General features: G+C 52.2%; 12 protein-coding genes and 1 non-coding gene across 18 annotated transcripts in view; 7 read left to right on the top strand and 6 right to left on the bottom strand.

Moving 5' to 3' along the window:
- Positions 1-2,771: 2,771 nt before the first annotated feature.
- Positions 2,772-160,819, bottom strand: ANKRD11 (ankyrin repeat domain containing 11). Of its 3 annotated transcripts, none has more exons than XM_063334856.1 (13): positions 160,521-160,819; positions 133,368-133,447; positions 43,317-43,461; positions 34,600-34,738; positions 19,255-19,425; positions 17,858-18,061; positions 15,801-15,943; positions 15,197-15,344; positions 7,625-14,358; positions 6,403-6,501; positions 6,153-6,296; positions 4,926-5,018; positions 2,772-4,043 (listed from the first exon to the last, which is right to left on the bottom strand). In XM_063334856.1, exons 3-13 carry the CDS (start codon positions 43,401-43,403, stop codon positions 3,858-3,860), a joined length of 8,148 nt encoding a protein of 2,715 aa, XP_063190926.1. In that variant the 5' UTR covers positions 43,404-43,461; positions 133,368-133,447; positions 160,521-160,819; the 3' UTR covers positions 2,772-3,857. The 3 variants fall into 3 exon arrangements, with proteins under 3 accessions (XP_063190926.1, XP_063190928.1, XP_063190927.1); XM_063334858.1 differs by lacking the exon at positions 160,521-160,819 and adding an exon at positions 153,120-153,227; XM_063334857.1 differs by lacking the exons at positions 133,368-133,447; positions 160,521-160,819 and adding an exon at positions 87,592-87,608.
- An 8,586-nt stretch (positions 160,820-169,405) lies between these two features.
- SPG7 (SPG7 matrix AAA peptidase subunit, paraplegin) lies at positions 169,406-202,422 on the top strand. Of its 2 annotated transcripts, none has more exons than XM_063334859.1 (17): positions 169,406-170,084; positions 171,613-171,715; positions 173,057-173,146; positions 177,896-178,146; positions 179,153-179,292; positions 181,966-182,068; positions 183,598-183,723; positions 184,044-184,206; positions 184,979-185,152; positions 191,038-191,162; positions 192,367-192,469; positions 193,489-193,599; positions 196,950-197,065; positions 198,264-198,420; positions 198,978-199,141; positions 199,833-199,910; positions 201,624-202,422. In XM_063334859.1, the coding sequence occupies exons 1-17, from the start codon at positions 169,557-169,559 to the stop codon at positions 201,831-201,833; spliced, it is 2,742 nt and encodes a 913-aa protein (XP_063190929.1). In that variant the 5' UTR covers positions 169,406-169,556; the 3' UTR covers positions 201,834-202,422. The 2 variants fall into 2 exon arrangements, with proteins under 2 accessions (XP_063190929.1, XP_063190930.1); XM_063334860.1 differs by lacking the exon at positions 169,406-170,084 and adding an exon at positions 170,095-170,459.
- Positions 202,423-203,152: 730 nt separating this feature from the next.
- On the top strand, positions 203,153-208,426 carry RPL13 (ribosomal protein L13). Its single transcript, XM_063334861.1, has 6 exons — positions 203,153-203,290; positions 203,593-203,708; positions 204,187-204,328; positions 205,734-205,907; positions 207,178-207,234; positions 208,227-208,426. The coding sequence occupies exons 2-6, from the start codon at positions 203,605-203,607 to the stop codon at positions 208,383-208,385; spliced, it is 636 nt and encodes a 211-aa protein (XP_063190931.1). The 5' UTR covers positions 203,153-203,290; positions 203,593-203,604; the 3' UTR covers positions 208,386-208,426.
- Positions 203,934-204,015, top strand: LOC134515738 (small nucleolar RNA MBII-202). The gene has a single exon (XR_010071104.1). It is a non-coding gene; the product is annotated as a small nucleolar RNA MBII-202 (small nucleolar RNA).
- Positions 208,427-210,065: 1,639 nt separating the features above from the next.
- Positions 210,066-217,876, top strand: CPNE7 (copine 7). Its single transcript, XM_063334862.1, has 16 exons — positions 210,066-210,219; positions 211,054-211,514; positions 213,527-213,709; positions 213,783-213,857; positions 214,342-214,416; positions 214,520-214,603; positions 214,690-214,779; positions 214,986-215,084; positions 215,521-215,607; positions 215,715-215,774; positions 216,008-216,141; positions 216,282-216,336; positions 216,494-216,545; positions 216,645-216,778; positions 216,940-217,176; positions 217,374-217,876. Exons 2-16 carry the CDS (start codon positions 211,290-211,292, stop codon positions 217,509-217,511), a joined length of 1,728 nt encoding a protein of 575 aa, XP_063190932.1. The 5' UTR covers positions 210,066-210,219; positions 211,054-211,289; the 3' UTR covers positions 217,512-217,876.
- Positions 217,877-220,574: 2,698 nt separating this feature from the next.
- LOC134514662 (sulfotransferase 2B1-like) lies at positions 220,575-223,496 on the bottom strand. Its single transcript, XM_063332753.1, has 6 exons — positions 223,079-223,496; positions 221,857-222,065; positions 221,569-221,695; positions 221,401-221,495; positions 221,145-221,325; positions 220,575-221,052 (listed from the first exon to the last, which is right to left on the bottom strand). Exons 1-6 carry the CDS (start codon positions 223,215-223,217, stop codon positions 220,937-220,939), a joined length of 867 nt encoding a protein of 288 aa, XP_063188823.1. The 5' UTR covers positions 223,218-223,496; the 3' UTR covers positions 220,575-220,936.
- Positions 223,497-224,293: 797 nt separating this feature from the next.
- DPEP1 (dipeptidase 1) lies at positions 224,294-227,903 on the top strand. The gene is made up of 10 exons (XM_063334863.1): positions 224,294-224,540; positions 225,468-225,600; positions 225,766-225,898; positions 225,989-226,139; positions 226,269-226,338; positions 226,542-226,718; positions 226,798-226,882; positions 226,964-227,039; positions 227,161-227,296; positions 227,586-227,903. The coding sequence occupies exons 1-10, from the start codon at positions 224,422-224,424 to the stop codon at positions 227,754-227,756; spliced, it is 1,251 nt and encodes a 416-aa protein (XP_063190933.1). The 5' UTR covers positions 224,294-224,421; the 3' UTR covers positions 227,757-227,903.
- Positions 227,904-228,967: 1,064 nt separating this feature from the next.
- CHMP1A (charged multivesicular body protein 1A) lies at positions 228,968-234,686 on the bottom strand. The gene is made up of 7 exons (XM_063334864.1): positions 234,620-234,686; positions 234,380-234,399; positions 233,766-233,843; positions 233,272-233,418; positions 232,587-232,715; positions 231,899-232,086; positions 228,968-231,129 (listed from the first exon to the last, which is right to left on the bottom strand). Exons 1-7 carry the CDS (start codon positions 234,624-234,626, stop codon positions 231,108-231,110), a joined length of 591 nt encoding a protein of 196 aa, XP_063190934.1. The 5' UTR covers positions 234,627-234,686; the 3' UTR covers positions 228,968-231,107.
- Positions 234,687-234,934: 248 nt separating this feature from the next.
- Positions 234,935-238,944, top strand: CDK10 (cyclin dependent kinase 10). 2 transcript variants are annotated; one of them, XM_063334865.1, is made up of 13 exons: positions 234,935-235,072; positions 235,634-235,706; positions 235,943-236,014; positions 236,109-236,211; positions 236,363-236,444; positions 236,890-236,957; positions 237,284-237,336; positions 237,445-237,514; positions 237,642-237,701; positions 237,829-237,952; positions 238,032-238,171; positions 238,348-238,400; positions 238,472-238,944. In XM_063334865.1, the coding sequence occupies exons 1-13, from the start codon at positions 234,935-234,937 to the stop codon at positions 238,573-238,575; spliced, it is 1,140 nt and encodes a 379-aa protein (XP_063190935.1). In that variant the 3' UTR covers positions 238,576-238,944. The 2 variants fall into 2 exon arrangements, with proteins under 2 accessions (XP_063190935.1, XP_063190936.1); XM_063334866.1 differs by lacking the exon at positions 235,634-235,706 and having other exon boundaries at positions 235,007-235,072.
- A 278-nt stretch (positions 238,945-239,222) lies between these two features.
- Positions 239,223-241,144, bottom strand: SPATA2L (spermatogenesis associated 2 like). Its single transcript, XM_063334872.1, has 3 exons — positions 241,031-241,144; positions 240,439-240,769; positions 239,223-240,343 (listed from the first exon to the last, which is right to left on the bottom strand). The coding sequence occupies exons 2-3, from the start codon at positions 240,766-240,768 to the stop codon at positions 239,453-239,455; spliced, it is 1,221 nt and encodes a 406-aa protein (XP_063190942.1). The 5' UTR covers position 240,769; positions 241,031-241,144; the 3' UTR covers positions 239,223-239,452.
- On the bottom strand, positions 241,034-245,940 carry VPS9D1 (VPS9 domain containing 1). The gene is made up of 15 exons (XM_063334871.1): positions 245,780-245,940; positions 245,377-245,449; positions 245,179-245,271; positions 244,913-245,075; positions 244,660-244,771; positions 244,441-244,503; positions 244,076-244,128; positions 243,911-243,998; positions 243,605-243,690; positions 243,059-243,513; positions 242,750-242,879; positions 242,478-242,671; positions 242,311-242,392; positions 242,040-242,144; positions 241,034-241,156 (listed from the first exon to the last, which is right to left on the bottom strand). The coding sequence occupies exons 1-15, from the start codon at positions 245,891-245,893 to the stop codon at positions 241,081-241,083; spliced, it is 1,887 nt and encodes a 628-aa protein (XP_063190941.1). The 5' UTR covers positions 245,894-245,940; the 3' UTR covers positions 241,034-241,080.
- Positions 245,941-246,042: 102 nt separating this feature from the next.
- On the top strand, positions 246,043-254,197 carry ZNF276 (zinc finger protein 276). The gene is made up of 11 exons (XM_063334870.1): positions 246,043-246,250; positions 247,565-247,874; positions 247,989-248,041; positions 248,582-249,079; positions 250,087-250,165; positions 251,357-251,437; positions 251,835-251,945; positions 252,023-252,098; positions 252,546-252,663; positions 252,935-253,034; positions 253,465-254,197. Exons 1-11 carry the CDS (start codon positions 246,043-246,045, stop codon positions 253,748-253,750), a joined length of 1,920 nt encoding a protein of 639 aa, XP_063190940.1. The 3' UTR covers positions 253,751-254,197.
- A 3-nt stretch (positions 254,198-254,200) lies between these two features.
- Positions 254,201-277,826, bottom strand: part of FANCA (FA complementation group A) — a 37,825-nt gene continuing 14,199 nt past the window's right edge. For both annotated transcript variants that reach the window (XM_063334868.1, XM_063334869.1), the window contains 29 exons: positions 277,511-277,621; positions 276,940-277,035; positions 276,785-276,844; positions 275,235-275,323; positions 274,770-274,830; positions 274,618-274,667; positions 273,375-273,451; positions 271,443-271,547; positions 270,567-270,709; positions 270,022-270,092; positions 268,501-268,600; positions 267,503-267,702; positions 266,943-267,039; positions 266,523-266,699; positions 265,386-265,459; positions 264,793-264,921; positions 264,255-264,321; positions 263,337-263,503; positions 262,637-262,742; positions 261,424-261,483; positions 260,945-261,049; positions 260,121-260,233; positions 259,177-259,318; positions 257,719-257,781; positions 256,516-256,621; positions 256,038-256,113; positions 255,496-255,652; positions 254,956-255,048; positions 254,201-254,459 (listed from right to left, as the gene is read on the bottom strand). In XM_063334868.1, coding sequence (XP_063190938.1) covers positions 254,352-254,459; positions 254,956-255,048; positions 255,496-255,652; positions 256,038-256,113; positions 256,516-256,621; positions 257,719-257,781; positions 259,177-259,318; positions 260,121-260,233; positions 260,945-261,049; positions 261,424-261,483; positions 262,637-262,742; positions 263,337-263,503; positions 264,255-264,321; positions 264,793-264,921; positions 265,386-265,459; positions 266,523-266,699; positions 266,943-267,039; positions 267,503-267,702; positions 268,501-268,600; positions 270,022-270,092; positions 270,567-270,709; positions 271,443-271,547; positions 273,375-273,451; positions 274,618-274,667; positions 274,770-274,830; positions 275,235-275,323; positions 276,785-276,844; positions 276,940-277,035; positions 277,511-277,621 — 3,003 coding nt within the window. In that variant the 3' untranslated portion in view covers positions 254,201-254,351. The remainder of the gene's footprint in view (positions 254,460-254,955; positions 255,049-255,495; positions 255,653-256,037; positions 256,114-256,515; positions 256,622-257,718; positions 257,782-259,176; positions 259,319-260,120; positions 260,234-260,944; positions 261,050-261,423; positions 261,484-262,636; positions 262,743-263,336; positions 263,504-264,254; positions 264,322-264,792; positions 264,922-265,385; positions 265,460-266,522; positions 266,700-266,942; positions 267,040-267,502; positions 267,703-268,500; positions 268,601-270,021; positions 270,093-270,566; positions 270,710-271,442; positions 271,548-273,374; positions 273,452-274,617; positions 274,668-274,769; positions 274,831-275,234; positions 275,324-276,784; positions 276,845-276,939; positions 277,036-277,510; positions 277,622-277,826) is intronic.

Below are 277,826 nucleotides of genomic sequence, written 5' to 3' on the forward strand. Positions count from 1 at the left end.
TGTCTGTGTCCCCCCCACCCCGGGAAGGGAACCGGTTCAGAGCCCGGCTGGCACCCAGCGCCCTGGTGAGCCCGTGGGAAGAGCCAACAAAGCAGCCAAGTTGCAAACAAGTTTTTTGTGTTTATTTAAAAAAAAAAAAAATATTTATGAACACGATCCCTGCGGGACAACAGCGTCGCTCCGGCGCTCGGCTCTCTACGGGCAACGGCAGAAAAATCACCTCTGCGTTCGCTTTTTGCCACCCTCCGGGAAGCCGTACCCTGAAAGGACGGGGGTGCCGGGGGAGGCTGGGGGGGGCTCAGGGCACTGGGCGCACCCTTGTACGCAAAGGACGATGTATGAAGTGAGCGCGGGGTGTCGCAGACCGGGCAGCCTCGGCCCACGCGCCGCCACGCCAGTCCCACCAGCGCCAAGAGAAGGTGGGACCTGGCCCGGGAGGTACCTGCTCCGACCTACGTGGCCGGGAGGAGCGTCACGGGGAGGAAAACTTACCCCCGGAGACTCCCGAGCTTCCCAGCACCAGGGTGAGAAGAGAGTACGGGACTTTCCTGGCTTTACACGGCTGATTGAAGGTCTCTCCGTGCTTACAGAGATTAATCTACGGTTATTTAACAAAAGAAAGAGCAGGGCTGGAAATGAGTTAAAAAATAAGTGTTACTTGTGGGCTCTTTCTTGTGTTCTGTCAGAAGAAACGCCCGGAGCAGAAGCACCCACCTGGTCCCAGGGGTCGCACCGGTTGCCCACCCCGACCTGGCAGCCCTGGGCAAGGACGGGGGGAGAAACCACCCTGGCTCTGGTTAGAAACTGGAGAAACTGGCGAGAAACAGCCCTGCTCTGCCTGCGGTGAGCCCCGTCCCCGCTGGTGCTGCTGGTCCGGCAACAGGCCGCGGTGCCAAGGCAGGAGCTGGGGGTCTGGCGGGGGAGGGCAGGACCCCCCCGGCTCTTACGAAGCCGCTGTGACGCGGTGGAGAGAAACTCCAGGTCCCCGGTGCAGGGACGGCAGAAAATTCCTCCACCGGCTGCAAAGCTGGCAGCAGAGCGGGGGGAACCGAGTTGTCCCGGCACGGCGGGTGCTCCACATGGGAACCCTCGTGGCTGCCACGAGCCCGGACCCCGGCGAGGGTTTGGTGCTCCACAGGCTCCCAGACCTCCTCGGCTGCCTGGGCTGAGCGAGAGCCTGCGCTGCAGAGAGAGGCGGATGGGGCTGGAAAGCGGTTTTGTGAATTCATGGGGTCCCCTCCAGTCCCCCCCCAGCCCCAAGCTGTGCCAGCAGGGGAAGAGGAGCCAAATCGATTTTATAACCTCCGCTTCCAGAAGCAGCGGCCGAGACATTCCCCCGGCCGGGTACCGGCAGGACTGAGGAGAAGAGGCAGGAGAAGCAGGCGCCGACAGCGGGCATCCATGGGGGCAGTCCCCGGGGGGCAGCCAGGACTCCTGCCCGCTGGGAAAGGTTGGGCAGCAGGAGCACGCAAGGCACAGAGGTCTTGGAAGAGGCAGGCGAACCCACCTCCAGCTGCATCCCTGCGAGTTTGTGCTCGAGGACCAACTCTGCCCACTGCACTGAGCCTGGGCTGGGCTCCGGCTCCGGTGAGAGCCGCGTGTCCAGGGCAGCCCCCGGGGAAGGGGCCGTGGTGCGTTGCCTAGCCGGTGGCCCCTTCCCACCACCGGGCAGCCCCAGCGGAGGCCCGTGAGCCCACGTCCCCAGCCCTGAAGCCACGCAGCGTGAGCGCCCAGCCGGGAGGTGAGGCCTCCCCCCGTTTTCTCCAGGCTGCGGAGGAGAGCGGCACGCCGGGGGCTGAGCCCAGCACGGGGCAACTCCTCCTGCCAGACCCAGGCACCATCTTTCCGTGGGATTACAGATTCCTCTGGTCTCCGCATGGGTGGGAACGCCACCCTCAGTCCCAGCGGGGCCAAGCCAAGCTCTCGCCAGATGCTGCCTCGATCCTCTGGGAGGAGCAGCCTCTGCTGAGCCGGCCGGGCTGGCGGCAGCGCCCCGACAGCTCCAGCTGGGCTTTACAGCTCCGAAAAGCAATTTAAGCCAGGCTGGGGCTCGCAAACGCGGTGGCACACACGCAGCGCACGGGAGCGCCCTGGCAGCCCAGCAGCCGGCTGTCCCCAGGCACACGGGGTGGCAGCCCCCCAGCACGGAGCACCGCTGGCTGCAAGCCCCGCCACGGGCTCCCGGGCTCCAGCTCACCCCGGCAGCGCCAGAAGCCGTCTCCCTCCCTGCCCGACCTACCAGCAACCGGCCTCTTGATCCAGAAAGCAGCGAGCAGATGCCCCAGCACAACCTGCGTCCGCAGCGCTGGGCTCCACCCGTCCTTCTCCGAGCTTTGCAGCCCCAAAATCCCAGCTCCTTGATCTGCAGCTGCCACGGCTACATGGGGTGTGTAAAATTCACCAGCCCGGGCCCAAACCTCAGTCTTCACATGGCTCTGTGCCCCGGCCTGGCAAGTGGCACAGGGAGCTCCTCTCCCTCCACGGCCAACCCTGCCACATCCACAGGGTCGGCACAGCCGCAGGGTCGGCACCGTCACCGCCGGCGTTCCAATCCCACCGAACGCAAAGGGGCAGGGGAAGGAGGAGAGAAACGACGCGGTGGTGTAAAAATCAGGTCAGCATTCGGAGAACCCTGCAGAACCCCGGCTCAGACTGCCTGCGCGTACCTGAGCGCGTCAGACGGGCTTCCGAGGAACACGGCACAACGCCCTGGCCCTTATTTTTTCCTCGCCAGGGAAAGTGCCGCCTAGGGTGAACTATACATACAAAGATAATTTTAATTAATTTATTTATTTCTTTACACATAACTGAAAGTGATGTTACAGTACATAAGTTATTTACAACTGTGCAGTAATGTGTTGCAAAATAAATTATCTAGAAGGCAGCAAAAGTACATTGTTAATGTATATAAAAACTGTACAGCATTTATGGGATACAATTTTTCTTTATATGAGTATTGGCTCTGTAGTGTTTTCAAGTTATGTTCTCAGAAAGAGAAACGAAATGCCCAAGATTAAAGGAAAAAAATATATAAACCACATGGATTTTACTCCATTAAAAACACAGTTGGCAAAGTCCTTTCTCTGCGTCGCCGTCTCCCCGCCCGCCGCTGGCCGTGCCGCCCCGGCGCACGGTGCGCAGGCGGCTCCTCTGCTCTTCCAAAACGGTGGCGAGCGGCTGCTGCGGGGCACCGCGGGCGCACCCCGGAGCCGTCCACACCTTCAGAGCCGCGTCTGCCCAACTTGGGACGCTGTCTTTTTTGTTTCTAATTGTTTTTGTTTTTTCTTTTCTTTTTTTTTTCTTTTTTTTTCTTTTTTTTTTTTTTTTTAGACATACCCAGGATGGAACGAGAAACTCAAACAATCCCCCCCCTCCCCCCATGGTTTCCTACTGCAGCTTCTCCGCGAGGAGATCCGCGACCGGTGGAAAACAAGAGCTGGAAATCACGGTGTTCACAAGTACATGAATCACGTGGTTGCTGGCCCCGCTCAGCAGCTTCTGCAACACGCAAATGGTGTCCTTGGCCTCCTCCCTCCACGCCTCTGCCAGTCTCTTGGCCGGTGAGTGCTCGCTGCCCGCGCAGACCGGCTGCCTCCCTGCCGCGGCAGCCGGTTGGAAAGGAGATGCGCCCCGGCCCGCTGCCCGGCGGAGCTGCCGTCAGTCCGGAAGCGAGGGACGCGTTGTGAAGAAAGTGCAATTATTTTTCTTATTGTTTTGTTTTCTGCCGATAGCTGCTTCCTCCTCCTCTGACCAGGGATTCATCAGCAAGCGGTAAGGGTGAATGTGAGCTCGACCGCCTGACCTCGGAGGGCTCCCGTCCTTGCCAGTTTTCAGTGATGTCTCCTGGTTTTGCACTGTCATGCCGGCAAGAGCACAAAGTCATCGTTCACGTCGACCATTGGCACATAGAACGAGGGCACCTCGTTCACGCAGAGGGATTTGTGCCCCGCGGGGTCCAGCTCCTGCACCTTCAGCTGCCACTCCATCCTTTGCACTGCGTTCAAGGCAGCAGCTTCGTGTTGCTGTCGCATGAGCAGGCACGTCTGGATCGGGGACGAAAAAAACCAAGCAGAGATGAGCGGTGGGCAGGAGAGGGCAGGAGAGGACCTGCTGCCCATCCCACCTGGCAAAGGCAGGGGACCTGCAGCCATCGCGGTGGGCAGAGCAGCAAATGGAGCAAGGGATGCCACACGCGTCCTTGCGCGAAGGAAACCTGGACTTGGGACGCCTGCCGAGCCCAGTTCCAGCAGGAGCAGAAGCGGCAAACCCAAAAGGGCCTTGTGGGGTGGCTTCTAAAGGCTCCTAAGCGCACGAGAGCAGTGACCCCGCTGGTGACAGCCTCGGCAGACAGTCCCCATTGGCCCTAAGGGTGGCCCTCGGCTGCCTGAGAGCAGGGTCCTGCTCCCTTCGTGGGGGCTGCCAAGTCCCTCTGTGTCACCGGCTGAAAGCACAGTCATCTCCGCTCCCTCCCAGGCCAGAGTTTGCTGCCTGGAGCTCTGCAGAGCACTCTGCAAGTCACTGCACGGGCTCCTGCCACCTTGAAGGTTGCCACAGGTTTTGAGCTCACTGCAGCAAGTGCTGCTGGCAAAGAGCAGGCCCCGGGGGTTTAACTGAGCGAGAGAGCTCCAGCACAGATGGCACGAAGCAGAGGAAGAGTCAGACAGGCAACTCGAAGCAGAACGTTGTCTCCCTTCTCCCTTTTTGGAACCAGAAAAGGCAACCGCGCTCCCGTAGTCCCCGCAGAGGCTCCCACCTCTCTGCCATGCCATGCACAGAAGCGTCCCCCACCGCCTAACGCCGCCCAGACCACCTCGGGACACCAGCTCCCGGCAGATTTTTGGAAGCCACAAAGGCAGCTTCCAGGCTCCGGCAGCAGCCGGGCCCCCTCTCGGGACCCGCAGCACCGGGGCTCCCGCGCCTCTCACCTTCATCCGGTCGTACTTGTCATCCACGTCTTGCAACCAGGAAATGAACTGTCGCGCGTTGAAACGGTCTCTGACCGATTTGTTTTCGTCTCCCTAAGCAAAAGACAGCAAAAGGGAATTTCACAATAGATTTTTTTTTTTTTTTTTTTACAGTCTCAAGTCTGACAGGCCACATTCAAACCCCTCTACGGGCACACACTCATCAGAAACACGAAAGGTGCCCGCAGGGAGGGACAACAGAGGATGCTGCTCCCAGCTGCTCTTGCAGCCCTTTGCCAGGGGCTTCAGCCTCAGGGACGCAGACGCAGGCGTGCACGCACTCCCCATTTTTGCATTCTTTGCAGAGAATCCGTCCGTGCCAGCCCGTCACAGCCCCCGCACCTCTCTGTCTCCTTCAACTCATGCCCAAGATCAAAACGCCTTCGCTACGGAAGCACGGACACTTGGCTGGGAAATGCCGAGGCATAAATCAAGGCTCCTGGATCGATACGCCCGGTCACTAATAAATTCCAGGATCCCATCCCTGCACAGGATCCCTCCTGCAATGCAGTAGCGTGCTTCCCCGAGCAGCCAGGCTGGTGGCAGCGGCGGGACGCAGGCTGCAGAGGGTGCTGGTGGCATGGCTCGGGACCACCGCAGACACACAGCCACCGGACATGATTCCCCCTTCTCCGGCACAGAAGGATGTGAAATGGAAGGAAGAAATAACCATTTTTTTGTGGGCCGTGCGACAGAGTCTGGCTCTTTCAAAGCCACTATTCAGACACCAATCAATTTAATGGCTCTCTCCCCTTCCTTCAACAGGAAAAGACATCCCAGAGTGTAGTAAAATAAACCTTTCAAGTGTGCAGATGATCCTGATCAAGAAGAAAGGCAGAGGGTCCTGACTCACTGATAAATGTGAGTCATCTCTGCTCCTAATGAGACACGGTGCTCCCTGTATCCCCACGTTCCCGGATGCATTTCCTTCCCCTGCACACATGTGGGGTATCCAACAACAGGCGACTCCAGAAACTGAGTCGGGTTAGGCAATTTGGGCACGTGCCGGGGAGAGCTCTTGCAGGATGTCCTGCATCTGTGTGCCACGGTGGGCGACAGGCACCTGAGCAGGGAGAGCATTAGTAGCTCCTGCCTACATCCCTCCCTCCGTCCAGAAAAGCACCGTCTCCCTCGGGGTCTTGCACAGCACCTCTGAGACACTTCTTCGCCACCAAGACAGGCACTGACCTGATTTTCTAGAGGCATGTTATAGACCTCGGAGTCCAGCAGCATGGTGCAGGCACTGAAGGGCACAGCCTGGTTGGCAATAGTCCTTGCTGCCCGACAATGAACTCTCAAGATCTCCTGCTCGCAGGAGACGATGAGCTTCTCCTGAGGAAGAGCAAACGAAGCAGTGAGCGTGCCAGCCTCAGTTTCCCCAGCAGAGGAAGTTCGGGGCCTCTTCCCCAGCAGGAGTTTCCCCGGAGCGCTCCCTTACCCGCTCTATGCTGTGCTGGAGCCGCAGCTTCCCCCGGACGGCTTCCTGCTGCTTGAAGAGCTCCTTCAGAGGCTCCGCGAGCGACGGCGGCGGGGCGATCTGCGGGCACACGACAGCAGAGGGTTAGAGCCAGCAACGCCGCCGGGCGCGCAGCCCGCGGGGGTGCCTGCTCCCCCAGCCACGCAGACGAAACGCACGTCGGCCAAGGGCTCGGCGAGGGAGCCGGTGCCACCCCAGCGGGCAGGCGGCAAAGGGGATGAGCTCCGGCTGCAGAGCCAGAGCCTCAACCACCCCACGTGCTGCAAGGGCAGTGTGTAAAGAGGCTCGACGCCTCTTCGACGACTCAGGGGATGATACTGTTGGAGAAATACTGCTGGGAGCAGCCCAGCCTGCGCACCGGGAAGGGTGCCTGTGCTCTGATCTGCCCTGATCTGGTCTGCAAGGCGCTGCTCCAGCACAGCCCCAGCTGCGGAACAGAGGAGCAGGTGGCTCTGGGTTAGTCCAGGAAGGAACAAGCCGATGGGAACACGGGCTACAAGCACCGCGGTGCTGGGGCAGACTGAGCCCGTGCTAACTTGTGCAGAGTAACTCATGCGTGGACTACGGCGCAACAGAAAGACCCGCAGACCGGGGTATTTCACCCTGCCCGCAGCAGGGAACGAAGCCCGATGTGGCTGGTCATATCGACCCTCCTGGATGGATCCCGGATTTACTGCCTGCAGCATTAATTTTATTGATGCATTCGCATTAGCAAGTCCGTTCATGCAGCACAGCAGTGAAATGCAGATCCCACTGCCGAGGAGCGTGTGGTACCTGCAAGTCAAATATTGGTGCTTGGGAAAACGAAAGCGGGAGTTAAGAGCCACCTTTTTCCTCACAGCCTTTTAGGTTCATTATCCAAGTACTATTACTGCTTTTAAAAGCAGTTTTGCCTTCCGGCCTCAAATCCAGTGGATTCATATAAACTTGCTCTAAAGCCTGAACAAACCTCAGGTTCCCAAGCACAGCCTAAGGTCTTCTCTGCAAAAATACAGCATCTCAGAGGACGCATTTATCACGCAGCCATCCACTTACCGAGGCTTAGATTTGTCACAGAATCATAGAATTGCACGTTCTGGAAGTAGGCTAAAGCCACAGCCGGGGGTGCCATCAGCACGGCAAAGGGCACTCGTGATGCCCGGGGGACAATCTGGCTGCGGTTTAAAGAGAGAAGGTGACTCACCACTGGAATATGGAGCTTGCTTAGAGGCTTGCCATCCAACAGGTAGGAGCCCGTATAGGTGACGTATTCAGCGTAGCACTGCGGAGCTTGGGGAGTAATATAGCAGAGGATTTTCCGCTTCTCTTCGATCTTTTTCCTGATCTGGAGGTACTCAAAGTAGGGGTTGGACCTGTCACTGTGATAAGGTTCAATGTCGTCCAGTTTTATAGCATCTACGATAGCTGCCAGTGTTTGCTGTATCATCTCCCTCGTCTGCTGGGTGGACGTGTTGATCTGCTGCTGCAGCTGCTGGTTGGAGCGCTGGAACCGGCGCTTGCGAGGGTGCTGAGCCTGGGAATCGTCCTCCTCCGTAATGCGGCCTTTGGCACGCGTGGCGGGCGCAGACACAGGAGGAAATTCCTTCTCAGAAGCGGCGGCATTCTGCTTGTTTTGGTTGGCGAGCATCTGAGCCCGGTTCCTGGTAATCCGCTGAGGAATCTCTTCTATTTTGGGCGGTTTGGGAGCTTCTGCTACTGGTTTTTGTACTGGTTCAACGATTTCTGCTTGAGTGTTGCCCGGAGGTGCATCCGCCTGGGAGGAAGGGACTTGGCTCCCACCACGTGCCGCAGCACCCTCCTGTGAAACGCCGCCCTCGGCGGGGGCCACGGGTGGGGGACAGGTCTGGGAGCTGCTCTCTGCCACCCCACCAGAAGAGGACAGGTCTTCGTGCACAGCCTCCACCTCTTTGCTCTCCGCCTGAGCGGACTCGGACGGGGTCTGTTGGAAAATCTGTGCTTCCGAGTCCTCCGCTCCTTTTTCCTCAGCTACGTTCAGCGCTTCTGAGGTGGCTTCTTGCGCAGCCACTTCTGGTTTCTGCTCTTCTGCTTGTGGCTCCGTGTCCACGGGCAGGACAGCAGCTGCCTGGCTGGCTGGGGGCTCCTCCGGCTCAGCAGACGCTATTACGGATGCATTTGCTTTAATGATCCCAGCGCTTGTTTCCGAAGCTGCTGCTGGGCTTTCTTCTACCGCTTCTGCCTCCGCCATCTCTGTCTCTGCAACATCCTTAGGTTGGAGCGGCAGCTCTGGTAGCGAGAAGGGCCCGAGGTCCAAGTCATCTTCTGTATTGGTGAAGGGATCAGGCCACGTTACCGCCTCCTCTGTATTTGCAGGCGCAGCGTTATTGTTTTCTAAATAGTTGTTTTCTGGCGCGCTAACAGCTTCTGCCTGAGGTTCTGCTGGCATACAAGGGGGCTCTGGAGGTATCTCAGGTGCTTCTTCTGGAAGAGGCTTGCAGTTATTGAAGAACGTGTCTAACCTAGTAGGGGACATGTACGGCGCCTGCTCTTCGGCATTCGCTATTTCTCCTGGAACTGCTTCCTCAGCATCCTCCTTGACTTCATCGAGCCCCGGTTCAGACACTGACAGAGGGTAAGAGATGGGAGAAACGGGGTAGGAAGTATCTGGGGGAATGAAGGCTACCGGTGTAGGATGAATCGGCTCTAGGGAACAGAGCGGAGGTTTAGGGGACTCGGAAAACCTCTGGGGAGATTTCATCAAAAGCTCTGAGCCCATGGACCAGCTGACAGAGTGCTCTGCCGGGTTACCCATCAGGCTGGGAGGTATGGCCGTGTCAGGGTTTCTGGGAGGAGGGTTATCCCAGTCTATATTGTTTTGTTCTGGCACACCCGAACTGAAATGGTTTTCCTCAATTGGTGGCAAGTAGGTAGATTCTGGTGGCATAATGGAGGCAGTAGCTTGCTGCTCTTCCGTGGTATCCAAGGGCATGCCGAGGTCGGGGGGAAGAGCGCTTTCTACCGAGGGAGCCAGCAATTCATCTCTGTGCGAAGGGGAGGATTTTGCTTGTAAACCAGAAAAGACACTTTCAGGCGACTGGGCGACTCCGCTGACAGGTCCTGGCGCACAATGCAAAGCTTCCACTTTCGGCGATGAAACCCCATAATCTGGTGAGTAATACCCAGGAGATAAACACTGGAACTTCTCAGTAGGAACAGAAGGAAGGGGAACTTTCTCCTCCATTAAATGCTGCACTGGAGAGTCATAATTTGATGCTGCTGGGACACTTTGCTGTCTGAAAAATTTATCTCCGACGTTGAATTCTTCTTCGGGTGCCCTTCTGATGTCAACCGAGATGGAACGATAAAGGTTCGTGGAGGGTATGGTACGAGTCGGGGTCTGACTGGGATTCTCGGGGAGCCCACTGGAAACATTCGCGTATCTGTCGAAGAAGGATGGGGAACAGGCGTTCATGGACATCGTGGATATGGGCAGCGAGTGCTGCGAGTCCGCGCATTCAAACATCAGGTCCGTGTAGTCTTCGTTGCTGCACGAAGGAGTCCTGGGCGTCTGCATCACCTCCTCGTAGCTTGGACAAGAGACGACGGATGCCGGGGTCGGGACTCCTGTCGGCCGGTTCTGATCCGGCCTGGGAGACGCCGGGAGGATCTCCTTCAGCTGAGGACCCGTAATCCAGTCCTTAGAGTCTGTGCCGACAGCAGGCTGTGCCTTGTTTTCCGGTGACAGTATAGGAGTCAGTGGACCCAACTCTTTAAGCTTCTTGTCCTTGAGCTGAGTATCCAGCGTTAACGGCTTCTTTGTTGCCAGATCCAGACTCCTCTTGCGCACATCTTCCGAGCTTTTGAGTTTGTCCTTCAATTTGGGGTCTCCGGACCTGTGCCTCATTTTCTCCATTTGCTTCATTCTCTCTTTGTGCCTTTTGTGGCGCTCCTCGATTTCCAGATCTTTCTGGCTCAGCATCCTCTCAAAGCTGGTCATCATCAAATCCCCGTCTCCCAGAAGTTTCTCCCTTGGCCTGGCATCTTTCTTGCCGCTGTCTTTGGATAGGGTTATCTTTTCATTCCCATTGCTTATTTTTATTGACTCCGATTTGTCTTTCTCTTGGTTCTCCTTGAGCTTCTCCTTCAGTTTGGTTTCACCGAATTTGAGGTTGTCCTCCTTTGATTTATCTTTGAAGGTGGTAACTTGAGGACTGTCCTTGTCTTTAAGCGTTGACTTTGGCTCGTCTTTGTGATGTTTAAAGAAACCATCTGCGTGTTTGTCTCTATGCTTTTCCTTTTCCTCCTTCCATTTTTCCTTGTGTTTATCTCGCTTCTTTTTCTCTTTAACTGTGCTGATGGCGCTGGAACCATAAGTCTTTTCTTTTTCCGCCTTCTTTGACAGCTCTCTTTCAGAATCATTTTTATCTTTCTTTTCAGAAAATAAGTAATCAATGCTTTTCTCTGGTTCCTCATCAGGCTCTGCCTTCATGTTGTAGGAAGTGCCAAAAGCCTCCCCATCCACAGAGAAATCTTTTTCATAATGAGTGGAATCCTTCCTGCTGCTGGAGTCTTTGAATTCTTCTGCTTTTTCCTTTTTCTCCGTTTTCTCCTTCTTTGCTTTTTCTTTCTCGTGACTTTTCTTTGACGAAGACGAGGAATGTCTGTGTCTCTCCTTCTCCTTGAGTTTGTCCTGCAAGCAGGGCAAAGGGAGAGAGTCCTTAAACTTTTCTTCAGCGGCGTCGGTAAGAGAGAGGTTAGAAGACTCAAAGAGGCTGGTCAGTCCCGGCTCTTGTCCTCTATCTGTGAAGCTGTCAGAAGAGATCTCGCTGATTTTGTCATTGGAGTCATCTCTATAGTCATTCAGAGCCTCCTCCTCCAGTTTCTCCAGCAGGCTCTTCTCCGACTCCCCTCCTTTCGAAGACTTTTTCTCTTTGGAATGCTCTTTATCCGGCTTCTCCTTATGCTTGCTTTTCACCTTGTCTTCACTGGCATGTTTCTTTTCCACCTTTTCTGGGAGCTTTTGCTTGTTTTTCTTCTCTTGAGTGGAATCTATGGATGTTCTGTCTTTCCTGTCCTTGTACTTCTCGGTAGACTCCTTATCTTTCTTCTCTTTGTGTTTTTCAAAGGAACTCTTCTCCTTCTTCTCTTTTCCCCCTTCCGATGTTCCTTTGTCCTTCTTCTTCTCCTTGGAGTCCTTATCTTTCTGCTTCTCTCCTGAATGTTGCCGGTCGGAGGAGTACTTGCGGTGCTTGTCAGGGTACAGCTCCTTCTCGGTAGCTGCGCCGTCGTCCTTCTCCTGCAGACTGTCCAGACGATGCATTTCGCTCCCGGCGGAGTCGCTGACTTTGAACCCAGTCAAGCTGTAATCATCCCTCTCGTCTTCGCTTTCATCTGTGAAGATGTCTGCGATGCTGTACCAGCTTTTCTCCTTGCCTTTCTTCTCATCCTTTTTCTCGGAGAAGTCCTCTCGATCCGTGGAGAAGCTTTTCTCTTTCTTCTCTTTAACCTGGTCGAAAGAACTCTTCCTCTCTTTGTCTTTGCTGTGCAGGTCTTTGTATTTCTCCTTAGTTTCTTTTTTCTCTTTGAAACTCTTCTCTAGTTCTTTGTCTTTCAGGATTTTCTCAGGAGCAACTTTTTCATTTTTCTCCTTGTCGCCTTCTTTGGATTTTTCCTTGTATTTTTCTGGCTTCACCTTTTCTTTTTTTTCTTTATCGGGAGCATCTTTCTTCTCCTTCTCCTTCCCAGAATGGTGCCTCTCCCAACTCTCCAGAGTTTTCCCGCTGAATTCAGGGTCAGACTTATCCTTGAAGAACGTTTCGCAGCCATATTCTTTAAAGTCATCTCGATAGGGCTCCTCCTGCTTCGCTTTGCTATCTTTTCGCTCTTTAGAGCCATCAGAGGAATCTTTTCTGTCTTTGGTGGTTTCACTCGTATCTTTTTCTTTCCTCTCCTTGACACTCTCTGCAGAATCCTTCCTTTTCTTATCCTTTTCGGGTAAATAACTAGGAGTAACTTTGTGTCTGTCCGTTTGGTCCTTTTTCTTCTCGGAGCTTTTGTCCACATAGTCCCTCTCCTTCTTCTTTAAGTAAGTGTCCTTTTCATTACGTTTCTCGTTGTATTCCTTCTTCTCTTTCGTTTTATTTTCCTTTTTCTTGTCTTTAATTTCCTCTTTCACGGGTTCTATGATTAGTTTTGCCACGGTGTCATTTTTAATCTCCCTGAAATCTGTCACTGGAGAATCCCAGCTATCTTCACCTTTGAAATCGAAGGATGAATCAGAAGACAAGTCTGAAAACCACCTCTCTTGCTGATCATCCGAAAGGCTGAACTTCGTGTCCTCGCTTTCGGGAAATTGGTTTTTGTTATTAAACTCATCAAAGCCAGACTCATCCCTGTAAAGTTTTTCTTTTTTGCATTTTTCTTTCTCTTCCTTGAAGGATTTTTCTTTCTCTAGTTTAGAAACCTTCTCCTCCTTCAGCTCATTCTTCTTTTCAGATTTTGACTGCTTGTCCTTTGACTTCTTCTTTCGCTCCTCCTTGTGTATTCTCGGCTTCTCCTCTTTGGGAGACTTCTCCTTTACAGGTTTCTCTTTTTCCGATTTACTTAATCCTTCTCTGAAGGATTTGCTCATGTCTTTACTACCATCTTTGACTTTTCTTAATGATTTCTCCTCTTTCGAGGATTTTCCAGTCTCATCTTTAAACAACCATTCCTTCTCCTCCGCTTTACCTTTGGGGAGCTTTTCCTCCTTCTTACTGTGTTCTCGCTCGTGCTTTAACACTTTCAATTTGTTTTCGACTGGATTTTCTGTCTCTACTATCAAGCCTTTCTCAGGCTTTTGTTTAGAGTCCTCAAACTCAAAAGAAAACGTTTTGATTATTTTAATGTCTTGGCTGATGGGGCACTGCCCCTTCTCCTTGTTTTTATGTTTGTGTTTTGTTTTATGCTTTTTAACAACCTTCCCCTCCTTGTCCAGCTTTGGAATCGCTCCATCCACATTGCTATGGAATGAATTCTTTTTCTCGGAAACGGTATTGTGTGGGGTGTTTTTCTTTTTGTGCTCTGGTTTCTTCCTGACTGGCTTTAGTGACTCTAAGCTCGAGTCCTCGGACGAGTAGTCTGACTCGCTCGTCAGTCTCGTCCTGGTGGAGTCCGATAAGGAACTGACATCTGACCAAGCTGGAGAAGATATGGTTTTCCAATTGTCCGTCCTCCAGTGCTTGGAGTGCTGTTCTGTAAGATTGGGATTATGTTTCTGGGATGCTAAACTCCCATGAGAAGAGGTCGATGAGGCAGAGAGAGAGTTAAACAAGGAGGATTCCTTTAGCACTAGCCTTGAGTCCTTTACACAGCTAGAGCTCTGAAGAGAGTCTCTGTCATCCTCCTCACTCTCCACGTTTTCGCTCTCTGATTCAGAGGAACAAAATTTGTCATTTTTTTTGCCAAACCGAACCTCTTTGCTTTTCGTCTCCTTCTTCCGCTTCTTTTTTACTTTGCTTTTCTCCTTCTGCGCCTTTGTGCTGGCGGGCTCCCGAATCTTGCTGCTGGGCAATATCGAGTGGGTCGAAAGTCGCAGCTTCTCCCCCGTCCCCACAGCAACGCTGGTCTCCTCCTCATCCGAGCTGTCCGACAGGATGCGGTGGGCAGCTTTCTTTGGTGTAATTGTGTTATTTTTAGTATAAGTTTTCACTTCCATTTTGGGTATGGAAATGAAACTGTTTGCTTTAGTCTCTTTTCTGTAATCCTTTTTCAGCAAATGTTTGTCATCGACTGGCGGGACCCGGTCCTGCTCATCGTCCTCATCAAATTCATACTCATCCTTCACCGGCGTGATGGTTTTGGGGGGCTCCTGGGCCTTGGGCTTGTGCTTCAAACCCTTCTCAAACTCTGAGTCTGTGTTATTGCCATCAACAGAGCTGGAGGGAGCGAAGGAAGGGGCATCCTCCTCTTCCGAGGTCTCTGCAGAGAGAGAAGAACAATGCGTTAAGGGCTGCAGGGGGCTTCGGGGAGGGTACATCATCAGTCTGCTGCAGTTGTGAACCCCTGCGGACGGCCCTGCCGCCCTTTTGCCTCACCCAGCCTTTGCTAAGTCTGCAGCTGAAAGCTCGAAATGCCAGACTGGGAGATCTTTTAGAAAGGAACAGCTATCCAGTCTCAAACCTGCACGGGGCGTTCCTCAAAGCACCTACCTAAAAAGAAGAACTTTTTAACAGCATTATGATGGCACACAGCGTAGGCGAAGACTCCCCATAAGACCAGAACTCTAATTAGCACTAATTAAAACCTGCAGTGTTTCCCACCTGGCACAGCCACAATGGCAGCACTCACGGGACAGGCTCTAGCAGGGCGCTCTGCTGAGGGACAGCCCGGGAGCGCAACCTGAAACGTCAGCACCGGTGCAGCCGAGCGCCGTGCCCTGCGACCGGGGAGGGACGGGAACACACGACGTGCACGCAAACCTCCTCCTCTCTAGGCACGAGCTGGGATATTTACCCGTATTTCAAAGGTAAGACATCCATTTACCTGCAATTGGCTTCCAATCCTACATCTGGATTGCACCAGGCAAGTGATCTCAACGTAGGGTTCCAGGGCAAACAGCTAGAGCTCCCGGAGCTAAAGGCTGGTAGTTATGTTGTCTGAATTTGGGTTACAGCTACAGACGGACTCCTGACCGTGGCAGCAGCGTGTAGACATTCTGACAAGAGTCTAACTTCACTGTCCTCTTTACGTCTCTGCATTAACAGACAGCTGCAGGCCACAAACATCACTCCCACGGTCACAGAAAGGCCAGTCTCACCTGTTGAGCTCTCTTCGCTAGAGGGGTACGTGGTCTTTCCCAGGAGCAGATTCACCATGGTGGGAGAATTAGCTACTTTTAAAGGTGTCTCGCCCTTCCTGTTGCTTTGATGAGGATTCCCTCCGTAATGTAACAACAATTTCACCACCTGAAAACAGAAATTGAGACTTGAAGGCGCTCACCGTGTTTCGATTCCAGGCTTTTTGTGCAACTTTCGTATATAACTAAAAGGGGGACGTCCTCCAGCTAGAAAGCAGTCTGTCCTTGGGACGTGCCTTACCGTACTAACAGTCACTGCTAAGAAAGGAGTCAAAAAACAGCAACACAAACCAACTTGGGCAGGAAAGAAGGGAGAAGAACAAGACACAAATCCATGCTCCCTCCCTCTGACGCCAGAAGAAGAATGAACTCTCCCTCTGCACAGAAGAACACCGAGTAAAACACTCAGCAGCACTGGGGCAGGGAAATTCTTGCCCGCTACGTGGCTGATCAGCAGCAAACGATAATAAAATAACAACCTCTTTATTTGCGCAGTTCGGTGCTTGAAGCACAAGGGGAAAAAAAGTCATTAAAAACACAGCTATGAAATCCAGCAAAAACCAACCTTGAAGTGCCCGTTATTCGCTGCGTCGTGCAGCGGGGTGTCGTCATCCAACCCCTTTGTGTTGACTTCGGCGCCCGCAGCAAGCAGCTGCTTTGCAACATCGTAGTAACCCCGGTTGCACGCCTCGTGCAACGCCGTCCAGCCTGCAAGGAAAGGGACACTCAGAACACGGTCATCGCCTTCACGGAGGAGTTGGGAGACAGTGAAAATTAACCTCCACCCACAGACGCCAGCGTGTCAAGGGCTCTGTGGCTCTGATGGCCAAGAAGACGGTCTCGTTCGCCCAGCTGCCCACGGCACAGCGGGCAGAAACCTGCAGCTCTGCCTTGCTACGCCAACCAGGCGGTAGTTAAATCAATCCCGCTTTTCCCTCTGGTCAGGCAATGTGCTGCAGACAGATCATCTGCCAGAACGGACACAGCCCCGGGAAACGGAAAGGCACAATTTTATGTAGGAAATTAAGAGAAATGCTGATGCCACTTGGAAGTCAGGTCTCAAATCTTTTCCTCTTCCCGCTCCTCCACAAGGGAAACACGGCCGCCCAGATCAGGACTGAGCCCTGAACTGCAGACGTCGCCCTGAAACATCCCCCACACAGACCTCACAAACGTTTTCTGTGTGTTCTCCAAAGCAAGCGGCCATGCCGCCGCATAACAGGCCCCCGGCTCGAGGAGAAACCAAACAGCAGGTCTCCACAGTAACTGTGGCTCTCGTTCTCAAACAAACCTCCAAAGAACACAGAATGAAATATTTTATCATGTTCAAACAGACTATTTTTAAGCAGAAACTGTTTTGAAGTTTCCCAGCAATCGTGCGTGGCTCCTTCGGTATTTTGCTGATAGCGTCGTGGGAGCTCATTCCGTTACCTTCACTTGGAGCATTAAAAAGGGGCACCTGTGACCAGAATTAATCACAACCGATAGTTCAGTCTAGCGCTGATATTAATCATACAGGCGGAGGAACATGCGTATCTATTTATAGCCCCGAAATCGTGTGAAGAGAACAGCAGAGAGCAAAGTCAAGCTCTGGGACGTGCTGGGAGAAAGGCTGCCTCACGCTAATTCAGCCCCATCGTCGGCCGGGCGTGCACGAACGGCACCGCTCATCATCTCACGGCCGCCCTCTCATCGCAGGACTGGGGGCCGTTCCCAGCCCAGGCTCCGCTGCGGCCGCAGCCCCACATCCAGGCTCATTCCCACCACCAGAAGCAGGAGCTCAGCAGCACTGCTGAGGAGGAGGAGGAGGAGGAGGAGGAGGTGCTACTCCTCAGCTGCGGCTCAGGACAATCAGTGTTTCCTCTCAGTCGGGAGCCTGACCTTGCCCTTCACATTCGCACTGCTCCCATCAGTGCCACCCCCACGTTCGGTACTTAAAAACAAATCCCGGAATGCTGCAGGCATCAGCCATTCAACTCTGCGGCAACGATTTTACAAACCCACTCTTTCCAATACTTTTGTGCAAACGATTTCTTGTATTTCAAGTAAAAAACGAGCTAAAACAGCCCGACCTCCCTTTGCAAATTCCCCTCCAGAGTTCCAAGACAGCTCCCATGTGGAAGGGGACAAGAAAAGGTGCCCCTGCCCACGGCAGGGGGTTGGAACAAGATGATCTTTAAGGTCCCCTCCAACCTGAACCATCCCGTGATTCTATGAAAACGGACCAGAGGGTCCCGGTCACCGTTTCGGAGCATGGAGCCACGGCAGCCCCGGGGATCGCTATGGATCAAGCCCAGCCCAGCACCACAGCCCCAGGCGGGAGCATGTTCAGCGCAGACAGGACAGCCTGGGAATTAGCTGCTTTTCAGGGTTTTATTATTTTGACAAATCTGTAGTAGTTTGTTTGGGTTTTTTTTTTTAAAAAGGACAGCAAGGCTTTTTCCTCCCCAAAGGGCAAAATCATTAATTTTGGTTAATCCCCTCTTTCCAAGTAGCGAACCCGTGTTATAAAGAAACTATTTTCTCTGGTAGGAGCCATTCTCGGAGGTGGAATGCGCAACCAGGTGGGAAAAGGTTCGGATGCGTGGGCTGCCGTGCCAGGACTGCCAGCGGGCTGGTTACCTGCAAAGTCTTTCACATTGACATCTGCACCCTCGATAATGAGCTCCTTGATGCGCCGGGCATCTCCTCGGATGGCAGCTCGATGCAGCCGAGTCTCTCCTCGCTCGTTTCTCTTATTTACTTTATCTTTGGTTTTGGAGGCAGAGTTAGGAGTTCCCTTCTGACAAACTGTAGACTGAGAGGGATGCTTTGGTGTTGTGTCAACTGCACGGAGAAGAGAAACAAGAGTCAAGAACCGCAATTCAAAGGAAGCCCTAAAACCCTTAGAGGGAGCTCTTGCAACGCGTTTCATCTCGCCTCTCCCCAAACCGCTCACCACAAGGCACCGAGAGGCAACAGAGCCTCTGAAGTCGATGCGAAGACAGAGGAAAGCCTGCGCCTCTAATGCAGACAGTAATTGCAGGCTGCCAAAGCCCACTGGAGAGAACTGCAGTCCTTGCAAAGACTGTAGGCAATCCCATGATTTAGGAGCAGACAATGAAGCTCCTCACCCTAAAAGCTCATTTCCCAGGGGAAGTGGCCTTTTACCAAGTACATGTGAGGTCTGACAGCCTCGGGAGGAGACTGCACATTTCCTGGGAGAACGTCTGAATGCTCTGAAGACAACACAGCTTTTTGCCTTTTTTTTCCCCGCCCAAGTAACAGCACCATAAGCAGCTAGACTGGTGTTAAGAACAACAAAACACGTGGCTAAAAGCTGCGATGTTTGTGTGTAGGATGCAGATGTGCGCATACAGATAGCACAGTGCCTCTAAAAACCCCGGGGGGGTCATGTATGCAACAGATAAAAACTATTAAAATACAAAATCCGTGGTAAACACATTCCAGCTGCTCTGCAGCTCAAGTTACAGTTGCACTGGTTACACGTCTCATCCCTCTCTACAAGGAGAAACATTAAAAAACCCACAGAGGATGGCATTTTAACTTTATTCACAATGCTCCTTCCCTGAGGTAGCCTGAGATGCCAGTGGAAAACGCGAAGCTCTGACGTGGAGGAGGCTCCCATGGAACCGAAGCTCTGCTTAAGCAGCCAGGGCAGCCTCGGCGGCAGCCTGGATTCGGCCCGTGGGACACCTCCTGCTACTGCCTTATTCTGGAAGAAGGAAGGGCAGCCACAGCCCGTGAATCCCGGCAGCAGCCCGTGCCTGGAGTCACTGCAGGAGCGGGTGTCCCGCTGCCCGGCTCTGAGAGCAGGGAGACCCCATGGAGCAGCGTATCACCCCCCCTGTGCCACGGCGGGGGTGGCAGCTCATCTCTGCGGCCAGCGAGGAGCTACCTGAACTCCCTGGTGACCCCGTGGCCAGGCACCGAGGAGCCCAGGTATTCGCGAGCCTCTCGCCGCAAGCTCACTCGCGTTTGCCCACACCACTGAACAAAAACCACCCTCTGGACCTCACCTGGGCTGTTTGCAGACTCTTCCGCTGTCATCTGCATAAGGAGAGCGACTTGCTGGCGCTCGGAGAGCGGGTAGCCTGCCCGGATCCCCGAAAGGCCCATTCCGAAGAGCAAGCCAGGCTTTCTGGTGGCGGGCTCCTTTTTAATCCTCTTCCGCTCTGGACCCTGCTTTTCTGTGGCGCAAGGAGACACAAAAACACAAGCCGTCAATGTCGCCGTAAATGAAAACCGCGTTCGTTTCTGAGCAAAGTGCTAACATCTCTCCAATTCTGTTTCCATATCTCATAAAAAAGCCTGCGGTGAGGGACGCATCCCTGAGGTGGGAACGCTGGTACCTGGGGCAGCCGCCCGGGCTCATGCCACTGTGCGTTGCAGCGGGGACGCGCACCGTTCCTGCTGCCCACCGGCTCCTCCGGCAGCCTCTCCTGGCTCCTTCCACCCGTTCTGCCCCCACCAACAAACAGCAGGGCAAGAGGGAGGGAAGAGGTCGTTGGAGGGGCCGCTGCCGGTACTGTACCTTCCATCTTGCTTCCAGGAGCCTCCATTTCATGCCATGGTGCTTCGAGGAGCGTACGCAGCCTTACACCACCACGGCATGGACTGAACTGGAGGCATCTAAAAGCATCCGCAAAGAGCGCTAACAAGATAGAGGCTGACAGCTCGGAAACGTTGCCATCGCACCCCCTCATCATCATCAAACCGAGCACTCTGCGGTCAGACCATCAGCGCCGACCGAGGCGGGACGGTGCTCGGGGGGAGCACGGGGCTGGCCCTCTGCTCCCAAAGAGGCTGCTCCCAGCCTAGCGCAGAGCACCCACCTGCGGTCAGGCCAACGCCTGCTTAGCCACATCCGTTCCTGCATCCCTCTAAACCCCTCCACAAACAAATGGGAGGGGAGGAAAAAAAAACCAAACCTTGTGCCCGGCTTGTCATCCCCCGAATCCCAGCCTGAGACTCGGTCTCCTAAATCCTCCGGCTACAACGGCAGGTCCTGCTGAGGGACTGAGCACGACCGCCTCTGAAGCCGGTATTGCTGCTGGCACGCCAGTGCGCAGGGATGAGACAGAACCCCAGCCTCTCCCTGCACCTCCAGCCTTGCTCCCAGTGACCCACGCAGCAGCCCCACTGCGAGCTGGTGAGAACTGGACGCCGCTGAGCACCCTGCGACTGGCTGCCTCCCTCCCCGCTGCCCGGCTCAGCCCAGCTCGCACACCTAACCTCTGCGAGAAGTCTCATTCTACAGCTTCCCTCGAGCATTTTTTCCGCTTTCCTTTATGCCAGCATTGACCCTTTTCCCGTCCAAGGAGAGTCAGCAGCCTGGTTTGCTTCCTGGTTGACGCTGCCCGGTGGAAGCACAAATCCTGCTGCACGCTCCGCAGAGCCGCAGCCACGCCGGAGCCCCACTGCGGGCATGCGTTGGGCGAATAAAGTTGCAAGGTGCCAGTTCAGGAAACAAAAAATTAAGTTTCCCTTTCATGGAGCCAGCCAAGCAAGAGCGACACAATATGTATCTGCAGAGCAGCACGGCAGCTCCTTGCCAGCAGCCAAGCTGCATCCCTCCTCCCCAGCAACTGTCCTAAACCCACAAAGGAGCGTAAGGAAGATACGGTGCATGCGAGTGGAAAATCCAGCTTTGCTCACATCTCTTTCTAAGCACCGATACAGTTTGTTTATAACCGGGCTGACCGCGGGGCTCTTCCAGCGTGCAGAGGGCTGGTAACGACACTCTTAGCAGCCACACCTACCAAAGTTATAAACGCAGGCGAGTGGCTCCTGCCCTCCCATCGTGCGCTCCAGCGCCAGCTCAAATCACAGCTGGTTCAACGCTGCCCAAGAAACCCGAGCAGCACAACGCCTCGCTGCATCCCCGACATAACGACAACACCACGTTCGGTCGAGCTGTTCAAAACCTCCCGCATACACAGAGGCTCCGTTCTCGACCCGACGGCACTTGCTTTTCAAGGGAGCAAATCCCGCCTGTGGCTTCGAAGCACAAAGTAAAAACCTTATGAACGAAAAGGAGTTTTGACTCGCGCAGCCCCCAGCCCCCAGGTCCTGCCGGGCTCAGCCCCAGCAGGGACCGGTACTCGCCAGGATGCTGCCAGGAGACAGGGAGGAATCGAGGGGGTTATTTATCAGAGCAAGGCTGCGAGTATCTGCTCCCTCCGAAGAGGAACGCTGCGACCTTGAGTACTTTCACGTGAGCTGGCTACGCCGATACGGCACGCCAAGTCTTCCAGCGAGATAGCACAGGCAAGGACTACTCAAGCGCTTGACTCTAGACACGCTTATTATTTAGCTGAAGTTATTTTGAGAATCACAGAAAGCGTTAGAGGAGGTTTGCAAACAAGTAGATGTCTGATAACACTCTCCAAGAAACAAGGTTTAATTCCCAGCAGCCAGGGAGGGGAAAATAACCACTGAGTCTCTGCGCCCAGACCCCAGCACCCTGAAACTGGGAGTCACAAGTGTGTGGGGAGCTGTAGAGGTCCAAGAGGATTTGCAACGGATCACGTAGATACCGGCTTAATACGAGGACGAAGGGACTAGCTGCATCCAGGCTCTGCCCTACCAGCACCCTCTGCCAGGGCAGGGCCCGGCAGCCCCGCGAAAAGGCAAATCCTGTGACCTGCCAGCTCTAACCCAGCCCTGCTCATCCAGTCGCAGTTGTCATTTTGTCAAATTCAATGTGAGTCACTGGCACGCGGCCACCAGCAGGACAGAGCCCGCTCTGCCCCTGCACAAAGTCCAGCAGGTCAGGCGAAACCGCCAACGGAGGGGTTTAAACTCAGTCACCGGACTTTGCGCCGAAGCACAGGTTTCCTCGTTCATTCACCAAAATGCCAGCAGAGTAAAAGTCTCCGGCAGACGAGGGCAGCAGCGTGTGGGGACGTCTCCACTGCTCCAGCTCGAGTCATGCCGCTTGCGTCTCCCGCGCTCCCTCGGCTGACGAGCACGCGGCTCCAAAAACCTTTTCCTTGACCACGCACAAAGGTGCCATCCTCCGCTGGCCTCCCGCTGCAAAGGTCTCATCCAGAGCAGATGATTTCCATCGGCCCCCTGCACCTGGGATCCTGTACATCTGAGAAATAACAACTCCGTCCCAGGGAACCTCCCCAGCCAGACGGCACAGGCCGCCCCTCTTCAAACACAAGCCCTAGAAACACATCTGTGCATTGATGGAGAATCACAGTCTAATTCTCCAAAGCCCCATTTCAGTCATCCTGGCAGCCGTAACAGAGCTAGGAGATGAAATCAGATCACAGGAAAGTGGATAGTTTTTTAATGGCTTAAAATAAAATTAAACTCAATGTGCTTACGGTAAGAAAACAACTTAGCCCGGGCAGTTCCAGGAGCCACAGCGCTGAGCAGCGCATCCCACCAGGCACGCTCGCCCCGAGCACAGGGACACCTCATCCGCAAACACGGAGGTTCCCTGCTCCTCCTGGGGCTCCGGAGATGTGGTTAAATCCCATTTGGCCAGACGGTGGGTAAAGGCCTGGCTTCTCCGCACGCCTCGGCTCAGCAGGCAGCTCCTGGCCACATCCAGCCGTGCCACTTAGAGGAGGTCACGCTGGCTAACACCCCCGCCGGCACCACCGGGCAGCGTCCCTGAAGCACGAGCGGTGTACATGGTAGAGGGGGCTGCACCACCCGTATGTGCGGAGCCACAATTAGAATGGGAACATTTTCATTAATATTACTCGGCTGCTGCAGGTTGTCAGCATGAGCCCGTGATTTGCAAAAATTGATTACCAAGTTCAACCGAAACCCCCTAAACTCCTATTAATTCTGCAGTTGCAGAAGTTTCCTCCTCCACAGAACATTTAACATTAAAAAGCATGTGATCAACAAGATAAAAATAAATTGGAAAGCGACTGCCGCGTTCTTGCTCGTTGTGGTGAGGCGGCGAGGGCTGGAGGAGGCAGCCGAGGACTCGGGCTCGCGTGTGCTTCCCGGTGGGAAGGCAGCATCGCCCGGCGCTGCACAGGCTCCTGGCGATGGAGGATCTCATCCAGTCCTGCACTCCTCCGTGCCTCCTTCTGCCCAGCAGTAAAGGGATTTCCCCCTCCGGTGCCGGGGCCTCGCTCACCCGTTCCCCCGCGGCCTCCCCGTGGGAAGGCAGCAGAGAAAAACAGCACTATCCCCTTTGCGATTAGATGCTCGTCTGCCGGCTGCCGCAGCGCAGAGGTTAATCTGACTTCTTTAAGCGTTCGGGGGGAAGTAGGTCGCTGGCTGCGTTTCCTGCGCCGGTTGCATAAGGAGCGAGGCAGGGCCGGGCTCTGCCCGGCATCCGACGGCTCCCAGCACCGGCACATGGGCGCAGGCAGCGCGGCAGCCCCACGCTCCCTGCGCGGCACCACAGCCGGGCAGAAGGGAAGCCTGCAAGAGGGTCTGAAACGTGAGCGGGAAGCATGGAGAAGGAGCTGCTCCCAGCGGACGCGTGCCGTGCCGCCGGCAGCTCCGCTTCCCATCCTCAGCCTCAGCAAAGCTCCCGGCAGGATCCCGCTTGGCCTCGCGTGAGCGAAGCGACCGAAGGCTCAGGGCTGGCTTCCCTGGCCAGAGCTGCAAACGCGTTTCGTTTCATTCTGCAAGACTTTACCCAGAATCCCGATTTAAAAGGGGCATCTGCACAAACATCTCCGCTCCACGGCTTCAAGTGCCGCTGGCTCCTGCAGGCTGCTCCTTCTCCTCTAATTAAACGCTTTTCTGTAACACCTTGCAGCAACGTGGAGCAAATTAAGAGAAACGCTCACAGTGGGTAAATACCTCAGCAAACAGGAACAAAGGTTATTTTCCACTAAAACTCCTTTAGCGAGGCTGTACGCACGCCAGTCCCTCCACGGAAGCACAAAACCCAGAGGTACAAGGGGGTGTGCGGGCAAGGAGCCCCCCTGCGGCGGTTATCTCACTGCCCACCGTCACCAGAGACGGTGGCTGGACCGCGCGCACCGATCCCGGTGGGAAGGACGACCACAGCCACCCAGCGACGCGCTGCGCGCCCGCCCGGGGATGAGCCACACCTCCGTTTAGCTATTTTTAAAGCAGCTCGTTTGCTGCTTTTGCTTCACCCTTCTGCAAACCTACAGAGCAAAGCTTCCGCCTGGCGCTGCCGTGGTTTAATTTGGGGATCCTGCTCGGCTCTCCCCTCGCGCTGACACCAGCAGGAACCGCGTGCACAAGCTTAAAGGGGAATAGCGGGATGTGAGCAGAGCTGCGGCTGCCGAACGCAGCCGGGGAACCGCTTCTCCTTCCTTTCATCACACTAAACCCCAAGAGGCTCGCGCAAGGCAGGAGAGGAGCAGGTTCCCAGGACAAAGGGGTCCGAGCATTAGCCCGCAGGTGGTTCTCGTGCCCAAACTAGACTCCAGGTGATGCGATGCTCGTGCTGCTGCAACAGGGAGCACAAATCTGAGGCTGCTGGAAGCCCGTCTGCAGCTCCACGGAGGTCCCAGGGCAGGTCCTGCTTCTCATGGAGGCGTTCGGTACCAGCTTGTAGGGCTGCAGGGCAGCACCATGCAGGCTGAACCCCTGGCCCCAGCCGGAACGGGAGAGAGGAGAGAGGCCGGGAAGGAAAGGGAAAAGGGCTGTGATGGAAAATCTTTCAGAGATTTCTCGAACGCGCGCTGTGAGATGCTGGCAGGTTGTGGGGATGGGAGCTCCAACCCGGAGCTGCGGCTGAGCAGCACAGCTCCTCGCTCCCCACGAACGCGTCGTACCCTGTAATGCAAAAAGCATCTGTTTAAACTGCTCCGACATGACAACACACGCATATAAGGTGGTACCCTGAGGAAAAATACCATTTCCAAATAAGCAGCTCACGCTGAACATCTCAGCACTGCACGGAGAGACTGACTGTTGGCTCGCCGATGAGTCGGGATTTTCAACAGTTTATTTGCCAAGCAAGCACACAAACAAAAGATCAATAAGAATAAATTAGAACGGTACAGACAGCAATAGAGACTGCATTGCACCCCCAAGAGACCGCACAAGCCTCTGCTTTCCCCATCCACATGCGTAAGAGTGACTCATTTTTACTGCAGGAGTTGTAGGGCATAAAACGTTTTGGAGCGTGTCAGCTCAAACCGGGGGAAAAGCAGGTTTAACCTGAGCGCGGGCAGCCCGGAGCCCCGGCGTGCGGATGCTTACACACGCTCGCAGGGCGTCTGCAGACACGGACCAACATGCGCTGAAGAAGACCGATCACGAGTCGAAAGGTTTACAGCAGCACGATACAAGCACGCCCCAAGGCTCCGCGGGCACCCCAGAACTTAAGGACCAGCACACAGGGCGGTGCCGAGGGGAAGGATTCGAGGCGGCGTCGCTGCCGGGGCACGGGGAGGACACCAGCAGCAGGTTAAGCGCAGCAGCGGCGTGAAATGGGAAGCGGCACAACGGCATGGGCAGATAAACAAGAGAGGGCAGCAGGGGAGCAGGACAGAAGCCAGGCGAGCGCGAGGCTGCGGAGAGCACGGCGAGAAGGGCAAACGGGGCTGGCACGACTGCACGGGGACCACCATAAAGCAGAGGAACACGGCGCTCGGGCTGGAGAGCTGCACCTGAAGGCCAAGGCAGGGAGGAGGCACGCTTTGCACCACGAGTCCATGGATGCGCCGCGGAGCCTGCAGCACAAACAGACTGTGGGGCAGAGTTGGGAGATGGATGTCTGGTTAATCAGCCAAACGAAAGCAGATGCCAAAAAGGAAACTGAGGAAAAGCTGTCGCAGGGTCTGCTTCGGCAGAACGGCACGGAAGGCGCCCTGAGCCGCTCCCGTACGGCGGCGTGCTGTTTCCTAATGCGAAGGATGGAGCGGGTCCAGAGCCAGAGACTCACCCTGCACAGCTACACTGAAAGGATGGCAGAGCCGTCGGCTTCGACAGGAGCAGAGAAGAGGTGCCGGCGGGAGGGAACAAGCCCATTTATAACCACATCAGGTCACTGCGCGTGGAACTGAGCCCACGCTCCTCACCGCTCATCCCAGCTCCCCGGGGACGAGGGATCCGCAGGCCCTGACCCAGTGGTTGCAGTATTTTTAAAAGCATAATTTGGCTAGAAAGGTTTAAGGCTGCGCGATAGGCTGCGATCCAAATACTGGCGTTTTCCCTAGACTTACAGGACAGGCAACACAGTTGTGCAGAAACGTGTAAATGCATCTTCTCACCAGAGTGGCCACTGGCTAACAAAGTGCTGCCAAGGAACCGAGAGGTTTCTATCAGAAACAACAATCTCCACGTTAGAACGCAAATAATTCCAAGAGAGATCGATTTTCAGGTCCAAACCTTTCATTTCCCGGGAAACAGAAAGAGCCGGAGGAGGGGGGACGGGGGAGGAAGGCTCTGCACAGCCGCCCGGCCAGCTCTCCCCTCCCGGGAGCTGGGGGCAGGACGCTCTGCAGACAGCACTGATAAAAGCTCTTGTATTAAGGAAAAAGCCATCATTGATAGATTTTTGGTTCACAGAGACACAGCACACTGCAACCTCTCTCCCTGCATGTTAAGGAGGTGATGCGGGGGGGAGGAGGGAGATTTATGGCAGCTCCTGTCATAAAACGACCTGCTTTTCCGCACAGCACTTCCCAGATGGCTGATGCACACGGGGAGTTTCTAAGGGTGATCTGAAGGCTGGTGTTTGCCAGTTTATCCACACTGTACCGGCATTATGGAGCCCAGCTAGAAACGGAGAAGCTCTGACATTCTCTCTCTGCCTGGTTGCTAGGTGAGAACAGTTTCTTGACTATTTTGGTAAAAGGACTGAAATTATACAACCAAAGAAAGACCCAATGCAGCACAGAGTCCCCCAGCTGCACACATCAGACCGAAGCCAGCGACAGAAAACGCGCACAAATAACAGTTTCGTACGCAGATGCATTTTTTAATAAGCCAGCAATTTGCTTCTCACGGATTCCCTCGCCAGCCTCGCAACTTGTGACTAACGAGCCCGTTCCCATGCAATGTCGCTCAAAACACTCGCAGGCATTAGGCAATCCGAGAGCCGGCTCCAGGAGAGGACGATGGCTTAGGTCATCTGATTCATCAAGCGTTTTCTAACCTAGTAATTAGCGTCACATAACATACTCGGGGGATTAGCATGAAGGAGGCTGAAAAGCAGGAGGGGTTTCAAGCTCCGAGGCCAGGTCCTGCTGACCGTACTCACGCTAACCCCGGTCTACCAGCAGCACCTCCCCGGCCGGCTACGAGCCCCTGGGCTCGGCCTGGGGAACCCGCCAGCCCTTCCGAAGCCAGGGAAAGGTCGGTGTGCGCGGATGAGCTCGGAGGACTCGGCTGGGGTTTTCTCTCTCCCCTCTTCCCCAGAAAGCAAAACCCTCCTGTGCCAAGGCGGATCCTCAGGGCGAGCGCTCAGGCGCTCTGCAGGGGGGCAGGGGCAGCCACGGCACCTTCAGCGGTAGCTGCTCTGGGGGTACGGCCGCTTGCTAAATAAATATATCATGGGGTGTAAATAAGTTGTGGGGACTGCAACCTCAGAAACCTGTGGCCGGGTCGGGAAGGGACCTCAGACTCGGGGCAAGGAAGCTGCCAGACACGCCAAGTCAGAGCGCAGCTGGATGGACGGACATTGCCCCAGCCCTGTGGCAGCACCAGCCCGTGGCTGGGGGTCACCAGCACCCCCCCCAAACGCCAGCAGAGTGTGACGGGCAGCCAGGAGGGGTGGCAAGAGCGGGCAAAGGGCTGGGGACGCAGGAGGGCTGGGGACACGGAGTAGTTCCACCACCTTCTCCTTCCCAGCTTACACCCACTTTGTTATTCAAGAACTTAAAAGCATGGCACTGCTTTTGTTTCTTTTTTCAAAGCGAGAGACAGAAATAGCTTAAGAACTTTCACATTTCAGATGCGGGGCATGCCGGGCTCTCAGGCCATGTTTTCTAGTTTTCTTCCCCATCCAGAGTCTAGCAACATCTCCCGCCCCCGAGCTGAGATGACCATCAAATGCCACAAGGCCACAACAGATGCAGATGCTGCTGCTGTTATTTCTGTCGGCACGGGAAGCTGCTGTTCTCCATCTCCAGAACAGGACCCTCCTCCTGCTCTGTGCCTTGTACCGCGGTGGGTCCCGCACCTCCGCCATCCCTGGCGCGCACGGCATCGTCACCGCTGCCCGCCGTGACATTCGGTTCAACTCAAATAACTGTAGCAACAACAACAACAACAAAAATATCAAGCGATGCTGAGAAATCCCATGACCCGAAGCCACAAAGCTGCTAAACCACACTCCGATCCGCCCTCCCACCCCGGCCGGGGACTGAAGCGGCAACGCTGGGGTCGGAGGCAGTGCCGCCGGGGGACAACCGGGCTTCTGCTCAGCCGGGAGCCACTGCCGGGCTGATGGCGGAGGAAGGAGGCAGCTCGACACCACTCCCGGACCCGAGGGCTCCAGCTTTCAGGTTACCACCCGCCGGGTTTAAATGGCATCCAACCCACCAAAGACCCCCTTCGGCAGCACTTCCAGCTGCAGGCAAAGCCCTCCTGCCTCCCCCTGCTCCCCTCCTCGGGGAGGCTGTCGGGAGAGCTCAGGTTTGCAAAGCACTCGGCTCCAAGAGCTGCCAGAGACATGGACGTCTCGTGGCAGAACACTGCAAAATTAGGATTTCTCTGGTGTTTTGGGGAACTTCCCAGCAGCGAGGCGTTTGGCTGCGGACTAAAGCTGCCGAGGTGAGGGGTGGGCACCCCAGTTGCAGCTTTTGTCGATCAAGAGCAGCAGATGCTGCGCCAGCTCTACACGGCCACGGCAGCGAGCAGGAGCACAGGATGGCTCCAGGGCCCCTGCTTTTAAGAATACATTTATTTTAAGCCTGGGTATTTTTTAGCAATGGCAGGGTTTGGACATGATCTGGACAAAACTGAGCTGCTCTCTTACATGCACTGGCTTTATCACCAAACGCATACAACCAGGCCTCGAGATTCTGCACAAGGAGGAGCAGCGGCGCAAGTCATGGGGCTGGAGGCACGAAAAACCAGCAGCAACCCTGCAAAGGCAAAGTAACTCCAGCATATTCCTCACTTCTCCCAAGCGAATCCTCAGAGGATTCTGCACCCAGGGAGGTAAGGGGGCACCCAGCACTGCTGCGGACCCGCAGGTTTCACCCAGCCTTGCTCAGGTTTTTCCAGCTCGCAGGGAGAGCTCTCGGAGGCCAGAATCAACTCACAGGGCTCGGAGATCTGTATTAAGTCCTAACTCTCCCCGATGATGACTAAAGGCCTGGAAACCAGCGCTCCACCTGGAGCCAAGGGACTCGAGTGACAGCCTGACATCCAGCTAAAGAAACTGCCCGCAGTTATCAGTGGATATATTGAATTTGGCGCTCCGGACCGTGCATTTCAGGGCTGACCTTCGAGCAGCATTACCCGACGGGGTCCGCACGACGCAGAGCGGTAAGAAACCGTCCCGTGCGCAGCGTCGGCGCCGCAGGCTGGGCGGGAGGCGGGGAGCGCCCAGCCCCGTGCCGGAGCCCGGTGCCGTTGAGTCAGCCATGACTCAGCCGCTGCGCCCCGCGCCAGCCGCCCCTGCCCTCCTCTGCCGACACATCCCCGCAGGTGGCTTCCCAGCAGGACCGTCCCCTTCCCCCTGCCATCTCCGCAGGATGCTCCCTGGCGTGCTTCTTAATATTACAATTTTCTAATTTTTTTTTTTTTTTTAAAAAAACGCCTAACCTCCTTTCAGCGCAGCACACAGACGACGAGCTGCATGAAGCCTCAACAAGCTGCTGAAATTGCTGGGAGAAAAAGCTGGCTTTACTCGTTCGGCGGCTGCCAGGCAGCACGTAGGCTCTCGGCAACGTCTGTGGATGTGGGGAGATGCCGCACGAGCGAAAGGAGAGGGAAGGAGAAATCTCAGGCAGAGAGCTGCTGCTCCCACGGTGCTGGATCCTGTAACATGCAAAGTCTGGAGGCTCACAGCTTTATGCAATTTTTTTTTTTTTTTTTTTTTTTTACTAAAGATAGTTTATTTAGTTAACTCTGAGGAACCTGAGAGCCAGAATTGTTGCTCTAGAAACCATTTTGAAGGAGATAATTTTAAAAGATGTAGCACTGAACCCACTGTGCCCAAACCATACACTTCAAGCAGTGCCGGCCAGCAGCACCTCCCGCAGCCCACGCCGAGCCCGTCTCCGCACGGGAACAAACTGGGAGCGCTGGCTCGGGATCAGGGCGCAGCAAAGGCACGCTGTGCTGGAGGCAGGCTGCTGCAAATAAAAACAGATCAAGACCGAAATCGCTTACTCGCTCGCTTTGTGAAGACATCAGCACTCCGCCAGCAGCGCGCGCCCCTAAGCCAAGGCAAGGAGCGGGCTGCAGCGGCGGCCTCAGGGGAAGGCAGGTGAGATGCCCCACTCCAGCATGAGCGAGGGACCGGGGCAGACCTCTGTCCCCAAACACACACCTCCCCCAGGAACACCTGGGTGCAAATGGTAGCTTAGGGCTACCAAGGTGATGAGGGGACTGGAACACCTCTCCGATGAGGAGAGGCTGAGGGATTTGGGTCTCTTCAGGCTGGAAAAAAAGACGGCTGAGGGGGGACCTTATCAACGCTTATAAATACTGACGGGGGGGTGTCAGGAGGATGGGGCCAGGCTCTTCCCAGTGGTGCCCGGGGACAGGACAAGGGGTAATGGGCACAACCTTGAGCATAAGAAGTTCCATCTCAACACAAGGAGGAACTTCTTTGCTGTGAGGGTGGCAGAGCCCTGGCACAGGCTGCCCAGAGAGGTGGGGGAGTCTCCATCTCTGGAGACATCCCAACCCCGCCTGGACGTGTTCCTGTGCCGCCTGCTCTGGGTGACCCTGCTCTGGCAGGGGGTTGGACGGGGTGATCTCCAGAGGACCCTTCCAGCCCCACCATTCTGTGATTCCATGAAAAGCCACGCCGGTGAGGGGAGGTACGGGTGACATGAGCACGCGAGAGACGTAGGTTAACACTCGCAACCTGCCAGCGAGGGGATGTGCCACTGCAACAAATCAGGATGAGGATTCACGTTACTGTTTGAACGCTTAAAGAGGGGACAAAATACCCCAGTACAGGCAAAAAGACAGCTCTCCCAGCTCCCACATCCTTACAGCCAAATTCCACGCGGCTGTGGAACGCCCTAGCAAAATTACCCTCAAACAAACACGACGGCCTGTGCGCAGCAGCCCGGGAAGCACGACCGCGTTACAGGAAGGTCAACTCCGCAACTGGCACGGCGAACGACGATGTTGCAATCCCACTTCTCACAAGAGCTGAAACCAAAGTTTAGGAACAGAACAAGAAAAAGCAGCCTCCCCCCTCCACCGGGGACGCAGGAAAGTGGCATTTCTGCCCAGGGAGCGGGGAGGTGTCGGGGGCTGTGGGGTGGGTGCTCCGCAGCCCCTCTGCTGGTGACAAAAGCCCGTCCTGCCAGCCATGCACTGCCAGAGGTGTGTCGTTAGACGAGTGCCGCGCTGATTACACGTGCACGGGCTCGGGGACATCCCTCCATCCCCGTATGACAGGGGCAACTTCTGTGCACCTACAAACATGCCTCCACCTGCTAAAGGAAAGCCAGGCCAAGGAACAGAAGGGCCTGAAACGCCCCGAGGTTGCAACGGGGTGGTGCAAGAGGGGAGCAAGGTGCCAGTAAGCCTTTTCCCATCTCAAGCATCTGATTCCTGGAGTAAAAGATCTCAGAGAAGGGAAACCGGCTGCTGCTAAGTCTGAGTCTGCCTCTGCGCGTTTATCTGCAGCTCCCTGCTGCTATCTCCTCCCCAGCGGCTGAGTCACTTCCTCTCTTCTGTCTCCACCAAATAGGTTTTAGAAACTCGCCTACACCTTCCCAGCGTTTCTCGAGCCCAGTTTGTTTTTAAATGCATCTTTGAGCCCACTGACCACCTCCGGGCCCCCGGCTGTCCTGCGTGCAGGCAGGGAGCTGGGCCGCTGCCGCCCCTCGGCTCAGCCCCACCGCTTGCACACCCGCTTGCCCAGGAAGGACGAGCTCTGAAGAGGAAGGGGAAGACGTCTCCGAAGATGGAAAGCAGAGGGCAAGGCAGGAGCCCATGGGCAGGGGTGTCTCACGGCCGCGCTGCTGCTCCGCTGCACCCCGCAGCAGCCACCGCCTCTCCCCAGCAGCACTCCGCTCTCCAAACCCCGCTGCTCTCTTTTTAATTTAAGTTTCCTCCTCGATGCCGCCAGCAGGAACATTTCTAACATCTCTACAGCCAGGGAGAGACCAGAGCCCTGTGAGAGGCAGCTAACTGCTGCTGGGGGGCAGGGAAAGCGAGCTGGTGGAGCCCTACCATGACATTTTAGCTGTCACGAGGGTCAGACAGCCCTGAAGCAAGTTCGGGTTTGAATTCTCAACCAAGTATTGAACGTGGCAGGAACATCCTCGACAGAAAGCTGCAGCCATGGTTGTGGCTTATCAGCCTTGCCTTGCCCTGGCCACTCTCCCTCCAAAGGGGACGCCTCTGAATTGATTCAAGGGGGACACTACAGCACCAGGAACCGCGCCAAGCGCTCCCCACCCCGTCTGCTGGAGAGCGAGGGAGGATCTCCCGTGTCCGGCTGCCACCCCATCTGCTCCCCGACGGCCGGGGGCCGCCCCTTCTCCCACAGCCGCAAACCCCCATTTATTCATTTGGCGATGCCCGGGGCAGCGGTGGAATCGCCACCCCTGGAGGTATTTAAAAGACGGGCAGACGTGGTGCTGAGGGACGTGGGTTAGTGGTGGTTTTGTCAGAGTTGGGCTGATGGTTGGGCTCGATCTTAAAGGTCCCTTCCAACCTGGGCGACTCTGTGATTCTATGAGGCACTCGCCCATCTGCATGCCACCAACGCAAACCTGACACTTCATCCCTGCACACAGCCATCAGTACGAGCTGTCACTTAGTGAAATGAATTAATGTTTTGAAACCTTCTCTCAGGGCAGGGAGTTCAGCAACTGAATTACCACTTGGCACACAGAAATCCGCAGAAATGCCGGGCCAGCCCCAGGACATGACACCATGTGTCCTCACCGTGGTGGCTGCATGACCCAGGCGGCACTCGTGGCCTTTTAAAATCTGCCCTCCCGACTTCTGAACCAGGGGAGACCGGCCGACAGCTCACAGAAGCTGACGCACCGCGTCCCACGTCAGACCGCCTCGCACGCTCACCGGAGAGTAACAGCAAATACATCTCCCTCACCATTTCTAAGCACATCCACAACTTTTAGTCCATTTTGTCTCTTGGCACAATTTCTGATCCTTACCCGACCGAACTATTTCCAAATGCGGATTTCCTAGAAATGTACAGAAAGGACCTACGCAAACCTCTGCCCATAAAGCCGCAGCTAAGCCCCTTGCAAACAAATAGCATTATTTTCTCCACGTCAAAGTTCTGCAGCAGCACTTCCCAACTGCTTACAAATCAAACAGCCCGTTCGACGTCTCAGTAGCTACGTGGGGCCACGGTGGCCAAAAGCCGTGTGTGTCAGGCTCTCTTCTGCCACGAGATGCGACCTGCCTGACCGTGACACAGCCAGACTGAAACACCCACTGCAGCACCAACGCTTCCCTGAGACCAGGCGCGTATTGAGGACGCGCTGCTCAGCCACGCGGCAACCACCGAAGCCACCCTGGCAATCCCAAGACCAGGGGCCAACAGGTCACCTTAATGTCCTTATTGTCCTGAGAACCACCTGCACCAGCCCCAAGGAGCCGACCTAAGCGTTCAAACAGGCCCAGAGGGCCACATCACCGAAGCCGCACCTCCAGCCCATCAGTGCGGCCTCCAGGCGGTTTTACATGTTTTTGACAGGACCTGTGTGCACACCAATTGGAAATAATCGTTCAGTTTTAAGACAGCGAAGTACTAAGAATTTAAAGCCCCAAAACAACAAAACGTGGCTAGAGGCGTACGCAGAGGTATTTACACAGACATACACGTATATCTCAGGTTTACTTTATGCAGATGCACGCAAGCACATTTTTTTTACTGCTTATAGTTTTTCTTTGAAAGAGCTTTATTCTCTTTTTTTCCAAGTTCTTACTAGCAGGCCCAGCACTGCTTCTCGGCTTGTCTGAGCTGCAGTTCATGAACTGGACTAGTTCGCAACAGAGGAGAACGGACCAGCAGCCGAAGGAAGGGGCGTCTCCTCACAAAGCCACCTCTCGGTCCAGGTAAATACAGGACATAAAGGTCTCAATCCACTCGGCTCCGGATGTGTACGCGCATACCACAGTAGTCGCCCTCTTGCCCACGCGCCTCTTCCTTCAATTAAAGTACGCAGGAAATGTGATACAGGGCTTCAATACGGATTGCCCTTCTACTGGATACTGTGTGCTCCCCACCAGCCCCAACACTCACGTTTTGAGGGTGGAACATGTCATTTCTGTACCTGTATCCGAGTCCTTTTGATCTCCATTTGTTCCAACAGTGAAAGGCAACTTCCGTTTGGTCGCTCGCTCTTTCACCTCTTTGCCGCCATCGCTCCGGTCCAACTTTGGAGTCTTGGTTAGAGAAACTTTATCTTTATCCTAGAAAGAGAAGAGACCAGATTAACAAGAGTCTTCCCCAGAGTGTGGCCACCTAACCCCCCAACGTCCTGCACCAGCCTCACGCAGCGCTTGTCCTCCCCTTTCTACTGTGGGTTTCCGGCATTAGGGTTTAGCGTCTTGCCTCCACGAAGCTAAACCACCACCAGAGAAGAGCACGGCCAACCAAGGCTGCTGCGTGGTGCCAAACCCGCAACCAATTCACGTGAAAACCAGGGCCACCGAATACCTCGTGTGCGGCTGGGGATGCGCCCGGCTGCGAGGGCAGGGGAAAGGCAGGCTGGGGTGGGGGAAGCCAAGGATTTGGGAAGGGTTTCCCGATCCTAGGCAGAAGTGGGATGCAGGGGGAGTGCGCGCAGCGTGTCCAGGGGACACACAAAAAATGGTGTTAAAGCCCTTTGTTCAATATGGAGAGCCGAGGGCTTCTCCTTGGGGCCTGCGGTATTTCTAGCACCAGCACAGGGCATTACTATTTGAGCTTACGTGATAACATGTTATTCTGGAGAATATTCTGGCAGCCGAAAGCCTGAGAACGTTACTGACCGTTCACAGGATCAGCACGGCAGCCAAATGCACTTAGAAGGTTTGCGTTGGACAGTCAGCGTAACGATTTCTACCAGAAAGGCCAGTACGGCTCTGCCTGTATTCCGTAGGCAGGACTCTCCCTCCCAGAGCAGGCAGGCCCTGCCTGCGCTCCCGCCATCGCCTCCATCACCCCGTCCCTCTGCCACGCAGGTCTCTGCTGGGGTTTTGAGAGGAGGAGCTACCTTAAAACAAACCTACCTTAAAACAAACCTACCAATATTGCATAAAAGCATGGTCGCGGCGCAGACGCCGGCTGAGCGCTCACTGACCTATGTCTGCTTTGCACCGGTCTCATTAATTCGGGCTGGTTTGGATTTTAACGTGCAGCGAGGTGAAGCAGGCGATGCCGGGGGCTGCTCGCTACGAGCAGCAGGAAGAAATTTTGAAGAAACATCCCGGCAAGACGAAGTTACCAAGTATTGAGACTTGGGCAAGATTTTTCACACGAACAGTGAGAACTGGTCCGTAACTCAAACTTCAGGAGTCTGCTGAGGATACACGCAGGCTGGAGTCACGCACTTGTGTGTTTTTCGCATGAGAAACAGCATTATTTTAAGCAAGCACTTCTGGATTGAACACTGCGCCACTGCTCTGAAAACACGGCCAGAACGAGCAGCTTTGTGACAGATCCGATTGCAATAACCTCGGCAAAACCTAGACCCTAAGCTTTAGGTATAAAGTTAGATTAAATAAAAGCATCTCAGTACACTAAATCATGCAGGACCACCGCTGGGAACTCAGACGAGCCGATCTAACAGAAATTCCCTTGTTTAGAGAAGCCCAGTCATGCCGTCTGCATCAGACTCAGCGCCCTGGCAGGTGGCTCCCATGCCAGCAGTCACAAGACCGCGGCGTCACTGTGTACACTGCTCCTTCCTCTTCCCGAGTTTCTGTCCGGCCACCAGAACTTCACCCGCAGATTGAAGAGAAACCGTTTCCTCGGACCAACGGGTTCTGCTCGCGCGTCCCCTTCGCGACGGGCAGCGTGACAGCCCTGCGGCCACACGACCAAGATTCGGCCCCTGTCGCCCGCGCTCCAGCGGGGACTAAAAAAAAAAAAAAATGGGTCGGGGAATCCCTTTTTTGGTAAAGCAAGCTAAACAAACCTATCTGACGGTGGCCGTTGTGGTTGGAGGGAGCCAAGGCACGTTCAGCCGTGGGCGCGTAGGGTCTCACGCTGGGAGCCCAAGGAAGGACAGCCCTGCTCCAGAGCCCTCCTCGGCACAGGAGCCAGCCGAGCGACGGCACAAAGCCCCAAGAGCCAAAACAAACACTCCAGCATTTCGTTTAAACTCTGCGGACTTAAATGCGTTTGTCTCATTGTTTCTGACGTGAACAAAAACAGTTTGCAATAACAAATGACGGCACTTCTATTGCCAGCGGCTGATGTGACCAGCTCAGAGGTGTAAGTCGCGCCAGGGACCACCGATCGTCCCCCAGGAGTGGCCTGTTCCAAGCAGGTAAGTTGGTCCATCCTTTCCCTCCCCGGTTTAACGCAGGCTCGAACAGCAACGCTACACTCACACCCCGCTAACCCCGCGTCAGTGTTGAGTATCCGAGAGCCTGCGTAAAAGCACCATCTTCCCCGGGTGTAGCGACTGCAGAGATGCGGCCCCAACGTTCCCCTCAAAAACTTCAGCTGCACTTCAAGACAACCACCAGCCCACCAATTTTTACCCTTAAAAGTCAGAGCCCGGGATAAGAGCATAAAACCAGAGAAGACCGTGGGCATGTCTCCTCCTCACACCTGCACACATCGCATCCCAGCTGCTCCGCCACCGGGGAGCCACGGGATCGGGCACAAAGTGTGGGTGAAACCCAGCACCTTTTCCTGCTCTGAAAGCGCGTTTGCGCCTCTCACGCCCAGCACCTGGGGCGCAGGTTTGCCAGCACCGAGTGCTGGCAGTCCTCGGTAAGAGAGGTACTTCTAGAAGATTCTGAGGTGGATCAGTCATAGCTGAGGCTTCGAAAATGATGCCTCCCTGCATCGGCCTTCACGCTCGGTGTCTGTACTGCAATCTCCACACCCAGGCCCTTTGAGCAGCCTCTTCCACCTGCTGTTGCAGCGCTAACGTACTCTTCGCCTGCTCTCGCAGCAGGAGGTCAGGATGCGGCTGAGACCCCGGCCCCCCGCGGTGGGATTTCCTCCACTCCCAGCATTTCTTCCAGACACCAGTTTCACGTCGGGAGCTCCAACAAGAGGTCAATTGTGCTCAACACAAAAAATACGAATCCTTTCCTTGTTTGTCACCTTAAAATAGATTTCAGCTGGAGCAAACCCCGACAAGTCCTCTGCTGCCTGAAAAGCACTCTGCCTCGCAGGCAACCCGGCTCTGGGCAGCGCCGCTGCTCTCGCACCCCACTTCACAGCAAAGGACGATTGGTGACAGCTTTTTTTAAAACATACCTTCTCTAAAACTCCCTTAATCTTTGGACTTTGCCGCTGTGGTGCAGAAGCCCAAACCTGCAGGCGCAGGGGACGTGCGGTGCCCACAAGCCAGGTCAGCCGCCTGCTGGATTAACGCTGTTCGGGATCTCTGCGCGCTCAGGAATAAGAAAAAGCGCAGGACAGGTGAAAACGCAACTTATTCTAGAAAGTTACTGCGATGTTGTTAAAAGCTCCGTGTTGGAGGAAAGACAAAGAAGAGAGGAATTAGGCAAAAACCCTTCCCAGACAAGACGGTGAGCCCGGCATGGAAATGGCACCGGCTGTGCGAATCCCAGCGTCGGGCACGCTCAGGCAACGCTTCGTTTGCATTCGCCCTAACGCTCGGAGCTGCTAATCCAGTAAATTCAGCAAAACTAAATACCAAGGAACCAAGGAAGTGGCGGCAGTCCCAGCACTGCTTTGAAGATTAATTTGTACAGTAGCACAACGATAACCTTTTATACTAATTGGAGCAAAGAAGATCCAAACTTCGCTCCCCCCTGGAAAGCAGCGACCTGCTGAGGACGCCTGCAGCAGTTGGCGTCGAAACCACCGCAGAGAAATTAAGGCATCTTGGAGAATCATATTCCTGAAAGTGACGCGCGTTTTCATTTTCTTATTTTAAGCTTTACTTCCCTCATTATTTCCAATTTTGTAACGAAGAACGTCGTCCTTTTCTCGAGTAGAAGCTGTTTTTGTTTTTAGGTCTCCTCCTGTTTGAAGTAAGCTCAGGCTCCTCTGAATCAGGTTTCACAAAAGGAACAAATCCAAATTAATCGACCTTGCAGAGAAACTCGTATGAACATCTGTGTGTAAGACAGGCTGGGGGCTCTCCAAGGCCGGGCAGCTCTTGCTGAGGGTAACAGACAAGCCTGGGGACGGGGGCACTGTCGAGAGCTCAGCAACAGAGACAAGTTCCCCTTCCGTAGGTGTTAACAAAAGCTGCTCTGGCGAAGGGCAGATGGCAGACCACGACTTCAGGAAAAATCCCCTACCCTCGCGTTACGTTATTAGTAAGATTTACTATATGAATAACCGAACCCAGCACGATTTACACTTGCTACAGTTAAAAGACGCATCACAAGTTGCTATCAGCCGCCAGGGCTTGGAGCACAGACCGACCAGGAACCGGCCCCCAGAAGCTGCCTGCCGTGAGATGCTACGTCGCTGTAAGCCACGCGTGCAGCGGATGGACTGGAAGCGCTTCACCGCCTCTGTGCTGACTTCTCTTTACGAGAAAGATCTAATCAGCACGAGACCCTGATAGCAATCTGCTGAGGCCATTAATGACATACTCAAATAAAAGCCACTTTTCACCCTCACGCAGAACTCCAGCCAGGCCAGCTTAACGTAGCGTCTCAAGAGCAAACCCAAACACATGGTTCTTTTAGATGCAAAATTCTGCATCCACATACAAACCCATGCAAAGGCATTTCTATTTCCAGCAGAGAAGCTGATCTTGCTTTACAGGACGGGCCGTGCATCCGCAGCCCGCTCCTCCCCTCCGTCCCGGCGCTGGGCGCAGCGGGGCTGTGCCGTCGGTGCTCGCACACGGACGCTGAGCCATCGCCTCTGCCCGCCCGGAGCCGCGCCGGAGCCCTGCCCGCGCTTCAGCGCCGACAAAACCTGACTCACATCCCAGCCGCTTATGCAAAGACTCGCATTGCCAGCGATGGAAATCCCCCAAAGCCCTTTGTTCTCCCAAAATGAGTTGAATGCATTTCAGGTTCCGATGCCAGTAAAAAATAAGCAGCGATGAACAGAACCAGCCTGGGAGGAGAGAAGCCCGGGAGGACCAAGGGCTCCAACACTCGTGGCCCCTGGGCGATGCCCCTCATCAAACTCCTGCCGTCGGCAAAACGCTGCGAGAGCGGGAGTTTCCCTCGACAGTTTGCCGTTTCCTGACCAGGTCTCTGCTGCGGGGGAGAGAAGGGGCAGGACAAGGGTTCACACCCTGCGCTACAGAAAGGGACGGATTTTACCCAGAGAGCACACTGGACGTGGTGGAAACCAAGTGCCGGTATCCCCGAACCCTGGGTCCCCTCGTGTCCTTTCCAAAACCAGAGCACAACACATACACACACGCACACACCAAGTTTCAGAAAGTCTGAATTCGGGTCACGATCAACGTTGCAACAAAACATTACGGAGACAACTGGAACTGAAGCCCCTTTCCCGCGTGCCTCGGGCCTTCACGGAGGTTTGTAGGAAACACTGCCCTGCAGCGACTACGGGCTGCTTATCCTCACTGGAGCCTCGGCTCTTCGGTATCTAAGTCTGCACGTTTCAGGCCCCGGCGGGGGGCTCTGTGCTGGATGCACAGCCCGGCGCAGGTTCGTACGGCGCGGCACAGCCCTAACAGTCCAACAGGTTTCAAGAAGAATCGAGAAATAAGGACTACACTCTCTTTTCTGGAACTGGGAGAATAGCAAGGAGAAAAAGCAAAAAACTTTTTTGAAGGGCAAGAAAAATAATGAAATAGGAGCAAAACGTATCCATGCTACTGAAATTATTATGGATGAAAAGTGTAGTAGTTTTCCCCCTTCTCTCCTGTGGAAGCCAACTGAGTTTGATCCGCCTGTATCGGCTCCCCCAGCAAGGCTCCCTCCCTGAGGAACCACCACCCCTGTCACCTGGGAAAGGGTGGGGGCGAGAAGGCAGCACCTTCAGCAGTTTTCTTAATGTCTTCTCTGCCCAGTTTGCTCGGCTAACCTCTGCTAGCTCCTACCGGCAAAAACCAGGGGTCAAGTGCTGCCCTGCTCCGTGTTCAACCGCCGTTCCCGCTATGCAAGCGGGAGCATTTGCCCATAAAGAGACAAATCCTCTGCAGCCGCAGCCTCTGAGCACACGGTGTAACCACGCAGCGAGCGGTCCCAGGCACATCAGGAAATGGTTTCGACAACCAATATAATTCTTGCTGCGGCGTTCTGCTCAGCCTAAGTCATGAGTAATCTGCTTCTGGGTACGGGGATCTGCGGATCTACACCAGAAAGGAGAATTATTCATATATGGTGTGCATATTTTTACAAAACCCTTCAGACGGAACTCGAGCAGGAGGAGGCTGCGGGCAGCCCGCCCCGGGCAGGCTGTGCGCAGCCATATAAGGCTGGCAAGGGCCCGACCGGCCGCCTGGCTGCCTCCGCTAACCCCGGGAGAAACGGCTCCTCGCTCAACGGCAGCAAAGCAGACGAAGCATCTCATGCTGTCGGCCACGGAGGGCAACAGAGACACGGCCTGTAAACTGCTTCTCGTGGCTGCGCCAGCACAAGCGACGTCGCACGAGTTAATAGGTCCCTCCCCTGGAAGGGCACGGAGCGGAGAGCAAGGAGGAGTTCCCTCTTATAATTAGCTCTGCAACCGAAAGGCAGCAGCTCGCACCCTCTTCCACAAAGCGCGAGCCCTCTGCAGACAGGGCAGCCTCCCGGAGAGCCCGGCTGTCGCGTCTTTTCAAGCGCAGAACTCACACGTTTCCTGCGGCGCTCAGCCCACCGCAACCCCAGGACCGCCGAGCATCCTGCGCCGTCACTCGCCTTCAGTGCTGGAGCTTCACAGCCCCAACACATGAAGCTGATGTTAAAACGACGGTCGATACTAAGGCCACATGGAGAGAAAAACTAAGTGGCAACGCAGCTATTGCTTCACCACGCTCGCCCTGTGCCCCGTCGCGGGCAGCCCCGGTGGGTGCGGGTCCCTCCGTGCGGCTCGGTGCCGGCTCTGCCGCAGCCGCTCTCTGCCTTCCCCAGCGAGCCTCTGCCAGCCGGCGTCTGCCAAGCCGCGGGCTCGGGCCTTTGAAAGTGTTGACAAAGGCAAGATAAATTAAAAGCAGCCGCTTGCTTGACAGGCAGGTACAACAGCGTCTGGAAGGAGGAGGTCTAACGACCGAGTGCTTTTACCCTGAGTCACTGCTCCAGCTCACACTCCAGAGTTAACTAGAAACGGGGCGATTTGCTGCACCATGTCCTTCGGCCGCTTAGGCTGGATCTCAGCTCAGCCCCCGGAGGACTGCAAGTTTTTTTCTCCATTGAGAAGAGCAGAATGAAGTGAGCAGAAAGGCGCGTCCCCGTCCTTACTCAATACCACTCTCCGCAGGTCTGCGCTGACGCCTCTGAATGGGAAGCATAAAATTATTTGTGTCCTAGTTATTTAGCCAGCGGGAGATAACTCCAGTTCCCGGCATCCCTAGCGCCGCTCAACAAACCTGCTCTGTAAATAACATGCAGCCTTTAAGCTGGCGCGAGTGGATGAAATAAAATGGGAGCTGATTCATATTATAACTGATCCTCTCCCTCCCGAAGCACCTGCGCCAACATTAAGCTTCTTACACAGCGCAGACAAAACCCTGTATTTACATATCCTGCGCTGCCGGGCTCAGCCTCATTTCCCAGGGTAAATGCTGGTATCTTCCCGACGCAACAGGGCAGCTGTTTCACCTCCAACACCCCTGCTCCTAGTTTTTGTCCCCCCTCCTAGAAGCTCCGGCTCTCGGCACGGCTCCTGGACCGGACCCATGCACGCCCGGTGACACGGAAAGGGGAACCAGCACCCTCGATAACCAAACTTCTGCCTGGGATTTTCCCACCGGTTATTTGTCATTTTGTCAATAATAGGACCTCAATCATAAGGGGAGTCACCATCATCAACACGGGCGGGGTGGCCGGGGAAGCGACAGAGCAAGAGGCAGAGCATCGCCGGGGCTCGCAAAGCTCAGCTTCAGCTCCCGGCGCCTGGCAGAAACTCCTGGGGGAGCACTGAGAAACTGGAGCAAGGAGGTGGGAGGAAAGCGGATGATATCTGTTTCCATAGCGGAATACAGCAGACGTAGCTTTTAATTTTTATTTAAAGGTAACGCTTGTACACAGCTTTCTGCACAACTATTCACTGGAAACTACCAACACTGAGAAGGATGAAAAAAAGCTGAATGAGAGGAGGCAAAGCTTAAGTCCGGAGCAAACCAAGAAATCTGGGAATGAAGGAGAGAAGCGTGAACTTACTTATCTTTAAACTCAGATTTCATCTCAGTAACCTCACCTCAAGCCCGGTCAAAACCTAAACACTTCCCATAAAACCCCAGAAGCGGTAATTTCAGCAGAGCAGCTCACGCGCTGAGTCCTGGTCGGGCCACACTCAGAGCCCAGACTTCTGGGTGAAGCAAGACCAGCCGAGCCTGACACAGACGCAGCATTTACAGCCAGAGGAGGAGGAGAAACTCCTCCCTCGCACAGCACGCACTTGCCAGATCACTGCATTACTTGCTCCTTCCACAGCTTACTGCAGAAAGCCTTAAAAACGCACAGAGGATCTTCCAAAGCATCCCCCCGTTGCTTGGCCGAGTCGGGCCTACGTGGCCGCAGCACCTCCCGGGAAGTATTGCAGCCACCGAGAAATAAAGCGGACCCCATCAGCTGGCAGCACACCAATACACGGATTTGATTCCATTGATAACAGCCCACGGCAACCTCCTGCCACATGCAATACTGCCGCGGCTTGAAAACGTCAGGCACAAGGGGCAGCATCTCTAAAGGAAGGCAAGCGAACCAAACACGTTACCTTTTTCCCCGTTTGTTTCTCCACCATGTCGTTGCTGAGAGAGAAATCTTCTGGCTGTGGTGTTTTAGAACACCCACCCTTGGGCATCGTTCTGCCTTCCTTACTTGATCTTCATTTATGCTGCCATCGCTTCATCATCAACCGTCTGTTTAGAGAGAGGAAAAGAGAAGTTAGACACCTCCAAAGGATCTTCCACCGGGGGGAAAAAGTTAAGACACTTCCCATGGGGATAAACCCCCACCAAACTCTTCAACGGCAACACCGGGATGGCAGAGCACCTCCAAGCGCTGGGCAAAACCGCTGCTGGCTTCTGCCACCTTCCGCATGGGGAGCGAGCTGGGACCTGCAGCTGCAAACATGACTTGTTTCATGTCCAAGGGATAGCTTAAAACGGATCATGCCCAAACAAAGAACAATATCCCTCCCGTTCTTCACCTACAGCATCCTGGCAAGCCTACGTAAAGCTTCTTGCAGCTCCAGCTCTGTCTAGAGTGCGGGGACCCGGGGATGGACCCCTGGGTACGCGTCCGGGGCAGGGACAGCCCTGCTCCCCTGGTTTGTCAGGCTGAATTCCCAGACACCCACAGGACCAACACGCACATCACGAAATCACAAAACCTACTTATAAAACACACTTTTTGAACGTGACGCCATGATGAGACAAGACCAGAAAACGCCGAGGGGGCACAGCGTTCCCAGAGCGGCTCGCCACGGGCTCCTCACCCCGGCACCGCCGCTGCCGCCGCGCCTTGGCCTAGGTAAGACAATTTGGAGAATAACAAAGCGCTCCCTGCTCCTGCCATGTGTTGCCTGGTTACAGGGCTGAAAAGACAACTGACATCTGAAATACAGCAAAGCACGAGCTGCAACAGGGATCAGAAATACCAGCTGAAGCCAAGGCAGGCAAGGCCTTTTTAGGTGAACAAAAATATCTCCTCTCCTGAGACCAGAGGCTAAAAAGCATCCGTGCAACAGTATATCTCCGAGAAGTGACCCGCATCAATCCCTACAGCAAAGGTCTCGTTGTACTTACGCTGAAACGGCATAAACAGGCACCATTTGAAAACTCTTTCCCCAGCTAATTGCCACCTGACAACACTCCACATTGCACCCATTAACTTCTTATAATAGCGGCTGGGTTTCTGCAGAGCTACAATTGCAGGAAATTGTCCAGGAACAAAGTCACGCAGCGCTCCATCACAAGATGGGAATTCTGTGGGCGGGGAGAGAGAAAGAAAACAGAGGAGAGGAATGGAGCCAAACCCTCCCGCGGGCTCGGGGACAGGGGACGAAGCAGCGCGGACCTTGAACCCGGTCCCGGGCAGCATCAGGAGATCCCAGCACCTTCCCACCGGGGGCTGAGTCCCCTGCGGTGGCTGGGGCAGGACAGGGGGTTAAAGGCTAGAGGAAGACTAGCGCGGTGCTTTCATCAGCCTTCTCTTTTAGAAGTTCCCTGGAAATCCCTTCGTAATTTAAATGTTTCATTTACGCTTCAGAGGCTTTAGGGCCCTTTGGGTTGGTTTGTGGGTGTGTTTTGGTTTTGGGTTTTTTTTTTTTGGTAAAAAAGTGATTTTTGAGGCCCCGTCCCAGCCCTGCAGCAGCACAGATTCCCAGACCAAAGCACCGCACACAGTGCTAAGACATCCCGGCGCTGGCATTTTCAGCAGGAGACTGTGCTTTCCAAGGGGCTAATCCTCTGCCCTGGCTCCTCCGCCTGGGCTGCGGGAGGACAGTTACCCATGATTAGGAAGGGAGGCTTTGGGGACTGAGGCCACTTTGTGTCCCCCTTGTGTCTGCTTGGGGACTGAGGCCACTTTGTGTCTGCTTGATGCAGAGACAAGCTGCCGTGCTGACTTTCGGGACCCCCAGTCAGGAGCCCCCAGCCCTTTCCTTTTGGATGCGAAAGCAGGAAAGGACGCAAACTGGCAAAGACACGAGCACAGGCTGATCAGCCTCCCTCATCGCTGCAGATGGGAAGCAAAAACAAGGGGGGAAAGTGAAGCAAATTCAGCATTCCCACCCAGCATGTCCATAAAGAGAAAATACACAATTTTCTGTCAGAGCCTCCAAATTTCTGCTCTTCATCACTTGAAGGGCCTGCAGCCCAGCACAAGCGCCAGAGTTCAGGCACCGCAAGGGCTGACTGAAAACAGCACCTTAAAAAGGCAGCTCAGCCGTCCCCGGGCAGGCTCGGCGCCGGCAGGGAGAGCCTGGAGCTCGCAAAACCTGAAGCCAAGAGCGAGCCTCCCTGGTCTCAGCGCTCCCACACACCCAGCCAGGGCTTCACCAGCCAGCAAGACGTCACGTTTCACAGCAGCGTGGCTCTCCTGGCACTGGTGATGCTCCACCGAAGGCACTGCCCCAGTGCCCAAGGTGTCCCCTCGATGCTGCACGTCGCTGGGGTCCCAGGTGCTGCGATTCCTTCCTCTAGAAGCGGCTTCAGCCATTTACAGCCTCAGGAACCTCACTCTGCCAGCCCATCATTAACGAATTTGCACAGTTTAAGAATTTTTTCCCGTCAGTTTCACCTACTGGTGCTTTTTAGGGTACAGATAAAGGAGAAACGAGCACGTTTCTCCTGGGAGGAGGCGGGAGCCGGCAGGAGCACTGGGTCAGTGCGGAGGACGTGGAGCCGGCCACCTGAACAGATTTACTTCAATATTCACTGCAAATCTAAGAAGTGAAAATTCAGATGACGTGTCAGGCAACGGAAATTTATTTGCACTTTGCAAAGGATATTAAAAACCAGCAGCTTCGCGTATGCCGGTCATGAGCGCAGGGAACAGCACGGCTGGGACCAGGGCACGCTCCGCTCCCGGCCACCAACGGCCAAGAATTCAAACCACATCGTTTCCAGTGGCTGGCTAAAACCGTTTCACGGCCTGCAGGCTGTCAATTTAATTCCCCCCAAAATTCTGCCCACTCCCGACGTCTTTGGGGCTGTTTGTAACCGGGGCAGGTACCTATTCACGTGGAGCTTCGAAAACCTGTTTAACCGAGAAAAGGCCAGACGGATGCCAGATTAATTCTGCACCCCTTCTGTTCATCTAGCTGACTCATTACACTTGGAAAGCTGGCTGCCTCTCCATGTAAACAGAGCACTGGCCTGTTTAACAGCTTGGAGGGAGTATTACATTTGCACAACAATTACCAACAACGCTCGCAGTCTTCGTTTCATTTTTAAGCACGTTTAATAAGAGTCAGAGGGGAGGTAACGAATTCCCGGTTTGGAAGAGTTATCCCCGGCTCGTCGCGGCGACGGCGGAGCATTTCAAAGTCGCAAATCTCGGGTTGCAGAACTGCAATTTGGCTTCAATCCCTCCTAATCTGGGCGCTGGACAAGCCACCCCCTTTTCCACGACACCCCCTCTCAACCTCACCTCCCTACCAGCAGACAATCATCACCCTTCCTATTTTGTAAACAATTAACTAAGCTCCTTGAACTAGATGATTACACGTCTGCCGCACAATAAGAAGCGGGAGACCGAGTGAGCTCAACGGAATATAATCCCTCGCACTTCTCCGGGAAAACAAAAGGAGCTGTTTACCTCTGGCCGGCCGCCAGCCCCGGCTGCGCGCGCCGCCGTCCCCACGCACGCCAGCCCTTGGCCTGGCCAGCAGCAGCCCCCCGGCTTTCTCCGGGGAAAGAGGTACGGAGAGGGAGAGTCTGCCCCGGGACCTGGCCAGACTGGACACGGCAGCTCCCACCGGTTCGGGATGGCCGGTTCCAGCCAGCGGCACCGGGTGCAGGCAGGGAAGGCCGTGGTGGTCCCAAGCTCCCGGAGTATCACACACCGGAGATATTGCCTGCAGGGAGAAAGCTGGCAAAGCGGACACCACGGCCAGCCCGGTCACCCTGCGTGGTGGGGAGAGGGATGAGGTCCTCCCAGCCACTGCCTCCCCCCATGGCAGGGGCTGGCAGACAGGGGGGTCAGGGCCCCCGCGGCACCCCGAGCGCCTTCCCGGAGGGTGGAGAAACAGGACTGTCAGGAGCACGCCCAGGAGCGGGGCTGGAGCTGTGCCGAGCGAGACCGGCCGGGAACGGGAGGGCTCCGCAGAGCCAGCTCCAGCCATGCACACACACACGCACCATCCTCTCCTCTCCTCTCCTCTCGCTGGGGCGAGGAACCAGTCGAAAATGGTTTTTATTTCGCCCAGGGCGTGCCAAGGCAAAGCCACACACCGAGAGCAAACATTTCTGTGGAGGACCTCAAAAGGCAATGGTCCCAAAAGGGATGGGAAGGGAAGGGGGGGTGGGGGGTGTCATCTGTCCCTTGGAGCCGCAGGAAGAGGAGGAGGAGAGCGCTGCCAGCTCCATGCTCCGTCCCACTGGGTTGACTGGGAGGCAGCGCAGGACCAGTCGCACCCATTAGCCAGGACTGGGCTCCCAGTGAAGGCGATGGGCAAGTCGTGATGGGCACAGACGTACACAGCCAACACCGTGCCCGACAGGAGAGGAGATTCCTCCTTCACAAACCCAACAGGCCCTATCCCAACCCAACCCTCTATCCCTATGCCTCCTGCCTTCACGGGCACAGCGAGCGACATCCGTATTGTGACAAGAGAAAATGCAAACAGCGCTGAAGTCCTCAAACGCTTTCAGATGTATGTCCAAGGCGGAGGGAGAGCTCTGCCTGGGCTGTCCATCCATCCCGTCCCATCCCTCCAACCCTGTCCTCCTGCAGGGCCCGGCTCTCACCCTGCTGCGTGGAGACCAGCCGGGCTCCTGCCATCTCTTATCTGAAGCCACAACAAATGAGCTCATGCCCAAGATCTGTGCATTGGAGCCTGCCCGTCCCCTGCCAGCTTGGAGTAAAAAAAGATTGTGCAGACGTCTTTAAATGCCAGACAATAAGAAGAAAGCTGGCTGGAGGCTCTTACCCGTTACAAAAAACTCTGGTGCAAGGACGGTAATTAGAGGCGCAGACGTTATTTGCACAAATCCAACACATTTGTTTCGTCTGAAAAAGTTGGAATATGGACAAGTCCCATCGAAACATGAAAATTTTCAAACCTCAGGCTCCTTTTGAGGGTCCTGTCCCAGAAAAGCAGGTGTCCTCGAATCTTACGAAAATTGCCTTAAAATAACAACTCACACAGACCACATCCAAAATTTGATCCCTTACCCCTCGCACTGGAAAGCGTGGGGACAAAAACAGCAGCTGAGGTCTTTCAACGTGCTGAACTCTGCCCTTCTCCATCACCCTGCTGATACCTCTACTGAGATGTTTGCCACCCCAGCAAAGACCATCTCCGAGCTCTGCAGTACAGTGGGACCTGCTGAGTCGGCACTAAAACCACGGCGTTCATCACTACCAGGTTCGCATGTTCAAAAAAGCCACCGTCACTCCAACCCAGCACTGCCCATGTGCATCTTGTTTAGTGCCCTATTACCGACACAGCGCCCAGCTGCTCTTCACCAGCTTTTCCTTTACCTGTTACGCCAATATAACTCATGATTAGTACCTAAAATTGCCTGCGAGCACCAGCGGGACCCGCGCTTTGAGGAACAAGGAACAATTGTTCTTTGTGCTCCGGCTCGGCTCCGGAAGAGTAAAGTCCATCTTTTTCCACCATCGGTACATAAGCCCAAGAGCAGGAGGCGGCCTGCGAGCCAGCAGGGCAAACACAGGTGTGTTTCATTCAGCAGCCTTACAACAGGCAGTCACAAAGACTAGCTATTCGCAGCAGGAGGTGCTAATTCTTACAGCCATTACCAAAACAAGGGAACCGGAGGGATCTCTGCATCTCTCTGCTCTGACGGCAGCCGGTGGGAAAGCTGGCCTGCGGTCACATCTGGGGTCGCCCCAGTTTCACAGCTCCGTCATGCCCTCACCTTCAACTCAACATCGTCGTTCTTTCCCCTGGGGAAGTCGCTATCTTTTTGCTCTTGACTTTTGAAGGCGGATGTCACTCCTTATCAGTTCTCAGAGATGAAACAGCTTTCTTCACCAATTTGCATGGCTACTCCCCTCCTGTTCTCAAAATTATTACCTGGTCCCCACAACAACGGTCCTTTCTTCCGCCTTTCTCAAATATTTATTTCGCCTTAACCCACGGTGCTTCCTGACCTCCTGATACGCCTGTAACTACTCCCATCTGGATGGATTTGCGTGGGGCTCAGGCAAGGCTTGGTTGCTTTCTCAAGTATGCGGCAGCCAAGTAGAATTAGTAAAATGAATTAAAGCAGCTATTAGTATTTCAATCATTTGCGAAACAGATGCCCCTTCGCGGTGTTTGGTAGGACCTGCAGAAAATAACGCAAGGGAGAAGCTCAGTGGTTTGTGCACGCGGACACGCACCCACGTCTTCAAGGACCACTGTCAAGACGATGCTCAAGACCTCGCCGGGCACCGTGAAAATCCAACTCCTCAACGGTTCTCCGGCGATGACTCGCTACGTGAAACCATCCCTGCTAACGGGTCACATTTAAACCACAACCCCCAGGCACGTAACCTGCCAGTGCCACTTCCCGCCCCAGCATCTGAAGACCGGTCTCAAATTATGACGACAACTCTAAGTTTTTCTACTACACCAAGTGTCACTATTCAACAAGATTATATCTGGCAATTTCTGCCCAACTACCCTGTGATTCAGAATACTCCAGCTGGGACCGTTCTTGGGATACAGGAAGGCCAAAATAAAAGCGAGCCCTGACAGTACCCTGAAACCACGAACAACCACTCCGCCTGTGTGGTTTCTCCGGGAGCAGTTTTTCCCACAAACCCTTCCCTCAATTATCTATATGCAGCTGCCTCTTGATATTGCTACATTTCTGGATGCCGCTGATTATCTGGTTTCTGGCCAAGGTTACAAAACTGTTGTTTCAGTCGGTTCTCCGAGCTGCGGTCTGGGAGCGGGATCAGCTGCGATGAGGAAAGCTTTGGAGCAGGCGGCTGGAGCAGCGCACGGCCCTGCCGCACCGCTGTTAGTCAGAGTGGGAGAGCCGCTTACGACACTATTGCCCTCTTGGTATGGAATTGCAGGATGGCTCCAGATCGCCGGCTCAGACCAAAACCTGCCAGAGAGGGAAGACTCCGCACTTCGTCCATCTCCTCTCTGCTTCGCACAGAAACCCATCAGGCTTCAACCGGGGACGCACTGTAACCACGTCTGCCAACACAACCATCTACGGGACTTCTTGCACATCAGCCTGCTTAAAACAGTGACGAACTCCACGCGGATTTCCCCACTGCTGCTGCGTATGGGAGGAAAAATATTTCCCTAATTAAGTACATCCCAAGGACTTACACAAAGCCATACCATGCAACTCCAGAGCGACGGGCAACGCTAACTCTAAGCAGACTGCACAGCGCATTGCACGTCACATGCATTTAAGAGGAAAAAGTGCAGCCCAAACTACCCTGCACACAGAAAGCGGGACAGAAATGCATGTGCTGAGAGGTATGAGGAGTGCAAAGCCCTTACCCGTGGCTCACCACGACCCAAGGGGCAGACTCAGTTCACCCGCTGTGCTCAGAGCCTGTCCCCCGGAGGTCCCACCAGCAGGGAAAGATGGGGATTCACCAGGGCTGCCTTATTCTGGCAAAATTTGAACACAAATCTGTGCAATCTGCTCCATTCCCAGGACGGTTTGGGGACAGTTTGCTCCCGCCCCGTGCCCAGCAGGGAGCTACGGCTGTGGCCTGCTGCGGTTTGCTCTGCTGAAGCGCAGCTCAAGGGCTTCATGAACATCAGCCAAGCCCCAAAAACGAGCTGGGCCCGATTTTCAGGACGGAGAAACACGTTAGCACAGACAATTCCTGACCGCTGCTGTCCTTGATTTGATGCCGACCACATCTCAGTGAACGAAAGGGCAACAGATGAAGCGGCAGCGAGCTGCGTCACCTACCCCACCGTCCCGGCGGCAGCCCGGGGACCCCGGCGCGAGAGGCTGGCAGGGTCTGCTGGCACGCTCCGCTCCGTCCTCGGCCGGGCTGAGGCTCCTCCGCGCTCCCCACCTGCGGACTTTCCATCTTCCCGTTCCTGGCACTAGTGACTTGTCCCAAGGGGAGGCTGCGGGGCGAACACCATTCCTACAGAAAGCTCGCGCCGGCTCCTGCAAGCCCCATCTGCTGCCTAGCTGCACAGAGGGACGGCTCAGGAAGGCAACAGAAAGCAGAACGCATTTGTGCTTATTCTTGGCTGTCTAAATTAGCGCAGGCATCTCCGTTACGTGGCTAAATCACCAATAACTTTGTGCCTTTTTCGCCTCCGGGAGCTGGGTACCCGCACTGACGTAACGCAGCTGGGCCGGGGCGCAGCAGGCAGGTTCTGCCAGCGAACTCAGACCCGGCCCTGTGAGTTTGGGCTGCTTTAATTAAATAAATACTACATATTCCTAGTGTATATTTCTGTATATACTTGCATACGTGCACACACACGCACAGACAAGCACACACACATATCTAATGTACAAACACACTGCAGTAAAACCCCAAATGAGACTTTTGCTCCAGTCCTGTCCAATTTTCTGCGTTACATGCTCCAGACAAAAAACAGCTTTTACTACAAAAAACCCTACATTACTTAAGCCCTTAAGCCCGAGAGGAGACGATGACCAAGCACGTTAATTACATGAGAAATAAAGAAACCAAAAGTATTTTGCAAAAGGTGCCACAGCCATTGTAACAGGATCCTTCAAGCCGAGGGGACCTCCAGCTCGGGGTCTGCTACGACCAGCTCAGGCAGCGTGGGCTGCGCGGACGCCAGCTACACCCTCATGAAAAGCCTCCTTGAGCCTTGGTGGATTTGAGCAAATGCTTCGGGATGTCCACGTTTAAACTCGTGTTCAGTCCGCGATGTCGCAACAGCCAAGTAACATCTTCTCCCAGCTGTGAGCCTGAAAGCCCGTGGTAACCTCAGCAAAACATTTCTCTTCCTCCCTGTTCTTGCACAATTCTTCCCGGTTTCCCCCTCCCCGTCTCAGCATCCTCGTGCCCACTGCAAACACGCAAAGCTTCCCCCAAGCGTGGGAACCTCAGGAATATTTTGGTGAATTTAGGAGCAAGTACCAGGCGACGGAACAAGTCTCACACATCACCACTTCCCAGGCAGAGGCCCTGAAGGCATCAGGCTTTGGGGAAGACGCAAACACAGAGCTTCACAGATTTACTCTTATTTGGGGTCTGCAAATCTGGGAGTTTCATTTTGGCCATCTTTCTCCTTTTCAACTGAGGCGAGTGGGTTAGAGTTTATGTTCTACCTATATACACACCACTTTGCAGCAAAACTGGTATTTGTTTGCCATACTACTGGCAGCTTTTAAATGACAGGGCAAGAAGCAAACAGGGGCAGACGTTAAAAAATATCCAGAAAAGCAGAGAAACCCAGAACCACTAAGTTATCACTCCAGCAGAGAAGGGAAGACAGCGAAAACTTGGATGCTCTGATTTTCCAAACTAACCAGAAGACCCCAGTTATACGGGGCTCACATTAGAAGTGCCACATCAGCCTTCCAAACCTTCTATTAATACATCGCTCAAGGTTTTATTCCCCCCCCCAATACTGAAAACACACAGGAAGGGTAATACCCCCTGGCCTAGCGTTGGTAAGAACCCGCCTTCGAGCGGAGAGGTGGAGGTGACCTGGAGGCCCTCTCCCACGGGCAGTGCCAGAACACCGCACAGGCCTCACGCTTCTGACACCGGGCTTTGGAAAACTGACCTCCTGAACCCCAGACACCACGGCAGGAGATCCGCGTCCTGAGAATACCCAAGGCACCTAAGCTAGCTTCTGCTCTGAAGGAGTTTCCTTCTCCAGCGAGGAACCCAGGGCTGTAAGCAGACAGACCTCCCACCCTCAGCCCTTGCAGGCACCACTGTCCACCACGAGGTGCGGCAGCCAAATCCACCGCCGCCACCAAAACCCAGTGAGGGACAAAGCGTCAAAGCTGCAAACCCGTTGTACTCCCAGCAAAACACCAAACTCACGTGACATTCTCCCTCAAGACATGGAAAAGACTGATTCATGGCTCACGCTGAACTGGGAAGTCTGTAAGCATGAAAGGAACTTGGGGTGGAGAGGGGGAAGTCAAGGCCGCGTAAAGTTTCGGTTTTCTGCCAGGGCAGAACTCAGGAAAGCCCTGCTCACAAACACACCATGCACCATGGTGCACGCACGGCACAAAGCCAACGCCGGGAAACAACCAGGCTACGGAGGGGGAAAGGCTTCCGCGGGGTTCTTCTTCTGCAGGCAGGGAGGGGAGGGAGCGGAAGGTCTGCTGCGCAGATTTCTGGGCTGCAGGGCAGCCACACACGGGGAGCTGCTCTCCCAGCTGGCTCCACGCGCAGTTTTGAACTGCGAATGCTTCCTCCCCGCCACTGCCGCTTCCCCCTCCCAGCAGAACTGTCACCACACTTTTCGTACTACTTAAAAAGCCGCCGTGGCTCCCTGAGCCCCGACACGCTGATAAGAACAGTGGATTTCCCAGATTATTTCAGCCCAAGCTGGAAGCAGAGCTCCGTCTGTAGCTGCGCGTCTGCTGACGACAGACCACCGCCACGCTGCTATTTAACAAGCTGTACGACAGGAAAAAAGCTTGCTGTGGCTTCTGTGGGGCTCTGCGTGCTGCAGCCAGCGCCGAAAAAAACCCGAAGCGTGAGTTTCTCCAAGCAAACCACATGCCCTCTGCCGCCGGCTGCCAGGCGTACGGGGAGAAGCACCTTGCCCGTTACCTTCGTCATTTCTGCTCGTCTTGTTTCAGAAGCCAAATTCCCCGTCTGGTTTTCCCGATCCTGGTCCAGCAAGCGGTGCCTCTGCTGCCGCGGGTGCCGGCAGGGTCCCTGCCCACGGCCGTGCCGATGCCAGGAGGCTCACGCCTGGCTCAGCACACTGCCAAGGACCCCGGCCGTAAACACGTAGGGATAAAGCGGCCATCCTCTTCCAGGGGACGGCAGGAAAGGTTTGGGCACAACACGACCCCGTGGCTGGTTTGCCAAGAACCAAATCAAGGTTAATTCTCCACGAATCTGCAACCCTCCTCTCTTCTTCCTCCATCTCCATCTCTCAAATTACAGTGCTTTTGAAGGTGATCTATTGTATATAAAGACATAGGAATGCATTTACCAAACTGAGTATATTCTTGGATAGGGGAAACTCAATTTTTTCTACAAAGCTATTGTCGAACGTGTCATCAGAGCGGGAGTGATGGAAAGCTGTAAAAACGGGCCTGCTTTAACAGATCGTTTCCTTAAGGACATGGGCCCCTACCCTTCAGAAAAGAACTGAGAGCCCCTCCTGACTTCGGGCCTAATTAAGTAACACGTACACGAGGCCTCTTGTAAGACAACTTGTTATAAAGCTATTGCTTAAACACTCGCCGAAAAACGATCCCAGTTAAGAGTACCTGGGGCTGGGTGTCGGCAGCTGACCAGACACGTGCCGCCCTGGGAAGCGTGAGGCTCTGCAGATGTCCCCGTCACCGACGGCACGTCCCCACCACGGCTCGCCCAGGAGCCCGAGCATCTTCGAAAAGGCAACGTTCAGACAAAACATATGTGTGGCAAGTTGGGGGAAGAAAACCAGATTTCTCTGCCGCCTCCTTGTCTTCCTTAAAAAAGAAAGGTCTGTCTCCCAGCTGCGTGCTGGATTTGCCTGCCTCCCCCAGGCTGAGCAGCCCAACGTGACAACACAGTGCTTGGTAGAAAATTTGGAGAAGGGAGGGATCAAAGTCAGGCTTATTGACCCCGGGGGAGAAAAAGAAAAGCCACGAGCGAAAGGTAGCCTCTTCCCCAAGAGCAGCCCAAAGCCAGTCTGCAAATAGATCAAAATGACACATTAAGGGACCCGCGGAGCCGAGCCTTGGAGCATAAATCATCAGGATACAGGTAGGAATGGTACAACCGGAGCGGTACTATTTATACCTGGTCCCTCAGGTCTGCGCCAGCCTGACGTGGCTGGCACCTGGCAGACAGCACACGTGCTCCCAGCAGGATCACAGCAGGCAAAGGAGATGTTTTAGGTCCTGCCGGTAACACCGCACCGAGCACCACACCACCTGCGATCCGCAGCCTCGAGAGGCGAGCACGACCAGCTCCTGTCTCCGTGATCCAAGGAATAAAACCATCTCACAAGCCCCAGGCTGTGCGGCGGTAGCCAGCTCGGCATGCAGCCAGGCCAAGCCTGTGCCCCCCGCCCCGGCACCGGGAGGCAGATGCCCGACAGGGTGCCAGCGGAGGGCTGCGCCCCGGGGGGGCCCCGAGAGCAGGACAGGAGTGTCGGGCTTTGTCAGTCTTGGTGCTTCGTGCTCTTGGCTCGGTCCTTTACTGCACGTACCTGTGCAGTGAATTAGGGCGCGGGCTCAACCAGGTCTACACCGAACGGCTTTTACCCCCCCAGCCAAGCACCATGGCAAGGGAGATGGAAAACACCAAGAGCTGCGGTTCCCACCCTCCGCGCGGGGAAGCCCTGCCACCTCCCCAGCGCTTCCTGCAGACCATGCAGCCTTCCCAGCAAGCTCCTCACCGAAAACAGCCCAGCTCCGAGGGCCACTGCCCAGCACCCCCATGAAACACCGTGGCCTGCGTACCACAAACCTCCAGCTGGAGGATACGGGACTCATTACTTAAAGACGAGGGTACAACGTGACACCTGAATTCACCAGCGGGCTCCTCGGCCGCCCGAGTGGTGTTAACTGTGAGCTCCACAATCTGCAGGAGCGACGCCGGAATTTCAGGGCTTCGTTTGGCTGTTTATCGGCTTTTAACTGATTGGCATCAGCACAGTTAAACGCTCTGCATCGGAAAGGGGTTTTACAGCCCGCACGCTCCGTGCTGGCTTCGGAGAGAGCATTTCTCATGGCTGGGTACGTCCCATCTCCCCTCCGAGCTCTGTTTACCCACGATAGCAGCCCGCTGCCCCGGCTGTGCAAACACCGGCCCGGGGACCCGCCGGCACCCGCACGGTATCGTGGCAACGTGGCTGAAGCCAGCTTTGCAAACTCACAAAGTGTGCAAATTAATTTCATTATCCGCTCTTGCACATCGTGAGGAGGGAAAACAAATAACCTGCCTGAAAGTACATTCTAGTAATTATTAACAGGGCATAAGTTAACCCCAGGGGAGTGGGAGGAAAGACTGGCCAGAGAGGAGAGCCTGGCACTCGCCTGTTTGCTAGAGCATAAAGCACGTCAGTACTTTTTAAATATAAAACCCAGCCTTATGCTGCATTTTGTTCCCTGTTTAGCCCAAGGATTCTTCATTTGCTTGGCTGAACCTACACAGTCTCCCAAATGTTTACCAAGTTAAAACTGACCATTCAAACACTTCACCAGCAAAGCTCTTCGCTTCCATTCGCTTTTGCTTTGACGTCTCTCTTGCGCCCGCAAACGCTCTGGAGGCACCCACCCCTTCGGCAGAGCTGTCAGGATCGTACGCGAAACCTTCTTTGGCGATGACTAAGGCCCAGGTATGCACCGAGCGTTCTGGCTGCTATTTTACTTTAGATTAAAAACATCCTTCAGCTTAGCAGCGATGCTGGTCCGCACCAGTAATCCCCCTCCCACCCACACGCAGGAGAGCAAAAGCTGAGATTTAATACCCCGCAGCACACAATAATTTAACCCAGCGCTCTATGGCTGGATTACGTGACCCCTTCCCCATACTGACGGGCACAAAGCCCACGCCGTAGCAAAACACATGTTTCTGGAGCTGGAATTTTGGCTTGTGGAATTTGTGCAATTCCCTTAATTTTTAGAAATCCTAGTAGCTCCTACGTCACCCATGACAAAATGGCTATAGATGATAACGAACCCATGGCTCTGCGACAACAGAAGGTCCTCCTGTACACTGCACCACGCACAGCTCCTCTGCCAGGAGCCTGCTCCGGCTGCCTCCCCGCAACAGGGCACTTGGAAAACACCTTCCGAGGTGCCTGGTTTGGGAGAATTTGGCTTCATCATGGAAAACTGAGAGGATCTCAGCTTGGAGGAGAGCGTGGCAGACCACTAGAAACCTACAGCAGGGCTGTGGCGGAGCTCCAGCAAATCTTAAAGCATTATTAGTAAGCCATTAAGAGGCACTGTCAAGACAGATAGGCTTTAAGATTACTTTACAAGGCAGTTGTCAGGGATTTCAGGATGCACCGGTTGCTGCGGCAGCTCAATTTTCACTTTAAAGAGACTGTTGTGTGAGCACTGTTTTATAAGGGACCTCACAGCAATAAGCCGAGATGTTTTGCACGGTAGCTAACGTAGCCGCGTTTTAAAGCCCTGCCTGGCATCAGCACGAAGCGCCTGCACGCACGCAGCGGGGTTCAAAACGACTTATTCGGAGCCCGGTTTGGATGCAGCTCCTGTACAAACCTGCTGCTGGGGAGCGCTCAGCTCCCCGCAGACGCAGCCTGGGGACGGAGCAGCCCGACCCAGCAGCGCAGATCCACGCCGCAGCCGTAAGCCCAAAAACGGGCTCTTCTGCCCCGTTCCCCGGCGCAGCCGCCCTCCCTGCCGGGCTGCTCCGTGCTGCCCGAGAGACAGGTCACCAAAGCACCTCAGTCCGTACGCCCCAGTCGTCTCTTCCTTCGTGTTGTTTTTTGCAAGGAAAGTGCGGGCTCCGTATCTACCAAACTTGAAATGAATTCCCCAGTGGTTCCGAAAGCTCTTTACTTGCCGTGTTTTTAAGAATATCAATATCAATAGATCCACACAGAAACTCTTTCATGGTCTTCTAACGGCTAACTGGCTCCGTGTGCTGCTCTGCAAGTCAGATTACCCTCAACAGCCCAGGAGCGCAGTGACCTTCAAGGGCTTCCCCAGCCTTCCTTCTCCTCCCGTCCCACCAGAGACCACCGACAGCAAGGAGCAGCTGCAGCTCAACATGGGACCTACACGCTCCATTCGCACCACATCACTGCATCTCACTGCCCATCTATATACGTGGAGGTCTCCACTGACCAAACCCAAAGGTATTTTCACATTTTCACATCCCCTCTCTAGTTCCAAGCTGTTTCTGCACGACCCGTACACTGTCGCAACCTATTTTCACTAAGTGAAGTACTAGTGGAAGGGCTTGAAGTCACCCATTCCTTTGGCACTAGTTCTCTGGGTTTGTGTTTCAGTTTCTCCTTTCTCTCTCCCCCTCAGAACTCCCAGAGCAGGGTTCCCATTTCTGCTCTGCACGTCCCATCCCACTGGACACATAAGAGGCCACATGATTTTACAAGAACAGCTTTAACCAGCACGTTTAACCCAGATTGCTGCTTTTTTTTTTTTTTGTTTAAATATCATCAGTATAGTTTTCCATAGTGTAAGTCAATGTGGAACTAAAGACCATCCATAAGAGCATTTCCACCCTCTCCCATTTCAAAGGCGCACTAAACATTGCACAGAGCATGGAGGCAAGACCCTTATGCCATGAAGAGGGCAATTTTCTGAATTTCTAATGCGAGAAAGTACCTGTTTCTAGTTCTGATGGGCCATAATATATTGTCCATAGGCATGTGTGGGTGTGCAGGGAACACGGCAGGCCCGGAGCTGGAAGCAGGCTCTCCGACCTCCCAGCCGGCTGTTGCCACAGCCACGCTGGACGGACAGGAGTCGCGGGGTCTGGGCACCTCACCTGGCTGGTTTCTCTCCCATCCTTATTCTTTTGCATCTTCAGCACGTGACTCAAGTCTTAAACCGAGTTCTGTCCTCATTTTAGCGCAAGTTAAACACGTTGCTGCCATCAGCCTAAGGATGCGAGTCACAACCAAGCCTGAATACGAAGCAATTTGTTTAAAATTCAAGGGAAAACGTTAACACCTCAGTACAGCACGGGTAAAGTCTATCCCTGCCCCATCCCACCGAACTGCCGTGCTGCAGCAGCAGCTGATCAGCTGGGCAGGTGTGCTCCCAGCCAACGGAGACCAACTGCCGGAGCTGGGAAACATCTCAGCCCTGCCCATTCCCAGCAGCTCCCACACTGACTGGTGTTCCCCACCAAACCCACCTTCTACGCAACGACAGCAAGGGGAACACTTCCATGAAGTCCAAAAGACAAATGGCAAGGAAACCTCTAAGGGCAGCTACCGCACAACACGCTCTGAAACGCCGCTCCTTCCCAAGCGGTCAGGGCAGGCTCAGGTTCGGAAGGACAGCTGAAGGCAGAAATTATACCTGGCAGTGTTTTCTAAAAAGTGGCATTATTTATTCACTTTAGCAACCCCTAAAAGTCTTCGCTGCTCTGAAATTTTCTGGCTCTGAGTTCCATCGGCTTTACCTTTTTTTCAGGGCTAAACTCTCCCATACAATAAAAGGCAAAAATAGAAATGCTGTCATGCTTTCTCTACCGCTCACCTCTGATGGCTACCCTGTAAACCTATGATCGCTAAGAAGTCTTAAAAACTTAAAAAAAAAAAGAATAAAATAATCTTACTGCAGAGTTAAGTTTGCTGATCACGGTGAGCGGGGCCATTGCACAGGAGCACAGGCTGCAAACAGTATCACGACACCCAGTGAAGGTCAGACCCACGTTATTTACTTCTGCATTTGAGGTGAGGACGCGACCCAAGCCGTCTCGCGTCCATCTCCTTTGAACTGCCCTCCAGCCTCATGCCCCCTGCTCCGCGCTTCCCCCGCAGTCCCTGCCCGGGGACCTCACCGTGATACTCAACTCCTACAGCAACGCTGTGAGTCTTCAATGTGCTTTCCAGCCTTTCTAACGACTTCCTATCCTACTTTCTTAACAATTATCTGCTTTTCAGTGAAACGGTGGCTTACGACGTTCTTTGTGAAACAGCGCCATGGCATCTTCCCGCTTTCTGTCAGGCACTCCAATGTAACCGCTCACTACCAAGTACATCAAGGAATTTATCTGGCTTTAAAACATTTTTGCCATTTTCTACACCCAGTTCTGCAGCCAGCCCGGTTTCCCTCTGACGTGCCTGCGCAGCAGGCGGCAGCGAGGGGCAGCCGCAGCCAGAACAGAAAGCCACTGCTAACGTCCGGCAGCAGTTCCCTAAACCGTGTCCTGAATTAACACCGGATCGATGGGCGTTTGGGTGACCGACATCACCGTTACCACTGCCTGCCTCCGATCGACACAGCCCCGTGCCTCCATCCACCACAGCTCCGCTTGCCGAGCGTTGCTTTTGTCAAACCACTGGCCACAGACACCCTATCACTTGCCATCTCATTCCATCAAGTGCAATCATTTTTGGGGCCAATCGCAGAGCTGCAGTGGAGCTCCTCTGAACTGTGTCAGCTCCTGGACTTGTTTTTTCGGTGGCTGGAGAGGCAGGATGGAGACGGCACGCGCCAGCACCACCTCGACAGAGCTCCGAAACCCTCTCGTACTCCCAGGCTTAGCACACGGGCACCACCAAGGTACTGATGGTCACAAGAGCCGTGGCTCAGAAAGGCAGCTCAGTGTGGTGGGACTCGAGGGCCAGGCCCCCAGCCCACACCGCCCGGCTACTGTGTCACTTGCCAGAGGTCAAATAAGCCTTCACAGAAGATAGCACGAGTGACGAGACTCCTTGAGGCCAGACATCAGCTACAACTGGCTTAAATGCCACTCGCTAACAAACCCGTCCAGTGGTACTCCACCGCTGGCTGCTGCAGGGGCTACCAGGGGCCACCAGAGATGGACTTCTGGAGCCTCCTGTCCCAGCCATGGGGCCTGTTGCGTTTCAGACCTTTTCTGAGGCCATCCTGGGCAGCGGAGCAGCCTCCTGCGCCTCCCAGCATGTTGGATCACACGGTCCAGCTATTCCGGGATTGCATCGCTCGGTGGCCGCCTCCCCGTGCCCAAGGGGACAGGCCCGATTCATTTCGGTCTCTATAAACCCTTTCACCTTAGAGCCTCGTGACTGAGATTGAGAGAGATTAAAAACGGCTTTTACAACACAAGGCATAATTGTTTACGTTAGGTACCAAGCAGCGGGTGTAAGGACAAAATGCGCATTTCCTGATCTCGGTACTTTTTTGCAAGCAATGGTACGTCTCAGCCGCCTCCGGCGCCCCTCGCTTCGGCCCCCAGCCCCCGCCAGCAGATGCTCTGGGGACCACTGGGTCATTCCTGCAATCTCCATGCTTTTCTGGGCCCAGATATTCCCTAATGCCACCGGCTCCCATCTCTCCACAGCCAGATTATCCAGGCTGGGATAATCCGCGGTGCCGAGGCCGGCCAGCTCAGGGCTGTTTGCCGGGCACGGCGCCGCACCGCAGCCGGTTCTGACACAGGAGAGCTGTTTCCACGTAGCGCCCGGCTTCGACTAATCCATCCCGCAGGACCGGAGCTGCCGCACGTGGCACACACGTGCCTGCCCGGCACTGCTGGAGCCAGCAGCTCCCCCGGCACAGGGACACAGCGTGGGATACCCACGCCAGCGCCGGGTGCCAGGTTGTGCCAGGGCTGTGCAGGAACCGGCGCCGGTAAGAGGGGCAGCGCTTCACCATCGCTCCGAGCCCCTGCAGGACTCCTACGCCATGCACCCGGCACATCCCATGATACTGGGATATACGGGATCATAGAATGGTTCGGGTTGGAAGGCACCTTAAAGATCATCTTGTTCCAGGGACACCTCCCACTGGACCAGGGATATTTTGGTATTGGAGTTACAGCAAAACGTGGCTAGGATGGAACGACAGTGAATAAAATGAATCCGGTATCCTCCTCCGGATCACTTTGGACAAACAAACCGATTCTGCCTGGCTAGAGCCACGCAGGAGGCGCCCCCCCATTAGCCATTTTTCCCTATTTCTGCAAGGATTTATCTGAGTCTCTGTTCCCCACTTTGTGATGGATTAATTTACTCTGGCACTAGATCAAAAGGTGTTATCAAAGGAACAAATGGGGAACCATACACCGCTTTCATAAAAGATACAGATAGTTCCCAGCGCATCAGAGCTTTGTTCGAGGCTCTTGATGATGACACTTTGCAAAGGTTGCTATAAATTCTGGGATTTTATGCTTACTTCATGCACAGCCTTGACTTACAGCTCCTCTGATACAAGCTTCTGCAAATTCCTCTAACGTGCAATGTCGTCCTGCTACAGCAATGCAGAAACACCAGCCAAAACCACTCTCTCAAGGCCTGGCTATCGTTGAACAGCAAGGAGCTGTTACACGGGCAGGTTCGTGAGCTGGCGTCGGGCGATGAGAGCACCAGGACACGCAGAAAACGACAGGGAGCGCACACGTGGATGCGGACGCTGCAGGATCCTGACCTTTCTGTTTTCTCTGAGCTGCCTCAGTCGGGGCCTTGGGATGATTCCCCCTCCTCATCCATTGCCACCGAACAGCCACAGACGCTCTGCCAGGCCATCCCCTGCTCGGGCTCAACTCCTTTGCTGGTTACGGACTAGGAAAGTTAGAGTTAACGTTTCTGGATTTGTGCAGGTCAGTCCAAAGAACTGCCTATTTTCTCCCATTTTAGACTGCACAGCTATATTGCCAGAAGCGCATTTGAAAGCCATTCTTAACTTCAGGCAAGGACAGAACAGCACCGTTATTACGCCATCAACCCAAAACATCTGTCGTGTAGTTGCTAAGGTGTTTGTGACGGTCAGTAATAGGGGACAACACGCACAGACTAAAAGAATACCTGAACGGCTGCAAAACTAATCTGCTGCAGGTTAATGCTTACCTGCAGCTCTCAGCAAGATGAGCAATATGGCACACACAGACGCGGTGCCCGGGTGGTGAGCTGGGCTTGTCTCAGGGGAGCCCCTTGTGCTCCCCCCATCAGCCGGCACCGCGCGGTCCCCCCGCTCCAGCAGTCCACCCAGACGGAGGGGGCAAGGACCAACCGTTGTTTGGAGTGGGTTTTACTTCAAAGACGACAGGCAAAAATAGCTGTGGACGTCACACAGAGCTGCTCTCCATCCACCACGGTTTCTGCAGATGCTCCACTCTTGGCTAAGATGTGAACCGGGAGGTTTTTTTTCTTGCTTTCTAAAAACCGAGTGGGGAACGCGTTTATGTTAGCAGTGAAATGGGCCGGACGGCCTGGCTGTGCAGAAGGAACAACTCAGCACTTTGCAGGAGCGGTACACGCAGCGCACAGACACCCAGCAAAAGGCACTGATTAGGATGGGGCTTTGCATACTAATTTCCATTATAACCGTTCCACCCCCATTGTATCAGGGCCGGTGAATGGCGGCATTGTCTCAGGGCAGGGCATTCTTCATACCAAGCCCCTGCAAACGGGAGCCCTGGTGCTACGTAATAACAAAAACAAAATCCCAGCAGAAGTCCATTAGCATGCAAAGGGCAGGAGCCTGAATGCATCAGAAGAATTCTTTGAAAAGTAAGAGTGAAACGAATGTAATAAAATGCTACTATTAAGTGATACTCATTGTCCAAATTAAACCATCAGAAGCAAAGACCTTGACTCCCAGAACGTATTCGGCGCAGCACAAGCTGCAGAGCTCGGGAGCAAGGCTATTAAGAATTTTAAGCCCTGGACTCGTCCCAAGTATGGATTACTTGATTTCTTCGTGAGCACTTGATCACACGGAACTATATTTAGATTCCCAGAATAAAAGCTCGAATCTTCAGGAGGTTGTCCATGGCTGCGCACCCCACGCACGTGCAGATCCCCGCTGGCACCCACACCACAGCGGGCCAGGAACGGCAGGAATTATTACATGCCCCACCACGGGAGCAGGTTTAAGACGACAGAAGAGAGCCCAGCACTCTTCAAAAAAGCCGGGCTGAAAGTAAGACAGAAGACTTTTCTCCAAATGGCAAACCAAGTGCAACTCTTCCCTCTTTCTGCAGACGTTGGGAATGTGATGGGCACAGCAGCACCGATAAACGCAGACCTCTCCGTTCAAGGAATGCCTGTGCTCCTCCAACGCAGAGGAGAAATCACAGATTTCTCCACTACAGCAGAACGCACAATGCCATTTTGGAGTTACGAGTTGGTTTGCTGGTTCGTTTATTTAAGGTACAATTCCTAAAACTCCTATAAACTGAGATAAAACCTCAGCTATTTGTTGCTGCTTTAGTTTTTCTACGGCCGCAGCGGATCAGCAGCCTCCCGGAGTGTCCACGCAGTGGCCCTGAGCTCTGCCAGCCAGAGGAGCGAGGAGCCGACCCTGGAAGCGTCTCTCTCGGCCGCTCTCACCGGGGTCCAGCGCTCTGAAGCAGCTGAACCAAACCAACGGGACAGGACGGTGCTTCCCCTGCCCAGGCCCCTCGCTCCCAAAGCCAGCCCGCAAAACTCACCTCCTGGGTTTCAAAACCTACTTGGTTCCATGTCTTCAACCCACCGCCCAGCTGCCATCCCCTCTTCCCAGAGGAGCTGGCGGTTAATTCACATGCCACATGTACCTGGGGCTCTTCCCCACCTGCCTCCCGAACTCTCGCTGCTTCAATCCTCTTCTTTACCCCTCCGCTCATCCCTGTGCCCAGGACGGCTGCGGGGACGACGTACAACGTGCTCCCACGCACCTGCACAGGCAGCACTAAGAGCAGCAGCAGGCAGGTCAGCTACTCGCACTACAGTAACACGTCTCAATGCACCATTTATTTTTTTTTTTTTTAAATAAAAAAAAAAAAAGCTCTTTTCTAATTCTACTCAGCCTTCAAGCTCTCGCCTTCGGTGACAGCCCGCGGCTGGCAGGCGGCCCCGGCCGCAGGCACACAGCTGAAAGAGCAGCTTAGGTAGAGGATGCTCTGCCCGTCCTCCCAGCACGCCGGCTGCCGCCTCGGTGCAAGGTTCTCAAGCACTTTGTTAGCAGGGGCTCAGTGTGCAAGGAAACACAAACATCAAAGCAGCAAACTCCAAGCAAGTAATTTGCCGAGGGCAGACGAGGCGGCCCGACCAAACCTGCCAACTTTCCTTCTGGTTTACAGCATTTTATTTTTTTTTTTTTTTCCTCTGGAGAGTTATGAGATGGGCTCCAGCTCCTGCAGCTCACACCAAGTTTGGGTGTAGAAAGTGTTTTCCTGTTATATCCTACGTCACAACAAAGTAAAGGGCTCACCCCTACGTTTTACAGCGTGGTGGGACCGGTGGGTCACAAACAGATACTCATCCGAGCTGCTCAACAGCGGCAGCCCTTTGGGAAGCCACCTGCTGTGCCAGAAGCCAAAAGGTGTGCAGAAGGAGCCCGGCGTGCTCGAACGGTGCTGGGCTGCTCTCGAGAGAGGGCAGAGCACAAGCATCTTGTTGAAAAGGCAATAATAGATACGACCAATCCTCCCGCTGCTTTTCTGTGCGTTAGCCTGGCCCCAGGACAGCACAACGAAGTCACCCCAAACATCACTGTCAAATTTTTAATGTCGCTCTTGCAAAAGGAGAGGCTAGCAAATAAAAAAAATCCACTTGAAATGAACCCTAGAAAATTAGAAGGTTGGGAAAGCGTGAAAATTTTATATAAGCAGTGCAATTTAGTAGTCAAGGCCTCCTGGAAACACAGTTGTATTAGAAAATTGCTACCTCACCGCAGCGTTTCCCGTACCACGCTCCAGCACAGAATATTTCACTTAGTTTCTTTTCTATATCGCTTCACGAACCCTACATGTGGACATTTCAAGACAATGCCGCTGCGGTGCCCCGACACACAGGATCTGCATATCAATGTCCCCCCGGCCCCTTCAACTCCGCAGAGAAAGGCCGTAATCTGGGTTTTGTTCCCGGCCTCTCAGCCCCATGGAGCAGGAGCCGGGTTATGCCACCTCTATTCACCCTCCCCAAGCCCTGGGAACATCTTTGTAGCCCAGGCCAGGAAAGCCAGGGGAGGAGGAGGAGCAGGGAAGGGGCCCGAAGACAATTCAGGGGACAGGCTTGGTGGAAGGACGACGTGCTCCATCCACCTATTTGCTCTTCTTCTTCATGGAAAACCTCTGAGGGGATCGGTACGGACCCTGCACGTGGAAATGCACGCAAGACCGCAACCAACCCCAGCCGACTCGCCCAAAACAAGCCACTGCTTGAAAGAAACGGCCCCACCAGAAATCACAGGAGCCGGTGCATTTAAGCAGGAGGGGGACGTTCAGCAATGCTGGGCTGTGCACGGACCAGCTCGGGCAGGCAATGGGGGACACCTTGCAGGGAAGGTCCCCACGCTGCCCCAGGCACACACACGCTCCAGCCCCACGCAGGGGAGTGTTTCATAGAGTCGTTTAGGTTGGAAAAGACCTTTAAGATCATTAAGTCCTTGCCGTTCTGGGCAGCAGTAAGGGGGTGCCGGCATGCTGCCGCACGGCGAAGGCAACAGAGGCCCGTTCACCCTGCGAACGGACAAACGCGTTTCCGATGAGGCAAGTGCCTTTGCACACCCCTGACCCAAGCGCTTCTCCCACGGTCAGCCATTAACGTGATTTATATTTTAGGCTAAAATTAGCTACCCAGGGATGTGCTTCCCACACCCGCTCCATGAGCCAAACCTCCTCGTTCCAGCGGGGGACAGGGGCTGTAAACGAGGTTTTACTTCTGTAGACGAACATCTCCCTTCCCACTGACCGAGTCCAACCTCCGCCTGCGCCTGGAGAGAGCCCCCGACGCAGAGACCAGGGAAGGGAATGAGCAAAACCATCTTTTCGGCCCTGGTCCTTGCAAAACCACACGCTGCGCCGCTACTCGCACACAGCTGTTTGCCGCGCGCAGCTATTTTTGCACAGCTTATAGAACAAAAATATAGGTAGCTATGTTAGGTGAAGGCTTGCGCTGTTTCACGGCGCGATGACAGCCAAACTAGGTCAAGCCTGAGCCAGTATCCTTTTAAAAAAGGGAAAGAAAAAAATATAATCAGTGGGAGAACAGTGAGCTCCCAGGGAAGAAAATGTTTGCTATCATCTAAGATACTTACTGAGCGCTAGATGACAGGGGAAGAAATACATATACATATCCACATCTTTTTATAGTTTAAATGGTAGATTATTTTTTTTAATTTTTTTTTTTAAAGGACACTGAAGTACCTTGGACTGGAAAGATTATTTCATACACATTTTATGCACCGACTTAAGCCAAAAAGGTGTTTTCACCTATAACGCTCTTAAAATGTAACCTGGTAGCCCGTTCTTGGTGCAGGCTGTGGGCAACTTTATTGTATTTCATGGCTTCTCCGCCATGAATAAAGACTATTCTTCTGCTGCGCTGAAAGCAGGAGCCTGGCAGGTAACAGGATCCCAGTCCTGCTGGTAAAGGCAACTCGATACCGTTCCCTAAAAGCAGAGAGGGAGGTAAATGACTTTAGTTTCTATTAGAGAGGACAGACTCCCACTAGAGGGTCTTTCTGTTGGAGCACATCGTCATCTCGGAAGCTGGACACCTGAAACGGAAAATGTGGAAATTGAGGTGGCGGGTGGCCGTCTCCTCTCGGGAGGGATTTCTGTTCATCCGAGAAGCAGGCGGCGCCGGAAAGCGGCAAGACGTACGGTCTGGTGCATCCCAGTCACTGTGATGGCCTCGGGACAGGTCCCAGTTTAACGTGACCACTGAATGGGAGACCGGGCAACCCTCTGGCTGCAAAGCAACCGCGCCGGGGCTGCCATCCGAGGTTCTGCTCTGTGCGATCTGCAAGTTTTACCGAGCCACGGGGCAGGCGTTAGGCACCTACGAGACAGCAGTCCTGCCCCCGGATTGCCGCCTTCTGCCTCCCAGGCCGGCAGCAGAGGAAACCCCAAACGCACTAACACCGCACAGGCTCACGGAAATTAAGAACTGGGTAATTTGAAATGCTTTCTCAGTGAGACATGTTCTCAGACTTAGTTAAACGTGCCAGATAAAGCCTCTGTTCCTGTAAAACCTGATGCACGATTACCAGTTAAGGCCAACGTGTTTACCCTAAAATTGGGTAATATTGTTTTATGGTTCTTAATAGTTCAAACCGACAATGCACCGCTCTGAACAGACGCTGCCGAGCAGTTTCTCAGCCTTTCATCAGGACTGCGTAGGCGTTGAATTCTGGAGCTAATCACCTTAGCAACGGCTCTAAACATATGTGCAGTGACATCAGCTGATTTCTGAAAGCTGTAAATAGAGGATAATAGCACGAAAAAATTCTGGATTGAAGCCAAGACCTAAAAAACATACTATTAAAACACCGCCTGTAATTCAATGTATGCAAACTTGTTTGCATCCCTGCTCCCCAAAACCTGTGTAATCACACACCTACCAGCACAACTGGTGATTGTCCCACTGCAGGCTACTCTCAGCTTCAGAAATTTCCCAGAAACAAGAATTTAATAGAAACCCTCTTCAAACTTAATTTTAAAAAGCCCGGAGAAGAATCTGCAGATAACCCCGCACAGCACGAAGTCAGGCTAAAGGAGACCTGCTCCAACCTACAGCCCTGTGTTTGAAGCCAGTGAGTAACAACCTCAACTTCGGGGAATTATTTGTAAATAAGAAAATAACCAATGTGCTCGCGGGCTGTATCACTGACTCACGCAGGAACTACGAGCAGGAACCGTGGCAAACTCTGCTTCGAGGACGTGCTGCCGAGCCCGTGCCCCTGGTAAAGAAGAGTTAAAGCAGCATCAGGCACGAAGAGGCAGGAGGGACCCACTTCTGGAAGGCCGTGCTGGCGAGCAGGCAGCGTGAAAGGGGCATACTCTGAATTACCTCATGTTTGGTACCTCATTAAGATCTTAAACTGTCCGTTTAGGGAGTCCCTCAATCAGCCGTCAGCGTAAGACGCGAGGACAATATACTTTTTGTTTTCCTTGTTTCGTGGTGACCCATATTTCTGAGGTCTGTTGTGCAGGATGTGACCCGGCCGCCTAAAGAAACCTTTGCGGTGCCTCCATGTTAAGCTGGCACGCTGGGCGGGAGAGAGAGGAGAGGGGAGAAATGGGCTTAATAGGATTTTCAAATGTCAAAAAAATATCTTTAGCAGGCCCATTTACGCAGAGTCTTAGCACTCGCTGAACTTGAAAGCAAAATTTGCTGTGCACAGAACACAGCTTGCATGCTAAGCGGACCCGAGGAACGCTGCTCCGGCAGCACAAAGCCACCCGGCTCCTTCGCCCTCGCCTCCGGACGACTGAGAGAAGGGAAGGCAGAGTGCCTTCTACATGAGGGAGAGGAAGGTGCTGGGGGATTTGGGGTGCTGGGGGAGGACTCGGCGTCGGCACCCACCATGTGCCGCCCCTGCCTACCGAGGTCCCTCGGGTGCAGCACGGGGAGCGTTTCAGGCCACCTCCCCCGAGACCGGCGCATCAAGCTCGTCTCATTTGTGAAGCGCCCTGAATTAAAAATAAAAAATAATAAGGCTAGGGAAACGGAAAATGCAAACTTGACAGCTGCATCAGAAGAAGGATGCAGCACGGAGCCAGAAGCAAGAAATTCCCCCTCCTTTCTTCTGTGCAGGGTTGGGGTTTTTTTCTCTGTCAATTAGAGTTGCAAGGAAATTCAGTGAATTGAGATCAGCAGTGTTAATCGTTATTGCGTTTGAATTTAATTAGCATTATTTTTTAACTACAGGTAATTTGCAGCGCCTCACCTAAACGTGGAAGTCGGGCAGAGTGCCTTCTGTTCACTAGAAAACCACCACACCAAAGATAATCCTGCTATTTGCTCGATGCCTTTAATTTCTGTAATCCATGGTTACCCGTTTCGGCGAGACTGCCATGGTTACTCCCCTGCTCCTTTTATCAAAGGCTCCCGTGTGCGTCTCGCTGGAGATGCTAAGAATAGCAAAGCCCCTTTCCCGAGCGCTCGGTAAGGTGAGATGCCGGGGAAGGATGAAGTTTCTGAGAGCGGCGGGGGGAGAAGGGGACGGCGCAGGCAGGGGTCGGCCAGCGCGGGACCCGGCCGAGGGACGTAGCATGCGATGGGGGCAACAGCATCTCTTGCTTTCTGCCCTTCTGCTGCTTGCAGGAGCAGAGGAGTAGGCTAGCCGTCTGCCCTCAGCAGATCTCTACGATGGCTGTTTGGCACCTTTATAATCGATTTTTTTTCTTTCTTTCTTTTTTTTTGGAAGTTCCTCTCCACAGCTTGTATACCTCAGAGCTTTCAGAGAGACCCTAAAATTCTGGCTCGGCATGAGAACCGCCGTCCCCCAGGTCCAGCCAGCACATCTGTGGGGCCAGGCTCCTGTCTGGCAATGAAGCGACCTGTCACCATCACCCAAGAAAACGACCGATTCAGTCACGTTGTTACGAAAGAGACACGCTGAACAGTATCTTGCACAGGCTGAGCTGGTTTCCCAGACAAGCATCCCCCGTTCGGCCAGCTCTCCAGTCTGGGGCTGGCCAAAATTAAAGCACTTTGAATGCTTTTGCCAGCCCCACATCCGCGAGAGGTAACGCTCACTGAGACACTGAGACGCTGCTGAGCTGGGGAAGGCAAGGCAGAGTTCTCGGGATGGGAAGAAGGAAACCTGGCACTGCTGAATCACCGGTCCTGGACCGTCTGGCAGGACCAACAGACAGTTTAAAATATTTCACATGTTACTGCCCTATAAAAGCCTTCTTATGTCCAGAGCATTTACCAGTCTAAGCTGATAACACCTCAAACTTTTGCAAGGATAAACATGCTCAGCAGCTGAAGGCAACAGCCATCACCTCATCATCTGAAGACTTTTGCCCGATAACTACAAGGTCCCATCAGAAGCACGTGCAACGCTGAGATGCTGATACAGCTCAGCACCCCGGCGAACACCTTCCGTGACTACAGCCGGTCCTGCCTCCTGCTGGGTCCCGCTGCAGGGCGGCTTGCGGGTGCTGTGCTCGCTCTTACGGTATCGGTGGGAGGTGGACAAGAGCCCGCCTGTCTCTGAGAAGGGCACAAAAAGGCTGATGCCAGCATCCTCACGGGCCTTGCAGCCCTTGGCCTCGCCATGGGGGAGCCCAGGACCCCCCTGGGACACGTGAGCCACCTCGCATCCAAGCAGGAGCCTGCCCCCGGCAGCCCCACTCCCCAGCAGCGGTGACCCACGCCTGGACTCGTCTGGAAAGAGCCACGGCTTAACTATAGGGAAAACTTGATGTTCAAGGATAGCTAAGAAACCTCAGAAAACTGTACGAGAAGCACACACATTCCGCCTCTTTTCAGGGACCTACGTCTTTAACAGCAAGTGCTCAAACACCTCACGGAAACTGGCGCACGCGTGCCTGGGGATAAACAACATCATGGGACAGGTAAGCTAGTTACTCATGATTTATCACACCATCTCCCCATCTAATTGCATAGCTAAATGGGCAGTCATTTTAATCCACCGTAAGCAGCTTATGCTTTCTTATGTAGCTCTGCGACATTGCTCACTTCCTGATTTGGAAATAATAATTCTTTAAGTCTCGCTCTAGAAGGTGTGAAAACCACCATTTTCACAGTAACCTTGCACAGATTTTGAGACTTGCAAGATGCACGCAGGGGACAGATGTCTCCTGGAAGAGGGTCCTGAACCCCTACTTCATACTCAGTGTTGAGCAAAGCAGAGGTGGTTTTTTTTGTTTTTTTTTTTGAGGCATCACAGAAGAAGTTTTCCACTCAGATGCAAGCCCTTGGTGCCAGTGTCTGTAACGTCAAAATGCGTTCCTAATCGTACCTTGAATCAGACCCTTAGCTAAAATCTGTTCCTTATCTTCTTTCAACAAATTAAGCCATCTCCTGCCATACCATTCTGGCGTTTTATTTCTCCTATACACAAGGCTGCCTGTACTTACATTGCCACGTCCGAGAGCTCTCCTGCCAGCACAGCTCCCGGGAGCAGTGCCGGGCTGGTGGCTCTCCTCCCTGCCCAGCTACTGCCTCACCGCACGACACGGAACACCCCTGTACGCTGAATTTCACTGTACCAGCTCCTGCAACCGGATCAGCACCCACCTGGGCAACGCTGGACGTCAACGCGACCCAGCCGGGCACAGCCTCCCACCGCACACGGCGCCTTCGGCCATGCACCGGGTGAAGTCGCATCACCCTCAGCATCCTTCACCTTTGTGTCCGGCCTGCTGCTGCCAGCCCCCTCCGCTCACCCACCACAGGTCCTTGCTCCACGTTTTCCCATAATCTCACTCGTTTCTTCCCTCCCAACAGCTCTCCGGTTGGATTTCTCCATTTACTCGCCACTAACTCAACAGGAACGGGGCATCACAATCTGCCCAATTTCTGGCCAGCTTTTGATGGTCGCAGATTTTAGTGTAGCAGTTACATGAATTTTTAAAAAAATTGTACTTCCAAAATCTTTGGAGACCCACACAAGTCGGGGTAAAAAGCTGCAAGGGTCCATCAGAAAAGCGTTCCCACATGCACAGAGACATCCCCTGTCCCTACAGCCTGGAATAGTCAAAGCGCGTTTTAGCTTTTCCACACAAATATGTGGATAAGCAGAAGTTACAGAACTTATCTAAAGACTTAGGGGAAAGAAGTCAGGTTTGGGGTTACATCAAGGTTTTTTGACCGCTCGAAAGCTACAGCCATTGAAAGCGAAAGCTCCGTCCCTGCGGGGCCGAAGAGCCCCTGCGCGGTGTCACACGCTGCCGCTCACCAAAACCCCCGCGGCCAAGGGGATTTTTCTGACTTGCAACACCGGAGAACCTTACCCCCACAAACCACCCGTGCCCTTCGGCCAGTGACCCCAAGTCCAGCTTCAAAACCATTCCAAATGCCGAGCCAGATCAAAAGTCACTAGCTGGAACCCTTTGATACCCTACACCCCTGTCACCGATATTGGGCGAGACCGCGGGGCTAAACTCCTCCCGCAAGGAATTTTCTTTAGCTTGATACAAAATTTATTTTACCGTATGTAAAATTCATTTGTGTAGTTGCACACCCTGGCAGGCTTGAATGGGGCGAAGGAGTATTTCAACTCCCGGTGCGATTTATTATTTAAAAGCAGTAAAATTACATTGCTGATAGGAGAGCCCAGGCTGAGAGCGGGGGTGATGTAATGGGTAACGCAGCCCCGCTCGCTGTATGAACCGCGCTGTACATTAACGTGCTGGTGAGGGTGGTTGCTCCTATCAATTATTTATAGTCTTCTGGCGCACAGCCTGGAGAGGGTCACATCGCTGAAAGCTAACTTTATCTTCATTGTTCCCAGCCTCCTGCCCAGCTGTCACTCTGCTCGCTAATTTAATACACCCAGAGCAGCGCAAAAGGATGCGGGGACGCTGGTGGGGTTTGTCCCTCCCCAGGCTGGGAAGGGGAAGGTGGGCTCTCACCGCGAGCTGGTGGGGTCTCCATAATCTTCATTAAGGTGCTGACTTGGCTGTTTAAAATCTGCGTTTGAGACTCCCCCGGTCGCCAGAATGACTGAAACATGGAGCATTTCGGGGGATGAAAGGTGGGACATCAGCGATGCGATGGGGTTCTCCATGTTTTCCTACGTATCACGGCAAGAGCTATTCAATAGTGTATGCAAATATGAGGGGGAAAGAGAAAGCTCACTTAAGCTCTCCAGAAAGAAAATAAAATTAAAAAAAAATAATAATTTTAAAAGAAACAATAATAAAAAAAAAAAGGAAAAATCTGTCATAGGCTTTTGTTTCAGCCACAAAATTCACAATTTGTGAATCAGAAACAGGGTCTGATTCACCCGTATTTCACCCCCACAGCAAGGATGGGACACCGTCCCGTTGTCCTGCCCCACACCGCTCTCAAGGCTTTGTCCCCACGCCTCCCCAGCACACCTCTCCCACTATTCGCCCACAAAATCTACCATCGCCACTTTTCAGACCTTTGAAACATGCTCTTAAACACGCTATTCATTTGGCACGGTACCGACGTTAAAGCAACTCAGTTTTAACACCAGCTGCTTCAGGGTCTCCGCCACTGCAAGAGACGTTTCCTTAGAAACTCTCCAGCGAAGATCAGGTACGGGAAGGTGAGCTGCTGCTTTTGCAGCTCCTGCGCTCGGTCCCATCCCCCCGACCAAGGAGATTCCCACGTCCCAGACGCTGCATCAAATACCTGCCCCAGGTCTCCACCTAAAGTCAATTCCAGCTTAAATAATAAGGCATCTTTCAGCTCTTGCGAAGCCAGGAAAAAAACTTGAATTTTCCTGCAAGTAGGACCAGCTGTCTTATTTCAAGCAACGAGAAGCACCCAGGTTTGGTTCAGACATACAAAACAATTCCAATGATCGTGTCTGAAAACAACGCACGGCAATTTCGTGAAAAACACAACATTTGCACCAAAAGGAAGTTGTTGAAGAGGAAAACACAGCCCCAGAGGAAGCAGGTTCCTTCTTCTGCAGCACAAACATGGGCCCGGGAGAGGCTCCTGCTGCGGCACCGCCGGGGCCGGCACCGTCCGGCAGCACCCAGCGCTGCGGGAGCTGAGCGGGGGAAATCTCCTCGAATTCGGCACAGACCCCCAAGGCCAGCCACGGGCAAGGCAAAGGCAACAACCAAACCCTTTCGCATCAGCGCGGTTCAAGCAAACACAAGATAGAAAACCGTAATTAACCTTCAATCAGCGAAAACCAGCAGTGAGCACTTTCTGCAACTTTATTGCACTACGCGAACTGGGAGAATTCTGCCCAAAACTCCAACAGGGGGGAATCGGGACAGGCGCGGGAGGAACAAGCTGGCTCCTGTCCTAGAGCCGGCATCACTGTAGGGAACTGGGTTGTGACCAGCAGCCGAGCCTGGAGCGTGCAGACCACGCGCTGCCTCCACCGCACAGGCATCTTCAGGGCCTTTAGATCCTCTCCGAATCCAGGATTATTTCCATGGCAACTATCTGGAGAACTTATTAAGTAAAAGAAAAAAAAAAAAAAACAACCGAGAACAGTTTGAACACACAGAGCCTACGTTTGTAACGTACTAGCTGACTAAATTAGCAGCGCTAAGATTTTTAGTAATCAAAATAGATCATGTTCTAGCAACTCAATCTTCTCTTTGCCACAGCTAAAAAGAAAAATCTGATAGTAATACCAATGCGGGGGGGAGGAGGGGGAATTACAGGTTTTCTAAGACCACAGCCCTATATCAAGACAAGTCTTATCCCATTCAGGTGGTTCAAGAGACATTATTTTAATATCTGACGGTTCAAGTACTGTTAAATAAGGCTGAGTTTCCAAGAGATGATGAACTTTGTCGCAACGTACCTACTACAGGATCAAAAAGATGAGTCTCACATGACACAAAGCCGTTTTCTAGTACAAAAATTCACTGAATCACCTCAAATTTGAACAAAAACCCTCGCACGGGTTGTGACGCTGCCCTTCCAAGCTTTGCGTAGGACCGGGTACCGCTCGCCTGCCCACTGCCAGCCCAAAGCAGGGCTCGCCCCGGCACGGTCCCACGCGCGCTGGCGAATTCGACAGACACCCAATACCCCGCCTGATCCCGACCAGACCCGCCGTGCCGAGCGACCCCGCAGTGCCAGCGTGGAAACCCACCGGAGCTGGCTGCATTCTCGCACTCATCTTCCTCACTTCAACTCAAGCATTATGTTAAACAGAAGAGGAAAAAATCAGTGGTCCTTCATCCTATTTAGCTTGAAAGATGCGCGAGTTTGGAATCTTTGCTCTGAGAAAGGGCAATTCGCTTATTAAAGCTAATTCCAAATAAATTAAAAATTAGCAGAAACCTGTTATTGCAACACTGAAAAGGATTCATCTGTCTCGAATTGATTATTCTGTAACCGAATTCCTGTTTCCTTCCAGGACGGGTCTGCGAAACAAGAGAGGGGGCACGACAGAGCGCTCGGCAACATTCCTAAACGAAGGAATATGTTTCTGCCTCCAGCAGGGAGCATGATCCCAGCTACACACATGGACTGGGAGATGGGAAGGAGGGATGGGGACACGCCAAGCATCGGGCTCCCACAGCCCCCCGTGAGGACGCAGGACCTGGCGGCGGGGTTTGAGCAGCCCGTCGAGGACCAGAGGCACGTGCAAGCCGCGCAGCATCCTCCGCCCCCGAACTCGCAGGAATTTAATGGCTACCTCGGTGCTGACGCGAGGCTCGGCATTGCAGCAGTGACTACGGCTCCTCCTAAGCTCAGGGATGAGTAAATTACCAAAGTTTTGCCAGCACTTGTAAACAAATGCTGCCCTAGAATTTCGTAATAGCAATTCAGAGTGAGAAGTAAGTCTCAACAGGAATGATTTTGAAAGTGCTTTAAAAAAAAAAGAAGTGGTTAAATGAACTGTTGGCTCGGTCACTAAGTCCAGCCAGGGAGATTATATGCATTATTGATTTACCTTAGAACAACTTGGGAACTCATTCCCAATGGTTTCTAATGGAACCTGGATTTTCTCAGTCCTAATCTGCCTCGTGAGGTTGAGCCTCCTGCGAGGAAATACAATACCACGGCATTAAAATGGCAGCTGTCAGATGTACCACAGCCCCATTCATTTAATGAAGACAGTGCAACGGCGATAGGGATTTTTAAAGGCTACTCCAAAAGGCTCCTTTGCAATTAAACAGAGCAGCGAGACCACGGTGGCGAGGATGGCCTTGCGAGTGCCTAGAGATAACGGTGCCGACCTGCGAGTCTGGGGATTCACAGAAAACAAAGGGAGGTTATGAAAAGTTTATTTTCGTAATATCAGCTTGCACGCACTATCTATAGCCCTTTCAAGAAGCAATGCTGATTAGTGGTTTGAGCGGAGAAGTGGCAGTTTTGAACCTCAGCTCCATTGCCTACTCAGCCACAAACGTACAAAACATTTGGGCAAGTCAGTGTTTCAACAGCCGCAGCTGTAAGAGGCGCAGAGTAATGCTTTGCTTTCTATTCTTAGCAAAGCACGGGATGGAGACAGCAAAGCATATGTACAGCCAGTAAACAATTCTTCCGTATGATAATCAAAGCCATTTTAAAATAGTAAATTCCCATCTGAACCAATTAAGATCTTTATGAGGGTGCGTGAGCATCAGCCCCCATTTGCAGAGAAAAGGACGCTGGTTTGTGGCAATTTCGGCACAGGAACAGGCCGTCTCGCGAGGAACGAGCCACCGTAGCCTTCCTCCCCGTCTCACACCGCACAGCGGGACTCGAAGGATCAGGCCGTGTCCCGAGGACCAAGCCCACCCGGCTCCGGAGCAGGACAGCCCCCATCTCTGCGGTGCCAGGCCAGGAACGCACCCCGCTCCCCAAAACCCCGCGCTGGGTGTGCGGGATGGAAGTGGGGAGCGCGGAGTCCTCACCCCCCGAGAGCGGGGGAACGGGATTTTGAGCAGGACAACACACCGCCAACCCTCCACCTCTGCTTCGGCAGCAAAGGCTCCCCCACTTCAGGAAATGTTTTTTCCTCAACAAAACGCACTGTAGCAGGCTCAGCCTCCTGAAATGTTCGTCTGGTTTTTTTTAACAGGTGAAAAGAGTATTATTCCTTTATGTACCTAAAGGTAAAAGGAAAGGGATTTTTCTCAACCCTTGCAGAAAAGGATTCCTTTAATACAAAACCAAGTAGGGAATATCATAGCCCCAGAGGAGGCTTCCAGAAAGGTGTGAGCACAGAGAACAGAAACTCGTAGCAGGAAGGAAATTGTAACGTTAGCTACAGACTTTGAATGCACACGCGGATCTGCATCACCGAACACGAACAGTGAGCAAAATACTCAGCGCCAAAGAACAAATAACAACATTTGATCCTCAGCTATTTTCAAAATTCATCTGCAAACGCATCCTGCCTTAAGACAAACGAAAACCAAGGCGTGATGGATACATGGCAATTAACTGCAACCGTTGTTTTTATTATTTGTAGCGTCTTGCTAGAAAACAAGCGCTGCCCTTAGCCCCGAGACATCCTGTGGAAGCAGCCGGCCACTTGCGAAAAATCACTGAGCATTATATTCTGCCCCTTCTCCAGCTTCAATGTCTTACCCCGCAGCTTCAGAAGCTCCTGTCTCTGTCCTTCCCCCTCCCTTCCCGTCCTCCTCCAGCTCCTTCCCCTCCAGCCAGCGTTTCCAACCTCCCTCCCCTCCTGGCAGCGGTGCTGGGAGCGTGCCAGATGTCAGCCTGACCCCGCAGCCGCCGTTTCGGGTCAGTTATCGGGGTTACGGTGCAAGGGGAGCGGGGATCTCCGGCAGTGGTTCCCACCTCGCCAGGCAGAGACGGGACGGCTCCGCCGCGCTAGCGATGGGGTCTGGGCACAGCTGGCAAATGTAGTTTCAGGCTTTCCCCCCCCCGCTAATGAACTGCCGGCAGCAGAGCCAGCAGGAAGTTTGAAAGACCATTCCCGCACGCCGCAACGAAAGCCTTAGGCACCGAGAGCTGGGTAAGGTGACCCTTGACTACATTAAGCATCAGTCATTCGTAGAAGTGTCACTTACTGCACGAGGGGAACGGATGACCTGAATGTCTCCTGCAAGAATAATTGCACATCGAAGGCAAGGGCTAAAGTTTCTGGCGAAGGGATGCTGCTGTTTGCCGGGAGGGCAATGCTGCGGCACTCCAAGGAGGACCATTCGAAAGACATGGGGCTGCTGCGAGGAGGTGGCAGAGACGGCCATTGGGGAACGTGATATTATATTTAAAATGAAACCAGACCCGTATTCTTGACCAAACTATGCTCCTTGAAGGATGTGCCCCCGATGAAGGGCCGGCTCCAAGGCAACGGTATGCAGTTTGCTGGAAGGAAAGGGGAAAGCTTCAAGCCTGACATAAGCCAGGGCTCGGATTCCTCTATCGTACCAAGGCTGCACCGCAGATAAGGCTGCGTCAACTTTTCCATTTGAGCACTCTCCCCTCTAAGGTTCACAGTCAGAGCGAAAATGTTTTGGCCAGGTGGAAACTTAACATACAGGCTCCCAAAGCGGGGAGCTGCCCGCGTATATAAAACATTACAACGCCATCTGCCAAGATTTGGTTTCCCTCCACTGGGAAAGGGGAAAATCTCATCTTCCTCCCCATGAAATGTTTCACATTCCTGCGCAGCAGATAAGCTGTACCCCTCCATCGAGCTGCTCATCTAGACAAGAGCCACACAAAGTGCCCCGTAACATCAAATAACCTGAGCTACCGAAACACAAACAGGTTAAATGTTAACCCAGGAACTAAGAGGAAGGAGGGCATGCGACCGCAGCGCTGCCATTCTGCCCTGGCGCCAACAGCCGGGCTCCGGCACGCTGCCTCCGGCACAGCTCCTTCCCAACGCCACCAGGGAGGAGCCTCTGGCACCCGCCACGCCACGTTTTTGGAGAGGAAGGGAGTTTTCGGAAAATAAGAGTGTTTCTCACCTATAGAGCCCACCTGCCTATGGGAAAGGGGGCAAGGAAGGCGAGGTGAACACCGGCACCGGGGTCCCACAGCTCCCAGGCTCCTCCAGACACATTTTCACGGTTTTGAGCTATGCCAGAGTGAGAGGAGCCGGCTGCCAGCTCGCACCCCTTTGGCGTCTTGGTTTTGTGTGTGTCGAACTATGAAGATGCTCCATTTCCAAGGAAAGCGCCGGAGGAGCCCGGCTCCCCCGCGGCGCCCCCGGGCACCGGTCCCTGCTCCTGCTCCACGGGCGGGTGCAGAACCCGGCACCCAACGCCCTGTGCCGGGGAAGTTTCGGGGCCTGTTGACGTGCGTGGGGGATGGGGAGGTATTTTGGTAGCAGCGAGCGGCACAGCCCTCCCCCCCGCATGCTTCACTGCAGTTATCCCTCAAGACAGAAAAATTCGTGCTTGTTTTTCTGCTGCTGCTGAGCAGCTACGAAATGTCTCCCACCACGGAGAGCCTGAATAAATCCCGGCTCCTGAATCAGCATCTGAAATCAGCTTCTCGCCGTTCTCCATCACAATTTCAAACCTTTAATTTACTAAGGCTCAAGTGAAAGCAATGTTTGTGTTTGTTTACCGGCCACAGAGGAGCTCTGAGCACTCGCGGTTTATCACATTTACCCAACAGATATATTCTGGGGAGCTTCTTGGACCAGCCGTGACTTATCACAAATTACCGGTCACAGACTTTTCCTCCCCGTCCCCAGGAGAGCCCAGGGACCCATCCCTGACAGCAGCTTTCCAGGAGCACCTGAAACAAACCGGGGTTTGTCTATTTCCAACTTGAAACCAAGCAAAAAAAATCAGAAAGGAGGAAAACAGCCAGATTTTCTTCTTCTTCCTCTGTTAAATCTTGGGGAGCTGGACCAAGACGTGGCAGTTCTTGCCTGGGGAAGCACCCTCGCAGGCTCTTTCGAGGGCTGGAGGCCATGCGGGACCAGGAAAACTTTCCCCCGTTACCTTTGGTGAATTTAAGATGCGCTGCTGTGTGTCAGTGAAGCAACTTTGTTCTTTCTGGAGGGAACGGACAGATTGCAGGAGAAAACTATATCCCAACTGCTGCCAAATTCCACAGATTTAGTTATTAGTAGGCAATTAGGAATCATTATTAACACTTCCTACTACGTTAAGCTCCGTTTGCACCGCATCCCCGCACCAGCCTGGACGTTTCCGACAGAGCGTCACCCCGGCTCCAACACGCACGTGGCATCACGTACCCAAAACTGTGTCTTACTGCTCGCTGCCTCCTGGGCCCCTTCTCCGCAGATGTATTTAATGCAGTTGTCTCACAAAATAAAATCGCAAGTAAAAATACAGAGATTAAAAATTGGGAGGGGGGGGGGAGGTAAATAAAAGCGCGTCCGCACAAAGGAAAAACAATTTTGCTCTTGTTTTTTAACTCACAATCAACATCTGAGCTATTCAGGAAACTGGTGCACTGCCCTCCAACCAACTTCAATTAGGGAATTCAAAAGCAGTCAGACAAAAGAATGCCTGGGAGTTACTGCACCGCACAGAGATATTTTTAGCAAGAGCTGGGAGGCTGTTTGTGGGACACTGCTTTGCTTCCATTGCATTTCAGCTTTTGTATTTACATTTGCAGGGCAGTAAGATTTACTAGGTCAGAGGAAAAAAAAAAAAAAGAAAAAAAAAAAAACAAAACAAAAAGAGAGAGGGGAGAAGCAACGTAAATGATGCAAATCCTTTTGTTTTCTGACACTCTTGGAAGGTATTTCAGCAAAAGCTGATGGAGACCGGAGTGAAACGGAACAAGATTTGCCTCCATCTGCTTCGAAAAAATCGTCTTTCAGCAGAAATCTCGAGTCACTCCTTTTAAAAAAGGGTGATGTAAACTAGCGAACACAGCCCCTGGGAAGGTCCGTATGCCTCGCGCGCCCCGGCAGAGAGCAAGGCTGCCTTCGCCCACAGCAGCGCTGCAGCCGAATCCGTCCGGTGACCTCTCCCCACCCCCCGGCCACCAGATGGATTCACAAACAGCACGGCGGCGGCGACGCCAACGCCAGGGTGGGCTATCGGCGCTGTCGCACCAAGACACCCATCCCAAACCCACAGCCATGAAAACGCTGCTCAGATCCTCAGTCCGGAGAGCGCGGGAGCGGACGACGACCGAGCCTCAAAAACGAGCCGCTTCGGTTTTTCAGAAGCCATTTCCTAAAAACGCCGAGGTGCAGCCGGCCTCCCCTCCGCCGCCGGGAGGTGAAGCCTGAAGCCCTGACCCCGTTGGCGGCGCGGGGCCGGTGCTGGGGAGGCGGCGGGCGCCCCACCGCCCGCGCTATCGGCATCGCTCCTCCAGCGCAGCCCCCTCTTCCGCTCCCTCCCACCACTGCGGCAGCGCAGATGGCAGCAGTGTGACCTCGCTGTTCCTGCCTCCTTGTTTTGATCCTGCAGTCTTGATTGTTCAGGCTAATCCCACACTCCCAGCCTTGGCTGCCAGCCAGGACTGTTATTAATGGCACAAAAGCTTCTCATTCCAGCTACTTCTACATCCGCTAATGCTGTTGTTCCCTTCTCTCGCTCCCTCTCTCGCCACATTACAAACTGGAGCTGGAATATATTTTACAAGGAGGGGGGGAAAAAAAAAAAAAACCAAACCCTCTCTGATCATCCTTTGCACGCCGAAGGCTTCACCAGAACCATACAGGAAAGGCTCATCAGCTCCAGCTATAATTACTGATGCCGAAGCAGTAAGACCACCCTGCTCATCCAGCAACCGACACCAAAGCGATAAACAGCACACGGATGTGGGGAGTTTCCAGCAATCCCTCAAGAAAAGCCAGGATCCCAGGCAGAAGTATGCACAGCCGCCCACAGGGCCCGAGGGAAGGGCTCTGCTGCCCAGGGCAGGAGAGATACCGATGCTGACCGGAGCGCCGGGGACGCGAGGCCGGGCAGCGCCACGGCCACAGGGGCACGGCACCCCCGGCACGGCACCCATCTGCTCTTCAGGTGGCAGCGGGGCTGCCTGGCCTGGGAAACCGCCTGCTTTCCTGCCCCTGCTCTACGCAACAAACGCCACATTCAAGTAACTGTAAAGCTGCCACTAAAAGCACACACTGAAAGAAGGCTTCAAACTCTGTGCCATTTAGCCCCCCACGTGCCAGTCTTCTCTCCCTCTGCAGGGAACACAGAGTCCCCCCTTGCGGGACCTAAGGGCCGTATTCAGGTACGTCCCCTCCGCCTGGTGAAGGCTTTGCACCGACAGCCCACCGTGCCGACTGCTGACCACCTCACCCCCCTCTGCTTTACAACACCCTCCCGAGCGAGGGGCGCGCAGGGCTGAAGCCCTGTGGCAGGGACAGTTGGGTGGCCTCATCGACCGCGGGGCTGCCGGCACGATAGTGGGGTGCAGGTCCCGTGTCAGCTCAGCCTGCTGCGACCTAGGGCCGGTTTGGGAGGGGAAGGGATGAGGATATCCATCAGGGCCTTCTCATCTACCAAAAACCAGCCAGCCATGCCCACCATGCCCAAACCCCTCAATGGCTGCTGGGACACAGCTCGCAGTGACCGTAGCTGCAACTGCTCACCCAAAAAGTCTGGTCCTGAGCCAGCCAAGCAGAGCAGGTCCTCAGCACCGCACTTGCCACACCGAGCTGAACATTAATGAGGTTTAGACTGCTTTAAAGTGCAAACCTAGCAAGAGGTATGTGTCCCTGGGACCCTCCCATGGGAACAACCCCACCTTGCCATGCTGCAGAGCGGCCAGCGTCGCAGGGGCTGGGAACGTGCTGCGTGGGGAGCATCAGGCTGGTGCGGGGTCTGAAGAAACCTGCCCGGTTTTCAGCCCAAGCTGTCGTCCTGGTGAGATGATTCACCATTCTGCCCTCGCTACTTGTCGAAATGCAGGAAAGGAGAAAAGCATCCACGGGAACATTTCTTCTGATTAGGAAGGTCGGTACATTTTTAATAAAGGGCTCTTTAAAGATAATCTCATTTCAGTATTTACACATGTTAAAGAGGTTACAGAGATCAAGGCGTAATGAAGTCAAGAAGGAGAGGACAATAACAGCGTGGCTGGGATATTACAGTGAGGGGTATCTCCAGCCTGTTGGTTTGGGCTGCAGCAGCAGGGCACAGACCCCGCGGACCCCAGCACAGGAGGAGGTTCAGGCACCGCGAACAACTTGGCTGCTGCTCACTCGCGGAAAATCAGCAAGCAGAATCCTTACGCGACCAGAATCTTCTCTGTTTCCTTAAATAGAGCACATCACCCCAGCCCGGCGGCGAGCCCCTGGCCCCTGCCCGCTCCTCCCCAGGCACGGGGCTGGCACGCTCGGTCTGACAGGCTCCTGCAAGTGCCCGCAGCCTCCTCCCGCCCCATCCACACAAACATCTTCAAACGCCGCAGCAGCAGCTTGTACTATAGGCAGAGCCCTTGTTTACCCAGCGCGCAGGCCTAATTTAAACTCCTGAAGTCATCTCCAGCCTTTCGCTATAGCAACCCCAGCGAATCTTCCCACTGTAATATGCGCAGAGCAGCTTTGCATCGGCTGAGGTTAAATCTGACAGAAGTGGGAAAAAAAAAAAAAAAAACAAAACTTCGATATCTGCCGGCAGCTGCCGGTGTCAGCAGTGGAGTTTCAGCAAAACTCCGCTGGGAAGGCAGAGCTCAGGCGTGGCTCTTCACGTGCCACGCATTAACCCCGAGGAATTAAAAATTCTCCTGAAATGCTCAGCTCCCACTCCTGCGGGGATGGGAGGAAACCTGCTCTCGTTCCCCTCTGCCCTACGCGCGCTGGGTCTCTGTAACGTGCACAATATGCCGTTTGCTTTACGACGCATCAGTGCGACGGTTTGGGGCCGGGGGGATGCACATCGGCTCTGCGTACAGCGAACGAGGTCACCGGGAAGAGAAAGTTTATGTCAAGTTTGGAGTTATTTCTCAACCGTGCTAGAGAAAATTTCAGTGCCTGTTCAAAATTATCGTGCTCCGTTCCAGAGGGTGCAAGAGCCTAAAACCAATCTTTATTTAAAACTACTTAATAGTCGCAAGATCAAGCGGAACAAAGGGAAAAATATATTCCGAGGGAAATGTTCCTTCTAGAGCTCAAACGGCACTTGAGGTCCCCATCAAATAACTTTCAACTGAGGTTGCACAGAACCAGGAGGAAGCAGGGAAACCAGCCCGGATTACCAGATCACCGGGGAGCAAAGCAAAGATACCCGGAATTGTAGGTATTTAGCACAGCCCCAACAGCAGCAGGTAAATTGGAATGCCCTCGAGAAGCAACTGGTTTTTAAGAAATAATTCGTGGAGCAGGCAAGAGAGTCACAGACATAAGGGAGACGAAAGTCAAGAACGAAGAGTAAAAATAGGGAAATAGTTGCAATTAATAAAATTAATTGTTTTCAGAGCCAAAAGGACTTGCTGCAGTCATCTCAGCCAACAGCCCAACAGGTGAAGGAACCTGAATTAGTTCTCCTTGCATTTTCTACAGATAGGGACCAACTACAGCAGATATGTTAAACCAAAGACAGTATCTAAAGGACAGCCTAATACCCTAATATTTAAGTGATGCAAGCTCTGCTACAGCCACAGACTGACCTATTCTCATACTAGCAACCTGCCTAATAAATCTGCTGCTTCATTTTTCAGTTTAATTTCTTTAGCTTCAACTTCCAGCAGGCTGGGACTATTTCCTCTATTTTTTTTTTTTTAAAAACATCCCGGAACAAAGCAAGCAGGATGGGTGTCAGGCAAGGTCGGCCCCAAACCTGAGGGCAGCAGATGTTTTAGAAGGGGAATCCACTCCCCAGCACCCTGCCCGGGCTCTGGCAGTCAACAACCGACGGGCTTCCAACCCACCAGATGCTCTCAACTTTCTCCTTGCTAAGCTAAATAGCTTGTGTTTCCAACTCCTAACGCATGAAATGAGTCTTCTGAGCGCCATTCAACCAACCAGCTTCTTCTTTTCTTTTTTTAAGTGCACACTACGTTAATCTCATTAGCTATGCTCATTGCAAAGCCAGTCTGTGAGCTGGTCGCACCTACTGCCCAAATAATCTTCAGCAGCTCCCGTAACACAGGGAGCACTCTCACCCCAGGGGTATTGGGGAACAAGAAATATTACTGGTTTCAGGATAAACCCGACCTTATGGTGCCAGGCCAAGGAAAACAGCAGTGGCCATGGGACCCAGAGCATCTCTTCTATCATATCCAACGCGACCCAGCATTGTTTCCAGGTGAGCAGTGCCTGTCGCCGGCCTTACCCAGCCCTTGGCACCGGGCGCTCATCCTTCCTGGCTCCAGCACACCCACACCTCAAGAATTACCCTGCACCACACCTACACCTGCTTGCCCACATACGCGACAGCCCCAGCCGTCTCCAGCCCCACACGAGTCTCCCCCGCACGCGAGTAACAGCAACTGACAGCTGATGGCCGCTTCTGCCGAGCTCTGCGGTTTCTGTAAAATTGTAGGGCTCAAGTAAGAAATACTGGGGGTCTTGAGTGTGCTTGGACATCATTGGGAAACCACCGCCTTGACGCTTCATTGTAAACATCACCGGTATTTAGGAGATCTTTTGGCGAGAACCCAAACTCTGCAGTCTTTAGTTCAGCCCCATCTTATGTTCAACTACAACCGAGAACAGAAGCACCCACGTTCTGTGACCCCAAACAAGTTCACGTGGGAAAACATTGTGTTTAAAACGCCAGGCGTCACATGATGGCAACACACCTACACAAAATGCTCAGACCTGCACCTGGGGGAAGAATTTAACCACCAGTTTCTGCTCCCCCACAGGAGCCAAGGCACCGCCTGTGTCCAAAGCACCGGGCCACCCCTTCCCCAATGCTTCAGACCTGGCGTGTGAGGCTCTGGAGATGAAGAGAAGCTGTGGCAGCGCCCCTGGAGGACAACAGTACCAGCACTACAGCAAGGACATAGGGACAAGGGGGGTGAGGATAGGGAAGGTGGGAAAGCCCTCTCCGGCAGGAGCACTGATGTCTGCACGCACACAGCCTCTTCAGAAGAGAGGCAGCAGCACCAGGGAGGTCCACAATGGCCAGGAGGGATGTCCCGATGGGGACATGCTTCCAGCAACAGTTTTCTGTTAGGTGCGAGGAGCCTCATGGCAAAGGCCTCCCCCCACAAGGGGCAGCTGGGGTCCCCCAGGAGGAAGCCCCTTCACCGACGTCCCCAGCGGGCCCCTGGCAGGGCACAGATGTGCAGGCAGAAACCAGGGAACGCACCACAGGTGCCTGCAGACAGCACGGCGAGAGGGGAAACGGGCCATTCATTGACCGTTCCAGATGTGGTTTTTAAAAATCATCCTTGTCCACATCATTGACATTAATTCTTGTGAGCTTAGTTGGTAGTTTGGGGCTGACAAAAACAGACCGGTCGAGAACAAGCGTGATTGCGGCTTCCCGGTACGTCCCATCAAAGGGCACAAACACAGCAGAGGGAAAGTCTGCGTGTGCCCTTCACAACGCGGCAGCAACACTGACCAGATGGGTCTCTAAATGGGATTAAGAGGAAGACGGCTCTACTACAGCCAGCCCTTTCCTCCAGGGCTGGAAACTCACCCTCCTGACAGCCAAGGCTCCACAACGGGCAACCAGCCCTTTGCCTTTACCCTCTTTGTTCTTCCAAGCCATCTCCTCCCTCGTGTTTACCTTACGGACCTGCCATCTCCCTCCGGCTCCTAATTCCTCCTTCTTTGGAAAGACTCTGAGATGCACATTATACAAGACACACAAAAATAAATTGTTTTTAATCCTCCAGATTCTAGTGCTCCCGAACAAGAATCTTAAAGAGCTTTACAAACAATGGATTAAGCCTTAAGACTCCCTGCGAGGTAAGAAAGTGCCTCTCTCACAGAAGCAGAGGAAGGTGAGCGAGGCTGAAGGCTGCACCATGCGACTCTACCATCGCTGCAGAAGTGACCTGTTTCTATACGCACAAACATAAGTGAGTCTACGACTGATCCATCATCGGCCTAGCGACACCTTTGCCATTTCGCACCAGGCTCTGAAGCGGCTTCAAAAACACCATACATCTTCCAAATGCCAAATGCTTTCTTTCCCACCTTGAAGCACCCGGAGTGCTACTCAAAATGCCCGGCCCGAGACAAAGCGCCCCAAGGACGGCGGCAGCGCTGGGTGCTGAAGCTGCGGCCGCAAGGCTTCTCTTGGAGCACTATTAAGATTTCATGACAACTGGCTTTCGTTAGCAGGCGCACAGGAAGCTTTCTCGGCGTGTATTTCGAGCAGCTCACCGGATGCAATCCTACGGAGAAAGGCACCTTCTTGCTTTGCTCCTCAATGTTAAGATGACTTTGGGTCACATGCTCCGTAGGCTCCAGACTGCAACCTATACCAAACATGACATCACTTTATTCCTAGTGCATCCCGGTCCGTAAAGCCCTTATATTTCTTCCCAAATATATTTTGCATGCATCTTGTAAACAAGCTTTACATCCTTTTGATCAGCACTCTGCACGGAGCCCGGGGAGGGGGAGGAGACTTCCTGTTCCACTATTGCAATCGCTCTCAGCAACGTGCTGCGCTCAGCTCTTGCCACCCCGTGAGCAATGATGAAATTTTCTATTTTGGTGGCTTTTTCTTCATATCTTTGTAGCAAGCGGGCTGCGCTCTAGTCCAGCATCGCTGTTGATCTGAATGTGATTTTTAATTCATTTTAAAGTGGCAGAGCTATTTGTTGCAGCGTCTCCTTTTCACGCCAAGGTGGCCAACTAAGAACCCTGTTCTCTAGCCAAACGTTTTCACACTACCCAGCTTCTCAGTTCCCTTGCCGGTTGTCTGAAAGCAGACATTTTTGCAAAAGAACTTGTTCACAGAAAAAATAGACTCCTCTATGCAGTAAAGCACACCACCGTGTTTTCTTGCTATTGCTTATCTGCTGAAGATAAATCCGGTTTCTGCTTGCCCGCAGGCAATCAGCCAAATGCTCACCAGCTGATACCTCCCTGTACCTCGTGGCAACTTCACGTGCCCGAACCCTCGCTTCTCTTTCGACCCACCGCCTCCGAGAGGTACAGCCGTTCCACGCCGCCAACGTGAGCGCCGATACAAAAACAGTCGGTCCTTGTTCCAGAGACGCACCACCAGCTGAAGCTGCAGAAGGTTGGTATCTTCCCCTCTTTGGAAAGAGCAAACACCCACCGGCTCCAGCGGCCACTGGAAGCCTAAGTGCTGTGTAAATGGTTAAAGGCAATCGCTTGTGCTCTCTTGTGACTCCAGCTCATCGCTTCCACGTCCTGCCTTTGCCAGCTCATATGAGGAGCTTATAAAATCGGCACGCTGTAGGCAGCCTAGCTGCAACACAGGAATGTTATGTAGTCAGTTACTAATATAGTGTTTTGCATATTGTATTTCAAACACTACATGCTTCTACATGCTCAATGTCAACAAGGCGAAAAAACTGTCAGACCAAAATGAAGTCTTCCTAATATGAGTTATTAGCTATACAGCAGGCTACCAGGTGCACTGCAAAGACCCTGCAGGGATATTCCTCCATTCATTTCATCCCTTTCCTTTTGAGAACAATCTCGGTTCCCTTTCTAATTATTTTCCTCTAGCTGAGATCAGTGTGCTCTCAGCTCTCCCCGTTGCGAGTCCAGCGCGGGCTTCCACACGCTCTGCACCGGGGACAGGTATCGCTCCGACAGAAATGCCTTACATTCATCCACGAGACGAACCGCGAGGACCTGGCAGGTTTAAGATACTCAACAGGGAGGAAAAACAAAAACAGCAGAGATTCTTCTGGGTTAAACCACTTCCAAATTCAAGGAAAAGCAATTTTTTTTCAGCAAACAGAACGTATTACATGAAGCTGTGGGTGTGCTACTCTTACAGATGCTCTACGTGAACCAAAATTTGCTGAAATTATTACAGAAACATTCCACCATCTCCCAAAACAAGCATCTTTGTGTATCTTTGCCTGGCTAAATTACGAAAAAAAACCTGCATAGTGGAGCACAGTTTCCATTTCCTCGCACACTCCTACCAGGGCTGTGCTTACAAGTAAACGCACCGACCTTTTCTCAAAGAAATCAGTGTTTGCTGTTCCTTATAAATTTGCAGAATTTTGGCTCGTTTCCATTTCACCCACTTTTGAATACGATGCTCCCCACCCCCACACAACTGTTCCCTTCTGAGGGATGACAGGCCGTCCAAAAAAATACCAGGAGCGCTCGAGCTCCTCGCTGCCTCCCCGGATGGCATCGCTCCGGCGGCAGGCAAAGGAGCACCGGGAATTTCAGACCAGCCCCTTGTAGGGAGCGCCACACCTTAATTCAATGTACCAATTTCTCCTCGCCTCTGATAATGACACTTTTCCAGCGCTCCCCTCACCCCAGATCTTCTATACAATCATTTGCGGCACGTTTTAATACTTTATTATTGCCCTATCTAAAATTGGACCTCAAATCCCTTACGAAAGGCACGGTGTTACTAGAAGGACTGCCCCGCAACCTTGCTCTGTTTTTCCATCACTGCTGATGAGGTACACAAAGAATGAGATTTTTCAATTTGTTTTGTCCACGAGCCAAAAATTCCTTTTAATGAACTGAATATGGTGCCTGTGCTAGTCTCTCACCGCTCCAGCTCAGCTCTCACTTACAACAGTCACTGCCTACAACACGGAGTTGGCCTCCTTTTGCAGGAAAATAAGGCCAAACCAGCTTGAAAGCATGTTTGGAATCTGGAGATTAATTCCATGTAAACTAATGCATTCAAACCTCTTTGTACGGCTTCAGAAAGGGCTGTCTGATCCCGGCGAGAAGTAGGGCAGCGCATACCCATGCCGTACGATGGGGAGGCGGGCAGAGCTGCCTCCATTTTGGAACTCTTTACTAAAGAAGCGTCCTGCCCCGGAGAACCGACTGCGTCGCCGCTCAGCCACCAGCCCGCACCACGGCCCGCGGTACCCGCCGGCAGGAGGATGGGGAGCACCATGGAAAGGCCTGCGGGGAAACAAAGAGGTGCCGGAGCCGGCGGGAGGGCAGGGCAGCGGGTCAGGAGGCGGGAGGGCTCCCACGGGAGCCTCTGCCCGGGGACCAGGAGCTTTTGTTTGGTGGAAAAATGCCGGGAGCAAAGGCCGGCGAGGCCACGGGGCTGCGATGGACGGGATGCTGCTCCCGGGGGTGAGCCCGTGGCGGGCAGCAGGACCGTGTCCCCCAGCCCGCGCTGCAGCACTCCCCTTGCCAACGGCTCCCCGCTGCTCTCCACCATCTCTCTCTCTCTGGGAGATAAATTATTCAGAATGAAACCATTTTAAACTCTGTTGGGATGCTGAGCAAAGCTAAGATGGGTGGTGCTGCAGCGGAAGCTGTCAGGGACACGACCAGAAACCAGGTCTTCCTCACACGGAAGGTTACAAGTGCAATCACAGTCGATCCCGCCTCGAACTCGATGCCACGAAATGCTGTGAAATAACTGAACACAAAGCTCTACGAATACCCAGTCACACCACATCAACTTGAGCGCAAGGCCCAGGGACCTGCCACGCCACGTCCATTCACAGGAGGCTCCCACAAAGCCACCCCATCAGTGATGTTTGAGCACCAAATGCCCTTATTCCTGTATTTTCTTCCTGATGGCATGGTATAAAGCAGCAGAAATAAGGACAGCTGAACAGAGTATGGTTTGCACGGTCATCTTCATGTGCCAGGGCAGCGAGGGGAGCAACACGGTGGCTCACGCATCCAGATGTGCTTCATGGATGCTCCTGCAGACCCACCTGCGCAGCTGTGCTCACCCGTGGGGATGGGAGATAAAAACAGGGATGGCACGTGGAGCCTGACCAGTGCCAAATTCCTCCTGGGTGACCGGGCACACCCAGGCTCCCAACGCTGTGGGCTGCTGCCACAGTTAGGTGGGAGGAGATCGCTCCCACCAGAGAGACGCGGCGCCGAGGCCACAGAGGTGTCCCAGAGCCAACACGCCCCTGTGCTTCTGGGAGGACAGGAGCCCTCCCGCTGCCCTCCTGCTGTGGGATGGGTCCCCGGAGAGGTCCCCTGACCACCCGCTGGACTCAGGACCCACCACTGAGCTCCTTTCCACCAGGAGCAGAGAAGCTACTGGCATGCGGCACGTGGCCAGCAGCGGCTGGCAGCACGTATGCTCCCTAGACACGAGCACCGGTGAGGTACTTGACACGGGTCCCCACCGTACAGATGCATTCAGGTCAAAACGGAGAACACCAACAAAAAGGTAGTTCAGAGAAGAGGCCTTTTTTTTTTTTGCCTTGTTTTGTTTTTAAACGAGGAGACAAAATAATTAAATGGCCTGGAAACTATTCCACATTAAAAGTCACTATAGCACTAAAAATCTAGCTCTGACAGTTATGGGTGAAGCCCTTTAAAAGTTACCATGGTAGTTGATGCAGCTATTCGCCCACTCGTTCTTCAATAATGCTGGATTATTTTTTTTGATGCGATTCAACCACAAACAAGCAAATGCTGCTGAGGGAAAAAGTACTTTCTCGCACCATAAAAAACCCCCCCTCCTTTATCTCTGCCACAAGCGCAGAGCGAAGGAGGAGACGGCAGGTAACAGGGAGCCGAGCCAAACATGCAACGCTGAACTTCTCCCCCTCCCTCTCCTGGGAGAGAGAGGAAATTTAAGAAGCAGATTCAGGATTTCAGCATCCATTTCACTTTCCCTCCCCGCCTCCTGAACTATCGCTCCCTGGGCCCCAAACGGCTATTCAGATGCTATGTCAGCTGAACGCTACGTTCGCTTCCTCTCTCAACCACCAGCTCAGCAAGCCTCGCAACGCGCTAGATGTCAGACCAGAAAGCCAAGTATTTTTGGAATACATCTTCCCTCCTTTTAATTAAGCGCTCAGGTAGAGAGCGGCGCAGGCAGAAGCGTTGGCTCCGCGAAGCCGCATCCAGCGAGGCCGAGAGAGGCAAGTCGGAGCAAGACGAGACCCAAACAAAGGAAAGCAAACACGGGCTGTAAGGGAGGAGCAGGATACAACTGCATTGACCTGCCCGGCTATTATTTTCGCAATCAAACCAAGGTCTAGAAACTCCTACGGCCGAAGGGAAGGCTTCGCCCGCCCGAGAACGCCTCGCAGCAGCCTCCCCATCAGCGCAGCCCTCATCCCGTGTGCAGATGGAAAATGAAAACCTCCCAAACCCCAGCCCGGCTGCAATCACTGCAGAGTCGCCTCCCCATCTGCCAGATGAACCCAGCTCCTTCCCCAGGGACCCCGGGGCGGCACCCCGGGAACAGGGGTTGCCGTAGATCAGCCCCCACAAACACGCGGCTCCGAGCGGGGTGAGGCAGATGGGGAGAAGGAATAAGCAGCTTCCATCACTAAGCCGGGGAAGGCAAGACCGAGCCTGCGCGCCGCAGACGCCAGGGGCACGCCGTGGCGGGGTGCAGCCGGCCCGGGGGCCACCCCGTGGGCCAGCCTTCTTGCCTGGTGCTAGCCTAAGCAACACGTACCGCCGGCTCTCCCAAAAATAATATCTCTCATTCTTAATCCCATATAAATTATTTGTTACAATAAATACTTGGACTGAAAGCCTCAAGGCTTTGCTAACAAAGCTGGGTTTGCGCGCGGGCTGCCAGGTTTTGAGAACTGGTTTAATCAGCTGGAGAAGCTGCTGGCGTGCCCGGGGAGCCCGTCCAGGCTTCGCGAGGCACAGCTCCCGTGAAGAGAGCCGCTCTCGGCTCTTCTTTCCCACAGCCCCCTCGACTCCCATCTTCCCAACCCAAAACAACGCAAACTGGGAAAATGTTTTGCCACAGTATGAACTGGGAGAAAACAATCACCACCGCAGCCCTCGAACGGGCCCATCCGCTTAGAGATCCCTGTTTTCGGCGAGGGGCAGCGCCTGTGCCGAAGCGTGTTTCCAGCCAGCGCCCCGGTGAGCGGCAAGCCAACAACTTTCAAGATGAATTAAGGCCACCGCTTCCGTGGAGTTACGCCGGTGGAAGGCGGCTTTGTTAAACCCAACTGAATGCTAAAAAACGTGCTACGTTCACCCCATTGTTCCTTCGCCTTTTCTAATAGCTGTTTTCTCTCCTCCATCACTCTCGGGCTTCGCACGCTCAGCTGTGACTCTTTGTGCCTCCCTTTCGCTGCCTTCTGCTTCTGTTTGTCCTTTTGATCTCCACTTCTCGGCTTGTGTTTTCTGCTGCGTCCCCATCCCCCACGCCTGATTTCCACTTTTATTAGGGTGCGAGGCAGAACGGCTCAAAGGATGAACAATGCGTTTTAGCTGAAAAGGCTTTGAAGCTGAATCGTGTTGTTTACCGATAGATTCCCCAATCTCCTGCTGAAATAAAATAGTGTTTTACCTCCACCAAAGCGCTTGCTGTTTATTTTCAGTGAGAAGCAATTATAAAAAGCTGATGGCACGTTAAATGCATAAAAACAGGATCAGGAGGACAGGAGTATGATCACTTAAAAAAAAACCACCAACAACAAAAAAACCCCAGACAACCACACCTCCCAACAGCCCACAGTTTCTAGCAGAAATTATTCTGGAGTCCAATTGTAAAGCTTCTGCTGCTGCACGGAGAGGTTAAAGCTCCAACCAGCTCCCAAAAGCCGCTGTGAGCCAGCACGTTGGTTTGGGTTCTCCATACAAGCGTGTGCTTTCCTTCAGCGCTGAAGAGGAACACGTACCAAAGAGCTGCCTTCCCATCCGAGTTCCTTTAACTCCAAAGCATTACTTCAATTAACGCACACTCTTTCAAGTTTAAATATTGAAACTCTTCAAGCTGGGCAAATTACAGCCAGTGACAAAGTACAGCCACACAGCTGCTGTCCCCGTTGTGGCTTCCCTGCCCACCCCCAAGGCCAGGCATCCAGTCCCAAAGCCAGACCTCTGCCCCAGGACTCCCCAGCGGCAGCATCTCCCCAAAGACGATCCTGGGCTGGGTAATACTACCTATCAATTATGAAGCAGGACGGGAGATAAAAAGCAGAATCCCATGAGCCGTGGAGATAAGATTTTAGTTCCCTGGTCTGCTCAGGGCTTCGTTACCACCCAGAATTAGACCCCACCGCGGCAGTACGAGCGGGGCTCAGCCGGACGAGGGGCAGAGCGGGTCCTGGAGCACCCAGACTCCCTGGAGCACCCCGAGCCCCGGGCACCTACTGGCACAGGCGAGAGGCGGCAGGGCTGAGAGCCTGGGGCGAAGCGCCCACCTGGGCTGCGGGGGGGAAGAAGCAAAACACACCAAAAACACCACTGATTCACAAGCCGCGTTAGTCAGCAGCAGCCGCCTCCGTCAGCCGGGATGCCCAACCCCACCTGGGCAGGAGAACACATTGAACCGCGGAAAGGAAAAGGCCAGGACAAGCCTATAAGGTCTGCATCTCAAAAAAGTCATGGTCATCAGACTTGAGCAGAAATAAAAAGGCTAATCTCCGTGAGAAGAGCAGCACCTTAGCGCCCGTGAGCCACCCCAGGAACCCAGCCACTACAGACAGGCAGCCAGGAGAGCTGGGCAACTGCCCCCCTGCCAGCTCCCCGCTGCAAGAACAGACTTCTGCATGCTTAACGGCAAATTAAAATAAATTAAACCTCAGCTCATGCAAAGTGTACAATTATTTTTTTCATCACAGGTAAATTTTCAAGCTGACTGACCAAACAAAGAAAGCATAAAATAGTTGAGGCTAAATTATGCCGCTCTGACTACAAGCTATAATCTCTGTTATTCAAAATTCAAGATTTGCAGGCTATAGAGTAGGTTTGGGAGCTGTTAATCAATGACTGAAATGAAAGATAATGCTCTACACGATGCACAGAGCTTCCTCAGAGGGAAGAGAGATTAACTCTCTCTAGATCACAGCCCTCAACCAAACAAGTTTATTTCCTTACCATCACTATACCTCAATCATTTACAGCAATACTAGACCAGTGACAGACCACAATTTTAAGCAAAGAGCTTTTATTTTTAGGGAATAAAAATCTCCTTTTTTAAAAAAAAATAAAATAATCTCCTGCAGCTGGAGACAGCCTGCTTTAAAGAACAGGGGCAGCGGGAAGTGACAGTGCCTAGAAGCTCCCTAGGCAGAAGCCAGAAGTGGCCTTGGCTACTTAGGCCTCCTTTAGTTAAGGAGCAGGGAGGAACTCAAGCAAAATTCGTGTTACTTAAGTGCTGCAAAAACCAAAAACCAACCTCAGAGCCTAGCATAAAGCAGCTCTGTAGATCAGCTATTTGCCAAATTTTCTTAGTTAAGAAAAAGCAGTCTGAAAAACACCCGGCTTTCTTACCCCTGCTCTTGTCCCCAGAAGTTTAGAGTCGAAGACTCAGGAAAGAACACAAGATTCGATTTAAATTTTTAAAGAAAACGTGGAAAGTCATTCTGTCCCTCCTCCAACACCACACATTCTAGCGCACACGAGTGCCGGTACCATACCGACATGAAGAGAAGCACGGAAACCCCCCCTTAACAAACACTACCCAACAGATATCTGAACTCCTGGCCTCACCAGCATCCAGAAACGTTAATTCCACCTTACGGGACATCACAGCAGCGCTCGGGTACTTGCAGCCTTGAAGCGAAAAGCACAAAAGGACGAAATTCAAAATCTGCAGGTGTCCCGAGCGGTGCGTATCTCTTACTCCTCCTTACTCCTCCTTCAGCCCGTCTGCATCTCTGAAGACTCCCAAGTCACGCGCTCACGAGAGTCTCATTTATTCTCTACTGAGTAAATACTTTGAAGTTTTTAACGATAAAAATATAATGATGGCACTCGAACAAGCAGATTTTAGAAACAATAGGCTAGCATTCCCGAATTAAAGCACATGAACGTGCACCGTGCATATATGTTAAGACCATGAAATTTCCAGCGGAGCAGTAATCACAAAAGGTACGTTGCTGATTGTTTTGCATTCCTCGAAAAAGGAAACTACACACTTCACACCAGTGATTTCAAAACAAAACTGCTGATAACTTAAAAATATTTTTCCAGTAACTACAACAAAAATGGTTCAAGTATCTTCTACTTTAAACAGGAGGGAGGAAAATTCCCATCTCACAGCAGGGAGGTTTGCTGCCAGGTTTCAAGGTCTGCTGGTGGCCCAAAACAACAGCGCTGCGCTCGGGTGCCAGGGATGGGTTTGTTTCCCTCCTTACAACACCTGCAAACCTCCTCAGCCCTGATTTTGGAAACAGGATTTGTATCACCCTCTGCCTTCCAAGAAACACCTTCAACACAGAAGCAACATCAATATTACTTCAGTTGCAAAAACTCACCTATCTACTAAGATAGTTCGTAGTTTCTAAAACTAAAATTTCATCAACTCGAACCCCACACCGTGAGACGCAAAAAGAGCTGGGGCCGTTGAATAAAGTCTACCTAAAGCACCAAGGTGTTGGACGGCACTGGATCGGCGGTGGGGCTGGGCACGGCGCTCCGGCTCTCCTGCTCCGGGAGGATGGATGCTTCCGGAGCTGCACTCAGGAGGTCTAGGGACAGGGCGAGGAGGAGCTCACCGGATCCTGGAGCTCCATTCGAGATGCTTCTCACAAGGACTAGGAATTACGGATGGCAAACGGAAGAAACATCTGCTGGGTAGTGGGCAGCCATCTGGGCTCAGCAGTGCCACGGGAAGAGAAATCCTCTGCAGACTTTCCGTGGCGCACAGAGAAAGCTCCCATCGGCGAGCCAGCGCTCATCGCAGACTGACATCAAAGCAGAAAACATCCACGGCATTTTTTTGGCGTAAATTACTTTTCCTGGCATGTGAGAGACACCGGCTGAACCCCTGATCAGATGGCAAAGGTGGTTAGTCTGGGTCTGGGGCAGGGAGCAGCGGCCCTGGCCGGGAACGGAGGGGCCGTGCCATGGCGTGAGCGCTCCCGCTGAGCCTGCCTTATTTAACAGTTTTGCAACATCCTTTGGAGCCCCAATAACTTAATTTTTTACGAAAGGGCATAAAATGTTCAGTGTTCACTATCAGTCACAGAGATGAGCAGATGCAAGCGCACTACTTAATTTTCAAGGCAATTTTGCAAGGCTGCTTCGTTTTCTTTCTGTATCTACAAAGAGCGCATTGCCGCCTTCATTAGGTATCTCCTTGTTTTCAGTAGCTTACGCACTGAAAAAAGCAAGACTAAAAAAAGAAATCACGACACTGGAAACAGCCGTCTTCATAAAAACTGTTTTTAAACACCTACTCAGTCAAAACTGCGCAATAGGGGAGCAAGACACGGTCTGCACACCCATTCAGGTGTTCGCCTTTTCCCTAAACGCTCAAAAAGCTCCGGACAAAACCTCCAGCTGCAGGGTACGGCCTGCACAGAGACGCCTTTGGCTTAACTCAAAGATTGTTTCCCGTTTTATTAAGACGGGGCTACCGAGGGGCAGCGATTCTCTCGTTAAACCGCAGTTTGCAGAAAGCCACCAGCACAAAGGCATTTCCCAAACGCCGAGGCCAAAGCCGGCAGGGCTGTCACGACGCTGGAGGAAAAGGGGGAGAGGCCGGGGCTGCAGCCGTAAGGCACCATGTGTCCTCCGGCAGACCCTGTCTGGAGGGCGGGCGGGTGGGCGGCGTGCTGGAGCCGCTCGGGGAAGCCAGATGCGAGGCCTGGCACTGACGCCAGCAGCCGAGCTATTTTTATGAACCAATGGGTTGCGGTGCCGGAGCAGGAGCTGCTTCTCCCCTCCGAGCACAGCTCACCGCGCTCAGCCGGGAGAGAGGGATCCAGGCGGCTCTCAGGGACGAGGGGGGAACCCAGCACCCGTCACTGCCAGACCAGGAGGGAATTTGGGCACTGTGCTCTGCCCACATGGACAAGCAGCAACTCTTAAAGTGGTATCTTTTTTTCTTTTAGGTATCTTTTTTTTTTTTTTTGCCAGGGAGGCTTCCCCATCAGAATCCACAGAAAAATCCATTAAATCACCTACCACACAGCAGCCTAAATAAGTGATCATTTCTCTTGGGCACAAAGACATCTACCTGCACCCTAAGCCCTTCCCAAGGTCAGCTCCCTCCTCCCTGGGCAAGTCAACAGCACGCACCAATTCCCATTTTGGGGGGGGAGGGGGGGGGGGGAAGGTCAAGACAATAAAAGTTTAACTCAAAGAAACATATTCCAACTATTCAGTGCACGTCACCAGTTTTCACCGGGCTTTCAAACGCTTTGCAGTTTCTGGAAGCTGAATGCCAGGAGTACCTGCTGAAATTATCAGAGCAACGCCGGCCTTCCTCGTGCTCTCTCCATTTTCTCAGGCTTCCTTCCTGGCTTCCTTCCAGCATTCCCATCTCTTACAGAAGATCCTGTTTTCCTTCATCGTCTGGGTTGTCTCCTCCTCTTCCTTCTCATTGCCACCCACTCATTTTTTTCATCTTTCCCAATACTGTATTTGCTACATCCTCTCTCGCTGCAGCCCTCTCCCCCCCGCCCCGGGCCACCCAGCAAACCGCCGCGGGTGCCGCTCGCTCCAGAGCCAGGGTACGCCACGCGCTTGCCAGCGTCCAGGAGAACACCCAGGTCAGAAGCCTTTTCCTAGCCCACACCCTGACTGTCGCTGAGCCACAAGGACACGTGGCTTCTCCCTCGAGCATCCCGATGTTTGAGAAACTCCCCGATACCGTCTCAGTAGTCGGTCCTTACACCCGCCTCAGCCCGGGTGCCCAGGAAATGATGTCTGCTGAGAAGAGCAAAACAAGCGGCAAACTGAGCCTTTTTTCTTCTTCCTCCTTCCCTTCCTCTAGCCCGGATCAAAAAAGCCACATACAACTGAGAGCTCCTCTCAGCCTCCTCCACGCTGGCCCCGCTGCAGAGCGCATCCATACCCCCCCGCCACGCTACCCTCTCTAAAAATGTACAGGTCGGGCAGCGCATTACGCACAACAATCCCAATTCTAAAAAGCACCAAATGCATTACTAATAAAATAGCAATGCGGTCATCCCGAAACTTCCTCTGACTAGAAGAGGCCGCCTGCCTTCCACGGCGGGAGTGAGCGAGCCGCCGTTTCTGTGGCCCGCGGGTTGCTGGCTCCAGCCCCACGCTAGACGCAGCAGGTCCCTCGAAGCTCAGCTCCACAGGGGCCTGAGCACAGGGCAGGCTCGGGGGGTTTTCAATCACCAGGCTACGCAGACAGGCACTTGACGACACACGTTAAACTTAAGCCATGACAGTCACCACCGAGAGCAGCTCCACACCCTCCATCACTCCCTTGCGACAAACCGAGACAAGAACAAACAGGTGGAAAATGACCATTTTCAGCTCTTTGGGGGAGGTATTCCAGTTCTCTCCTTTTTTTTTTTTGGCAGTCAAACTACGGCCTCTGACGCAAAACTGAGCCCGGCCTGCCCTGCAGCCTCCATTAGTGCCACTGCACACTCAGGCAAGCTGCAGAGCTGTTTTCACCCGGTGCAGAGAGACGATGCCCACCCAAGACGTTGGACATCAGTGCTCTGGAACCAGCTCAGTGCCACCTCGTCGCCACCCACCCAGTCCTTGTGTTCACTCCATACCACTCCATACCATAAAGGCTGAAGAGTCCTGTCAGCGTCAAAGCATCTAAAAGCTCCTCAGAGGGACATCAAGCATTTGTCAGGTGCCTGGCTTGTTTTTCACACATCCACATCTTCATAGCACCACTCACAGCAGTGCCCAGCACTCGCCCCTTGGCTCTGAGAAGGGGGGAATGCTCCCCTTGGTACCACCGTGGGCACAGACACACAGCTTCTGCCAAAGCCTTGTTCATGAGTTAACAACGCTCATCCGGAGGAGATCCCAAAGCAGCCGGAGCAACACACATTTTTCAGCCATTCTGCAAGAAACCCTGAATCGTTTGTGGTCACCTGGGCACAAGTGAAAAGCAGTGCCTCACCCAGGTGTTCCCGTAAACCACCTACACCCACTTTCCTTCACCCCAGATTTGCAAAGACTGTTGATTCATCTTAGTACTTGGGTGCAATCTGCTGATCAATGTTTTGACTAAAGCCTCAAGCACACACTAAGGGCAGGCGAGAAAACATCTAGGCAGGAAAGCTGCAGAGACTGTAAACCTTTACTGTAAGTCCCAAGACTCCAGGAGGTCCATGCATTCCCGCAGTGCAAGCTGAGCACCCATACGTGCCTACGCCGGCTCATACCGCTCGTGTTTACAGATCCTTTCTCAGCTTGACATTTTGCTTAATACTAATTTGACTTAAAGAGAATGGTCTGTTTCAAAGAGACGCTGCTTATAAACCAAAACCAACGTGAAGGTTTGACATGGCCACCGCATGTGGATCGTGAGCTGCTAGAATGAACTTCTACACACTGAAAATAAAAAGCTTTGCTTACGTTTAAAAACATTTACATTTCTTCTAATAAACTAGACAGAGCTGTGAGGGGAATCAGAGGTTTTCTTAAAAATCCTGAAAACGGAGGCCATCTCTGACCTCCTTTTGTAGAGCTCCTGGTGCTCAACCTGAGGCTCATGTACCTTACACTGAACTTTTTGCTCCACAGATCCCTTCTTTCAGCACCTACGACCTGCGTGGCCCTGCTGTTTATTGTTGGGGTTTGCCATTTACAAGACACAACGGCAGAGTGCTCCATCAGCCAGCGCAGGGCATCCGACACCCACCCTCTGCACAAGTCCCAAGGTCTCCTTCACATAACCGGAGCCGTAGAGATAGCAGTGCTGACAGCCATGATAAGGGCACCTCCAGACCAGCCGGTGGTTGCCCTCATGGTCATTTAAGCTAGGCCCTTTAGCACACTGCCCGCATACACTTTGGGTTCATTACAGGTGCTAGCAATGGCTTAGGTATGGACAACGTTAAGTTTACTACAGCTTTCAAGGAAGATGTGGTGTGAGACAGGAGCCATCACTCCACGGGACACAGGAAGATGTGGAAGAGCACAAGAAGGACCAGGGCTGATCCCTGAACAGCAGCATCTCCCAGCACCCAGGGGCTGAACGCAATAGGAGCCCCTGCCTGGCACAGAAACAAGACACCATCGATGAGCTGTCAAGCACCACATTTCCTCTTCAAAAGGCACTACCCAACGACACATTTTAACCTCTACCATTTTTTCAAAAACCACCAAGCCTACACTCACAGTGGTGACAAACATCTGCATGACCTCAACATCATCGTCTTTCAGCGGGGACCACTGCTGAAGGCTTCTGCTCAACTCTACGCTGGAGGAACATACCAGTGAATGAAAAACCAACTGGACGTTCAGGACACTTGCCCTGCAGATGGCACTGCCTCAGACTCCTCTTGTCACCCACACCTTCTCCTCATGTGCCCAGAATAGCTGTTAGTTCAATAGAACAATTAATTTATTAGGTAACTTATCTGGCTGAGTAATTATGTAGCCAAAATGCTGGGTTTTAACCAAACAGTTTGGAACTGCACCACAGCCAACACCGTCAGCGGAGCAGAGATGGCAAGAAGGAGGTGGCACTGTGGGGAACAGGAGATTTCCTGGCCCTTTACACAACCACATCTGCAACAAAAGTTGTTGTTTCTCTCTACTACTTAAACCCACAAACAAGGATTTGTTCAACTTGGTGCAAGACACTCTATTTAGAGTCAATAACAGCTTTCTCATAAGACAGGGGACATGCGGGAAGAGGGGAAGGTAAAAGGCAGACGAAGCGATTAGGCTGCATTATCTTTATCGGGTCCTTTTGGAGACCCAGGCCCAGCGAACGCAGCAGTGGAGAGGCTCGCGGCGCGGAGCACAATGGCCCTCTGTGCCGAGCGGCCACCTCGCGCAGATTTTCATCTGAGGCTTCCTGCAAAGCAGCGCGGAGCCACCGAAACTTCCACACCCCCCCCCACAGACCGCCCCGTGCACAGCAGGACTTTGCTGAGCGTTTGGTTTCCGGGCGCTGGCTGGCAGCTGGGAGCACGGCGCTGGCAGCAGGTCGGCGACCATGGATCCCCGTCCTCAGCAACAGCCTACAAAAGGGACTTTACAGCACAGCTATTGTCACAGAGCCCTTGTTAGAAACCCTCGTCGCTCCGATTCCCCGACTCCTAACAGTGGCAAAGCTGCTTCAGACACTTCACCCTCCAACTCAACCTCAGGAGTCCAACCCTGAGCTCAGCAGAAAGTCGACCACGGGCAAGAGCTGACTAAACACCAACTCACCTCCGGCAGGAACCAAGCAGGGGACTTTCCCCCTCACCCACTTTAACGATACAAGGAGCCTTAAAGTAAAAAACATATAATAAGAAAGCAAAATTTTGCTAACTACATTACCGTCACTAGTTTGGGCTTCCACCACCAGTGTCACCCCGTGGGCTGGAGGAAGACCAGGCTGTTGGCTCGCCATTTGGACCTTCACTGCAGCAGCTCTTTCCCTACAACCCTGCAACCCCCCCTCGCCACCCGTTGCAATTTCTCCCTTTTTCGCCCATCCTTTGGTTCACTGGCAACTCAACCTCCACTTCTCTTGGGCACAGCTGCCAGCTCGGAGGCTCCTGTCCCCTCACTCACCTCCTGCCACCACCCGGGCAGGGACGCGGGTCGTGAATGGAGAGTCCCAGCACGCTGCTCCCACGCTGCGCTTCCAGGGGTTGCCAGCAATAAATGCGATCATCTGCTCTGCTGATGCTGCAGTTGCCACTAATGAAATATTATAATGCAGCCCTTAAAGTGACACCGTGTTGAGCAGGCCGTAAGGCTGGGAATTAACTCACAAAGCGCAACCAAGAAAATGGAAATACTTCTCTTTCTCCTCTTTCCCAACGGGAAGCCAACTGAATTGTTTCTTCTGTTCCCTAGAACGAGTTAGAAGTTCTCGTCTCATGAAAAGTTTTAAGATTTTACTGAATTTTTAACTATTGCGTCTACAACGTTTGCAAACACATGCGACAAGAACTGCAGAACAGTTCTCCTTCTCCGAGCATAACGACGTGAGATCCACCAGCAAGCGTCACAAACCACTAGGGATATAGTAGCAACATCACAATTTTCCCAAACAAAACATTCTTCTTGATCACGTTATAATTACCCGAAACTTGCAAATTTGCACTACATAACATTAAGCTTTTTATTTTATGAGCTTTGAAACAGCTTATGAGAAAACCTGTGCTTTGCAAAGGTACAGACAATTCAGGTGAGTCTGTACTTTACCTTCTGCATCACCTCCACTGAACTTTAATTCCTGCATCTGTTTAAAATCCTGAAAATTGTATCTATTTTATTATCAGAAGAAGAAAGTTTTTGCCATATTGCCGTGTCTTCTTTAAGACATACCTACTCAACATGGAAAAATTACCGGATTCTCCTATAGTCAAACATTTTCCAGACACACACACGCAACACCACGCTATTCTTAAAAGACCAGTCACATGCAAGTTTTTCATGATATTTACAGGCATAAGAGGTCCTCGTGAGAAGAACATTACACAGAAAGTTTCCCCAGAGAAGAAACCTTGAACCAGAACCAAGTTATTTCTGCAAACGTGAACCAGAAAGTTCCTCGGCGCTAGCAGAGATCTTTATGCATCCTCCACCTTGGATCTGCCCAAGGCCCGTTTTTAAGTACCATCAGAAGCAGCAGCCCATCTCCAGGAGGCAGCACGCCAGCGGAGCCTTCGGCGCTCTCTAAAAGCTCTTTTCTTTACTCGTGTTTTCTTCACCCACATTTATACCCTTTTATATTTAACCTAGATAAGGCAAACATGAATGACAAGAGGCCGCTAAGGCAGCTCGAGCAGGATCGCTGCTCCTGCCTGTGTGAAACGACGGTCTGGAAGCAATTTGTTTTCCCATCTCATTTCACATGGGAAGCCCATCCACCAGCGGGGCCGTGCCCCAGCCGCCCGTCCCCTCCCTGCTGGGAGCCCAGCACACAAGAGGACATTGTCCCGCCTGAATGACAAACAGTTTTGTGACGCTGAGGCTGTAAAGTGCATCAGACAGGTGCAAGGAAGCTTACCAAATTGGTGTGTACACGTCTCCGCGATTCGGGGACAAGTTCATTCCTAGGCAGAATACACGCGAAATGCCAACAACAGTCTGAGAGGTAGCGAGGGGCTGGTGGGGGGGGGGGGGGGTGGTGGCGCTCCATGCTCGGCCCCTTCGCCCAGGGCTCTCCTTTGCCAGCCCTCCCACCACACACCCACGGGCTCCATCTCCACCGGGACAGGTCGCTTCTCCCGGCAAACCTGGCTTTCCTGAGCTGCAACGACACCCAAGCTTGTCTGAGGAACGGTAAAACACAGGCAAGCCTTCAGAACCTGAAACTCATCTCAGGGAAGAAACCCCATCGTCCAAAAGCGATAACAGAATTTGAAAGTATTGGCGGGGAGGGGAGGGGAAGAAATCCCTTTAAACTGAACGCAGAGATGTCTCGCGCTTGCCAGCAAGTTCACAATGAAAAACGCTTGCTATTTCTGTCACTGCATCTCCAGAAGCTCAGGCTTGATTTGATTCATTTTCCCTATAAGGTATTTTTAAGTATAGAAGAAAAGGCCCAAACTAATTGCCAGAACGTGTCCCTGCAGACTGTACGGCAGCAGCCATGCATGCACAAACCACCACGCAGCTGGCGAGCGGAGAGGCGCATCGGCCGGCCACGGAGCCAGTTTCAGACAGGTTGCCCCACCAGAGGCACGACCAAAACCAGGACAAGCAGGTGATCTCCGCTGCCTTCACACGCACCGACCTACGCGAGTATCTCAAGGCTTTTTAGTTTTGTTTTCAAACACGCGCTAAGTGGATCATTCAACAGGAAGCACGCAGCCAAGACCTTGGCAAACCGCAGCTGGCATTTAATAACTGCAGCATCTTTAAAGACCCCTTTTAATCAACTTTTAACTCCTCGTCACACGGTGCCAGCGTGTCCCAGCACACCCAAGGTTTCCCTCAAAAGCCGCCACCATGTCAAATTATTCCACCCTCTTCACCAACCTGCCATGCTTGCAAATCGGATCCAGGGACTTATTCAGCCGGAAAGAAACACAGCCAGACAAAAAAGTTCCTTTTTTTAAAAAAAATAAAAATAAAATTTGCTATCTCTAGTCCAATTCTGAAGAGCCCACAAGCGGCTGGTGGCACAACGGAGAAGTATTTCAGCCTGCACTGAGCTGCACAGAGCCCACATGGAATATAATTTTTAGTAGACTTAGATAAAATTAAGGCTAGTAACAGGAATTACAATATGCAGAAAAGGTCTTCATTTCCTTCACCCCAATAAATATATTTCAATACTCAACATTTAAGCAGGAGCCAGATCAAAAACCAGATTAAAAGGGGGCATCTTTCGTGGAAGCTGTAAGGCAACACCACTGTGCGATCACTGCAGCAACCCCACAGAAGAGCACTGGACTCCGGGACCAGAGACTTGTTGGAACAGATGAGATGAGTCACGAAGCAGAGACATGCAGAGCTCCGGCTGCGCTGCCAAGGGGAGTGGAAAGCCGCCCCGACGGCCGCGTGTTTAGGGAAGGACTGCAATCCGCCCAGCGCTCTTAGTCTGGCCCTCGGCACAGCACGCAACGCTACGGTAGGTAGAACTGAGTCAGCTCCTCTTGAAATCACTGCAAAGTTGTTCTGCCTTTAAAATTAAAAAAAAAAAATGCATGGCTACTGCCAGATGTGAAAAATTCCTCCGGTGTGGTTTCCTGGAGGGAGCAGGAAGGGAGGCTGTGACCACCTCGCCCCTGTGCGTGCCTGGGTCGGTCCTGCTCCGCGCGAGACAGGCTTCAGCTCAAATATTAACTCTCCCCAGGAAACACACTTCTGCCGGGTCTCCTCCAGCCCGGCCAGGACAGCTGAGGCGTACCAAAAACGTGCAGCGAAATGGCATTGCATCCGTGTTCGGGAAAGACCCAAAGCTCTCCTGCACCCGGAGAAGTGGAGCGGTTCCTGCCGTGCCCGGCTGAGCCGACGTGCTCCGGCGCAGAGCAGGGCTGGCAGCCTGCCCCCGCTCATGTGCCTTTCTTGGAGCCTCTTCCAGCTCCTCCTCAAGGGAGCCTGCTGGGACCGTGCCCTTCCAGCGAGGAGAGGCTCCGGCGAGCAATGGCAGCTGCCTCCTCACCGGAGCTTCCTGCGGCCCAGCAGCCCCCAGTGCGGGGGGTTTAAGGCAGGACCCACCTCCCTGTAGCCAGAGGGCAGTGGCGCGTGAGCGGTGCTTCAAGACGCGACCACGTGTGCCGCTTCACGTGGAACTGAGAAGTTGACTCAAATCACGTCCGCATTAAGTTGCGGGGAAGATCACACCACGCAGAAGCCGTAACAAACAGGGAACCGCTCGGCTGTGTTAAAGCTGTAGATGCACAACGCTGCTCCCCAAGTAATTTTTCTACAGTACACGACGATATTCCCCAAGCAGTTTTTCCAAAATCCCTAACTGTATTCCCCAAGCAGTTTTTCTACAATACCTCTGCAACGTCTGGTGACCGTTTTGGATTTCTACCCAATTTTCACAACTATAATGATCCAACGTTTACAGACAACTCTTTAGAAAGTTATCATTAAAAGTTGTTTCCTTTTGAACCATCAGAACCTTTCCCCTCCAGCAGTCGCATGCTTTTGATGCAGTGTGAGAAACCAAGTGGTTTGGGGAAGTTTCTGTAATAGCTGCGTACGTTTGCACAGTTCCTGAAAGCTACGGCAATAGGGAGCCTCAGCAGCGCAAACACGACGCTCACCAAGTACCGGTTCTGTAAACAAGGGAACGGCATTCGGCATTAGAAGATGCGCCACATCAAGGCTAGAAAACAGCACATTTTTTAAAAATAATTAGAAGCAAAAGCCATACGCTAACTTGGTACCTTTTCAACTGCAGCTCTGAAACTAAGCTTTAGATGAAGGGTTTCGGTTTTCTAACAAGATCTGTTCCTCCAAACACAGCACTCCTCCTCAGCAGCCTTAATTTACCACCCACAGCCGCCTGTGGACAGCACGAAGTGGACAGTCCTGGAATTCACCACCTCTGCTTTTAGGTTTTGCAGCCCTTCAGGTCTCCCCTTGAAGAGAGAGGAGCTGCCTCTCAGAATAAAAGCACTCGCCATTGCACTGCCAGCTCGTCTTCACACATAAGAAAACACGCGGTGGGTTGTCTTCCCTTGCGTTACTCCCAAAGACCAGACAGCTCAGAAACAAGCGGTCAGAAAAATTAACTCTCCCAAAGAAATTAATGGTGAACGATTCTCTGAGCAGTTTTGAAGCTGCCCTCCTTGCTGGGTGTGTTAGGAGTTTTGGCTAAAAAGCAGGCTTTCATGTGTAAAAGGTTAACAACATTTACACCTTAAATACCGTACTTAAAAGCATCTAGACCAACAAGCTCCTTAGCAATTCCTCCCAGGGAGGTGGGACAACTGAACCGGTTGGTCTGGTTACTATATAAGGTAGCAAGTATGCTGTTTTCTACATTTTCATTAAAGATTAAGTCAGCCAAGTTCTGCTGAGGCTTAGGAAAAATACTGAAAGTCACCAGCCCCTAATGACTACTCAGGCTGTCAGTAGGAACCGAGTATTTTTTTCTAGTATGGGACGAATGTGCACAGAAATTCCCAGCCCAACAAGTATTCCCGTGGGACACAACAACAGAGGCATACTGCAGAGAACACACCTCCAGCTGCTCTCACGAAGACGCTTCATCAGCCACGTCCGGACGTGGGGCAGGATCTCTGCAAGGTGCCGAACGGCACCTTCGGGGGCAGCTCCTGCTCGTGCCTATTATTTTGGCAGAATTCAACACGGAGGGTAGATGCGAGCTTCGTCTGCTGTGGTACGGGTCAGCCTGGTGAGTTATCCAAAATCTCAGCTCCTACATCAATAGACATTTGTAAACGCCATGTCAGCAACGGGCAAAGACGGGAGTTGGGGGTTTCAGACCAAGGCTCAAAGCAGGCTGGCCTTGCTGGCAGTACCCCATCCCCTAACGCGGTGGTGACATCCATTCCGCCAAGTGACAGGAATGATTTCGGGATTTTTCTTAGAAATTGTATTTAAAAAGAAACCCAACTAAATAAAGCTGAACTTCTGGAAAATTCTTCAGCGCTTGTCACGTTCTAACCCCATGTAACACGGGCTGGCTTTACTGCAAGGAGACACGGCATCAAAGCAGCCAGCAAATTATCCTCTTAGTTACATTTATTATAACTCTTAGAAGAAAACTTTTTAAAAACCAAAGGACATAACTTTGGGGATCCTTTAGCAGCTGGGAGCTGGATATAGGGCGAGGAAGAGAAGAGAGCACGGAGCAGAGTCTCCCAAGCGGCATCAGGACAGGGATTTCTCTGCTGCGAAGGTGCCGAGATGAGGCCGGTGCTCCTGTACCTGCTGCGCAAACAGGTCCGGTTACACGCATGGGCTCTACAGCCAACGGCGCTTCCATTCATCCATTATTTCTGGGGCATTTTTGAAGTCTGGCTTGCAAAACGCCAGTAAGTAGTTCCACAAAGGCTTTGAAGTTGTTCCTGGCGACGAAAAGAAGCAGCAACACACAGCTACGGACACATTCAGGAGACCAATAAATTCCGGCCTCGCCCTCTTCAAATACACGAACCATTTTTTTGTTTGTTTGTTTTTTTAAGTCCAACACACCAACTATGTTTCTGTTCAACAAAGGCTCAGAGGGAAAAACGTTCAGGTTTGCAGCTAGAGCTACGAAACAGATTAAATTAATATTCTACTCTCTCCCTACCACAAAGTCTTTGGAGGACGCTTTGAAGACAAATGCTGGTCTAACAAGAGTGGCCTCCTCTTCAGAGAAACTTGATGATGACGGCAAAAATATTTTAAATTTGCTTGCTGAATCAACTAAAACTCGTATTTATTTCCCCTAAGAATGTTTATTGAACCAACCAATAATGAAGCTGGTACCTATTGACCACACTACTGATTTAGCACCAAATTTGACCCATTTTGAGAACACGAGGGCTATACAACATCTGCATTTCGAGAGCTCGTTTTCACACCCCTTGGCTGCGCCCTCTCCTGAATGACTTCTGTCTGAGAGGGGCAGAAGGAAGAACTTTCTTGCTTTTCAACTCCCACGAGGTTTCCCGATTTCGAGTGAACCGGTGCAAGGAGTGAAACAGTCACACGCACCTACCGGCCCGGCTGCAACTAACAGCGCTTAAGGCGAGATTATTTTGTGCAAAAGCAGTTGACATTTGGAAGAGTTTAAATATCAAAATTTACTCCTCTGTAAAAACTGAAAATAATACATACTTAACACATGACATATCCCTGGCATTTATACAGCTTGAATCAATCTCCAGTTAGGAGGCACTCTCTTCAAAGCCCTCTGTAATTTAAAAAGATGCATCTAGACTCAAAAAAAAAATTTGAGAAGTACCCATTGCTTCAACATTTGAGTTGTATTAATACATTCTATGCTCCCGCCGAAGTCTATCCTCCTTTTCAAATAACGCTCAGCTTAAATACATTTTTAAAATAACTTTAAATAATTTTAAATATATTAAATATACCATGTATGCGTATCAGTAACGCCAGTTTTACCTCCTCTAAAAAAATACAATGGTGCTTAATACATCCACTAATTTCAGCATCAAATATTAAGGTTCTTTGATCAGAGTAGGAGTTAGAGACCCTAAGGCAACATAGCCTATATGTTGCCCAGTCTCTCCACACATTTTAAATCTCAAGCCCACTTATTTTTCTAATTCCGGTTCAGGATATATACCACAGTAAATATTTTAAATAAACCCACAGGAGCTGCTTATGCCAGTAAAGTCAAACATTTGCTTTTTTAAAGGAACATCCGTATGTACAATCACTGGTTTATACACTTAAGAATTTTATTTTATTATACTGCTGTATCGCTTTTTTAATACGCATCTGCCAAGGAGGAAACATTCTGTTTCTAATTACCAAAGTCTTAAAAAAAAATTTTTTTTTCAAGTTAAATATTTAATATATTTGAAAAGAAATATTTCTAGAGGTGCCTCAAGTAAAAAATTGTTTAACATGTGTTTTACAGTCTTTCCAAACTCTTTTTATGGTCCTGGAGTCTGTCCACATTTATGGAAAAAATGTAATGTTTCAGCTTCAATTTGTCTATTATTTCAGCGTGATGTTTTAAAGCTCTTTAAGAGAAGAGAACGCATCCATATTTCAAGTAATTTTTTCAATTAATATTTGAAAGAAATCAATCAATTTTTTATTTTATTTTTTTAACAGGAACTTTTGTAATAGCTATGGAAGTCGACTTTTTCGGTGCAAGTCTCCTGACTGAGACCAGTTTCCACTGACACATTTCTTTTCGCGCCTTTACGTTACCCCAGTTTAGGTTTCCAGTCACGGTATTGCAGACGGGCGGCACGGGAGCACTTCTCCCAGCAGTAACGCTCCAAAGCGACGAAGGACAAGGGCAGGGATCAGCAGACGATGGCACCCGAGCCTGAACCCCCATTAAAACCCCTACTTCTTGACCGCACACAAACGCTTCCGATATTTTTTGAAGAAAGAAAAATTATACCTGAAGACTTGGACTCTTTCCCTGGTCAGGTTATGCTAAGCAACTGGAAGAAATAAAATACTTAAAGTGCTAGAATAAAAGTTTTGCCAGATAGGCTACTGTTTCTCCCCACGTGAAGGGCCCCCGGCATCCCACCCATGGGTGGCCACTGCGGAGCGATCACAAAACTCCTGCCCAGCCCAGGGACACCACGGCAGCAGGCCAGAAACCCAAGGGCTACACAGCCCCATTTTATTAAAGTGGAATATTTTTAACAATATAAGTGTATGTCAATGTGATGGCCAGACACTAGACTCGAAATCCTTTATTTCATTCTGAGCATCTGCGGGGACCAGGGCAGAGCACTAGAGAGGAGGAGGGGGAGATGCTCCCGCGAGGATGCTCTGCATCCTCCTCCTCCCGGCACTCACCCCTGCAAGCGGAGCAGGGCTGCACCTCCTCACCTCCACCAAACCCCCCCAGAGGTGAAATGCTCTAGACACAAGTAATAACGCACCCGGCGCCCGTGTGCAGATTTACTTCTACAAGACGGACAGGTGAATATTAAACACTGTCCATACGCACACAGGCAAAGCGTGGCGGAGCCCAACTGCACCCCAGCCCTCCACAGCCACAAGTAATTTTCTATCTGTGATGCTCAAATCAAAGACTATTCCACCGCCAGCAAGCCATGAGAAAGACTGCATCATTTTCATTATAAGATAAGGTCTTAATGGCCTCTCTGTCTGCTCTTCTGACTCCAATTGCAGCTTTATTTTCTCCACAGAAAGCTCCCGTTGATTTGGATGTTCTCCTAATCACCGAAAAGGAAACTAAAATTTGGAGTAAGGATCTGGAGGGGGGTTGTTTTTAAGAAACAGACTTGTAAACAGTACTTTTACAGTGAAAGGAATGTAGAGAATGAGAAGCAGCCAGCCAGCGCGTACGTTTCATACAAGCCTTCAAGGATGTACGTAACTCAGGGACAAGCTGAACAGAGGCTGCTTAGGACCGACGATGTGCAACATTTCCCATAGCATTTCTCATGTATTTTTAGCCCGGTTTCCTGAGGAAATGAGGCCCACGGCTGCAGCATGCCCACCTCTCCTCCGCGCAGCCAGGTCTGAAGGAAGAGAGGGCCTCGGGCAGCCAAGCAGGAGACTCTCGCCCCTGCGGGAAGGCGAGAGCCTGGGCACCAACCTGCCTGTCCTCCCTGGGTGCTGTGCCGTGTCCTGCCAAAGGCAGGAGGCTTTTGGAAAAAGAGGGAAGGGGAAGTACTGCAAGGGTGACTTGATTTTTATAGAACAAGGATTGCTCTGAAACCAAGCTACTGCAGGAGACGCTGTCAGAAACACTCGCCCAGATGCACACTCCCTATGACGAGACCATTTCTCCAGCTTCTTGCTTCCCCCATCCAGAAGGCTCCACGTACTCACAGCCTGCAGACAGCTGTACGGGCCCTGGGTGACACAACACCCACCCTGCTTTCCCATATTTACTCATGCATGGTGTCACCAAGACCTGCTGAAGTGGGTGGCTGTGGGCTGACGGACATGAGCACCTGGGCCGGGGCTTACCAGGCTCTTCTGCATTACTCACATCAACCACACCACGACCATCATGCCCTGGGACGCCGCAGCTGGAGGTGGTAACGAGCAATTTACTGTCACTTTTAAGCTTACTGCAATCACAAGCCACTGGGCCAGGTCTAAAATGTGATAAGTCAATGTTTTATTTTTAATAACGGCCCATCACTTCCTCGGGGAACTGTAAAACTGAAGTGCTCTCTACACGAAATCCTAAAAGCAAGAAATCACAACACACAGCAAGATCTCGAATAACTTGTCAGTCCCTGTCCTATAAAAGACTGGATGGGAGCAAGTCAGAAAATTTCAAGAAACAAAAAACAGACAAAGGAAGGGATCAGGAGAGCTGCTGAGCCAGAAACCTTGCTACTGCGTGCACCTTCAGCGGAGCTCAGACACGTTATTTGAGACAAAACATTTTATAACATGGTTATGCTCAAAAGCAGTGAAACACCATTTAAAAACAATAAAACACAGTCTAGGAAGAAAATGTAAGCTGAGACTGGAGGTTGCTTTTGGGAACACAGTGGGTTCTCCTGCTGTCCCCAGCAGGGCGTGCAGGCAGGGACAAGAGCCCCCACTGCCACCCAAGCTCCTCCTCCACCCATCACTCATTTACAATTAGCTGTAGAAAAGAATAATTACTATTTTTCTGCCTTACCTGAAAAATATAAGTCCTTCTGAGACGGCTGTCTTACCTCTAGATTCATATAAAGTACTACGATGACTACAGTAATTAAATAAGCAGACGTGTATTCAGTTACCGGCAGGAAGGAAACGTGCTGCAAGGACCTGTGATACCTCAGGTGTGTGTTAGTTCCTTTTGAGGCAACCTCGTCTACTGGTTTAGAGGACAAACCTCACAGTCAAGACACCCAGACTTTGGCTGGTCACTCTAAAGTCACTTATAAACAAGTACTTTATTAAACAGAGAAACGGCCTTGCATTTCCAGCTCTGGCTGGCCGGTCTTTTCAGTTAAACCCCATCTCAAACTGACTGTTAGAGGGAAATCTTCCATCTTCTTCCTCATCCCCCTTCTTCTGCCATCCCCTTCCATGCTCAAGACACCCTCCCACCTGCCACCTCCCAGGTTTCCAAGCACTACCACAGCTGGTTTGTAATCCCTGCTTCTGGACCAAACAGAAACACAAAGGGGACTTTCACCATGACCTGTGGTTCTCCTGCTACGTCAGCCCCGCTCACAGGGAACTTCAGTATAAAAAAAAAAAAGAAAATTTTTAAATGCCAGATCAGATGCAAAATTAGCAGGCAAGGGCATGAAGAACAGAAACAAACCACCTAATACAAAACCCCCAGGAAACAGTATCAATACTGTACTACTAAAAAAAAATTCCAGAGCCTTCTGTAGGAATAGGGAATCTCTGTATCAGTCCAGGGAAAAGATGAGAAACTCGTTGTCCCCACCTCGGGAGGGGAAGCAGGACAGTGACTGAACATGACCTCAGCAAGCGATCCTGGTTACGGACTGACAGAGACTTGGCCTTTGCAAGAAGAAATTCAGTTACGCAGTAAGAGGGAAGGGCTGGTAAGCCTGTTTTGATATCTGTGTTCAAATAAAAACAGACCTTCGTTAACCCCATCTATCAATCATTTGATGAACGGGCACCCCAGTGCCGCAATCTGTCCTGCCAGCGCCGAACTGACGGGGCAGAGCAGAGCTCTAACGTGCTCCCCGAAAGGGGGTTGGCTTTTTTCTTTTGGCAACTCTGAAAAATACTTGGAAAGGGAATCCAAAATATAAGGCAGGGCACGCATCCTGTTTTTCTGAAGCTATACAGTTTCTCAAGTGTTATAAAAATGATTTGCCAGTAAACGAGCCAAATGTATTGGAAAGATACAAGCAGCGCCTGGGGTGGAAAGAAGGTGTTTTTAGCACGCTCGGGCCAATTAAGATTTCGAAGGTTTCCAAGCACACCACTCCTCTTAACCCAACAGAAGGAACTGAGTTTAGCAACTTATTTAGGGTTTCATTTGCTAATTTGCAAAAACAAGGAGAAATCTTCCTCTGCTCTCCAGCATCTTGTTGGGAAAGCTCTTGCCAACACGCGGGTGTCGCTGCCAACAGCTCAACCCAGCGTGACCCAAAGTTCTCCCTCCCGGTGCCGGCGTGCGACTGCGGCGACGCGGGGAGGGAGCGAGACGCACTCCGCACAAACGCGGAGACAGCTGAGAATAGTTTTATTATACTCCTGACATCGCATTTGCTGTTAAAATGAACCCAGTAAAAAACCCACGACACGCTAAGCGATAAGCCACGTTTAAATCTAGGGCTCAGGTAACAGAAAAGTTTCCGTGGAGGTTCAAGTCTGAAAGAAAGAAGTTGCACTTGTGCTACAAAAGTACAGCAGATTAAACGTTAAGAAGTAAGGTAGCCTATTTTCCTCCTTCCCCTCAACACAACTAAAAATGCTACTTTAAGATGACTGTTCTCAGTTTTAGCACTGATGATAGCTAGGTCAGAAGCCAGCCTTGGAAAGTTTTACTCAGCAGCAGCTTTAGAAACCATAAATTATCTTTAGACTAAGTTTACACACTCCCCCCTCCACAGCGTGTGACTGCCAGCTCCCTTTCTCAAGGCTTCTCTTTAGACACCACAGGCGTTCCCCAAAGCCGGGCAGGATCCTCACCTAGGCATGGCGGGGCCGAGGCAGACAATTTCAGGATTACTTTTGCTAAGACAAGCAGCAGACGGGGGCTGAACTCAAGGCTGAGGTTTAGGACTCTCAGCACAAGGCAGAGCTCCCAGCCAGGCAGGCAGCGCCAAAGCAACGAAGCCTCCAGGGGAGCCCAAGCCCCTCGAGCCGCATCGCCAGTAGCTTCGCTTCCAGCACAATGGGGGGAAAAAAAAAAATCATGCACAAATCAAGCAAAGCTGGGTGTCTTTGTAGGCTAAGCCTGGCAAGTTTAAACCAATGACTGCTTTCGAAAACTTTGTTTCAAAGTGTTTTTACAAATCTAAGCCCCAAAAAGGTAATAAAAGATATTTTAATAGCTGAAGGGTTTCTTCTCCCGCCTTGGGTCTGTAGCCGAGACTTGGCAGAAACTTCAGCTCCTGAGAATTTAAGTTACAAAACCTGAGAACAAAACCAGCAGACTCATTCCCCTAGACCGAGCCCGCACCAGGATGCATTTGCGGGTTGCAGTAAATGAAGCCCTAATCCAGGCCTAGGGCCTCACGTCCTTGTAGTCATGGAATGGACTGATGTGTTGATCAAAAAGGTAAGCAACGGCAGAAATGCTACAACATAAAAGGTTGACATTTGTGATTTTTCCTTTTTCCTCAATGTTTTTGTGCATTTACACAGAGGGCAGAGGGACACTGCTTAGAGACAATCCTCACTGACACATGACAGCAGCAATTTTTCACGTACACGGGAGCAAATCTACCATACCCAAACCCATCTCCAGGGTGGACAACCACGGCACTGCTAGTTTAGGTCTGACACTGAGGTATCCACAGGGCTCAGCTGTGATGCCAAGGATGAGTCTATGTCCATGGGAAGCGGTGATGTCCGTGCCCAACACCGTCTGGGTACTCGAGGCGAGTGGAGGAAGGAGTCCTGCTGCCACAGCTTCGCTCGCCCCTGGGTCACCAGCAACGCTGACGGCAGCTGCCTCCATTTCCAACCCCGGCTTATGCGGCTCCAAAAAGTTTTAGACGGGCTTTCCAGCATGGTAGCGTCTGGGGACAATTCCAGCAGAAAGGCAGATGTTTGATTCAGTAGCTGTCGTTCATAGGCTAAAGTGAGAACATCTGCCACTTCCCTCTCAAAGCGAGCTACTCGCATTAAGAAAATCCTGCACCCGAAACCAAATTTCTCAAATAATTTCCTGCAGGGTCACGAGGGAACACCACTCTGACGCAGTCCACTGCATAAAGTTTTTGGGGACAGCTGGAAGAGAAGAGGCGAGCGGCACACGAAAGGGCTCCAGGAACACTTACAGGTACTTAAACTGTCCTGATGCTTTAACCCGAAGTCGGAGGGGAAGGCCTGCGATGTACTTTAAGCTGAATACAAACCCTCAAACGATGTCAGGCCGTGGTGGGGATCAGAAATTAATGTAAGGTAAGGCAAAATCTTCCAGACAGGGATTAGCTGAGAAACCCCTGCTGGGAACTAGAGTGAGTGCCAAACTGTGACAAGAGAGATTAATACTTTCAGATGCATTACCACTACAAAACATCTGAAGAAAGAATGTTTTTCTAGAATTTTTCCTCCTTTGGAGTTAATGGTAGTTATCTGTCACACGCGTGCGGAGGAAGGTACAACTGCACTGAGCAGTCAGACTTTTGCCCAGGTATTTTAATACAAATTCCAGCAAAGGGCAACAGATTTCTCCTACGTCATGTATCACTGCCAGGCAAAAATTAAGATATCCTAGAGACAATTTTACAGGCATTTTTTGAAGCACTCATTAAACGCAAGAAAATTAACTTCCAGAATGTTCCAGAAGTTTCTCTAAGTGGCCTTCTCTGTACGTTAATAATGCCTTCAGGCAGGGGTTTCAACAAACACTAAGTAGGATCCATAAGCTTTATTATCAATGGAAAATGCCTGAAAAAAATACTTAGAACATTCTTTTTGACCATTGTCAGAAAATTCAAGCCTTTGGCCACATGCCGCGTTTTCATTTTCTTGTCTGCTCTTTCATATCTGGTTTTGGCACTGCCCCTGAGAGGGCTCCGACTCGGGATCTGTCCACACATTCCAGCAATAAATGACACTAACTGGAGTCATTCTTTAAAATATCTGTCAAATATAATTCTTTCACTGTTTCGATTCTCACTGACTTGCCCCCACAGTGCTGGGATGAAGTCATAAATTATACGCCCTGCCACTCAATTTTCTCTGATTGTTTGGTAGAACCTCTCCACTAATAACCAGTGATCATCAGCCACCTCATGGCTTAAGTGGTTTCCAATCATGAAAGATTTATCCACTGTGACTTCCAGTCAATCACGGAGACGCTGAAATGGCTATCAGGCACTCTCATCTCGAGACCACAAGACGAGCAGACAGACTCCAGAGACAAGGGAAAGCAGATCAGAGCACTGACTCCAGACACCCAAAAAATCAGAGAAAAGCTGCATCAGCTGCATATAAAAAAAACCCCTGATCTTTATGCCTGTAAGGAAGTCAAAAGCCCAAGACCAGAGCCCGAATTCAGCTCCAAGGAAACTCACCTGGATCACAGCAGGTGCAGAGAGCACTCCAGACGATCAGGTCCGTTCGAGGGAGAACTGTGCTGGGATGAAATGCGGAGGAGCACATTCCCTACCCTAGGGCAAGGCCGCACGTGCATAAGCCAAGGCAGTGCCCCACAGCAGCCTTCAAATTCCCCGCTGGAGAACTAAATGTCAACTACCACTACAAGTGAACAGGACTCTCTCTCTGCCACAAGGGGAAGAGAAGCAGAGCTGTCTTCTGCAGACCAGATCTTTGAAAGAAACATTCCTCCCAAAGATTAGGCCACTGAAAGATGGGCTTTCAAGGAACAGTAGTTATCCTTCAAGGGAAGGGAAGGGAAGGATCTGACCTGTAAAACTGGCACTACATGAAAAATAAAGTTGAGAAGAGAGAGAGGTAATAGGTGCTAACTACAAAGGTGCTCAGATCCAAGCTGCAGATACACCCACGAGCATGAGTTACAACCAGCTGTGTTCTTGTCGGGCTCTTTGCTCCCCAAATCCAGCCTCTGGTCCCAAGAGTGTGACATGGAAACCCTCATGCCTGAAATCTCACACCGGCAGCCTCCAGAAGTAAACTTGGAGCATCGCCGCGGTGCCCGCTGTTAACTGGTACACCGAAACAGACCCTTTCGTCGTGGAAAACTCAGATGCAGAAAAGGCTATTTTAAAGAGAGAACTAACGTTTGCACTGCACTCTGTCTCTCGCTCACGTATATTAAACAGATTAAAGTTCACTAGAAGTAAGCAGCCACTACTAGAAGCATAAGAGATTATTGGGATGGAACGGATTGTAGACACCAGGTACCGACGGCAGCCGGAGAGCACAAGAGGAGAGACCGGTGCCAACTGGGCAAGTCGGGGCAGTGCCGCTGCGCTTACACAACGCTCTCCTGCGCAAGGCTGTTTCAAAGCAGCGTAACTTCGCAGCTTCGCAGAGACAGCGAGCGTGCCTGATGCACGGGAGAGCTATGGGGAATTAATTGCTCCAGAACGAAAACTAGAAGAGTAAGCACAATTTATTTTGCCACATTCTTAAAATGAAATAAGAAAATATTTAAACACTACAGCTTATTTAGATAATACACACTGGAAGACATCTTTTACTGCTGGCAGCTTGAAAGAAAAGAACATAATTACAATTCCAAGCATGAAATGAGCTCTCTTCCACACATGCCTGAACCAAGTCTAACTGTTTCACCAGCTGTAGTGAATCAAAGCAGGCAGAATTAAACAGAAAGGACCCAGAAGCAGCAGCTCTTGATGCCTTTAACCTAGTAATTGCATGGCACCTGGATCCGGAAGGACTGCGGAGGATTTAGCAGTTGCAGATGTGCAGCCGATGTGGTGCACGGAGCATTTGATCTCCCTGGAATGCAGGACCCCGAACAATGCATCTGTGTGCTGGCCCACCACACACCCGGGTGTGGGCCCGGGGGATATATAAAAGCTAACATTATACTGCAATTGAAAAGAAAAAAGCCACAGCATGAGCTTGACTGTTGTTTAACTAAGAGAAAAACAATAGCAGCTTTGGTCTTAAGTATCTGCCAGAATGACCACTAGCCACTTCCAGATACATTCTTTGTTCAAGTACTTCAATACTAGGTTGCTTCATCAGCCGTCCGAAATCGCAAAGGTACCAAGGGGGCTACTAAATGTAAACCCACGGTGACGTCTATCTCCAACTTGTCAGAGAAATTGCTAAAACAGCTCTAGAACAGAGTTATTAGCATTACGCCCCTATAGCGACATCAAGTACTGAGTTGTCCCGTTTTTGAACATTAAGCGTGACACAGAAGTCCACTCCTCTCACGCTTCACATCTCCTTCCTTCAAAGGGTGCAAATCCTCACAACCCACCATTAAAAAAGCAATCCCAGCTAAGACCCTTCTGCAAATCCAAGCCGAGCTTCGCAGACAGACCCCAGGAAAGCCCCCGGACTCGGTGCTGTGGCCTTGCCTCCCGCTCCGCAGCCCGGAGGAGCCGAGGCTCCAGCTCTGCTGGTTCCCGGGAGCAGGGAGCAGCCAGGAACGCCATCTCTGCCGCGAGCACCGCGCATCCGTCCCTCCAGCCACAGCAGTCACATCACCCGCACAGCAAACCAAAGCTGAATAAAGGCATAAAAATAAACCACATAGGAGTGAACATTGTTAGACTAAGAGTAACTCTAAACTCGATCCTGCACTTCAACAGATTTCCACAAGAACTTCACTCTTTTGAGATGAGAAGCTGGGAAAGCTGCTGTCCGTGTTTCTGCTGGGGAAGGAGGGGGAGCCCAACCTAAAAAATTTATAAATTTATTCTGACCTCCAGTATCACCAAGGTGATAATCTTGCCAGTACAAAAGCATCAAAACTGCTGCTGGAGAAGTATTCTTAATGTGTCCAGGAAAAAGAAAAGATGACAACTCTCTCAGATGAAAGAAGTGGACATTTTCCCTTTCAGTTTGTGTATATCTTTATATATATATATGTATATTTCCGCAAGCATGCTTGTTTTTGAAACAAAAGCAGAAGTACCAGCAGAGCCACGGGACATCTTGCATCGCTGCACAAGGCTATTTGCACCTCCCACCCGCGCTCTGGCCAGCCTCCAAGCACCACGCAGCATCCCTCCCAGCAGCGCCTGGCCCGGCTTACGGCCGTCAGCTGGACAGGATGAACACCACCGTCTGCCCCAGCTGGTCAATTATTTCCCATCAATGAACATGAAGTTAAGAGGTACACACTAACGCCCCAGGACCAGAGACACAGCGAGCTGACAACAGGTCAGAGCTCGAACATACAAAGCCAGGAACGTCTCCAACATTTCGGAAGAGCTGCTCACAACGCGGCCGAGGTGTCCAAGCCCAAGCGTGCCCGCTCCTCCTCCTCCTCCTCCTCTAATTGGTATTTCCAGAGCAAAGACTTCACCCGAGAACAGCCTGGCACAGGGATTGTGGGCTTAAGACTGTGACCCCAAGAGGGGACACAAGCGGCTTGAGAGGGATAGGTGTAGTCTCCTGCTCGGCACTGAGGGGCCTTCAGGCAAATGAAAAGCAGTTCGTATTTAAAAGATAGTTTAAGGTCACTTTTGATCATTTTAGCTGAATGCATCTGAATATTTAAATTTCAGCAATTTTAGCTAATGCATTAAACATCACATTGAAAGTTTAAAAATAGGATTGGCTACAATAAACTAAAAATAAGCAAACCTGACAAAACCAAGTGAGGAACATTCTATACAAAAATCACATAAACCTTAGCGTACGTTGAGATATATGTGCATATTGACTTATTCTGCTTTAAATCATCTCTGCTACAGCGATCTTTCCTTCCCCATTTTTCAACCCCAAAAGAATTACCATTTCTTTCCAGACAAGAACTTCTGCCAACATTCTGGAAGGCTGAAGTCCAAACCACACATAGTTCAACAACAGCAGAGTTGAACAAAAAGGAAAACTATAGCTTTTTCTTTTTTTTTTTTTTTAATTATACCTTGTGAAAGTACGGCTGAGCAGTAGAAAAAAAGAAGTCAAAGTAATTGATTAATTCCAGAGTAAAGAAGAAGGTTTGTAGTGCACTGGAATACACATATTCTACTAAGTTTATTAAATTTATCACCATCCTTTAACGTCTAAACTCAAGGTGGCTGTACAGAAAAGCATACGCTACTCTGCAATTCTAATACTAAAATGGCTTAGAGTCCACAAATTAATACTTTTACAGGCAAGGGTTTCATAACTAGGTCAAAGCAGGGGGATGAAGTTTTAAATTCCTACTCACCCAGCAGAAAAAAAAAAAAAGAAAGAGAAAACCAGGATCAACCTCCTTTCCCAGGGATCCCCAAGGTTTTAACAGGGACAAAAATCCCGACTTTGCAAAACTGCAAAATACAGCCCCTCTTTCAACACCTTTTAATTGAAGCCTCTCCAGGATCATGTCTTGAATTATGACCAAACCTCTTCCTAAGCTACAGAGCACAGCCCTTTACCGTCATCATCAGAAATGCAAGGTTTTAAATAATTGGGGGGAAAAAATAAATCTAAACCTGTATCAAGAGGTAAAGCTAGAGAGAATCACGGCAGAAAAGGAACTGGAACAGCACGAGCGGTAACTAGAACTACTCAGAGGTATCTGATGGAATTCCCCCGTTTTTACCTTCAAACGCTGAAGCCGTGAACACTTATGGTTTTAACAAAACATGTCTCACTACTTTGCCCAGTACACTCTGTCCTCCTTGTTTATATCCCAGAGTTGTTCCAAAGAAATTTAATAAGGACTATATAAAAAAATAAATAAGGTCCAGTACTTTCTTCATGCCTCTGAGCCACTGTAAATTAAATATGAATATAGAAACTATTTCTGTGAGCAAGGGAAAGCTCTGCATGGGGAAGAATTTTTTTTTTATTTTATTTTCAACTGAAGTTTCCCCCAAAAAAAAAAAAGCATTCACTGTAGTGATACCTAACCTTCTCCCGGGGCAGCAGTGCCAGTGGCAGCGCAGTGTTCTGAAAGCAGCTAGCCTTGCCCGCGTCCCTGCTCAAAAGTACACAACCGGTATGGTAAGAATACAGAAAATCCCTACACCTGCAATCTAATTTGAATCCAATTTTTTTTTTTTTTCCTTGATTTAGCATTACAAAACGTAAGTCCAAGTCTACAGCAGTATCCTGGAGGAACCCAAATTTCAGACCGTCGGCTTGACATAGCAGGAAGACACCACCCAAAGGTGATCAAACCAGCAGTTCATCGCTTCACTGACAACTATTTTGGTGCACGCAAAACCATCAAAGTTGGGCTTTTTTGTTCACATAATTTGCTTACTAAATTTTGCTACAGTGCCCAGAGGCATTTGGGCATGCAACGCTGAGAAATAATTATGCTTCAGCCAAGGCATGCGTGTTGCACAGCGCTTCGCAAACACGTCACTGGAATTCCAAGCTACTATTATGCACAACTCATTGCTCTAGTTATCTGTCTTGAAGATCTAATTAATCCTCTTGCTCATCATCGCCTGAGCTTACACAGGAGTGTCTCAAAGCTCGGTGCCGTTTTGCAAGTATGAAAAAAAAAATAGATTAAGCAGCTCTGAAGACTGCTGTGGGAAGAGGGACTGTCAATCCACATTCTCCTCATCCAGGCAGGTACAAAGCACCGGGCGGGACTCGGATGAAGCCTCCCCTGCGGTCCCCGTCCCACACTCCTTTCAGCCCATGGGAATTAGCCCCAATAACAGGCACCTTGCTACAGGGAATCCACTCTGCACTCCAGCTTTAATTGTGGATGACCTTGAAACAGGGGACATTTAAAAATCCATATGCACGTACACATACAGCTGCGCGTGTACACCCAGAGCTATAGGCATTCTAAACGCTCTCCTACCTTCTGCAAGGTTGAGGTCAAGGGAACGAGGAAAGTTTCTGTATCTTCACCCAAGGCTCTGAGTATACAATTCACATTCAGGTACTCCTTACATTAAAGCACTACGTAACTAAGAAACTGCAGGGAGAAAGAAGGAATGAACTTAGCTGGGCGATACCCACAGGAGCTGCTACATCCCCGCTACCATTTCATTTAGACAGAGATCTCCGTTCAGACTGTTGTAAAAGCATCATTAAAAACTAGAGGAAAAAAAAAGAGAATTCAGGACTGGCCAGCTGCTATGTCCAGATGCAGCCCTAAGTGCTGGCAGGAAGAGAACACATGATATTGTTCTCCTAATGTATTTGTTTTCGTTATTTTATCAACTTATTTACTACCTGTTGTCATTTGAGTCTTACTCCATATAACTTCTATATAGCATTAAATCTGTATCACGTTTGTTAGCATCATCTACAATGTAATAACAAATAACTTACCGCCTCTGACATCAGTTGCTCAAGATAATTCAGAAGCAGTAGAGTTGGTTTGTTCCTTTGTTATTACCCAATAGCAAAGAAAGCTTTCATTAAGGCTCTCAGAAGTTAAAGTCCCAAAGCAAAGATCTCCAATGAATGTTTTTTCCACTAACTTAAAATAAATTTCTGTGAATATTTATTTCCTACATTATCTCCAACCAAAATGTGCATTTCTATTACAACACTTAATTCCAATTAAGAAAACGTTGAAAGGCTTCCTGCAAAAAACAAATACAGGATATTGGCAAGACTACAAGAATGAGGTAAAAACTACTGAAAACAACAAAATAATTTTCTTCTGACTGTGCAGCTTAAAAAGGGAAGCGTATTTCTTATATGACACCAGCAGTAAGTCTAGGTCCAGCAGAGAATAACCAGAGCTATTCAACGGTGACCTTTGAATCCTTATACTGTTAGTTTAAGCAGCTGAAAAATTATATAAAAGGACAAAACTGACCAAAGTCAAAGAAATCCTCCTGCCGTACCTACGCACAGTCAAACTGACCAGCTCTTCTCATCTTCACAGTTCCTCCAAGCATTTCCCCTCCTGTATGTCCTTGTGCTCAACATCTGGCCGATGGCTCGAGGGCCGAAGTCAGCCTTGGGGCAAAGCTCGAGATGCCCGAGCGAACGCAAACACATCCAGTCCTCAGGCTGCCATCCTGCCTTTCACCAAACTTGGAAACAAACTGAGTCTCAGGACTGCCGGGAAATTCAGAATTAAGGTTAAACGTTATCACCTGAAGCCAAGGAAAGTCACAGATAACATGCTCTTAAATACACCTGAGCTCTGCCTCAGAGTCCCAGTCACCTGCCAGGTACATGGCAACTTTTAGACTAACAACTTTTCCTAAAAAACACTGAAGCCTGCGAATATTAAATTTTTCTAAGGGTACATGAGGAATTGATAGCGGCATGCCACGTCCTTCTTTATGGCAGCTACAGGTGCCAGGACCAAGAGATGCACTGTCTGGGCTTCCCTGTCAACCCTCAGAGACCACTCCCATCCTGCAAATCCTCCAAAATATTAATTACAGCCAGGGCTAAGGCCTCCAAGAGCTTCCCTCTTTCTTCAAAGTGTCAGGGCTGTTCCCCCGCCGTGACGGCGAGGCACAGGACCCACTCTCGTATATTATCGCAAGGTAATATTGTATTTTTACATTATTGTATCACAGGATGAGTCCAGACACACGCATCACAAACTCCATTGAAATCCAACAGTTTTTCTTTTGGATCAGACAAAACCCAACCGTCACCATCAGTGGTGAGCACGTAGATGGTGTAAAGCTGGGAAAACTGGGCATCACCTAGCCAGAACCCACAGGCATACACCCTGTAGTTTGGGTAACCACCAAAATAAACATTTGGAAAAACTGAACTCCAGTGACACAGTAAGGAAAAGAATAAAAACTCCGAAGAGCACCTGGCCTCAGGCTGCAAAATCCTTCTGCATTAAAAAATAAAAACAAAAAATGTCACCACTATCCCGCCACGCAACAGCCCTGAAGACAACCCCATTAACCGGGATTTCATGTCCCAAAACACTAACATCATGATTTGATGTCAATCCATTTTGATTCCGCTAGGAGTGAAATCCCAGCCCTGGATAACTCAGGGTACACTTGGCAGTAGTCTGTCCGTCTGTCCATCCTACAATTGATGCTGTTTTCAGTGTTCCTGTGCTTCCCACACAACCACCACCGGAGCTGCCTCCAGGCCACCTCTCCCTCCACGACCCCTAACCACCACCACCAGCGACTTTACATCAGAACTACCGAAGCCAGCCCACTTGGATTACTAATTCACTAGGGCAAAATTAAATAAATAAAAAAATAAGAATCCATGACAAGTCTTCCTTGCAAAAGCAAGCACAACATCCATTTACAGTGGCGATTTCCTAAAATAAAATTGTACACATGCCTACCATCTCCCTTCCTCTTCGGAGTGGTTAACCCAGAAAGGTGAAGTTACACAAGCACATTGCTGCTTGATAAGGGAGACCCACGCACTGACTCCACCAGAAATAGCTATTGTGCTCCAAAGTAACCTTTAATATTGGTAACTATTTGAATTTAAATTTCAAATAAGTTCAGATGAAAGATTAAAGAAAGAATGTTGTTTTGCCTTTCCCGCACTGTGGAGATGCTTGTCTTTTATAACGAGGGAGCCCATAAAAATAACAAGGGAGAAGATTTACACCCAAGCTTCTCAAAAAAAAAAAAAAAAAAGAATGAATTACTGATTTTTGCAGCTACTTAGTGGTAGAAACAGATGGTTACAGGCAATAGTATTGACAACTTAACAAGCTACCACCCCCAAAGGTGAGCTTCTAAGTCTGTTCCAAATTCAAGAGTTAAAAACATTACAGCTGAGACCACCGCTCTCGGGGGAAGCGGAGAGTTTTAGCCAGACCCACAGCACTTCAGAAATCTCCTTTCTTCACTGCCATGTTCTCTCCCAGCCCTCGCCTAAGGGCTGTGACTTCCCAAAACGCCCCAACGTGGTTGGCTGTAGCCATCTGCCCACACCCAAGATGAGCCTGGGCAGTGGCGAAGGCAGGCAGTGTGGATTAAACAGTTCTGGGTAAAAGCAGAGCTTTCAGTATTTGTCTACCAAACCAAAGCCACTTCTGAGGACAGAAAAGCCAGGCATGCCTGCTTCCCAAAACGCCCAGGCAGAGAGAGCTTCCGGGAATTCAAGCCCCTCGGAGCCTCTGCCTCCATGAGCACAGGCGACAGCCTGCGACCATCGCTCACTCCAGCGTCCACAAGTTTCTGCAAAACACCCAAGGAATCCCTGCTCATGTACTTCTCCAGCAACTGGAAACAATCAACCTGTCCAGTCCCAATCCACGATCAAAACGCTAATGAAAACATTAACTTGTTAAATACATTTCAATGAATTTATCTTTGAATTTCGGTTGGAGAAGTCCAGCAAAACCACTACAAAATGGGGATAACTCGCAGCGTTGAAAAAACTGTCAGAATACCTGAGTTCTCAAGCATCTAATTAAGCCAGTAATGAATTAGACTGAGCCTGCAAGTCTCAGCCCTTGTTGTCTTGTTCTTCTAAAATTAAAGCCCTGCCAAGAATTTAACCAAGGGAACAGAAATAATGATAATGCCTAGTCTCCATCTTCACACTCAACATTTAAGACTTACTTTTCGGAAGCATTTCCTGGTTTTATGAGAAGTCCCCTTCTAAAAAAATATTACTAAAGCATATCCATCAATACTGCATTTGCTTGCAGCAATAACAGTTTCCCCCTTTTACAGGTACGTAGCAGAGAAACAGCCTGCACCTGCCTGTTCCAGTGTCAGACACTTTGGTGGTTCAGCCAAACCAACTCCCATGCAAGGTTTCCATAATATTCCCACTCCGGTTTGTCCTGCTACTTTACACCACCAAGCAATCATTCCCACCTCGGGGGGCGTCAGGCAGGTGACTGGTACCCATCGGACACCGACTGTCCCACCTGCAGCTCCACTGAAGAAGCCCAAGTCACTGATGCATCTCCCTTGGTATTCACGCAACGGGAACGCATTCCCCCAAACACCCAAAATTACTTTCCCCCTTAGAGAACTCAAGGATTTGAGTGTCAAAATCACCAGGCTCACAATTCCCTACACTATTATTTAAAAGAGCAAGAGGTAAGGGAACAAGAACATCCAAAACTATTATTCATTCAAGAAGTACAACAGTGAGTCTGGTCTTATCAGCAGGCCTTTGGTCGGCAAGCTCCTTAGGGTAGGAACAGATTGCACACCTCTTGCTGCCAAATGCATCATCTGCACTTAATCATAGCATGATGGATATCTTCTGAAAACAAGCGATTTCAGCCATATTTTGTGTAATCCTGCCATTTCACTCCAAAGCCTGTCATCTCGCATCCAGGGTGTCACTTCCTCAGGGTGGAGACCGTAACTTCAGTCTCTTTCAAGAATACGCTTTGGTGCTACACAAAACACTCATAAACAAACAAAAGCCATCACTCCAAACACCACACCTCGCTTCTTCAGCGAGGATTTCTGTGTGCAGAAGCCTCCCGCACCGTGACACACCAGAACCTGCCTAAAAGCACTCTTACTTTCAGAAGGTTGCACCCAGGAACGCCGTTGCACAACGATGGAAGCAGTAACTGGCCACTTACGCACCAAACACCCTACCGATTCCCTTCCCAAAATCATGCTTCCATGTGTCACCCGGGCTGTGTGTCTCATAGGAGTCTTCCCTCGTGAAAAACAGACTCTGCCACTCGCTGGAAATGATGATCCTGTGCACTGACTACATTACAAGCTTGTTTTAATGAGCTTGTTCCTAAACGCAACTGTGATAAATCTATAAAATCCTAACTCAAAAGTGTACTTCTTTTCAAATATGAGGATTTGGGTAGTCATAATGTACCCTCTTTGGAGAAAAAAAATTATTCCAAAACAAGTGGTGGGAATATCTATTTTTCTTCTTTTTAGCTAATTATTGCCATGGCTTTGTCTAGTTCTAAACTAGGAAGGGGGACAAGTGTTGTATTTGGATGTTGGTTGCTCTTACCGAGAGCTTCCCTCTGTGTCATGGTGAACACACAGATCTGAATTACACCCAAAGAAACAAGTCAAGCAAGACATTTTTCAAAGAAGTTTCTGCTTAGCTCAGATCTGTTCATTAAAGGCGCTGTATTGTGCACACGGGCCAGGTTAGCTTATTAGCACTGGAAAGGTTAGTGAAAGTGAATTAATGTAAGTGCTCCACTCTCTAACATCTGACATGCAAGAAAGGAGCTTCCCTACCTACACTGCTCCTAAAAGGTACGTTCAAATTGAGGGCATGTAGGTGGCATCTGCCAAAAGTGGCATGTGAATAACATTGGCAATTTAACAAATTCTGATAAAATACAGAGAACTGTAAAAGCAGCAATTCAAACACTCAAATCAAATGCTTATGCCAAGATTACATCTGAGAATCCAGCTTTTTCATTGGGGCAGGAAGAAGGATTTTAAAGCTCTTTTCCGAAGGTCTCAGCAGTGTTTTGTGTCCAAAAACTCAAGCCCCGTTCGACCCACAAAGAAATCTAGGCTCACAATAAAGCCACCTCTGTTTAACCTCTGCTTACGGTAAAGATGCAGCTTTAAAAATTAAATTTAGATTATTTAACGTCAGCACTACCCATTACAGAGCACAAAATGGACAAAGAGAAAAGCTTACCGCTCCTAAGGGGCACAGGTTGTGAGGACCCACCTCCCATTCACGCGGGTAGGACAGTGCGCGAGCGCTGTGCCGAAGAGCCCTGGGTAGGAAACGTTCCCCACCAACCCACCTCCCCTCTCCGTCCTCGCCACAGCCTTTCCCAGGCTGAGCCACCCACCAGCACAAACCCGAACTGCCGCGTTTGAAACACTCCGACCGAACCCGCACCTCAAAAGCCACCCAGCTGCTTCAAGGCACTCCCAAAAATCTGAATTTTTGAGAGAAAGGGCTCCACCATTCCAGGGGTGGGGTGAGGACCGCAGCAGAAGTCAGTCAAACCCACAAGCCACACAGCTCCGCTTCTTTAATGTCACGTGAGACTATTAATTCCACTTGCACATGGCTTCCCCTCCCCTTTTCCAGGCCCTGCTTCGTAACACATCAGCTTCTCGCCCCAAAAGCCAATGCTTCCATACCGTACCCGAGAACCCCACGGAAAGCCTCACGGCTCAGCTCGGCTGTGACCAACACGCTAAAGAAAACACGTACGCTGCACTTCTCTTGTGTTATCTTCCAACGCCCCTAATTAGGAAGGGATAAGAATTGAAACACGTGGAAAAAAGCCAAAAAGCTCAGAAGAACACTTCTATGCAAAGAAATGTCTTCCTTGTGGAATACTAAGCTCTATTTCCCCCAAAGCCGTGAAAATTGAAAACTGCATATGAACACATTTAAGAACATTAATAGAACAACACCAAGCAGTTAAGCAGAGTCACGTTCCACCTAAACAACACTACCATTATTGCGGCATCTGACTTTCCGAGGACAATTCAATCCTGGAAGCATGTATTGTAATTGCTTTTCCACTACAGGCCTCAGCTTTACAGTTGTATCCTTCTCGGGAGGTCAGAACAAGGCACGGTTGCAGCTCTGAAAAGCAATTCTGTTTAGCAGCGCTACCTTATTCATTCTTTTAATCTTACACCTACATATTCATTATGAACTCCGTGAAATACCAGTGCCAAAACCACCATCAAAAGCCGCTGCAATCTCTCTGCTGCTCGGAGAAAGCCTTGACCCCTCCGCTTCCCTAATGAAGATGTCGGGAAAACGTGCATCGCACCAGCTGTCGGCTCCAGCACTGGGGACCAGTCGAGTCACCGAACCCCAGAACAAGCCCAACGTGATACAGCTGCTTCTTGCTGTCAACAAGTGAAAAAAGAAGCTACCAGGATGAACCTGGCTTGTTTCGAGCAAACCGTTCAAAACAGTTTAGCAAGAAAATATCTGTCCTACTCATTGTGGCACGAGTGCTGTCGTGTCGGGGCCGTTCAGGCTACGTGAAGCCGGCATCTCACACCATCGACTGAACTCCCTTTTTCTCCACCCATTTAGATAGGACCTCTGGTGTTATTACTACGAAAAGTGGGGGGAGGGGGAAACAAAACAACAAAACACAAAGATACTAGTCTGTTTTAGAGAACTGAGGGGTAGCAGTGTTTGTAGCAACTCCTGCATTTCGCAATAAAGAAGCCATCTACCAAAATGGAGAAATCTCAGACTTTCATAACACTTCCTGCAGTGGAACAGCCCTCCGCTCCCTCCCCACAACGTACCACGGCGCTTCTGGTCCTCCGGCTGCGCCAACACAACTCCTTCTGGGTCAGCAGATCATACTACAAATAATCCACACAAATCTCTGCATTTAAATGAAACAGGAATATTTAGAGTATCTTGGTGATCAGATTTAACAGCGCACCACCACGAACAAGTGGTATTGGGACATGTGACGGGAACAAGCCACCTCCCAGGGACAGAAACACCCTGCATCGGGTTTGCAAACAAAGGGAACAGCAAAGTGGGCACCATCTGAGTCCCCTTCCAGCACTGAAGCTTTATTTCCATTAGCCAAGCTATGAAACGTAGAATGGCACCATCAGAACCCAGCCAACCCAGCAGGATCTTACTACAACGGCAAGCCTGGTCCTGGAGGTGAGGCTCCTCAGCCTCCTTCAGTGGGGAATCCAGGCAGCATCCCTTCCAGCAAGTTACATGCAGGTTTGCCCAAGTTGGCTAGAAAAAACCCACACCAAGCAGTTTTGTGCCCCAGTGCATTTTCACTCACAGGTTTACAGCAAAGGCAACCTTATTCTCATAGCCACGAATGGACAAGTGACCAAAGCCAAGCACTGTGACAACAGAACACCTTCTCTTCAGACAAGGCAGGAGGTGGCACATCTCCACTCTGCTTAGTTTGGCACACAAGTACCCCAGGGTCTCACTCAGGCGCAGCACAAGGAGTTAGCACAGACGACAAGGACCCGCTTTTAGAGTTATTGCCTTCTAGGATGAGAGGTTTCTACTGAAGCTTAGGCCAGACATTAACTGCATTCAATCCTCGGGCTACTGGGAGGATGGCATAAACCGCGCTGGCGGATACCTGCGTGATAAACTGCAGTGACCCTGTACGATGTAGCCTCCCCACCAGCACAAAGCCTACGAATTCATCTCTACAGTTTCAGAACATACCAGATTTGGATCATTTTTTTTCAGCCAACACTGGAGGATTCTGACGTTCTCCCCTTGTTCCCTCCTCCCCAACATCTCCATACTGTAGTGGCCCAGGAACGGAGGTATTAGACTCGAGATCAATATGCATTTTAAGCAATGCAATAGTCTGTCTTTGCAGAACAGCGGATAAGAACTTATTTTACTGGAAAAGGTCACTTAACTATCATCTCTCAGGGCTCACAAAGTGCACAAAGCAAAATCACTCCTTTTTTGTTTGTTTCAGAAGTCGGAGAAACATCTGACTTCATAGTAATTCTTTCTACACAGTGTGAATGTTTTGTCACATCATGCATCCTCAACCTTCATCTGTCAAGATTTTCCATCCACGGTTTCAGCTAGACCCATAATCAAAATAGTGCGGCTTTTATATAAACAGAGTACAAAACATCCAGAGAAAAAAGGGCTAAAGGTGGAGAAAAGCATACGTGCAAACTTTTCTAAAAGGGCAGCTACCATAGCGATGTAGTGCATAATTTAAGCTCTCAGTAATAATCCTAAAAGATATTAGTGGCCAAAAGGCAGATGATGCAGACAAAAGGCCCTGGAGAGATGCAGCCTGCCATAATGCTCTACAATCAGCCGGGGAAGAAGTCCTTTTACCCAGCGGGCAAGTATACTATGCAAATAAGTTTGAACGTTTAGTTTTCGTTGAAGTGAAAGGTACTGCAATTAATACTACCCTGTTTTTCAAAGTAGGGTTTGCGTTCAGAAAAGCAAAACGCCATTTACATCAAAACTCGGAATGAAAAATCTTCGTACCAAAGTATGAAATATAATAGGTAGTAAACAACCTGGTTTATAATTGATGTTAGGATTCAGCTCAGTCTTTCAGGGGACTGCAGAGCACCCATTAAGGAAAGAGTTACTGCACACTACAGCAAAAGGTCTCACACGTGATACACTTTAATTACTTAGCTGCAGCAGGGGAGAGTTACTGATGCCTAGTCTGTTTTGTTTCACCATGAAAGGCTTCTACCACTATTAATATTCAGCAAGGGAAACTCAAATAACGTCTTGTCTCCATCTGAATACCTTGGCATTATTATGGACAAACTAAATACAAAGATGATTTTTTTTCTCCCCCTCAAAACCCAGGACAAAAGAAACCTACCAGCTTGCAAAGCCGCCTGATAGAGCAGACCTTTATTTCTACCTAGTGCAACTCTCCTTCAGTAACGGCCTGTATCATAACGACAATTTCAACATAATAATCCTGTTGCAGCACAAAACCAAGAGGTCAGCCAAGTACCCAAAGCCCCGCGGCAGAAGAACGCGCTGTAGGTTATCCATTGAGAGCCTCCTCCACAGCGCTCGCGGCCGTGCTGAGGATGACCTTCAACTCTGCACTGCTGAGCTCCCCCTCCGCAACGCCGCCACGACACACGCACTCGCAAGGCCGAGCTCACGGAGAGCAGAGAACAACAGCTTGTGTTCAGCCTGCAACACACCAAACTGCCAGCACTGCAGAAAAAACACCAGCAAGAACGAACTCCTTCCCCACCAGCTACAGCCACATCATTTTGCTTTCCAGAGGACAGCACCGGCCTCTCTCATCTTCTCTCAAAATGCTTAGGCAAAAATCTCTTTCTTCCACCCCCCCTCTAAATTCCACTCCAGGACAGCCTATTATTTCTACATCTGCTAATGCTACCAAAAAGCTGAACCCTAACACTGAATCAAACTGTAGTCTCAGCATATTGGGAGGTTTCTCTGCCCAAAATGAAACATAGGTGCCATCTGTTTCAATTATAACTAATCACAAGGAAACATAACATTGTGAAACTGGCACTTTTTAATAGACTTTTTTTTTTTTTTAAAAAGACATTTTGAAAGTGAAGAGAAAGAAAGAGGACCGCGATATACGAGAAGTAGGAGGATATTTAATACTCAGCAGCCAACGGCACCGACAGGCCAGGCAGTCTGCTGACAAACCAGTGCTGGAACTGCCCCCGCAGGAAAGTTAACTTTCGCTTTCACTGCAGTCAGGGAAAAACTTGCTACATTTGAAGTTATATGAAAGTAAAAGGGAATCTCGGAACTAAAGACATTCCCTAATACATTCTTGGTTAGTACCTTCAAGTTATGCCGTGAAAGTTTGCGATTTTTACCTCCAAATTTCAGAAAATAAAGAAAAAAAAAACCAACCACAAACACATCGACATGGACACAAGCACTTGTTAGGTAATAAAACAGAAAATTTGGACAGAAGCAAAGTAAATATTTACCGATTCCATAGTTGAAAGCTGTTGTTAGCAGGACATATATTAAAATCCAACAGAGGTGTGTCCCAAAACCGCTGTGTAATCTGAAAAACACGGGAATCAGTTCATTAGAAAATGAAAACACACGATTCAATTTTATTCACAAGCATGCTATATTCGAGCACATGAAGGCTACTAAACACAAATTCTTGCCTAATCCAGAAATAAACGTTCTGATAACAAGTCTGCACAAACAGACAAATAAAAATAAATTGTGGGACGCTTAGCAGAGCAGCAACCGAGTTCCATAACTTTCTGATAACAGATAAAAAAAAAAACTTATTTACTTGTCTCAAGGTTTCTGTAACCATCTGTGTGGTTTTACAGTCATTTTATTTATGAAAACAGGTATGTCACCTCCCCAAGTGTGAGAAACTCATGCAGCGACAGACTACGCAGGGGCAGAGCGAGCTGCCCACGGTGTGCTACCAGGTGCCCCGTGCCAGGAATTCACTTTCTTGAAGAGCTTATATGGAATTAGCCATGACACAAGCGCTTTCTTTTCAGGCGTACCTTTGGATCCTTGCTCTGAATAGCAGGTAATCTATTACAAACCTCAAACTTTTTTTTTTTTTTTTTTTTTTTTTTTTTTTTTTTTTTTTTAAAACAGCTCTTGCTGCACCTTTCAAGGATATTTTCCCAGCTGCAAATTCCCAAAGTGAAATTCCCGACGCCAGGCAGGAGCCAGCAGGAGCTCTCAGCACCCAAGGCAAAGGGGGAATTACACTCATTAACTGGGTGACTGAACTGGTACATGAAAGGGTTGGCAGCCGATTCCGAGCTCAAAAACCAATCCCTGAACTCTTCACACCGCTTCTCACGACGGAGGAAGGCTCAGCAGCGCAACATGAGCAGTCTCGGGTGACCGTCACGTCAGCGCGGGCAGGAACCCGACTTGCCTGAGGAGCATCAGGGCTGCACTAAACCCGGCCGATCTCAGGACACGAGCCACCCAGCGCTGCCCGGCGAGCACCTTCCCTCAGACATACCTTCCTCTCCCAGCCAGAGCAAACCAGTCTGCTCCAGAGGAGATCTCCACACAAGTCCCCATGGTTTTGTGGGTGACCTGGCTGCTCCCCAACTGCAGAGGGGACGGGTTTCGGACTAATCGTATGAGCAAGGGCAAGCCTGAACTACAAATAAGCATGTTTGGGGGTTTGCAGCGTGGAAAACCAGAGAGCTTGGGCAAAGCCACATGTAAAACACTGTCTTATCCCAATTTTTTTTATGTCTATGATGAACCAAAACACCTCCAGATACCTGCTCAGCATTAGCAGGTTCTTACTTCTGCTTGTAGGGGACCTGTAAATATGGGAAGAGTCAATTTATGCTCTAAGCAAAACCACAGAACTTCTTCAAAACATGCATGAGATGCGTAATAACAATGCCCGAGCTTCTGCTGCACTCCCACAGCGAAGCAGCTCAGTAAAGGAACTTTGTGAAATGAAACAGGCTGATGTACTGCAGCCACGACTGCTAGAGCTCAGCCGTGCCAGGCAAGCAGCAGTAACCCGCAGCACAGGCGCCGGGCATTCCCCGGTGCCACAGAAGGGATTCTGGTCTGCACAGACCAGAGTAAAGGTTAAAGGGTTAATATTCAACTCCACATACCGCTCGCTGCCAAATTCCCGGCACAAAATCCCATGTCTAGTGTGATCTCTAGGCTCTCTAAACCATGCCAAGGGACACAGCGACCAACCCCTGTTCCAGCTGACAATGGAAAATGTGGGTTTCTTCTAAATTACCTTTTCTCCTAACAGGAGAACATCTAAAACCCAATTTTAAATATAAAACAAGAAACTCAGATATATAAGGTTCCAAGTGGGGAACTAAAGTATATTCTTTCCAAAGCAGCCAACTATTGCTTTCATTTGCTTGTTCCGTCTCCAGTTGCCCCATACAAAGTGCTAAAGATCCCTCAACTCACGCAGACCACCTTACCTCCTAGGACCTTCACATACTGGTCCTCCTAAGAACTCTCTGCTTCGTGTGTTCTTTTTCTAAAACCTCTCACACTGATGCCTTTAACCATGAAGGTCCTTTAGGGCAGCCAACCTTTTAAACCTTGTTTTAACTTATTGTCATTCTCCCAAATTGTGCCTGCACAGCTTCAGCGCCCAGCTCCCCCACAGCACGCTCCAGAGCGCGGCGGTTCCTTAAACAGCAACAGATTCAGTTTCCTGTAACATTTTCCCAACTTCACAGTCAACAGGGCTCGTCTAAGTAGAGCTCATGACACGCAGTTCAACTTTATCGCTGCTCGTCACCTTACAAAGGTCTTCTCCAACGGGATGACCTTTAAAGAACCATCCAGGAGAGACCCTGAGGCTGAAGGGGACAGATACCCAGTGGAGGAGACTGGGAACCTTGGGAAAGCCTCATTTGTTTTGAGAAACTTTCACTCCCTGATGAAAAGTCGAAGGCAAGATGTCGACATGAGCAACACAGCTGCATCCAGGGTAGAGCTGCTACCAACTAAACCAAGGAAAGTCTTAGGAATCACAGGGAAAAGGAGCAGAAAAAAAAAAACCAAATGCAAGGACGCGCGGTCCTGACTCAAAAATCCTGCAGCAGGTAAACTTTTCCAGACAAGCAAAAGGGAAACAAATGAAAGTTTTATGACATTTTTTTTTTCTTTCAAAAGAGCAAAGGAGATAAAGACATACGGCTACCTCATGTTTTTTTCCAAGGAAAGTGAGTCCTGGGGCACTGAAGTCCCTGATGGGGAAGTACAGCCTCACAGCGTACGATGGCAATACCTGCACGGCACCTTTTGCAGCGCGGTGCCCCTGCCCTTTTATACTCTTCCCCTCCATGATAAAAGCCACAACTCTAGTTAGAGCTATCCACTTAAACAGCAATAAAAGATAAACTGAGGGGGGAAAAAAGCTGAACTTCCAACTACATTCTCTAGAAAATCGGTAGTGCTACTTGCTGACATTAGCAGCTATGGTCAACTGTGAACAAAACGATCATAAAAGTCTACAGAAATCCTGTCCCATGACACACCGATAGACAACTCTGAAGACCTATTTACATCTGCTTCCTGGCCGACATACAGCAGTTTTATTCATTACTTAGCTCACATATAAAAGATACATTAAGTATTGTAACACTGAAACAGTGACCACCTGTGAGCCAAGTAACTTTCACAACGAAGCGAACCATTCTTAATGAAATGGTTATCAAATTACTTATGAAGTACAGCAAGTACTTCAGTGGCAGATGCCCAACGCACCGATCATGGGCAAAACCTGACTGTTAATATGTATTCGGGTCACTCAGGCGCTGTTCCGGTTGTGCAGAATCCAACATTTTAATTTATAACTAACTTTCCTTCCAAAAGACTACCTTATAATTAATAATGTTAGACACATTTATCCACCCAATATTCTTAGCTTTAGTCTAATGAAACGTATCGCTTCGCAAACTAACATTATTATCCTTGTTTTCCCTCCTGTGCACTTACAAGACCGACCGCTGGACACGGCGCCGACGCGTGCCGAGCCAACTGCAGCCACACAGACACCATTTCGCAATGCAAAATGGCAGACGTTCATCTTCCCTTTGCGTTGAAACGGTAGTATAAATACCAAATAATTACGTGTTCAAGGTGACCAGATTCTGGTTTAAAACAAGTTCGGTCTTTCAAGACCTGTGATGCTTTATTTTATATTCACGTTAAGTAATTTGGAAACCCGGGTAAGTTCCATTAAAGTAAGTGTTTCAACCTCTAAGTTCTCGCACCAACTTCTGTTCTCTAACACGTAGTCCTCAGCAGTTCCCCACTGATTAGTTATTGATTCCTCTTGCCGCACTCCCAGGCAGATCAGTAAACTTCAGATTTAGAGCACACGGTGCAACTTTTCCTAGCACTCACTGACAAAAAATGAGAATTAAGTAATTCAAAGTTCTTTAGTGAAAGAACTTTACAGAAATCAGTATTTGAAGATGAAAAATGCTTTGCAATCACAAGATGTGACCTGAAAAAAAAAATATATACTTGCATTAAGCTAACTATAAACTATTTACATCAAAGCCGTTCGGGCAGGCAGTCGAGATCTGGCGGGGGAACACTAACCGGCTCCAGCAGCGAGGCAGGAGGTGGCTTCACGGACTGATGTCAGCAATAAAATAATAAAACCGGACCTGTTCTCTACAGACGCAGAGTCACTATGGGTCTCTACGAACAACGTGTTCAAGATTAAACAATTTTATACATCTAGATATTTCTAAATTTCATCCACTGAATGCTAAAAGCGTTCTACTTAAATCTCCATTTTACAGGGAATAGGAAAGAAGTTGTTTGCTGAAGTTTCATTTCAAACAATGAAAGGCCAACCTCCCCACAAGCAAGTACATTTTTCCTTATTATTGCTTCTTTGAAGCAAAAAGTAAGAAGCTGTATTTTGATTTAAAGACAGACTTGCATCAATTCAGATTTTAGAGTGATCCAGAACTAAGAAGCGTAACAGGATACCAGTCTGAGATGTAGATTCTGCTTTAGACCAACTTCTGAATGGAAAAAAAAAAAAATCTCTAGGGAGTAGGATCGCCTTTTTCCACAGCGCTCATCTGCTTCCCTCGAAATAATTTCAGGAAGAGACAGAATTTCAATGAGGCATCTCTCTGAGGGCTTCAGTAAAAATATACACTGGGGAACACACAAGGCGCCAATGAGCTTACGCTTTCAGATAAGCTCCATTACCTCAGATGGAGAACTCGAGGAGGCAGGAGTACAACAAATTTGGAGGGAGGGGAAATGTAGAAGTGTTTTTCCAATGCACTCCACAGGCATGCTCAGAACAACTCAGCAACGCTGCACAGCTTTACGCGGCACCCTGTACACAAACACCCATCTCTCATCCTGCTGAAATGATGAAAACGACTTATTCTCAGAAACTAAAAATCACGTTACAGTTCAAGAATCTGAGAAAACGGAGGTGGAGGGGGAAATCCATAAGCAAACAGTACTACAAGCCCCACGTACTTCTTATCAGCAACATGTCTTCCAGGAATATTTGCAGGTACCTTCTGCCTGGTTACAGCACCCAAGTCAGTTAAGAACCCAAATGACAAGTGCTGGAGTACGGAGAAGAAGTCCAAGCGCCACATACACAGAACCAGTGCGGAAATTACTGCCTGTGCTCCAGAAGTTCTGTAGGTTTTGCTCACAACTGCCTGAGAGCCAGGAACAGTCCTGCCCAGCGCAGCAGCGAAAGCTTTCCTCTGGCCCCTCCAGGGGACCTATGGCTAATAAACATCATCGGATTTGCGGCAATTTCACCCAAGAGCCTGGAAAAGCACACCCAGACTACTCTACACAGCTCGGGACTATTTAGAAACAGGAGGAAAAAGGAGAGGTATCGCACTGGACATCCGAAAGGGGCGAGGAGGAGGAGTTATTTCCAAGAAATATGCAGAAATTAGAGATAAATAACATGCCTTTAACTGAAATGCCCTGCCTCCTATCAGTAGCTTACAGAACAACCATCGCTAAATACACGCACGCCGAGCAAATTGTTCTGTGCGGCAGGACCAGAACACACTTGCTCCTGCACTTTCAGAAGAAGTTTCCAATAGTGGTGTGAACTACAGAAATTGCCTTTCACTAGAATTTAGAGACACAAATATTTCCGCAGCAATCACGGCAGCCAGCTATGCTCATACAGTACCAATTACCAAAGTGAAAAACCGAAGTGCAGAGAGAATTCCACTAGTACTTAAAAATATTTTTAAAAAAATAATTAAAAAACCCAACCTCTCAGTATGTTTCATTGTGACAAAGTTGTAGCATCAAGTAAAATTTAATTTGCTAACTTTCAGAAACTAAGTAGGTAATATATTCTTGGTCTCAAAGTTGCTTTATTTTGCCCTGCAGATAATATGTATGCTGAGATCTACATTTTTTTAAAGCTCCTGTCATCTTTGCCACTTGATAAAAATACAAAATAACCTGATACTGTCCTCAAAAACACAGATCAAGATACTTATGCGTGGGCTGAAGAGCCTAAGGCTCAATTTATCCCATCAAAACAAGCATGAAGGAAGGGAAAGATGCGGTTCCTGTGGAACCAAGTCGTCTTTTAAGTATTTTAATTGAAAGTCTGGCATGGACACAATCCGCAAGAAACTGGGGGTTGTCAGTAGTCTAAATCCAGGACGGACTAAGCTGTTTTGAGACCTCCAGTGAATGAAAAGAATCCAGGACCTGTGATGTCAAATCACTAGTTCCAATATGTTGTTTCAGGTATTCCTCAAGATTTGTGATTTTTTCAATCCATTAAACGACACTAGTTACAGTATTTACACACTGATACAACAACTGGACTCAGCTTCCATCTCCAATATTCTTGGCTGACCCCGAGGAATCGCTGCACACCACTGCTGTCTACTTTATAAATACTCTGAGCCTCACGCTTGCAAGGAGAATGGGAAACGATGCTTGTGAACGGTACATTTCTATGTCTTCTTTTATAGGAGAGAGACTTGAGAAGTTCAAATAAAAAAAAACTCTGTAGTTCATTTCAGTAAGTCAAAAGCATTTAACTACTTTTATGCTTGAATTGCATTAAACTAAAAAACTAATTATCGGCAGAAAACTAACGTTTCATTGAGCGTAACCCTTACCAACACACAACAGGCACCCGAGCAATAAACTCTGAAGTTATTGGGCATTCTAACTTTATTACTGGTTATCTGGTTTCTTCATATCTGACATTTAAAGTTCTTTACTCTCAAGAATATCTCAAAATTGATAACCTCTAAAATTACTTATCTTTTCTCCTGGAAAGATTGGTGAAAGCAGCCTGAAAGGTACTTGGCAGAGTAAAATAAACCGGGGCTGTCAGAAGAGGGCCGGCTCCCAGCACGACCTGAAAGCTTCAATCACTGAAGTAAAGAAGTAACTCTCTTTTTCTTGGTGTGATGTGGCAGAAGAGCCAAGCAAGCCTGAACATTTTCCACTGAACCAGATTTTTCAATTCTGTGCACACAATTAAGAGTTCTGGAAATCCACAAGCATGTTCCCTCGTCTCTCCTCCTTCACCCTTACCACCCTTCTGTGGCTTCTCTGACGAGTGGAAAGTATTAAGTCAAAATACAGCTTCTGCAGTTTCCTTAACCAACCTTGGACTGCAGCTCAAGGCTACAGCTTGCCCTTCTGTACCAGCAAGCAGAGACAAGACTCGGTCTGCCGGTCTAGAGGACACGCTGCTTTCCACGCTATGGTTTAGTCTGCATAAGTTAAAAAAAACGCCTTTAGATTTAAAAATATGTTAAATACCTAAATACCTTTCATCAGCAAGCAGATAAAGAAGTCTTAACTATACTAGCAACACTTGCCTTGTAACAGCATTAACCTACATCAAGTGGCCATCACTGTCACGGATGGCAATAAGAAAGTGGTTAGGCACCCAAAAATCGTTATCCATTGTCATTCCAGCAGCCTAGGAAGCTACAGGCATCCTTGTTTGTCAGCCCCAATGCTTCCAAATAATCCTCCAGACTCTTACTTTTTTTCTTTTTTTAGAGCTCCAATATGAAATATAATTACCTAAGACTGCTGGGTCTTTCGAGCCTGCTTGAATCTCTTCCAAAAAAAGGCATAATCAGGCTCATGTCTTTATTAAATGATCTGCACATGCGAAGCAAAGATCCACCGTCTTACTTTGGAAGAACACGTCATTATTACCGATACACAAACGTACACGTTAAGCATGTGAGAATGTGCTTCCAAGAAAACCATCAGCACAGAACAGCAGCATCGTATCTGCTTTCAAATAACCTGAACTGGTTAGCTATCCAGCCATAAAATTCAACATCAAAACGTACAGAACCCTCAAGCTGTTTAATTTATAGTAAGCTGTTAATTCCTAAGCCATTTGGAAGAGACACAGGATGCACAATGGCGTGCATATTCAAAGCAGAAATGTTCCATGATTATTTTTAGTTCACATGAAAATGAGAAGAAATTGTAACCTCCGTATCCTAAACATTTGCTGAGCCCCATCTGAAAAGTAGTAGATTTCCAATCCAATTATTCTATAGTCAGATAATACAAGGAAAACATACATAGCCCTTTTTTCAAAGCTTGAGTAGAGCAGCGTACATGTAGACATGTAAAATGAAGGGCATAATCCAGTTGAAAAATCAAACACTTTAGAAAGCATTACCCAGGAAAAAAACTTTCAGGTCAACACAGAAACCAACACACCATAAGTAAAAGGTAGGACACAAAGACAACAAACGCTCTTCTTGGACATACAAACAAGAAGTAATAAAGGAAAACTAGCACTACTGGAGTCAATTAGGCACTGACAATTAGAAAGGTTTATAGGGAAAGCTAAAAGAAATTAATCATAGAATCATTTAGGTTGGAAAAGACTCTTGAGATCATCGAGTCCAACCGTCAACCCCACTCTACGATGTTCTCCCCTACACCACATCCCCTAATACCACATCTAAACGAGTCTTAAACACATTTGGGGATGGTGACTCCACCGCCTCCCCGGGCAGCCTATTCCAGTGTCGAGCACTAGAAACAGTGTATGCTCAAAAGCTACAGAATTTAAGTTTTTTAACAAAAAGCATCCAGATTAGTCAATTCCTGTCCACAGGTACCTATAGAAGAATTTCAACAGATTCATCTGGCAAACAAATTGAGCTGATGGTTTTCTAGCTTACGTTTGTCATAGCCATCCCAAAAACTTACCACCTGCACTTAAAAACAAAACCAACCCCCAGTGACCGAGGGGAATTTCTACCATTTGAGATTTGAAAGATGCATGATAAAGAATATGCTGATACACCATCAAAAGGGACACCCAAAGGTGGATTTTGAGGACAGACACAAGTAGTGCCCGTCTTTAACAGCTCAAAAAACCCACCGTGCTGAACAGAATGAAACCAAGCTAAAAAAAATCTTGAAGCTTCAACTTGTCCTAATTAAGCTCCAAGATGCTGGCCTTCAACAACCCAACGAAGACACGAAGTATGTTCTCTGGAATTAAACCAGTAATTTAAAGTTAGATCACAGCTGCTGACATATTTCAGGTACCTTCTCCTTTTCATTCCTCCTAAGTACAAGTCTGAAGCGGGACAAAGACATACTTCCCATCATTAGACTGAATACCTTCCCTGTGACTTCACCAAGAGCCCTTTACTCATCAGTTCCACTCAAATTCCCTTTGTAAGTTCTTCTAAGGGAAGGGAGGAGGGTTAACGATGCTACTAGGCTAGGAAGAGCACCACTTTATTTAAAAATATGAGTCTGCAATTTCTTACTCTGTGCTCAATTTTAACATATTGAGAAAATACAGACCATTCTTCAGAAGGAAAAAAAAAAAGAAAAGTGACAGACACACTCGTCACCTTTACAGTCTCAGATATTCGCAACCATGCAATTCAGTGGCAAATTGGATACAGGTTACTATTAATAACTGAACTATTTCCCTTCCTATCTGAAAGCTGATTTGTGAAAAGGATGCAAGCATCCCATTTTAAAGCACGCTAATTAGCCAAGGAGGAGTCAAGGAAGTCACTGTTCAGCCTTCAAGAACATACATGTAGCCTCTTTCAAAGAGGAAAAAAAACCAGCGCAAGCGTACCCAAAGAGCGCACAATCGCCCGCTCCAAGCAGCAGTATACAACCTCCTCACCCAAGAAAACTCCGTGTAGTCACACCAACATTATAACTAGAGAACTCAACAACTCAGATACAGTTTTCTTTTCTTAAGAACAAGCAGGTCTCACTCAAAGGCTCACAACCAGATACGCGCAGCCATTACAAGGATTAGATGCCACCGTTACCTGCCATAGCAGCAGACCCGGCTTGATGACCCAGGAGGTGCCCAGAAAGTGATGTGAAAAACGTAATTGTTAAAACACGCTCAAGTCTTCAGTTTACAGAGTTTTGACAAGTGCCTCACAATCACCTCAAATTACACAGCAAGGAGAAACGGTAAAGGACGCCCCTCCTTGATTTACACATGGCACCTCTCCCCTATTGTCTAGGTCCTAGCAAGTTACGGTCAGAATAAAAAAAGATTCTTTAAAAATACCACACAAATTGAAAGCACCGACAGCTTCCACTGATTATTCTTTTCCCCTTCTATTATAAGCCCTGAACAGGTTTAAGTAGCAGTCACCATCATTAAGAAGTTGCTCCCCTCCCATTTTCCATTCTCCTGAAAAATGAACATCGCGGCAGCACCGGTAACAGCGATGAAGCGGCGGCTGCTGCGGCCTCACGTAGCTACAGACAGCAGGGCTGGGAAACGCTAAGGGGAGGGCACAGGCCACCTCGGTCACACAGACTCACCAGAAAGCTCACTAAATAGTACAATAAGGAAGTCAAAAGTCCGGCTGTGTACGTTAGCGGTACCCCAGCTCCTCAGGATGGGCTCGAGGGCTGCGGGTGAAGTTACCGGTTACAGCTCAATAAAGCTGAGCAGGGAGATCTGCCCCTGATCAGCTGCCGGATCCCTCGACTCTCCCTCAGGCCACTTCTGGAGCTTGTCCGTAAATCAGCTTAACCTGCCAGCCCAGCAGAAAACCTACTCATCGTCCCCTGCCTGCTGGTCTCCCATCCCCGAAGGGGCTGAACTGGCTCGTGTGCCCCGGGAAGAGGCAGCGCTCGCCCCGGGCAGGGGGGGGACCCTCACACCCCCTCCCACAGCAGCGCTGAACCCGCCCCGGCCACGAAAACCCACCCCGAGAAAAATCTACAAACGCCCAGCGAAAGGGCATATCCCTTCCTTCAAACACATGGCCGTCCAAACAAACAGCACAGAGGGTGGCAAGGAAAACGCTCAGAGGACAAAAGGACAGAGAGTTAGGATTAAACCCAGTCCCTTGATCCCCGGCCAAATGGCCTACCCATAAACCCACGCGACCTCCAGAGCCAATTTAAAATCCTGAGTGTGCTATACTTCAGGTTATAAAATCATATTTAGACACACATTTGAAGCGTTCTTTGCTCTGTTGGTGGCTAAAAACAATTCCTTTGTCATCAAATCTCGCTTCAGCAAGCTGACATGACATTTTTAACTCAGGAAATAAGATAATTATGGTTCAAGGTAAACAACTACAACTGTGCATCACAAACAGTTTCTAATTTTAAGCCCGAGTCCCTCTAACGCCATCCATATTTTAGAGCAAGTTTCCTTACAAATGGTTTGGGTTGTCTAAGTAGCTTGTGACTGAGCCCTATTGCTGTTAGCATCAACAGCAGGTCTGGGGAGAGCACGGGCAGGTGTAGCAGATGAAAGCCTGGCAGATGCAGCACATGAGCTCCTGTATCAAAATGAGTCAAGGTAAGCCAAACATGAAAGGAAAGAAAATATACTCTGAATCTTAAATAGCTCGAGAGGCAAAAACTGCATCTCATCTCTCTTAGGAGCACGCAGAAAACAGTAAGTGCCAAGACCAAAGCTACACGTACTTACGCAATGTTTGCTACAAGTCATTTTATATCCCAGACCTCAAAACACCCCAACTGCAGCTTCCCCAGTGGCACAAACAGCAAGAATTCAAGCTGGAACTCGCAGCAAGTGTATCAGCTACCAAGTTGTTCAACACAAAGCAGTAAACTCACCTACAGCTCTCCGCGCTGTGTCTAAACTAGCCCCTGCACTACTGCTGCCATAAAATATTCTCCAGAGTTACCAAGAAACAAAACCTTACAATAAACAGAAGCATCACCGCTGAGACTTCGTATGCCAGAAATGCTGAAGCACAACATCTGAATTTGTCTGGAACTACAATGAGGTATTGAGGGCAGCAAGCTGCCTGCCTCCAAGATGAATCATTACGCACAGAGGTAGCAATAACTCCAAGTACTGCTTATAGGTGTTAGCCTGGTAGGCTTTCATTCTTCCTCATCCAAAGGAAAAAAAAAAAAAGGCACTAAATTACAAACAAATGAATTCAGCTGAATGCGAGAACGTAGTAGAGAAAGCAAGATGCCATACAGACAAAGCATTCTTATACAATCGTGCTTAGAAGAGACAGAAGTGGTCAAAACTATTCAAACAGCCAGTTGTGAGAACGCTGCAGTTTCTGCAGAAGACTAAACAGTAAAGAGGAATCACGGGGCGAAGCCTGTGCAGCCTGGGAGAGCTTGCTCCTCCAAAACTTTTCATCATTAAACATTTTCAAACAACCCCACCCCACTTCTGCTATTGTTGTCAGAGAGGGAATTCCAACCAGAACAATTACTTCCACCACATTCTTCTGTTGGAAGAAGAAAAAAAAATGGTAACACTGCACAGCAGAAATACAATTTATGCAGTAGTTCATCTAGTAACACAAGTCTCCTTCCTAAAGGAAAAAAGGATTAATGTGCCTTGAGCCCACTGTGCAGAAGCACAAATGTATTTTCCGATACAAACACTTGAAGGCAGCGATACGGTGGAAGTCTCCCAGGTTGAAGTTAGCCATGGGAGGTTAATCTCTCTACACCCTGGAGAGGGCAGTTCATTAAGAGGCTGTTCAGAGCAGAAGGAAACAATTCACCCACTCCCTGAAGAAATCCCTCTTCCCACGACTTGCACACAAGGCAGCTCCTCTGAACTCTCCACCGCCCCACATCTCGTACCCGTTTGCACCATTTTCTTGGTAACGGCACCGTGTCCAGGCTGCGTTAGAAAGCACGCTTCCCTTCTCGAGATCCGTCACAATTAACGGAGCTCAATTCAATGCTGTCTTCAAGGCATAAACCGGGGTGCCAAGTGGCCCCAAGTCAACCCAAGCGTCCAAGTAAAGGAGGGAGCAGAACAACAGTTTGGCTTCATAGTGTTTTATCTGCAATTAACACTTTTTCTTGACTTCTGATAAGGTAACGTATTAGCTGCCAGACCAAACCCAAGTGCAAATAAGCGAACCTTAAAATATTCTCAAAGTGAAGCTTCAGAAAGAGTCAAATATTCTCTCTGCCACCAAAGCCACTCTGCTCTTCTCGTGCTAGCAAATGAACATTTAATCCAATAATCAGGCAAAGGAGAGCATTCTACAAGTCCACAAAAGGTAACTTAGTCGCCACATGCATAAGTTTATACCTACAACTGCACTCACATTGCAATTCATCAAGCAGCCCTTCCGGAGCGCACGCACCTTTGGAAAAAAACACCACCCCAAAGGTTTGCTGAGGCATCTGCCTCAGACCTGGGAAGAAGTCAAAAACAAAAGCTGTCTCCCAGTTAGCTGTCAAACGCACCCATTTATATACGGACTACAGGCACACCTGGGGGTTTTGTTTGCTTTAAACAAGTTAAGCAGACTGCCCAGCTACACTCTGTCAATACAACAACATCCCCTTGACTTGAACCACGGGCCGAGCAGCCACCATACACCTCCACCATCATTCCCATCTGAGGCTGTTCCTACGATATCGGAAACACCAACTCAACACCAGCTCAAAAAATTGCTTCCTAATGTTTACTTATGCTATTACCTACTTCAATACTTAACTCTCAAATTACTTCCAAATTATAAACCATTTGGTATGGAACACTTTATTTCGGGTAGCTGAAGGTCAGCAAAAATGGAATATAATTCAGATAAGTGTTTATTAGTTCATAAATGGCCAGCAAGTCTGACCGTCCCATCCGACAGCCTAGAGATGCTGGCATTGCCAGAATGCAGAAAGCGTCACCTACCCCCTTTGAAGAGGTACATCTGAGTATGCCAAACGTGTCACTAAATTACACAAATTAATCATCAATTCTGAGCATTTATGTGACAACAGGTAGGAAAAAAAAAGAGGAAAAATTCAAAAAGTGTACACGAGACCCAAGCATCCTAAATACAGCCAAGCCATTTGTCAGACTCTTATTAAAATTAGATTGGCCGTTGACAATGATTCACATCTGCTTCTTGTAAACAGCAAAAGAGCACCAACATCATACAGTGAAAGACACAGAAATACGCAAAGGGCAACAGAGGGGAGTAACATCTATTAGCAAGGCTACTCCATACCCACAGCAAACACGCCGCACTGTGCTTATACACCTCAAAAAATAGCTCAGTTATAATAGCTCATGGCTTTCACGGACGGCAAGCAAAGTTGTACTAAAATATGGTGTGTAGGTATAAGGAAAATAAAGCCTGATCCAGCCTTGCCTCCCCTCCTTAGCCCTACCTCCTCCAAACGCTTTAAATAGGATGTTATCACTACTTGTTTATATGCCATTACAGAAAAAAAAGAAATGCTCGGTTTCTTAATACTGCATTACCGAACAAAACGTTACTCAATTCTTTCTGTAAAGTACCAAGAAATAACTGTGAGACCATATGCATCTGAAAGCATCCACGTGCCGGAGTAATCCGGACTTACGTAACCGACAATTGGCATCTAACCACGAAGAGCAGGAAAGGAAGGACCAACATACAAATCTTCTTTAAGACCTAAAACCAAACTAAAAATTCATTTTGAGAAGTCTGATTCCTGAGGCGAGTGAAATTCACATCTCTTAAGTTACAATTTAAAGGTTTCTGCCATGAAAGTACACAGGCAAAAGAGAATCCCTTGTGGCCGATTTTCGCTCCTTTAGCTCATCCCCGTTAAGCAAAAATGAATCATTTGCTAATTGACGAGTTCAGTTTGAACCAATGCCACTGTGATTCTTATCTCAGTAGCTGGAAGGCAAGTCCTTCCAAGGTCTGAAGGAGCCATCGACAAAGGCAGAGATCAGCATCCTTCTGTTTTCTCAGTGCATCCTAAAATGTCAGGTCCTAAAATGTCAGGCATCGGAGCGCAGATACTCCTGGAGATCATGTTGTACTTCACCCTTGAAGTGACAGTAAAGAAAAGAAAGCACCCACTCCTACATGCTTACGGGATCCACCAGAGCCCCCAGCCCCATCCAGCTGAGGACAAAGCCCACCACCACGCCGTGGCGTGTACTGTAACGCAGGGGCAGTATCTGAAGCCCTAAATCACCTCCGCCTTGGGACGGCCCCACTATCTTCAGCCGTAAAATCAGCTTCCCACCGCCAGCTGCGGCGGACATACGCAACACTCACATCTGCATTTTCTGAGCCCAGGGGTTCAGGAGTGGAAGTAAATCAAAGGGAAATGTGGGCACAGTTCAGAAGAACAGCAGCCATGGCACACGGCAGACACGGAGGCCAAAAATGAGAGGTGCAAGACAGACCCAAAATTCGTAGAGAGGCAACAAATGCAACTGAAAATCCATCCTCGCCCCCTTTCTACCTGCTTTTAGCCAAAAGGCATCATTTTTTTCCTTCTAAAGCATGCTTAAGTGCTTTGGTATCACTGATAGACAAAGCTCACTGTTCTTCGATGCCAGGCTTAGGGTGGAAGAGAAGGTGTTTGTCGAGCTGCAACCCCCACCGTAAAGGCACAGACACATTATTATGAAAAGCAAGTCAACTTTTTATGCACAGACGAGGATAACAAATGTTTCATTGCTGTATTTCAAACGTTTAAGATCTTACGCTGAACCATAGGAAAGAGCATTACTAGTTAGGCTATTACAGTAAATGAAGTGAAAATTGAAAATGAAGTCTAACTGACATTAAATTTAAGTAACTATATATCAATTCCACAATCATCATAATACATTGGCACTTCTTATGACACAACTTCTGCAGAACAGAAGAACACCCTTGATAACTCTGAATATTAAGCCGAGGTACCACAGGCATCTTACAGTTTATATAAATAAAGTGCCTCCTGCAAATAATCACGGTTCCGTCAGTGAAAACTGCAGCATGATTAACAGAGGTCCATTATAAAGGCAATGCATAACCTAGCTCCTGTGAGTAGTCACTGCCACATCGGTCCGCGTTTCTATGGCAACCAGGGAGGAAAATATAAAGCAAATTACAGTTAAATGAAAATTATTCTCCATGACAATATATGTTAATGCAGGAACATTTGCAAGGCCATTCTGGATAAAATGTTTACATTCACACATGTGTTTACAAAAATAAATAAAAGGCAGGCTATAACAGCTAATGGATCATCCAAAGATAAGGATCATAGTCTTTTTTTTTTTTTTCAAGTTTTAATGTATTCAGAATAAAATTCTTCAAGCTAACAGAACAGAAAACAAACCATCTTAGAAAAAGGTATTTGCACATTTAGATATAGTATACATTCTCTAAGAAACAGTTTTTCAGAAGATCTAACGTGTACGTTTTTGAGTGTTGTGATCCTTTAATTTTCTTGGCTGCAAACAAAGAGCACATTTATACCTCCTCATCCCAGGAGAAAATGTTTTAAACGAGAGGCTAAGTCACTCAGAATATTTATAGAGTTCTGACTGAAACTGGAATAGTGACTTATTTTCATCAGCTATAGCTTACCTATTGAAAGCTGAAAAGTGTTTTATACCTCGGAATTTGCGACATTGACTCTACAGCTGGAAGAGTCTTGTACCTCACCATGGTTTAAAAGCAGCACAGGTCAATGAGAACCCGTTGTCAGATACTTTTACAAAAGCCCGCACTTAATGCTTTAAAAGGTTGTCCCAACCATGATCATTTAGCCTAAACAGTCCTTTTTTTAGGTAATAGATCTCAGTTTTTAAATATCTTCTGAAGCAGGAGTGAAGTTAATTGGAATAAGGCTCGTTCCAGAGGCAGCCACTTACTTATTTTTTTTTTAACTCGCTTGGCTCGTACCCCAAAGAAAAGCCCAAAGAAAGAAAGTAGGTTATAAACTGACTTACAGTCTCTTTTCCACTCTGAAGCGCCACGTTTTAAGAACGGTTTAAAATACTGCATTAGAAAAAAGCACTCCTCTCAGCCGCGTTTCACGGTTCCCCCTGCCAAGTTCCTTTCCCATGGAAATGGTCTGCCTGTTCCGCGAGTAACACAGGTGCAGGTTTCTTAGGAAGACCCAGAAAGAGCACAAGGCACTATTTGAACCCGTTTCAGTGTGCTGGGAACACAGAAGACGCCATTCACTCCGCTGGCACATCTGAGCTCACTCCGTACACGCTCCCACTGACCTCTGCATCTGTCTCTTGCCTCCACCTACAGAACAATACTTGAATCATGAGGATCATAACTTTTTATGACAGCGGGAAAACTGCAATATTCTCCACAAGTTCACTCCACCCTGCACATAAAACTGCTCATAGGTTCAACCATAAAGCAAACTACCTTCTTTGAAGTTCCGACTTAAAGCCCAGCGCATGTTATAAAGCTGATGTGAAAAAACACAGCCTATTAACGTTTTACATAACCACGCTCATGGAAAGCATCATTTGTTAATCATTCGGTGCGACTGTTGACAAAAGCAAGTTAGGTCAGAAAGTAACCGGGTAACAAAACTCTTTACAGGTGAGCTCAGGTTACCCACAAACACCAAATTCACATACCACCAAATATATTCCAGTCATGCTCCACTTTCCCCGAGGATCGCTTGCTGCAGAGCCCACAGTAGCATCACCATTATCATCTCAACTCATTTAGTCACTGATCTCAGCACAACCATTATTCCCTCCACAGCGACGTCCAGACAATCTCCACACAACGCAAAGAAAACAGCTACAAATCTCAGACTAAAAAAAATAATATCTGCAAACTGAACTACAGCAGCAGTTGCTAGGTTCCTTTTTAAAACCTTCACTAATTGCTAGAATTGTGTTTCTAGTGAAGCTCCTTGCTGCAGTGGTGGAGGGGCTGAATGCTGTTTTCACAAAAGAACTTCTAAAACCACAGGCTGCATGTCTGCAGCAGCCAGTATTTATATTCTGTGCACAAATCAGATTACGTGTACACACACCATCCCCAGTAGTCTCCAAGCAGACGAATCCCACCAGGCCAAGCTGCCTTTCCGGATGCCAGAGCTATCGGGTCGGGTACCCTGCTTTCTGCCGTTGTGCACTCCATCCTTTTGCGGAGAACTGGCTTACCGCGTCAAAACGCATCCGCATTAGAAAAGTCATTTTCTCCGTAAATGTAAGCAAATACACGCTAACATGAAGTGAAATTCTAGAGGAAAGCAGGCAGCTTTTGCAGCTTCCCTGCCCTAGCAAACGGCAGGAGGTTCAGGGGAAAGCCAGGCTGCGAGGCAATACTGAGCATGCAACGCTGCCAGCAGACCTCCCATGCACCCTTCCCTACTGCAAGCTGCAGCAAGTGAATTAGCACCAGATGGACAAGATAACAGCTCTGAAGAGACTATCAGAAGGATTTTTGCAGATTTCAGTTACCTGCACTGCTCCATAAGAGTAAATTCTGCCTACAACTACTATGGTAACGCTGTGGCAAAGAGACCCATCATTCAAATACAGGACAAATTCATAAAACAGAAAGATCCAAAGAGCTGATCTAACCAGAGACAATAGGTGGTGACGGTGACGCAGGAGAGGCAACAAGCTAACGAGCTATTAATGGTAAGCACAACAGGCGTAAAACAGCAGACTCAAGCTGCCAGCACCCCAAACTCTCATCCCTGTCAGAAAGAAGTCTCCATGCCCTCAGATCCTTTCACCTCTCAATGCTACTGCGGCTTCACTCCATTTTCAAGCGCTTTCCTCCCACCACGCAAAAACAAGGCCCAGATCTCGAGAGGGAGATGAAGATGCAGGATGATCTCAGAGAAAAGGAGAAAGGCAGGAACAGACGGGAGGGAACATCAAAAGGCAGGCAGGCTAAAATTAGAGACAAGAATCCTGGATGAGGAGGACCAAGGCAAGAGCAGAGAGCTGAGCAGAACCTCCATCAGATGAGGCTCCCGGGAAGGAGGAGGAGGGGGGACAGACAGAAGGGAGAAGAAATATTATGGTGGGTGAAGTAGGGGAAGCTAGTAGACAGAACAGACTGCAGAAGTAAATTCAGCATTTTAAGACTACAACCTGTAGCTTTAATTAAGGAGCACTACGCAGCACACCAGGAAAAAGCCACAAAGTTGACTTCTCGTCTAATCTCTTCTCCCCGGGACGAAGGCTAACTCAAAGGCAACTCGGCTCTCGCCACAGAACAAGTTTAACAGCCCAGTACCAGTGCTGATCACAGGGGAAGTCGATTTAATTTGCTACCATCACCCGCAACAGAGAGCAGCTCTGAGTAATGCAGGGCACCTCAGATCCCGGTCAGAAAGCCAAAAGCCTTCTGGGCTGCTGGCAAAGTGGAGAGGGATGAACAGATCAGAGACCACGACAGCCATCGCGCAGCATCCTGACGTGTGCCAAGAGGCTACAGCAAGGAAGGAGACCAGAGAAGATACAGCAGTTATCAGCTATTCTTGTTTTCAAAACCAGTGTATTCGCACGTGTCCTTTCTGAGTTGGTAGGACGAAACCACACAAGTTGGAATAAAAAGGTCAATGTTCAAGGAGAACAGGCTTTCATCTTCCAACCCGGCTAGTGCACTCAACTCTTGGACTGCTCAGAAAGGTAAAGTTTTACACACAAAACACACCCAGGCTTGCTCATTACAGACCCATGGTTTAGTTCGGATAAATGTGGCTGTGCATTTATCCAACACGCAGCCGGTGCTGAGCTGCAAGATGAAACCAAGGAGACAGCAAGCTATGGGAAGCAGCCAAACACTGTAACTAGAGCACCAGCTCACCCAGTGGTATTTAAACAACCATAGCACAGCCATGAGCAGGATGTTTGTTTCCACACACACACCCCTTCCCCGCATCTACCTATATCTCTTCCCAGCATCGGCACGGCTAATCTCATCCATCTATCTAAAGATATAACTACAGCAGTACTTTATAAATAGGCTTACATCTTCAGTCCATCCAGGACCTGACGCAACGGCAGAACGACAGTCAGTGCTGCAAGCGGTGTGTGTTGTTACGACAACGCTGACATTTCACAATCTGCAACAGCCACCATCCTGCTCAACGTGGAAAACACAGACCGAAAGTGTAAAGTCTACCCAAAAGATTACTGCTTTTCGTAGGATACGGTCACTGCCACAGTCAGCAGGATACCAGATCTGTTACCTCCTCCCTGCAGAAGGCAGCTATCAGGAGACCATTCCCAACGGAGAACTTCTTGGAACTTTATCTTGGCTCCTCCTGGACCTAACCGGCCTGTAGAGAACCCAGCTACTCACTAGTAATTTGGAGCTCCTGGTACAACTTGTTTACACAGAGCAGGTCATAGGATAGGCTGGAAGGTGTAAGCAGGATATAGTTTTTATGGCTCTGAACTCCTGCCCAGATAAGCTGATAAGGCTCTGCGCTCAGGGGGAGGGGAGCACTTTCATGTGTGCTTTATTTAAAACGAAGATGCACCAGGAACTGCAGTTAAGCATTTTATACTTAGTAATGAAGTTTCCGTTCACCTTATTTTCCTTTAAAGCTACTGAATGTATTTTTTAGGAGTTACAAATTACACGTACTTTCATTTCACATCAAGATACTCCAAGCAGCACAGTACTTTCAAAACCGAGCCCTTCAGCCTCTTGCTGCACAGGCTGTCAAGCCTTCAGGGACAGGCTGCCTCTGGGATTGTGGTGAATTTTTTAAGAGGGTAACATCTCCCTGCTTTGCCACGCCTGTGATTCAATTTTAGCAGCTTTATGCTGCTCTAAAGGTAAATTGCTTTAGACCTTTTCTATACCGCAAAGCTGTCACTCTCAAAAAAAAAAAATTACAGAGCCAGCTTCCTCCAGTGTTTGCTTCCCCTCCCTCCCCTGATTACCCACAGCCATTTAACCACCCGACCGTGACACTCTCCAGACACCGATGTCCGCGGCTGAGGACCTGAAGCCTACCACTCAAAACAAGGACCATCTTAACATTTTCCTCAGAGCAGATCCAACGCAATGCAAGAGGAAAGGAGACGCTTTCTCACGGCTCATACGCGAGAAAAACATTAGTTCCGTCTGTACTTACCCGAGACAAAGCTTCTTTTTACACATACTAAGAAGTTTTCTACCCTTCCCATTTTCAAAGCCTGTAAATCTTGTTGCTAAAGAAACAGGCATGCATTTTACTCACATGTGAACCCAGTGCCAGCATGAACACCCTGGCACCTAACAGCAGAATTAATATTCCAATGTTTCCACAAAACATTGAATGTTGTAACCTTTGGTTTACTAATAGAAACACAATATACAATCAATGGCTTGCTCCTGCCACTACAATAATTTACAGTGGAAGATTTATTTTAAAAATGCTTGTCAGATAAGTTTGGTTTTCTTAGAGACAGGGGAAGAAAGGCTGCCTACAGATTTTTAGAGGATAAATAATTCAATGCATGAATGCCAAGGGCAGTACTGCACACATCCATATGGCAGGGACAATGCAGACAGTAATATATGCTTCACATCACCACCCTGACAGTGCCTTCAACCCTGACCTAGAAAAAAACCATCACTTTCTTCTGGCTACAACAGCAATTCACTCTCCGTCACTGCTACCCCGCAACACTGAGGACTACTGCACGCTTTCTGTTTACTTTGGGGTAGCATCTCCCAATTCCCTGACCTCTGCAGACTGCAATTTCAGCCTCTGCTCACAACAGCTACACCGCAACGAGCGGAACTTATTCACACGACGAAGAAAATGAAAATTAACTATAAGACACGCAGGTTTCAGAAGTCCTCTTTAGCAGCTCACGTCTTTTCACTACCAGAACTGAGAGAGGCAGGAAAACCCGGGATGGTGGCTCTTACATGAGGTCTGGCAAGACGCAGGCGGTTCCATGGCCTGCCCCAGCTCCTGCACAGCGACAGGGCTCCCGCATCGCACTCGATGGTCACAGGACGACGTAGATCATGCTGAAGGCTGTGACAAGGCAGAAGAGGCAAGAGGCAGCTCGCCGGGGAAGCCTCCCCTCCCCTGTGACCCTCACGCCAGCAAACCTGCAGTCGTATTCGTTTCACATTCCCAAAATTAACTGTACAGGCACCACCCTGCCCCACTGTCCTGTTTTGGTGGCAATCTGGTAACATCTCTACATCCTACAGTTTGGAGAAAACATTAAAGAATCAAGAGGAAGAATTTCCGAGCCCAAAATACCTGATATAATTAACTGCGCCTTCTAACAGGATTATTTCCTTTTCTGACCCCAATTACTCCTTCAGTTTATTAAAGAGAACTCATATACGCAGAAATGTTAACACCCTAAAGAGTCACATAAACAGAAAAAAGTCTGAGGGCACCATTATAAACAGAGTTAATGGAACTCAGTGATTGGAAATGGATCTTGAAAGCTGTCAGATCAAAGCAAGATCTTTCTCGTGTAAGGACTGCATTACCCTTGGAGCCACAGAGCTAATACCATCTATAAAAATATTTTGCTCAAATAAGTTAAGAACAGCAGCGTTTCATCTGTCAAAAGGTGCGAGGCTTTTATGGGATTAGCCATTCCACATACAGCATAAAAATTAGAGCAGATTTTTAAAAGCCCTCAGCTCAGCTGACAGAGACTACGCAGACCAACGTGTGTGCCTGCTTTCTTCACGCACACGCTACACACTGAACAGATTTTTCACTGCTATGAGCATTTAAGCTTCTTTTATTTTTTTAAATACACTTGTAAAGGATTACAAATTGGCATCACCTACAGCTAGCCACGGATGAAGCTAGCACCACCACCACCCAGGCTCCGACAAATTAAGATTTTTAAATACCCAACAATTGCACAAGAAAAATACACCAGAAAACACCAGTTCTCACGCGGGAAAGCTTAAAAATTCCAGATACAGTCAAATACACTCAAAACCAGCCTCCAGACCACAGGTGCTGACAGCTTCCTACCCCCCTTCGCAGCAGGACACCAAAGACAGCATTTTGCCCAACCATACTTTATTAAGGCTATAGCTGCACAAACCCATACTGTTTCAGATGCTTGTGATTTCAAATAATTGACTACACAAGCTTTCTTTTAACATTTATGCGAGTATTTTTTATGACCGCGCATCAGTGGCATACAAATTACATAGCGCTTGGCTGAGGATCCCGGCACTCTGCACCCTCAGAAAAACCAGCTCCGTGCCGCTGATTTCTCTTGCAGGAAAGAGAAAATATTTAAAAGCTGCATACAAATCATTCCCGTAAAGTGTCGTGCAGACTGTTTTAAATTAGATGGGGTAAAAATATATGCGAGTTTATCATGAAACATTAAAATCTTTGCTATGGAGACACCGGTTTCTCTCCCCAGCCTTTTACAACTGAAATACCATTCTCACACGCAATGGAGGGAGCAGACAAGCCACCTTTACTAGAGCCTCGTCAAGGAAATACGATTAGAATAACAACCACCATGTAAACATTTCCAAGCATTATTGCCTTTGCTGTACTGAAAAGCAGCGGTACCTGTCACTACTTGCTATGTATCTACCACCATTAAATCTTAATACCGAGGAAGAATTTCAATCCATAAGGCAGACTGTCAAGCCTGAAATTCAGGTACTGCACACAGAGGGAGGACGAGGGGCTAACCTCCTAAGAAAGCCGTCACTCACTAATTTTACAAAATGTAATTAACCAGCTCCAGTCCTGTGCATTTCCTTCCCTCGGAGAAGGGTTCCTTCACCAAGTAATTAGACCGTCCCAGTCAAGACTCAAGTCAGCACAGAAAATATTTTCCCCAAAACAAAGCCACATGCACAATCGTAGAAGATTCAAGCTCTATTTCAAAAAAATACTGCTGGTTCCTCACAGTAACCTAAAGCTCTTCCTAGTTTTTCCTTAGTCACTGCGTGGATCTAAAACTAACTGAAACCAACACACCACCGTGGGAGCCCCCAAAAAGCAATTAATCCCAGTTTTATTCCCATCCTCGAGACACTTTATTATTTATAGAGTACTGCCTTCTTTTAACGTATAGAAAAGCAGGAGGTTAAAAAAAAATAAATCCTAGTACTTCAAACATATGTCCAAAAGCCACAACATAAAGACAAAGAGTATAGATTAAAAGCAGTAAAGATATACTTGTCAGGAACCTTCCTTTGAAGTATCTGCAGGAAACACTGTCATCGTGCAGCCATGTTACAATTACACTGTTAAAATAATCACCCCCAGTTGTAAGTAGTCCATCTGGTTTACTGAAAAGGGAACACTGCTGGTACAGTATTGATTAACACGACTAGTCTTCACTGACCCTAGAGAAATACATTTGTCTGCTCTACTGAACAGCGGAAGAACGCTGCGCGACACTGTGATACGCTTCGTTTTGTTTAGAAGCATTTTTGGGGACTTAGTCAATTAAAACACGAGCAGAAAATAAACTAATCTTAACAGGTTGCCTCCCACACACGAAGGAAGAAGTGAAGGCCAGCACTTTGCTGGAAGGTTTTTTGGGTTTGGTTTTGTTTTTGGGTTGGTTTTTTTTTTTTTTGAGTTTTCTTCCCCTATCCAAAACCAACATTCATTTTGGACAATCTGTATGCTTAAGTCTGAGAAAATGCTATTACAACACCATAAAAACAAGAAGCAGCACATAAAAAAGAATCAATTCACCCTAAGCCACGTTTTTATGAAATGGAGATGCAGACAAGAGTTCATTTTTAAAAGCAGAAACGGAACTGAACAGTAAAACCAATTGTGAAACACTAAACGTAACATCTCCAGTTTCCAGCCTGTCAAAGCCACTAATGCTTACATGACCAGGGCTCCTATAATCACTATTTAGAACAGAAACAAGGAAAAAATAAAAAATAGTTGGGAACTGATCAAGTTGGCGAGCAGAAAGTGAAGGGCTCCTATGCACTCCAGACTCCCATGTGTCTTTTGCTGTATGGGCAACTCAGCCTGCTCCGAATTTCGCAAACCAAACCCCCACCACTTACTCAGACAAGTCTGGAGGTGATGCAAGTCCCAGCTAGCCTAACTATACAGGTTCACAGCAAACCCCACTGGAGCCCAGACCGCCCTTTTCCAGGGAGGACACAGACAAGATGTGCCCTGGCAAGTTTTATACCTTCTTGCGCTACCTCCTTTCGGACTGACAAGTTCTGCTAGAACGAAAGAGACCTGGAGCATCTCTGCATTAAAAAAAAAAAAAAAAAAAAAAAAGAGCTGAGCTCCACAAGCCCCAGACACACCTAAGCGAGAGCAGCCGCCAGGATGGACACAGTAGTGCAGACAAGGCTGTGCTTTGGGGACAAACACCCCCAAGGCTGTGAGGGCAACTGTGCTGTAGGAGCAGCTCGACCAGAGCCCCCAGCATGGACCCACGCAGGCACAGAGCACCCCTCAGAGCGAGATCTTCCACTGAGGAGCGCTTCCCACGGAACGAAAACAGGTCACGCAGCTTCAGCGGCGACATTTCACAGGCATTAATGAAACGAGGTGCCTAAGAGTTTCCCCTGCCGAGACAGAGAAGTCACTGTAGGTCTCGCTCCACGACGCATTTAAAACCCCGCTACCGCACGCCACCACAACCATTTAAAAGTGCTCCAATATGCACCTTTAATCTGCCAGTAAATCCATTTTGTAAAAACGCCAGCTTTTTCTTTTTAAGTTAATCAAGTCAAATATTTAGTTCCTGGTAGAGCACACACAAAAGAATGTATCAATGCCATTTGAAAACACGCGAGAGTTAATCTCCTTTTCCCTCTCCATGACTCCATGAAGTGTTTTTTTCCCCCAGAAAAAGAAAATAATTGGAGTGATTACATAAAAATGTTCTATTTTATGAACAACCAAGAAAAAAGGAAAAAATGCATTTAAATTCAAGTTCCTTACATTTATACAAATTCCAGCATTTCGAGAAAGCACACAGCCACTACAAAGCATTACATTCGCAAAATGTTTTCAGCTAAATACCTTTGCCTGCACAAGGTATTAAAAAAAAAAAAAAAAAAAGAAGTCTATACCCAATTTCAGAAACCATCTCAGGAGAGAATTTTGCTTCAAGAGCTGCCTGGAATTTGTTCTCTGCCTATAGGGCCGTGTCCCCAGTGGTAAGAGAGTACTTTGTGTACAAAACCAAGGGGGGGCGGGGGGAAGGGGGGGAGGAGGAACCCTTTCCTGCAACTGGATATCAAAACAGATCTCCAAGCTTGGAGTAGAAGCCAATCCGTAAACACACCGACTCTTGTGCCTCAATGAACAGGCCGATTTTCAATCCGCACGCACACCCCCTCGCAGGACAGCTGCTCTCTCTGGGAAAGGGCAGAGGGCACCGAGGGCTCAGCTCATCCCAGCTCCTTTCGAAGAGAGGGGGGTGGGAGGGGGGGGCGGCGATTTGCCTTTCTAAACATGCAATCAATCTACCGGACTGGGGGAGGTTAATTCTGGACTGCAGAAGTGCAGCTGTTTTGGGTTGGGATTCTTTTTTTTTTTTTTTTTTTTTTTTCTTCCTTTCTTTGCTAAGGGGCAAAGGTGTCCAGCAGCCCCTCTCCGGCACACAAAGGCTTCTCCGAGGAGGAAAAAAAAAACACCAAGCAATTTAAAGATTAAACTAGAAAATAAATAAATAAACGCGGATCAGCCAGGCTGGCTGGCGGCAGCTCGGTTCAGCTCCATCCTCTGCGCACACACACGCAGGGCTAACGCCTACCCAGGGATGATGAAATGGGAAACGGAAATTACCATTTCAGACAACTTTTGGTATTGTTCCTCCCAGCACAGTGCTCACCCCAAAATGCGTGCTCCCCCTCCGCGCCTCTGCGCGCCGCCGTGTCCCCACAAAAAAAAAAAGGGGGGGGGGGGGGGGGGGGGACGGGCCCACGCCGCGGCCTCGACCCAGAGCCCCGCGCTCCCCCCACCCCGTGATGCACCCCACGGCTCCCCATCCGTAAATATTTACCACCCCCCGAGCTCTCTCTGCAGCTCCCCCCCACCCTCCCCAAACCCTCCTCACCCCAGCCAGCCCCTGCCTCCCTCCAGCCTCCTGCAGCCCCTTCCCACCCCCTGCCCACCCCCCCCCGGCCCTTCTGCCCTTCCACGGACACCCCCGTGTTCTCCCCTCTCCTCCCCCAGTCCCTAACAGCCCCTTCTTGCTCTAAACAGGCCCTGACCTTCTTCACCACCCCCCACAAAAACCTCGGTACGGCGCTTTCCTCCCGTGCCCCCCCCCACCCCCCCGCGCTGTTCCCGGTGCACCCTCTTTAGGCCCCTCTGCCCTCACCCCCCTGCTTCCCCCCCACCCCAACCCCACCCAGACCCCTCTACTCTCCCACCAAGTCGCGGCAGCCTCCGCCTCCCCCCTCCCTGCCGCCCCTTACCGGAGCTCCGGGCTCAGCGGGCCGAGGGCAGCCTCGCGGGGGAGCGAGGCCTGCGGCTCCGCCGGCCCCGCCGCATAGAGGAGGCGGCGGGGGAAGGGTGAAGGGGCTACGGCGGCGCTGAAGGGCGGCGGCGGAGGGACGCTGGGGAGGGGAGCGGTATTAGCGGAGGGGGCGCGGGCAGTGGCGGCGGCGCCTCCCGGCCGCCCGCTCCATGGCCCCGCCGCGCTCGGCCTCGGCCTCGGCTCCCAGCGCTGCCGCCCGCCCGCCCGATCGGCCACCGCTGAGACGCTGCCGCTCATTGGCCCGCCGCGTCGGCGCGCCCCATTGGAGGAACACGGCCAGCGCCGCCGTGACGTCAGCGCGCCGCCGCCGCGGGGAAGCGCGGGGGGGGGGGGGTGAGGGGGAGGCGAACGCGACGCCACAGCGCCCCCCCCGCCGCGCGCTCGGCATGACGAGAGCGGGGAGGCGGGGCTGAGGGGCGGCGGCCGCCATTGGCCGACGTGTCCCGGCGGCGCGGCTGCCTATTGGCGGGTTCTGCAGGGGTCACGAGCGCGGCGGCGCTTCCGGGGCGAGCCCGGTGGGGGGGCGGGTTGGTCTCTCTACCGCCGCCGCCCCCCCCTCCCCGGCCCTGGTCCCGCTCCCCTCAGCCCCGGAGGTACGTGTGGGGTCCGCCGAGGCGCCGCTCCGCCGCCGGCAGCGGGACAGGGCTGCCCGCCGTCGTGCCGCCCGCCCCGGGCCCGCTGAGCGGCCGCGGGGCCCAGCGGAGGCTTCTGACAGGACGGCGGCGGCGGGTGGTGCGGGGTCAGTCCCGTGTCCTGTCGTGCCCCCTCCCGCCGGTTGTCTCCCCCCGCCGGGCGGGGAGCCCCGCGGTCCCTGTCCCTGAAAGGCGGTGGTTTCCAGGGGTCAGGGCGGCGCGGGGCAGCGGTCGGTTACATGTTACCGCCGGGACACACCGGGCGTTCGCTCGGCGTTACGAGCCGCTGCGTGCTTTGGGGCTGAGAACGGCGTTCGCCTTAAAAGTTCTCGATGCCCAGTGCTTTCCCTGTCGATAAGAGGCTGTGCTAATGAGAAGCTCCCCTCGGTGGTCATTTACATACAGCGTCGTTCTGTGTGGCCAGGGATCGCCCGGGTCAAGCCCCGGATGCCCCGGCCGGAGCTGAGGGTACCGGGGACCCGCGGGTTGAGTGTGGCTCCCGCCGTCCTGGGGGAAGGCCGCCAAGCGCGGCTCCTCTGCTTGGCCCCAAGCGGGACCTTCCTCCTGACCAAGCTGTGTTCGTTGTGCCTGGTTGTTTTTCTCTGATCCTTTCAAGTGCTGACTGCATAATGCCAAGAGGCTTTTGTGCTGGTTTTATTTACAGGGTCTCATCTAAACAACCAAACCTCTCCAAACAAGGATGGTCGTCCTGACTGGATAAGCCTTTGTCCCGCTGGGCTTGTGGAAGCGACAGAAGAAAGCGTGGGCGTGCTGGACCGCACCGTGCAGACGGGCAGCCGTGTGACGACTGGGTTCCTGTCCTGCTGTTTGGCTGCAGCAGTGTCTTGAGCCCCGGTGGGGCTGCGGTATCTCCTCCTCACAGTCGCTGCGTTCCCACCTGCTACATATGTGCTCTCGAGCAGTAAGGTAACTCCAAAAGTACTGGTAGATCCCATTACTCAAGCACAGCTGCCCATGCCTGAGCTCAGCGCAACCTTTTTATGGAACAGGAATGCTTGTTGTGTATCTGTATTTCGTACCACGCATCTAAGTGCCAGAGCCCCTTCGTGTCATCCAGGTAAACCAAATGCTGTGGTATCCCCCAGGGAAGAATCTTGTTTACAGAGCAGATCTTCACAGCAAGTCCAAAATGGGGACGCGTGCATAGCTCCCCGCCCAGACCGGGTGGCCCAGGTGTCCTGGTGTGGGTGGCAGCCACCTGCACAGCTGCGTCACTGCGTTTTGTTTTGGTTGCCGAGGATGGGGAACCCTTGAGGCAGCAGCTCTCAAACAATTTCTACCAGTGACCTCATCAGTAATTGTTCTGTTTTTTAACCCCGCTCTTCCAGGAGCGTGGCCCATAACTGTGATTGCTTTTTTGGCATTTGCAGTTCCACTTCGCGTCACACATTTGGCAGCCTTAAGGATTGTTCTCATGTCCTGAGGATGCCAGTAGTCCCCCAGGAAGAAAAATCTCTTTGCTGGGCTCAGTAATGATGAAGGAGTGGCTCAGGAGCACGTGTCTGACTTCACTGTTAAATAACAGCATGAGAGAGATTAATTCTGAGCCTGTTAAGCTGGTCCTGTGTTCTACTTAGGCTTAGTCTTTTTATCTCTACCCATCTTCCTCCTCCATAAGACTTACTAAACCAGTCAAAAGAAAGGTTGTTGGGGTTTTTTTTGTCCTCCCTTCCATTAAGCTTCTTGTCACACTTCACTGAAAACACTGCAAATAAATGTTTGCCTCGCTGGTGCCTCTGAGTGAGTAGATGAGAGGGGAAATATGTTTTTTCATTTCCTAAATATAGTTGGCTGTAACTGCTTCCTTGACAGCCTTGAATGTCATCCAGGTCAAAGATCCAGTGCTGGGGTGGAAGTTAAATCCTTTCTGTGTCATCCTGACCTTTTTCTATTTGAACACAACAGCGTGGACTATCAACCTATTTCAGGGAAGGATGTTAAAAGTACTTGGTGAAAGAAAGCTAACAGCGGGAGTGTGGGGAGGAATGATTTCAGTTGGGGGTTGTTCTGCTGGTTTTCTGGGTGAGACTTCTGTGATGAGGATGTTTAATCTGCTTGGGTTTGTTACCCTGGGATGGCTTTTGCTCCTTGCAACTTAATTGCGATACTTTCTTGGGAAAAAAAAAACACCACTATAGCTAATTGTTGAGCACCTTTATCCTTCACTAAAGGTTGTGAGATCTCAAATCCTAAAATAAAACAAATACTCTGGTGCTGAGGAGGAAAGAGAACATTGCATGAGGGCAGAGAAATTAGGCCACTTGGGGAATGTGCTTTCAGGCCTATTTCTGTCTGTCACAGCAAACTAAAAGGACACTGACTTTGGGGAAAGAGCTCCGTGAACCTTTGGTCCTTGCTCTGTTACTCTTTCCCTGTCCTAACTCTGGAGATGGCATCTGCGTCAGCCACTCACCTGCTTTTGCAACCTATGGGTAACCATATTCATCTCTCCCCTTCAGCCGAGCCCCCTCGAAGCTCTATAGCAACCGCCTCGTGATGGAAGGAACTATTATGTCAACCATAAGGGCAAAAACACCTGGTCTGTGTTAACGTGGGTGCAGTTCTCTGCTGACTCAGCTCCTACCGAGATGTAAAGACGGGAAACTATTTTTAATAGATTAGACAATGTGTGATTTATGACTACTACAGTCACACATCAGGGTAAACCCTGTGTGACTATTCAAGTGCCAACATCACAGAGGCCAAGAGAATAAAACTTTATAAGAACTTTGATTAGATTAGAAGAACCTTTACTTTAAGTGTGGTTCATGTTTTAATTGATGTCATCTATTAACATTCTGGAGAGAGATGGTTTTGGCAAACAAAGCAGCCATTTAGAAAGGCAGCCATTTGGAAAGCCAGCAAGGAGTACAGCTGATGCTCTTGGTACTGCAGCAGAAAACTCGCTAACTCAATCTCACACAATCTCATTTTTCTTAAATAAAACTACTTTCAAGCCATCCTTATATTATTTTGTTGTTGTTAAAGGACATCTTCAACTTAAAACAAGGCCTTCTGCCTGTGATGCCATTAAGAACTAAAAGACTGGCCTTTCGCCTGCTTTATAAGGAGGTGGTTGCTCACAGCTCTATGAGATGTGATTAAATACTAAGGCTAAACTAATGCAACAGCTCACTCATACCAAACCCAGCATTCTTCTGAAGGTTTAACTCCTCGATGCAGCCCACTGCGTAATCATCTGAGTCCCAGCATCAGCCCAGCGAAGCACCAGGACCACACACTGGAGCTCAGGACAGGCAGAGCCAGAGAACCAGGGGCTGATTTAGCTCCCATGCCCTTGGCCTGCACAGGCAGCAGTATTTTTGGACCCCTCAAAGCTTTGAGCTGCTCTTGTGGATAGTAAGTCTATTTACACGGGTCCCTGCAGGACCTTATGCCTATGCAAATAGTAAGTCCGTGGAGCTTTAAGCCTTCTGCATCCCTAGAGGAGGATGCTTTCTGAGGGTAGTGGTCCCCTGCTGCTGGGTAAATGCCTCGTATTGACGTTCTAGGCGTGAACTTGTGACAGTCCTGGTCTAATTACTGTTTTTATGATTCCTAATGACAGGCTTTAGGTTTCTAGGCTGCTTATGGATTTCAGGGGTGTGGAGTGACAGTTGCTCGCTTGGAGCTTACTGACCTCCTCCAGTCTGTGGGGTTTGGAGATGACTTCAGCTACCTCCTGCACACAGATGGATTTCTGGGCTTCTCCCGAGCTCTGCACGCTTCAGCAGCTCTCCAGGGAGTGCACTCCCATGGAGCAATCTGCTCATTCATGGCCTTTGAGTCACAAACAAGCTATTTCCCTCCTCCTGCTCTACCCCTGCAAGCTAAGCTGAGAGGTACCCATGTCACTCTGTTAGAGCATTGCTCCTTCTTGCCTGCGTTTACTTTGCTTTTCTAGCGATTCCTAAGCCGTGACTGGCAGACGGTTCAGTCGCTGCTGCTGTATGGCTGATTCCCCGTGATCCCCTGCCTATAGCCATCTGTCACCTCCGTGTCTTAGTTAAACTCTCTGGTCATTAGAGGTGACTCAAAGATAGAAGTTTGTACCCCAGCACTGTGTCCCGGTTATGCCTTAAGCCTGTCGGCTGCCTCACTGTGGGGCTGGGGTGCCCTCCTTGCCCCCAGGGAGGAGCAGTTTAAGTGCCACGCTGTCCTCTGTGCGCTGAGGAGCAGGTTGGGAAGTGGGTCTGGCAGCGGCAGCAGGAAGCCCTGGAACTTGCAGTGATCCCGAGCTGCTCCTGGAGGAATAGGTGTGATGGTTTTGGACTGGGTCATATAAAAAGACTATCTGCTGAACAGATCTTTCCCTGGTGAGGAGTTTCACTGTGCTTGAGGGACAGACGTGGGGTTTTTTAAGCATGTCCTTTGTTTCCTGAGCCTAAGGCTCTCCTGGATACTTGGCCTTGCTACACTGAAGGGGAGCATCTATCCCTTGACCTTGACTTGTCATCTGCAAAGAAGTCATCTAAAAAAACCCATCTGGTACGTGACAGAGATGCAGACTGCTGAAGGGTGCTGAAACGCTCTGGGGCCCCCTAGCCAGCACCGAGCCGTGCGTCTTTGTCCTGCCACAGAGGAGTCCTGGCTTACACTGCCAGGTGGGTAACAGAGCAATTTTTCATCTTTTAAATAAAAGTCTGCATCTGCCTTCAAGCAGCTTCAGCTCTACATTTAATCCTTTGATTCATTATTGATGTGAAGTCTGTGGATGGCGCAGTGGCCACCTGATTCCAGGTATCCGTTCACTCGGTTTGCAAAGTGCTGTGTTGAAATTAGTCTGAGCTAAGCTGGGAGGCTGATGGCAAGGAGCCTGGATCCTGCAAGGAGCTTCCTGAGACTTGGGAGGCAAGAGCAAGGGTGGCAAGACTGTCTTACAGGGAGCATGGAAATAGGAGATGCAAGTTAGACATAGCAGAGCTGAGGGCTGTTTTAGCTGCGGAAAATGATTTCTCTTGGCCTGAAAAATACAAGAATGGGACTGCTAATGCCGCTTCCTGTTCCTAACCTGCTCAGGAGATAAACCAGGGATTTCAGACTCCAATCCAGCACCTTTCCCCAGTAGTAAATACACGTGGCATTACTGAGTGATGTCATGGCTGGAGCACATCCCAGCAAGGCCAAGCCTGGATCAGGTTATATCTGTCTTCTCAGAATATTGGCTTACTCCCAAAGGAGCATATTGCCAGTCCAAGGGCAGTGACTGAAGCCACCTTTCCCAAGGTCACCTCTCGCACACACAGAGAGGACAGCACTCGCTTCCGCATACGCAGCGCAGCCTGAGCCACCCACGCAAGAGTTGCAGTGCAGCCATGGCAGTTGCTGGCTGCACGTAGGGCAAAACCTCTTGACTCTCCTTCCTGGCGCCACTTTGTGTTGGCACCAGCGAGGACCCCTGGCCCTCCTTCCTGGTGCTTTATCATCTGGTTGCCTTTGAGGCACAGTGTGAAAGCAGGAACAGGAATCACGTCAACTCCAGCTACATGGTGCGTCTGTAAATAACCAGTCCTCATAGTTCAGTATGGTTTTGTCACATTGAGGCTTGCATCTTCTGGCTGGGAGCATCGCAGCAAGAGCCCAGCTGCCCTACAGACCTGAAACGCTGCTTTTGCAGTCAGTGAGCCCATCCAGGCTCAGCTGGGTGGTCATCTGTGCTGGAGTTTGGACCTGTTCAGCTTTCGTTGCCCTCCATCATTAAATGGGTGTAAGTTTGTCTTCACTGAAGCTGGAACAAAGCTGTAAGGTAGGCATAATGAAACCCATTTGGCCCGCTCTCTCAGGTCAGCCTGGCGGAAGTTGATAAAGTCCTGCCTAAGCAAACTGCACTGCTTTGCTTCTAATCGGGCTATAATTCTACTTAAATGATGCAACTCTTTCAAAATAGATCAGGCCTAATTAGCAACAGGTCTAATCAGAAAATGGATGGAAGCAAGGTGTGACGTGGCTTGAGTGAAGGGGAGGTAGGGACATGCATGGCACTGGTACCCTGCAGTGGTTGGGGGCACTGGGGGGCCCCACAGCCCCTTGGTTCCTGACACACTTTGCCATGGTTTCTCTATCCTGTGTCTCCCCACTGGAAATCCCACACCTCTCTGCTCTGTGCCTATGCTGGAGGGAGCCTCCCCCATCAGTCAGCATTTCCAAATGAGCCGTTTCCTCCCCCAAACACAGCCAGAGCGTAAATACTGCCCCCCGCTCCCCTCCCGCCACTGATCCCTCTGCAGGGTGGGTGAAGCTGTGACACTTGTCTCTGTGGCAGCCACCCGGCCAAGCAGGCTGTCGAGCATGGGCTGGCACAGAGGGAGGGCTTGTGTTTGCCCATGTTTGTGTTGAGCCAGAGCTTTTTCTGCTGTCGCTCCCCACTGCAGCTCTGCAGCATCCATCTTGCCTCTGGCTTTGTGTGGGCTCGTATCAGAGCTGGGCTCCTTGCGGCCACAAAGGGGCCAGCCTTGGGTTTCGCAGCCTCCAGTCCTGGCCAGGATAAGAGAGAGAGAGATTCCTCCGTAGGCAGAGCAGGTGTAGATGACCCTCTCTTTCCAGACAGCAGGCATGCCAGGAGAAGAGCCCATGTGGCCAGCATGGAGCAGAGGCGGGTAGCAATGTGGGCCACACAGCATCTCCCTGGGTAGCTCGGCCTCTCCAGCCATGCTGGGTGGGATCTGTGGGGTGGAGGAACCACTGGTGTCTCCACAGCTAGCTGTTACATCCCCACTGCAACACTGCAAGCTATGACCAGCCAATACGGATTAATTGCAACCAGTTTAATTTTGTGTCTGTAAATTAAGCTGTTTGACGATTAAGCCAGTGATACAAAGAGACTTCCAGGAGTGAGGAGGACATTAACATGCTAATAGTCCTTGCTGGTAGAAGGTTTACTTAGACACATCCCAGGGGGCAGATGACAATTAACATCCTAAGAGACTCTTCTAGAAAGAGGATGCTAATTCAGACCTGCTGGGAAGGGAGATAATTATTTATTATTATTTTATGTAGCCCTGCAACCTCCCATTTAAGAATGCCTGAGATACTTTAGGACAGGTAAGTTAGGAGAACTAACAACAGTAATGGTATCTAAAAGTTGCCTTGGAGCCACCTGAGGGGAGAAACATGGACAGGAGGGAGGGAGAAAAAGCTGCGGAAACCATCCTGGTCAGCAAGACAGGAGAGGAGAAAGAAACATGACGTCTTGAAGGCACATCAAAGGGAGCAGGCAGGAGAGATCAGACCTACAGGCCTGGCAAACAGAATATTCATTTCAGTCGAGCAAGGGTGTAACTGTGGCAGGAGGGAGGTGATGTTTGCTCTGAAATACCTTCCTGACCCACAAAAATACTCAGCAGAGGACATCGAGCCCACTCACTCTGCTGTGCACAACGAGTGCAAAATAGGAAGAGATTACACAAGATTTAGGATCAGAGACTTAAAATACAATGACCTCTGTGATATGTACATGGGGAACTTAACACCACTCATAACCTTGACGTGCTCTGGTGTAGTGCTTGCAGGAAGGGGGGTTCCACCACAGTTGGAACCACACACATGCACCAACAGAACAATTTTAAAAGCAGACTATCAGCCGCATTGTAGCTCGGCTACTGTGACTTGTCAAACACGTTGTAATGGCTTTTCAACAGAAGGTAGCTCACAGGAGCCAGCTAGCCTGCCTGACAGAGAGCAAACATATAAATGTCTACATATTTGTTCACTCATTTTATTTCTGAGCACAGTTGTTAATCCATCATGCTCAGCAGCAGATACTAAATGCTGTTTTCTATCAGAGCGAATTCATACCTTATCAGAAGGGGAGTCTTCCCCAGCAACAGCTTCAAAGGGAGAGAGCTGGTCTCTTTCCTCTCTGTTGACTCTAAGATTGCAGAGGTTGTTCCTTTCTTCTTTTCCCAGCCATTACAATTATGTGGGACGTGACATTAAGATGATAAAAATCCCAGAGTGGGGCTAGTTGTGTACTCACACCACCAGACTCTGCACCGCCTGCTTCCCTAGTGCCAGCTCTCCCTGCCAGCCGTGCCTCCACAGTGAAGCCAGGTGGCCACAACCTCTCCTGTGCCTGCAGGACCCTGCTCGCTCCTTCTAGGTGCTTGTTCTAAAATCTAAATTCGAGCCTGGTCAAGGCTGGGCTGAGGGACCTGCCTGCACCGGACAAGGCCTGGTGGTGGGGGCTCCAGGGCACTCGGCCAGGCAGACCTTGGCCTGGGCCTCGTCTGCGGAGGGCGGCCTGCCCTGGGGGGGGCTGGCCAAGGCCAGGCGGGAGGATCCTGGCCGCCCGGGCTGTGCCCTGGCCAAGGCAGAGCCGAGTGATGGGACGGGGCCGGGCCGCGGGGATCTGGCCTGGGCGGGCCGTGGGCCTGGCCGAGGCCGGGCTGCGGGGGCCCGGGGCCGGGTCTCTGGAGCGGGCCCGGCGACGGCCGATGGCTGGGATTCCCCGTTGCCGCGGCAACCGGGCGGGCCGGCCCGGCAGCCCCCGCGCGGAACCGCAGCCGGGGGCGGGGCCAACGGTTGCGCCCGCCATCTTGAGGCATGGCAGCCCCGCCGCGGCTGGCCCTTTTCCAAGATGGCCGCTCGCTCTTCACCCAGTACTTCCGTCGCCGCTGAGGCCTCCGGCTCCCAGCGCGGCGTCCCGCCGGCGCGGCCCTCCCCTCAGCGGTCCCTCGGCGCTCGCTAGCCGCCACCGCCGCCCTTCGGAGGCCTCCAGGCGGGTCATGGCGCTGCTGCGGCTGCTGCTCCTCCGGGGGCGTTGCAGCTGCTGGCGGCCGCCCGCCCCGGCCTGGCCCCGGGCTCGCCCGCGGCCCGGCGGCGGTCCCCTCGGCGCGGGAGGCGGCCTGCAGGTAACGGGGTAGCGGCGGCGGGGCCGGCGGAGCGGAGCGGGCCGGCAGGCCTCGGGGCGGGGCCTCGCCTCCCCCGTTCGTGGCGGGGAGTGCAACGCCGGGCAGCGGGAGGAGCCGCCGGGCCCACCGGGCGGGGAGGCCCTGCCGGGGCACCCCGGGGCCGCCGCCTCACGGAGCCCCTCGCCTCGCCTCCTCAGGGGCGTTCCCGAGCCGCCCCGGAGCAGGCAGCGTCCCCTGGGGAGAGCCCGGCCTGGCGGGGTGCTCAGCCTGCGGGGCCCGGAGCACCAGGGAGGGCGAAGGGAGGGGAGCTGGGTCAGCCCTCACGGAGGTTAAATGGGCTCTTGCTTCGAGGCGGGGCCTTTCCCGAAACCCCAGGTTAGTCCATCCCGAAGTTCCGTCATTTCAGTGTTACATAGCAGTAACTTGGTGCAAATACTATACGAAGAGAACACTTAGGCTGTCATAAGCAAGAAAATGTTGATTAAAGTGGTTTTTTTTCCTAACTTTATTCGTGCTGGCTCTTTGCGTCTTTTATGATATAAGCACCCACCACGTTGGTGTGTGCCACAGATGTGTTTTCCCCCTCTTGCCGTGCTGCTGGCATTGCAGGGTTCTCCAACACAGACCTTAATGCAGAAGGCGAGGTTCTTGTTTAAACTAGGCCTCCAGCATGATTTATGACCGTCTTGTGTTTTTCTTCAGTGCAGTGAAAAAGCACTGGCAGTCCAAGTAGGCCATGGAGGAAGAACAATTGTGGGACTGCTTTGTGAATCGTGCCAGGTTTTTCTGTGATCAATTTAAACTAGTCTAAGCTGTTCTGTTCTACAAAGTATCGATCCCAAGAGGTTACTGTCTTGGGCCAGCACAAGCTGTCGTGTTGCTGCCCAGCAAACCAGGATAAAACAGTGAGGGATTTTGGCCCAGTTAGTGGCCCTGTCTGGTTTTCTGCATGGAAATTTGTGCCTGTGCAGTAGAGAGGGGTGGTGAGACAGGGATCACACATCAGAGAAGGGGCAGGACTTGTGTTCAGTGAGGGTATTCGTTCATGTCAGTTCAAATTTTGTGAAGTTGCCTTTAAATGTGAATATAAACTGCAGGATTACTGCTGAATTACCACAGGGAAATAGCTGGCTTGTCCATACTGCTATGCAGCAGGATTACAAAGTAGTAGTCCTTAAAATTTCCTGTTGTTGGAGCGTATCTTTACATTTTTAAGAACTGACTTCTAACACATCTTTAAAGCAAAGAACAGAGATGCAGGGAGGAAAAAGATACAATTTTCAAGAGGTTTGAGTATATGTTTCTATCTGAAACTTTATTTAAACTGTGTTGTAAACATCTTCAAAGCCACATGGCAAGTTCACAGCACAACCAGGAAATAATATTCAGGTCTCCAGTCGATGGTCTTTCAGCTTGCCCACAATATTTTTATGTTCAGAAATCTTATTCTCACAGAAAACAGAAAGGGTAAGCAGTCACACTACTCTAAGAGTTGTCGCTTTTTCTTTTTTCTTTGTCTTCCTCTCAGAGCCTTCTGTCGCAGACGCTTTCCCCCACACATCAAGGTCTCCGTGGAGTCTTGGTGAAACAACACATAATTCGAGATCCAGTCAGGCTTTGGAATCTCTTAGGTGAGTCCCAAAGAGTAGCTGTATGGTTAGAGGAGGGGACAGTTCTTATTTAGTAAGAGTGTTGACTTTTCCTTGCCTTCACTGCCTGCACTCCTGAAACTGAAATAAAGCTGTTGTATTCTTGGCTTTGGGAGCTGTGTGCCTTTTACAGGGGTTCTAAGTTTTTGTTGGGTGGCAGGGATGAACAATGGCACCTTTCCACAAGGAGCTCAGCGTGATTAAGTAAGCGCTTGAGTCATTAGACCTAAAAGCTAATTTAAAAATTAGCAGGCTTTAAAGTAGAGAATCTTTCTGCGCCTCATTAGCAAAGCCTAAGAAGAAAATGTCATTCACCTTTGTCAGAAAACACATCATATGACCTTGCTGAAAGCCTTGCGTTGGAACAAGTTAAAAGCGTATGTTAGACAATGTTACTTGAGTTCTTAGAGCAAAAGCACAAAAATGTAAAACAAAGGCAATCATTCTTCTCGCTACACTCTTCAAATTGGGAAGACGAGTTTGCTGATGCCTTTGAGATTTGAACAAAACTGTTCACGTCTGTCCTGGCCAGTGTGGGCCTGGTGAGCTTGGGCTGCTTAACCTTTGAGAGGTTTGTGAGTTGTGTTTTGTTGTTTGTTTTTTTTTTTTTTTTTTAAGTTAAAAGAAAAATATTTGCATAATCTTTCAAATGGCAGTGAATCCCCTAGTAAAACTAGCAGAGGACAAGCAGTCCAGTTTCTGGGCTCACTTCTCTTTCCAGAGGCTTCGTGAAAGACCATGGGAGATGGAAGCTGCTGTCCTCAAGTCAGTTTTCCTTCTGAACTTTTTGCATTTTCCTGGCGAAAAAGCCTTTGTTTGTTGTTTTGTAGCCGCAACTGAGAGTCTTACTATTTTGTAGCCTTACTTTCTTGGCTTTTTAGGCTATCCTAACAGCATTTACTGAGAAACCTGCATTGAACTCCAGCACATACATTTCCTTTCATAATCATTTACAGTTCCTCGTGTGAGGCTGTTCTTAACGATGGTTTTATGCCTTGGGAAATGTGTACATGTTTCAACACTGAAGAAATTTCTTCAAATTTTGTTTGCCACATTAAAGTGATCTCTGAATAAAACCATATTTTGATAGGATTGTGAAAAAAAATATATATTATAAGGAAACTGAAGGAGTCGGTCCCTCCCATTACTCCCTCTGGCTGTCTTGTTTCCTTGGCACACAAACGAAGCTGTGCGCTTGGGTGATGTGGAGCTTAGCTTTCTCTGCATTTGGAGCTTACATGTATTTCTGCCGTCCTCAGTTCCCCTCTCTTACTGTCTCCTGAGGTCTTCTGGTAGTAACTACTGAACTCTGCTTGCCTGCAGGTAGCACTTACTGTTTCACTACTTCAAGCTCTCAAGGGAGTAACCAGAAGAATGAAGGATTCAAAAAGAAACCTCCACAAGAGGACGAGGGTATGTATGTGCCCAAAAGACATTTAATTAAACAAACCGTGTGTGTGTGAGGAATAAAGGTGGAGAGCATGGAAGATCCACCTTAATGGATCTTAATGGTACTGTAAACCTGTACCTGTGACTTACCGCCTCTACAAGCCTATGGCTAAGAACAAGTTTCAAGGCATATTTTGGCTTAGATGATGGAATACTAAGTCTTAAGACAGATCATGAAACTGATTCTCTTTCTGTGCTGCTTTGCATCCTGTAAAAATATTTTCATTGATGTTTGTCTTAGTTTTGTCACTTTACGAAGTGGAACTGAGGTTTTGTTGTAGAGCATTTTAACTTAATAAAGAACCAAATTTAGTTAATGCAAGTTCAAGCTGGATTGTGGTTGTTTTTCTTATTTTGTTTACCTTCATTGTGAATTTGTCCCTACTTCTAGTGATTTACAGAGCTCAAAGTTAAAAATAGATTCCTTAAAGAGTTCTTATCTGTGTTACTAATGGCACTTGCTCAGAATTTTTCTTTTTTAAAAAATCAGTCTTCCTAGATACTGTTTTTTGCATGTCATACTGTCTAAGCCCCAGGCGTCCTGCTGTACAGGACTTCTCGAAAATTAACTTTATCTCACTAAATGTGTTGTGGAACTTAGGGATCTACATGGTGTGCCAGATTATGTTGAGAAGTAGCAGAAAGCCCTCTCTGTAACTTAAGGGGGTGAGGAATTTAATGGCACTAATGTGTGGTGGGGGTACAGGGGAATAACTTTAGTGTACTAGACAAAAACTTTGCATAACTCCTGACAGACAGTGCTCTGATCCTCGTAGGAGGCACTGTTATCTTCTAACAGTAGGTTTTCACCAAACATTTTTCAAATACAAATGGATTTGTGGGTGTCCCTTTGATTCTTGGTATTGTCAACTTTCTGCTATTTGTAGATTGACAACAGCTGCATTCCATTTAAAAAGTGTAATTTGACTCTCCCACTTCTGTAAAGAAACTTCTTTGCTCGTTTGTGAGTACATGCTCTTTCCCTCCAGCCTCCCAAGCACTGAAGTGCATGCAAAGATTCAAAGATTTTCTAGGCCCAGGATAAGGCATTTTTTCAGACTCTGCAATGTAGATTTTTTGCTGCAAAGTCCCACAGCTGATGGCATGTCCTGGATCTATGGGCCTGGTGGGGCAGTTTACGAAAGATGTCAGAAGTGGCTGAGGTGAAGGTCTCATTCCTATGGCTTGTCAGTAGTGCTTGCAGAAGCATAACAAAGACCTGATGATTTTCTTCATTTTATGACGTTGGTTGATGCTTGCAGAGGCTGGTGATGTCTTAAGAGAGTTTGTGGTTACCTGTTGTGCTGCTTGTTTCCTGGACCCTTGAGTGAGAGATAACCCTTCTGTAGTTGGCCGGCTCCAGACCTTTGTACTGTGAGTTGGAAGGCACTTAGCATCGTGTTTAAGTCACACAGATTGTAATACAATTTTATAAACTATATGATAAACTTTTACCTAGGTGTCATCAGATAATGTAATAGCTCGGCTTTTCCTTTGATGTGCTTAAACACAATGGTTGAATCCTCTTGGATTAACTAACTTTTGAAGTAAGAGCAGTCAGCTGCTGAAGACTTTTAGCCAGACCTGTGTCTTCTCATGCAATCTTTAAGGCAAGAGCAGGGGCTTTGCTTTTTGCTGAAGTCTTCAATGGGGTGTGAGTGCAGGTGTTGCAGATTCCTTGTTAAGGAAGTCAGAGCTTAGAGGTTGGGGCCCTCAGTGTTTGCAAGACCACACAGGGTGACTGTGAGCACGGTGCCTTGAAGAAGTATTGTAGCTGTTAAAATTAGTAAACAGTAACATGCTGTGTTTGGTGGCCTCTTTTCTCCTGTGATTAATGGATAGCTTGACTTTGGGAGGTGGAATGCTACCCCAAGTCTCCAGGGGAATACTTGTCTCTGCAGTAATTATTAAAAAGAACTCCTCAAACTGTCACTGCAGCCCTTGCAAGATTTTAATCGGAGGGTTCAGGTTTGGGGTTAATGGCAAATCATTGCTTCATGGAGGCTTTTTGAGAGTAAAAAGCTGGAAGTATTCCCACAGCTGTTGCTTGCAAGTGTCACATTGAGTTACTGGTTCTCATTTACTGAATATTGTGGGGTAGCTTATGGTGCAATATGAATGTTATACTGTAAAGATAGTCATACTTTACATAAGCTTAGAAATAGATTGATTTTTGTCCTTAATTAAATGCAGAGTAGAGGAAAGCTTTGTGTTGTCTTCTAGCTTTTTAGAAAAGGTATTTTTTCCTGAAATTATTCAGCTGTAGGTTAAAGGTCCTAGACAAGCCCAGTTCCTAGAAACTGGAGAAGTTGTTTGTGTCAAGGTATCTAATGGCCAGCTTTTACCCTGTGGTGATCTTTTTGTGATAGTATCCTCAGTTATTTGTGCTTTAGAACATGCCATATGCCTCCTCATTTTGTCTGAAATTTAATATAGAAAAGTGCTTTAGCAATAGTTGATGCTGACATCTCCAAAGAACTTGCATAGCAATAGATGGACTTTCTTTCTGTTAGTACTCACTTTTCCAGAGTAATTTCTTTTCTCTATAGATTTTTTTTTTTTTTTAGAACTTGCTCAGCTTTTCAGGATATTGCCCAAACTAAGGCCTCTATCGTACTATATTTTAATTTTATTTAATAAGACTATAGTGGATGTCATCCTGCAGCTTTGTGATGAATTGCTTTGTTCTAATAAAGCTGGATCTCGCAGATAACACAAGTGAGGAGATGGCATTGAAGAACAGAGTGGATGGGCTGGACGCAGTGTCTGAGCTTGTCAGTGTCTTTTGAAATTATGACCTTATCTGAAAAGCTGCATTGTTTCTATTTAGGAACAAGCCTTTCCTGTTAAATGTGGAGCAGAGCTAGGAAACGAGTGAAAAATGATGCTGTGTATCTGAAGGACAGAGTACTTTTTTTAGCATCTGACTGGGTCATATGTTTGTCCCTTGGTTTTGTTGCAGCGTGTGTAGGGTCTAATTGGTGGCTAGTGATAAATGCTGGTGTCAGAACGTTTGTTATGAATTTGCAAATAAATCTAATCTGGGCTGCAGCAGGCAGATGCACTAGCAGTCCAGTGGTGCAGAATTAATTTATTTCTGGGTGTAGAATAGTATTTATGTATGCCATGTTGCTGTTGATGTTAAATTGTATATTGAGAACAAGTGCTAAATTATATATCAAGAACATCCACATGTGACTGGAAAGAGGAGGAGATATTTGTTGTCATCTTAACAACTCAAACACTAGCTAGCAGTTGACATTGAACTGTGCTGTGGCAGCCCTTTGCAGACCACTGAATTTTAAATTTGCCTATGCAGTGCAAAAAATGTTGGGAGTCTGAAAAAAAAGTTTGGTGGAAAATACTTGGAAGTAAACCATCCCTTTTTCTCACGTCATCACTCCGGTACGGCACTAATACAGTAAAGGTGGGGTAAAGCACATCTAGCGTAGGAATCCCTCTTTTATAATGTTCCTTGATGTGGACAAGTTATTAAATTTTTAAAACATGAGGTTAGTTGAATAGCATGGAAGAAAATCTGTGTGATTTTAAGACAGTGAGATTGATTTGCAGTGTATTTATATGCATAGGTAAGCAGCATATCACGTCTCCTGTGCTATTTCAATTTACTGCAGATGCAGGTAGTAGAAACATTGTTGGTCTTGTGATACAGGATGCCAGCAGAGCAGGAGCTCACCAGGAAGCAATTATCTCTTATAATATTGTGCTATGTGATTTACCAGTGACAGTATGACTGCTGATATTTTCCTCTGGATATGTTAGCAACAACCTGAGGCCTAGGCAGTGTAGAAGCGTGTTATATAGAAGTAGGCTATAGCCATTCCTGAGTTTTGTTTTTTAGCAACAAGGGTCCGATGGCTTTATTTGGCCTATGTCCATATTAGGCCAGGCAAATGAGATAGTCTCTCATTTTAGACTAGAATGACATTTGGTGGAATTGTAATGGGTCTAGTGGTCTATGACCATCTGAAGGCTCCTGAACCAGGATTAGACTGCTTTAAAACAGGAAATGCTGACCAGAGCTCTTCAAAATACGTCCGAGATTGCTGTCTGTCTTTGTACACAGTCAATAACTTCTGGAAGTGGGGGGCTTTCTTTGGCTCACTGATGCTTCAATTCCTCCTCTTACTGAAGCAACGATTAAAGTGAATGAGGTGATCTTCCATCATCTTCTCTGTGCACAATGCCTTGCTTCATGGCTTTTGGGGCATTGGGGAACAGTTGAATGTAGGCGCAGCAGTGTCATGTGAGCAGATTTTTTGCTGGCTAGCAGAATGCAAAATTTACCTCCTTCCAGGCAACTGTTAAGTTTGTCTGAGTGCTTGCACTTTCATAACTAGGCTTTTGACCTGGTGCTGTCTCACATGTACAGCTGAGGCCCTGTGGTCTGACAGTGTAGAAGCCAGAAAGGTCTGGGAATGTCATGCAATCCAAAAACTGACTCACTTGCATAACCTTGGGCAAGTCACACAACCTCCTTTGTGAGCCAAGCCAGAAAATTGCCGGTGCAATGCCAGTTAGGTACTGCTTCTGAGGCTAGTCCTTCAGGAGAAACCAAACATGCAACAAAAAAAAAAGAAGGTATTGTTGTGTTAACCTTTGTCATTTAATTGTCGCTTCCTTGGGTCCGAAAGCTCTGCAATTATATACTCATATTTTTATTTTTTTTCTCTGATATCTTTTTTTCTAAAGAGGATGAGAAACGCAGGAAAAGAGAAAATCAGATGCATCTTGAACGCTTACGGGCACTCCTCATCATAACCTTCATAGTGCTGATGTTTCGATTCACGGTCAGCGAGAACAGAGAAGGGACCAACATTTCCTGGAACTACTTTGTGAATGAGATGCTGTCAAAGGGGGAGGTCCAGAGAATCGAAGTGGTGCCAGAGAGCGATATTGTGGAGATTTATCTGCACCCAGGAGGAACTCCACATGGACAAGTTGTGAGTGACTTTCTATAACTGGAATAAATGATCACAGATTATGCTGTTGAAAAGAACTGAATTCATGAATATATGTTTGGCAAGACTCTAGCTGGTAAATTTGCTCTTCGTTAATTTTTCTCTTTCTTGTAGTTGAAGTTCAGGAGACTTTTGTTACTCATATCAACCTGGAAACTAAGACTTTTATTTTAAATTATACAAATAATTAATAATGGCCTGTAAGGAAATCTTAAGTATGTCAAAAAAGCTGGAAAAATTCAGTAGTTTTTTCTTACCAGCTCAGTCTGATACGTGAGAAGGCGTCTAGAAGATTGTAAACTCTTACTACTTGATCTTGTTTCAAAAATTTTCTCCTATTTGGATTTTAGTTTCAGATGTTCTGTCAAATGCTGTTAGGCTTCCTTACTAAATCTCCCAAAATGGTAACAAAGCAAAGTTTGATCACATGCTTGCTTCCAGGAGTTGCCACTAAGAATCATTACAAATTGGCTTGAGAGATTAAAATACTGTTCTTGGATACATCCCATTTTGTTCAGTGACTTATGATCCACTTTGCAAACTGCTGGATGAAATTAATTTCTGACAAAGATACAGAAACAAGATCTAAAAAGTCTGAGTGGAGCGCAAGACACCACCTTCCCAGTGATGTAGTTTTCCATATATAGTACCAAATTTTGTCTGAGCCCAAGGTGTCGGTGTAACTGGGTTTATAATATTAACTCCATCCGTCAGCATGCCTACAAAGTTGTTGCATCTCCTTGTTTCTAGAGAGCTGAGACTTGTCTTGCCTTTTATGCTTTCATAAGGTGCTGAAAAGACTAGAGGTGTTCCTAAGTTCCTTTGGAGCCCGAGTGTCAGTTATCTGCTCCTGACTTCATTGATGTAGTATCAAAGGATGTAACATAAGGCTAACTTTTATCTGACTTGTCCATGTTGTGCACTTCTGCTTGTTGCTGTATCCTTATATTACAATACTTATGTGCCGCTTTTGTTTGCATGTCCCCAGAACGTTACCCTGTTGTACACAATGCGGGTGGCAAACATTGACAAGTTTGAAGAGAAGCTGAGAGCTGTGGAGGATGAGCTGAATATTGATGAGAGAGAGAGAATCCCTGTTTCCTACAAACATCCCGGCTTTTATGGAAAGTATGATGTAAATTTGTGCTTACTGGTGGTTTTGTATTGGTGACAACATCCCTCACTTGGATAGGAAAGTCCCTTTCAACTAAGTGGTGTTATTATAAACATTGAACAAAAAAATAGTCCCAGTTCTGGAGCACTGCGTCCGTCTTTCAGGAATAGGCACGCTCTAGATGTATCTTAACATTTCAAAAGCAAGGATCCCAAGGAGGTATCTGGAATTGCAGCAGACCAAAATGTTTTGGGTCAGTGTCAGCAAGTCTGAGGAAAGTCTGTGTCAGTTGCTGTGCGTTCTTGTACAGCTGAGCATTTTTTGTCCTTATAATCAATTATTCAAGTGCAGAGTGTGATAGAAACCCTTACTCAACAAGTGATGTTACACCCTGGTCTGTGGAGAATGCTGGTGGTGCAGCAAGCCTTCCCCTGTTGAAATGCTTCGAGGAAGGCCTGTGGTGGTTGCTCAGTCTGTAAAAATAAACACCTAGTTTTGGCCTGCTTCTCCAACAGCTGTAGATCAGAGGACAGCCTGTGTTGGTGCTTGCTCCAGCTGTGAGCCACATACTGAGCAGAGCAGCTTTGATGTTAGCATACAAAATCTCAGTGAGAGGAGTACTTCTGATAAACTTACAGCCCTTTTCTGTTACCTAAAACCAAGATCCTTTGCTTAAATAAAAAAAAAAAAATTAGCGCTCAAAGCTTTTAATTCTGAAATAAGCTATAATGAGTGAGAAGAGGGAAGATCTGTCAAAAGATTAGAGAGCACTGGCTAGGCTTTATTCTGTGCTTTCATATGATGTAGTAATGTTTTGTGGTCATTTGCTGCTGATGTGGCTTATTTGCCCTTCTGTTAAGACCGGCAGCTTGTTTTTGCAAAGCAGGATTTATGGGGTCCAGAGTACGAAACAGAGCTGTGAAGCTGACTCACGGGGCTATTGAACAAGTCCACCTCCATCACTGATGGCCATTACACTGATGTAGAAAGAAGCTTTCCAGAAGTGTGGGGAGAGACTCCGGCATTTGCAGAGCTCTCAATTAATTGCTTATTCTAAAGTACTAGCGGAGAGATGCAGTGCAGAAGTCCTGGCTGCGAAGTAAAGAAATCCCGATTCCTGACAACAGATAGCATCATGCTGCTACAGTTGTCTGCCGAGATGGCCTGATCAGCTGCTGGTGCGCCACGCAGAGCACGTCATCCTCTTTTAGTAGCTCATAGGGTTTGGGGCACTGGAGGTGGGGATGGCTAGTGTGTGTAATTCTTCCTTGCGGACACCTTACCAAAATGTGAAACAAAAGCCATGTTCATATATGAATGGATACATGGATGGGATTTTGTCTAGTTACTTGTCCTCTGAACAATATTTGCACATTTTTAGTACATGGTTTGTATGAAGGTAAACTTCTTTTAATTGATCACGCAGTATGAGACCTTTAGTTGAAATTCAGAACTTGCCAGTTTTTTCAAACTTGTGTATAACAGGAAGAGTAGACTGAATAGTTAGTCAGCTGCAAATACAAGCTGCTTCCCCTGCCCCGAAAAGAGATTATTTTTTTAATAGATATTATAGGCTCTGAAGGCTCTCAGGAGACTTGATGAGTGCCTGGAGATTTCAGAGTCTCAATCTGGAGTTTGAACCTGTGAGGTGCGGAGCACTTGCAGCTTGGATTCAGTTTACTCTGAGATGTGGGCGCTTGATGCGTTTCAGAATTAATCCTGTTAGCATGGTTGACAAATTGAAGGTGACTTTCGGTTTCCAGTATTGCCTAGGATCTCTCACCGAGAAGGAATAAATGCAGGTGGGTATATAGCACATGCTGGTCCCTTTGCTTCAGTAAATCATCCCTCTGTGAGAGATGGAACACGCATTCCTAGTTTAAAGATAAGATATAGAACTGTGGTGAGACTAGATGATTTCACAGGCACGTGAAGCAGAACAGGGTCCCACAAATACCAACCTGTCATCTGACATATCATTTTTCCTCCTATTGAAAGCACCCTTTGTTTAGAGCTCACGGCATATTTGCTCTCAGCGTGGTTGTCTCCTAACTGTATTAGACCTGCAGTGCCATCTCTGCTCCACATCTCCCTCCCTAATGCAGTTGGTATTGCAGAGGACCCAGAAAATTGTTGGGTTGGTTGCTGTAGTACTTCTGCTGACATAAAGGACTTCGGAGAGACTTGACCAGGGAGGGCCAACCACACTAGGCAGAGCAGCCTCTTAATGGGAGACCTGCAGTGGGATTTCTGCCAGGATTAGGGCAGTTGGAATCTCCCTAGTGTTGCTGGATGCAGCTTTTCTGCAGTGAGCTCCCCTTTGGGTGGATTGCCAGCCCCACCGGATTCTATTCTGGGTGTGATTTGACTGCCTGAAGGTCCTCTTTGTTTTGTGAGTAGAAATGCCTCTGAAGGGGATGGTGAGGTCGAAGTTCTTCCACGGCTGTAAGCAGTATTTGCCAGTGTCCTCTGTTTAACTTTTTAGGTTATGTCATTGTTGTGGTTTTTTGGGTTTTATATATATGTATATAAAAAGGTTCCATTTTCTTAGTAATGTCTGCTCATTGCTGCACTTGTAGCCTAAATGTTGGGACCTTTAAAAGTGAAAATAGCTATGTGTTGAGTAATATTTACCAAGTTGTGGCCAAATGCTTCAATTTGTACCTGTCTTGGTTTTGTCCTTTTAGTGATGTCATTTCCCTGATAGTGACTCTTGTGGCTGTGTCCATGCTGTGGAGCATCTTCCGCCTTATTCGGGTTGCGAGCCGGGTGGGAGGACTCAATGCCTTTGTAAGTATCCTGGATCTTAATGTTGTTTTGCAGCCTGTGGGTTGTCTGGTCTTCTGCTGGCCTAATCTCCTCCCCTTTCCCCAGCAAAGTCAATGCAGCATGAGAATTAACTGGTGCCAAGGACTCTCCAGTCTTGACACATCTTGCATCTTTTCCTGTCCTGATCATCTGACTGGATCGTACAGTAACTGGCCTTAGCTGAGGCCCTCTCTTTCCCCAATGGCAGGAAGGGCTGAGCTCAGTGAATTTGCAGTCCGGTTTGCTCTGCTATTTTCAAAGCTTGTTAATGAGTTGCAGCTGCAGATGGTGTTTTTCACTGGGTCCTGCCAATATGCCTCCCATACAGCCAGAAGTAGGAATTGCTGCTTTCTGCAAAATGAGTTCTCAATTTATAAAATATGTTCAGATTCTGGATTTCATTATGTGTTGGCCTGTTCCGCTCATGCCACATGCCTCGCTTGCAACATCAGGCAAATCTCCTCCTCCCCTCTTCTACCCTTGCCTGGATCAGCTGATGAAACTCTGTAGAAATCAGCCCGGGGTGCACTGCCATTGACCGCAGGGATTTGGGGATGAAAATATGGCGAATTCAGTCCCTTGTTAGATTTCCCACTCAATCTCCTCTGGAGTTCTCTTCTGGCTTTGGGATTCTCTTCACACAAAGGGATGCAGCTCCCCAGACAAGAAGATTTTAAAGTGTTGAGTAATGGGAGCCTTGAGGAGAAGATTCTGTCCCCACATAAGTGCGGACAGCTAGGCCCTGCGTGTTTAACTCATTTGGATAAGCTGATGTTTCTGAGGCCTGAGAAGCTATGAACTTTCTTCTCAAAGAAAAAAAAAATCCTGGGTAACTGTTTTCAGTAGAACATAATGAGCAGTTACAAGTAGGGCGTTTAACTAAATTCTTGTTTTGACTGTCACTGTGGCTTAGCACGCACCAGGAGACCGAAATGTGGTGTCTGTTCAAATTTGAGAACCTATAGTTCCATCCCTGGGTTGTGTTGCAATAGAAACCACCGGCAGCATTGGACAGTGGTGCAAAATGTCTTTATATACATTTACAAGATAGTATTGGTAATTATTTACCACTGGCAGTTATTTACCATCAATAAATATTCCTCAAAACTATACTTATCCCATATGTATTTAAGGATCAGAGCATTTGGAAATCAGGGAGAAGATCCCAAATAATATTTTGGGCATTCTGCATGTTTTTAATAAATATCGCTGTCTGGTCTACATGGAGTTTATGCTGGATTGTGTTGGGACTGTTCTTGCAGCTTTATTCTGGTTCCAACAAAATGTGAATAAATAAAGTTCGAGTCAACAATCCAGCTGTGACATTTCCAAAGCAAAAATTAGTTAAACGCCAGTGCACTGGTGGTGGGCATTTTAGTGTTGGTTTTTAGGGGCAGTGTTGTTTCATACCTGTGGCGTGCCATCTCCCAAAGTACAGCAAACAGCCTTTCCAGACTGTTGCCTTGTCCACAGTCAGAGCATGATTTCAGTACTTGTGCTACCTTCCACAGAACCAGTTGAAAATGGCTCGTTTCACCATTGTGGATGGGAAATCTGGAAAAGGGATTGGCTTCAAGGATGTAGCGGGAATGCATGAGGCGAAAATGGAAGTCAAAGAATTTGTGGACTATTTAAAGGTATATAAAAGTAGAACAAAATAAGTGCTTGCTACCCATCTTCTGGGTAGCTGACCTGGGGAGGAGGGTATATCTTTCTCTTCATCCTTCATGATGCTGAGCAACCTCTGTTTAAATAAACTGATGGCTCTTTATGCTGTGATCAGCATGACTCAATCTCTATATTTCCAATTCCGTAACAGGAATGCAGATGTAGCTGCTCCCATTAGCAGCTTAGAGTTTCTCAGGCTGCAAACAGTATCGGGAAGCTCTGGGAGGCCATTTTCTTGCACAGATGTTTCATGTGAGCTGCGGACCTGACAGAGTTGTTCTTCTTGCAGAATCCTGATCGCTACCTTCAGCTTGGGGCTAAAGTGCCCAAGGGTGCCTTGTTACTTGGACCGCCAGGCTGCGGAAAGACATTGCTGGCGAAGGCAGTGGCTACAGAAGCACAAGTGCCGTTTTTGGCCATGGCAGGCTCTGAGTTTGTGGAGGTGATAGGAGGTAAGCTCCTTGGGAGGAAGGGTGTGGAGGTTACTTGGTCTGTTGTGGAGTCGGAAGGTGCTGGCTGGGTCTCTTGCAAAGGACAGAGTTTTAGCCTCTCTGCATGGGGAGGATGAGATTTGGATACTTCACCTGAAAATATAAAATGTTTTCAGTGATAGAGAGTACTTAATTATGTAGTATCTAAAATGCATGCCGTCTGAATTGCTAGTTGCTTCTTTCTGACTCTGCATCCATGGTTCTTCACCTGAAAGCATTATCTCTGACTACCCTATACCTATTATTAAAGCCATTGACTGAAGCTTCCTTCCTTGTATGAGAATGCTGATGGATTTTCTGCTGCTCCTTGTTGACGGGGAAAGTATAGCCTCTTTGTGCCTTGCGATTTCCGTCTTTCTCCTTTTCTTCCTTCCTGCTAGATCTCTTGAGACCCAGCAAGGGTCAGTGTGCAGGAAAATGATGAATATTTCTGCTTCTGACCTGTGGAAGGAACAAGAGTTCATGTTGGGAGCTGGGAGCAGAGCTCCTCTTACAGCACCTCTAGGAGTCCCTGCAGTTTTGGGAGCTCAGTTAAAAGCCGGCATGCTCCAGGAGGAGCTGTGCCTAAGGACTAAATGTATGAGTTCTGTGGCTGGGAGTGTTGAGAGAGGGACTGTCATATGCTGAGGGTTTGCCCGGTGTCATGTGTCTTGTTGGGGGCCAGTAATGCTGCTCTCCAGCTTTGCTAACAATTTTAGCCACAAGGCTTATTTCTTCTTCCCTTCCCCTATAGGTCTTGGAGCTGCCAGAGTTCGGAGCCTCTTCAGAGAAGCTCAGGCTCGTGCACCCTGTATCGTGTACATCGATGAGATTGATGCTGTGGGCAAGAAGCGTTCAACCAATATATCTGGTTTCGCCAATGCTGAGGAGGAGCAGACCTTAAACCAGCTGCTGGTGGAAATGGACGGTCAGTATTTCTCTCTGTCTCTCAGCAATTGGGCCCTCATCACCTCTGAGATCCAAGCTGTTGGCCTGTACGTCTTTTTTCCTGCTTGAACTTGCCATACCTCTTTAGTGTTTTCTTGCTGCTGAGGTAATTACAGTTGCATTGTGAAACAACTCGCATTCCCCTCTTCCCTGGGAAAAGGCTAGCTTGCGCTTCGCAGCCTGTTCAGGACTAAGCCAAGAACTACAGCTTGGTCGTGTCCTTGCTAAAAGACCACCTGTATGACAAGTGATAACTGTGTTTCAGACTTCTGCTTAATGAAGGGGCTGTGGCCCTGAAAGATGTTTTTTTCCTATGTGGACACAAGTGTGGCCTTGGCTGGCCTTGCTCTGGTTTCAGAGGTCGTCATGTTGCTCGCTTGAAGTGGGTCCTTTCTCTGTTCTTTCCCCTCTTCACCAGCTGCTGCCCTGAATACAGAGGAAAAGCAGCAGCAGCTGCTGTTCAGCACAGGGTTTGTGGAAGTTGTGTGCCTAGTACTTGCTTCGTGCTGACCCAAGCTTTCCTGCAGAACCCTTGGGAACTTCCTCAAGCACCAGTCTGAACCCATGTGCTCCATCATTAGTCTCTGTTTCTGAAGGCACTGTAGCATCTCTCTCTTTGTCCATTGGTTAGGCAGGACTTCTCCAGGGCAGATGGTGCCTGAGGAAGTAATTGGTATCAGGACAGATCTCTGAATATCTGCTGTGACTAAGTTGTGGAGAGAACCCTCTTGAAATATAGACACATATAAGCTTTTAAGGGTTTGGGGCTAAATCTAGTAAATTTTAAAACCCCAGAGCCAACTGGTTTTGTGACTCCGCTGAAGACCCTGAGTCAGAACAGAGTATAGTGGCACATCCAGAGTGAATTTGCACCAACAGCCACGTGAGCATCCACCTGCTGATAAAATCAACAGAAAATGTGCATTAGAGATCATGGCTGGCAGAGGGCAGCAACCCCAAAGACTCTTACTGTAGTAAATGGCTTCGGTTTGGGAATATGTTTTTCCCACTGGCAATTGGAGAAGAATTATTTACAGTCCTGGAGAACCAAAAGAAAATGAATTGGCAGCAAGGGCATTGCTGTCTGTAGAGGGTAACATCTAGGTCCAGCTGGCCATTAAATGTTGTTGAATACTTGCTGTATTCCATCTAAGACAGGTAGTGGTTTAAAGCCTGTTAAGGTTTAAAGTTTAGTTGTCCCAGAGGGACATAAGGAATGTAATATATCAGTTCTCTCGTCCTTCGACTTACTCTCACGTTGTCTGTCTGACTATAGAAACCCTGCCTAAACTGAGAGAGAGGAGCTTTGCGAACAAGCCCTGGTTTGATGCCACGCTTCTGGATGGCTTCTGGCTGTACCGCATCTGGAATCGGCCCTTTTCTCAGACGCTCTCACACAAGTGCCAAAAAGAATCATCCTTTGGCTAGTCTTAGTCATAACTCTATCAGAGCTTGCAGCACTGACCCAACTTGCAGTGTTTCTGTTGCTAAATCTTATTATTGCAGAGCAGGGTAAGAAATAACTACCTGCCCATCAGGGAGTGTTTGTATCAGTCTGCTGTTTTATGGGACAGAGCCACCTTTTCCCTTCACTGTAACCGTGACACTTGTTACCTCCTAACGCTCTTCATCTGAAAAATTAAAAGCCGTCCTGCAGTAAAAGCATCCATCTTTCTCCAGACCTTGGAGTTTAAAACGGCTTGCTTTTTTTACTGAATGTTTGCGGTGAAGTGGGGATGCAGCCCTGCTGAAGTAGAGTACGTCCTGCAGTTCAGCAGCAAGGCCGCCTTCTGGAGATTGCTCTGGAGTCAACCCTACCTTTTCAAGGAGAGAAGCTGGGGCTTGTAAAAATGCGTTAGCAATCCTTCATACTGCACGCAAGATGATCTATAATTCTGGATCTCTGCCCTTCCTGCAGGAGGAGGAGAAATCGTAAGCAGGAGCACAGCAGGGTACAGACAGGGTAGAGTGGTCCTGCTCTACAGAGACCCTGCAGACCCCGCTCTGTTTCAGCACAGGTGCTGTGAAGTTTTTGAAGGTGAAGAATGAGCTTTCAGTAGTTCCTAAACAACCAGACAGAATTCTGGTTATCAGAGGAACACCCTTGAAACACACAATGCTACAGAGATACCAGCAATCACCTTAAATACGTGCATGCAGTTCCCTGGGACTATACATGTGCACTAATTTAGGCAACTTGGCGAAGCACATAATATACTTGGAGTGAATATAACTGTTTACATCTGTATCTGTGTAGTAGATGGTCTTAACAAAAAAGGCCGGTAGTAACACACACAACATCAGTCCTGGCTTGGTTGTGGTTTTTTGGTTTGTTTTTCTTTTTTTTTCCTCCTGATGGTTGTAGGGTGAGCTGGCAACAGGTTAACCCTGAATTAAATGGAGGCCCATCTGTCTGTTCAGGAATGTGTAGTTAGTACAATCCACATCTCTCTACCAAAAATGAAAATGCCTGATTTCCTCCAGTCTGTAGAAATTGGGCACGGTTTCTAGAGTGTTTTCCTGATGAGTCTCAATGCAGAAATTAGGGTACAACTCTTTTGAGAAGTGAGTTTAGAAGGTAAATATTATCCTCAATATGTATTTTAATAGTAGCTTTTTTGCTGCATGCTGCTTACTTGACTTTTAAATTTATATTGTCTCATTATTTATTCGTGTCTCATACAGATCCTGTACTAAGTCCCTCATTTTGCTAAGTGCTTTATCAAACACACACTAAAAAGATAGCCCAAGGAGTTTACAATGTCAAATGGGAGACAGCTGGCAAGGACTGTCAGGCTAGTACAAGAAACATGGACTTACTGTTGGCTTGCACTCATAGACAGTAATCTTAGCACATGTTACTGAAATGTTATCTAACTGAGCGCATTACCTAAATGGACGCTGGAGTGCTGTGTGCATCGTGGCAAAATAGTTTTCAGGATGGTGGTGAATAAGGTTTTTTAGGAGGTTAACAGTTCTACCCAAGCACAAGCGGAGGAGTGGCGTGCGTTTGTAACGAGGAAGCCTTGAAATGGAAGGTTGAGAGCTCTGTTTTAGCTGTCTTTAGCTTAAATTGACGGTTGAAGTTCTGCAAGGCAACACCATAGAACCGAGTTAGCTATTAATTTGAAAAAAAGTCATGCACAAAAGTAGATCTGTGAGTCATCAGCAATGATTGTTGAATTTGTGTGTTCAAATGAGATTACTCAGAGGTAAGGTAGAGGAAGAAAAGGAGGGTCAGAGCTATACAGAACCTGTTCTGCGGGCTGGAGGAAGGATGAGGACACACAGAAAAAAGCCATTATGCTAAGCTGTATGGGATGAATGTGCAGTTTGATACTCGGTAATTCTGGTACACGGGTTTTGGAGCAATTGTAGTGCTCTTCCTACAAGCGACCTTGGTTTCCTTCACTCTGACGGCTTGCTTCATGTTCTGGAAGCATCAGGAGTCTGGTGGGAGAAGGGGAGGGACTGGTGGGAGCCTGTATGTGCAAAAAGCTGTTTTTAAAACCAGAGTGACACATGTACTCCAGTCTTTGTCAAAACAGGTGCCTGGTTTGAATAGTGAATCTTCCCTCACAAACTGCAAACAAGCGGAAGAGGAATGCGACCCAAATATCTCCTCTGTTCTGAATGCATTTGAGAGGAGCTTGACAATCCTGAGCTGATGTGTATTTTGTGAATGAGAATGCAGGACATCTTTTGGTAGCAGCTCTTCACCTGAAGTCCTCAGACACCACCTCTTCCCTGGTCTGTGCTGTGTGCAAGTTTCTGACCCCGAGGCTTCCCTCACAGAGATGGCCCTGTTTCAATGATACTGTTCACAGATGACGTCCAAAAGGCTTTTGAACAAATGGCTAAAGAATTACACAGTGTAATAATGCAGATGAGGTGCCCATCAAAGTAACATGCTCCGTTTCAGCGGGGAGCAGAGCACTTGCCAGTTCAAGTGGACCCTTTTTTTTTATCTTTCCTTTTTGAAGTGGCTTCATTTGTAAACATTGTAGATATGAAGGCTCTCTTTAGGCTAAATTTTCAGAGCTGTTTTTCATGTGTTAATGTGACTGAGGTGGTGTTTTTGTAGACTGTTCCTTTGGCCGATCTTTGCCTGTGGAAGCCAAAGCCTGTGACGTGCCAGGTGATGTTGTATTGGGAACAGTAATACGAATCGGAGGCTGCAGTTGTAGATTTCTTGAAGCAGTGTTTCACCCTACTGGGAAGCAGGCTTGAGGGCAAGTGGGGCAGAAGCTGATGTGAGGAGGATGCTGTCAGTTGTTCTGGTTTTCTTATATTTGTTCTAATAGTCAGGCCTATTTTAAGAGAGTTTTCCCAGCTGCAAAGCAGATAATGTACTGTACCATCTAATCCTGCCATGTGAATGAAGCTTGCTATCCCCCAAGTGCCTGCCAGTCTCTCCGCTTATTTATCACACTCCAAAGTGTAGTGTAATGTATGCCTGAAGAATGGCCGGCTTCATCCTCTCCAGGAGCTTATTTAGACAGCGTCCTGCAGGGAGGAAGAACCGAGGTTTGTTATAGTGCAAGCTGACAGAGCCAGCCCTCTGACTTACCTGTAACCTTAATCTCTCTGCTGAGCTCTTGTGCGCTGACACATTTGGCAGCTCTTCTGGTGGAGCTGGAGGGAGCTGAAACTTGCCCAGCTTATGTGCATAAAGCTGCCTCTCTGCAGCGTGTGACTTGGCAGCGAAGGAAGCACATGGGACTAACGTGTCCTTTCCCTGGGAAGGCTCCTGTATGCCAGGGCTGTTGAATCTGCTGTAAGCAGGTGACTCATACCCAGGGGCCTGTGGGCACCTGGTGGAATGTAATAAATAAGCAGTGTGGTTCAGTGATTAAACATGATCTCTGGCTCCCCACCCAAGCGGCACAACTCTCTGCCCCTTTCTGCCCTCCTCCAGCTGCTAGTGCTCTGGCTTCTCCAGGAAGCCCTGTCTGCCTTTGATGCCTCCATACTGCAGGCTGCTCTTGTGAAGCCTGTAAATCCTGATGCTCCTTTCATCTTTAAGACCCGGAGACAAAACCTTCTCTGACTGTGGCTTGAGCCAGTGTATGCTAATGATGAGTGCAAAGCTGTTTGGTTGTGTTTTGTGTCTGCCTACATGTCTGTGGTGTTAGTTCTGCAGGGTTGGTCTTTGCGCTGGTCTGCAGTATGCCTGGGTGCCTTCTGAGTGATAAAAGATGAGTGAGAAGACAAAGATCAAATCATGCTGTAACATGCCCCTTCATGAGTGGCAAGGCTACGTCCTGTCTTTCTGCATTAACTTGAACTGGTCAGAAGAAAGCCTATCCCTCCCTTGCCGATCCTGATGGCCTATCTGTGACTGAAGGCCAAAAGTAAATGAAAGCTGAAAGGGCTTCCCACAGAAATATTTGGGAGGGAAAGGCTGTTTCAGCTAGCAAATGTTTGTACATCCTGGAGCTAAAGGAGAAGGAATTGACTTAAGCCTGGGGGTGAGAAGGCATCGCCTAACTCATCAGAATAGAGAGATTCTGTTCTGGTTTCCAGTTGGAGCAATTTCTAAATGTGACAAAAGGAAGGCAAAAAAAAAAAGTTTTAAGCCAAGGCTTATTAAGTAAATGAAAAGGGAATTTCAGAGTATCTGTGATGACATGATACTGGCCTGGGTGACTTGGGAGGTTCCTTCCTGTCTTGAGTTCCTAGCTGAAGAGGACACTTTCTCAGCCTCAGCTGCCCCAAGGGATGCTGTAGACACCCTCTGGCTTTGTGATAAAGCTGCATAAGACGTTCTCTGCATCCTACCCTGCCCCATCCCTTTGTATGCTTGCAGTGCAGTATCTGTGATGGTGAAAACCTTCGCCTTTGATTTTGTTTGTTTTTCTACAGGAATGGGGACCACAGATCATGTCATAGTGCTGGCTTCCACCAACCGTGCTGATGTCTTGGATAATGCCTTGATGAGACCTGGGAGGCTTGACAGGCACATCTTTATTGATCTTCCGACACTCCAGGTATATTCCACCTACTGCTCGGTCCTTCCCTAAGGCTAATGACTAAGGTGTCCTGGTCCTTGCTGGTGTTTCACTGTCCTGGCAAAGGCTGAGCTTGGAGAAAATAGAGATAGTAAGCTTCTGTTTGCCTTTATTCTTATTTAGGTGTTCTAAATCAAGGATTTGACATGCTAATGCAGTTGCTTCTTTCTCTGAAAGACAACCCACTCGTTTTAAGTGTCTCTGCTCTGGTATGAGCTTTGGCAGTGAATTCTTCTGTGAGGTTCTCTTTGCCATGCAGATGCAGAATGATGTTTGTGTCTTCTCTCCAGGAAATTGGGAACCACCTAATAGGCAAGTTGGCTTATGTGGCAGCTTAAATTGTCATGTGCCTCGAGCACCATTTGTTCTTTAGGTTTATTGTCCTCACTATCCTTGTAAGGCTCTTCGTTTTCCTTTAGGCAGCCTGTTAAGTGACTTTCTCCTTCTGAATGCTTTTTAAATCCATTTACTAGGAATATTCCTTGTCCACTGTGTTGACATTTGTAGCAGAGTTTTGGGAATAGGCTCAGCTGCAGTAAAGATCTGTCTGCTCTGCCAGCACAGGCTCTTCTTCTCCCATCTGTGCTTTACTGGCGTCCTCAGAGTTTTCAGTTAAAATACCTTAAATGCCTGATACAATCTGGCACCGGAAGCGTGAACTGTGCAGCTGCCCTGAAGGAGGAAGGGGAAAAACCCTGGCAACTGAGCTCATTGTTTTAATCAGGATCTCCTGGACCAGCTGAATGAGTCATTCCTTGGCTACTTGCCAGCTGTCATCTCACCCCCACCTTCGTCTGGGAAATGGTCGCAGCCTGAGTAGCTCATAGATGGGGTTTTCGTTTGTGGTGTGAGAGGGAGCAGGTAGAGGCAGTTGGAGCTCCTTCCTGTGAGTGTTTTTGTAGCAAGAGAAAAGTTAAGACAGATCAGAGTGAAAGTTAGGAAGGGAGAGTGGCCGTGAGAGAGAAAGCAGTGACTCACGGTAAGCCTCCATACATCTGTTCTGAATTTGAGAGCTGGGTGTTTATCAGGGCTCCTGTAGCACTAAAATGCTGTAAGGACAGCCCTGCCCTCTGGTGGCAATGTCCCCGTCCCCACTGCCAGAGGTCTGCGACTCCTCTGCTCCCTACCGTGCATGCCACGTTCGGAAGGCTTGCTGGGCTCAGGTGTTCTGTGTTCTTTACAGGAGAGAAGAGAGATCTTTGAGCAGCACCTGAAGGGTCTCAAACTGATCCAAGATGCCAGCTTCTACTCGCAGCACCTTGCTGAACTGACTCCAGGCTTCAGCGGTATGACGTGCTGTGTCCTTGTGGGGCTGCTCTGCCTGCTTCCACCCTAGTTCTGCAGTTCAGCCTGGAGCTTTATGGTTGCTTAGTTTTAACAGAGTATTTTGGTCCAAAGGGCTTTTTTCTTCAAGCCTTCTCCATCTCTATGGAAATAGTGGGAACCTAACCAGCTCCCTGGTGAATGGAGCTGTGATGAGCAATTGTTCACGGCTATTTTCAATCTTTTCAAACTTCTGGGACTAGCAGGGTGTGGAGGTAGGGAAAATGCCTGGGTTCCTAATTCCTAAGGGGAGGAACCACTGCTCACACTCCTGTCCAAGCTGTTGTTGAGGATGAGATGTTGCACTTCAGGGGGAAGACTCTTAAGCTGATATATGTTACCAGGAAAGCGATAGGAGGAATGAATAGCAATTACTTGGGGGGTCAGAGTAGAAATTGAACAACTCTGCCTGGCTCCTACGTTGAGCCTGTTTCCAGAGCAGGTCCCTGGGAGTTTGAAGCAGTGCTGAGCAAGGGGCTCCAGAGTTCCTGTTTATGTGGAGTTCCTGGAATATCCTTTCTGGGTTTCCCCTCTAACAGGCCCCAGCACATTGCCTCTTCGTGACTTCCTTCAGCAGCCCCCCGCCACCATCACCCACACACACAAACTCAGAACAGATGTTCTTTCTCTTCCACACAGAGGTTGTGCGGTTGCTGTATGAACAGCGCGGTAGCCCATGCCAACCCAGACTGCCCGCGCCACTCCCCTGTTGCTGAGAGCCAGCCTTGGCTTTAGTCTTGTTAATTGATTGCTGAACTCTGTCCTCTGTGTGGCAATGCAGCGTTCGTTGCCAAAGCAGTTGTATTGTTCAAAGCCAACATAAACACCATGGACTAGGTTTGCTCTCTGTTCCCAAGGAACAAAAAAGTGCAGGCTATTTGACTTCCTTAGGTCCTTCTCCAGATTTGTTCTCGCCTCCTCTGTCCTCTGAAATCTGTCACATAACAAATCCAGTGTAATTCTTGTAAACTCTTGCCTACAGGAGCTGACATAGCAAATATATGTAATGAAGCTGCTCTTCATGCTGCCAGAGAGGGTCACAAATCCATTGATACTTTCAACTTTGAGTATGCTGTGGAAAGAGTCATTGCAGGTAAGTGACCTGGCCGTTTCTGTTGTTTTACTAGTCTGTATCGCGCATGTTGAGCGAAGGCTCAAGTGAGGGGGTTACATTTGAGGAAGACAAATGGGTCCTAACTGTGCTCTGTCCTGTAGAGCTGTCCTGAGGATCTTAGGTGCCATAGTCCCAGAAAGTTCTCTGAACAAGATCTCAAATGGATCTGCTGGCAGGCTGAACCAGTAGCTCAGGGAAGATGAAGTAGCTCAGAAGCAAAACAGTAGAGGGGAATGCAAAACTGTGTATCTCCTTTTAGTTTAAAAAGCTTTTTTTTTAAAAAAAAAAAAAAAAAGGCAGTGGAAGTATCTCGTGGTCTTTCTTGCTGCTCTGGACACCTGCTACATAAACATGAATAGCAAATAGGCTACGCATCCTCAACAGCAAGAAATAAGAGATTTTTCTTTTTGGCCTCAAAGCCCAGGCTTTGATGAATTGGCAGAATAAACTGAAAGACAGTAGAGTACTGTTCTCCCTCTGAGAACATCCTGTCGGCCTTTCCCTGTCACTTGTGCGATTGCCAGCAGAGGAACCTCTGGAGATTACCCTGTAGCAGTATATTATAGGCAGGAGAAAAAGTTCCCAGAACTCTTGACTTCACCTGAGGGATTTGAATCTGGTGGGTTTTGGTCTGAACTGCCCTGTAGCCAAGCCTTGTTTTTCATAATCAGACACTTAAGTGCTTCCAGGCTGCAGTGTCACTACTGGGGGCTGAGCCTGGGCAAACAGACTGGCATTCTGTGCTTTTCTTAGTAGAGCGTGTGGAACAGGATGTTTGTACTGGGTCAGTTATTTCCTGATCCTGGAATTTAGTCCTGAGTGTTTGCTTTATCAGAAAATGTCTAAACAATTCCTCATTTAAGACAATTTTTTTTTTTTTGAGCAAATTCCTGACAGTTTCACCTGCCTCTTAAAAACAAAGCCCTTGGAGTGCTTTGGGTAACTGTGGCCACGCTTGCACAAAGCCCAAGCTGTACTCAGCAGCTCCCAGGAGTGAGCAGCAAGACGACTCTCGTTGTAACGCAGAAGTCCTCACCAGCCAGACCAAATGTGCTTTACTTTCCCATCTGCAGGACTCAAAGCACCAAACTTGTAGGGGTTCACTTGGCTTTTTTTTTTCCCCCCTGAATTCCACCCTCGTTTAGTTTCCCCAGACTTGGCAGATAAGGCAAAAAGCAAGTAAGGCTGCCGGGGCTGTGCAGCAGAAGGGGTATCTGGGATTAACGTGGGGGGGCATCGCAGGGCATGGGCTTCAGCAGTTTCACTGCTGACAAGCTGACTTGCTTCACTAAGGCTCTGTGGCGTGTAGGAGGCCATAAAGTCTTTTTGTTGCTTAATCGGATTCTTTTGTATTAGCAGGACCTGGCTATTTTTTGTAGACTGAGTCTAAAAGGCCCCAAACAACCCTCAAGGCCCATATATTAAATGTACCCTTGCCATGTAATGGGAACACTTCTAGGTTTCACAATCCAGAGGGCATTTCAGTTGCTATAAAAGCTTTTCTTGAAAGAAAGAAGATATTACTGTGCTTTCCATTATAAGCTTCTGGTTTTAATAAGAGTGGTGTGGAATCAAAAGAGAACTTTGCAAGTCCAGAGGCCCTGTCAGCCTTAAAGCTTTGTGTTGCTGTAAGGGAGGAGTAAGAACTTCTCTCTGTGGTAGTCCCCATTGTGTTTTTAGTTTGGGAACAGAAAGCAGTCAGTAAGTCAGGCCTCTTGGGAGTGAGGGAGGAAACCTGCTGAGCGCACAGAGGCTTTTAGGGCTTGCCTTTAGAAGATGTAGTGGAGCGTATTTTCTTGCTGGGGTTTGTATATGCTGTGTAAGGCCAGCAAAAATGCACCAGAGTTGTTTCCTGGGTTGTCTCATGTGGTGAGTACAGGCCTTCAGATTACTTTTAGGTAGGAAAAGAAATAATCCTTGTAGGCACACTGTGTACTATTGTGAAGAGTACCATCCCTCCCTCCTTGGTGGGCTGACAGAGGAATACTTCCAGAATTTTTTAGTGTACATATATACATTTTTCTATGGAGAGAGACATACAGGCACATACACACACACACTGCTGAAGGCAGGGTGAGGGACTGACTGATGAAAATCAAGGCAATTGCAATTAATCTGCTATTCCATCACCATCATGCCTTGCGGGGCACTGTGGTTTCCAGGGTCCCTGAGTAGTAATTTTACAAGATCTGCCACACTAATTTTGCTGTTTCCTTGTTTAATAAAGCTCTTGACTTTGTTTAAAAATTAATGTTAATAGAATGTTGTTTTCCAAGACATCAAGCAAGCTTGGTATAATTCGGCTCTTGACTGTGCCTGCTCTACCCCCTGCTGCTCCTGGCACTGTGTAGAGACATGGGCTTTAAAGTACTGGTACCTTTTTGCATTCAACATGCAGAGCTGTAATGAGTGCTTGATATGCAGTGTGTTCTGTAGTTAACATATTTTCTATGTGCTCGAAGTTTTACTTCCATTCAGCACTTTTTTTTTTTTTTTAAAAACCTAATTGGACTTATTCTGTGTTATGGACTACTGGGTTGGAAAATAGACACTTTCAAAAATCACCTTTTTGGAGGAAGTATTAAGTGTGAGTTATGGCTTAATTTGCTAGTTCTCAGGAGCCTGGGAATAAGCTCATACGGAGCATGCCATGTGTAATCAGAGACATTTCCAGGGTCTGGAGAAAGATTTTTCTTTTTTTATACACTCTTGGTCTTTTGCTGATTTGAACACTCCTAATGTACACAAATCTCAACTGGGACCTCTCATATATAATGCAGCATCCTGCTTCTCTCATGTTCAGCCTAAGGGACTGAAAGACTGTGCAGCAAAATGAGTGTGATATTCTAGCTAGTCTCTGGTTTGGGTTTTGGTGTGGTTTTAGTTTGGGGTGTTTTTTTTTTCTTTCCAAGTGGTAGATTGACTTCTTGCAGATCTGTCCTTGGGCAGAGATCGAGTGTAACGTGCCTTTGGCAGAGCTGGGACCAGAACAGAGCTTTGCGTTCTAGAGCTGTGATCTAATCAAACGTTAAATTATTTGTCTAATGATTAAGTCTGTTGTAAGGAGGCGAGAGGGGAAAGTTTCTGCCAATGTTTTCAAGCAATCCAAGCATGGTTTGCTTTGTACTGCAGGGACAGAGAGCACCTCTCCCACAGCATGTAATTGAAGGGCTTTTTACTGCCTCTCCCTAGACGAAGTGTTATATGAAGCTTGCTGGCTGCTCAGACATAGGCTGTGCTAGCTTGCGCGCTTTCCTGTACAAGACCATGTCCTACTGGTTACACCTATTGCCAGTTATCTTATGGAACCCTTGTCTCTGTTCCTATAGGCACTGCCAAAAGAAGTAAGATCTTGTCCCCAGAAGAGAGGAAGGTCGTGGCGTTTCATGAATCCGGTCATGCGTTGGTCGGCTGGCTGCTGGAGCACACCGAGGCGGTGATGAAGGTAACTCTGTGACCAGCTGCTGTGTAATGGAGCCCGTCACTGAGTGGGAAGAGAGTCCTTTGGGATTCTCCTGTCCAAAACCCATTGATTGCTTTGTAGTACTTGTGTTGAGTTCTGCTGTGTTACTGTGGCCTCCATGAGCTTGGAGCTGTGAATACTGCAGCAAAATAAATGGCAAATGTAGAATCATAGAAGCATTTATGTTGGAAAGGACCTTTAAGATCGAGTCCAACCGTTAACCTAATACTGCCAAGTCCACCACTAAACCATGTTCCTAAAATATGCTGTGGAGAAATCCAGTATTAGGCTCCATTGATGATAGTGATAGTGCAAAGCTATAGGAGAAGCCTTGTAGTTAAAAGCCAACTGTAAAGCTGTTTGGAGCAATTGAGTCTCCTGATGATGCCGCTTAGTTCATGCGCTTCCTTCAGGCGCAAAGCGCTGCTGCGTGTGTGCATGCGTGCGTAGATGATCTCTTTCCCTGACGTGGCTTGCCAGCAGCCAGCAAAGCTACCATTGCAGGAACTGCTCTGATACTGATGGAAAGAGATGTGTTTTTCAGATTGGCGTGCCAGAGAGTTTGTCTGCCTGAAGCCTTTCTCTGTAGGGAAAGGCCTCTCCTTGGCACCCCGGGGGGTGTTCTCTCCCATGCACGTTTCCTCCTCAAAAAGCCTTGACACTGGGAGGAGGTGGGGAGTAGAAATGACAAGGGTGACAGCTCCTTGGCTTTCCACCAGCAGCAAATTCACTCTGAATAACCTATTGTATAAGCTGAACTGTTGTTAATTACTCTCATTTAATGGGTGGGGGAAATGGCTCTTATTTTTCTGAAGACAACCTATCTTTCTCCAGGTAGTCTCAGTGATTCTGGAACACAGTAAAGTGAACTCTGTTTGGCTTACACCCTCCAAAGCAACTCCTAAATCTCAGGATTTCACTGGCTTGCTGTTAAGGGCAGTTTTCTTTTCATTTCTTGAGCAGAAAGTGACAGAAAGTGTATGTCTGTAGCTGTGAAGGCAGAGCCTTCAGTACAGGAATGGTGACATACTGTAGTCCTTGGCTGTGTCTCTGTAGGTCAGCCTGCCCCACAGCTTTTGTCAAATTTTGCTGGGAATGCAGGCCCCTTCCTGTTCTCCCTCTGCTGCTGTAGTTGGGAGCTCTTTTGTTGTCTGAACTGAGGGTGCTGCTTGTGTTACAGGTTTCCATAGCCCCTCGAACAAACGCAGCTCTTGGATTTGCTCAGATCCTTCCAAGAGAGCAGTACCTCTTCACCAAGGAACAGCTGCTGGAGAGGATGTGTATGGCGCTGGGGGGGAGAGTGTCCGAGGCCATCACCTTTAACAAGGTCACTACAGGTGAGGAGCCAGACCCTGGCACCGGCAGGTGGAGATTGTGCTAAGAGAGCCTGACTTCTGCACCTGCTGTGTCCAAGGGTGATCTGAGCAAGAGGCAGAGGTTTCCCATGCTGGGAAGAAGAAATGTCAAATTGGGTGGTTTGATCTGGGGCTTGCATTTTGTGAGCATGGAGGTCTCTCGTTGGTTGCCACTGTGTTGTCTTAGACTTGTCTCAAAGACTAAGGCCACAGATGCAATTACCCGGTGAGACTCTGGGCTTGTGGGAGGGCCTGGAGCTTTCCGTGCTGTGTTTCCAACTAGTTGTATCCAAATGGGATAACAGCGGGCAGTGACAGGTAAGCACTGCACATGAGCTAACCACCGGTAGGTTCACTCACTGTTGTGAATGGATCCTGCAATATGTGTAGAAAGGTCATCAGCAGGTAGAGTGTTCACCTCCATGGGCTCCTGTGAGTCCTCTGGTCTCTTGGCTAGTGGAATTTGTGTTTGGGCAGGATGTGCTTCTCTTGCACTCAGCTCAGAGCTGGCAAGCATTGCATCTCTCTCTCCTGCCCAGGAGCACAGGATGACCTGAAGAAGGTGACCAAGATAGCCTACTCCATGGTGAAGCAATATGGGATGGTGCCCAGCATTGGGCAGCTCTCCTTCCCGGACCTGGAGAGTGCAGCTGGAATTGGTCGGCGCCCATTCAGCCAGGGACTTCAGCAAATGATGGACCATGTAAGGCCACCCTTGGTTACACGTTCCCGTTTTTGTTCTTTACTTTTCTTGCAGTTCAGTGAAAAAATGCAAGTAACTTGCAGCCAAACAATTTGTGTTTTTCTCTTAGCCATTAAGTAGTAAATTTCACCAACTGAGTGCTTACCGGTTCTATTACAGTGTGTTAGGACAATGCAGTGAGGCATTAAGAACAGACAAAATCACATACAGCTGTGGGTTCAGCCCAGTAGCACTTCCTAGATCAGAGAGGCTATCTGAGACGACGGTTCAGACTGAGAAATGTTAACCCGTTTTGACAGGAAACTGGGCTTCATTGCTGCAAAAAACATTGCCTTGGTTAGAAAGTCAAATAGCTGGAAACGACAAAACTCTGGTTCAGAAGCACTATGGTTGTGCTTCCCTGGGAATTGTGCTGAGCTGCGTCTTTTGCTACTGTATGGCTGCCTTAATTAGACTGCATTTCCCATCAGCTGGGACTCAAGTTGTGCTCGTGAGGGAGTTTACTGTTCCTTATCATGAGTACTCCTTTGGCTTTTTTTCAGATGGTTTATCTGTATTTTCTGTTGATGGGAACCACTTTCTGCTTGGCTGGGTTTGCAGATTCCATCCCTTGGTGCTCTCTTTGTTTATCTATGTGTCGTGTTTGTTGCCACCTGCGCTCCAAATCTCTCTCCTTGTTACTGTCTTCTAGGAAGCAAAAGTCCTGGTGGCTCAGGCTTACAGGCGCACAGAAAAACTCTTACTGGAGAACCGGGACAAGCTGCAAACAGTAAGTTGGAATTGTGTGGGGTTTTTTGTTTGTTGTTTTTGGTTTTAACTGGTGTCTTTTGCTAATTTCTGTGCTCTGTAGCTCGGCCATTACAGTGTCTCTGATCCTAGAAAAGACTGGTAGTGGGAGTGCTGGGGCTCCTGTTGGGAACAAGTGACTGTTTACTGTGTATCCCTAGATTAGGAGCAGACACAGGGAGGAATGTTTGCCTTTTCCAGCAGTGTCTGCCTCCTGACGCAGCTGGTATTTGCAGGGTAGAGGAGTAGGAGTGCTCTGTGGACGTGATCAAAGCTAGAACTTGTCTCCCTCACCTGCACTTCTCTGCTAACCTCTTGGCAGTGTAATTTCCTCGAAAGCTGATAGTGAACTGTTTTTGTGAAGCCTGCGAAAGCAGGAACAGCTCATCCTTCCAGGTCCTGTAGACGTACAGGAATTGAGTGGGCAGTTTCTGGCTTTGGTGGAAGAATATGGGACCTGTCACCTTGGCTGACTGGTGCTGGCTCGTGCTTTCTGGTGACTCCAGGCAGTTTTCACCTGCCAGCTCCCTGATATACCAAGGAGCCCTTGTTGCAGGAGTAGAGCTCTGCCTCCTCCCCTTTGTGTCCTGACAGTCCCCTAGCCAGTCACCCTGGCATGTCCCCACCTCTGCCGGGAGCTCTGTACCCATTGCTCTGGGCTGAGCCACGCTTGGCTTGCAGCACCCTGTGTATCTACTTGATCTTTCCTTTAGAAGTCCAGTCCATAACATCCAAAATGACCAGGAGTCAACTTAGTGTTGCATGTTTTGCAAATAAAACAATGCTTTTCCTTAAATCTTCTTTTAAACAAACAACAGCAACCCCTTCAGCTACGCAACTGCAGGCCTCCTGTGCGTAGTAAGGTAGCTAGAGCTTGCCGCCTCAGACACCCTGCTGTTGGCCATATGACAGCCCTGTCCCCAAGACGGCGCCCTGCGAGTGCTGCGAAGGCAGGCATTGTTAGGGGGTCTCCTCTCTGCAGGCCTCCCCTGTTCCGATGCTTTCATTTAACAGGAGTCAGATGTTTACTCGAGGCTCATCACAGAAAAACTTTTAAGTTAAGCCAAAGTATCCAGAGTAAATGTTTCAGTTGCCAGGTCAGTGTGTTACATCTTGTCAGCAGGATTGAGCCCTTCCATGTTTGACAGCCACCTGCTGCTCAAGTGCAGTCCTTCTGTGAGCAGAGGGGCCAGGGAATTCAGCTTCTCTGGGGAGGAACTTCTGGTGTGACCTTCAGCCCATGCCTGCAGGAGCAGACAGCTCTTTGTCACCGCTGGGTGTGCAGGGGAGGGCTCTGGCTCTGGGTTTGCTGCTACTCTGGCATCTCGAGATGGGCAGGGCCACAGGTGCAGGGACAGTGGCAAGAAGGGCACTTCTTTAATTGTTCCTGGAATTCTGACTTGACAAATCATTCCCTAGATCTTGCTTTATTGCCTCCAGTCATACTGTGTATTCCTACCCAAAAACACTCTTGTGAAAGGTGCCGGCAGCCTGGAGAACTTTGTACTGGCTCCAGCAGGCTTTGGGGTAGCCCCGTCAGTGGTGTGGCAGCCAGGGGTCTGCTCCCCGTGGGCTGCAGCACGTGCTGTGCCCAGATGTTGGGATCGGAGTTGAGCTGGCGGGGAGAGTTCAGATCAGTTCAGAGAGGCTGTTTACAAACCCCTGCGCCTCATTGTGCCTTATTTACTCTTTCCAGCTGTCTAATGCCCTCCTGGAGAAAGAAGTGATAAATTATGATGACATTGAAGCTTTGATTGGGCCTCCGCCGCATGGGCCAAAGAAAATGATAGCTCCTCAGAGCTGGCTTCAAGCAGAGAGAGACAAGCAAGACACAAGAGATGAAGAAATGCCCCAGCAGCCACCAAACCAGGAGGAGGAGGAGGAACCACGCATGAGACCAGTATGAAGCCCACTCCTGATGTGGAACGGGAGGACTCTAGAGGCTGCTTTTGGACGCAGACCTCTTCCCTTTTCAGCTCCAGAATCAAAGATATTGAGCAGGGAATCTCTGTGCTGCTGTTACCCAAACATTAAGGGTTGGCTACGTTGGCTCTTTTAACGAGCTTTCCCCTGCAGGAAGAACTCCTTAGGATTTTGAAATTGATTCTCAGCAGGGTGTTAGTGATTAGGAGCTGGGTAAGTCTAATCTGCTGGAAAGATTCCTTGTAGGCATGAGCGGTGTACAAGTTCTTGAGGGCAAAAGGTCCTGTGGAGTCCCTGTGAGCCACCTCTCGCTGCGGCGTGTGACACGGCAGGAGCGCGGGGACGTTCCCTTCAGCATGGTGAAACCCCTGCCAGGCTCTGTGCTGGCTGAGAGGGCTGTAGTTCTTGTGTGACTCCGCCGTAACCTTTGATCATCTCTGCTGCTGAACGTGAAATAACTGAACAACAGACTTCACCAGAATAAACTGTTCATAATGTCTGCTCTGTTTGCAGTCCGTGTCGAGACACGGATGTGTGTTTCGGCACATAAAAAGCTTTATCATAGCTATGAAGTTGTACGGGAACGAGGGCTTTCTTCTCCTTGCCTGATAACTTATATTCAGTTTTTATAGCAAGGGTCTCGCAAGCGGAGCCTGTGTGCAGAGCCCAGCGCAACCCCGCAGCCTGCTTGTCACACACCAGCCTTGCCCAGAGTGCCTCCCAGTTCCTGGCTGGGAGACTGCCTGTCACTGCCGTTCAGAGCTGGAGAGCGGCTCTTGGGAGCCCTCAGGTGTGTCCATGGGGAGCCTCGGCACAAAGCTGGCAGTCCTCCTGGCTCCATCCTCGCGGCTCTTCCGAAACAAGCTGCGATGATGTGGTTGTCTGCCATTTGTCAGGGGAAGCGTTAAAGCCATCATGGGTGCCCGGTGTGCCCTGGCTGGGTTAATCCGTTAGGAAGGATTATTGTCTCGAGTTATTCCGTGAGGATATGACCTGAAAGACCAAGCGGTGCTACTACAGGACGCTTGTGGGACAGCGCGGGGCCCTCGGTGGCTCCCTGGGTGCAGTGGCGTGGCCATGCCATCTAGTGGCACGCTGTCACGGCCAGGCCCAGCCCCTGGCTCACACCGCCGTGGGGTGCGGGCTCTACCACGGCGGGTGGCGGCCCCCTGCCCGCCCACCCCCCCCCCCCCCCCTCCGCCATGCAGGAGATGCTGCTGCCCACCCCGAGCTGGGGCCGCTCCCGCTCGGTGTGCGCTGGCCCTTTAAGCTGACGCCATCTTTACTACGGGTGCGGTGAAGCTGCCGCCTGGCACTTCCTGCGCCATCCTCCTCATTCCGCCGTTCCGGCGGCGCTGCCCATTGGCCGGCGCTGCCGCACTTCCGGCGTGCGCGGGGCCGCCGCTTCCTTTTCCGGTCGGCCATTTGCCGTGGCGGGAGGTGAGTTGGGGCGCTGCTGCGGCCGGGGGGCTCCATCCGCCGCCATCCGCCCGCCGGGGGCTGTGCCGCGGGCCGGGCTGGGCCCAGGGGACGCTCGGAGCCCTGCGCGGGGGCTGCGGGATGGGCCTGGGCCCGGAGGCGGCGCTGACAGGGGCCCGGCCTGGGCTTGGGCCTGGGCCGGGGGTGGCGGGCTCGGGGGCGATCATAGCCTGTCCGGGGTGGCACGGGGAGCGGGGACGGGCCCTGGACCTGCTGGCCGGGGGAGGCCGTGCAGCTGCCTTTAACCCTGCCCGTGTCCGTAGGCCGCAGCAGCCATGGCGCCCAGCCGCAATGGCATGATCCTGAAGCCCCACTTCCATAAGGACTGGCAGCGACGAGTGGCCACATGGTTCAACCAGCCCGCCCGCAAGATCCGCAGGTGAGTGCCCGCGGCCCGGCTTCCTCGGAGCCTCTCCTGCTGCCGCCGGCTGGAGGTCGTGTAGCTGGGGGAAGCGTCTCTCGCGTTATATCAGCCGCTTAGGAAGATTTGTATTTTTATTTAAAGCTGTTTCCCTAATCTCATTTAAGGCGCTGGGATTGCAGCGGGGTGCTCTTTTGGTGTGGGGTCTCTGGTCGGGGTCAGGCCGTTCCAGCTGCAGTCAAGTGATGAGAAATCTCCGGAATCGCTGTACGACATTGATGATTCCCTTGAACCCTTGTATATCTGATGACTGCGGCTGTTCTGTAGAAGCAGGCAGCGGCCTGTCTGAGTAGCCAGGCCAGTGTTGGGTTTATTTCTGAGTGGTCCCCATGTGGCAGATGCTGCCTGGCAATACAGGTCATCTGGCAGTGTAGGAGGGTCATATCTGGCAGAAATGCTGTGTTTCTCACTGCTGTCCCCTTCGACGACGTTCCAGGAGGAAGGCCCGCCAGGCAAAGGCTCGCCGAATCGCTCCCCGTCCTGTGGCTGGGCCTATACGGCCTATAGTGAGGTGCCCAACTATTAGATACCACAAAAAAGTTCGTGCTGGCAGAGGCTTCAGCCTAGAAGAGCTTAAAGTAAGTATGGGGAACTCATCTCAACCTGATAAAACAAACTCTGAGCTCAGTTGTCTTCTGTTCTGCACATAGACAACGTGCAAGTGACTCAATGAGGTGTCAGTATCTGCTGTGCTGGCTGAACCAGGGGAGAGCTCTGGTGTTCCTGGCTCTACAGGAGCGTAGAAAATGAAGGTCTAGGTTTTTCTTTGTAACTGTGGGTGGGGACGCAGTAATGTGTGTCAGAGTGAAAGGTTGTTTTGAAAAGTAAACGTCCATTTGTCTGCTCAGACTTGCTTAGACAAAATAACATTCAAATCAGGTTCTGATAGAGCCTTAATCGAGTCTCTTAAACTTCTTTTTTGGGGAAAAACAAAAAAAAAGATTAATGGCTTCTTCGTTAAATTCTCTTGTTTCTTTGTGAAACACATTTCTGCTAATTCTAAAAGCTGTAGCCAGCGTGAACCCGTTCGTGTTGCGGACCAAGTAAACCACGCTCAACGCATCCCTAGCAGAAGTAGGGGATGTCGTGCCAGGAAAGGGAACTGTTCTGCCTCGCAGAGCGGCTGTGGCTGTGTCTCATGCAGTAGCTGCGAGTTGGTTTAGGAACACTTAAAGTCTGTGGGAAGTGTTCAGCGCCCTGCGTTGCTTCAGGAAACCCTTCTCTGGGACCTTCCCAGGTGTGCTGAGCTGAGCAGCTGTTAACAGCTGGATCAGGGTGGTCTGCAGAAACCCCCACCCATATATCTCCACACAGCGGGCGGGAATAAACATCAGTGCTTGCTGGCAGCCAGCGTCCACAGCCACCTCTTGTGCGTTGTTTAGTATCTAATTAAAACATTCATAACAGTGAAATTAGTGCATTGAGGCAGTAAAATTGGTCTTCTGGATGCCAAATGCTTCATTACTTTATTTTTCTTTAATTTTTGGATAATGATATAATACAAAATGGTACGCAGATGTTTGTCTTTAAACAGAAAATTAGGTTATTTCTTGTTTAAGATGGTTAGCAAAAATGCTTCTCTAATGGAGCTTGCAGTATTCAGTGAACAGAGTTAACCGCCGGCTGGCTTCATAAATTTCTGTCTCTCGTGTATCAGAGTTTAAATGTCCTACTCATAATTACTCAGGGTTGTGCTTTGCTCTCCTGAGGAAATCCATCTGCAAAAATTACTGTAAAGTCTGCGGAATGTTTTCAGCATTAAAATACAGACAGCAGGATGCCCTTTGTGGCGTAGTTGGTCCCTTTTGCCAGACTCTGGTGCTGCCGATGGGCCGTTCAGTCGGATGCTGAGCCTTTTTCCAGACTTCAGCCCACGGTGGCTGCGCTTGAGCCCTTGTCTGGCTGATGACCGGAGCCGCCCCCGGCAGTACCGCAGTGGCGTTGGGAGATGTCAGGTGCTGACACATTGCACTCTCTCTCCAGCTCGCTGGCATTAACAAAAAGTTTGCCCGGACTATTGGAATCTCCGTGGATCCCCGGCGACGCAACAAGTCTACCGAGTCCCTGCAAGCCAACGTGCAGAGGCTGAAGGAGTACCGCTCCAAGCTTATCCTCTTCCCACGGAAGCCGGCTATGCCTAAGAAGGGAGACAGCTCTGTAAGTGCTTGACGGCTGGAAACGTTTCACAGGGTCTGTGTGGGTAATGTTTTCAGAGGTTTGGTCGTGAGTCCGTCCCGGTGCCATGGTGTGCAGTCAGGCAGTGCTCTTGAACACTTCTCATCACATAAACCCCCTGGGGGGAGCAGCCCTTCTCTCGGGGGCAGCGTGGCTCTCGTGCATGTACGTAGGGGATGGCTGAGCCCAGCGCAAGGGCAGGCCTGGTAGAGTCCCCTTCCACGGGGATCTCCTGGGTTACAGTAAGGCTTTGGGCAGGCGTTTGGCCTGCGGACTGCTGTGCTGCTTGAAGGGCTGCAGCTCGGACCGATGGTCTGTTTGCTGGAGCTTTGTTGAATGACCAGTTTAATTCTAGTTTACAAAGCTAAATTGTCGGAATGGCTGAAAAGCCCGTCTGGAGTGTGTGTTCTGCTGTGGTGACAGCTGCATGGAAAGGGTGAGGGAGGCAAGGACAAACTCTTCAGTGGAGTAGTTCAGTGAAAGCCGTGCGTAAGGCGGTCTCAAGAAGGTTGTTGCTGTTGACATACAAAAATGCTTTTCATTAAAATCTCACCGAGATCTAGAGTGCAGTTTTGCTTTCCTTGGCTCTGCCTGTGCTTCCCGTGGGACGGTGCGAGTCATGAAGCGGGGTGGTGTGGTGCAGCTGTCCTCAATCTTCTGGAGAGTCCGTTGGCTCTCGGCTCCTTAGCCGTAGCGCAGCCCATGGAGCCACCGTACTCGGGCCGCTTGTCGGAACAGGGGAGGATGGGTCTTGAGCTTCTGTACCAGCAGGTACAGATACTTGTGCCTGCAGTACTGTTTCAAGTTTGTTTACTTGAAATCAACTATTTAAAATAAAACTTAATCATTTTTGTGTAATGCCGTACTCTTACAAGAAGCTGGAATTAGCCTCAGAAGGAATTGCTGAGGAATACGCTGGCTATCAAACTAAAAATGGCACAGTAGATGTCAACGTTTTTCCAACTGGCAGAACTCCCGAAAGGCCGCTGCTCCTCTCTGGCCAGATCCGGGCTGATGGATAGCCAGGCAAAACGTGGGTTGTTGATGCGGCACGTCTGTGCCAGGTACTCCTGTAGCTGCGTGGCTGAAACGCTGAATTTGTTACCAGTTGGTGTTAAATCGCCAGTCGGAATTGTTAACAGCGTGTTTAAGCTGGGTACCTGCATAGAGGGCGTGCTTTTAACCGAGGTACTAGCCTGAGAGATTTTCAGTGCTGTTCTTTTTAAATATTTCTTGTTCTCTTGTTATGCAGGCTGAGGAACTCAAGATGGCGACTCAGCTGACGGGACCGGTTATGCCAATCAAGAATGTAAGTGTAAATAAATCACGTTCTCTGTGTGACATCATTGAGACCTTAACTTCATGGAGAGGATTCTCTTCTCGCTGTTCTATAGCGAAGGGTTGCTGTCTCCAGACAGTTCCCATCCTGGATCAGACAAAACCAGGAACAGGTCAAGCTTGTCCTTGTCTTTTGCCAGGATCTGTTTGGTTCAACAGAGCACACTGCAAAGAATTAATTACTTGGAGCTCTGCTAAATTTGTTACCATCTGAGAAAGTCCTTCCTGATGAGCTGTGTCTCTGGCTCCAGAGGAGAGCTCCAGCCACCCGTGGCAGGGGTTCAGGTCAAGATCTGTTGGTTGGGAAAAATCGTGTATGTGATCCACTTCTGCCCTAAATGACGCATGGGAGACGCACAGCTCCGTATGCTCCCCGGAGAAGGCCACAGGCACAGTGACCCCCCCCGGATCACACAATTCCTCTGAGGACACAGGTTAAGGCACACATGCAGCATCTCCAGCGCGTGTTTGTGCTCAGCGCTGCGTCCTCCACCCAGGTTCCAGGGTGCTTTCTCCACTTGTACCTTTGAGGGAGCTCGTCCTGCTGTGAGACTGGGGGCGCTCGGGGTCGCCGGTTGGGGCGAGGGCCGTGTGCTGGCGGCACGGCAGCCCGGGCAGGTTGCGTAGTCACCATTTGTCTCAAAACCCCTCGCTGCTTCCAAAAGGTGCTGTCGATAGCGCGCCACAAACCTGACTCAGATTTCACGTTGCGCCTGTTTTTTCCCTGGTATGTTCTGGTCTTGCGCTGACGTGCGCTGGCAAATGAGGAAGCGGTTGAAACGAGGTGCCTGGTGGAGTGATGATAAGGGCAGGGCCTGTAGATGGCATAAATGCTCTATTCTTAACAGCATCCTGGAGCTGGTGGTAAAAATGTAGCGAGATTAATTGTGTTAAGCCTTAAATACAGTCTTCTCTGGGAGCCTCTGATGTGCAGTCTGACTGTCTGGCGCTCTCTCCCACCAGGTTTTCAAACGGGAGAAGGCCCGTGTTATCTCGGAAGACGAGAAGAACTTCAAGGCCTTTGCCAGCCTGCGCATGGCCCGGGCCAACGCCCGGCTCTTTGGGATTCGTGCGAAACGCGCCAAAGAAGCAGCAGAGCAGGATGTGGAGAAGAAGAAATGAACTGTTCTCCCTAGAACTGTCAATAAAAAAAAATGTAGAAATACGAGTGTGCTGTCTTTTTAGGGCGATTGCGCAGGACTGAGCTGCCCTCCTGGTGTGTGTCGCAGGAGCTGGCAGATCTCCTGGTGCAGATCGTGGGCTGCTCTGCACGGAGGGGTGTGCTCCAGGGTAGTCGCTCTTCAGACCTTGGAAACCTCATTTTCTGGGGTTAGAGACTCCAAACTCCCCTGAAAGTGAAGGAAACGAACACCTCGGCCTTGCGCAGCTCTCTTCAGGGAAGCCTCTGCTGTGTCTCCGGGGACACAGCCCGGGCTCCTTCCCGTGCTGGAGCCTGACACCCGTCTCCCTGTGCTGGGGGCTGCTGAAGCTGACAGTTGAGGGCTTTTTTGGGGTACCCTCTCCCTGACGGGCTTTGTCTCCTTCCCACCCAGCTCTCCGCTGTGCCGTTATTTCAGATTTAATGATTTCCACACCTCTGCCTGTGGTTCTGCGCGAGGCAGAGCAGTTGGCTCTGCTGTGGAAGGTGGGGTGTCGTGGTGGGTGTCACCCGTGGGTGCGTGGCCTGCTGCGGGCAACTGCTTGCCCCGTGAGCCTCACCTGGGGACCCACCGCTCGTGGGGCAGTGACCTGCTCCATAGGAGGGCTGCAGCACTGCCCACGGGAGGAGAAGGGTCTGGGGGCTCTGGCCCATCCTCGTGGCTGTTGGGCTACTGGGCTGTGCCTGCCCCAGGGCAGGGGGCTGATGTGGGGCTGATGGGTCACGGGGCGGCATCGGCAGGGTCTGTCCTGCTCCGGGGAGCGCTCAACCGAGCCCCTGTGCTGGCTAATCAGTTCTGGGGCCGTTCTGCAGCCTGGCTGCACTGCAAATCGACCCTGCCGGCATAATTGAGTCGTTTGTATTCATTAGCAGTTGGGTGACAGAAACTTGGGGATCGGGTGCCATGAAGCGCTCCGGTGGCTGGAGCTCCGGCACAGCTGGGTGAACCCGAGGTTCCTCAAACACCGGAGCAGGGGCTGTCCCTGCCACCGCGGGCGGCTGGCTCGACCCTCCCAGCCCTGCGTCCTGCCGTGGGTCGGCTGCCTCCCGCCCCACTGCGCCATGCCGTGGGGCTGCGGGAGGAGTGGGGAAGGAGAGTGGCCTATTTCTGCCAGCCAGGCTGGGGATTATCTCCCAAAACCCAGAGCCTTGCGGTGCCCTCACGCTCATTAGCCCTATCTGCATTTTAATCCCTCCAAATACGGGCTAATTACATCATCTTTCATAAAGCCGAGCTGACAGCCGCCCTGGGGTGATGCGCCTGGGGGGTGGGGGGTGCCGGGGCAGCCCCTGGACAGGGGATGGGGTGCCCGGTGCTCCTCCATGGGTGTGGGTGCGGGGTGTGGGTCTGGGACACATGGGGAGGGCACCCACCAGCTCTGGGGCACCCCATTCTTGCGCAAGGACCAGGACAAGGATGGGCCTCAGGTGCCCCATGGGGAGGGCGAGGGGCCATGGGGCGCCGGGAGCAAGGGCTGTGCCATGGGGGGGTTCGCCTGGAGCGGGAGCGCCTGCCCTGGCACAGCCAGCGGGGCCGGGGATGCCGGGGACCCCGCTCAGCCCCGGTGCCCGCCGGTGGGCTCTGCTCCGGTGCCGGCAGCGAGGCAGTTAATGGAGCTTGTCGTCTCCCTCTTAGGGCTCCGCTCCCGAACTGCAGCTTGAGTCAGTTGTGTGGAGGTGGCAGCGGCGGCAGCTCCGGCTGGCACACCGGCTCCGGTTGGCACACCGGCTCCGGCTGGCACACCGACCCCAGCTCTCGGCCCCGCCGCGTGCGGAGCCCGGGCCACTGGCACCCAGGTGAGGGGGGCGGCCGGGCAGGGTGGGAGCCGGTGTCCCCTCCACCGGGGGATGCCATGGGGTGCCTGCCATCCCGGGGAGGGGGATGATGCCCGCCGGAGCTGGGGCACCAGAGCCACGTGTCAGGAAGGGCCCGGGTCTGGCATGACTTTGCCGGGAAACTTTGTCCCGGCTGCGGACACCGGGGCGCAGCGGGCGGGCAGGAGGGCAGGGTGGCTGCTCTGCTCCTGCCCGAGACAGGCAGCCCCCGGGGGCTGCGGCTGGGTGGACGAGCCCCGGGCTGGGGCTGGGGCTGGCAGAGCCCCTCAGTGACCCGTCACTTCAGCGTCACCTGGCTGAGTGTCACCAGCATCCAGGTGGAGGGTGGCCCCTGTCCCCAGCATGGTGGAAGCCCCCCCAGTCGCCCTGGGGTGCCACCAGTACCGCCAGCACCAGCCAGTGGCACGGACGAGGACCCGGTGTCCCCGCTGCCCTCACTGGCCATCCCTGCCCGGGCGGAGGGTGCGCTGCCTGTGGGGACAGGAGAGGAGTTTCTGCTCCCCAGCACCAGGAGGGGCACCCCGGGGTGGGGGCTGCCTGTGCAGCCCCAGCTCCCCCCAGCTTCCCAGCCCCACTCGGGTGCCCCTTCCCATGGGACACATCCTCCCCCCGGGGTGGGGCTGGGGCAGAGCTGGGCACGGCCCCACGGGACCCCCTGGGTGGCCTGGGGGGGCTGGCGGGTGGACGGGAGCACGGCATTGCCTGTGGGGCTGGCTGGCACTTGGGGGTACGCGGGCAGTGTCACAAGGGGTGACCCAGCTCCGGCTCACCCCACTGTGCTTTGACACCTTGCAGGGCACCGCGGAGCCATCGGGACTGGAACTGGCCCCTCCGCCTCGGAGGGGGCCGCCAGGGTTCCCTCCACCCACCGGAGCATCCCACCAACACCCGCTGCCACTGGGGAGCTGCACCCGGGCTCCGTCCCCACGCCTGGTACCGTGGGGCGACATGCCCCGGGCATGACGGGCGCCTGCCCGGCACCCTGACAGCAACGAAGGCAGCAACCGCCCTCGCCGCCCCACTCCCCCCGCATGCCCTTCGCCCACGGGGCCGCCTGCCCCCCGTCGCACCCGGCCGCCCACCGTGCCACGGCCACCATGGGTGAGGCCACTGAGCCGTCACCCCAGGCCCCGCTGGCCGTCCTCTCCAAGGTGGAGCTGCGGGTGAGCTGTAAGCACCTCCTGGACCGCGACACGCTCAACAAGTCGGACCCCTGCGTCCTGCTGCTGATGCAGTCCCAGGGCCAGTGGATGGAGGTAGGAGGGTGGGGGGTCACCGCCGGCACCCACCGCAGTGGGGCAGGGTCGGGGGGGAGGCTGTCATGGGGGATGTGACGGGGCTGGGCGCGGGGGGCTGGGCACAGGGTTTGTGTCTCTGGGATGGGGACAGGAGTAGAGGCAGCTCCAGGGTGGCCGCGATGCCCACGGGGACGGAGACAGGGCAGGAGCCACCGCGCAGGGTGCAGGAGAGGGGGGCAGAGTCGGGTGCAAGGTGCAGGAGAGGATGGAGAGCAGGGTACAGGGTGCAGAGCAGGGTACAGGGTGCAGAGCAGGGTGCGGGAGATGGTGCGAAGTGGGGTGCAGGGTGCAGAGTAAGGTTCAAGGTGCAGGAGAGGGTGGATTGCAGGGCGCAGGGTGCAGAAGACGGCGCAGGGTGCAGAAGACAGCACAGAGTCGGGTGCAGAGTTCACGGTGCAGGGTATAGAGCACTAGGGCCATGGGGCAGGGCTGGGCAGGGTCCTGTGGGACACTCGGCAGCGTGTGGGGACAGATGCCCGGGTCAGAGCGAGTGGCCCGGGGCTCTGGAAGGGCTGAGGAACGGGGTGCGCACGGTGCACGGCTCCAGCACGGCTCTGCTGCCCCGGGCCGGGGCCAAGGGATGCTTTGGCACCCCTGGGGTGGATCAGGGCTTCTGGGCTGGTCTCGCCCTGCTTGGTGCCCACAGGAGCCATGGTTGGCACTGGGGCTGGCATTGGCATTGGCGCTGGGGCTGGGACGGCTCCTTCCCATCGCTCCCCATGGCTTAGCTCTGGGCTGGCGCCGGCAGCTCTGCGCTCGCTAATCACCGCTGCTCAGCCGGCAGATTTAGTGCTAAATCCCTCTGCGTGTAATCGACTCTGCTCGCCGGAGCCAGGGCGGGTGGCGAGGGGCCCTGTGCCAGCTGCGGGCTGCGGCTCCCCAGGCTGTGCCATGCCGTGCCGAGCCATTGTACCCAGCTGTGCCACGCTCCGTGTGCCGTCCCGTGCCATGCTGTGATGTGCCAAGCCATACCGTGCCGTGCCGTGCCGTGCCATGCTGTGCAAGGGCCAGATCTAAGAGGGCTCCTCCTGGGCCACCTTTTGGAGGGATCTGAGCTGTCCCCTCCCCATCCCTGCCAGCACGTGTCCCCCAGCCCAACCAGGACAGTGGCTGGAGCCGGCTCAGCTGCTGCCCACTGGGTTCGAGAGCCGAAATGGCCCTGGACATGCTGGCGGGGCTGGGAGCTGGAGCCCCGTGGTGGGGCTGTGGGGCCGGTGGTGCCCACGCAGGAGGCAGGGAGCTGCACGGAGTGGCCCTGCCAGCGCCGCGGTGGTGTGGGCTCAGCAGATGCTGCCGGACCGGGCGGGTGGTGGGCAGGGGCTGGTGGGCTGGCAGGGTGCCCTGGCCAGGATTCGTCCCGTTGAGTCAACGCTGGCAGGGACGGGGTGCGGGGGAGGCTCCTGGAAGCCGCTCGGCAGCCGCTGCCAGCACGGCCAGGAGATGGTGAGCACCCACCCACCCGCCTGGACCACAGTGGCCAGTGACCCCTGCCCTTGGCCAGGGCGGGAGCGCAGGGGCTTGTCCCGGGCATCAGCCCATTGTTCCTACTTGAGCGGAGCCGTGGCAAACCGTGGTCCAGAGGCAGAGCATCCCCTCGAATTGACCACGGGGTTTGCCCGGAGCTCCGTAGGGAGCAGTGCCCTGGCACCTGGGGCTGGCAGTGCTGGCACCCTCAGGGGCACATCTCCCTGCCCGAGCCAGCGCCGGGGCTGCCTCCAAATGCCATTCACCAGGAACAGGCAGGTAAATGCTGGTGCAGGGCTGGTCCTTCCCAGCAGCTGCCTGGCATCCCCCATCCCTACATCCCCATGTCCCTGCATCCCCATGTCCCAGTGTTCCTGCATCCCTGTGCCTGACTCCTGGCAAACTCTGGCATCCCAAGGTCCTGGGCAGCTCCGCTGGCCCCGGATCTGTCCCCAAGCTGGGCTCTGGCCCCACTGCCCCCCCCCAGCCAAGCTCCTGCCGTGCAGGTGGACCGCAGCGAGGTCATCAAGAGCAACCTCAACCCCGTCTTCGCCAAGATCTTCACGGTGGACTACTACTTCGAGGAGGTGCAGAAGCTGCGGTTCGAGGTGTACGACAGCCACGGGCACGCCGGCGTGGGCACGCACGACGATGACTTCCTGGGGGGCATGGAGTGCACCGTGGGGCAGGTGAGCCCGCGCCCCCCCCCTCCCGGGGACACCTGCCGGCGGCGTCCCCTCCCCGACCCCTCGGCTTTTGCAGATCGTGGCGCAGAAGCGGGTGACGAAGCCGCTGTTCCTCAAGTACGGGAAGTTCGCGGGCAAGTCCACCATCACGGTGAGTGGCCACATCTGCACCGGGAGCGACACCAGGCTGAGGCATGCGAGTGGCACCGAGCTGGGGCACTGGGGTGGCACTGAGCTGGGGCACATGGGTGGCACCAAGGAGGGACCCTGGGATGGCACCGAGCTGGGGCACGTGGGTGGCACCCAGCTGATGTGGTGCTGTGACACTGAGCGGGGCATGCGGGTGCCACCAGACTCGGGTACGGCATCGAGCTGGGACATGTGTGTGGCACTGAGCTGGGTCAGTGGGGTGGCACTGGGCTGGCATTGAGCTGGGGCACATGGGGGTCCCCCCATGACCTTCCTTCTGTCCTAGCTGTCATCCAGCTGCTCCCCCGGCTCCTTGGGGGTGGGGAGGGCTCAGGGCCCCCTCTGATGTCCGCTGGCCACCCTGGGGGGTCCCCACCGTGCCAGGGAGGGCAGGGGGATAAAGCCCTGCCAGGTGCTGAGTGCCCTGTGGCCACCTCTCATCGCAGGTCATCTCGGAGGAGATCTCGGGGAACAACGGCTACGTGGAGCTCGCCTTCCGGGCCAAGAAGCTGGATGACAAGGTGAGCCAGGTCCCATGGGCAGGAGATCTGGGGAGGGCTGTGCAGGCCGGGCGGGCAGGACGGGCAGGGCAGACGGTGCTCTGCCTCACCCTCCCTCCTCCAGGACCTCTTCAGCAAGTCGGACCCCTTCCTGGAGATCTACCGCATCGATGATGACCGCAGCGAGCAGCTGGTGTACCGCACCGAGGTGAGGCCCCGGGCAGGATCGGTCCCTCGGCCGGCCCGTGGCCACCCTGGCGGCTGCCCGGCCCCGCTGAGCCCCTCGCCCCGCAGGTGGTGAAGAACAACCTGAGCCCCATCTGGGAGCCCTTCAAGGTCTCCCTCAACTCGCTCTGCAGCTGCGAGGAGAAGAGGAAGCTGAGGGTGAGGAAGGGCGATGGGGACCCCCATCCCTGCCCCGGGGGCATGTGTCCCACGGCTTCCCCACAGCCCTGCGTGGGCGGTGTGCCGGGGACCCCAAGCCTCTGGGAATGGCGACAGGGACGGTGCGGGTGCTGGGGGGGGTGCGGGTGCGTGGGACCCCCAGCCGGGTGCTGCCCCGCCGGGGTTGATCCGTCCCCCCGCCGCAGTGTGTGGTGTGGGACTACGACTCGCGGGGCAAACACGACTTCATCGGGGAGTTCTTCACCACCTTCGAGGAGATGCAGAAGGCGATGGGGGAGAACAAGGTGGGCGTGCGGACGTGGGGACAGCCTGTGGGGTCACCCCTCCCTGCTGCCAGCAGATCCCGTTCCAGGAGGCACCTCCCAGCTCCTCCTCTGGTTTTGGGGCTGTTCCCCCCTCGCTGCCCCCCTCTTTGGGGAAGGGATGGTGGGTCTGGGCTCCTCTGGGGAAATCGGACGCAGTTGGTCTGGAAGGAGCCCATGGGCTGGCTGAGAGCGGGGGAAGGCGGCTGCACGCTGGGGCTGTGGGGCAGTGGGGTTATGGGGCTGCAGGGTTGTGGGGCCGTGGGGCTGGAGCACCATGGGGCTGCAGAGTGGCAGGGTTATGGGGCTGGGGGGTTATGGGGCTGTGAGGCTCAGGGTCATGGTGGGGGGTGCCGGCGCGTGGGCCGTGTCGCCGGGGCTGGGGGGCCGCGGGCAGCGCCGGTGCTGCATGCCGCAGGTGCAGTGGGACTGCATGAACCCCAAGTACAAAATCAAGAAGCGCAACTACAAGAACTCGGGGGTCGTGGTGCTGCTGGACCTGAAGGTGAGCGCCTGCGTGCCGAGCTGTGCCATGCCGTGCCCAGCTGTGCCGTGCCCAGCTGCCCTGGGGCGGCGTGGGGCAGGACCGGCTGACACAGGTCCCTCTGGAAGATCCACAGGGTCTACTCCTTCCTGGACTACATCATGGGCGGCTGCCAGATCCACTTCACGGTGAGCAGTGTCCCCCCACCTCGAAGCTCTGGGGACCGGGCAGGGGCTCCGGTGCTGGGCCACCCTCCTGTCCCCATGGCAGGGGTCCGTGGGCAGCGCATCCCGGCTCCCCTGAGCCATGGCTGTGCCGTGATGCTGGAGAGAGGGGCTGGCAGAGCCACCCAACCCCAAGAGGGACATGCCAGTGGCCCCGCTCACCCCGGGGGACTCACCACCACCACCACCCCTGCCAGGTGGCCATCGACTTCACGGCCTCCAACGGGGACCCCCGAAACAGCTGCTCCCTGCACTACATCAACCCCTACCAGCCCAACGAGTACCTCAAGGCGCTGGTGGCGGTGGGCGAGATCTGCCAGGACTATGACAGGTCGGTTGCTCCGGTGGGTCCCCCAGGACCCCACCAGGACACCCCGGTGATGGCCACCCCAGAACCAAGACCCCCCGGTGATGGCCACCCTGGTGCTGGCACTGCCGGGGCTGGGGCTCCTCACACCTCTTCCCTTGCAGCGATAAGAAATTCTCAGCCCTGGGCTTTGGTGCAAGGATCCCCCCCAAGTACGAGGTAAGGGGGCGGACGGGGTGCCGGGGCCCTGTGGGACCCCAGGGATGTGCGTGTCCCTCCTGGCATCCCTTGGCCGTGGCTCCCCTGGGGGTCGGCAGGTGCCAGGGGCCATGGCGGGTGGGTGGGCACCGGCTGCCCCCTCCCCTCTATCCTCCAGGTCTCCCACGATTTCGCCATCAACTTCAACCCCGACAACGATGAGTGCGAGGGTGAGCCCAGCTCCGTCGGGGCCGGGGGGGGCCAGTCCCATGGCCCGCCCTGTGCCAGAGTCTGGTGCTGCCCCCCTCACCCCTCACATCCCCCCGCAGGCATCCAGGGTGTCGTGGAGTCCTACCAGAGCTGTCTGCCCAAAATCCAGCTCTATGGCCCCACCAACGTGGCCCCCATCATCTCCAAGGTGGCTCGTGTGGCAGCCGATGAGGAGAGGACGAAGGAGGCTTCGGTACGTACCCACTGCCAGTGGGGTCCAGGGTGGGCTGAGACCCAATACGCTCACGCCACTTGTGGCTGCTCCCGTGTCAGAGACGAGCCCTTGTCCGGCTCCTCCCGCATGGGGCTGCAGCGGGGCCGGGCAGCCCCCCCAGAGCATCCCTCCCCCCCCAGCAATACTTCATCCTGCTGATCCTGACGGACGGGGTGGTGACGGACATGGCGGACACGCGGGAGGCCATCGTCCGCGCCTCCTACCTGCCCATGTCCATCATCATCGTCGGGGTGGGCAACGCCGACTTCACGGACATGCAGATCCTGGACGGGGACGACGGCATCCTGCGCTCCCCCAAGGGCGAGCCCGTCCTCCGCGACATCGTCCAGTTCGTCCCTTTCCGGGAGTTCAAGAATGTGAGTGGGGCATCAGTGGTCCGTCCGTCCCCTCCTGTCCCCTCCCATCCCCTCCTGTCCCCAAGGCAGGACCAAGCATCCTGTCACGGCATGCTGGTGCCCCATGGGTGCTGCTCCGCACGCCGGGGCGGGTGGGTGCCGCCATGCCCCGACTCACCCATCCACCCTGATGTCCCCTGGTGTCCCCCGTCCCGCAGGCGTCACCGACGGCCCTGGCAAAGTGCGTGCTGGCGGAGGTGCCCAAGCAGGTGGTGGAGTACTACAGCTACAAGGCCTTCCCGCCCCGCTGCCCCCAGCCCGAGACCCCCGACTCCAACCTCAGCTCGCCCCAGTGAGGGCCCCCCCCTGCTCCCTCAGCGTGGCGCGGGGACGGATGAGGTCCCCAACAGGTCCCAGCCCTGCCGCAGACCCCTCCTCACCAGGCAGGGGGGGCACCGGCAGCCGGCAGCGTGCCCCCGCTGGCACCTGGCCAGGGACACGGGGACGGTCCCGGTGCCCCAGTGCAGGACACCCCCCCCCTCCCCAACTCCACGCCACCCGGGGGGCTGGGGGTCCCCAGCGGGCATTGCCCGGTCCCCGTGGTCTGTGCCCCGCAGCCTGTTCCCGTTCTGTCCCCGCTGTCCCCCTCGTTCCCCGCTTGTCTGTCGCTGTGACATCGTTTGGAGGCTGCATGATGAACTCCCCCCGCCCCCGGCGTGTGGGGGACCCCCCCCCCCAATAAAGCAACCAGCCCCGTGCCCGTGCTGTGTGCTCTCTGGGCGCCGACAGCAAACCTCCCTGAGGGTGCTCAGCGGGGCGCGGGCAGAGGGACAGGCAGCTCCCGGGTGCTGCCCGGCCCCCCTCGCGCCCCTCACCCTGACACCCAGCCCCGGCCGGCGGCAAGAGCCGAACGCAGCCCCCAGCCCCGGCTGCCATACGGGCTGCTCCGGCTGCCCCTATATTTCGGGGAGTTCGTGACTGGCAGCGTGCAGGCGAGCGCCGGCGCTTTGCAGCTGCAGCACTTTGGAGCAGCCGCCGCTTTCAAGTTGTGCCGGAACGGCCGCCCGCCCCGCTGCGCCGCGGCCCCGAAATCCAGGCCACGGGAGCGGGAGCGGAGGCAGCGCCGGCACCCTCCGCATGCCCCTGCCCAGCACATTGCCTCTGCCACGTGCCACGTGCCGTGTGCTGCGTGCCATGTGCCGTGTGCTGTGTGCCGTGCCATGAACTGTGGGTTGCGTGCCATGCGCTGCGTGCCACGTGCTGTGCCATGTGTTGTATGCTGCATCCATACAGTGTGCCACGTGCCATGTGCCATGTACTCTGCCGTGTGCTGTGTACTGCATGCCATGCGCCGTGTGCCGTGTGTCATGCGCTGTGTGCCATGTGCCATGTTCTGCGTGCCATATGACATGTTCCAGGTGCCACATGCCGTGTGCCACATACCATGTGCCGTGTGTTCTATACTCTGCCACGTGCTGTGTACTGCATGCCATGCGCCACATGCCATGTGCTGTGTGCCAGGTGCCATACGCCATGTTCCAGGTGCCACACGCCACATACCATGTGCCATGTGCTATGTACTTTGCCATCTGCTGTGTACCACATGCCATGCGCCATGTGCCATGTGCTATGTGCCACGTGCCATGTTCCAGGTGCCACGTGCCGCATGCCATGTGCTGAGTGCCAGTGTCATGCACTGTGTGCCATTTTCCACGTGCTACGTGCCACATGCTGTGTGCCATGTGCCGCCTGCTGTGTGCTTCATGGTATCTGCTCCGTGTTACACCACGTGCCACCCCCTGTGCCCTGTGCCATGTGTCATGTGCCGTGTGCCGCATGCCATGTGCCACGTTCTGGGCCATGGGCCGTGTGCCATGCTGTGCCGTGTGCCATGCTGTGCCATGTGCCGCGTGTGGCGCACTGGGCACAGTGCCACGCTCTGCCACGTGCATCACACCAAGTGCCGTGTGCCGTTTGCTGCGCCGAAAGCCGGGTGCCGTTCGCGGTGTGCCAACTGTCTCCTGCCACGTGCTGTGTGACACTGCGCCGTGTGCCGTGTGTCGTTCACCCTGTGCCATGCGCTGTGTGTCACCATCCCGGTGCCGGCAGAAGCTCTTGGGGAGGTGACGTCCACTGGGGTGGGGTGTGACCAAAGGCCACCACAGGGACTAAAACTGGGACACAGGGCAGCTGTGACAGGGTAGGGGCCGCCCAAGAGCCCGCCATGCGGGTGCCACCGAGATGGATCCCGGGGCCAGGGATGCGGCCGGCACCCTGGGGGCTGTCACAGGGGTGCCAGCCTGTCCCCGTCCGTGCAGCCGTGTCGGCTCACCCATCCACCGGCACGGCCACGCTGAACCGCCGTGCCCCTCCAGCGCTGCCCGCCGCCGGCACCCTGCACGCAGGCAGAGCGCGCTGCCCGCACCGCCCCGATCAACCCGCGTATTTATAGCTCCTGATTCATCTCCCTGTAAAGCAGGATAATAGACGTCGCCATAGAAACCCAGCGCCTGACGAGCCTGCGGATGCAGCCGGCCCGCGGCGCGGGCAGGGGGCTGCCACGGCACCCTGCTCCGTGGGGACGGTGGGTGCAGGGGGTCCCCACGGGGCTGGGGGTGCCCAGCGTCGCCGAGCCGGGCTGCACCCCCCAGCGGGGCAGGCAGGGCCCCGGTGCCAGACAGCGTCCCCAGGGAGGGTCTCGCCATCTGCCCCCCGCTCAGCCGAGCCCTGGCGAGGGGTCCTGCTCATGCCAGGGCCAAGCCCTCGCCGCCCCCCACTCCCCCCGCCACGGCACTGTGCCACACTGAGCTGGCAGGCGCCGGTTAATTAAGCCAGGGGTTAATTATTGACAGTGCCTGTGCTTCCCAGGTGGCTTGATAGAGCAATTCCTTGGAGCGTGGCAGGAGAGCGGCTGGGGGGGGTGCTTAGGGGGCTGCCAGCCTGGCACACCGCAGGGTGCTGGTGGGGGGGGGTAGGCACAAGCCCCTGGGTGCAAACACCCCAGGAGGGGAGCTAGGCGATGGGGGGGGCATCCAGCCAGGCCGTCCAGGCCACTGCAGCCCCCCCAAAAGCATCATGAGGGGTGCACTGGGGCAGGGTGGGGGGAGAAGGTGTCTGAGGGCGTTGCACTGGGGAAGGCAGAGCCCGGTTTGTTGGGGGGGGGTGTCGTCTCTGGGAGGGTGGTGGTGAAGGAGCCGGCTCCGTGCCACAGGCTCCGCTGGCAAACACCGGAATGGTGCCCCGTGCCGTGACCCCACCCCAGGGCCCCCTGCGCTGCCCACCCGGCCATTGCCCCCCACCCGCAGATAATGTCCCCCGGGGATGGGTCCCCACCCTGATGGGGCCCCGATAATGCCGGGCGCTTCCCGCCAGCGTGACGCCGCTTCCCACCCCACGCCCATGGGAACAGGCTGCCTGGCTGGGAACAACAATAAATATTTATTTCCCCAGGGCAGGCTGGGCGGAAGGTGGGGGGTCACGGCCACGCGCCCCCGCCCCAGGGGAAGGAAGGCCACAGGGATGGCCACAATGCGTGGCCGGAAAAGTCCCCCATCCCTGGGGGGTGTCAGGCAGCTAGTGTCCCCCCACCTCTCCCTGCGGTGGGACCCCCAGCTGCGCCGCAGCCCCGGCCCCTGCGGCGATGGATGGGGCTGTGTACGTTATGGGGGTGCTGGGGGCTCCCCATGCAGGGTGCCCCCCCCGCAGCGGGGCTCCGCAGGCAGCAGGGCAGTCGTGTTGTGCAGTGGCAAGGCCAAGTGCTGCCGGCCCCCCCCGGCCCCCCTCAGGCCATGGGCCAGCGCGCGGGCAGCTCCGAGTCGCCCATCTCCTCCTGGTAGAGGCGGTTGAAGAGGGCGTTTTGCAGAGGGGAGAAGTGGTCGCGCCAGTCCCCCACCACACCTGCGGGACGGAGGGGACGGGGTGGCGGGGGGGGTGTCTGCAGCTGCAGCCCGCACCCCCGTGTCCTCCCCCACCCCGTCCCCCCCCCGTACCTTTCCTCATGAAGCGTCCCTGGCTGTGGTCCATGATTTCGGAGGGGATGAGGGAGTAGTTGGCCATGGCGTTGTCCCGCATGGCGACGAAGCTGCAGTGCTCCTCCAGGGCTGCCAGCGTCTCCGGTCCCAGCGGGCAGCCCAGGAAGGCGCTGAGCCGCTGCGCCGTGCCGCGCAGGTCCTGCGGCGGAGGGGACGGTCAGCCCGGGGCAGCTGGCAGGGACGGGGACAGGGATGGGGACGTGCTGGGGCTCACCTGGTGCAGCTCCTCGTAGGTGACATAGATGATGTCCAGGAGCTGCCGCTGGCCCAACCAGCCCTTGACGTGGTCAAACCAGGAGCCGTAGTGCACTGGGGGGAGGCGGGGAGTTACGGGGGGGCCCTGTGGCTGAGCCCCGGCACCGCAGGGACCCCCGGCCCTTACCCGTGCCCTCGAGGAACTGCGTGAGAAAGGTGTCGAAGGAGCCGGGGTCGGGCAGGAACTTGGCCAGGCGGTGGAAGTGGTAGAAGGAGACGGCGACATCCTTGGGGTTCCTGGCCACATAGATCACCTTGGCGGGGGGGGGAACGGTGTCAGCTCCACGGCTGGGGGGGATTCCACTCCGCCCCGCTCAGAAAGCCCCTGGCAATCACCCTGGCTGCGGGAAGCCCCGTGGGCACGGAATGCCCCTGCGGGGACCCCCCCGGATTGTCCTGACTGCCCCCCCCTCACCTTGGCCTTGCTCTGCTGCAGGGCGGGGGCCAGGACGTGGGCAGGCAAGTGGGTGGTGATGAGCCGGCGGGTGGCCGTGTCCTGCAGCGCATCCCTGAAGTAGATCTGCTCCAGCCAGGGCGCCCGCTCCCAGTTGGGGATGGTCTTGGCTGGCAGGACGTCCCCGTGGCTGAAGAGCAGCGTCAGGATCTCCTGCATCCACGTGGTGCCTGGGGAGGCGGCTGTCAGGGCAGCGCCAGCCCGGCACGGGGCACCGCATGGTATGGCATGGCATGGCAGGGCTCTCAGCACGGCATGGCACAGTACCCTATGGCACGGCACGGCATGGTATGGCACAGCACGGCAGGGCTCAGAACAGCATGGCACAGTACCCCATGGCACAGCATGGCATGGCATGGCACGGCATGACAGGGCTCAGCACAGCATGGCACAGTACCCCATGGCACAGCATGGCATGGCACGGCATGACATGGCATGACAGGGCTCAGCACAGCATGGCACAGTACCCTATGGCATGGCACGGCACGGCACGGCAGGGCTCAGCACAGCATGGCACAGTACCCTATGGCATGGCACGGCACGGCACGGCAGGGCTCAGCACAGCATGGCACAGTACCCTATGGCACGGCATGGCACGGCATGGCATGGTGCGCTATGGCATGCCATTGTATGGCACAGCACGGCATTGAACGGCTCGGCATGGCATGGCTTAGCACGGCGTGGGCTCAGCATGGCACAACGTGGCACGGGGCAGCAGCTGGGACCCCCAGGGCCGCCACCAGTCACACCAGTCTGGGGTTGGGGACAGGATGGGCCTGGGACAGGGGAGGGTGTGGGGGCGGCTGCCCCCCACCCGCAGGGCAGGGGTTTTGGGGGGGAGGGTGGGAGCCGACGGCTGGGGCTGGGCTCCCCTCTGCTGTGCCCTGAGGGGCCAGTGGCCGCTGGGCTGCGGGGACAGGGTGATGCCCTGCCCAGGGAGCAGCTGGCACCGAGCCTGGCCACCTCCCAGCCACACAGGCAGCTCCCGGTCCTGCCGGAGAGCCGGGGGCTGCGGGGCAGAGTCTGTCCGTGCCCCCCCCCCCCCCCCGCCACCAGCCTGGGGGTCCCCAGTGCTGCCCCACTGACCCCACCACCCACCCACATGGGTCCCCTCCCCGTGCCCCATCCCTCTGGGACCCTCCTCGCCCCCCCCCGGCCCCCCACCTGCCCCACCGTCCCTCACCCGATTTGGGGTAGGTGGCGATGACCACGTCGGTGGGGCGGAATTGGAAGGTGGCGGCGAAGCTGAGGGAGTCCTGGGTGTGGAGGTGGCCGGGCAGGGAGATGCCGGCAAAGGTCTCGGTCACCTCCATCCGATCCATGGCCCGGCCGCTGCAGGGGACGTGCCGAAACCGCCCTTAAATAGCTGGAAAAGAGGAAGCCGTCCCGGCGCGAGGGGGCCGGGCTCCCCCGGCACATTCCTGCCGGGGAACGGGGGATCCGGCTGGGGCCATCGCCGGGAGAGCGCTGCCTGCGGGGCCGGGGGGCTGCGGGACGGCGGGACGGGGCTCAGCCCCACGCCGTGCCCCACGGCCGGGCTCCCCGTGGCCGGCACCGTGCCGGAGGAAGGAATTCCCGTCCCGGCGCGCCCCGGGTCAAGGAGCGGGGCTGGTCGTCTCCATGTGGCTCCGTGCCATTCCCAGCAGCCCCGCGGTGCCTCTTGCCACACGCGACACCGTAGCCACCACCGGCCCCGAGGCCACCGCCATCCCTAGCCGGGGTTCCCCCACCGCGGGCACTGGGCCACAGGACTGACGTGTGCCTCAGTTTCCCCACACGCGACGCTGCAGCAGGACCGCAGGAGCCGGGGGGGGCAAAGCCCGGCACACATGGGACACCACCGGCAGCCCCACGCCAGAGCCGTGCCACCCCGTCTGCTGCCCCCCATCCCCTCCATGGCGGGATGGCCACACCACAGAGCCGCAGGGTACGCAAGCGCTCAGCCGCTCCCCAGCGCCCGACGCCATCTGGGGTGGCCGGAGCCCGTCCCAGCCCCGCCGCCAGCACGCAAGCCAGAAAACATATTTCACAGCCATTGCAGGCAGCAGCTTCTCGAGCGTCCCGGGGCGAGGGTGAGCGAGGGACAGGGGTGCCGGGCCCTGCCTGTCGGCAATGGGGGTGCCGGCGGTGCCAGCACTGGGGCCGGGGGTGCCGGCGCTGGGGAGGTCGAGGCGGGGATGGGACTGGCACTTTCCCAGCAAAAATAAAAATCTGGGCTGCATTAGAGGGGCCGGGAGCGTCACCGCAGCTATGCGGAGAAGCCCCGGCACAGCCCTGCCAGCCGGGGCCGGGCTGGGGGAGGCTGCTGCCGCTGCGCCGCCCCGGTGCCCGCCATGCCCGGGCACTGGCAGGGCCAGGGCACAGGGCAGGCAGGGTGGAGTTACGGCTGCGGATCCTGGTTATTTATTTACGGCGAGAGGGGATGGACAGTGATCCGGGACAGCCATCCCAGTGCATGCGCTCAGTAGGCTCGCGGCGGCAGCGGGTCACCCCGGTTCATCCCCCAGCGGCACCGAGTGGGCCAAGATGCCAGGTGGGAGCGTGGTGATGGCAGTGCTGGCACTGCGCCTGCTCCTGCCCTGCACCGGGCAGCATCACCGGGAGGAGGCCGAGCGCATCATGACCACCACGCCGGTCATCGACGGGTGAGCAAAGGTTGCCTGGCCCCGCGGCATGACGGGACACCCCGGCAGGGCTGCGGCTCTCGGCACCCTGAGAAAAACCCCAGCCAGAAAACCCCACCAGGGACAGCCCTGCCGGGGGATCCCCGTGCCGGGCACCCTGGGGCCGTGTAGCCGGGGGGATCCCCAGCGGTGCAGCTCGGCTGGCAGCGGGCAGGGTGCTGGGAAGCCGGTGGCCAGGCTGCCCCGGGGGAAGTCCCCACTTGGGGCAAATGGGTCATGTCCTAAGGGATGTCCCCAGTCTCGTGCCAGAACCCTCAGGAGGCTCAGGTCCTCCGCGGGGTCCCCCGTGGCACCATCCCTGTGCCACAGCAGCCTGGCGCAGGGCAGGGGGAGCCGGAGGATGTGGGGACCGTGACGCAGGAGGGGAGAAGTGGGAGCTGACCCCTGCGTCTGGCCCCCAGCACTTCCCCATGATACTGCTGGGTGCAGGGAACTGCATGGCAGTGACACATCCCCATGGTGGTGACAGCGATGTCCCCGTCAGAGGAGTGCGGGGCTGGCTCCCTCGCGTGTGAGGGCGGAGAGGGGATGGCGAGTGGAGGGGTGCATGGAGTTGTCCCAGGCCTCCCCCTCCAGCCAGGAAAGGGTGTCCCACATGGAGCTGTCCCCTGGGAGTGACACATCCACGGCTCCTGGCCGGAGCCACTTGGGTGGCTCTTGGCAGAGAGTACAGATGGGTGGGCAGATGGACCGGTGGGTGAGTGGATGGATGGTGGATGGACGGACAGACGGATGGATGGGTGGACAGATGGAAGGATGGACAGACGAGTGGGGAATGGGTGGGCAGAGAGACAGGGAGATGGCAGGTAGGTGGGCAGCCAGGAGGCCGGCTGGCCGGAGGGGCGGCCGGGCAGAGAGCCCCTCATCCCCGCTCTCTCCCCTGCCCAGGCACAACGACCTGCCCTGGCAGCTCCTCAAGAGGTTCAACAACCAGCTGGGGCTGCCGGAGGCCAACCTCACGACGCTGGACGGCACCCACACCAACATCCCCAAACTGCGCCAGGGGCACGTGGGCGGGCAGGTGGGACGGCGAGGCGGGCGGGAGCAGGGGGGTGGGCAGCGGGGAGGGCAGCGGGGTGGGCAAGGGGCACTGGGACGGGGAGAGGGCACCGGGGAGGGCAGCGGGGTGGGTGTCAGTGGGCATGGGGCCAGGGTCCCGACGCTCACCGAGTGCCATCGGGGGCAGTTCTGGTCGGCGTACGTGCCCTGCGCCACGCAGAACAAGGACGCGGTGAAGCGCACGCTGGAGCAGATCGACGTGGTGCACCGCATGTGCGAGCTCTACCCCGAGACCTTCTCCTGCGTCGTCGACAGCGCCGGTGAGCGGGCGCAGGGCCGGGACGCAGGTGTCCTGGGGGCCGTGGGTGCTCTGGTGCCCACCCTGGCTGATGCCCCCCACCCTCCCGCAGGCATCCAACAGGCTTTCCAGAACAAGAAGGTGGCCAGCCTCATCGGGGTGGAGGGCGGCCACTCCATCGACAGCAGCCTGGGCGTCCTGCGCACCTTCTACCGCCTGGGCGTCCGCTACATGACCCTCACCCACAGCTGCAACACCCCCTGGTAGCAGCCCCTGGGGGGGCACGGGGACAGGGATGGGGTGACATGGCCGGCATGGAGGGGGGACGGGGCATGCGGCCGAGCAGGGATAAGCGACTGTGGGTCCACCCTGATGCTCTCACCGCTCCGCAGGGCTGACAACTGGCTGGTGGACACTGGGGACGATCCGCCTCTGCACAATGGCCTCTCGTCCTTTGGGAAGGTGAGCGGGGACAGGGTCAGTGGCGGCACCTGGGAGCAGTGGCTGGGGCGGGGGGGACATGGTACCAGCACCCACCAGCCCCACGCTGGGTTGTTAAGCCCAGCAGCGAGTGCCCTGAGTGCATGGTGTCCCCCCATGCAGTGACATGTCCCCTTGCGCACCCCTCACCCGCCCTGTCCCCGTCCCTATCGCCGTTCCCGCAGATGGTGCTGGCGGAGATGAACCGCCTGGGCATGATCGTGGACCTGGCCCACGTCTCGGTGGAGACCATGGAGGCTGTGCTCAACCTCTCCAAAGCCCCCGTCATCTTCAGCCACTCCTCCGCCTTCAGCCTCTGCCAGAATCACCGCAACGTGCCCGACGACGTGCTGAAGATGGTGGTGAGCACCGGGGCACGGCCGCGGGCAGGGAGCAGGGCTGGCTGGGGGGCCACGGGGCTCAGGACCACCTTTCCCCCAGGCCTCCACGGACAGCCTGGTGATGATCAACTTCTACAACAACTATGTGACATGCAGGGACACGGCCACGCTGGCCGACGTCGCAGGTGAGGCGGGCACCTGGGCAGGTGTGTGGGGGGTGGGTGACAGTGTCCCCCCGACCCTGCTCATCCCCTGCGCACCCACAGATCACATGGATTACGTGAAGAAGGTGGCCGGTGCCCGGTACGTCGGCTTCGGCGGGGACTATGACGGTGTCACAAGGTAAAGCGGGTGACGGGCGCAGGACCGGCTGTGTCGGTGGGACATGGCAGCGTGGAGCGGGAGGTGGGTGCTGCCGGGCTCGGCTGCCCCCGGCGCAGCTGCGAGCTGTGGGGTGGCACAGGCTCCCCACCGGCCTGGAGGACGTCTCCACATACCCCGCGCTGGTGGCCGAGCTGCTGGCCAGGAACTGGACGGAGGCAGAGGTGAAGGCAGCCCTGGCCGAAAACCTGATCCGTGTCTTCAGGAAGGTGGAGGAGGTGAGCGGGGCACGGCAGCACTGGGCGCAGGGAGGTATGGGGCATGGGGACACATGGGCCATGGGGACACACGGGACAGCAGAGACCAGCGGGACATCAGGATGCATGGCACTCAGTGATGTGTGGGGACGTGAGGTGGCACAGTGGCATGGGGCAGGGGGACGAAGGAGGACATGGGGACATGCAGGGCTTGGGAATGGCGGCACGGGGACATTCAAGGTGACAGGGGGCTGTACGGGGCACGGGGACTGCCCCTCGCTGCGGGAGCCCACCCTGTCCCCCATCGCAGGTGAAGGCGAACCTGCAAGGCACGGCTCCCCACGAGACGCCCATCGCCTTCGAGGAGCTGGAGGGATCGTGCAGGACCCCCTACGGGTACACCGACGGCGCTGGCACAGCCCGGCTCCCGCCGGCAGCCCTGGGGCTGGCGCTGGCCCTGCTCCACTCCCTGCTCTCCTAGCATCCGGCACGGCTCCCCCCGCAGCTCCCACACCCTGCCCGGCAGGATGCTGGCAGCTGGCCCAGTGGCTACCAGGATGAGTCCAACCCTGGTGCCTCTTCCCACCTGCGCACCTGCCCCGCGAGCGAAATAAAGCCGTGCTTCCAGCACCGCCGGCAGCGTGCATCCGCACCAGGACCCTGCGGGGACCACCAGCCCCAGACCCATTGCCCTGCTCCTGGCTGGAGGCGATGAGCCACCCTGGCAGGTCACTGGCCACACCAGGACCCCACCAGCCACCCCGGCTGCACAGCCCCAGAGGGGCAGAGGCATAGTGGGCCGGTGGGTGCCCAGCCCAGGGCACTGGGAAGCTGTCACCACACCGGGAGTGACACATTGCTGCAACACACAGCCAGGTTGGCTGTAGGGCTGCCTCCGCAGGATGCTTACATTAATCATTAGCTAATTAATTGGCTACTCAATTATCGTCTTAGCAATTTCCTCTCACATTTGGGAACAGCCTGTCTTCTAAGCGGAGGCGGCTTTGGGCACCAGGAAAACAGGCAGGAGAAGGAGAGCCATCTTCCTGTGGCATTCGCAAATTGGCTGAGGCACAGAGCCCCGTCTGCCAGCCGGGTGCCGGGAAGGGATGGGCACGGAGAAGGGATGCGCCCGGTCCCCGATGGGATGGTGAAGCTGCTGTTGGTGGGTGCCGATGGCAGGACCAGGGTGGAAAACATCGGGGCTCCCTCCATGGGGTGACGACCAAGGGCCAGGGAATGCTGCGGAGAAGAGCACAGGGAGCCGGGCAGCCCAAAAACCACGCTGGGGAAAAGGAGCTCGACTTGAGCTGGCTGCCCTGGACTCCCCGAGCCGGTGTCGGCCACACCGGAGCCATGGCAGCTCCCGCTCATCCCGGTTCCCTCCTGGCTCAGCTACACGAAGGGCAACGGTCCCTGCAGGGGAAGCATGGGGGGGACTCATCAGGGCTCCTTCTGCTCCAGCACCCCAGAGGTGGGGACCCAGAGCTCTGCCGGTGACTGCTTCCCTGCCCCTGGGCAAGAGGAGGCAGGGAAACTGCTGGCCGCCGCCTCCTCCTCACCTCAGCCCCATGGCACTGGGTTTTCTGTCCCAGGCAGGGGACAGGGCACAGCCATCACGCTGCTCCACAGGCAGAGGGGACCACAGACCCCCCCCCCCTTTGCATCTTAAGCCCCAGAGACACCACCACGGATGTTCAGGGATTGTTTATTTAAAATAGCAGAAGGTAATGAACGTGAGGTTGGAGAAGAAGAAAAAGGCAAATGAGACAAGCTTTAAAAAAAAAACAAAACCACACAAATGAAACCACAGAGAAACATCACACTGAAAGAAGGAGCGTTTCCCGGGGCAGGGGCTCCCTGGGCCGCAGGGCACGTCCTGGCCCCCAGCCCCACGGGTGGCACCCACGCATGGCACCCTGCAGGGCCAGGCTGCCCGGCCCCGCAGCAGGGGGGCACAAGATCCAACGCTCCACCATGCCCAAGTGATTTTGTGGCCCAAAGCCACCTCGTCCTCCTGTGTCCCCACCCCTCGTCCCCACCACGGCACGCCTCGGGGAAGAAGGTTCTGACGGTCACTAGACACATGCTGCCAAGGCCACTGAACTCAGAAGAAATAATCAAGACAGCGAAACGTGTTTGTGTTGCAAGTGCTGGGGAGATGGCCCCTGGCCCGCAGCGAGTCCTGCCCCACGTCCGCAGGGGCAGCCCGGGAGGTCAGCCAGCGCCGGGGGTGGGAGCGAGCTGCCTCCCCCCGCCACTGCCCTTCCCTCTCAGCACAGCACAGCGCAGCGCAGCAGCTCGGCATGCGTTAAAATTCCCTTTAAAAGTGATGAATCAGAGCTGCCCCGCTGCAGTGGGCCCAGCTGCCCGCCCCTGGCGGCACACAGCACAGCTCAGCGCTGCCGGCCCCGGCAGCTGCATCGCGCTCGCTCACTTACAGCCTGCAGAGAGAAGGTTAAAGTTCCTCCTTGTGAAAGGCAAAGGAAACTACATTTCCTCCCCGGTGCTTCCCGTCAACCCAGCAGCTCGGTAGTGCCTGGAAGTCACGGAGAAGGGGCACAGAAAGCTTCAGTCCCAGGGGAAGGCCCCAAGGGACAAGCAGCCACGTTTCCCCAGAAGCAGTGGGAGGAGAGGGGACACGGCCGTGCCCTGGAGGCAGCCCCCGCTCATCCAGCTCGGTCCCACACTCGGCAGGCAGCAGCACAAAGATGCAGCAAGATGGGGACAGCAGAGAGAAAATGGCAGCAGACATCCAGGGGATGAGCCACAGCCAGCGCAGGCAGACACACTCTCAGGATGGTTTAGCATTTACTGTCACACCCATCCGGCTGGGGAACATCCGGGGACGAGGCTGTGGCCACCACAGCTGCGAGCCTGGGGGTGGAAGCTGCTGCAATCCACTCCCAGCTGCTGGACATCAGGCTGGGACCGGTTCCACATGGGAGGTCAGGGCCTGGATAACCATTTCCAGACCACAGCGTCTGGAGATGTGGAACGCGTGGATTTACATGCACGCACACACGGGGCAGGATGAGCGTTTCAAAGGTCACTTTGTGGTACAGAGCTCCAGGGAGGTCTGGCCCAGCAGGACAAGGAGCGAACGATGGGCAAGGTGAAGTCTGCAAACAGGGAACCCAGCTACGGCTCGGGAAGGTCACTCCAAGGGAAGAGATGCCACGGCATCACCTCCCCTTCCTGCAAGGCACTAACCTTCCCAGAAACACGACAGCCGGGAAACCAACCCTTCCCAAACCGCTGCGAGGGGAAGGCGGCCCCATGGGGATCTCCCTGCTCCTTGTAAACAGCTCCTTGCTGCGGGCCCTGAGGAAAACACAGCCCACAGCTCGGAGACCCGGTCTGAAACAGGTAACAAAGGTGTGCTACGCACGGAGGAGAGTCAGGCGAGCAGCACCCCAGAAGATACAGCCACCCGCCTCCAGGATTCCTTTAGTGTTAAATCAAGAGCGGGACGTTGCATCGTGGGACGCTGCCAGAAACCAGCAGCAACCCTCAAATGAAAAACACCCTGAAATCAGAACCAGCAAAGCGTTCCTCAAGCCCAGAGAGAGGCCGTCGCTGCTCAGAAACCCCCTGCCAGGATCGCTGCCTGCTCTGGGAAAAGTTGTCACCGTCACACCCCAAAAGAAGAGTCTAAACGCAGGCAGGCAGGGCTGGGGACGTGCTGCTGGAGGAGGGGATGGCCAACTCCGCCTGGCCAGTGGGTCAGAGCAAGGACGTAGCAGAGGTGGGGAAGGAGTCCCGGGCCCCTCCACCCCACACGCCATACCACCAAGTGCAGGGCAGCAGTCCACAGGGGCGACGGGAGACCTTAATTCCGCAAGGCAGCCAACCTGGAAGGGAAAGCACGAGAGGGAACAGGCGTGAGAGCGGCAGGAAACAGCTGGCCATTACTCAGAAGGACCCTTCAGACAGCGTGTGCCGGGAATGTCTCCACCCAGAAACCTCTCTCCTGCAGCAGAGGTGCAAGAAATCCTACTCTGGAGCACACGGCTATGGCTGCCTGGGGTTAACATGGAGTATCCGTCATCAACGCAGGAGGGGTTCCCGGCTTCTCTTCTGGGTGCCCTGACACTGCAGCCCCCCTGGTCCCTCTCCCAGGGTCACCCCCAGCTCTCACGGCAGCCCACGGCAGCCTCGGGGCTGTCCCCGGATGGACGCCGGTGGCAGCTGCGTGGGGAGCAGCAGGGAGGGACCAGGGACAGGAAGCTCATCAGCTTCTCCTGGGGCAGTTCCAGGGAAACAGCCTGTTCCCAGAGCTATTTGAAGGTCAGTGCCAAGCGTTCCCGGAGCAACAGCAGCTGCGTGAGGGCGAGAGCAGAGCAGGGGGAGACTGTTCTGCACCTCGTCAACGAGAGCTCGCTGCTGAGTGCCAGAAGCCACCCCCGTCCCCAGGCCCAAAGCTCCAAACAGCCACTCGCCTGCCCTGCGCAGGGCACCACGGGGACTGCCAGGCTCTGGCTTGCCTGAGCGTGAGAGGGGGCTCCCCACCCACTCGGCCTGCCGTGACAGGCTAACTCATGCCCTTCATATCGGTGAGGGATCTCTGGGAAGGATTCAAACTGCCTCATCACAAGGCAAAGGACCCAGGAGAGAACAAACCTCCGCGACAGCTGGTCTTCCTGGGTGCGGACTGAGCTCTCCCCAACTGCCGAAGCCCCCTCGGGGAGCTGGTTGAGTTGGTCCATGATCTCCAGGCCGTTCTCCTCTGCGATCTGGACGATGAGGCTGTCCACCTGCTCCTGCGGCGTGGTCAGCGTGGTAGCGGAGCTCATGGAGTCCTCCATGACCTACAACAGAGACAGCCTGTCACTCTGCCCCACAGGCGAAGCCACCAGCCCCCTTAGCCAGAGCAGCCTCCACAGCATCAAGCCTGACAGCAGAGCTACAGCAAAGGGGCACAAGGTCTGGTTCTGCCCCAGACCCGCTCTGAGCGACGGCTTGCTACGACACAGGGACAGTCACCCTCCCTCTTATCCCTGTCTGCTGCGTTCGCCTCTTTGCACAGCAAGCTCGCTCCTTCTCCATCAGGCAACAGAGCTGTGTCTTCCCCAACATCTCTCATATCCCTCAAATGCAGAGAACACAACTACGTGAACAGCTCGGGGGGTTTCCCACACCAGAGGCTGGAGTCCCCGAGGGAAACAGAGCTCCTGACAAACAGGGGTTACAGCTGGGACCGGGCGCTCTCCCAGGAAGCAGCACATTACGGTTCACAGAGACAAATCCACCCTCCCAAATCCAGCAGCTCCCAGCCCTCCCGGACCCATCAGAGGCCACCAGCACTTACCGACGTATGAACATCCAAATTCTGAACTTGCTGCTCAAATTTATCCATCACCGCTGACACTTTCTGCAGGTCCATGGAGCTCAGGGCTTTGTCCAAGGCCTTAGTCACCTGGGCCATGTTTTTCGTCACCTACAAGAGGAGATTACTTCACCGGTACTCCCCAAAAGTGAGGTACCTCACTGTCGAGAGTAGAACCCAGGTGAGCGACAGAGAAATCAGTATTTCTGATGCTCACAGCAGCACTACGAGGCAGGACAGTCTGCCTGCTCACCAGATGCTGCAGCCAGCTCTACGCAGGTTCAGCCTGGCTGCGGGTTTCTCCAGCCACGTGCAGTCACTGAAGACCTCGGGCACCGCTCCTGGCAGAACAGGTCCCAGCCCACCACCCTTATACGCGCCATGAGGCGAGAGGCTCGAGCCTCTCCCTCTGTGCAGCCACAGGTTAAGGACTTAACCCAAGCCTCCGATGAAGCACCCCCGCTGAGAAGCCACCCCAGACAGGCTCTTCACAGGCTGCACCGCAGCAAGGGGGTCCGAGCTAACTACAAAGCTTGGTGGGATTCTTTACAGGGATAGGGAAGTACGTACAAGGTGGTTCGAGGTAGCGAGAGGGGAACAGCCAATGTTCACTCTCTGCAGAGCACAGACCAGTCTCAAAGCCCCACGCCCACGCAGAGGCTCTTACCCCCTTCATTGTCACTGCTGTCTGGACCTTGGAGGCCACCGCATCCACCCGGGAAGACATGCGGAGCCAGTTAAGCCCCTCATTCTTCTTGCGGATGGCATTCTCTGCATAGACACGAGCGCACTCCACATTTTTCTGCTGAAGGGCCTGGAAAGGCAAAGGGCAAGCACTTGCACGGAGAATCCACACAGATTTATAAATAAGCACGCTCTGTTTCTGTCTTAAGACTTTTCCACTAGGAAAAAGCTCTCTTATGACTCTCAAGATACTGAGCACGCCCCTGAGTGGGAACTAAATTCCTCTCAGTGTTGCAGGGATGCACCGCATCCACCCGGCAGATTTGAGAACTGAGGGTGGGACTCAAAACACTTGGAGGCTGAGCTGACCTGTGCAGCAAGGTCTGGGGAGGGGAAGCCACCCCCTTCCCCAGTCCCTTGGTGGAATACAGCAGGAAGGATCCACAGCTGCCGGGCACAGGCCGGCCTCTCACCCACCTTTTTAACTTTGGCTTGTTCGGCCTTAGAGTCTTTCTCAGCTTTTTTAGCGAGTTTCTCCAGCTGCTTCGCTGTGAACTGCAGAGAAAGCAAAGGGTTAGTGCCAGGATACAGCAGCGCAGAGCCAGGGACCGGGGCGAGCAGAGCCCCCAGCTGCCTCCCCCCCGCAGCAACACCGGCCGCGGCTGCCCCGAGCCTCTGGCCGCGGGAGGGAGCCGGGAAGACGGAATGCCCCGAGGAGCGGAGCCTCTCTGACCACACCGGCAGACTAGGAAGTCCGTTTTCCCTGCTTCTGAGAAGGGAAGCACCGGCAAAGGCCCGGGAACAGCGGCCCCGGAGGACAAACCCGGCTAAAGGGCTCCCTCTTCCCGCAGCCGCCGGCATCGGTGGGGCTCCCGCGGCCGGGAAGGGCAGAGCGGCGGCAGCCCCGCGCCTCCTAGAAAACGCATCTGCGCAGGCCAACGCCTCCTGCCCCGACGAGGCGTGAGTCAGCGGGCGGAGCGGTCCCCAGGCTCCTCACGGAGAGGTGGACGCCGGCACCGGCCCTCCGGGACGAGCCGCGGGACCGGAGACACGTGAGGGAAAGGAGGAGGAGGGCCCGCCGGCACCCTCACCTTCAGCTGGAAGAGCGTGTCTGGAAGAGAAGGAGAGCACAGCCTCAGGGACGGCGCACCGGGGACAATGCCGGGGCCAGAGGCCGGGCACCGGGGCTAGGCCTAACCCCGGGGCCCCAGCCCCTGGCAGCCCCAGCCGGCCGCCACTCTCGGCACGCCCCCGGCCCCACCATCAGGACAAACCCCCCCACGTCCGAGCCGGGGGCGGCGGAGCCCCGTTTCCCGTCCTCCCGCTCTTACCGTCCATCCTGCCCCGCCGCCGCTTCCGGGTTCTACGGCCTCCGCTTCCGGGGTGCGCGCGCGCCCGGTTCTCGCGAGAATGCCGCCCGGGGCGGGGGAGGTCACGTGGGGCGGGGTCGGCTGGGAGGGGGCGGGGCCACACCAGGGACGGGGGCGCGCAGGGGCGGGGCCTTAACGGGGCGTGGTTAAAAGAGGGCGGGGTGGAACAGGGCGGGGCTATAGTGGCGGCCGTGGACACAGTCCCTAAGCCGTGCCTAGCAACCGTTGCTAGGGACCAGCGCGGGGGGGGGCGTGGTCTGTGGGGCGTCACGGTGCATGCGTCTGTGCTTGACGTCACGGCGCACGCATGGTGCCGGCATGGCGGAGGGGGGCTCTGCCGACGGGGAGCTGGAGCCGCTGCGGCTGCGGCGGCTGCGGGGCGAGGGCTTCTTCGAGGTGCCGGCGGCCGACCGGGTGAGGGGCCGGGGCCGTGTGGGCGAGCGGAGCGGGGTCCGTGCGCTCCCCGAGGTGTCTGGGAGGGGGAAGAGGGTCGCAGCGCCCGCAGGCCCCCGGGGCGCGGGTAGGCCCAGGGCCTGCGGAGGAGGAGCGGCCGCCCTGGGCCCGCGGCCACGCAGGCTCCCCCGTGCCGGAGCGGGCTGGGCGCAGGGAGGGAGCTGGGCGGCGTGCGGTGCCTGCAGACCTGGCCGCCGGCTGGGAGCAGCTTGTGCGGGGGACAGGGAGGCTCTTTGGCGGGGGCGGTGACGGGGACACTGTGCTGGCTGGGGGCTGTAGGGGCCTGGGGAGCCGTGTCTGTCCCAGCTGCTGGCTGAGCCAATGTGCCCGCAGTGTTTTAGAAGCATTGGTTTGCTCCCTAAGTACCGGAGCAGCACGGCAGTCTGCCCGGTGAGAGGGAGGGGTGTAGCTTAAGGCATTAGTACGCCATCGAGGTCGCGCGTCCCTGGGAAGGTTGGTGAGACACCTCTGAGGGCTGCCCCGGAGCTAGCGCTCGCCTGTGACGTGGCTCTTTGGTTCCAGCTGGGAAGATGCCGGAGCGTGAAGGAGTTCGAGAAGCTGAATCGGATTGGAGAGGGCACCTACGGCATAGTGTGTAAGCGTGGTACTGGCTGTTCTCTCCGAGCCTGGGGCAGAGCCAGTTCCTGGGCAGAAGGAAGGGCTGCAGCCCATCTGCCCGCATCCTGGCAGCGGGAGCATGTTGGGCTGGGGGGTGCCATGATGGAGACCGAGGCCGAGAGGAGACTTGTCAGTGCAGGGGTCCTACTGGCTCACAATAAAGCCAGCGTTTGTCATCTGGGCCTGACTGCATGCCCTGTGCTGCTCTTTTAGACCGGGCCCGGGACACCCTGACGGATGAGACGGTGGCATTGAAGAAGGTGCGAATGGACAATGAGAAAGATGGTAATGGAGGAGCAGGGGCGACTCCTATGGTGGGCAGGAGCATCCCCGTCCCCTGCTCGAGGCAGTTGTGCATCGCAGCTGTTACTCTCCGCAGGAATGCCCATCAGCAGCCTGCGGGAGATCACCCTGCTCCTGCAGCTTCGGCACCCCAACATCGTGGAGCTGAAGGACGTGGTTGTAGGGAACCATCTGGAGAGGTGAGAGTCTCCTCTCCTCCTGCCCTCTCTGCCTTTCAGACCCTTCTCCGTCCCCTGAGCTGCCTCTTGTGGCACAGACCTGCGCTGTGAGCGCTGGGACACCAGAGAGGTGTCCCGCAGGAGGCTCCTGACTGTGTCTTGTCTACGACAGCATTTTCCTGGTGATGGGGTACTGTGAGCAGGACCTAGCCAGCCTTCTCGAGAACATGCAGACACCTTTTTCAGAGGCTCAGGTAAAATTTGGGCTAAGCTTTAGTTATGTCAACAATGTCAACCCTGAGAGGGTGCTGCCACTCCAGCCAGACCGTGCTGGCCACGAGCATGGACTCTGCAGACCCTGTGATCCCTGGACCTTGTGTTGGGCTTCAGCAGGGCTGGGGAGCACTGGGTGAGGCAGCATTCCTGGGCCGCGTGGGGAGCCTGGGCTTAGCTGGCTCTGGCAGAACACTCCAGGGACTTTCCAGGCTGGGTTTTAGGCTGGAACAAACTAGCAGAGAAACAGAATTATGAAAAAAATGTGTCCCCATACAGCCTGTGATCTACTCTGGGAGGACACAGGGACTGATGCACTGCAGAGCAGTGGCAGACCGCAGGGCACTCGAGTGGGTTTAACCTCTGGGGGCTTGCCTGGCTGCTGCTGCTCTCGCGGAGGTCAATGCTCCTGTTCTCTGTCTCCAGGTGAAGTGTATCATCCTGCAAGTCCTCAAGGGCCTGCAGTACCTTCATGAGAACTACGTCATCCACAGGTGGGAGCAGCAGGACGGACGTGATGGGAAAGGGGACGCGGGGAGAAGGGGCTGACGGGAGGGAGCCTGCTGATCCTCTAACCATGGTGTGATTCTTCACCTCCCACGCCCATGTCCTGTGAGCAAGGAGCATAGTGTGGAGTAGCTCTGGGTGAATCAGTAGCTCCGTGTGGGAGCACTGGTGGGGCAGGGAGGACACCGAATGATGGGGTTCGCTTTTCCTTGTGATTCCCTCAGCTCTGGGGCTCTGGAGCTGCCTGCAAGCCCTGGGGGAGAGCCATTGCTTGAAGGACGATGCTGACCAGCCACTCTCTGTTCCTTGGCAGGGATCTGAAGGTATCCAACCTGCTCATGACTGACAAAGGCTGTGTGAAGATAGGTGAGCCCCTGGCAGGCGCCACCGATGTGCCCACAGCTCTTCCTCCACACTGTGACACGGTTGGAGCAAGGAGCTTGCCTCTCTCCTGATCTCAAGTCTCTATTGCAGCTGATTTTGGACTGGCACGCTCCTACGGGATGCCACCAAAGCCGATGACCCCCAAAGTCGTCACGCTCTGGTGAGCGGTCAGTGTGGGGCGCTGTGCTGGCTCAGGGTGATGCGGGTGAGTCCTCGCAGCGTGGCGAGGGCTTCCTTAGCACTGAGTCCACCACAGACTCCTTGAGATGCTGCTGTCCCCCGCACAGGTACCGAGCGCCCGAGCTGCTGCTGGGGATGACAACCCAGACCACCAGCATCGACATGTGGTAAGGGGGGGACAGGAGGGGGCCGAGGCTGGCCGGGCGGGGGTCTAGGGGGCTGCAAACACAGGAGTGGATCAATGGAGGCGGTTCTCCCGTCCCTGCTGACTCTCACACCTCCTCTGCTCCGCAGGGCCATGGGCTGCATCCTCGCCGAGCTGCTGGCCCACAAGCCGCTGCTGCCAGGCACCTCTGAGATCCACCAGATCGACCTCATCGTGCAGCTCCTGGGGACGCCCAACGAAAATATCTGGCCGGTGAGAGCGGTCCCTCGTTTGCCGTCTGCTCTGTCTGCTCTCCCTGCGTCCGCCTCACACTCCACTCCATCCCCCTCAGGGTTTCTCCAAGCTGCCCCTGGTGAGTCAGTACACCCTGCGGAAGCAGCCCTACAACAACCTCAAGCACAAGTTCCCCTGGCTGTCGGAGGCCGGCCTGCGGCTGCTCAACTTCCTCTTCATGTACGATCCCAAGAAGCGGTAAGAGCCTTCTGCAGCTCTGCATGGGCAGGACCTGGGACAGGCAGGGGAGGAGGAAACCTGCCTGCAGACAGGGCTGCCTGCCTTACGCTGCCCCTGTGACAGAGCTGTCCCCAGAGCTGGGGACACGTCAGCACCTCTGGGGAGGTGCCTGCTACATCCCCTCACCCCCACAGGGCTACGGCAAAAGACTGCCTGGAGAGCTCCTACTTCAAGGAGAAGCCCCTGCGTAAGTAAATCCCCCACGGGGCAGGGCTGGGGTGTTCTGGGCCCTGCTGACCCTCCCTTTCTGCCCCGCAGCCTGCGAGCCAGAGCTCATGCCCACCTTCCCCCACCACCGCAACAAGCGAGCGGCCACCACCAGCGCAGGGACAGAGAGCCAGGCAAAGCGCAGCAAGCCCTGAGCCCCCGGCCCTCTGGAGGCATGGCGCGCACCAGCTAGGGTGGCTTTCCTCAGCCAAACAGCACCATTGCGTGGGCTCCATCCCCTCCCAGGACAGCTCTGAAATTCACTTCCCCTCCCCACACTGGCACGGGGACAGCCTGGCTGCAGCAGGGGAGCGCTGTGACCCACTCCCCATACACATCTGCCCCGGAGCTGGGCAGGCTCCAGAGCGGGACTGGGCCAACTGGGGGCAGGAGAGAGGAGAGATGGAGCCCCCCAGGAGAGGCTGGGACGCTGGTGGGGCCAGCCATGTCCTGGGGGGCCCTTGGACAGTGCTGGTTGTGTGGGGTAACCCTGACTTTGCCATCAATAAAAGCATCTGCCAGCAGCAGCGTTGGGGAGTGAATTGCCTCGTCCCTTGGCTCTATCTGGGCTGGGAGAAGCTACGGCCCTGCTCTGCTTCCCTTGTGCCACACATCCAGCCCCAGGGCCCAGGACACCCCCATGCTCTGCCTCCCGAAACTGGCCTTTAGCAGAGCCCGGCCTCCCTTTCCTGGGAGGCATGTGGTATCAGGCTGTGTCGCTTCCCTGGAGCGGACACACTCAGGCTGCTGCTCCCCCCACCGCCCCCCAGCAGGGCAGGAGCAGACCACCACACTGCCAGGCAGACGCACTTTACTGAGATGCACCGAGCCATTTACAGTGGGAGCGCTGGGCCTGGAGCAGGAGGAGCCCAGCAGGCTCCTACCATTCCAGGGGCAAAGCAGAGCACAGCACGAGCCCTGCTACCTCCCAGCGGGGCAAAGTCAGTGTCCTTCGGGCTGAGCGTGGCTGTGTCCTTGTCCCCTTCCAGCCCCAGGGGCACAGGCGCAGCCAGCGGCAGAACCTTAGGGGTGCTAGGACCAGGGGCCGGAGCTGTCGGCCAGCAGCATGTCCACCTCTGTCCGCTGCAGCCAGAGCCGCTGCTGTCTCTCGCTGCGCAGCTCCTGCCCGTGGTGGCGGCTGCGGCAGGCCTGTCCGGCCGCGCAGGCACCGGCGTGGAGCTGCTGGCAGGTGGTGCAGCAGTAGGAGGGCAGCACGCCCCGGCGCAGGCAGGAGTGCAGCTGGTAGCAGGGCAGCTCGGGGGCTTCCTGGGGGGTGGCGGAGGGCAAATCCTGGGCTTCCCCCGGCACCTGGGGGCTTCCGCTCCCCATGGCTAGAGCAGAGAGCGGGCTGCTGGCCCTGCCGAGCTCCTGCTCCAGGAAGAGGCGAGAGGAGGAGGAAGTGTCTGGTTTGGGGTTGCCCATGGAGGGTACCGGCTCCTGCCCACACCCACTGTCTCCACAGCAGTCCCAGCCCCTCCTGGGCACATCCCGAGCGCCCCGCGGGCTGCCACGGTCCCTCCATAGTGCCAGGGTGGCTGCGTCCTCTCCCCCCGTGTCCTCAGGGCTGGCTGGCATCTCCTGGTAGAGATCTGCACCATCGCCACAGTCGCTGGCAGCCCCTTGTTGCTGCAGCATCTCCACGCAGGCCTCCACATCCCCGGCCAGCTGCCGTGCCTCCAGCAGCTCCTCAGGACGCAGTTGGCGCGGCCGCAGCCGGTGCACCACCTCCACCAGGATCTCGCACTCCAGCCGGCAGGCGAAGAAGCCGCAGGCGGCAGCAACCAGCTCGGGCCCTGGGGGTAGGCGGGTGATGGCCAGGCGGTGCGGGTCGCGCTGTTCGTAGCCCAGCCGGCCAAAGCTCCGCACCAGGTCAGCTTCGGGGAGCGCCGGGCGCAGCGAGTGCACGTACGCGCCAGAGAAGGTCTGCAAAGAGAGGCGGGGGGTCAGGGCTGGAGACCCCCAGTGGGTTCACCACCACCACCGCTGCCCCCGGTGCATCCCGGGTGGCGGGTGCTCACCTGGACGGTGCCGAACTCCCTGCGCCAGGGGAAGAGGTAGAGATTGACGGCCGCCAGCTCCAGCAGACGGAAGGCGCCGGCCAGGCCCCGCAGCGCCGGCCCCGGGTCGGGGCGGCCCCGCAGCCCGCGGGCCAGCAGGGCCGGGCCGTCCTCCTGCAGGGCCCCCAGCAGGGCCGGCTCCGGCCCCAGCCGCTGCCGCAGCCTCTCCCCGAAGGAGGGGTCGGAGCAGGCCCCGGCGCGGCCCCGGCGGAACTCCCGCTCCAAGCAGCGCCGGTACTCCTCCCGGTACTGCTGCCCGCACTCCTGCCGCAGGGCCGAGCCCGCGCACATCCTGGGGGTGCGGCGGGGTCAGACCCCCCCCGGCCCGAGCCCGGCTCCGGCTCCCCCCGCGTCCCTCCCGGCCCCACGCTCCGCACGGGCTCCGCTTCCGCTTCCCGCGCCACGCCCACCGCGCGCGCGACGTCACCGAGCGGGGCGGTGCCCACCCGAGGCCCCGCCCCTGCTGAGTCCGCGCCGGCAGCGCCCCCCAGCGGGCGGGAGGAGCAACGGGGTCGGCGGGTCCCGGAGGGACCGGGGATGGGGGGAGCAGCACCTGCCTGTGGCCCCGGGTGGCGGGGACAGGGTCCCCCCGGTGCCGCCTCCTCACTGCAGGGACTCCACGTAGGACAGGGCGCTCTGCAGGGACGTCAGGCAGTACCCCTCCTCCCCGATCAGGTACCTGCAACGCACAGTGCCACCGCCACCCCACCGTCACGGCCGGGACACCGCCACGGCCACCACACCGTCATGGCCAGGACACCGCCACGGCCACCACACCACCACACCGTCACAGCTGGGACACCGCCACGGCCACCACACTGTCACGGCCAAGACACCACCACGGCCACCACACCATCACAGCTGGCACACCGCCACAGCCGGGACACCACCATGGCCACCACACCATCACAGCTGGCACACCGTCACAGCTGGGACACCACCATGGCCACCACACTGTCACAGCCAAGACACCACCACAGCCACCACACCATCACAGCTGGCACACCGCCACAGCCGGGACACCACCATGGCCACCACACTGTCACAGCCAAGACATCACCACAGCCACCACACCATCACAGCTGGGACACCGCCATTGCCACCACAGCACCATGGCCACCACAGCACCACGGCCAGGACACTGCCACAGCCATGACATTGCCATGGCCACCACACTGTCACAGACAGGACACTGCCATGTCTAGGACACTGCCACAGCTGGGACACCATCATCACCACCACACCATCACAGCAAGGACACCGCCACAGCCACCATACCGCCATGGCCACCACCCTGCCACAGCCATCACACCGCCACAGTGACCACAGCCAGGACACTGCCATGGCCACCACACCACCACAGCCACCACACCATCGTGGATACGACACCGCCACGGCCACCCCACCACCACAGCCAGGACACCGCCACAGCCCTGCGCCCACAGGAGCCATGGCTCCCACCCACCCCCCTCCCCACACCTCCATCCCCGGCAGCCCTGTCCCAGCAGGGGGGACGCTGCCCCCACCCCGCGTGTCCCAGCACACCCCCCCGGGGCTCCTACCCCTCGTGGATGAACTCCTCCATGGCGGCGCACTCGGAGAGCAGCTGGGGCAGCCCCGTCTGCAGCACCACGTAGGACAGGATGGGCAGCAGGTCATCCGCCCCGCTGCCACCAACGGGAACCGTCAGCCACACCGGCACCGGGAACCCCCAGCCCCACACCTGCACCCCAAGCGCAGGAGGGGCGAGCACCCCGCTCCCCATCACGGCCCCGGCTCTGCTCCGCCTGCCCGTGGGGGGCTGGCTGCCCCCCCTGTGTCCCCTGTACTCACATGGTGGCAGAGGCAGGGGTCCGGCCGTCCCGGGCGCCGCAGTACTCCTCGGCACACTCGCAGATGCCACGCAGGGCTCGCACTGCGGCACAGAGCGGGTGCTGAGGGTCACCCTGCCATCCCCCCGGACCCCCCCCGCCATCCCGGACCTCCCCCCGGCCACACACCGATGCACTCCAGCTTCCTGCGGGGACAGGTCTCCAGCGGGATGAGGCGCAGGTCCTCGATGGCGGAGCCGTACGCCGGGCAGCCGGGGGCCGGGGGGAAGAGGCGGGAGGACAGCCCCATGTCGGCGGGGCCAGCGTGCCGGTGCCGCTCCATGCTGCGGGCCAGGGTCGCCTCGCGGGACCGGTGCACGCTCCTGCGGGCAGAGAGGCGAGGGGCTGCCGGGGAGGGGGCCGGGGGGTGGCAGGGGGGCCCGGCCCCGGGGCAGCGGTACCTGTAGAGGGCCAGCAGCGGTGCCCACAGCGGGGGGAAGAAGGCCTCCTCCAGGCAGGCCAGGCACTGGTCCTTGCCGGCGGCGGTGTTCAGCCCCTCGAAGGCCAGCAGCGTCAGGGACAGCAGCCTGTCTGGGAAGGGACGAGTTACGCAGCACGTTCGGGGGCGTCCGAGAGATGCCCCCCCATCCTCCCAACCCTGCACCGAGTCCGCCCCGGCTAAACCAATAGGGCGCAGGGGGCCCCCTCCCCTAACAGAGAGCCACCCCCCAAGCCCCCGCATCCCCCCGACCCCGGTGGCCATCCCTCACCGATGGCGTTGTGGATGTCCCGCACGACGCCCTTCAGCTGCTCCGGCAGCGTTGCCTCCTGCCCGGGGCCATCCCCGGGGGCCCAGCCCTCGGGCGACGCCAGGAACCGCTCCAGGTCCTCAAAGGAGCTCTCCCGGGGGGTCTGGGGGGCCACCACCACCTTTGGGGCGCCGGGGCTGCCATCGGCGAGGGGCGTGCTGGACAGGCTGTGCCGCAGCCCGGCCGGGCCGTGCTCGGGCACCGAGAACATGCAGTGAAGGCTGCGGGAAGCTCGGAGCCGGCGGCCCCCCGGCTCGGTGGGCAGCGAGCCCCCCGCGTCCAGTGAGAGGAAGGAGAGGCCGGTGGGGGAGGCGGGGGGGACGTCGGCGGTGCCCTGGCTGATGGCCGGGTAGAGGCGGGTGTACACCGCACACTGCAGCTGCCGCAGGAGCTGGGCGATGGGGTGCTCAGGGAAGCTGGAAGCAGGGGGAAGGGTGGGCAGGGGGCACCGGCAAGTGGCCGCGGCCCCCTGGCTCCGAGCAGGGCCCTTCCACACCCCAGCGCTACCTGAGGAGGCAGGAGAAGAGCCCCGACACCAGGGAGAGGTCTGATGGGCTCCGCTTCAGCCTGGCCTTCCACTGCCGTGGCCAGTCCTGGGGATCATCCGCGGCTCGTCAGCGGGGATGGCATGGCACCCTGCCCCACGGCACGGAACCCTGCCCCCACGGTGCCTGGGGACAGCACAGCACCCTGCCCCAGCAGCCCCCAGGGGTGTCAAGGCCTCTCGCCCCGCGGCACCCAAGGACAGCACACATCCTGCGCCCACGGCACGGCCCTCTGTCCCCACGGCAGCAGCCTCCAGCGCGCACTCACATGGTCCTGCTCATACTCGAGGATGGCGGCGTAGAGAGCTCTCTGCTCCTGCTCCTCGGGGGTGAGGGCCACGCTGCTGGAGAACCTCCTGGGCACGCAACGATCCTGGGTGAGGGCACATGCCAGGGTGGCCCCCGTGCCCCCCGCCGTGACACCCCCGCTCACCTGTTGGCAGCCTCCTGCAGCCGCAGACGCCGCTCTTCCATTTTCCGCTGTAGCTGGGCCGCGGTAGAGTTAAGGCTCCAGAGCCCTCGGCATCGCCGCGGCACCCAGCCACCACCGCTCTCCCGTCGCCGCGGCACAGCCACGGCAGCCCGGGGACTGGGATCAGCCCTTCTCCCACCTCCGTCCCCCCGATCAGCCGGTAGCAGGACAGGACCGGGACCCCAGAACCCTGTGGGATCGGTGCAGCCCAGGGACAGGGGACAGGCACCTGCAGCAGCGTGTGGGGTTGGGAGCCGTGGGGCTCTGCCGGAGCCAGGCACGGCCTTGGGGCAGCCCTCAGAGCTCTCCCCCACTGGGAAGGATACAGTCTCCTCCCGGGCCTTGGCGATCACCAGGTTCTCCATCATCTGCCGCTGCAGGGACAGCGTCTGTAAAGCAGGCAGTGTGTTGGGGACGCCTGCCCAAAGCCCACGGCCACCAGTGTGCCAGGCATGGAGCAGGGGGTCCCCCAGGCACCGCAGGGACCTTCTCCCCTCCTGGTCCACTGGAAGCAGCCCTCCCACCCAGCCGGGCTCCCCACTTGCCAGGGAGGTCTTCTGCAGGGCCTGGCTGGGGTTCAGCCGCGCCACCCGCGCCTCGTAGGCAGCCTTCAGCTTCTGGTTCTGCAGAGACGCCTCCTCCAGCGGCGTCAGCTCCCTGCCGGGAACCAGCCCTCAGCGCCCACCGCGGGGCACGGTGACGTGACCCGGGGCCCCTTCCCTGCTGGTGTCCCCCAGCCGGGACCCCGGCAGAGCGGGGCAGACGTCAGCCCCCTCCCCCGTGTCTGAGCCCACGTACTTCCGTGCACCCTGCGCCTCAGCGATCTGCAGCTTCTGGAAGATCTCCGGCGGCAGGAAGGGCGAGAGCTTCCCCCCCTCGTCCGAGAAGACCCGGCGGTGCCTGGGGAGGGGAGCAGGGCCCCCGCTCCGCTCCTGCGCGGCCAGTTTTGCCTGGGTTTTCCCTGGGGAGGGAAGGACAAGGTCAGCTGCCCCCCCCCCCAGCAAACCGCCAGCTTGGCCCCCCGGCTTCTCGAAGCGGGACCCCCCACACAACCCCTCGCTCACCCAGCGCCGCTGCGATGGACTTGACCCTCTCCAGGCACTGCTCCGCGAGCTTCAGCATCTTCGGGGTGTCGGGGGTGACCCCCTCGCCGCCGTCTGCGGGGAGGGGTGCGAGGCTCAGCCGCAGGGCACCCACCCCTGTGCCCACCGGCATGGGGGGCCGGGGGGGCTGCCGAGGGCATGGCGGGGGTCCTGCCCTACCTGTCCCCACCGCCTCCTCCTGCAGGGCCTGGGCAATGAGGGTGATGCTCTTCAGGTACTCCACGTAGGCCTCCTGCCGGAGTGGGGGTCTGAGACACAGACCCCCGGGCAGCCCCCAGCCCCACCAGCTGTCCCGGGGGGGCCGCAGCACCGCTGAGACCCCCGTCACCCTCCCGGGGATGCCAGGCTGGGTCGCGGGGTGGGGGGCGGATCGGGCCCTTCCCCGGGGGTATCGGGGGCCCGTGAGGGGCGGGACCCCGCAGCCTGCCCAGGGTGGGGGGGACCCCATGACCTCGGCGGGATCCCGGCCCTCCCGGTGTCCCCATGGCCGGGGGGGCCCGAAGGGGAGACCGGTCCCGGTGATGAGCCCCGGGGGTCCCGTCCCGCCCCTCCCCGCGCTCACCCGCGGCCGCCCGGCGCTGTCCATCTCCAGGGCGCCGCTGGCCGCCCTCATGGCGGTCTGCAGGGCCCGGCCCGCCGCGGCCCCCCCGGGCCCCTCGCCGCCCGCCGCGGCCATGGCGGCCGCCGCCCGGAACGGCGCGATCGGGCCGCGGCGCCGGGGGAGCGTGACGGGACCGGACCGACGGCGGGGTCCTCCCGGCCGGCAGGGGGCGCTGCGCCGGGCGGGGCGGGCCGGGGCGGGCCGGGCCCGCGGCGGCGGCGGCGATGAAGCGCGATCGGCGCGGCCGGTTCCTGGCGGCCGCGGGCAGCCCCGGCGCGGCGGCGGCCCCCGAGCCCCGGCGGCGCCCCGGCACGGCGGCCCGCGGCACCGAGGCGGCGGAGGCGGCGGGGCGGCCCGAGCCCCAAGCGGGGTGGGCCCCGGCGGCGGCCGCCTGGGCACGGCCCGCCGCCCTCGGCGGGGCCCCGGAGGCAGGTGAGGCCCGGGGGGAGGCGGGCAGGCCCGGCCCGGTGAAGCCCCGGGGGGCGGTCAGCCAGCGGGACGGGCCGCGGGCGGGTGCGTGGGTCCCGGCGGGCGTGAGGGCTGGCAGGGCCGGGCCCCGCCGCCGCCGCTCCCCCAGCGCCCGGGGGCTGTGCCCGGGAGCAGACCGCCGTTCCCGGGGCTCCGGATTTGCCGGTTTGGGCTTCAACCCTAAAGATCTGTGGGCTGCCGGCGTCGGGAAATAGCGAGGTCCGGGGCCGGGGGGGGGTTCGGCGGCACGACGAGGGGAGGGCGGACGGGAGCTCGCTCTCCCGCCGCCCTCGGGGGCTCCGCCGTTGTCCAGCCCCGGTTTGGAGGCGGGCGATAGCCCGGCGCCGTGCTGCCGGGGCGGCTGCGGGCGGGAGATAAGTTTCATCGTCAAACGGTTCCAAGTTGGGTGCCTAAAGACGAAGCGCTGCCCTTCCCCGCCTCTGTCCCCTCCCCGGGGGCTCCGCAGCCTGGCCCCACCGGTCTCCGGTGCGCGGTGGGTGGCTCCCCGCGTCGCTCTGAAGGACCTTGGTGTGGTCTCGGCGGTGGCTGGGGGGCTGCAGGCGGGACCCTGCTCCCTCCCCGTCGCCGGGCGGGCGGAGCGGAGGGTTTGGGGCACAGCTGGGTGGCATCGGGGCTGGGCGGAGGCTTCGTCGGGGAGTTTTCCCTGCGCTGGCCCAGCGGAGGGATGGAGCGATGCTCCGCAGAGCAGGGATGCTGTGGGATGGGGCGGGAGAGCCGGGTTGAGGTGGTTTTCATCCACTTGGAGCTGCGGCAGCTCCACGTCCCCAGCTCCCTGCCCTGCTCCGGGGCGGCTGGGGATCGGCGCGTCCCCAGGGGGCTGCTGGGGCAGCCCAGGCTCGCAGCGGCTGCGGGATGCAACCGCCGGCTATAAATACTTTGGAGATAAACACTGGGGAGGGAGAGGAACTACTTAAGCCGAGGGGACGGTGTTGGCAAAAGCACAAACGTGTGTGAGCGAGCCCTGAGAACGCCGCAGCTGGGAGGAGGTTCCTCCACTGGGGCAGTCGGGCCAGAAAGGCCGATTTTAGGGTCAGCTGGTTGTGGAGCGGGGCCATGATCTGCAGGGGAGGGTCACAGGGAACGTCTCTCTCTTCCTGCACGGCTTTTTTCATGCTTGTGCCGAAGCCAGGGCTTTGGAGGCCGCCTTCATGAAGGGAAGGGGAACATCTTCCAGCACGCCAGATCCTTCAGGCCGTAGCCGGCTGCCGTACTCTTGGAGCCGGCACCCAGCAGCTGTGTTCAATCCTTCTCTGGCAGGAATTGGCAGAGCCCTGAGCACCGGCTATTGTCGCCTCTGCCATGGGAAGTTCTCCTCCAGGAGCCTGCGGAATGCTTTCGGGAAGGTGCCTGTGATGGGGGAGAACTCGGAGAAGCAGCGCCGCGTGGATCAGGTCTTCTTCACCGACTTCCAGCGGCTGGTCGGCGTGGCGGTGCGGCAGGACCCCGCGCTCCCCCAGTTCGTCTGCAAGAAATGCCATGCCCAGTTCTACAAATGCCGCAGCGTCCTCAGGACGTTTATCCAGAGGGTGAACGCGTCTCCCACGGGCCATGTGAAGTCGAAAGGAAAGTACGTTGCATTTCTTCCTTTCCGGGAGTTATCGGGAGTAGTAAATTGCCGTCTATTGGTGCCTGGTCCCTCCATAAGCCCTGAGACCCCACTGTGCTGTTCTGGCTTTTGCAGGAGCGGCGTGGCCCAGGCCCAGCCGGGCGCGGAAGGAGGTGCCTCCTGTCTGGGTGAGTGCCTGCTCCCGGAGCTTTTTCCTTTTCTGTCTGTGATACCATCAATGTTATGGACCACCCAGCAGCGTGGTTCCTGCATCCCTCGGCACAGGGACCGTGCCCGGCTCTCGCTGATTACGGTTCCCCTTCTTCCCTCTCCGGGACGATCCTCGCTGGCACCGGCCTCCCCGAGCGGAGCTGAACAGGCTCACGGGGGGGGTTACGAAGAGCAGGCAGGGTGGGTTTGGGTGGTGGTGCCAGGCCTGTCCCAGCCTCCATCAGACACTGGGGGCAATCGGAAATACGCTTTCAGCTGTAAAATTAATGATATTGGCAGTGGATGGGACTGACCCCGCTGCAGTCCATCTGGGTGCAGCGCCTTTAGGGTGTCTCCCACCTTTCCTCTGACGCAGAAGTGCAGCGCAGGAGTGTGTCTGCAGCCCTGTCCCCTCCCTGGGGGGGAGCAGGCCCCTCTGTGTCCCTCCCTGCGGCTGGCTGTGCCCTTTGCTGGCCCAGCGGACTGACTCTGCGCCTGCTGCCTCTCTCCTCCGACAGTCGACCTGATCACCTCCAGCCCGCAGTGCCTGCACAGCCTGGTGACGTGGGCACACGCGCACGCCGGGAGCTGCCCGTCGGTGCCCAGCCTGCAGAGCGTGCTCTCCTCCGAGTACTGCGGCATCATCCGCGCCGTCTGGGGCTGCGGGGATGGGCACGACTATGTCATGGATACGGATTCGGACTGTAGCACGGTGCTTGTCGACAATGCCTTGTCTGTCAAACGGGAGTGGAACAAGAGCACGGCGCAGCGCTTGACTGACAACGGGGCAGGGGCAGACAATGCTGAGGCTGTTTCTGCTCCCAAACCCCAGCATGCACCAGTAAGGACAACTCCTTGCCAGCAGCCCGCAAACAAAGGGACCACATCGGTGCCACCGAACGTGGAGAATGAGCCACCACAGAACAGGGATTCATCTCACTCGCAACTGGACAGCACGGCCTCCTTACAGGAGAAAGCCCTGCCACAGCCCGTGTCACCACCGAGCAGTGCCACAGGTAAGGGATTTGCCTTCCAATCTCCCCCCAGGCCTCTGGGGAAGGGCTGGAGCTGGAGACCGGGCCCAGGGAGCGATGATCGGGCTGGGCCCCCTTCTCGGAGACTCCTGCTCTTCAGGGAGTACACAGACCCTGGCTTAGGGAGTGCAGATTGCCCAGAGAATCGCCTCTGATCGGGGATGCTGAGCCTTGCCAAAGGGAAGGGGGAACACGGGTTCAGCCGACCACGTCGCACAAAAAGAGCCGGTCTCCTCGCCCCGTGCGCGATTTCCCCCTCTGATGGAGGGGTGAGACTTGGCCGTTCCTGATCAGGCTGCGCCTGGATGGCAAGACCCTGCTGCCTTGCCCTCGCTGCGGGACATGTGCCTGCCCAGTGCTGCACAACGGTCACTGATTCTCCAGCAGCACATCTGCCTGATGTTTTTTTCTGTTCAATCCAAACCCTGTCCATATTCCTACAAGGAGGGGTTTCCCCCACCCTGCTGCAGGTGATGCCGAACAGCAGGAGCCCCTTGTGTTTGCAGAGGAAAGTTGCCGGGTGGGCTTGCTCACAGGCCGAGTTCATGTGGGTTTACTGCTGAGCTCCCCCGAATGCCACTTTGAGAAGAGAGGCGTTAACACCGATTTTGAGTTACGGAAGTCAGGCTGTGTTTAGCTCTGACAGCCATGGGAGATGTCTGCTGGAAAGGGGAACGGCAGCTGGGACTCGCCTGGGGACAGGTCTGTCAGTTACGGAGCAGGTGTCATGGGGGAAACCAAAAAATGTTTGTGGGAATTCCAGGGTGAAGGGTCTCCTGCCGCTGGGGTGCCAGGAGACCGGTCTCCGAGCACAGGAGACAGGGATTTTGGTCTAAATCATCATTAACTGTTGTGCAGCACATATTTTCACGTGGTATGGGTCACACTGAATGAACCTGGAGTGGTTGGTTCCTTCTCGGCAGCTCTCTCCGCTGGCTTGTTTTTGCTGCTTTTCCTTGTAACGCACTGTGTTCTCCTTCATTCCCTAGGACAGTTGAGTGGGAAGCAGGTTCTGTCTGCAACGTCGGATGAGCGGGTAAAAGACGAGTTCAGTGACCTTTCTGAGGGGTGAGAGAAGAGTGGGTTTAAAATAGCCTTAATGTCTTCTTTGCGAGTATGAAATGACCCACCTTGGAGAGCTTTCTCCACGAGTGACCTGGCCCTCGAGGCCCCTTGGAACTGGCATCGGTGGTCACAGAGCAGTGGCTCTGCAGCGGCTGTGATGAAGCTCACGCCGCCGTTGACGCGCTGAACTCCCCTCCTCGCCGCCTCTGCTGCAGGGGGGGGTTTGCACACGCGTGTACTCTCCGTGTTTGTTGGCTGCTTCCAGCAAACCTGGTCCTATTTTGTTCCCCGCTCTGTGCCGGGGAAGGAACCGCGCAGGGGGCAGCTGGGGCTTGCTCGGATCTGGGTGCTGCTACTCCAGCCCCCTGGCTTCGGAGCCATTCCCCTTCGCCGCTGCTCCGGGCTGGGGATCCAGAAGAGCAGTCGGTGCGGGAACGCAGGCAAGGGGTAGCAGTCGGAGAAATCTCCCTTTTTGCTCATGGGGAGAGTGATTAAATGGGAAGCAGGAGCAGCTTAGCAGTCTTTATGACCAAAGATTTGGCTAATCCTTCAAACGTAGGTATTTGAAGTGAGGCTTGTAAATAACTGATAACTGAGTCCAGTCATTCTGAGTCTAAAGTACCAAACGGACGAGACTTCTTCCAGTGTGTCAGCTAAATCTGTCGGCTGTCACATTAAAAGCGCCACAACAATTTATTGCCTGTTTCCTGGCTTCAGAATTAATTGCTTCTTGTATGGCTTAAGACTTAAAAGAAAGAAAAAGGAAAACCAAAACCTATGTGGCTGCTACGTATGAGGAAATACAGAATGACCCGCAGCTTAATTAACCTGCGCCAGACACTTATATTACATACGTGATCTACAAAATTACTTTTCCTAGTATAGAAAGTGATGGCAACATCTCAACAATGAATAGATCTTTTCAGTAACAGCTGTTTTTTGTTCTCCTGACAGTGGTTCAATTATTCTTACAGAGATCTAGTCCTAAAATGACCTGATTTTGCTATTTGCTGTGTTCACAGGGGCTGTGTTTGCTTGGGGAGATTATGGGGGGAGGAGAACACGGGGAGGGTTGGCTGCCGCGGTGTGGGGGAGATGGGTGCACTGGGAACGAAGAACACGTATTGCTGCTGCCACAGACGCTGAAGTGCCGGTCCCGTGCTGTGTCAGTAAAGGGCATCTTCTCTCTCTCAGGGACTTCTTGAGCGATGATGAAAACGAGAAGAGAAACGTGCAATCTTCGGACGACTCCTTCGAGCCTTACCCCGAAAAGAAGTAAGGGGCTTGCTGTGTGGTTAGCAGGGCTCCCTGCGGGCGAGCTGAGGGCTGGTGGCCGCCTTCCCTGTGCTTGTGCCGAGCTGGGCCAACACCATTGCTCTCCTTTATGGCCTCAGCTCCCTCCACAGCTCTGCCTGGAGCCCACAGCGCTGCCCCAGCACCTGTGTTCCCCGAGCTCCCCAGCAGGTTGAAGCAGGGCCACGTTCCTCTTCCCCAGGCCCAGCGCTAATTACCGCAGCTCAGCTCACGTGTACTGGATGTATGCGTGCTCCTGCTTTGCCAGGTCAAGCGTCAGGCTAAGCCGACAGACCAGGTGTAACACTCGGGGCCAGTTAGGTGGGAGGACTCAGACCAACATCAAGTATTAAACCACTGTCCTTCTTCCTTCTTGGAGGGTTTCTAGCAAGAAAAGCGACAGCAAAGAAGCAAAGAAGGCGGAAGAGCCCAAAATAAGGAAGAAGCCGGGGCCTAAGCCAGGCTGGAAAAAAAAAATCAAATGTGAAAGGTAATAAGGAGCAGGTGACAGCTGGGCAGCACTCCCGCGCTTGGCACGCTGGCTGACGGCAGGCCTCTGCTTTGCAGGGAGGAGCTGCCTACCATTTACAAGTGTCCTTACCAGGGATGCACGGCTGTCTACAGAGGGGCAGATGGCATGAAGGTGAGTTCAGGGCTTGCTCCTGTCCCCAGCCCATAGCTTTGAGTGTTACAGAGCAGTTTCCACATGAGGAGAGGATCCGTGACAGGTTTAATTCACTGCCTAAGTCCGCGGCAGGCGACTAAATGAAGCAGTCAGAGGCCTTTTTCTGTGCTCCCAAAAGCAACGGGAGCTGCTCTGGCTTTGCATGCTCCTCCTGTTCTGGAAATCTGCCGCTGGCTCGGCAGCAGCCCTTGGAACAAGCTCTGCTGTGTCCTGTTAAAGCCCCTGCTGCCAAGGATGGATTTGGATGCAAGTCTCTGGTTTTTCACGGTGCAGCAGCGCTGATGCGTAAGCCTGCTAAGATGGGGAGGTCTCGTTTGTTAGGGGATCCCCCCTTTTCACTAGGGAGAACACAGCCCTGCTCTCCACTAGATGATCAATGATGGAAGCTCTGTCCTTCCTTTACAGAAACACATCAAAGAGCATCATGAGGAGGTTCGGGAGAGGCCCTGTCCTCATCCTGGCTGCAACAAGGTGTTCATGATTGACCGGTACCTACAGCGACACGTGAAACTCATTCATACAGGTGTGTCCCAGCAGGCTCTGCTCACACCAGGCGATGGGTGTTACAAACACCCAAGGATTCCTTGGGCGAGGCTTGTAGGTGCCATGGCAAGCGTCTGTGTGGGGTGTAGAACTGTTTGCCTTGCCTGTAAACCTGTAACAAGCCATCACGCGGGGGATGTGAGGCAGAGGGAGGAATTCAGACTCCACCAGTAAGCGTGGGCAGCTGTGTGTATGCATTTCGTGTACTAAAAAATCAGCGGAATTGATGACTCTCCCTTTTTCCATTGCAGAGGTACGTAATTATATCTGTGATGAATGTGGGCAGACCTTTAAGCAACGCAAACACCTCTCTGTCCATCAGATGCGGCACTCAGGAGCAAAGCCCCTGCAGTAAGTGCACACCAACCCTCCGTTCGTAGCTAAGCAAAGGGATAGAAGGGGTAGCGACGCTCTGCTGAGCTCTCACAGTCGCTGTTCTTAGTACAGAGTAATTCTGTGCTGCAAACCCTGCCTGGAGCCGGCAGTGCCCTGGCTGAATCACTTTCAGTGCTCATCTACAACACATGCTCCAGCTCCAGAGCTTCCTGTTGCTGAGCAAGTCTTACGCCGCCTTCTATTCCTGTTGAATGCTCAGCCACCAGCGATGAGCTGCGGGCCTGAGGAGAATTGTGTTGCGTGACCAGCGTAGTTGTAGGACATGCTATGAGCAAGCAGCACTGAGGCTGCGGTTGTTTTCTCATGGGCTTATTCCGCATCACAAAGAGCAAACGCCACAGCTGTGGCTCCAGGCTCAGTCCTAAGCCCCTGCTTTGCCTTGCAGGTGTGAAATCTGTGGTTTCCAGTGCAGACAGCGAGCATCGCTCAAGTACCACATGACCAAACACAAAGCTGAGACAGAGCTGGAGTTTGCCTGCGACCAGTGTGGGAAGCGCTTCGAGAAGGCCCATAACCTTAATGTCCACATGTCCATGGTGCACCCTCTGACCCAGACTCAGGACAAAGCCAAGCCACTGGAGCCAGAGCCCATTCTCCTCCTAAATACTTCAGGGACTTCAGAAAGCCAGGCGGTAAAGCCAGAAGTGACTGCACAGCAGGAGCCCACTTGAGGGGGACGGGGGAAGCTTTCCCAGTCTGGCCCTGTAGAAACCATATGGCAGAGTGGAGATTTTTAACCTACAGTTTAGTCTCCCAAAGAACTCAGTGGAATTAGCTTCAGCTTGCTCAGAAAAAGCTTGTTATCATGCTGTGATTCTCCATGCTCACGTCTGATTCAGCAGTGTCGTACTAAGAGTCTGTCTAATCCCAGGGGAATGGATGTTCGGCAGCGCCCCTTCGTGGTCCCCCTTCTCCCCATGCACACAGTTGTAGAAACAAGAGTTGACCACAACTGTTCCCCGCCCGCACAAGCTGCTGCCTGTACAGAAGTGCCCTCAGGTGGCTGCAAGGGTACACAGGACAGTGGAACAATTTTAAGCAGACATTTTGTTTAGGAAAAAAAAAAAAGTTATGATTCCCAAAGCAAGTCTAAACTGAAATTTGTAACCTACTTTTTATTGTAACAAGAGCTTCATGGTTATGCTTGTAATAAATTATTTACAAAGTAATTTGAAAGAAACAGCACTGGTGAGAAAGGTAACACCTTATCTGTAGTCAAGATGTTCTGCTCAGCTTCCCGTGCCGGTGCCTGCCTGGGGCCGTGCTTGTCACTCAGAACAGGAGCAGCTCCTCATCCAGCTCCATGGCCGCGTCAGGCCTTGAGAAGTGCAGGAGGGTGGCTCCCAGCTCTGGGTCAAGTTCTTCACACGTGGCCAGTAGCTGAGGAGAGGGTGGACAAACAGCTAGTATTAGACCTGCTCGTGCTGCCGCAAAGCGAGTTACAGCATCATTTTGCTGCTTCTCAGCAAAGTAGAGGTAGAGGGAAGCTGTTGCTGACTCACACAGAAATAACAGAGTCTCCTGGCTGACAACAGAACGCTTGTGGGAAGCTTCCAACACCTGCCAGTTAGCTGGGCTGGATATTTCCCCCAAGACCAAGCATTAAGCAAGCAGTGGGAGCGAGACTGCGTGAGGGCAGTGTTTAATGTTGCTGAGAAAGACAGAGACTGCGGCGCGGGAGAGGGAGGATGTGGCTATAGCACTGATTGAGCAGCAGGTGTCCTCCGCCGCTACCAAATGTCTTGGCGAAATGCGGTGTGCGTCAGGGGTTAAGCAGGCAGCACCAGGACAGGATCAGCGCCCAGGAAAGGCTACACGGGCAGAAGCAGCGTTCCCAGCCCTCACATAGCCGGGGAAGAGGAAAGTCTCAACTCACCGGCCGTATGTTTCCAAAGCTTTGAGCAGGGCATCGCGGGATCGCACCAAGCAGGAACCGCCGGGCCGTGGAGATCACCTCCAAGGGATCCCCCTGGAGAACACGGAGGAGAGACACAATGGCAAGCGCAATGTCACTTTTAGCTCTCAGACCCTGCCTCCAAAAGTGAAACAGGAACCACTACACCACACCTAGGGGCCATTCACGGGTTACACACACCACTTGGTCACTGACCGCATTCGCCCTGAGGTTCTGTACAAGAGCATCAAGGCACGTTGGGTGTCAGGGAGCAGCAGGACAGCTGTGCTGGATATTTCCCCCAAGAACAAGCATTGGCAGCACTGGAAGCAGCGCTGGCAGCTTCTCAGCCCCAAGGTGTGAGCAAGCTGACCGCCTGCGATGGTGGCCCCACACGCTACCTCTGCTTTGTAGAGCAAGGTGTGAACAAGAAGGCTACTGCAAGTGGCAGGGGAAGGGATAAAGAATAGGATTCACAGTTACAAGAGGGGAAAAAAAAAAAAAAGACTGAGCTTCACTCACGTGCTCTCCGGGGTCTGGGCTTTGCACCGCTTGATCAGACGGCGGCAGGTCTCTCCCTTCCACAAAGAGCCGAAGCAGCTGGATGTACAAATCAAGCGCCACGTAGAGGAAGGTCTGCTCTCTGGTGAGCAGCTCGTGGTGAAAGCAAGGGGTGAGGCTAGAGGAAGTGACACACCATGTCTGGGTAGCACTGGTTGCACGGTAGACTCACACACGTAAAGACACAACACAAACACAGCTGGTGCTCTTGCCACTGTCCATTTTACAAGTCCCATTGTGTGCAGGGCCACCCCACTGCAGGAGGGCAGCCAGGGACACTCCTGTTTGGAGCACAAAGCTGAAGGGAAACTTCTAGCAAAAGATACAGGACTCCTTAAATAGCAACCCTGCCATGATCACGTATTCTCTCCTGCACAGCTGAGGAAGGGCTCAGCTCACCTACAGGCCAGCAGTAATTACCCCCGCACCAGCTGCTGTACGTGCAAATCATCCGCCACAGCCCCCTCACGAAAACATCCCTTCCGAGCCCAGCAGGACGTTACCTGTAGAACGCAAGAGGCAAGAGCCGGATGTGACGGTCCGAGGCTGCGCTGCGCAGGACGCAGTATTTTCTAGAGTCTGCAATAGCCAGAGAGAAGCACTAAGCATCTTCAGGGGTCATCAGGCCACCTTGCATACTTCTACAGCAGCACAGGGCCTGCACGGTTTCCTTCCAGCCCACAATAAACATTAGTGCTTGGGTGTGGGGACACCCGAGAGAAGAACACTGTCCCCTCTGAGGCTTCCTCTATCAGAGGGAACAGTACTGAGTTTCAGTTGTTCCTGATCATCAGCTGGGTCACCATACCACGGGCTAGAAGCAGGATGTTCTCAGCAGCTACTCAAGCAAGCGGTTTTTGTGCTGCTTACAAAGGGCCGTCAGTTCCTTCTTACAGGCACACTCATTAATCAGAGAGATGGGGCAGGCCCGTCCAGCACTGAACCTCGCCTTTCCACCCCTTGGAGGCAGGACTTGCTCACCTTTCTCTGCCGAATGGAAGAGAAGTGGCCAGGACATGCTCCTGTCTTCCAGGCATTGCAAGATCTCCAGACACCATGCCAGAGATGTCTGAAAATCCACTCCTTCCTGGGTGTCAGAAAGAACAGGTCTTAGGCTTTATTTGCATCAAAGCAGAAAGGAACCCTCCCATGAGAGACTGCGTACATGAAGTGCCCTGTTAAAGGACCTTTAGCCCAAGCCTCTCCCCTCGCCGGGCAGCCTGGATTCCCCCTGGGCCATCAGGCACAGGAGTAATGCGGTGCCTTCATCACCAAACCAGGCCATGACGGGGCTCAGTTGAGAGCGGTTTGTGGGAGAGGGGGAAGCTCGGCACAGAGCCACTGCGCGTCCTGCACCGAAGCTCCCCAGAGCAGGTTTTTTCCCCTCTAACCTTTCCAGTGACAGCAAGTCTTGGGATTGGTTTGGGTTGTGGGGTTGTTTTTTTTTTTTTTTGCATTAGTCATTTTACGTGGAATAACCTCCCAGATCTGTTTGCTCAAGATGTTTCTTTCCTCAATGACTCTTCCTCTGTGCTCTCCCAAAGGCAGACTACGAGACCAAATGATTATTTTGAACCTGAATTTGCTCCCCCGATCCAATCTGTTTGGTGACTACACAAACGGCTGCACTTCAAAGCTGAGAAGTCAGCGAAGGGACAGAAACAAGCATTCACAGACGGGAGGCTGCTTAGGGCAGACAGTGGCTGGAAAAAACTTGTCATCTTTGATCCTTTATTTAATAGCGTTAAATCATTTGGAAACCAATGTTCCCCCATGTCGGGGACCTCTTCTCCTGTGAATGAACATGAATGTTTCCAGCCTGGGGAAAAACATCATTTAACAAATATGAAATGCTACCCAAAAGCCAAGAGATGTGAGGTTCCTGTACTACCTGGGAGGTATAAAGTCTGAACAGGGAACCGAAAATAGTTAAGTCATTCAGGAAGAGAAATAAAAGCTGCCGTAGTGAAAGGGGAGATAACGTCAGTTGGAGGAAAATACAGGTTTAATCTGATAGGAACAGAAGGGCTTTCAGCGGGCTCTGTCTGGGATGTTGCTGATCCCTTCCTTCTGGCAGAACAAGCTACCAGCCTTCACAGTACCAGTACAAAGCATTTTTAGGCAGCAAACCAAGCAGATCAGACACATTTAGTGTCATGAGAATTCCCTCGGGGCTGAATTTACCTTTGGTGCTATTTTTGCTGAGATGAGATCCATGAGTGAGAAGAACAGCAGAGAAACAAGAAGCTGCAAGGAAGAGAGACTGCTTGTTACTTATATCTGTGGTGGTGACTCAGAACTTGCACTTTCCAATCAGGAAATAACATTTCACCGAGTACGTTCCCAGGATGGACCTGGATGAACTACAAGTACTGCTGTTCCTTCCAGGTGAAGGCAGTGTGTTTGAAGACGACAGAGCACAGCCTGACATTGTTCATTGCTTCTAAGGGTAAACTCCACACTAAATTCACTGTTCTCAAAGCAAGGCTTGCTGCAGGCAGCAAGTCAGACATCAGATGACAACTTCTCCCAAATGCAGGGAAAACTGAGCGAGCTACCACAGATGTAAACCTGGAGGAGAGCTAATGTTGGTCTACAGCCGGCATGCCACCAGCAGATGCTCTGCAGCCTCCCATCTCAGCAAGTGCATCGTGATCCTGCCCTGACATACGCTGGTTATCGCTTTTCTGGATCACTACCACATCCCTTCCTGGCATCCTCCTCCTATCTCAAGGCAGATTTCTGAAGCGAAAGCCACTGTTATTCCACATGTACTAAATGCTCATATCAACTCAGTGGCTCCAGTTTCTGACGAGCAGCTTTTGGCTCTAGACCAGTATAAACAGTGGAGGAATCAATCCCATAACAAGAGGAGCTGCTACCGTAACTGTTGCCCGGAGCAATAAAACTTAAGAGTAAATAGTAAGGCACAGGTTCCGCTTCAACACTATTTACCTGTGAATGTCTCGGTACAGGGACACTGCCCATACTGAGCTCTGGTCCCGGCTATCCCCTGGAAGATCAACAGACAGAACTGCCAGGCAGTTGCCCGGCTTCCTCCTCAGCACTTCAGACAATTCCCGTGCATGGAGGACACTGCGCGTGGTGAAATGGCGGAGGCATTTCCTGGAACAGACTTGGTAAAACCCTCAGGAGGTCTGTTCCTGGGATTCCCAGCACGTCTTCCCAGAGCGCTTAAAATGCCTGCACTCCTGCCTGTTTCACAAACTTTCTGCATCTCCTTAACTCCCCAGACAAGCTGCCTGAGCTACAATCCACAAGGACGGCTCCTTTGTCAGAGGGAGAGGTCATCCTGGTGTGCCATGGATTAAGCTCTCGACCTCTGCGGCACTCTCTCCAGCTCAGTTTTTAAAGCAGCTGCTTAATAATCCTCCCTGACTTCACAGAGGAGCCATTATCTGAGTTAAAAGTTTAAGTTTGGAACAACTTTGCCTCTAGGATAAGTATTTAGCAACTGGTAATTTACAGCTACATTTTATCAACTAGGCACCAGCAAGATTTCACAACAGGGTTTACCAGGGATACAGCTGTATCTCAGGACAACTCTTTCTCGGTTAAAGACACTCTGCTTCTAGTTTTCAAGCGTAGGGAACAGCAGACGTTTAAAATGCATCGTCTTGCCTGCTCTTTGTCTGTCCCCAGCCTCTTCAGTGCATTTGTCTCTCGTCCGCGTGGTGACTGCTGTTGAACAGTACAATGGAGGAAGGCAGCCAAAATCCAAGGAGGGCCAGAGAGAGGGAAAACCACTCCTGAAGAAAGGAAGCTAGAAAATAAAACCAGCATGTCATGGTTTTGGAGGAAAAAAGAGGAAAAAAATTCACAGCAGCGAATGAGGAGGAAATCAGGGGCCTGGGCAAAGAGTGTAAGTTTATGACCAGGACCAGAAAAAAAAAAATTATTCTCTCCATTATTTTTTTTCCTTGCAGTTGGATGCTACACGGACACAGTTTTTAAAAAAAATAGTCTAGAAACAGACAGCAGCATTCCCAAATATCTTTCATCAGAGGTTGGACAGGTAGTTAACTGCATACTCTACTACAGAAGCATGTGATTATTACCTGCAAGGAGATTCTTATACTAAACACCCAGTTTTTGGGGAAAAGTTGCAGGACGCTGAACGAGACAGCGTAATGACAGGTAAAGAAGGAAGCATACAACAGGGAAGCAGTCAGTAGCTTCAGGAGACCAGAGATTCACTAAATCCAGGGAGCAAAGGGTGCGGCAACTTGAGTGAATGACTCAACACCGTGCTAAAGGCTATTTCCAGTGTTTGTCGAACAAGGACTGCCTTCCAGTCTCCTCTAAAAAGATTCTCTTTTCCTTATGGTGAAACACTCTGACCCATATTACACAGAAGGCCAGACAAAATAATTATAGTGACCCATTTTGAGTTTATACTCTACAAAGGAATCTGTATATAGCTGTCCTACAAGCCTCAGTCCACATTAGCATTTCATACTGCCTGCTGAAACCCAGCCTGCCTCACGAAGAGGCCTCCTGGGCGCTGATCCCTCAAAGAGCAGGTTATCCTGCCTGCAGATCCACGCTGGGTTCCTCACACGCACCTGGTAGCTGAGGACTGCCATTCCCTCAGTCTTTCCAGTTCTTCTGCAAGTGGAGACCCAAAGAGTCTCTTCCACTGAGAACAAACTACCGGCTCCAGCCTCGGCCACCAAAGCTGGGAAGACAGACGGAAATCAGCAGCGTTAGTGGTGGCGTACTCAGTCGTTGTCTGCAGGCAGGTATGCATGCTGTCTCAGCCAGGTACTCAGAGAAAGGGTTCCCCCCCACGCCCCCTTAATGAAAGAGTCCAAGTTGTACATACACACATAATAAACACGAGAATTTCCACATCCTGGAAATGCAAAGAGGGTCATTTGTGACCGTGTTCATACACCACAGTGCCCTGAAACCTCTCTAGCAGGACCTCCGCTCTGCGCGCTCTACAAAGGAGCTCAAAACTCAAAGGTGATGCACATGCTTATCACACACAACGAATACATGCATCCCCATGTAAAACAGCGCATGAAGAGTTACGCACAAGAGAAAAACCTGTGTGCTTTATGGACTTTTTGGTTGCTTGGCATGTAACACCCAGTGTCCCCGTCCCGCCCCCAATGCATCTGAAACCAAGACCGGCCTCCCAGCTTCTCGCTCTCAAACAGTCTTTGTTCCGCTTCTATAGTGACACTCCAAAAAGAAGGCAGCATGCCCAGCTCTGGGCACGCAGCAATATCAAGGGTACTAAAACACTCTGCAATTTTCCAAAGGCATTAAGAATTACTACCCTCACACTTCACAGTTTACATTAAATGAAGTTTAAAACAAACGCTCTGAACCGATACTGAATTTTCATCTAGCACTCTTAAGACAAAATATGAACAGTTACCACTGCGGAGAAAAGCACAATGGGACATTTGGTTTGACATGCTGTTAGAACACCATTGACCCCTTCTGCTGATTCCTCACAGTCCAAGCTGGCATTAAGCAGGCCCTGGAAGAGGATAAATCACAAGATGACAACACACATATGTCTTTGCTGCTTTGAAATACCTCACCAAGTCATGTGTAAACTAATCAAAGATAACTGTAGGGGTCAGCATGGCCCAGGAAAAGAAACATGTGCCCAACAGCTTCTCCTTCCCCCACCAGCTTTGCTGCATTGTATTAAGATTAGCCTCTACCACTGCTTCCTCCTGGTACTTCACTTTCCTGCTCTTTTTGGAATTTACACCAACAGTTCTCAAAACAAGAGTACGAGTGGCACATCTCATTGATAAGAGCAGCAGATAGTCAGGTATCCTGGTAAAGAAACATCTACTCCGGCTAGCACGGACAGAAGAGCAGAATGACAAAAGCAGCAGTTACCCTGAAGAAGTGCGCGGTGATGTCGTAGGAGAGCGCGTACCCTCTGGAACAGACATTCTTCTATGGGAAGACACGGAGAGAAAAAAAAAAAGTCATTCCTTCCCTTTTGAGTTATGATTTTCTTTGAACATTTTAGGTGTCTGGCACAACAGGACTCAGCACAAAATCATCCTGCGAGATCCTGAGTATTGGTTCAGAATGCAGAAACTTCATTTTTACATAAAGCAACACGGCTGCCTAGGTAGTGCTTTACAGTCCCAGCACTAGAAAGCAAATCAGACAGCCCTGCGTACCACGTGTTGTGGACGGCAGAGGCAGTTTGATTAACAGTCCTGGAATGAACGGAGGTTTCTGGCTGTGCCTAATATGACAGTGCAGAAGGGCTTGAAAAGGCCATCAGTCAGGATGAATAAGTAGAAACAATAACTATCCTCAGAGCACAAAACAGTGCTCTGGGGGACCTGCAAGTAAATGATCTGCCCCCAGGAAGCTGCAGGGATGTTTCTGAATGTTTCTCTAACACACATAACTCATGAGGATGAGCAGAATCTCACTCCACACCTACCAAATCAGTTTAACACCCTGGTATGACAGAGAAATTGGAGAAGAGCTCATGCTCAGTCCCCTACTCCTAGGCCTCCACAGGAACATTGCAGGTTTTTCCTCTAACCCACTGTCAACAAATGAAGAGAAGGTGGCACAGAAGGATGTATCCACACTAGAGAGAACACCCCCAAGGCTGCTGCACATGCGTGTGCACCAGAGACATAAACGTCATCAACAACACAACTGGAAAGAACACTCCTACTGCACAAGAACCGGCCAAGCCACTACCCAGGCCACTCTGATCACCCCACGGTGATTTTACCCCTGGACTGCGCGCACCCAGCTCCAGCCACTGACGTGCTGGGCGGCTCCACCCCAGTTTTGCCTACACTATTTCCCAAGGATTCTGTCTCAGTAGCGTAAAATGCCACCACAATTCCAAATGAATGAACCCAAAAGTCACCCTACAGCAGACAGTGCTGAGGGGACCTCTGCAGAGCTAGGGACTGGAAAGTCTCAAGCATAAGTTGAACCTCCCTATGCTCTGATATAAGCTAAGTTTGTCTCAAGTTTGGCCGCATTTTAACTCCTGCCCTAAATCCAAGTTTAAGGTCTTTAACTAGAGCATTTACCAACAAGAAATTGTCATTTGGCTGATGACACATACCAGCTCCGAGTTTACAAAACAAAAGAAGTCTTCACAGTCCAACATTGTTTTCTTTCCTTTTCGACATGTCATGACCAGAGCGGATGCAGGGAGCCCTACCAGAATCCTTCGGCAGGGAAGAATAAAAACAAAATTGAGGTTACCGTCAGGAAGAGAATCACACTCCACACTCTCAGGGCACGTGTCTTTAATGTCCAAGAGAGTTTGAGAGTACGTCAAACGCAAGAGATCTCAAATATGTTGAAACCGCATCAAATTTTTCCAGTTGCCCAGAAAAGAACCTGCATTTCAATGAGATACACACACCACTTTCAAAGACGCTATCAGTGGCTCAAAAATGGAATGCACACCTAGGTTTACAGCAGCAAATGGAGTAATTTAACAATGGTTAACACAAGTGGTGGCATTAAGCATTAAGCCAGTGTTGCTGGCTGTAAACGGAGTCCATGAAGATGTGTAGTCTCTGAAATCCAGTCTACTGACAGGGGCAACTCGTAGCCCAAGATGGCACACTGAAATGCAGCTGAGTCAGTGGGTACCAGGGAATAAATCTCTCTTGCACAATTGTTACCATGACATACAGTGTCATTTTCACTTGCTGGAATCAGAGGGGAGCCAACTCTGCAGGTACACACCGTAATTGCTTTGAACGGCAGTTTTGTTCGAGGTATTATTCCCAGCCATCCAGATCTGCATTTACCTTCTGTGCAGCAGCAGCTCCTGCTGCCTCCATAACTGCTCACCCAAAGCAGAGCCGTCTCTTCTGTCTTTCAGCCTTTCCTGGAGAATTTCAAATAGGAAATGTCTCTGGGCATCCATGCAGCCAGAAAGCAGCTTTTGCCTACACCGCAGCTCCAGTACCATCTCCTGACCAGGGAGGGGAAATCAGTGTTTGTCAGGGCTACACAGAATCACGGAATCACGGAATCTTCAGAGTTGGAAGGGACCTCCAGAGATCATCTAGTCCAACTCCCCTGCTAGAGCAGGATTACCTAAAGCACATTACTCAGGGCTGCATCCAGACGGGTCTTGAAAATCTCCAGAGAAGGGGACTCCACACCCTCCCTGGGCAGCCTGTTCCAGTGCTCTGTCACCCTCACCGTAAAGAAGTTTTTCCGTGTATTTGAACGGAACTTCCTATGTTCTAGCTTGTGCCCATCGCCCCTTGTCCTGTCACTGGGAACCATTGAAAAGAGCCTGGCTCCGTCCTCCTTAAACCCACCCTTTAGATACTTGTAGACATTAATCAGGTCCCCCCTCAGCCTTCTCTTCTCCAGGCTAAAGAGTCCCAGCTCTTTCAGCCTTTCCTCATAAGGGAGGTGCTCCAGTCCCATAATCATCTTGGTTGCCCTACGCTGGACTCGCTCCAGTAGTTCCCTGTCCCGGGAACAGTAACCTGCAAATGCAAACCTGTCCCCTGGTTTGCATTCAAACCCTCTACATTTCTCTGAAGTAATACAAAGAGATCAGTAAGAAAGATATCTCTCCCAATCTCCATGCCACTGCTCACACCTGAGACCCAAATGTCAGCCTTCCATACACCGATGTATCAGGAAATACTTTGACTGGTCAAATTCAAGGATTGAACATACAGACGCACATCAGAATCTGAAATCACCTGCAGCTTGCAGAGAATATCAGGATTGACCGACATCTTCGACTGGCCACGGCTACCCAGGTCCAGCCTGAAATGAAGAGACACACCAGATAACCAACACTTAGCCCAGGAGGGTAACGCAATTCAAATAAAGTCAAATGCCTTCAGATGAACATAAAGCTCTAACAATAATGTTCCTTAAATAAGCTGTAGGTGAGACAGCAGCTCTGCTCTAACCCTCCCTGCTTATTTTCCAGCTTCAGCCACTCCCTTAGGGGCACTGATGCTTGTCTGGCCGAACAAATCTGAATACAAATTCAACTTAAAAAAGACAGACAGACTAGGGACTGTGACTTCAACCCCAGACCTCTGTCACCTAAAGCAAGATTCTTATGCAAAGACTGGTGAGTCACGCAGAGCCACCTCCCAGCTGTCACTGCCAGCCAGACCTGCGAGAAGGGAATCGCTTCTCACAAGGCACAACCTCACAACTCCTAGCTGGCAAGGTCATTAGCAGAACCATTGCTTCTGCAGAAATGCAAGTCACGATACAGAATACCTTTGTGAGGAATCCAGAATGGTATTGATAATAATGCCACATGCCTTCTCCAGGTCTCCGTCACAGCCACCAGAAGCAGAAGGTGCTGGAAGATACCGTTGATAGATGGCCCAATAATGGAAATCCTGTCTGCAAGGTTGAAAGTGAGAAGACAGGGAGTCTATCATGGCATTTTAATGGTTCCCTTCCCTTAACATAAAAGGAAATTCACACACCAAGTGAAGCAGAGTGATGGACAAAAGCACCCACATAAGCGCAGATTTAAGAAGAGCCATGCACCAGATACCGCGTGTCCTGACGTCAGCCATCTCTTGCTTCCGGAAACAGGGAGGTGTTGTGAAAAAGTTAATTGGAAGGACTGCACATGCAGGCCAGAGGGTATCTTGGTGAACTTCCTCGAGTTAAAACACACGGCTCATTCTAGCGCTGCTTGAACTCTGGACAAACCGTAGCAGTCAACAGGCATTGGTGTCCCACAGCAGCTTGTTTATTTACTTTTGTTGTTAACTTCCTGATCTTCAATGCTTTTTCCTACTCTGGGTGGGAAAGACTCTGGAACTATTCCCTTTTCAACAGAGCCCCTCTGCACTTACCTTTCTGAAGCAGAGAGAATATCCTTTTCAGGGTACACTTCCAGCTCCAACAGCAGCCACTCCCTGAAAGACAACTGGGAAAAGCGACGATTTAGGTAAGAGGGCAGACCAGCAAGGCAAGTGACTTGTGCAGAACAGCCATCTTCTTCCCAAGATAAAACCCACCTTCACCCACACCCAGACACAGTCCCGTGCAGATTAAGAGATATGAAACAGGAGACGTCAACCCAAGGAAGTTCCTGTACTGTTTCCCTTGCAAGAAATCTAAACTAAAACCCCACTGGCATTCAAAAATTTACTGAAAGCAAGCCTATAAAGCATCTCTTACACACCGCCACACACACACACCCCCCTTTGACATTTCCAAACATGTTCATCTTCTTAAAGTCTAGATACCAGAATGAATGTACGTTATTAGAAATAAATGCTGAAGTGAACAAAGCACCATAGTCAGACAGACTGGTATAAGCATCAAAGAAAGGTTATAACGCAAAGGTATTTCAGCCCTGTGCATCAAGCTAGCCAAGCACAAGGAGTCATTCTAGTAACATGAGAAACTCCTCTGCACAAAGACAAACTGGTTTTATATGAACTAGGTCAAAAAAAGAAAACCTGTCAAATCAGATACATTGCACGGATGGTATAAAGAGAATATCTGAGTTGTTAACCCACTTCATAGCGAGGCAGAGCCAAACAACCCAAGCTACACAGGTGGTTGAGGAGAACATTGACATTTAGACAAAGCTCCAAAAAAAGCAAGTATTTTCAGTTATTTGACTCACCGTCACTTCATAGACAGTACACAGTACGAAGCTAAGGTGGCGGACAGGTCTTTTCTCTATACTTCCTGATCATTTTCTTACTGATACGGTGTATCTTGCTTTCTGCTTTTGCAATAAATAGGACACAAGAACTTTACCTCTAGTTTTCTATTTCTACCTTATCGCCACCACCAAAATCTAGAAATGACACTGAGCACGTAACCTAGCACACATGACATCTTCCAACTGTCAGACCAACTTTCCAGGCATTAAGTTTTTTACGAGAGGCTTTTTATCACCAATAAGGAAACTGTAAAGGGCAGATCTGAAAAATGAGGATTACAGTGTGAACTTAAGTCATGGAAAAGATTTATACCTGAAACGCTTTTTCTTTCAAGAGCTCTTGAAAGCGTGCTTGCTTCCATAAACAGAGACTGGCTCTTTTGTAGTTTAGAGAGGGGCATGACAGGGAACTCCAGACTAGGTCAGTATTGCCCTCCTCGCACAGGATTCCCCGAGCTTCCAAGCACAGCCGTGGCACAATGTACTGCAGCTAAAACAAAGGCATAAAACCCCTGCAACATTTTCACCACAAAAAAGGCCCAGTGCAACCTCTGGTTGTGTGAAGCTCCCAAACAAGCAAATACAAAAGATGGTAAGACGGGAGGATACACAAAGACACATTTTTATATAGTTTTCTTTGTACAAGTTAGAGTTGCACAAGGAGTCTGGCAGCAGGAAATTGAACTGAGACTGATCTGTCTCATAAGTAACAGCAAAACTTTTTTCCTTTTACCTTTTTAGCAAGACTAGGAGGAAGCAAGGCACAGAAATCTTCATGAGAACAGGCTGGAAACTTGCACATAAGGTAAGATGCTGCTGCAGTGCAAAACCTGATAGACAAAGAGAAAGAACTCTGTTATCTGGTTGGTTCAATCATATCTTTTCCCACTCATGAAAGTCCAAAGTCAAAACAAAGACTGAGTGTTAAAAATGCTTTTCACCAATATGTCCCAAACCTATTTGCTTTTGGGACCACTTCTATTTATGTGCTCCCAACCCCAAGTACGTTAACGGCACAAATTTCAGAATCAGAGGCTACACTAAAACCCTTGACAGCATCCAGCCAGTCCTTTCTCCAGCAGGCAGTACAATCATCAAGATGCTGTTTCACATGGGACCACCATCACCCTGTTTCTCTGCGTACCACCTCTGTGCAGCACAAACACCTACAGATGCTCTGGAAATTCTCCGCAAGAAAAAAAAGCTCCTCAAGAGCTTTACCAGCACCACTCCTGTGGCAAACCTAAACCCATCACCTGGGGAAGCAAGGATGTGGTACATGCACAATCTCACCTCATGCAGAAGGCAAACGACTCCTCCGTCCTGCACACTAGCAAGGAGTTGCAGTACTCAGAAATGGAAAGGACCTTTTCAGGAACAGGCTGGGAAATCCCAAAATCGGCTTCCACCTCGGGAATTAAAGCTCTGGATTCATTTAAGTGGATCACAAAAGCTGCTAGTCCTAAAATGTGAGCATCATTTAGGGAAGGACCCTGCAAGGCAAACATAAGTAACCGAAGAGATGGAGACGTTTAATTTGTAATAAAACAACCTTTCTCAGAAAAAACTCGGAATTAATCAAGTAGCAGAACATTGCTTCTGCCCATTGACTAATTAGTGCTGTGATATCAATTTAGCAGATTAGAGACATCAGTTACATCAAACATGTTCTTCCTTCCTTGAAATTGTACAGCTATCTTTGGTCAACCTGCAGCAAAATTTGTGTTTCTGTGACAGAGTAACTTGAAGCAACTAGCTGTAAATTCACCCCAGAATTTGAGACTTTCAAGGCTTTTTAGCTTCTATGACAGCTGATCTAGTCTATCAGCCTTTTAATTTCATCCTTGCAGTATCCCAGGGTAAAGGAAATAAAACCAACATTTCTTTAAAAGAAAACCATGCACTGCTGCATCCCAGATTTGGGGGTCTTTTATTTTTAAAAAGTGCGTACAACTGAAATATTCAACATGGAAGCTTAGGAATTAGGCATTCTACTATTTTCTTTCACCTCTGTTCACAAACTTGCTTATTTTAGCTTCTGTTAAAAATATACCTCAGCATGCATTAACCTACTACAGTAGAAAGTCTGTAGAAAAACATTCGTCTCGCATTCCTGAGAGCAAGCCCACACTACTACTCTGAAATTAAGTGGGGGTTTTTTGGAAGCCTGAGAGCTAGCAAAGTCCCCCCACAGTGCAATCCAGACAGGTACATGCCCCACAGCTCAGGAAATGGAGCCAGGATAGCCTTTAGCACACTATAACCACAGGATCTGCGGTTGGAAAACTAACCTGATGATAAATAAGCTGGCAGAGCCTGCCCAGAAGGGCAGGTAAGAGATTCTTGTGTCCGCACATCATCTTCACAAACAAGGAGAGACATGGGCCCTGCCTGCAGAAGGTAAAAACCACATGCTCATTTTACGTGCCTTTTTATCCCCAATACAGGAAAAGGTATTTAAAAATGCTTAAACACAATGAACCTGAGCCACGCTTGTCTGTAAATACAGGACAATTATCATTCCATTTACAGGCTCAAAGGAAGCGTAATTTTTGGAGTACCTGAACAGAGGACCCCTACAAAGACACGAACTCCACCGGCGCCCTGCCTCAAATGCTTGGTAAGATCTAGTCAAAGGTGCTCTGACCTGGCAAGGAGAGGAGGAAGCTGCCTGGGGCACAGACAGCTTTTTTCAGACAGAGAGGACAAGGCAAACAGAGGCAGAGCAATAAACAGGATCAAAAAACAAAGCAAGAGCAAAAGCAAAAAGGAATTACTATGACATGGTCCTGTTGGAAAACAGGAAGGGAGGGAGGGACTTTCCCACCCATCTGAGAGAAAAAGAGCCTCAGAAGAGATCGGATGGTGAGCTGGGTTTAGAAACAATTTCCTGGGACGCTCTTGTTTATCCCAGCTGCTTTTCTGTATGGTTTTTCAATACAGGCTCATCTGCTCCAGGGCAAAACAGCGTAAAAGAGAGGGAAAGATGCACTGGTTGCCAAAGCGTGCTGCACTCCAGAGAGGCAGCCACCCAGCTCAGCACCATCAGCCACCGGGATCACAGGCACTTGTCAGGACACTGGTTTCTTCCAAGAAAGCCATTTTCCACTGAAGCGTTAACCATAATGTTTACAGAATTGTATTACATCACGAAGGAGATGGCGTTAGAGTCCTTCCAGTGGTGGAGGAGTGCTACCTCTCCCTCCTCACACAGGTCTGAATCAAACAGAGCCACTTCCAGGGGGAAGAGGGGACAGGAGGCAGAGAGAAGGTATATCATGCTGCTCTTCCTGTGCCTGCAGCATCAGTCTTCATGCCTCACTCATTTTATATTAGAAATGGCATTAGAGAGGAAAGCTGAACGTGCCAAAAGACACCCCGAAGACACATCAGGGCTCGCTGTCAAGAGACAAGCATTGTCCTCTCCTGATCTCTAGTGCCAGCCAGCAACTAGTTCCTGGAGAAAAAGAATTTGCTTCGTTCCCCATCCCCCACCACTGAGCCGAAAATGCCAACCTGAGCACGTAGTATTTGTGGAAAGTTTTAACAAGTTGTCACAGACCACAAAGCAGAGACAAACGCCACCTTTTTTTGAAGAGATCAGTAACAACAGAGGAGAGACGTGTTCTATTTACACATATACATCAAAGCCCATTAGTTCTTAGATTACAGAAATTCAGAATAAAGCAGCCTGCAATTGCCAGCCTGGCACAGTATGAACAATCAGAAGTCCCTCCTCACGCCTGCACAAGCGTTGGAATTCTAGCATATTAATCAGTTTTGATTTCCCTACTCTTTTACTTGCATCTTACCTGTCAGGAGGGTTAAAATAGGAAGCGGCTATTAGGTTTTGGCAGAATGATGTCAGCAGAAGATCAACAACCTGGAATAAGAGACACGCTGCTAATTCCTACTTGTTGGGTTGGATACCTGGATGTAGTTTTACGCTGCATATATATTATGTTTCCCAACATTAAAAAAAGGAGACAGATTGGTTAGTGACTTTCACAACTCCTACAGATCCACTGGCACTAAAAGGAGGTGGAAAGTTAGGCCCGTAACAGCCCAGGAATGATCCCAGCACACAACAAATATCTAGACAAGTCTGGTGAAGAAAGCCTAGCTCATCACAGGATTGCTCTGATAGAACATAGAGAACATATCTCTAGATCTCGCCACCAGACATCCAACAACTTCCAGGAGGTTAAAGCACATGAACAGTCTGTGCACAAGGCAGACAAAAGGAGAATGTATTTCTTGTTCTCCACAGACAAAGCAACCTTTCACACATACTGTCCAGATGCACTTTTACCTACTCAACCCCCTCGTTTCTCACCCCAAGCCAGATGGTACTCACTCTCTGATGGCACGGTTCCAGCCTGGGGGCAGAAGTGTCGACTTGGATTGGAGAATTCAAAGTAGCAGCTTCATTCTCATCACTGCTGTGACCCAAGACGCTTTTGAGTCTGTCAGAAATCACTGCAATCTGTGCTGGCACATCTGCAGGAAAGTAACAGGAGGAGAACCAGGACAGAAGGCATAAAGGATTTCCAACTCCACACAACAAGAAGAACAAGTGAAATATACACTTTAATTGATCAGAGCCCAAAGTACATTATGGAAAGCTTTAATGAGCAAAAAAAAAAAAATTATCTGGAACACAGTGATCATAGAATCATAGAATTGTTGAGGTTGGAAGGGACCTTTAGGATCATCGAGTCCAACCTTTAGCCTACCCTGACAAGAGCCACTTCTAAACCATGTCCCTAAGTGCCCCATCTACCCTTTTTTTAAACACCTCCAGGGATGGTGAATCCACCACCTCCCTGGTGATCATTGTCTTCATTTTAGAAGAAGCATTTTTTTTCCCCAGTACTACTACCAACACACATCAAGAGCAGATTCTCACACCAGAAGGGAAACAGCCTTCACAAGGGGGCCCAAGTCACGAGGCGAGCCCCACGAATGGGGCTGCCCATCTCACAAAGGTCAGTGTGGTACCAAGCAAGTGTCACAAAGGCACAGACCTGAAGTTCAAGCATGGGAAATACGTCAGACATTAAAATATATACATTCGTAGCTGGAAGGATTACAGAGGTCTGAAAGATTACCATTTTCAGGTACCAGTGGCAAGTAACTACTGCAGTTGCTTTGGCTAGCATTAGCCACTTTGTATTAACACAGCTTTTATAACAGTCAATTATGGGTAGTTATAACTTGCCTTCCTGCATACCTTCATGTTTAGCCTGGTCCACAATCAGCATCCTTAGCGCAGCCAGGTCAGCCTCCAGCTGCTCGACAGGCTCTTTGGAATGGCAGGTCTCTACTTTTGATTCATCTAGACAAGTAAGAGAAATGCAACACACTATCCTCTCCTTTGTGCATTATATCAATTCCTAAAACACATTCAGCAAACTCAGCGTGCATTTTCTGGAAAAGCAGCATTTACTTTTCTATAACAGCCCCCCAAAGTGTCAATCTACCAAATATACAGCTTTGGTTTTACATTCAAAATTTACTATTTGTTAAATCATTTATGAGTTTATGTCTAGCTGCAGAAAGGAATTCAGTTTTTAAAGACAAGAGGCAAAAGAGTTCTCCCAGAGTTTTCGTCCTACTTGCTTTAGCTCTCTGCCCCTCACAGAAACCTTTGCTGTCCCCAAAAGACTGGAACCAGCCTCAAAATACAGACATTACAGCGTGAATACTACATCATCGGCTTCTCCTCTAGCCCAACACCATGCAACATCTCCAGATGTTACATGTTAGTCTATTCTGGTTTCTGGTTAGAAGAAGAATAAAAGGAAATGCCTTTTACCACTAGCCACCAGCAACAAGCTGCCCCAGCACAGCCTCAAAAACCACCCATAGCGTTTGCTCGACAGGAACAGCATCTTGTACACGGGCCAGAAATAACTCAACCATGAACAAGAGAAGTAAATAACAAAAGGTTAAAATTAATAGTCATTATAAACACGCTGTAAAGCAACAAGGTGTTAGGAGACTGCTGGGTCACCTTTATGCGCAAGAGTGAGCACTAACAAACAGGGCAGGCTTAGAGCTGGCCAATACTCAATCCCGCCCTAAATCCAGTCCCTCCGCAAGAGCCCCAGGGATGGATTAGGATGCAGTGGACAAGATTAGGACGCAGGGGACAGGGCTCAGGCTGTGCCACTAGAGGTCACTGGCAATTCAAGGACTCCTGCAGAGCTCTGGCTGCCCGTTGGGATCCCGCCGACCCTGGCAGGAAGGGATCCTTCATCCCTGCCGGTTGCCAGGACAACCTCCGCAGCCAGACTGCTGCACATCTGCGGTTCCCCGGGACCGCTTTGTCACGCCTCTCCACATACGGCATCTCCAGAAAGCTTCAAAGTGCCCCGAGTGGGAGTCAATGATAGATTTTGTCTCCATACACGGAGTACGCTTATCTCCACCACACTCTGGGAACGATCTCTGCTCACCAGCCCGACCTTTTCATTTCGTATAAACATGTGGTGAGGCCACTGCCCCTTTTAAGATGCATTTGAAATGCCCACTTGCTGAAAGAGATAGGAGAGCTCATTAAATATCTATTACGCTGACACGCACTGCGCCAGCAACATGGCTACAGTGAGGGGACCCAAAATTAGTGGTGGGGCCCTCCCACCCAGGCACGTGTAAACTAAGCGACTGCCATCCCTTCACGGCTGGCTCCGCTCCCGGCCCCTCCTGTTTCCCCAGATCTCAGTCACACAGAGTAATCCATTCTTAAAAGGGGACGATGGTGACTTCAGACAGCACAAGTGCTATTACGCAAGGGATCGACACAGCAGGTTCACACCCCGGGCTCGCGGGAGCCGAGAAGCGTTGTAGCTGCAAACGCTGATTCATGGAGATGTATTTGAGCCAGATTTAAATCGGCTTGCTCAGGCATCATTTGCAGCCTCAGCACAGCACAGAGCTCCGCGCGGACTGCAAAAATCCCACCCGAGCAGGATAGGCAGAGAAAGTCATTATGAGAGTTAACTACTTAATACCTCAGTAAGACATAAGGAACATACACATATTTACAGACAGATTACAGACATGATCAGCTGTGACTCTTTGAAAATTTTAAATTCAGGAGGGCATCAATGGAAATACTAACTTTTCTTCAAACTGATCTATAAGTAAATGTATTTTTTACCTTGTAGCATTTTCTCTTTCATAGCACAACAGGCTTGTATATACGTGGAGTACAAGTTTGGGGGTATTTTATCAGCTCTATAATTAAAAATAAAAAAAAAAAAAAGAGATTTATTATACCACATAACCACATTCAAACTTCAGCTTTATTAAATATAAGCATAAACAACAGCTACGCTATGAAATGTAATTACAGAAGCTCCAAAGCATACAGAACATCTGAAGCATTTTTTTAATCATCATCTGACATGAAGGCCAGAAATTTATATCCAGGGCTTTCATGGCAGGTATTATACATGTGTAACACACTACACAAAAACAATACTATATATATTATTAACGCATGCATTAATACCTATTTCATACGTAGGACGTGTCTAAGATCACATAAGAGTTTAAGTTATGTGACATGCAGTATTCGCACCCCTGAAACACTAATGTGACGGAGATCAAAGTTTGACCTCCAACACTTGCTGGGCCGGCACTCAATACCGAGAACACATTACATGAGGCTCCCTAGGACTCGGCCGCTTCTCTTACAACTTTAATTTTAAAAAATGATCCAGTCTTTTTTTTTTTTACAGTCTGACTGGAATGACGAGGCAGGACCGAATGCCTCATTTGCAGGCAGCGTTGCAAACATTTTTTCTTCATGAAAGGTTACAGAGGAATTACTGGATTTAAAACAAAGCTGTTTCTGCAATGCAGAAAAGCACTTTTAAACGTGTATACAGGACAAGCTGGAGTTCCAAGAGGGGCTGCGTTCTCCTGGGACATTATCCTGGCGTCCCTTAAGAACCGCTCATAAAGCATTAACACACATTTAAGTTTCATCTTCCCCTTCTCCCATACCCTCTTCCAAAAAGAGGGAGGCTTTTCACAGGGTGGGGTGAAATTTTATATTCGGGAGCATTGTCCAAAGTTTGCATAAAAATATACCTGGCCTGCAGTCAAAGGGCTGCATTGGACAACTTCTAGATAATGGGTTCAGAGTGGTTAGAGGACTAATTACAGAACTGAAGACATTCGCCTATACAGATAAGCTATCTATAGAGGTAAGCTACACAGATAACCCATCCACAACCTGCAAGCCAGAAGCCTGGCCAGGAAGCCCTGCCAAGGGTTAGCCAACACTCGGTGTTTTGTAAACAAGGTATCAAAGCCTCCGATAATCTGATGTAAAATGAAGTGTTCTGAAGAGAAAGTCCAGAAGCACAGAAAATAATGCTGGGGAATCTTAATACCTCTTTAAAGAATCTATAAAAGTCATGCGCGCATCTGGGGTTTTAGGGAGCTGCAAACGAAAAACAGACAGGTTAGGTGCAAATTACCTGTCTACAAACACACATCTCAATGGGAGGATCAAAAAAAAAAGAAAAAGAAAGCAAATACTAACCACACGTGGTCTGAGCAAAGCAGGAAGAAACCAGGAAGTATAATATGGTCGCCTGAAAATACTGAGATGGAAAAGAAATACAGTAAAATATTAAGCATGGCAAAGATGCAAAGTGCCATTTCATTACCTCAAGAATTAGTTTGGCTCCTGCAAGTAAGAAATATTCATGGAAACATGAATAACCACAGACAAATCAAGCTCACATTAGCCAATAGTTATTCATTTCTTTAATTTTGCTTTTTATTTATTATAACAATTGTGGACTTCTCTTGCAGGTGTGCATACGCCTTTTCACTCTGCACAAATAGCCTCTATTTAGATGAGTACGGAGGAAGTGGCCAATACGGGAAGAACGTCCCAAAATCTCCTTTGCTCACATCCTCAGTTTTCCTTGTTTTGTAATTTGGATTTCGCTTATATTATTATTATAGCTAAAAACAAGATGACTTGAGAAGCACACGGTACCTGGCTTCTATCACAGATGTTGGGATCTTCCTCGTGTTTTCAAATATCTGAAGGGCCTTTTCAACGTCACGAAGTGCCTGGCCCTGGGGCTGGCTCACACAAGTAACAATGAGATAAAGATGTTGTGAGAAATCAAGGATAACAATAATCTTCCCTGCTTGTTCTTTCAGGGTTAGTAACAGCTGTTTCTGCTGTGACGGGAAGTGACTGAAGGAACACAACTGAATAACAAGAAGTACCTGATACGCAGACTAAAACTGCAGGAGGGAGAAACAGGGCCTGAACCATCGGCCTGCCTCGATAAGGCAGTTATTTATAACAGCTCTTCTGGGACAGTCCAAAGGTCCCAGTAGTTCTGCGCACACCTCCTACAGCAACTGCAGCAGATACTCCTGCTTAACATCACATTGTTTATTCAATTGTCCCTCATGGGGATAGTATCTTTTCTGTTCTGAATTTGGTTATTATTCTATTTTAGTTTGTACACTTGGAATTAACACTCATAATCTTTGCTTCCAGCCCATACTACTACACCCCAGGCAGAGGGACTGCCACCCCAGCTTTCTCTTGTTCGAGCCGTAAGACATTTTAAGACTGCAACAACCCGGGCCAGTTTCTCAACGGACAAACAGATTAAACTTGGAAGAAGTTAAAATCTTCACTTTTGACTTTCAGTTCATCACAGGACTAGATTTCCTTGCCGTACATTCAACTACCCTGTCACCAGGCGTGCTTCCTGTACTCCAGGTGACTGACTCTACAGATGAGGCCCCCCTCGACTGCCATCCTCGTGATCAATATATAGGAAGGAGCAATAGAGCCCGATGCTGCCTTATCGATTACTGTTGTTACCCAAAAACTTATCATGAACTACAGTGTGAAAGTGCAGACTGTAGATGCCCTCCCCAAACCTCCTTTAAATGTGAACACTTGGGATACGACACCAAATAGACGACATGCTATACTGAAAAGAATCAAGCTATATATAAAATGCTTTCCTATGTGATCAAATCACAGGGAGCAAATCCATCGAGGGAAGTGTCACCATTGTAACATGCTGGCCAACCAGCAGAGCTAACGCAGCCCCAGTTCCTGCAAACCTGGGCTCTGCATCCCCACACCATACAATGCCATTACATCTCCCTTTGTCCCTTAAATCCTCCCCCACAGAATTTGCCATTTATTTTCTATACCCCCACAGCACAGGATGGGCAAGAGGCAGCCAGCGCTTTCCTGCTTCAAACAGCAGGTGCTGACTGGCTGGCTAATGTAGGTGCTGCTTGGCCAGTAGCTGGCTGGCTAATTACCGAGTTCCTCTTCAGCCTCATCATGGAATATTAATCACAGTCTATTTGTCCCCTGCGTAACTCTAGTGTTCATGAAATCTGGGGAGAGTCTGCATATTTACAGCCACTAATCCCTCTGTCTTAGAGCTGGAGGAGATTTGGCAGCATGCTCAAACTTGGTAGGAATAGGTGGATAACCTAAGCTCTTCTCCAGAGGAAAAGGGGCATGAGTGATGAGAAAGCTGTTAGACAGACCAGCAGTACCTGCACAGATTCATCGGTGGAAGACAAGTCTTCATAGAGCCCCATATCTTCTATAGCAACCTGTGTGAGGTTACCGAGAGATGCACACCGTCACAACACAGCTAGTATTTTAACAGATACAGAAAGAACTCTTCAAACAGACGATTTTTACTAACCTTGAGGTCGGCCAGTCTGGTTTTAGCCAGAGTGATGTACTCCAAGAGAATAGACCGATGTTTTGCAGGCACAAAAGGCGGGTACATTATATGGACCTGAAATGTGATATTCAAAACAAGATTTGCCATTTTTTCCAGGAAATTAGTGTAATATTCTGGTTAACGTTTACAGTCATTTACTTCAAATATTCCTCAAAGAGGATGTTATTGCTTGTTTTAAGATAAGCTGTTTTCATGGGCACCAACATGCAATTTTTCCCGACAACAAACACCAAACAAAATCACTGGAGTGCTTAAATTTAACCCTATGAAAGGAATTCTTCTTGTAAAGTAAATCAAAAAATCTTGTACCTCCTTATTCAAAAACCTTTTCTCCCTGAAATAAGGTATCAGAAGGAATGCAATTATTATAACAACATTAACAATAAGCTGAACCTAGTCAAAGAAACATAATGCAATCACGAGAATAATAACAACAATCATCTGAACCTAGTCAAAGGCACAAGTACGTTCTCTTTGGAGCAGTTCGGTATCAGTCTTTAGAAAACCATCAATATTAGCATCTTCTCACCTTCAAGTACGGCGCTGCTTCAAAGGGCACTAGCTCTGACAAGAACTCAAAGAGGAAGACCAGAGCTTTCTTACTGCTCCCGTGGTGACCACCAGCGTTCCCAAAGGAAGCCTGAAATGGGGAAAACAACAACGCAGCTTTTCAGCGTGGAGAAAATCCCCATCTCGGCACCGTGCTAAACTCGGCACACAAATCCCAGACATCCATTACAGATATCTGCTTCCTGTCAAGGGAATGGTTATCGGGAAAGGTCTCCAGAGAAAATTTTTAGACGTCTCTACGGAAGTTTTTTTTGAGTTTCTTTGTCCAGTTTCCA

This window comes from Chroicocephalus ridibundus, chromosome 4 (assembly GCF_963924245.1).
Source record: "Chroicocephalus ridibundus chromosome 4, bChrRid1.1, whole genome shotgun sequence".
NCBI lineage: Eukaryota > Metazoa > Chordata > Aves > Charadriiformes > Laridae > Chroicocephalus > Chroicocephalus ridibundus.

Excerpts from the sequence above, each read along its gene's own strand:
- ANKRD11 (XM_063334856.1), bottom strand. The coding sequence starts at position 43,403 with ATGCCCAAGGGTGGGTGTTCTAAAACACCACAGCCAGAAGATTTCTCT. Across the intron at positions 34,739-43,316 it reads AGAAACAAACGGGGAAAAAG|GATAAAGATAAAGTTTCTCT; the intron begins GTAACGTGTTTG and ends TTCTCTTTCTAG. Across the intron at positions 6,297-6,402 it reads TCCAGCACAGCATAGAGCGG|GAGAAGCTCATCGTCTCCTG; the intron begins GTAAGGGAGCGC and ends GCTCTTCCTCAG.
- SPG7 (XM_063334859.1), top strand. The coding sequence starts at position 169,557 with ATGGGACGGGGCCGGGCCGCGGGGATCTGGCCTGGGCGGGCCGTGGGC. Across the intron at positions 185,153-191,037 it reads GCTGCTGGTGGAAATGGACG|GAATGGGGACCACAGATCAT; the intron begins GTCAGTATTTCT and ends GTTTTTCTACAG. Across the intron at positions 191,163-192,366 it reads TTGATCTTCCGACACTCCAG|GAGAGAAGAGAGATCTTTGA; the intron begins GTATATTCCACC and ends TGTTCTTTACAG.
- RPL13 (XM_063334861.1), top strand. The coding sequence starts at position 203,605 with ATGGCGCCCAGCCGCAATGGCATGATCCTGAAGCCCCACTTCCATAAG. Across the intron at positions 203,709-204,186 it reads CCCGCCCGCAAGATCCGCAG|GAGGAAGGCCCGCCAGGCAA; the intron begins GTGAGTGCCCGC and ends ACGACGTTCCAG. Across the intron at positions 204,329-205,733 it reads TCAGCCTAGAAGAGCTTAAA|CTCGCTGGCATTAACAAAAA; the intron begins GTAAGTATGGGG and ends CTCTCTCTCCAG.
- CPNE7 (XM_063334862.1), top strand. The coding sequence starts at position 211,290 with ATGCCCTTCGCCCACGGGGCCGCCTGCCCCCCGTCGCACCCGGCCGCC. Across the intron at positions 211,515-213,526 it reads CCCAGGGCCAGTGGATGGAG|GTGGACCGCAGCGAGGTCAT; the intron begins GTAGGAGGGTGG and ends CCTGCCGTGCAG. Across the intron at positions 215,085-215,520 it reads AGGCGATGGGGGAGAACAAG|GTGCAGTGGGACTGCATGAA; the intron begins GTGGGCGTGCGG and ends TGCATGCCGCAG.
- LOC134514662 (XM_063332753.1), bottom strand. The coding sequence starts at position 223,217 with ATGGATCGGATGGAGGTGACCGAGACCTTTGCCGGCATCTCCCTGCCC. Across the intron at positions 222,066-223,078 it reads CGCCACCTACCCCAAATCGG|GCACCACGTGGATGCAGGAG; the intron begins GTGAGGGACGGT and ends CCGCCTCCCCAG. Across the intron at positions 221,053-221,144 it reads GGGACGCTTCATGAGGAAAG|GTGTGGTGGGGGACTGGCGC; the intron begins GTACGGGGGGGG and ends TCCGTCCCGCAG.
- DPEP1 (XM_063334863.1), top strand. The coding sequence starts at position 224,422 with ATGCCAGGTGGGAGCGTGGTGATGGCAGTGCTGGCACTGCGCCTGCTC. Across the intron at positions 225,899-225,988 it reads CTGCGTCGTCGACAGCGCCG|GCATCCAACAGGCTTTCCAG; the intron begins GTGAGCGGGCGC and ends ACCCTCCCGCAG. Across the intron at positions 227,040-227,160 it reads GACTATGACGGTGTCACAAG|GCTCCCCACCGGCCTGGAGG; the intron begins GTAAAGCGGGTG and ends GGGGTGGCACAG.
- CHMP1A (XM_063334864.1), bottom strand. Across the intron at positions 232,716-233,271 it reads CAGCAGTGACAATGAAGGGG|GTGACGAAAAACATGGCCCA; the intron begins GTAAGAGCCTCT and ends CTCCTCTTGTAG. Across the intron at positions 232,087-232,586 it reads ATTTGGATGTTCATACGTCG|GTCATGGAGGACTCCATGAG; the intron begins GTAAGTGCTGGT and ends TCTCTGTTGTAG.
- CDK10 (XM_063334865.1), top strand. The coding sequence starts at position 234,935 with ATGCGTCTGTGCTTGACGTCACGGCGCACGCATGGTGCCGGCATGGCG. Across the intron at positions 236,958-237,283 it reads GAGAACTACGTCATCCACAG|GGATCTGAAGGTATCCAACC; the intron begins GTGGGAGCAGCA and ends GTTCCTTGGCAG. Across the intron at positions 237,953-238,031 it reads CCAACGAAAATATCTGGCCG|GGTTTCTCCAAGCTGCCCCT; the intron begins GTGAGAGCGGTC and ends CATCCCCCTCAG.
- SPATA2L (XM_063334872.1), bottom strand. The coding sequence starts at position 240,768 with ATGTGCGCGGGCTCGGCCCTGCGGCAGGAGTGCGGGCAGCAGTACCGG. Across the intron at positions 240,344-240,438 it reads GGGAGTTCGGCACCGTCCAG|ACCTTCTCTGGCGCGTACGT; the intron begins GTGAGCACCCGC and ends CTCTCTTTGCAG.
- VPS9D1 (XM_063334871.1), bottom strand. The coding sequence starts at position 245,893 with ATGGCCGCGGCGGGCGGCGAGGGGCCCGGGGGGGCCGCGGCGGGCCGG. Across the intron at positions 244,504-244,659 it reads CCCTGCAGAAGACCTCCCTG|ACGCTGTCCCTGCAGCGGCA; the intron begins GCAAGTGGGGAG and ends CCTGCTTTACAG. Across the intron at positions 242,145-242,310 it reads ACCCCTGCCTCTGCCACCAT|CGGGGCGGATGACCTGCTGC; the intron begins GTGAGTACAGGG and ends CGTTGGTGGCAG.
- ZNF276 (XM_063334870.1), top strand. The coding sequence starts at position 246,043 with ATGAAGCGCGATCGGCGCGGCCGGTTCCTGGCGGCCGCGGGCAGCCCC. Across the intron at positions 248,042-248,581 it reads AGGAGGTGCCTCCTGTCTGG|TCGACCTGATCACCTCCAGC; the intron begins GTGAGTGCCTGC and ends CTCCTCCGACAG. Across the intron at positions 251,946-252,022 it reads AAAAAAATCAAATGTGAAAG|GGAGGAGCTGCCTACCATTT; the intron begins GTAATAAGGAGC and ends TCTGCTTTGCAG.